We start from the raw sequence: 288,358 nt of genomic DNA, 5'->3' as shown, positions 1-288,358 counted from the left end.
TTGATAATCTTAGAGACCTCAAACCTTTGAATAAATTAAATATAAGAAAAGAAAAATACCCATGGAAATAGTACAAAACCTCTATTTTGTAGCCAACTTGATCTCTGATCTTTTAGAGCATTTTCTGCTCTATGGTCAATTACTAAATTACTTTTTGTCCTTTTCTTCCTCATCTTGCTTTCTTTTTCTTTGTTTTTCTACTTCCCTCTCTTCTGTCTCTGTACACTCTTCCCTGCAGCTATTCCAGGAACAGTTTTCTGTATTTCTGCCCCACATCAGTATTTCACACTTTAATGTCATTGTCAAGGCAGGATTGCTTTCCTATATGTACTCCTCACAAGACAGCTGGAAAGAGGCAGCAAATATCAGTGTATTTAAAAATGATTTAGGATTTTAGTAATCTACTGATCTTAAAAACTGTTGCAAACCACTTATCTGGGATTTGGGAGTGGTGGCACAGGGCTTCTTGTATTTTAATATTTTATTTCCCTTTTTGTTCAGAGTCAGAGAAAATCTTCTTTTGACTACTTAGGCTTAGAAACTTTGAGTAAGGTTTTTTTTCTTGTTGTTGGTAGGGGGTTTTGTTTGGGTTTTTTGGTTTGTTTTTTTCTTGGTGATTGGGAATTAGCAAGTTGATACTTTTTTCATCGTGAAAATTTGAGTTTGTGCTCCGTGGGTCAAACACCCTATTTAAATACTTACATCATCCATATGCAGCTTACTCTTTTACATTACTTCTGAAATGGTATTTTAACAGGAATTTTCCTTAGTCTGTGCTGATGTGTTAACACTGTACTCGTTGGTTACACTGTGCTGAGGGCTGGGGAGGAACTCACTGCTTTTGGGAGAGGCTGCTGCTGGAGCAGCTGGCAAAGGGCTGTAGTTCATCAAAGGTTTCATCTGATTCCTTTTTATGATTCTCTAAGCTTATAAATGCAAATTGGCTTCTGCTAGAAAGAGGTTAAAAGTGCCAATGTTTGTTGCAAGTTTTTAATGTAGCCATTCGTTCAGACGCTAGGTGGCTCACGTCAGATGTTAAACCTTTTCCAGAACTTCGAGACTGTGGTCCCAAAGGAGTGTGCTGGGTGCTGAAAGAGTCTCTGTTGCTCCGGGGTGTTTCACCGTTCTTTTAATCTGTTGCTGCTTTAACAAAATAAAAAGCGTATTTTGACCTTGAAATGCCTTTCCTGGTCAGAAAATGAGAACTGTGGATTAGTTTAGACCAATTGTTGTCATTCCTTAGTGTGAAGGAAGTTGAGGCTGATTATTTTTTTCCTAACATCAAGAATAGTGGTTGATAAGACTTAAGTGTGAGGTGTAAACCTTAGTATGTAATTTGCCTATAGGTTGTAACAGACAAAGTTAGTTTCTGGGTTCCAGAAATGAAAGGATAATTAATCAAAATGCAGACTTGGAGCACTATAGCAACATAAAAGTAACGTCTTAGACATTTTCAATTTATCTAAATGCTGAAGCTGGGAAGTCTAATTTACTCATTGTCTTTGCAAAGTGTAGGAACAAAAAGTTTGGATTCTCTTTTCTCATTTCTGTGGTAACAGTATAGGCAATCTTTATGTTGCCTGGAGGAGTATCAACAGGATTATGAAATGTGGTTTTCTGCTTCTTATGACTAATATTAGCTGGGAACTTCCACTGAGAAATACCCAACTGAAGAACTTCCTTAAATGCAACAGCATGCAGAAAGTCATTCTCTGAAACAGATCTTAGCAGAAACAGCCTGCAAACCGGTTTTGGACCCAGTGCAACATTCTTTATTTCTGTAAGTGATGGCAATGATTTCTGGAGGCTTCCTACCCTGGAGAAAGGCTACCCTGCATGAAAAAGGAGCAGTGCATGAACAGGCAACCCTGCCTGCGTGGGAACAGCTAACATATAGAGCAACTGTTGGACCATATATAATACATATTTCTTAATATGTTGTGAAGAAAAAGCCTGTGATGATAATGACACCAAAAGAAAGTAGCAATAGCTTTGGAAAACAAATGCTATTCCTCTATATAGAATACAACCTATGTTACACATAGAAGGAGTAAAAGATGGGGAGTGTAATACTTCTTTGAGAAGAATTGCCAATCCACTGATTCTTAGTTAAGTTCCAAATAAACTTTATTAGACAGACCCTTAAGCTCTATTTATTCTAATTGTGTCTCTCCCCACTTCCCCTCAAACCACTGAAACTGAATTCTGTACAGCAATGCAGGGAAAACACCTGGAAAAATTCATGTTCTAACATAAGTGCCTTTTAGCCATAGAGGCAAGTATTCAGGAAATTTAACATATAATCATTAATTCCCTAGATCTGTCAATGTGATAAAGTGAGATATTATGGTATCAACTACATTATATAGGCCTTTTTCCTTTGTTCCATGCTAAAATTCATTAAAACTTGATAGCTCATTTGTATAGAACTGCATTATATGCAGTATCTAATATAAGAAAACATGACTGATGAACAGAACATTTGCACTATTTATTGAATGTTTTTTGATCCCAAGCCTCTATTTAGGTTTTCAGTGTGGAGTAAGAGTGGAAGAAGTCAAGGAAGATGTATTTGAATTGAAACATTTAATTTCTGGAATCTTATGACCTCTTTTGCACTTCTACAAAAAGGGGAGCTGTGTCATGCAGCAAGATCATAGATTCCACAGTATTATTTTTGTTTCTGTAGTGTCATAGAATTCCAAAGTTTGGGGAGAAGGAGGAGACAGCTGTTGATGCAAAGTCGTTACATTAATGGACCTGTGTTAGTATACCTCTGGAATTTCTTGTCAGAACTGTTTAGGATGTGAAAATTTGGTGTTCAGGGAGAGATTGGACAAGTAAGTACTTGAGAGATTCAATGATGGAAACTAAAGAGACAGGCAGCATCAATCTCAGGAAGTTCTCTGACCTGAAAATAGCTGGCAGCTGGGAGAAGACTCCGAGGAAGTATTACATATGCTTGCCCTGTTCTCATTCTTCCCAGGGCATTGATTTCTAGCCACTGCTGAAGAGAAGATGGGTCTGAACCAATGTGGCATATGTTCTTACGTTAATGACTTCATGCTGATACAAATGTGTAGGAATTTCTCTACATTAAACAACCTCCTGTAAAAAACCGGATTCTGTAGAAGGGAACATTACTATTGCAGAAGCTCCAAAAGATCTTGGAAAATCCATTCAGAATTAATTCTTAATATTTTGAGAATCTCCATTTGAAAGATAGAACCTTTGGTCAAGTTTTTAAAAGATATTTTATCTGATTTCTCTCAAATATGCTGTGTATAATTTGACTGTGTTTCTAGTTGAATTATGATGACCAACAGATCGGCTGCATAATGTCGTAACTGCTCACAAGGCTTAACAGAAGGTATCTCTGTGTAAATACACAGGTGACCTTCTTCTCCTGTGTAACCTTTTAACAAAACCACCATAGTGAAAAAAAGTTTTTGGTATTATTAATCTCTGTCACCTTTTTTTTTTTTTAATATAGTTGTTCTAACTCCTCATTTTAATTTTTAAATCTTTGTATAAATGAAAAGGTGATTTTGTGACTTCAACAAAGCACTTTTCTTGATTCTTACTCACAATCTTCCCATGAGAGTTTGGTGGTCTGAGCTTGACTACTTAGAGTGGCAAGACAAAATAAGAATCTCAGATGACTGTTTCTGTAAGTCTTAAAATGTACCATTGCAACGAAGTTTTACAACCGAGTCAACAAAAAAACCCAAAAAACACCAACATGAAAGCCCCAAAAACCAAACCAAATAAAAATAAAAATAAATAAAATTGAGCAGTCATTGAGCAGTCAGGCTGCTCAAGTTTTAACTAAAATTTCTTGATATCTGCATGCACCAAGGAGAAATCAGCAGCTGTTCCTGCTGAATTTTGTGGTAAATCTTTCCCAACTCTAAGCAAAGAAAGCTTGAAGCCATGTGCTGCGTAGCTCATCATGTTTTGACACTGTGCTGGGTTGAATAAAGTCTCATCATCTGTGAAGCTAAGAGGAGTTAATGATAAAAAAATTCAGACCAGCTTCTTGCAGATGATATTTGCTCTTACCATGCAGTAAACAGGAATATATGTACAAAACATAAAGAAAAAAAACATTATTCATTGTGCGTTGTCAGTTCTAATACAGGAATTACATCAATGGTAATAACTCTGACTTTCTGGATGAGCTATCACACTTCAAGATTTATTCCCGGTGAAGCAGGGAGAGAAACACATGATCAATGGGTTTGGGCCTTTTTGCATAATTAGTGGCAAAACGCATGTGCACACACACATGCACACACTCACTTCGTCTGGCACAGCTTCAGTCTTCTGATACATCAGCTGCTAAGACATTTTCCTATCTGTAGCTGCTTCCTCTGAGTGAAAACACACCTGCTCTTCTAGCATTGTATCCACTTATTGTTGGCTTTCTGGAAGCGAAAGATGTAAGAGAATTTTGGCTTGTAGCAGAGATCTGAATTAGAACGGGATAATTCCAGTCTTATATACATTATACATTATATATTACATAAATTATACATTAATTTATATTTATTTATTACCAATTTACTTCTTTAGGTACATACCAAGGGTCTAGAATGACCTGTTCAAAGTGGCATTTTGCTCATATTATTTTCTTCCTTTGTACCATTTGAAAATACTCTTATTTGAACAGGTTTTGGCCATTTTGGCAACTCTTAATATGAGGGATAAACCCAGGAAAGATAAAACCATATATGTCAGGTTAGTTGGGAGTAAGAAAATTGAGTACCAGAGGACCTCCTTCCCTGGTGCTTGGCCTTACCTTTCTGTCCATACTCTGAAGTATAACCAAACTGACAGCTGTCTCTAAACCTCTCTTTTAAAACATGTGACTCACACTATGGCCTGGAACTTAATGAAGTGTTCTCAAGTTTTTTCTCCAAATTCTTCAGAGGCAATGGACAGATAAAGTATTGTTCTATCACTCCCACCCCTCACACACTTGTATCTTCCAACCTATCCCTTCCTACTTTGTTGACAGATGGTAGAGTATCTAAAGACAAGAATCAGAAAAGGAGTTTATGGTTATGGTACCAGTGGCTTCACGGAGGCTGCTACAGCCTCTGGTACATAACTTTGCTACACAGAATGTAGAGCTGCTGAAAAGCAGTGTTTTAAGTATAGCTGCTGTCTCTGGGTAATACTCTGTAGCTCTGAATCCTTTCTAGTCACATCTCCTGGAGATGAGAATTAGATTCTGCATGGACTAATTGGGAGAGATCACAGAGACTATATTTCTCTCTTGGCTACAACAACCTTTGGGTTCCAGTCTCCTTTTAACAATGTTTACATGTTTTTTGGCTCAGTAGGCAGTAGGTCATTCCCACTTTTCTGCTTTTGACAATCAGTTTTACTGACTGATTTTCTACTTTACTGGTGCCTAGAACAGCCCTCTGAAGATACCATCCTTGCCAAAGGCAGCATCAGCTTTACCTAAACCATTTCTAACATATGTTTGCCTGTTTTGAAGATCTATATTGGTGATAAAGATTTCACAGCCTCCCAAGGGACCTTCTGTTCTTTCTTACAGATTTTTTTTCTAAATCTCTAATTATTCTTCAGTTGAACCACATTTTCCACAAGGTACAATGAACAAACTGGACAACATGATCCAGCTGACATTCCACCATAGTTTTCAACAAATATATGCTGACTGTTTTATATCTGTAAAACGGGACAAAAAACTTAAGTTTTTAAGGAGACTTGTTAGATTATTTGCTCCAGTATTTTTCTCAGGAAGAAAGACAGAACAGTATGTAATTTCCTGATTTCTTCTGTTCTCTGCTCTTAAAGATAAACATGACATCTGTCCTTTCTAATTCTTTTAGAAGCTCATCTGTTCTCCACAAATTCTCAAAGATTGTTGTTAATGACTCCAAAATGTCTTTATTCTGTACTCTAAGTATCCTGAAAGGAATTTGTTCAAGCTCAGCTGGTTTGAAAATATTTTATCTAAGTTATTGTCCTGTCCTGTGTTCTCTTTCCTTGTCTCTGAGACTTTTTAGCCAGCTGATTGAGGCTGACACTTCTAGTGAAGAAAAGTAAAAGAGGTATGAACTTTTTTGACACCATTTCTAATAATATTTTTTCTCCACTGAGTAGCAGATCCTTTGTCTTTGTCTTGCTATGAATGTATTGCAGGAATACATCCTTTTTCTGCATTGCTATTTCTCCCATTTTGACTTTTCCGATTTTGCCATTTTTTACATTCTTTTACACTCATTGGTGACTTTATTGAGCTTAATTTATCTAGAAAAACCTTCCTACTGATATTTAGCATGTTGGGATTTTTGTAGTGTATTTCTTGCTTTGTTCCTAGGATTAGGGTTGTTTGTTTTATCTCCTCTTTCTCTAAAGAAGATGGAAAATCTCTTAAACTCCTTCATTTATTTTTTTCAAGGATCATGATGATATCTAAATACTAGGTCTAGGAGCTAAAATGTCTGTGTAGATGTAGTCCTGACTGACTTGCCAGAAATCACACTGTGCATTTGTGTTAGAGATGGGTCTGAAGCATAGAAATATCTTGCTCACATCAGTGGCTTCTGATTCCCACTTAATGTTTGATCTTATTAAAGTAGTATTTGGTTATTATCTGATTTCTGTAGGTTTATTTTATACTTGCAAATTTCCTTACTATTCAGTTCTTCTTTGCGTGCCCTTCATTGTCCTTGATTATTTCTACATTGTATTGTGGGAAAAAAAAAAAGAACTAACGAAAGAAAAAAAGTTTCAGTCCGTATTTTTCCCATCTGGTTAGTCCAGCACTCTTCTTAATTAGTAAAATGCCATCCTGTCAGATTCTCTCCTGCCAGGAAGTCATTCAGCTCCGAAATCACTTCTTCACCTCCATCGTATATTTTAACATTTGAAAAAAGCAAAAGTCTAAGATATTGTATTCTTCCTTACAGCAGAAAAAGCAAAATCAACTATAGCAATGCTAATTAAGTGTAGTTTAGGATTAATTTGTATTTAAACAAGGCCTCATGGGATTTCAGAACGTGTACTCAGAATGCCATAAAATATGTAACAACACTTCTCAATTAATATTCCTTCTTTTGGGAGCAATGGAAAGCAGCAAAACAGGTACAACCTCTTCCTCACTCTTTCCCCAGAGTTTATGCAATGCCCATTCTGCTTTCCCAAGTCCAAAGGTCAGGTCCTTCTTAGTTTTGGGCAATACCACACTGGATCAAGAATAATTTTATTCCCTTTCTTGAGTATTAAACCTCTTTTTCCACTATAAAGCCACTTACAGACAATGTGTTGTGTATTAACTCATAACCCAATTGTCTGGCGACAGCAACTGTGTTGCAAAGACATAATTATTCTGTTTCTTTTCCATTGTGTCAAGAGAAAAGTCAACCATTTAAAAACTGATGTATGGTTTAATTATTTTATTTTTAAATAAAAATGCTTAAATATTAAGCATTATATATTATATTTTTTAATAAAAATGCATTTCAATAAAAATGCTTAAATCAGTCAATACAATCACACTGATTATAGATAAAAAAGCAAATAAATGTTAAAATAACATTCTTTCAAAAAAAAAAAGACAGTCTCAAGGAGAAACCTAAACCACATCTGTATTCAAAATAACTAAAAATATAACTCAAAATATTTGAATAGTCTGTGATCAAATAGGAAACAGGAAAAACCACAAAGTTACAAACCTTCATAAAATTCCAATTTTAGGTGGAATTCGCTGTAGAGGAATTAAATAGGAGAGAATTACGCATATTCATATAATTTTAAAGGAGATTATAGCATTTTTCTATATTTTAATTTTTTTTTGTAACTGCTATAGAATATATAATGTTTCTTTTAATTTCTGTAGGAATTTTTCCTTTTACATGGAAATAATCTGAAAATAACTATCAACAGTAATTTCACCCACTAGGTATTTCTCCCAGAATATTTCTCCTGTATTTTGACTCCCCTGTGGTGGGGGCTTTACTATGTTTTCTGGACAGCTGGCAGGAGTGTTTAGGCCAGCTTTAAACAAAATGGAGCAGAAGTAGGAGAGGTAAACTAAGCTACTCAGAGAATCTTCTATGTATAGAACTCACTTCCCTAGGCATCAATTTCTAGTTGCTGTTGGGATCTCCGGATCAACAAGGGATTTCTCCTATGCAGGAACTTCTACTTTTGTGGAAGAAAGCAAGGGAAAAAGAGATGATTGTCACAAAATCACTAATCAGTTCTGTACATGTGACTGTTCCAAGGTGTGAGAAAGCTGGGTAAGATCCTTCTATATACCAGGTTTTAGGTTTTACCACTAGTATCTGAGCAGAATGAAAGCAATTCTGGTTTTTGTTCCATAGGGTAGCTTGTGAAAATTGGATTTAATTGAATGATACAAATTCTTGTTGAGTAAAGGCCATATCCATAGTATGGAGCCAGGCTAAAATGTTATGCAAATGAAATGCAAAATGTAATGCTAGTTCAACGTAATTCTTATTTATGCTTCTACCCTAGCTAAAGAAATGGAAGACACCCAAGCATCTCTTTGGTAATTAAGCAAAGCTTTCTTCTTATTTCCAGCCACATACCGTGTAGGATGTCAGCATTTCAGCCAGTAGGCAGAGACTCAGTGAATATTCCTTGGTTCCCTGAAGCTCTCCCTAGCATGCTTGCACTCTTTTCTCATACTGGAGTCACTCCAAAAAATAAGCATATCAAAGCCAGTATTTAAGAACATGGAAACAACATCCCCCTCCCCCCCCAATTGGTCTTTATTAATCACTGTCTCTTTGGACAGCATTTTGCTTCCCTAAGTGTTTGTCAGATTTGTGCCCCAGGCATGCATACTTGAGAAATAGAGTTTTATTTGGGTATTAAATAACATAATACATCTCATTAGTAATAAGCTGCTTTTTCTGACAGAACATAAGACTTATTAAACATGACTGTTGGGTTCATTCAGTGTCTAAACAGGACCTTGCTGCAAATCCCAGTCTACTTGAGCAGACATGCAGTAAAATGCCATGGGTAATACCTCATTGTATCATTAGGAATAATGATAATAAACAGTGATAATGAATCTCTTGGCCACTTTTATATTAAAAGAAATGAGAGGATATAGCTCACTACAGGTAAAAACAGCAGTTGATTAGAGGTTAATATGGATATATAATGTAAAAAGTTAATTATGGAGAGATGTCAGACAGCAATTATTTCATCTATAATAGTAGCATGTTGTTACATTGCAAATACAGCTTTCACTTCTATTCCACCTTTGATGACCAATTATATGCACAGGGTATCTTAGGAAGGGAACTCTATATTGGGATTTTTTTTGCAAGAAAATCTGGGCAATGCTAGGTAAAGCTTGCTTTCTTTCAGCATGCATTAATATTTCTTTGTTCCTTTTCCCTTAGAATCACTTCCATTCCTTCTGGATCCTTCTGTCTTCATCCTCTGCTGCCTCTGCATGTCTTATAAGAGTTTCTCAGTTTTTGTTCTGCCTTTACCAAGACTCCACCAACTCTCTCTAACTCAGCCATTCCTTCTTATTCTGCTTCTTGTACCTCAGAAGCTCCCTAGCCTTTGAATGGTATAGCAACTGCAATTTGTCTGGTTTTTCAACCAGCAACCTGAAGGAGCTGTGATTGTTGTTAGCTTTAAGTTCTTTCCAAAGAGTGGCTGCAGTTACCATAAGACAAATTCTATTTGCCAAGATGCTCTCTTGAACCATTAAAATAACAAAGCACACTGGATTGTGGAAAATAAAAGAGAATATGTTGAAGCAGATTCTAGAAGTGATAGCAAGTGAAGAGAGGTTTTCTTGGGTTCTAGCCTGCATAGCACTCATTACTTCTATGCCATCTTTGCCTTTTCTCTGTAGTGCAAATTTTTCACTGTCTGATCTCACTGCCTTCACAGCCTCCAGTGTAATGTTCAGACTGAGCCTTTAAATCCACTCAGCATTCAGATGGGGGTTTGAACCAAATTGTTGTTGTTGTTTAAAATGATAAGTTTTCAAAATGAATTGATTTGAAAGGAAATATCTATTTACATCTTTTTGATGTTTGAGAGCCCTTCAAATGTTGGCCTGGCAGCAAGGGTAATGAATATACAATTATTATACTATCAATTTTATTTGTTTTACCAAATTTACTTATTTTAGTAGATTTCTTTATCTTTTTTTATTTCTACCCCTGTTTCATTTTGACATCTGATGTATTTAGTGGTAGGGTAATATTAAAAATAACCCAAACAAACAGCTTGGCTAAGGTTGAGTAAAGGGCTTCTAGAAAACAAAAACTAACTTGAAGTTTGGGGGGCGGAGGGGGGAATTAATTTAGAAAAATGACATTTACCTTAGGCTTATCCAGTTCTTCTTGGATTTTTCCTCTGTGCTTCAGGTCCCATTTCCCTATTATTTTTAACTTTTTTCTTGCTAATCCTTGAGGATGAGCATGCATACATTCCTAGTAAGTAAGTATTCATGTCTACATGAATAATGCAAAGGATATAAATAGGCTGCTGGAAAATACAAAAGCACTAAAAGATTTGAAATGCTGCTAAATAGAAAAGGTGTTTTTGGAAATTATTGAAAGTGCTGTCTCCTTATGATCTTAATTTTCATAATTTTTGTGTGTATATCATAAAACAGCATGATTCATTAAATGCCTAGTTTGGCATTTGGGTTCATCATATGTTTCTGAATATCAAAACAATAGACATATTACCTCAACGGTTTTTTTTCTTATAATAGGATTTTGACAGAATATTACAGATGGTGCTTCTTGATTGCTCACAAAATTTCAGGTTTGTAGTTTTCCCAATAATTTTCTTATATAATGGATTTCAATACTTTCTGTTAGGCCATTGAGACAGCGGTGAACTTCTAGATAAAACCCAGAGTTATTAAAGTGTAAGGAATAATACAGAGTATTTAAGTTTTGTCTGTGGACAGTGTTCTCAGTTTAATCAGATTTTGCATCAACACAGTCTTGGAACTTGGATTGTCTCTTGGTCATTTGTAATGTCACATCATTACCAGTCACATTCTCATAATTTCCTCTTGGCAACTCAAGCACAAAAAGACAGTGTACAGTAGGTATGAACGTGGACGGGCTATCAAGAAGGAATATGGAAGCATTGCTTGGGCATGCAAGGATGAAATTAGGAAGACCAGAGCTAGAGCTGGAGCTGAAACTGAAAGGAATGTGGGCAGCAAAAAAAAGCTGAACAAACTTGTGTGGGTACACTGGCAACAGGTGGAAGACCTCAGAAAATGGTTCCCCTTGATGAATGGGGCAGGCAATCTAATACTGATGATGAAGGCTGACACCAAGGATGTCTTTATTTCTGTCTTCATTGACGAGGTCTGCTCTCAGGCCCCACAGATCTCTGTTCCCAGCAGCAGAGTTCAAGGGAGAAAGTTACTCTCCACAACAGACAACCGAATCAGAATCAGCTTGAGAAACAGGGCACGTGTTGAGACCATAGGATTTATTTGGTATTGCTGAGGGTGTTGGTTTGTTTTCCTCAGTGTAAGGTGTCTCTAAAAAATTGTTTGAAAACTCATGATTATTAAGGAAAATTCCTGCTGACTAGCAAAAAAGACAAATACTATGCCCATTTTCTGAAAAGGCAAGGAGGAGAATCCGGTGAGCTGCAGACCTGTATTCTGACCTGAAGTATAGGAATGAAGTATTTACAAACACACAATTTCTAAAAAGATAGGATGTTGTGATCTAGACAATACATTTTCATAAGGCTTTTTTATTGCATTTTCATAAATAGGTTTGGACTCTTGATTTTCTTCCTGTCACACTTCTTTCTGCAAAAAATTCTTTTGAAAATATTTCCACATGTCAGCTGGCTTCCACATTGAGTCTTTTCATGGAATATTGATGGCAAGGACTACAAACTAAATACTATTAGGTGTGCATCAGCTTGGATATAACTTGCCCTTTCAATTATGGATTCAACTCCTGACATTGTTCAGTCAATCACTTGCCTGGTCTAGAAGCAAGTTGATTTAATTTTGGCATTTGGCCTAATATTAACAAAGCAGAGCTAGCAAGGAGAGAGGGTAGGTTTTATTTTGGTTTTAAACTAGTTCCATTTTACCTTCTGCTTAAGACATGACCAACCCTGGTCTGTGTTGTTTTCTTTTCTGCATTCCTCTTTTTCACTAGTCACAGATGGATAGAGTAGTGCCTGCAACCTCAGTTTATCTTTCTTTCCTTTTGGCAACAATCTGTGAGATTTTTCATCAGAGCTAAGATACCCTTGGACTTGCTAAGTTGCTTTATAGTGAGTATCACATTACTGAGCTTGATAATGTCTTAAATTAAAATTTTCTTTTAAAATCTTTGAACTGGTATTCTAAATTTCTAAAACCAGGTAGTTCTCACCAAAAGGCTTTATTATTGCTCCCTGACCCAAGCAGACAGACAGTGTTTTGAGACCTTTTATGATTACATGAAGAAGGTAATTAATGGTTGAGAATGTTTTGGGGTTCTTTGTTTTGCTTTCTGGTCAGATAATACAAAGTCTTCTTCAGTACATACTTTATGAATAAACAACAACAGACAGTTTGCTAATAGTTTCTCTATCTGACTTTCCAGTTACTCCTGCTCCTTGAGGGAGCTGCTTTGACTCCCTTCTAAGGTCTAGCACATGACTGTCTCACGCTTTGCCCTTTTAAAATTTGCAGCCACTCCAAAGAGGAACCTTGGCTTAGAGCATCACTGTTTATCAGATCTGTGTACAATCTAGTGCCATTTGTTTCCATGATAGTTTCTAGCTGTCTCATTAAAATGTTTCTTCCAATTAGGATAACCAAGAATTACCTGACTCTAATTAGGTTTCTGTTTGCTTGCAGATCAAACACAGTCTTGATGGCTTAATGGTTTCCAGTATAAATATACCCTAAACATTTCTAGTGCACAGACATGTACATAGATTCCACTTCCTCACAACAAAAACAGAAGCTCTCTATTCCTCCTCACTTCTTCTGGTTTCTTTTTTTTTTTCCAACTCTTTAATTTAATATGCAACAGCAGATGGGTATAACCCCTGTTTTGTACCACACTCTGTCTTGATTCTTACTACATTTTATGCTCTCTTTGCCTATACTCACTGTACCAGTATCAATGATGACAACTTCTTTACCTGGGCACTCTTTAAAAGGAAGCTCTGTGGTTTATTCACAAGGGAATGTAATCATTCTGAACATTCTGTTCGTTATTTGCCATTGGCTTTCTAACCCACTCAAAAACAGGTATTTTTTTACCAGGTTCCTCCATCATTGCTATCATCTGACATGTACTTTTGGTACTAGCAGGGGAACCTCCAGGCAGATCAGCAAATCCGGCTTTGTGATTTGCTCGGGTCTTTTTGCCCTGCACCAGTGAAGACTACTCAAAAGACTCCATCAACACAGTGCTGTAAATCAGTGTTCAAGTGAGAATGATTGACTTCACAAGATATCTGATGAAGGTGTAAATTTATTGTGTGATAAGTTTGCCTGCTATGTGCAATCTCTTGGTGACTGACTAAGCTGCTTTTGAAAACACTTCCTTTACATTCATCAAGCCTCAGTTTCATCTATTAAATATTAATTATTCTATAGAGAGAAAATTAGAGAAATTTAAATTCGTTTAGAATTTCTTTTCAGTATAGCAATTTGTGTTACCATTTTATATGTTGACATTTAGAGAACTTTTTTGTTATTTTCAGATTCCTTTCTACGCACATTATAATACAGGCTAGAGAGTTCGGTGGGAAGTCGGTTTGTGGGTATATGCTGAAAGGAACTTCTGCAGGAAGAGAAGCAATAGCAAGAAAACATTTAATCCAAACATATTTGCACAAAGATAATCATTAGTACACAAAAGTTTTACTATAAACCAAGGATTTTATAAGAAGACAACTTATTTATTCACAAATTCCATGGCTTTAAATACCTTTGTTTCTGTAGTTCAAATGGGAAAAATAAGCTAACGTCTTGAATACAAAACCCACAAAAACAAACTCCCCAAACACAGGAAGAGCAAAAAGAACTGAAGTCCCGTAACATATGATAAAGAAAAGAATCTGTGTCTGACAAAAGGAGTGAAGATAAAAAATCATACATGGTTTGGTGAAAATCAAGTTTCATATGGTCAGGGTCCCTTTTTTTTCCCAGTGATGCGTTCAGGTCAGGCCAAAATAGCTACATTTCTTGGCATTTCACTTGGTATAATAAAATGCTACAGGATCTCCCCCCTTTTCTCCCATAGCACACTTACTAGATTAGTCCAAATTCCTTTACTCAAGTCTGGTAGTTCTGGCATATGGGCTACCAGCTGCCCAGAAATCCGTGGTTATCTTCTTTTTACAACAGGAAGAAAGCCTTTTTAGTGAAACACTACACATATATTTTATAGCATGCCTATTTTTATTTGAGTTTCTTTCCTCTCTTATCCCTCAACACATTTAGATTCCAGATCATGAGTTTTGAATTGTTTTGAACTAAACAAAACAGAAATGTCTTTGCAGCAATATGCTGCAGCTTTAAGTGTCATGTTCTGACCTATGAGAGAGATAGAAGGAGAGCACCATATCTATCCCATAGCTTTCATCTCAGGCAACCAGGGATGCTGCTCAAACACTGAGTGAGGAGAGCTAAATTCAGGAAAAGCTGTCTTCTTCAGTGATGACCATCCACAGAGACACTTAGAAGCTTATTACCATTTCTGGAGTACACCAAACACAATGAGTAATTTTAATACATTTTCAGTCTTCCAGGACTGCAGAAATCAGTCACTACAGATATAAAACTGTAAAGCTCTGTGTTCTTTGGTAGTGTGATTTTCTCATTTGTGCTATGGATATAAAATTTTTAGTTACATTTCCTGTTCAGAGACTGTTTAAAGTTTCAGAATGGCAGACGGGTGGTTTTTTAGCCTTACAATGAGAAGTAAAAAGCAGCAGTACAACACTCACTAACAGGTTTTTGTATTTTTTACTGAAATAGCAACTATTGAAATGTCAATATCTATTCATTTGATTTGTTCATCTGCATCTCCACAGGCCATGGATGTCCCTGGCCTCTTTTGTTTTAATCAGATGGCAGTCACAACTGCTTTTTCACATGTTCTGTATTTATAAATTATACACAGATTTTAAATGGGTCTCATGCACAGTGTGATCATTTAAAACATTTATATCAACCCCCCGTATTTTTTAGGGGAAATATATTAGGAAATATATTCTCCCCTGCCCACCATTTTAGGCAAGCAGAAGTAAAACATTTTTCCTTAGCTAATACATTCTTATACTTTTTTTTTTTTCTCCGCAATTCTGTGAGAGATTTTGCAGGAAATTATTCTCTGCATATCAGATCTTTAGAGATGCATGGGGTGGAAATTCAGAACAGAACTGATAGAGTAAACTCTTAGGTTCCTGTTTTCTCCTCTAGGGGCAGGAAAATTGATGAAGCAGACCTAGACAAAAAGATGAGATGCAATGATGAGAAAAGATGCCCCCCTGTAGCATTATATTTACAGTCAGAGGGTTGTTTAGGTTAGAAGAGGCCTCTGAAGGTTATTTAGCCCAACATCATGCTCAAAAAAGAGTCAACTTCAAAGCTGAATGCAGTTCATGAGGAACTCGCCCATCTCAGTTCCAAAAATCTCAAAAAAAGTAACAATTCCCCAACTTCTCTTAGCAGCAATACTACATTGCTTTTCCAAATGTCCTTCTAAAACAGCCTTTGTCTCCACAAATGCCCAGCTCTAATTCATGTTCCATGCTCAGCAGGATCCCAGATCCTTTCCTGCAGAGATGCTGTTGGTCTCATGTTCTTTCTCCCCTCCGCTCCCAACTTCTCCCTTCCTTTCCCAATAACATTTCAGGCATTTATTTAGTTCTTGTTATTTTGTTTTGGTAAGGTCTATGGGTTCTGTAAATATAAACTTATCCTGCATGCCCTTTCTTTGCTATAAAACTTCCTGTTCAGCCTGTGGGGTTGTGAAAAAGTACAAGGCCTGTGCATTATCCTTTGGTGAAGATGCTAATCTGAAGGAGCTCAACCACTTCCCTGAAGATTGAATGAAAGCCCTCATGTCCTCATGAAGAATTCCAGAAAAGTTCTGCAGATGTAAAACTTGGTTTTGATTTGAGATGTTAGCACTATTTAAACAGATTCCAAAAATAGTCCTTGGTTTCATCTCTCACAATTCACTATGTATATATTTGGTATATGTAGTTTCTAGAGGTTAAGAGGTTAACCTCTAGATTTAGGAGATTAATCTCAGAAACTACACAGGAAGTACATGCAGCATACTAATAAAACCTTGAAAACAGGTTTACTTATGAGTTGTATAATGTGGACAGTGAAAACATTATAAGAATAAGAGAGTTTCATGTTGCAGTGGTAGCAAAGATCCAGAAAGGTTATTGAACTAATTGTATAATAAGTTATTAAAAGAACTGCTATGGTGACAGATGGAAATAAACACTGCTGCATGAATAATAATCATGTTTTTCCCTACCCAGAGATCAACTTTCGACGTTCTGTCTGAATTAATTTTCCTTTAAGTTAAGAGAAAAAAATAAACAGAAAACAAAAGAATTAAATCCCTACATATGTCTCCTCTGTAATGCACTTTCTGTGCACTGTAATTCAATTTTTCCTCAAAAGCAAAAGCTATCCTTGAGTACAAGGCATTTAGAAATGTATAATACCTGAAAAGCAGTGACCAATAACATGCCTCATTGCATCAGTAAGAATTCAAACAGTAATTGCAGCTAAAAACCCTACAGAAACAACCCAAACAAAAAACAACAGCAAAAGCTGCCCAAAAAAAGGTATTGTCCATCACAATAAATTAATTACAAAAATCGGGTGTACATTCTGCATAGAAATTATGGTCATATGAAAATAGAAACCACATTCTGATACCTTTATATGTACTAATACTCCACTTCTCCCTGAATAAATAAATTACTCTTAATTTTTGTCTTCCTGTCTTCACATTTTCTTCAAATCAAAGTAAAATTTTCAGGACAGTCAGCAATGTTTTCAGTGTATTTGTAGAGTATGTGAACTCTCAAAGTCTGAGACCTCTGGTGTACTGTCACAGCAGAGATAAGAACTGAAGTAGTAATTATGCAACAAAGGAGGGGGGTAATTTTGGATTTTTTATGTTAGTGTAATTCACATTGGTTTTGAGATAAATTTTGCCAGATGTTATGAATGTGGGATTAGAGAGGTGGTGCTTCAAATCTCTGTGTTAGCTCTGTTTTCCAGCAGCCAAGGTTTGTCTTTTGCCTATTTCAAAGTAGGGCCTCTTTTATTTTCTGTTTTGTGAAGCGCTAAGCATAGTCTTTGGCCTAAATAAATGATGAGTTTTAAAATAGAAATATCCTTCAGACCTTGGCTTTCAGACACATGCACTGATCTTGTTTGTATTGCTAGATGGTTCAATTTTGATTTGTTATGTTTTTAAGCATGTTGAGTTTAATACTTGAAACTGTTTTAGTTTCTGGATCGCACTAAGGTAGTCCTGTTGCAAAACTCAGGTATTTTATGTACCCAGGGCTCTGAAGCAATTCTATGTCTTTGCTAAGCAATTAGCACAATTTTCCTGAAGTGTAGAATATGGCAGGCATACTTGTAAATATACCTTAAGATGACTTTTTTATTGATAAATTGTGAACGGAGCTGCAATTCCATATACATTTATTATCTGTAAATATTCCATATAATTTATTATCTAATAGTCATTACTATGGCATTCATATTTTAATGTTACTGATGACAATATCAGCTATTTGAATTTGCTATGAAAATTTTTTCACAAGTCTACCTTGAATTCAGCTGTAGGTGTGCACTCAGACAAGTTCAAGTTAGGCAAAAGAGTTTTCTGAAAGCACAACAAACACAGAAGCTTCCCTGGACTGTCACAGGGTGCAGATTCCCATGGACTCCACTTTCAGGGTGAGGGTAGCAAGTGATTGAGGATCTTTCAGAGATCTGACTGAACAATAGTCACCTACTAGAAATCAAGGTGAGGATACCTCTGGGGACAGATTAAAGGAGAGCTGAACCCAGAATGTATAGGTGACTCAGGTGAGATTTAGCACTGTGTTCAACACCAGCTGGGACCTGGGCACTAAACTGTGAGAATTAGGTATTGAATAAATATAAGTTGTGTACTCGTCTTGCACAAGTCTTGCTCTTTAATATAAGTTTTGTTCAGAAGGCAGCAGGGAGGTCTAAAAGTGCTTTTGTTCATTGCAAGGTTCAAATGCCGTATTTTTTACTTTGTAGCTCTTATTTCTGTGAGATTTTCAGAAGAAAAAAGCAGTCTGTCTTTAAGATTCAGTTAGGTAGCCCAACAGAATTTTGTGGGTACTTTTTATAGATATTTAGACATGCTAGAGATGTAATGCTGAGAAACCAAGAGCTTAGATAGTCACACTGTCACCACAGACTATAAATAATCTCTTTTTTTTTTTTAATAGGAAGAGTTTTCATTGCCATCTAGCACCAGGATAAAATTTTCATGTGACTCTGTAAAAACCACTTTTTCTTCCTGATCTTTCTTTTCTTCTGATTTTCCTTTGGCCAATGCTTCATGCTTGAGATCTTGATTTAATTTAGACAGATAAATCTTCAGTAGCAAATAATTCACCCTGAACTACAATGTTCTATTTACAGCACATACAATGATGAATAATAGCATCATCTCTCAATGAAAAACAGACTTCTAGTTTGTACACACAGTGCAAACCAGTTTTTATCTACATTTTATATTCATATCAAAGGGAAGAAATAGACTTTTTGATCTACTTTACAAAGTAAAGAGAGAAATCTCCACCTGCAATAGCTCTAGAAAAGAAAATCTGGTTTGGCTTCAACTACTGTGAGCAAACCCTTGACTATAGCTTTGAGTGGTGGGACATCAGTATACTTCAGGAGAACTTGTTTACCTTGTCTCCTCCTTTGGAAAATCCCAATGACATATGTTTCGATCCCTTCAAAATGTAATATAGGACACACATATATTTTAAAGGTAGATCTGATGATCTTCAGACACATAGAAGCTCAAGAGAAGGTTGATCTGTAAGCAATTAATCAATTTGTTGAGGGTACTTTGTTTTATGTGTCTGTGAGTGTGAACCCCAGGGAGAAAGAAACCAGCAGAGAAGAACAACTTGATGACCACCATGATTTCTGTAAAAAAATTGTGGTCCCTTGACATCCTGTAGACACATTTGACACCCACCCATTTTTGGATTATCCCACATTTAGCACAGCTACTTTCTTCAGTTGCTTAAGCCTCCCATTGCTATTTTCTGCACAATACAAAATTGTGTATCTGTAAAGGCACTGTGACTTGAGTGATCCATTTGAAATTAAAGTAGAACTATAATGCATTTTCCCCACCTCCCACGTGCCTATTTTTACCACTTTTCTTGTTCTGACTCACAGAAGATGTGAAGGGAAGTGCTGAGGCCTTGCCTAACATTCAGTGTCCCAGGAAACCACTGCCCTCCCACTCAGTTTGCCTCTGCACAGGCAGTACTGTGTGAGCAAGCTGCTGCCATTGCGTGCTGAGCACCAGAGCGTGGCTGCAGCCAGGATCCAGCTCCAAAGAGCAGCACTGAGTCCTCAGGACTCAGCCTATTGCTGCTGATCCAGATGTTTATGCTAACATATTGCATCTGTTAGGTAGCTCAATTCTCAGAGAGCTCTAAGAACTGCAAACTGGGGGAAATGTTCTTACTGTATACAGATCTCCCAATGGCAATCACAGTAGCTGGGACACTGGGACACAGTTAGAACCTAAAACAATGCAGAACGGGACAACACGCTTATATAAGTGCCAAAGGAGAAAGGTTGTCTAAAAATCCGTGTATCTTTACATTTGAGGTATTTTTCCCCCCACCATGTTAGAAGCTTAGATAGTCAAAGTTCCTAAATTTCAGAATTCCTCAAAGAAACCTTTCTTTCTCCCTAACTGTCCCAAGAACTTATACTCTACTTCTGTGTTTTTCTCTACAAACACTGAAAAAAAGAAGCAGTCCTATAGATTAGGGACCTATGTGCAGGTTGTCTTATCCCAAAGAAATGCTCTTGTCTCTAGTCTCAAGTCAGGTTCTTGCTTATAAGTTTCTCTTCTGGCTCCTTGAAACTTGTAGTCAGCAAGATCATGTCTGTGCTCAAAACTCACAGTGAGTCAGCAGAAATGAAATTGGTCGAAAGAAAAGCTCCCAGAGAGAAAGACCCACTGTATTGGTTTGTTTCTGATTTCCCTTTAGCCCTGATCCTGCAGTCTGAGCTCTGACTTTTTTTAGCCTTGATTCCAACTGGAATCATCTTGCCTTGATCTGTTTCATTTCTGCCTGCTCCTCATCTTGGGGTCTTCTGATTGACTAAACTACTGCATATCTTTTTGCTTTTTCAATTTGGACACTCTAGTGCACAAACTGGGCTTTATATTTGTCCTTAGCAGTTCCTGGCTTTGAGCTGTTGTGTGTGGTTTGCATTTGCACATCGAATCCAGCCCAGGCCAAGCCATGCAGGTATTGTCAGAGCCTGCAGTCGGTAACAGCTGAGCACCCAGGCTTTGTAGTGCTGGAGTCGTTCTGTAGACATGGGCAAAAATACTTCTCTAGCCACATACCAAGACAGCAAAAGTGTGTCTTCAGGTAAATATTTTTATAAAATTCTTATTGAGTCTTACAAATGAGTAAGTCTCTCTTATCAAGACAATATATAGTCACATTAAAATAATTTCAGGCAACATGAAAAGTGTACAAAAAATATTAACTACTTCAAGCTATTAACACTTTTAAAGACCAACTTCATGAAAATAGGGCAATCTATATCCAAAAATTGCCATTTCTTTAATGTATGCAAATAAATGCAAAACACAAAAACAGCTACCTAAGAATGCCCTGTATTAGAGGATGTTTTTTGATCAGCTAAGTAAAAATTTTTTAAATTAAAATAATTGATGAATGTTAATTGCAACATATGTGGTATAAATACAGAACTTCAATGTATTTTTTCTAATATTTTCTTAATTTTACAATTAAATCTCATTGATATAATGTCCAGTCTCTGTACTTACAGAGCATAAAGTGTACCAAGTATGCAATGTTTTTATCTCACTGAGTGAGAAATACTAACACCCGCATTAAGCTGCAAATCTATTCTGCTACTTGACAAAGTAAATCAGGATCTCTGTGTCCCAATAGTTCCTGCTGAAAACTGGAGAAGTCCAATTTTTTGAAAGTGAACTTTGGAAACTATGGTCACTTTTTTGGCAGAAGAGGATAATATCCTGGCAATAGCTAGTGCAGTAAAGGGCTATGTCAAGTTATATGGGCAGATTTTGAAATATAGATTTTGGTGTTTAGCACTATTATTTAAAGAGATTCTGGCAGGTTTAAATATTTGAATACATCTCAATCTAGATATAATTTTTTAAAATTTAGAAATCATCTATATTTGTGCTTATTCTAGCATCATGGCTCTTAATGATGACCAGACTAACATTCCCACAAAATGACTATTTATGTTGTGGGCCAGTGCAACTGGCCTGAGATAAGCACATTTCCTTTGTGTTTAGTGTGGTCATATTTCTCTTACGATGTTTCTGGTTCAGAAAAAACAATTACCATAATTGTGAATATTAAGGAAGAAAATACTGGATGAAAAATTGAATGAAAAAAAGAAGCAACATCCGGAATAAGTGGGAGAATTGAGAACTGGAGAAGAAAATTTAATGAGATTAGCAGAAAAGGAAAACTTGAGAGTAGGAGATAGGGTGGGAAGTGATCCACAGAAACATTTTATGCCCAATGGATAAAATATGTCGTCAAAATTTTTACTCAAAAATTTTGGGATTTTCTTCTTTGAGTTTACATGAGGGCTTTCCTGATTTGTTTTCATGTGTATTGCTCAAAGTGTTGAAGTATAAACTGTTGAAGAGAAGTTCAGAGCTTACTTATAATGAATACAAGTCACAGTCTTCTTATGGTTTTTGGTATCAATGATTCCTTGAAATTTTTGAGATTGATGAGGCTCAAGTAAACTTTTCTTCTCTGCAATTGCAAAGAAGTTGGACCGAAATGCTGTTCCAACTTATCGGATTTAAATCTTAATTATTAGTGGACATGCAATTTGTATAAATTGCAATATGCACACTAAAATGTAAATATTTAAAAGAATATAATTTGCTTATGTCTGTCAGGATTTCATGTTCTATGTGCTACCCTTTTGAATAAATGATTTTTTTCCTGTATGTTTTATCTTTGACATAAACAAATATAAAAAAAAAACCAAAAAAAAAAAAAGAAAAGCAATTTAAAATGGAGATTATGCTTGCAGCATATAGCTTTCTGTTCTAGTTTTGTATATGAACAACCTTCTAAGCTTTGGCAAGAGTCACCCTGAGCTTTGGAGTCAGGTTTTAGCAGAGAAATAAGTAAACCAAAAATATCCCCAAACACCTAACCTTTCAAAACAGTATGAAGGATATAGCTGTAATGTGTCAATATTTAAAAATTGCTTCTGTCTGGAATGGTTCAAATCCATGATGTCCAAGTCAATAAAGTACAGAGTGCCTTTCTCTTAATTCCCTTCAATTCTAAAGTCTAAGTGTCTCTCTTTTTCAGTGTAGCTATACTAAAATAATTACCAGCAGAGAGCCCACCTTTTCATTTGCCAACAGAGTGACCTGAATTTTGCAGAGCTAGCTGTCCTACTTGCCTCTGGAATTCAACAAAAATAACTGCAATTAATATTTCTTCTGCCATATGCCATTATACAGTAGCAGATGATTCTATTATTACCTTATTTAAAATTAGTTTTTTTAATTAATGATCTTTTATAAAATAAAAACATTTTTCATGACTGGCAGGAGGTATATAAACAAATATATGAAGACCAGTTGCATTCGATTTTAAGACTTGGTAACTCAGATAATTATGCAGAAGTAATTAATTCAAAATCTGTTTATCAACAGTAGTCTGTAGCTGCAGCATTTCCTCCCAGAGGCATTAACAAAGGCTTATCACCTGCTTTCTCGTTGTATTTTAACTCCAAGGCAAATCAATAGGCACAATATGGAAAAAACTGCCATTTCCACAACTAACAGTTAACAAAACTTACAAGAACTTTTAATATGTCTTACCAATTAATTTTCCTGGCTTAAATTAAGATAAACTGTAAATGGAAATGGGATGTGCAAAGCAGCAACATTTATGCTTTTAATGCATAGAAAAGCTATGTGAAAATGAGTTTTGAAATACAAAGAAATATTTAAAGAAATAAAATAATTATTTAAGTTATAATTGATTATTCTCAGTAAAGTACTCACTGTGCACTTGTAAATGTTGTGGGTGAATGAAATCTACCTGTTGAAGAACTGTGCTGATGTGATTTGGTTTATTACTCTGTTATTTTTGCTTCATTTCTCTTCTTTCTTGTATTTTTTTTATGTTATGCTTTGAAGACCAGGTTTTCATTCACTATTACTTGTATTCATATAGAAATGTTAAATACCAAAAGTAGATGTTCTGCTTTGAAAGAGAGTTGTTTCACATTTTTGTCCAAGTTTGTAGTATATTCAAATATGGGAATAGCTTGATTTCTAGTACTTAGTGTGTGAGTTCTTGATTATGCATTCATGAAAATGTAGTTCTGAACCTGAGAGGTTTGTATTTCTGTTCATCAGTATATCTAAAACATTATTATATGAAAAAATATTTAAATCCGGATTTTTATAGATCTAAACTGCAGAATAGAAAAGTAACCTGATTTCAAGATGTGCTCATGGAGTCTCTTCATTCCCAATTTCTTTCTAAATACTAAAGTCTGATTAAACCAGTAGCTATGGCTACGTAAGTACAACAGAATCTTGTAGAATCCATAGATGAAATCCTGTTCCCAGTGCAATCAGTTACATAAAGTGATTCCTGCATGACTCAGATACCTACAAAAGGTAACTGTCATGATCCTGAAGATATTCATACACTCTATTTACATAGAAGTAAAATTAGTTACATATATAAATATTGACGAGCTTTGAGTCACTGTCAAATGGCTATTGTGGTGGTTTTTTAAATAATAAAATCTTTCTCTACTTTTTACACCTGTTGGTAACTGCTTGTCAATAACTTTCATTTTTTTTTGGAATTCCAAAATTCTTCCACTCTCAAGAGATTGGGGCTTCTGTGTGTTTATTAACAAAATTGCGTGCTGAGGTACATTTCTATTAATATTGCCAAATCACATTTAAACAAATTTTTGAAGTGAAATGTAATTGTTTAATTGGTGTATTTTAGTTTTTGATCGGTAGTGGAGAAGAAAGTCTGGTTCGAGGAGACACAAATACTGACTACTGGATTTTGCTGCAGGTGTGAAGCACATTCTCTTTTCAGATAAGCTACATTTACTTATATACCAGCCATACCTTTAAAATACATGGAGCAAGGCAAAGTGGGAATTGTACACTGTACTCAGTGTAGCATACCATGCAATAAATTCAGCAACAAAGAAATGAGATAGTTCCAAAAGTACATTGTATTGCCTGCTCACAGGGAATTATAGGTAAAGAGAAGTGACAGTCAAGGGTTAAATTACGAAATTTTGCAATTTATTTCTCATCATTTATGAGATTGTTAAATGTCAGAAAGTGGACTTTTTTTCACTATCAGTATAAAACTGAACATACTGTGAGACATAAGGTAGCAGGTGTCTTGGCTCTAAACTATCAAGTCTGTGGGCATTCTGTTATAACAGGTGCTCCAAAAATTTGAACAGATTTTAACAAGAGCTGTATGGGCTTTTTAATTAGCCTGGTTACTCAGCATGTGGAGAAAGCACTAGGTATGTGCTTAAAACACCATTGTATCTTGCAAACAAATGTTTCACATACCCATAGTCATTCTTTTGCTTGTTATCTTTAAATTCCTTTCTATCTGATGCTAGGATTTTATTCTGGTATTCGTTTTTCTTATAATCTGTATCCTACCTGAAAAGAATCATCATACTAAAAAAAAGTGTTGAATAACATATATTCTCCAATTTGGAAGGAAGCATTTAGAAACTTGGATTTACCTGATACTTAGCTGTGATTTTACTTGGCATTACAGAACTATGAGAAGGAACACAGAAAAGAAATTCTGTGTTCTGAATCTCTCAGCCTTAACTACAAAGTATCTTCCCTTTCAATTGCACTTTTCCCGTTATTATTAAATGCATCACAAGATTTTTTAGAAGACACAATGCAATAAACTGGAAAATAAAACCAAATAATAAAAAATGCTTTGATTTTACAGTCATTATGAAAGATTAGATAAGATTTGATAGATACAATTTGAGAAATTCATGTAAATGCATGACTATAGCCTGTAACATAAAAATGGTCTCATATAGTTTCATTTGTGTTATATTGTTGATTTCAAAGGAGTAAGCCAAAGAATGTCATGTTAGAGGGGGAAGAAAAAAGAAACAAAGTGGTGGCTTACATAAGATTTTTGTGCAAACTGTCATGTGGTGAAACCTAAGATTTTAATTTATAGATAGCTTTATTTTCATATGAAATTATTTTACTAGCTGTGTTTGTAATACTGACATTAGTATTTGTGGCTAGTGTTTATCTAGAGATCTTTGCATCTATAATGACTTTGTTGTTATAAAGTTTAGTATTGCACGTCTTAAATTACAGAAATAAGGGGTTTATTTTTTTAAACTCAGAAGAGATTGTTGAGAAATTATGTGGAGGATTTCACACTTGAAACATTTGTGTCAAAATATCTTTAACCACTTGGCCTAAGATTAAAAATACCAAGACACATTTTGATCCATATAAAATGCACGCTTTAAAAAGGGTGCTTAATTTAAAAAACGCTTATATCTGCATTTTTAGAGGAACTTCTCTCTTACATAAATTAATATAAGAAATATACATTTTTTGATTTCACTGTGAATTCATCCTCTTTATGCTATTATTTATTTGCTCAGCAGTAATATACACAATTATAGTCAATGATCACTTATTGCCTGAAGTAATAATTACTAACACTCTCATCATACTTTTTAAAATTTAGAAATGCCAACCAATTTACAAGCTTGATGGAACAGAAAGATGGATATGTATTTCTGCCATAAATGAAAGGAGCACTTATTCCTGTAGATGGTATTTTGCAAACCTAATAATCATGGTGAAAACACAGCAGAAAAAGTGATAGTATTTGTTACCCACCCAAAATCCATATAGATTTTGTAATTTGTTTCCTACTGAAGGATAAGACCCTTGCCTGCATTTCTGTAAGGTAATATGGATAAGAAATGCAGATTACATGGAAGCTGAGACTGTGGCTTGAGCATTGGTTGCCTTGGGCATTGAGACCAGTTTGATTTCTGACTGCACCTGCTTCCAGCACCAGCTCCTGCTCTGTAACCATCTCTTGGTTGTGCCAATGCAATTGATTGTGGAGTATAAGGCAAATTTCCCATTTTTCTTTTTTTGAAAGTGGATGCATTGAGCCAATAACACCACTAAATTTAATGTATTATCAAACTGTGGTCTCATTTGCTGCAAAAATATAACCCACATACAAACTAAGCCTGCTGGGGCTCTTGCAATTCTGAAAATAATTAAATTCTGAAATGACAGATCTAGAGAAGATGACTCTGCCAGGGAGACTTTGAAGGGGTAATAACTCAGAAAAAGTAGTCTTCCTCCTTATTACCATTTTTTTCTCTCAAGTAAGCATCCTCCTTTCAGTCTTTCATGGGCTAGAGAAGAGTGACCACTTTAGCCTGATTTTCTAGATTCATCATCATGTTACCTGAATAATCATGCAAACTGAGATTAGAAGTATCATCCCTGCTGGAGGGTGATTTGCATTACTGAAGTGCCCTGTAGGAAAATATGTAATGAGATTCAGGTAGCAATGGAAGAAAAATAAAACAAATGAAATTGTAGGAGGATGGCAATATAAAATTAGAAATCATTACAGCAATAGTGAGCAATGAGGGCTAAGATATGAAAACATATGGAATTGCAGCAACCTATTTCTAAATTTGAGAGGCCTGGTCAGTTATTGATCAGAACTAGAAATAGACTTTTTTTCAGATCTGAAGTTATAAAAAAGAAGCCTGCTTGTCAAAACCTAGCTGTGTTTTAATGCAATATTTACCTTTCAAATATGTAAGGTCTAATTGGATTGATTGGATGTTGCATTAACATAGATGCTAGGTGCAAGTGATGAGTAAACTGTTGGAAGGCGATGTTTACATTTTTAAGCCTTATGTATTTATATTAGGTACAAATATATAGGTTAAAGTAAGTATAGAGAATATGTACAGAATACAGCCCATATTAAGGATTTCATCTGTAAGGCAAGATTTGAGAAAGGCTTCAGATTTTAAGTTTGTCCTTGGAACAGCTATGGCAGATACAATTATGTAATAAAAACTATGAGGCTATGTGCCCCATCCATGTAGCTAGAAATCTAGATAAACTACTTACCAGTGTAAATTCTGTGTATGGCAATTCCATTAACTAATATTATAAACATTACAACTGTAAAACCTTGTGAAGATTTAGGACTAAGTCATGCTTCTTATTGATATTAATAGTTTAAACAGTTTATATTAAGCACAGGAGAGCAATATGGAATTAAATGAAGACATTCATTTAAATATTTGGAGGATTACAGTCCTTGAAGAAGCTCTTGAAAATATAACAAAAACTTAGCTGATTGGATAAGAGCATTCTGTATTTGAAGAAAAGTAAATAATTCCATAGATCACTGGTAGAGGTATTAAATTATGTGCTTCACAGTCACCATTTTTTATTTACCCCTGAATTTTACCATCTCACTGACTTCTCCTTTTCAGGGACACATTATATAGACTTTCTAGAATGTGCCCAATTTCAGTAAATTTCAGCCTGAAAATGACTTTTACAGAAAAAGCTGTGATTGTGAAGAGCAGAAAAATTTAATGAAAAATGAAGAGTTAAACACTAATTACAGTTTATGTTTTTAACATTCATTTTGGCAGTTCTCACTATCTTTTATTGTACAGTGTCTGAGGTCAATTAGGATTCGGTTGATCTTGGAGTCAGTTGACAATGCTGTTTATAATTAGATAGAGGAAAGGGAAAAGGTTGATGTTTTCTCTCTCTTCCTCATTAGGACTGGCTGACTGAGCCAATTTTATTGCTATCTTAAAGGCAGTTAAAAAGGTCATGTGACTGTTTCCTAAATGAATTGTTTTGCAAAATACTGTTGTTTGTGTAAGGATACTCCATCGTTAGGATGGATAAATGGTTGTTATTAAAATTTTTAAGTGTGCAATTCATCACTCTGATAGACAAAGAAAAGCATGTGAATTATTTTACCTTTCACACTGTAATCTAGAAACTGTTAAGGATTCAAATTTTAAACCACCGGTGTGCAGTTTTGCAGAACCTGAACTAAAGGGATCACAGAATCAACCTCAAATTTAGTCTCAAATTGTAATCTTTAAGAGCTATTAAACAGAACTTTCTATCAAGTAATACAATTGCTTTGAATATTTTAATGCCAGACATTTAAAATACTTGCCTTTTTGCTGCTTGATGGTTTGTTTAATAAACATTCATGGTAGCATAAAAGTATTGAATATACTTTAGAACATTCTAAGAAAAAGCAGTTAGCAGTAGAATTGATGTATATTTTAACAGCCTTGAAACTAGTTTTTAAAATTGACTGTTTAACTACTGCAGTTATACAATGTAAGTAATCTTAATTCATTAATGTCTTTGTTATTTTAGACATATTTCTTCTGTTAATACTGCAATATTTGTTTCATGTTTAGTGCAGCACTGACTCCACTAATATTAAATTAAAGGTGAAATGGATATTACTTTTCAGAAAATTTAGCACGATGATTTAATAATGTTTTTACTTTAGTAGCTCTTTTTTGATATTAAGTAATGAATATGTATTTATAGAATGGAATGGGAATTGTAAGATACATTATAATCATACTAATAGAAGAGAAAAGACAGCAACCCTCTAGTTCAATAATTTGAAATGAATGTAAACTGACATTTGAGAGTTCTTGGTTGAAAAAAAGGAAAAAAGCAACAAAAGATTAAAGAAAGAAGAAACTGTAAATGAAACATGAGAGGGAAAGTCCCAACAGTTCTAATTAAAGATATTTCAACGTTAGAACTGCAGCATCCACCCACATGTCATTCTTGCATGACATGTAACAGAAGATCACCAGCTCTGTCTTCCTTGTACAAAATAGTTTTCCCTATAATTGTTTATCAATAACAGCAAAAGTGAGAGGTTTTGCATAATCGGATTCATGAATTGCACAGAGAAGCAGTAATTATAGTAAATCTGCCTGTAACCAAAAAGTGTTTGTTAAAGTAACTTTCAAGAAATGCTGCCAGCCATGTATTAGCCAGTATTTTACTGCCTGCATTGGTTTCTTTCATCAAGTAGGAGATAAAGGAGCAGCCTGGAGAAGGTGACTAGCTCATTGCATATGTAAAAAAAGTAAAATGTGTGTTTCCTTTATTTCACTCGGAGGACAGAAGTGAAAACAAAAAGCCAAGCATATTCATGACAGTGGCAGATGGTGCCAACCTTGCACAGCTATTTTCTTTGATTATTGGCTACTTATGCTTTTAAAAATGAGAGACAAAGCCAGAAAGCTGTGGTTCTAGAAGAAGATAATGAAATCACACTGACATAGGTCATTGTCCTGAATATAATCCAAATTTGGTTTAGATTTCTATAGAATTTTCCCAGATTTCTTCTTCTACTTTGCCTAAAATGAATACAGATCTCATTCATCTTCACACAATATTGGACAGAGTTTGTGATTAGGTGGAATAAATTTGCCTGTGGCATTTTAGAAAATATTTAATTATTATAGTCTTTAAGAACTGCCTTTTTCTGTTCAAAGAATAATATTAACTCACAACAGTCAGTATTTTATTAGTTTAATCACTGTCAAACAGTGAGTGTGGATTTTGAATTGTAAATATCCAGTTCTGAAAACTACATTTACTGCGCCGAATCATATGAAACAACTTGAAAAAAATTAATGCTGGATTCAGAATAGAAGCGTATTTCAAAGTGTCTGAGTAAACATCAGGAGGTTTTTGAGTGCTTTTATTTCTTTTTTTACTGCTCAGAAGATTCTGTGTGTTATGGTCGCAGTTAGATGCATGTTTAATGAAAATAAAAGCTACAGCCAAGTTAGAATGAAAGAGAAACGAAAGTGTACCAAGGCCTCATTTATGATTATTGATTCTAAGACCCTTTCAAGCAAGAAGATCCAAAGGGGAAATTAATATCTTTTCCACCAAGTGAAAAGATGCTACTTTTACAAAGGATCTAGAGGATGAATAGGAGAGTTTAGGGCCCAAACACTGAGACCAAATGAGCTTTTTCCTACATGGGAATGTGACCAGTCATGCTCCTCTTAAAGAGTAGATTTCCTCTGACAGCACTAGAAGAAAAGTCAAGCAAACACGAATGGATGCTGAGCTCAGAAGGAGCCCCCACTAACAAAGAAAGTATCAGTGTTGTTCCCAGAACAGAAGGAACATATTATACAAATTACATTAGTCCAGTAATGAGGGCTGAAGAGATATTTATTGCCATGTAAAGCCACTTGGATTTGTAATTCTTCTGTCTGGAGCAGTGCTTTACTGCTTACCATGGATAGATCTGTATGCTCATGCTGATGTGACTGTGTTACAAAGGAGACTCTTTGTGAAGAGAAACATCAGGTCGCAGAACCTATGATCCTTTAATATTTGCTTCAAATAACTATTGCAAAATTGGAAAATCTGTGAGATGTTTGTGTTTTAGTCTTAACCAGTTGCTGGTTTTGCTCATATGAGTGAAACATATGGGGTCTTATAAGTGATACGGTTTCTTGATAAGTGACAAGCTTATACCATGCCTTGCATCATCTTCTAAAAAAATCTCTGTTGTAACAATTCTAGCTTTAATAATTCCAATTTACTTCTTCCTACAAGAAATACAGGAATGAACTTTTAACACATGACAGAGATCTTTGTGCTACTCCCCTTCCTCAAAGTTTCTTTGGAATACCTCTAACAGGTCTTCAGCACACCAGAAAAAGGTAATCAGGGATTCAGTTTCACATTCTGGGAGAGCACTGTGCTCTAGCTTAGTGTTGTCCCTTTTCCCTCAGCTGTTAGCACTCTCAGTTATGGGCAGTGGCACCTTCCCAAAGCAGGAGTATATAGGGGATAATTTTGTTTAAGTTGCCCTTGCTATCCTACTACTGCAGCCTTGTCTGTAGGTGCTTGCTGGTCTTTGATGGCACAGCAGAGAGCGTGGGTATGCATCCTCTGTGCTTTGGAGCCTTAGATGTAGTGAAAGAACGCAATCGTGCTGATTCCTGGACAATCAGAAAAGGTTAGCAGTACCTGTTCACTATGGGATTTTGTTGTTGTTTACCATCACTGTAGCCTATTTTAGGTGATGCTATTGAAAAGAAATTCCTTTTGAAAATTAATATCCTGCACTAAACAAATAGATGTATGTGTGCAAGGGTGGTAGAGTACAGCAGAATTGCCAGAAAACCTTGACATCAATTCTGCCACTCTTCCCATCCCAAACCTATACAACATGTGCTTGGCTGAGATGGAAAAGGCAAGATAGGTGACAGCCCAGACACAGAAACACAAATATATGTTTTAAAAGCAAGCATACAGGTAAATCTTTAAACTGTCAGGCACCTGGTGCATTTTTCTGCAGATTCTCTAAGTTAGTAATTTCATTCCTGCTTGTTTTGGTTTATTTGCTTGTGTTATATGTATTTTTTATTTTGATCTTGTCCATCTCTTTTCATATGTGGTTGTACAAAGACCAGCAAAGTGAGATGAAGGAAGCTTTTAAAACATTATTTATATGTAGGGTTTGGACTGGATTATAACACATTCTTCCTGAGCAAAATTATGAAATAGCTGTCCTTCAGCTATTAAATTTAAAAGGGATGCAATATCCACAGAGCTACTTAAAACTGAAAATCTGAAATATCATAGGGAAATAAACATTTTTATATAATAATTATTAAATTTTACTGAAGACTTTCAAAGAATACATTCTAGAATTGAAGGCATTACTTTTGAGATCTGCTGATGAAAAAATATGTAGATTTAGGATCATTTGTATTGAAGAGGGTGAGATAGAAATCATGATGTTCCACAATCCCTAAATAGTGAGGTGGTGAAAATAGATATATTCACTGAATATATACATATGTGTCTGAATATATACGCTCTCTATATAAAATATATTCAGTGAATATATTATATATTCACTATCTAAAGTAATTGAAGAACAATTACTTTATATTAGACAGCACATGATGAAGCACTTTTGCTGGGCCTGAAATTATATTTTTGAGGCATGCAACTTCTTGGTAACTTGCAAAAGTAAAATAAATGCAGACTTTGACTCCGAATTTTCTATGACCTCTGGTTGATGTCAACTTAATGGTAATTACCATTGTCTCTGGATAGCAAACATATGCAGTCCATCTCCTTGAATCACACAGATATGAGTACATAATACTGGATGTTGGGTAAACAGTCCACAGTCCATAACACTGATAATGTCCATAATATGGTGGATAAAATTAATAAGGCTCATCTAAAAAACACTTTTTTTTCTTTTCAAACAATATAGTGGATCTAGGCAAAAAATAAAAATTAACAGAAGTTTCTATGTGTTAAAACCAGAGCCAGTTGGCTGCCTTAGTTAGGGTGACAAAATGCCAGCAAACCCAAAATCTTCACTTGCTTTGAAGACCTCATGCTGAATGAGAAGCTGTTGTTGAGATACAGATACTCTTTGCAAGTATATTCATTTTCTTCTTTCTGGACTCACAAGAGAACAGAAAATTTAAGCAATAAATTATGCCTGTCCCTTTGAGATCAGAGAAGTTCAGAATGTGCAGACTTTGAAGAACTGAAGTTGATCAAAATAAGGCATCCAAGCTATGAAACTGTAGAGACATTTGACTCTATGAAATACTGACTTCACTGAAAATGACACTAGATATTTTCTACTGCAGAAAGTAATATGAAATTTCTTTATAGTGAGCTCTCTGCTATTCAGGAGAATGCTCTGCAAAGTGGTTGATGTGGCTGTCGCTTGTAGCCCTTGATGGATAGCTAATGTAAAACTCACCAAGTATTTCTCAACATGCCCTCCAAGCCATTTTTGCTGAATATGGATGTTCAGAAGTTCAAATCTAGCCAGCACAGGAAGAGATTTATTTATTATGCACAACTGTGCCCTGGGTCAGAATAAAAGAAATAAGTGATTGTTTTTGGTGACTTGGCATGTGAAAGTATTGCCAAAATTATATCTTTTTTGCCTGTATGTGTTAACTATAGTTATCTCTGTAAATAGAGCTGTACTTTTTCTGCAACAGGAATTTATTCTAATACTTTTATACTTTTCTTTCCTTAGCGGTATAATAACTACTGTGCCATATATATAGAAATTACTCCCAAGAATGTAACAAGCAGGATTCACACATTTAAATGATTTTTTTTTAAAGCTGAACTGTTTCCAAATTCTTCAATCCAAGCATCACTTAAGAAACTGTTTGTTCAGTTCAGTTTCATCTCTGCAGCTGCCAAACCACTTCAGTTCTGCCAGCTCTGCTCTCTGATTGCAAAATAAAGGGTGGTCACTTCACAGTGTATGCAAGAAATATTGTAATTTTGTGAAAATTATGACATTTAAGAAAATTCTTTCAATAGTAAATTGTTAGGCTATCCTGCTACTTGCCTATTTAGCAAAACCCAAAAAGAATTTTTTACATTCACTTCTCCATACTTCCCTATAACATTAGGGAAAAGAGTGTACTGGGTTTACATTTTCTAAGACTGAACTTTGCTGCAGCTTACATTCAAAAATATTTTTGTAGTATAATAACCTGTCAAAACAAATCTGTTTTCCTCATTTTTGGTGTGTGCAGAAGGGTCCTTTTTGTCAATCTCTAAAGATAACAATAGGACAATAGTAACTGTGTGAATTAGCAAAGCTTTTCTTCTTCTCTTTTTGTTTCTTTTTTTTTCTCTTTAAAATCAGAGGATGTGTGAAAAAATGCATCAAGTAACCCCTTATTGTCTGAAAAGTGCTGCTACATAAATGCATTAACTATTTTCATGGCTCATCTGAAGATCAGAGTCCCCTGAGTCCATACAGTGAGAGGAAACACAAAGACATAGAACATCAGAAACTGCAACCTTGTTTTATTGAGAGGGAATGTAGATAATCACCTGGCTGTAATATTTTGATACATACATATTTTAAATTTTCAGAAAAGTAATCTCAATAGTTTGCTAGTCTCTAAATAAAGGGTTCCCACTTAAAGTAAAATGTATAAATACATCATATTAATTTTAATCTGAAACATAATTTAAAACAAAACAGAGAAGGAAACAAAAAAAGTGAGCTGCTTACTGATAATTTGCTTAAGTTCCAAGCAATTTTCTTCTCAGAAAAATAATTTGCCTTAGCTGAAAAAGAAATTAAAGTGTACTTAGAAATAAGGAAGGAATAGAATGTTTGGATTTGGTTTTTTTACAAGCTTTTCTTCCTCTTCGTAATAAAAAATATTTTAGTTAAAATTGTGGTAGAGAAAATTTGCTAGAAATAAAAAAATACAAGGACTGAGGAATCTCTGAAATATAGAAGCAAAAAGGAAGGAACTTACTGTGTTTCTTTTTAATGCAACAAATGTAAAAGTGAGAACTGTTACAGAATCAGATCTTTCCTGTGGCTAGCATTTTATCTTATTCAGAGTATTGTTTCTATGAGATTGTGTTCTGTGTTTTTCCCATGCTGACCTGTATTTTTCTTGGTGGGAAAGCTCTGCTGAGAGTGATTCACTGTGGGGTGAGGAATCACTTTGAGGGCTGCTTTCTGTTCACCTTGCATTATCACTGTGAAGTGTGAACACTAGCTGTAAGGCAATACCAATCATAACAGTAGTGTGTTGCACCCGCTTTCTTAGTAAGTATTGTAATTTACATTAATTCTGAATTAGATCCAATAGGAATAAAATTCTAGAAATAGGGATTTCACATTTTCACTGAGAATATTTTTGAGAGGTACAGACAGTTAATTTTTCTTCCTATAAGCCTCATAACTAGTACTTGATATATTTACAGATACTGAGAATCAGAAAAAACTCTACCATGCCTCTTAGATGGGATATTATGTAAACATTAGCATTTGTTTGTCAAATAGTATTTTTGCATATACTTGTGCAGACCCACTGAACTGAATATATGCACAGAGATATGTCCTCTAGCAAATTGTTAACCCAGAGGAATATATCCTTTGCATCACAGCTTCATGCCAATCGCCACTTCAGTAAACACTGCCACATCATGATGACTGTTCTCCAGGAATTAGCAATGAGTTTGTTTATAATCAAGTTTATCAATATTTATAAAGTACCGTACTTAAGTGGATAATATATTGATAAAATACAGTTCTGAAATGCATTACATTTCCACATTATATTTAATGGCTAAAAATACATGTAGTGGGTGTGGAGTAATAGGGGCCATACCCCGCCCCCACAAACAGTTTCTTTATCACCCCATCTGCTACCCCAAATGCTAACGCTCAGGAACACCACTGCTTTGCAGCATGTTTTATTATTCAAGCCTTAGTGGGAGGAGAGCTGCAGAGAGAAAGTGTTAACTGCAGAGAAAGGGAGGGTCAAAGCAAGACCCAGAATAAGCTATATTGCTCCACTAATGCCAGGACAGTGGCACAAACTTCCGCTGGACCTGAACCGGCTACTAAGTACCATTAGATTAGATAAAAACCTGCTAGAAAAAAAGGAACAGTGAGAAGGAGGTCTAAACACATTTGTGAAAGAATTAATAAAGAGGCTAAAGGTATTTACGTAGGCAGGGAACATATGGAAGAGGAACAAGGCAGACTTTGAGAAGAAATTATTTAGCTTCATTAAAAAAAAAAAAACAAACCCAAACCAAAAAAAAAAAAAAACCAAAAATACAAACCAAACCCCACAAACAAACCAGAACAAAGCAAGGCTAGGAAAAAAAAAAAAAGAAACTTTACACTGTTTTTGTACTGCCTTTCTATTTTTCCAAAAGAAAGCAGGAGGTTGAGGCCTGATCAGAAAGAAGTCAAGCAAATATTCCTTTTGCTTTGGATCGGGTACTTTGGAAAGAAAGAAATGCTGCTAAATAAATATCAAATCCTGATGAGTGTTAATGGGGTTTAAGAGACAAAGCGTCCAGTTTGAAGCACTTATTGGCGATGTCTACACTATCACCACTTGCCAAAAACATTTCCATCATTGTGCAATGGTTGAGATTTATAGCTGACTTCCAGCATTTTAATCTAACCCAGCTCAGAGCAGGTGAGAAGCTGGCTGAATGCAGCTCATTGAGATGATTCTGGGGATGACAGGATTGTTCATAAATGTAAGTTAAATTGAATAAGCAATTTCATAAAAAAAACCCAAACTGTTTAAAAAGTAGGAGAAAAGGGAAAGGAAAGGGAGAACACTGAGTAGGGTTTTTAATATACTCAAAAATTTAAAAATGGATTTTTTTATCTTAGTGTTTTCCCTTAAAATTGGTCATTTTTTTATTTTAAAAAATCATTAAAATGGAAGAATCCTGAAGTGTTTTGGTTTAGGACAATTGAAATTGTTTAGGACAACACAAAATTAATTATGTCTCTTGTTATGTGATTCATGTGACAATCTATAAATTCCATTTATACGGCTCTTAACTAGGTAATACACTTCTAACCAAAATGACTAGCCAGTATTCTGGGTCTCATTGACATCTCTCTATTTGAATGTAAAGCTGATCATATGAATCATGGGTTTTTTTAAAAAAAATAATTCCATTGATTTACAATGATTACCTAAATATCATCCTAGAATTTAGTCAGAATAAACAAGGTACAATTTTCATATTCCCAGTCGCAAGTCTGACAGCATTCTGAACAGACTCTTTATTTTTTGACTGCTGGTTTGCTATGGTAAGTTTCTTATTTGACAAGTTTATTTATTTTGGTTTTTATTTCCCGTTGTTGTTGGTTTTTTGTTTGTTTGTTTAGTCAATTGATTTGTTTTGATTTTTTTGGTTACTTTTCTTTTGGTTGCTTTCTCCTGGTTTTAGACATTATATAGTTGACATTATATAGCAGACTGACCTTTGTGCTAAAATGTAGAGCATATATCATATGCATACAGCAGCATATCCAAGGGTCTGTAGGTTCACAGAAAGAAAACTATTTCCCAACCTTACAGTGGTTGTTCACCAATTTGGGATGGTGAGGAAAGAAAGTATCATACTGGAAGATGTATTTTCTTGTATGTGGTTTTGCTCCTGTAAAAGTGCTGGATTGTCAGTCCCAGATGATGAAGAGTCAAGGTAATGGTCTATTTCTACTGCACTCAAAGAGAACTCAGGGAAAATAGATGACCTACATGTAGAAACCCCTCAGATCAGTATTAGAAAATATGGAAGGTTGTGTCTTGATATTCAAGTGAATAGTGTCCTGTTAATTTATATATGCCTCAGAGCTGTTCAAATTTTCTGGCACTGGGTAATCTAAACCTAGTATAATCAAGTCAGTTTTCAAATTTCCAAGCCAAAAGATTCCATGCAGTATATTCAGCAGTGATCCTTTATGAGGTACTATAAAAAAACCAAATTCTGGTTTATCTATGTGGCCTTTCCTCAAGAAAATTTATGCTCTCTTGCTGGTTGAAATGTGTTAGCTGACACTCTTCTTCACCAGAAAAGGCTTGGATTGACTCATGATCAAGGATGGGATATCTTATATTGGAATGGCTGCAGTAGTTCCCTACCCACACTGCAGGAACAGTTCAGACTCTGATGTAACAGCTACAGAATTGCAAATAAGAGCTTGGCATTTGTGTAATAAACTTTAGCAGTTCAACTACTGCTTTGTGAGAAGTGGAGCCAGCTCTGTAGTCAGAGTAAGAATCTCTAAGGGAAGCAAGAGAAAGAGGGGTGCGAAACACTGAAACTGCCTCAACTTAAACCATCCCCACTTGTAAATCAGATCCCTAGGGTGTCTTGACTGTTGTGATGTGTATCCAGCAGGACACTTTGGAATGAAAGATAGTGCAATATGACATATATTTTATTATTTCTTGGGTTAATTGGGGATGGTAGGAACAACTACTTAACTTCTTACAGTAACGTTGCATATGGCTAGTCTGAGATTCCAAGTCCAATGGAAAATAAGTTTGGCACTATAGGGAAAGAGTTCTTGTAGTTACAAAATTAAGGCAAAAAGTAGCACATTGTCTCAGAGAAGCCTGGTGTGGTTTTACAGAAAAAGAAATGAATGGTAAGGCACAGGGTTTTAAGTATGGCACAAATACAGTTTTTCAAAATGTCAGAATCATGCAGCAAAGACCTGAATAATGGCAGACAATGACTAGAAAGAAGAAAAGCCTCCCTGGTTACCTGGAATACTTAAGCATAACATTCCTAGCTCAGTAGGGAAGGACTGAGGCTCAACAAATTGTCTGCTGTCTAATTGTCTCTTGGCTCAGCTTGGAAAATGCAAATAGAACTAGGCTGCAAAAATTGGTTCAAAAAGCCCTAACAAGATATCAAGAATTAAGCAGTATACAGCAGATGGTAAAAGATTTTTAAAAAGCAGTCTTCTTTAAGTTCACAATAGTCTAAGGAGTTAGAAAATGGCAGGTGGAGCAGGAACTATAACAGGTTATGAATTGTCAATAATTTCCTTTTCAGTGGCAATGAAACTGCTCCTGAAATCACCAAAAGGTTATTAAGATACACTGTAACTGGATGGTAAATACCTCAAGTGACAACTGACACAAAGATGTAACAACTAGAAGAACTACAGAGTTACAAAGTAATATTCTGAATTAACATTTACAAACTAATACAGAATTAGTTCTGGTCTGTCCCAAAAATCTTGGATATAGATGCACTTAAAGAATGCCCAAAACAAACACAGGCTAGAAATCAAGACAATTAAGCAGCTAAATACTTAGCATTTAATTACAGAGCATCAAGATCAACAGTGTCCTTCATTACTGTACAAAGGACAAAAAACTATGCCACAAGATACTTGTAGTTTATAATCAAAATAGATGCTGCAGCCTGGAAATAAACAGTGTAGCGATAGGAAGCTGCATTTGAAGAGTGCATAGTGATGCAGAGGGCATAATGTGTACACAAGCAGTTCTGTGTTTTTATCAGCGCCGGATGAATATTTTATTTACCTCTGCTGACTCCTTCACTCTCCAATAGAATACTAAGAAAAGTAGAGGCATGACTCTCACTGGCATACTAGGTGTAAAAATAAACAATACCTAGCAAAGAATAGCAAATAATAACTTTTAAAACATTTAAACATTTTCCTGCTCCCCTTATCCCCTCATTGTGATAGGCAACAGTCTACATCCCCTATACTTCAAGGCAGGCCTCCTGTCTTTAGTATAATTGACATAGTGACAGCAGAAGTTGAAAAAAAAGAAAGTGAAATTACTGTTGTCAAACTGATAAAAAAAAAAGTGCAGGATATTGTACAGTTTCAATGAAATGTAGAAGAAAATTAGAATGCAGTTATCTCAAGTAGTCTGCATTTAGATAGACTGGAAGAGTGGTACCAAAGAGAGATGTGGATTTTTCTCAGCACTATCTGCAAAATGTAATTATGATCACTGTAATACCAATAGTGTTAACTGTTTGATTCCTGGATCATTTACCAGATAGAATGCATTACAGAACCACTTCATTACTGTTGAACTTGGTATGTGCTAATGTTTCATTCCTCTTTAATAATGACTTATAAAAATACTACAGGAGCCCACAGAATGTCCAAAAGAAGAAAGGCACAAGGAACAACCTCAGAATCAAATAAAAAATTGCTGCTTTCAGATGTCATTTCTAGACTTTTAAGCAGCTCATAAATCTCTGATATCTGCTTACCATGATACTATTTTTCCACTGCAACAGAAGTCTGATAGCTACAGATTTGCCTTCCACACTCAGAATTTCTTATAAGGAATTGTTTAAATATTGATGGCAAAGCCTACCAGTTCAAAATCAATTTGTGATGTTAGAAAAAAGCCAAGCCAAACTGAACTGCTGATAAGGAATAATTTCACTAAACTCTAGCCTAGAGGAGCAAGTCTGAAGAGACCACAGCCACAGAAAGCCAAGACTCTCAGAGGGTTGTTATCTTTCCAGAATGGGTATGTCTGGAACAATGAGAGTTATGTAGTAATAGGCAAAAACTAAATTCCCTCACATCATCTCCTAAAATCATAACAGAATGTGTCAAAACCATTGAAATTTCATGCCCAGTTAACTCACATACAGGAGATAGCTTATTCTTTCTCTTTATTTTACAGGAAGCTGTTTGCCTTTCTGTCTTAGCAGGTGTCAGAGCCCAAAAATATAGGTGGTTTTTCAACCTTCATTTAAAATAGCTGATAATTTGGGCAAAATTCTTTTAAGTCAAAAGAACCTGTACTGCAGCAACATCAACATGGCCCATAAAAGGAAAAGCACAACTTATTTGGAGCACTGGAAGGAATCCTGCTTGTGTTTTCTTGCTGATAACTCACAGAGAAGAAGATGTTTCTCTTTAGGAAGCAAAGTCTCTCCTGCCCAAGGGACTTGGCAGGGAATAGGTGACAGGCCATGTCAGTGAAGAGAACATTTTAGGTAACTCCTTTGTATACCAGTAGTTTTCTGTCCTTTCCACAATGTGGTGACGTTCTTAAAGATCACTCGGTGAGTGCCCTTAAAGCCCACTTTTGTATATGACTGTGTATACATGTATATATATTTATATATGTGTATTTATACATACACATGTAAGTATGTGCAAATGTGTATTTGTTAGAGATGCCTTGACTCCCCAAAAATTGCAGAAGAAAACCAAGGTGCTTGAATTTAGTGGGTGGAAAGTGGCTTAGAAATAGGACAGTTTACCAAATTATGGTGGTCCCAACCCACAGAATGTTGTCCTTTCTTTGCAAGCTGTATAAATTCAGCCTTCAGCTACATTTTCAACTTCAATTCCTTGTCACATTTCTCGTTTCTGTCTCTCTGCTCAGCCAATGACAGCAGTGCCAATCCTCCAGTTGTTAAATCTATCTGAAAGCGTCCCCCCTCCTACTTTATATCACCCTCAAAGTGATTTTTGCAGTCTCTCCTCCAGAAAGAGTGAATTTGAACACAAAGACAGAATATTTGAGCCAACGAGAGAAGTAAAAAGAGAATCCTTGAAGTCTTTTCTTTAACTCATGTTATCCTATGCACATTACAGGAAGGAGAATGTCCCTTTAAATAGTTTGGGAGCCCTCTAGTGATTCTTCCTGTCTTTCACTGAAGAAATTATGAGATCCTCCCCCCTACCAGTACAGGTAGAGTGGAGAGGCCTTTCTACATAGATGATGGACCCAATGTTTGTCATCTTGTGAAGCCGCTGTTAGTTCTGAACATCCTTAACATGGCACAGAAAACCTGAATAGCATGCTTTCCTTTCTTCAGTCATCCCTCTTTGTCCATTTTGTTCATAATTTAAATTCTTGTTTTGTAAAGTTGGAGTATCTGGAAGATGAGCGACTTAAATCTTGGCAGAATTTTATCTTGGTTTGCAAAGGACCTTCAGGGCAGAGCCCCACGTGCATGTGTGCTAGTGTGTGCTGCAAACCCTTCCTTCTGATCTGTCAAGTATATAAGAGTGTAAATCCTGAGCCTTCAGATTATGGTGAGAGCTGAACCTTTTGCTATTCTGCCATTACAAACCATAAGCTCTTTTAAAATATATTTTTAGGAGTCCTATTGAATCGCACAGTATGTAGCATAATGTAATCAATACAAGAAGCTGCATATAAATAATCTGTTTGGATTCTCACACATTTTAAGATGAGAGAGGGCACCATTCCCAGCAGTACTCCCCCCCTCCCTCAGAGTTCACACCTTTTATGGGGGAAAATGATTGTAAAGTATTCATTTAAGCCAATAACCAAAGCTTATGTTATTCATTTCTCAGTGATATACATAGTGCTCTTTTTGTATACTATTAACTGTGGACATATGTTTTTCATTTGACTATGTTACTTACACACACAATTCTTTTAAAAAATATGTAAAATATAACAGCTGCTGTAAAAAAAATATTTTTAGATCTCTGAAGTGCCTAACGAGCTGCAGTGCACAACAAAAATGGCTTGGTCTTTATGACTTGTCCATTGTAAAACACCGTGGAAGAGTTTTATCTCTTTGGTCATCTCCATGCAAGAGGGCAAATTGACACATCTCTAATATGACAATGTGTTTCTCTGGGATGTATTTCTTGGCTGTAACAGCAAGGTCTTGATCATTCACTGCATCAAAGCAATGATACAAACAATGGATAAGCCAACTTTTAAAACAGCAGTATAAAAGCAATTGTAAAGACACCAGCTGTATCATCTGAGCTCTGCTTTGACATTGCTGTTTTCTGACGGCATAAATATACCTATTTCCTGCCAGTGTAAGTGAGAGATTAAGGGTAAATATAGAAAACTTAAAGTTTGCTTTGGATTAGAACTTTTTTCTTTATGAATTATTGAATAAATCAAATATCCTTGGTTCTTATCCCAACAGAGTGTGATGATTGCTAGTTTGAAAAAATGTAGCAAGAGCAAACTTTGGCAAGAATTAAGCATTATAATGTGATGTCTACAGAGATTTAGAGATGGGGAGGATTATCAGTTACAGGCAATGCTATCAATATTGGTAGAAGACATTTAAACTGTAATTCTACCTAGATTAAGGTACTTAAAAAGGATGTCTGTGGATTGAAAACAACTTGTACCACCTCTTTTAAGGGAATAATCACACCACTCTTTAATACATAGATGCAGATTATTCCATTGCAACACATTTGACTGCTACCATGTGAGAGAATGGCAAGTATGGAAAAATGCCAAGACTGAATGTCTTCTTCCTTCTCTTCCAGTTGATAAGACAGGAAAACTAAGATGCTTTTTTTGAAATCAGTCATGTGGTATCTGGAGAATAGGATGAGAAAACAAAATCTTTTTTATGAAGATCCCAATCATACAGTGGCAGAGAACATACTGGGGAGGAGTTTGCTCTCAGAAGAGCTCTGACATTCTCAGCAGGAGCTGCAGAACCATTCTGCAAATTTTCTACTGCAATCTGACAGGGGGCCATCACTTGCACCAGGCCCTGCCTTGCCCAGTTCTGCTAAAACACCTTGCATCACCCAAGTTAAATGCCTAGACAGTGTTTCTCATTTCTTTGTTTCTCCTACATTTTTGTTGCTTTAGTCTTGATGTTTCCAAAGTGTTAAATCCAATGTATTTAAAGAAGTCTGGGTGTTCAAAGCTGCATAGACAATGTCCATTCTGTTTCAAAAGTGTCCAGGGTGTACAAAGTTGCTGACGCAGGGTTCTTGAAGCACTTACAGGAAGCTGCAGTAGGGTGTCCATCTGGCTTTCCTATGCTTTTCAAAGTGCTGGTTTTACAGCAGTACTTTTACAGCATTAACTTTAAAATTTTTGATTTTTAGCCTATTCCAAAGCTTTTGCTTAGTTTGATGTGAATGCCAAACTTTCCAGAGGTAGTTAACTAACTATTCCCACAGACTGATTCTGATGTTGCCCTAGAAGTAGATCAATAAATCACTTCTAATTTTTAGACTGGATTTACGCCTAGGGAAATATATTGATCATATTGAGAGTATTTATTGAGCATATTTAGCTGTGTACATATTAAGAATTTGTATCTGAAATAATGGGTCTCCCTTTTTGTATTTTTAATATTGCTTTTTTCAATAGAAATAACAGTCTTTGGAGTTGTCCTCAAAATAAACTCTGATACCTCTGGGGTGATAATAATGCTCTTTTTTATCAGAGAATTTACATGCTCCTTGTCTTCATAAAAGTTGTGTCTTACTTTACCTATTTAAGCAGCATTTATTTGGTCAATAACAGTGGTGATGTAGAATTTCTTGTCAAGTGTCAATCAAGATGAATAATAATTATTGCCATTGGGCAATCTAGTTTATTGATCATTGGAGATGTAACAGTGGTTTCACTGTCAGGGTCTCCATTATTTCATCAGGAACTACAGGTGTGCAATATAAATAGCTAATCCAAGTTGCTTTGAAAATGCTATCTCCTTAGGAAAAATTTCACTTAGTGTTACTGTGTTAATTTCATATCTGGAGACTACATAATCAGACAGGGCAGTTCTTCACGTTGGGTCTGTAAGTGTCTGTACTGCTATATTCAGAGATTTAAGTTTAAAGGACTGAAAATGAGGAATGCAGGTTCCTCAGGGAATGTCTGCAGTCTGCAATTAACGCAGTACAGGTATCCCTGAACTAGTGCTGAGCAGCCTACAAACTGAGCAGCAGCAGCATTAGCACGATTTTGCCCTTCAATAAAATCTTTGACTGCCAGTAGTAAGTCCTGGCTGCAGCTGTTCCATGGTGATGCAGATACATTGCTTTACTTCCCGAGCAGGATCTGCTGTGCTCTGTTGTGTGGGAGTCACTGAACTCTAGTGTGGCTTCTAGCTGATGGAAAGTCATCTGTGATCCTGAATTTTGTGTGAGCAGATTTTGCAATTGCAACTGCTCTTGAATCTGTTCCTACAGCTTTGTTGGGTTTCTTATCATCTCAAAAGCCTGAAGGAATCAAGATCAACTTGATTTTAACACCCAACACACATGTTCTAGCAGTGTCACTCAACCAGCTTCCCTTGCAAGATTGAGATGAAGAAGACAAGGGAAAGCTGGCCATATTTGAACTTGAGAAAAACATCACTTCTAAGGGAGATTTTAAATTTTTCAATGATTAAAAACAAACCCCAGGAAGGTCTGACTAGCAAGGGTAAACTTTGATTCATTATAGTTCAAATGAATGATTTTATTCTCATTTCTGTAACTTTCCTTCTTTTCTTTTCTTTTCTTTTCTTTTCTTTTCTTTTCTTTTCTTTTCTTTTCTTTTCTTTTCTTTTCTTTTCTTTTCTTTTCTTTTCTTTTCTTTTCTTTTCTTTTCTTTTCTTTTCTTTTCTTTTCTTTTCTTTTCTTTTCTTTCCTTTCCTTTTCTTTCCTTTTCTTTTCTTTTTTCTTTTTTTCTCTTCCCATGTGATAGAATCACAGCATGTTTTGATCTGGGTTGGAAGGGACCTTAAAGATGATCTTGTTTCAATGTGTCTTACAAAAGAGGACATGACCTGTCTGATGGATTTCCTTGTAGGTAAATATATGAAAATTTGTGAATCTCAGTCAGTTTTTCCCTACCTTTTAAAACCTCAGGAAGTTATAGTAATGCCCAAACCCACAAGTCCACAATGTTTTCACTGTTGAACTGACATACTCTAAGAAGGATTAATTTTAAAGTAAGGTCCAGATACATCACTGAGGCACTGAGGTTTGGAGACTGCCTTAGAGTGAACAGTAATACATTTTAGCTCTGTGAGCCAGAGTATTAGACCTGTACCAAGTGTACCAGCTCTGTGTATTTTAACATGTAAAGCCACAAATTATTTGCTGCTCATTTCCTTACCTAAGCTATTGCAGTTGTGATCCACTGAGAACATCCTATCTGGAAATTTTCTTAGTGGGGTTGGCGGCTGGTGGGGTACTTTACATCTCCAACATTTATTTTCTTCACATGTTGTTTGAGCTATGACTATGAGCATTTAGTTGCTTATGTATTGAAAGGGGTTTTTTTATCCCCTCATCTCTTTCAATCACCGATGTGCAAGGTTGAGCAGTGAAAGTGACAATTGTGTGGGGTTTTGCATTTGATGTGTCAGTTATGTAATAAGTTATTCTTAAGACTACTGAGGGCACTTAGAGATTTAAGCAAGCACTTTTATATCACACAGAAGCAAGCTCTCATTTCACTCAGAATCAGAAACACCATCCTGGTCAGTCCTGTGTTTACTACACATATTTTACAATGAGTCTGTGAAAATGAAAACAATTTAAACAATGAAAGTTTAATCCAATGCACTGATCTATACTTTTTGTCTCTTGGTCTTTTCTGAAAAACTTTAAGCACCGTTTATATACAGCAAAGATTTATTCAGAATTGCTGTTTCTAAAACAAATCTGGCTGATGCAAAGGTTAGGAAAAGACCATGGGAGAAGACAAGGAAACTTTAAATGAATTATCTCATTTTTCAGCAGAGAACATATTAGATTAAGCTATGCATTGCCAGAATTAGGCATTATTACCAGACACAGGTCTTTAAAAATGCTTTGGTAATATGCTTCCGTCTTGCATGCCAGCTACATTAGAAACAAGAAAATACACTTTTAATCACTGCTTCAGAATATTTTAATCTTTTTCTGCTAGCAGGATAATTTTTTATGGGCTCTGATTTTGCCAGAATCATATAAGCTGAACTGGCTGGCAGTGACTTACTTTCTATATTAATTACACTGGCATTCCCTTTTCCTAGCTGAATAAATAAATAACATAACTAAGAGGTTTCTTGGTGAACAATTGAGACATCAGAAGAATATGGTCAACTTCCTTTTTCATCCACAGACTAACAAAACTTCATTACTGAAGGAAAGATACATTGCTGCAAGATAAAGTTAATGGACTATATTGAAATTTTCTTCTCAAATATTTTGTACATGTTTTAAGGTTAAACTCATTTATGGTAGATTGAGGTTAAGTACAGCACAAATTATTCAGGCTTTATACAAAGCAGAGTGATGGCATGAGCAGAGCTCTGAGTTTGATTTACTGGGCAGTGCCTTGCTTGGTCTTGACAACACATTGGCAAGGTCCTATGGCCTTTGGCTCTGACCTGACTCCTCCTTTGTTGTGGAATACAGCCATGCCTGTGATGCATTTCCCAGATCACAAGGAGAACAAATTCTGTTTCTGTTCCTATTCTGCTGCACAATGGTGTTAGTATCATTCCTCAGTGCTGTTTGTATCATTCTTTCCCTTTCTTATTCCATTTCAAAATGTCTTTACTGAAAACTGATCCAAAGAGAAAGGTCATATATAGCAATTGTCCAAGACACTTCTCACAAGCACAGTGCAGAAAGACTCTTCCAAGTCCTGTCCAAATGAGTAGGGGAAAAGTTTACACTTTTCTCATTTATACTGATTGTCATGAATATCTGAGAATTGTTAAAGCACAGCACAAGCCAATATTTTTTTGGTTCCATCTCCTGCTGGTGGTGAAAAATACACATGCATTTTCTGTGCATGTATAACCTCACTGCCAAGGCTGCTTTTAGAGGTTTTGCCCTGTTAAAATGCTACAACACATTTTTTACATGGAAATCAGGCCTGTTTTGAACAACTCTTCATAAAATACTGATTCATTTGTACTAGATCACTCCTTAAAGTTTGAATGATGAATTTTCATTCCTGCACCTCTTTCTCCTTATATTGATGCATTGCAATTGGTGTGAAAGTTCAGACAATGAAACCCCAAACTTGCAAGATTTCAAGTCTGCATTAAAAAGCAGAATTTAAACAATTTTAGCTGCCAGACATGTCTGATTGCTGTATTCCATATATTCATACCTCTCTCATAAATATATAGATTTTCACATTTTTTAATAAGTGAATGAAAATACCTTTTGGGGAATAAAGTGATATGTTTTAAAGGCATTTGTTTACTTTTTCTGTAAGCTCCTGAGATGGCTAACATACTAGTTGTTAATCACACCATCTGTTCGAGCACTGTTTGACTAAATGAATCAATTCATACTTTTTCTTCTTAAAGCAGTTTTTTACAGAACAATATGTTTGTGTCTATTACCCCATCATTTGGCAATGTGATATGAGATATTTTAATTTTCCTATTTATTGTGCAAGGATTTTCAATCTCCAAATATTTTTTTTAAATATGCATACAGCACAGAAAAGCTGTGTCTATTGATTTCTGTAGCATTGCAAACAGTGGAAAAATCTGTTCCATTCTGCTGTCAAATTTCAACCATCTGATTATATTTAAATGAGTTATTTCAACATGTTTCATTTAAATGACCGTCACTCCAGCGATTCCTCCTGCGTACCGAAGATGGCAGTGATGCACAACCTACCCACCTTCGAGGAGCTCACTCACATTCTAGGTGCTGGTTCCAGGACTCAGCAAATTAAGGGGGGAATATTCTGCAAACAGGAATGGAAACCTTTTGTGGCCTTCCTGTGTCTCAGTTGTCTCTGATCAGCTTACATTCACAGCATTCCAATCGAAATTCCAGCTGAATATGGAATCTGGAGCTTGAAGTAAATATAAACCCAAGCTTAGAAAGACTGTAACCAAGCTGTTTTAAAATTTGTGTTTATGTGCACTTTCTAGCTCCAACTGAAAGAAAAAAAAATCATCAGTTTGTGTGCATCATATCTTGGTCATTCCTGAAATGTCGTATGAAAGGCTTTAAGTTTTGAGTGACTATGGGTCATTTCTAACTCCTCTGAAGCTTTGCACAAATATGCTGGGATGCATTCCTGGTTCTAGTTTACCTTTAACTAATGTTTTGTAGATTCAGAGGAGGACTGCTGGGCTGAGCACCAGGGGGACTCTGACAATTAATAAAATAGTTTCTGAAAAAAAATTATGATTGTAGCCACACTAGTAGTACAAATAAAATGAAATTAAATAACAAAATACCTTAAGTATCATATAACGAATAATCCTGAAGCAAAAATGACTGATTGACTTCCTAATATCATGTACTCAACATTCCTTTATACTGCAACAGAATCAGGGTGAACAATGGTTCCTAAAATCTATGTGCTATTTACATAGTCACTCAAGAAACAGTAAGTTATTTTCCTCACTGTTGTGATACCAGTGTCCAGAGAGTTTGCTTTTCAGGAACAGTAACTGTGTTCTCAGTTAATATATAGTTAGTAACTATATATTAAAGATAAAAATTTTTCAAATTTTGTTTCTCATTCATATTCTGTTTTCCAGCCTAAGCCTTATTTATGTAAATTTGTGTATAGTTACATTGCCAGGCCAGACTAGTTTCTGAAGGATTGCATGCTAGAATAGAAAAGCATTTATTAAGTAATGAAGAATGATGCCAAGATGGTCTTAATAGAGTCTTCATCCTCCCTTGGTTTGTCTGGTTTTCTTTATTGAGCATTTTGGGGGGTTTTTTTGTCAATACCAGAAAAAGAAAGTAAAAGGGCGAATGTGTCTGTGAATGATGTATCAAAATTTATATTATAATCAGTAATTATAAATTACAATCAGTATTGTGTTGTGCCAGTGGAACACTGCTGTCTCTCTGGATTATAAATAGAGCAGAAGTCTGTCAGTAATGCAGGCATCAATCAGGTGTATATACTGAGGAGTAGGTTCATGGCCTTGAACTGCACTGAATGTGAACTGCAAGCCAGTGAAAGGTATGCAATAATACATGTATTGTTTTCACAGGTGTCCTGGTAAGGTGATAAGCTGCTGAATTATTTTATACAAGGTGGAGGTTTTGTTTTTAATTTTAACTACTAGCTAGCATTAGTCTGCTCTGAATGCATTGCATGGGTTGTTGTGTGGTGACTCCTCTGAGAAAATGGATTATTTCATAAGAAGACATTCTTTCATCCTTCAAACCCTTTCTCTAATCTAAATATTTAGCATTTAGCAAATATGATCAACTGTTGCTTTGAATGACAAACCTTATTTGACAATGGAGGGGCCCGTTCTTTCAGTGAGAGGCCACACAGCTTCCTTTAGGTCTTGGTGAAGATTCAGCTCAAACCAGCCACTGTTCGTTCCAGTCTTGGGAGTATTAATGTATAATGGCATTTATTTATAATGTCAGTGATTTATTCTGCTGGAGAAATGTTACTCTCATGTTATTGGTGATGAAGGTATTTCATGTCTTCCCCATTCCTAATGGCTCATCTATAAAAGTACAGATAGGAAGGAGGAAGGGAGGGGAGAGGAAGGATGGCCATACACTTTGTAGGTCTCTGGGGGACAAAGGCAGTTTCTGTGGTTCACTTGTGCTCTGGAGGTCACCAATACCTTATCAAGATTATGAAAGTTAGCACAGAGGGCAAGACAGAGACTGAAGTTCAGGTTCCAGTTTTAAAGCCTTAGAAAAGTTTTATTGGGAATATCTCTCTTGAATCTTAATCCTTCTCCTTCAGAGATATATGTAAGCTATATCCAGGTATTTTAATTATCTGTGTTATATTTTACTTATCTGATTATAAAAACCTTGAATTTTGATTTCTCAAGATATTTTTCAAAATCATGTGTCCTCTCCATTTAAGAGGCTATGGCTTTTTATAATATACTTTTGAATGTGGGTGTAAGGTAAAATTAGTAATTCATTTGTCACATCAGATCGCTGAGAAGCTCATCCTGAGCTACAGCATCAGGATGAAACTGCTCCTACACTGCTTTATCTGGTTAATTAAAAAGGCTATCTAGGGAGTTCATGTCAACTTGAATAATGATGCTGCCTTTCTGTACATATTAGAATCCTCTTGAAAAAATCTAGTAAATAGCATTGCCATATTGAGATTGGAGATTTTTTCAGGAGGTAGATTAAGTCTGCCATTTTGAAAGGGAAAGATATATGGTTTTCTTCAAAACAGAGGCAATTCTTCTGAGACAATTAAATTTACCTTCTTTACATTAATAATCGGACAAATTTGACTTCCTTACCATTTGTATCTCTTGAAATTTTCCTCTTCACTGGATGGAGTTGTTCCTTAAGACTTCTAAATGTTCTTGATCTTTTTGACCGTGTAGCATTTAAAAGTTTCAAATCTTGCAAGCATAAAATCTTTCATAATGTAACCTGATCTCTTTATTCCTTTATGTATTATGAGCTGACTTTGTGCAGTCCTTATTCATATGGTTGATTGCTAACTCATAAATAAATCCCAGAAATCTCTGTGGAATCATTTTTGTAAGTGCATGTAAATAGAAAGTAGATAATATGTCATGTTTTGTATGTAAAAAAAAACAAACAAAAAAAGTGAGTTGCTTCTCTTTTATTGCAGAAGGTCTCCTTTAGGTTTCTTACAGATCTTTTCTAAAGATTTTGCAATAATGGATTATTTTCTCTCTAAAATGTTTGGTTTTTTTGAGATAGATATTTTGCCTCCATTACATTATTTTAAAAGCTTTAAAATAATTTTAATTATCCAATGCCATGATTTTACTGAAGACTGGCTTGTACTAAATGACAATTTTTATTCTTTTGCTTTTTGAAAATAAAGGAAAAAATTAAAGTGATCAACTTAACAAAAAAGAAACAAGGGCCAAAATAAGATCTTGAAAATTTGGAGGACTTTGAATTATTTAATATTTTTACAAGATTACTTGATTTGGCTGCCTATTACTGTCAAGTTAGAGACTAAACTATGTTTGATGATGTACATCAATAATATTTCATTTGTACTGAGGAAATAACTCATTGGTACAGCTGTTTTCATATAGGTAATAACTATTTTTCATTATGTTTGCTTTGAATTTTTTACTCCTTTTGCTGACTAGAAAAAAGAGACAAAAATGAAAATACCATCTAACTGATCCTAATGAAAGCCAAACAGCAAAGGAATCTTTAAAATTTTGAGGTTGTGTCTGCACTGAATGCTAGATTGTTGAAGACTATATTATTACTCCTCCTCCAAATCTTTCAATTAAAGAGTTTGGAGGTCTGTGTAATTTATTTCCATATCGGTGCAATAGCAAGGAAAGGAAAGGAAAGTTGTTTGCACTGAAGGATGCCATGGGAGTGATGGAGAGCATGGTGGCAGGAAGATAATAGAGTCAAATTGAAATTTATAAATTTCTCAATGATATTTTGATATTTTAGGCTCTGGAACATCAAGTTGTTGTTGTTGTTATTATTATTGTGTCTTGCCCCGGCTGTTTATCCCACATGAAAGATGCAATACTTTTTGGTAAATAGGAAATTTGAATCCCAAAATAAAGAAGTAATTTGGTAGAAGCTATCCTGAATCTGTTTTGGCAAAAAAGTTGTACCCTTGCTATCCACTAATAGTAGAAAGGGATTTTTATGAGTTTTAATACAATTACTACAAAGAATCATTTTACATTGGATCCTCTCTATCAGACATCACACTCAGAAAATAACTCACGGGTGCAATGGTCTCTAAATTAGTGTGCTCACGCTATTTCCAGCATCATACTGCTAATTCATTACATGTCTTCCCCTCTACCTCTACTGGTGCTTGGATGATAAACTAAAGGTGTTTAAATTATGTTTATGGCAGATTAGAGGGGAATAAGATGAGAAGAAGTAAGAAAGGAGAAGATGAGTGAGATGGTCCAACACTGATGAAAATGCTTTGGCAGTTAGGTCCATGTAATGTCTGATCCTCTACCATCTTCAGGCCATACATACTTTGCTCTTTACTGAATCACAGATTTTGTGATTCATTTTGTGAACAAATCTGTGCTTTTGTTCCCACAATTACCTTTGTCTGTGGTGGTAGAAGCATTCTAGCAGCTTGACAGTCTCTAATTTCCAGTTTTCTCCTATTTTGGTGGAAATTCTTGATGTATTCTGGAAGAGAGACGATTCAATAAAGATCAAGTATTAACTGCTTGATACATTTCCTACAGATATTGTTAATTCCATAGACTTATTATCATAACAAAAGGGCTATGAAGAGAATTTTTTTCAGTCAGTTGCTTTTTCCTGAATTAGTTTGCAGGTAAATATTTTCTTTATCCTTCTACAGGACCTCTAAGAATCAAATCTTTTGTACATTTTATTTAAATACTGTAAAAATATTCCATTTGTAATTTAAATTGATTACATCTCAAAGCAGAGACTAAAAGGAAATAATGATGGCAGGAAGACCTGTTTACAAAAACACTGCAATTGTGGTGATGCATTATTCAAGGACAAACATTTCCTTCATGCAGTGCAAGGACCTGATAAGTTCCTCGATACTGTCATACTACTGCAATGACAGTGATGTAGCTGTAGTAGAATTTAATCTAAAGAGATTTTTTCCCTTGCTTTGGTGTCCCTAATATCTTTCCTTATTCATTTATGTAGAAATTAAATCTCTTGTGGACTCAGCATAACACCCCCTCCCCATTTTCAGACCAATTTGCCAACAGTTTCTAAACATTTTAGTGAATCCTGTACAGGAAATGCAGCAGTGGGACTCATCCAGGCTAGGCTGCACAGGAAGGCTTTTGATCCTTCTAGACTCTTCCACTCTAGACAAGAGTGAAGACAAAAGTAATGCTTCAGAAGCATGACAAACAAGGATGTTTGGAAGCAGGTCTTGCAGTAAATAGTCGTCACTGTCTGGTTCTCCTAACAGAGACTTTGGCTAGAAAGGTGAGAGGTATGACCATGGAATCATTGTTTCAGCCAGGATGGGAGGCAAAGGCAAACCCAGCTCCACGAGACTTCAAGGCACAGTAACACCACTGCCATGATCACCCATGGCTGTTGGCGTCTCTGTTATCAAACTGTTACTGTGAAATATAATGTCTCATGCCATTTCAGGCAATGCTTCAGCATTCTCTCTTTTCCTATAAAACTCTTGACTAACCTGCTCTTATGTACAGAATTGAATGGAGAAGGACTAACAGTTTCCCACATACTTACTGAAAGCTTCTCCTGTGGGGTTTATATGGTCTGTAGAAAATGAACATGAAATTCTACTTAGTTATCATTCTGCCTTGTAAGAGCAATGTCCTCTAGGTCTTGTTTTAGCCAGACGTTTTGATAATTCCTTCTTCAAAGGATAACCTAGAAATGGGGGTGTTCCTAAACTCAGGGTATATGAATATAAATTACAGATGCCAAAGCACTATATTTTCTAGAGTACAAGATGCACGTATTATTTATTTTTTATTTTGTGCTTACTTCAGTTGTTTTCATAGCTTTAAAACACAGAATATAAGCTCTGTATGAGTTTTAAGTGCATGTATTTTTTCTTCTGTTCTTTACAATGCAAAAAGTTATGGCTAGGCAGTTTCATATTATTACATCCTCTCAAGGGACTTAAGTAAAAAAAGTGAAGCATTGCACTAAATCACCAGTCAATGAGGCCACTCACAGTGCATAAACCTAACTGTGTTCATAAGTCTTTTCTGGGTCAGGGCGAAGAATGTATTCACTTGCCAGTACTGCCTTAAAGACAACTTAGCAAACAAAAGATTCAAGCACAACAAGAAAAGCATCATTCTTATGAAGACACTTGACATTCCCTGAAGCATCCACACCCCAAAAAATCAGTCCACACCTGTAGAGCAGACTAAACTGAAAGCAGTTTAAATATGTTCAAGTGAGAGGAGTTCAAATATTTGCAAATATTAAGCAATTGTTCTGTGTACTTCTAATTCATCTGATTGCATTAAACTTGAATACACAAAGGTCTCTCAGTATCACTGGGAAAACTGAAACCTTGGCAGGCTCTGAAACTTGCTATATTCACTGAAAATGTGTAACTGTACATTCAATAGGTCTGTAGTAAAAGTGTTATCTTTTCATACTTCAGGTTCCTTAGGCTTCATACACGGTGTAATTAAACCCCAGTTGAGAATAGCCTCTGTTGTTCATTCAATACATGAATCCTCTCAGTTCAGCTAACATACCAAGTTATGTTTGTGTTAAGAGAGTTTGTATATTGTTACAAAATGTTATTACTTTGGCCAGGTATTTGTACTACAGATTATACAAACTGGGAAAAATAATCTAAATGTCAATGTTCCAAAGTTACACATTGAAGTCTAAAAGATAGATTAAAAATTGATTTGTAATGGAAATGCTGATGCTAAAGAAAGACAATGGCTTCTCTGTCATTTGAAAAGTAACTGTATCTATAAAACAGTCTGTTTTGGTAGACCATTGCATACATTCAACTTGACAACAGAAATTTGTTGTACCCTATTTTAACCATTGAGCTTAAGATGTATGTTCTTGCAATGTTTAGAATGCTTCTTCTTTTTATTTTTTTTATTGCCCTTAATATTTCTGATAATGATCTTAGAGGACAAGTGAAAGAACTGGAAATCAGGATCTCTTGAGTGTTCCATTCTCCACTACTAAAGCAGCTTCTCAGAAAATTATTATTTAAAGAACTGCAACTTAGGAGAACAGTTTAGCAGATATGTAAGTGATGACAAGTTTTGGAAAGGGTCTGTAAACTTCTTTGCAAGGCTTGCATGTTATTTACAGCATTTTAAATGCAAAGTACTTATATTAAATGTTGGAAATATTGTTGGTAGTATTTTATATATATTGTGGCATTTAAAGAGTTGCTTCTATTTCTGTTATGGAAATACCGTGTAAAATGCACTGCATGGCATATGGGTGATACTTCTATATTTCACCTGTGCCTGTGTAGGGAGTTGTTTGATGGTTTCTTTTGTATTCACATTGTGTTTCCACTTGATTCTTTCCCAACTAACTGTGACAAGAATTCATGTTTATAGATAAGTGGTGAGGAAAAGTTAATCTAGTGTGACAGAATTAGTATTTAGTTTTGTTCTAGGTTCATCTTTATAATTCTGCTCTTGTGATCATCTATGCCCAGCAGCTGTGCCAATTGGGCCAAGTCCTCGTTCCTGTGTCTGCCTCTCTGGCGAATATTGACAAACACATACAAACAGAATACATTTGAGTAACATTAGAAAAATGTCCTTGCGACATTTATACATGTATTGGTGGAGAGGTGCTTGTGGTTCCAGACTGGTTCCTACATTATTTTGTACATAAAGCTTCATTTCTCCCTGCAGTATTTCAACATTCAATGTCTTGGATAAAACAAAATAATTCCGCCCCCCCTCCCCCCCGGGAGGTTAGGTATTCTATTTATCTTCCTTCAAGTTGAAAACAAAAAGGAACATGAGATTGCTTAGTCACATACATAATTTATAGAAAGGTGAATGAATACTGTTTAAAATTGTATGTGAATATGGTCACTCATTAGTAAGTTTTCTGCTACTTGTTAATTTAAAACAACTTTCTTATAATGCTGATATGAACAATTCATTTACTGATGGGCAATGACTGCATCATTTGATAGGAATATATAAATACCTGAATTAATTTTAAAGCTGTAAATCTGTGTATAATAAGTTAGTTTGGGCAACATGACAGATAGATCTGTGAGTGTTTCTCTGACAAAGTGCAAGTAGTAGTTAATCTATATGCAAACCTGAATTTCCTAGAAGAAGAAATAGGTAACCTTGGCTATAATCACAATATGTTTAGGGGAAAGTAAACTAAGTAATCACTGTTCTTCGAGAATGCTTTAATGGAAACAAGAGTGTATTTATTTGATCCTCCAAGAGTCATTCAGTTTTTAGTTAACACAGAGGCCATCCAGTAATGCAGCATTAATCATTAGGTTATACACCAGAGCTCCCAGACTTTTAATGCCTGGAGTTGGAATGTAGTTCAGATGATGTCACTTCAAAAGCAAGTGCCATTTGCCTGCTTGAGCAAAAGAAGGGTGTATATTAGTGAGTGGCAGCACAGATCCAAGGAGACTTGGTCAGGCAACAGAATAACTGAAAACATGACAAATTTTGCTCTAAACCACTTGTGTTTTCATTCCATGGCCTGCAAGGAAGGACTACTTTGTTCACAGTTTTTCACTTTGGGTGTTTCCAGGGATGGGCCATGTGCCATCTCTCTGGGCACCCTCTGTCAGGGTTTTATCACCCTCATTGTTAAAAGCTGGGGCTCTGAGCAACCTGGTCTAATTGAAGATGTACCTGCTCATAGCAGGATGTTGAAATAGATGACCTGCTAATGTCCCTTCCAACCCAAAATATTCTATGATACTATGAGTACAAAACTCTCCCAGGAAATTTGTGGCAAAAAAAATTCCTCTGTTCTAACATGCCACTGGAGATTTCGATTCCAAATGTCAAATATTGTTGACAGTTATTGAGTTTCTATTCAACTTACCTCTCAAAAATATTTTTATTAATATTTTCTTAAACCTGAAAAAAAATTCTAATATGAGGTGCTTCTGGCATGTGCAAGGGACAAAGAAAACTAGGCTACATTCCTTATGGGCTTTTTTATTGGTTGGCTGCTTTACAGAGCTATTCCACAGGGTGAGATAAAGGAGGCCACAAAAAATTGACACAGATTAGACATTAAAGTGATAGACTGTTACAATGATTGTAAGCAACTTTTGCAACATTTTGTAATATCGCTTTATCTTCCTCATACTTGATGTTTAAAATCTCACAGAATTCTTGAAATTTACATTAATGAAAACATATCTGTGCTTCAGGAACAATAACATTGTGTCTTCACAACTCACTAGGAAATTAAAACCCATACATTCAAAACAATATGGAAGTAAAAGTTGCATTTAAAATTGTATTGCTACATAATGATCCTGTTTACAGTCTTCCCTACAGCTTTTCTCACAGAAAAATGTAGATTTGGAATCTAACTGGAATAAAAATGCCAGAAAGTTTTGGCAAGATGATGTTTGCTGCATACTTAGGGATATTGCATGGAGAAAGAAATGTGTTTGTAATTAAGGAAACACAGAACAGTTCTGATTACATCTAAGAAAAGCCAAAGAGAATAACTTTCTGAAGGACAGACCATGTAAGCTTAAGTGGATGAAAACTTAGCTTTACACTAAAGTAGTTAAAGGAAATAACACAGCTCCTTACTGAACTGGTTCAGCAGATCAGCTTTTCAGAGTCTTTTATAATCCAGTTCTAGATTGTTCTTCAATTAAGACATACAAATCATTTGTCCTGCAAATTTAAAAACATTTCGTAAGTTTTCTCTTAAAATCTCTGAGTAAAGGTAATCAAAAGTCAGAAAAACATTCTGCTGAAGATAGTAGTAATCTTTCTACTGAACTCAGTGGTCACTAAATAGACAAAATTGACTATATTTTGTTTTTAGAAGTGTTCAAACACAGTCTGATTTTGAGACATTTAAGTGGGAAGTAAAGGGCTGCTGCGTCCTCTGACCAGATTTTTGTACCTACCTGACCTTTGCTATCCAGGCACTTCTAAAATGTATCACTTCAAGAGTATTTTTAAACACTCACTCTGACTGGCTAACATTGGACTGTTTAGTCTCACACACTTAGACCGTGAACCCAAAAAATTTTTCAAGCTAAACTGGTGAACTTGGAGAGCTAAAGTAACTTAGACCTGCTGAACTAACAAAGACACAGGAATAACAACACGAGCATTATCTCTGCTAACAAGTTCTGATTGAGTGAAGCTGATCAACTGCCTTTTATATCTGACCAGTGGGCACATTATATGGACCTTGAGACAGCGCAGAACCCTGAATTTTGAGATGGTTTGAGAAAGCTGAAGCTTCTGAGTGAGTTCCTCGTAGCAATCTCTGCCTTGATGTGAGACCATGTTTTCATGGCACACAGCACTGACAAATGTGGTACTCAGTTGAACTTAGCATGAAGAGCCAGGTTTCACCAAAGCACTACTATTCTCTGCAAATGCCTGGAGAGCTTTAAGCCTTTGACTTTTCAGAATGTAGTAGTCAGATCTGACCTCTTCCAATTCCAGTGTTTCTAATGATTTTCTTACCTTATGAATTTCACATCCAACTCATAATGAGAGTGACCAAAAAGATTCTAAGCCCTTTGTCTGTGGTACTTAATAGTCTCACTTGTTGAATGTGCAAATAATTGTAATAATTACTTTTTTAAAGCATGAGTGAGGTAATGGAGAGTGAAGATATTTCAGTTAAAAAAAACAACAAAACCAACAAAAAACAGCCAAAAAAGAATTTAATAAAGCCATTGTTCTTAAACAGGTCCATGTCAACACCTGTAGCATCTCTAGAATTTTAATTCATGTGCATAAGAAAACCAAATCCCATCATCATTGTTTACATCCAGGAGAAACTTTCCAGAGCAAATGGCTGCAGAAGTGAAAAGGGAGCAAGAGTGACATTCTCGTGCAACACAGAGGTTTGCCTTGTATGCTTTTTGAAATCAAGCATTTCTGCCCCTGGAACAAACTGTATCTAAAACAAGGTCTTGAAACAGCTACTTTTCTTATCTCCTTTGAAGTATACTGTATTCAATAGCATACCTAAAAGGGCACAAAAATCCTAGATATTAGATCCTCAAATTTTCTATGCACTCTTGGGTGGACCTCATCTATATAAGTCATTCTTACTACAAATTAAGGATGTACACCTTGGTATTTGGTACCAAACCTGCAATCATGTTTGCTAAGCACAAAAAGAAACTCTTTCTTCACATGAGAAATTTGCCTTAAGTCCTTTGCAGCATGCCATGGTATGTCAGAAGATAATTACAATTAAAAGTTCCTTAGAATTACTTCTTTAAAACATTCTAGAATTCTCCTCTTGCACAATATACACTTATTTCTTCTTGCTAATCTAGCTCTCTGTGGGCACAGAGAGTTCCTGGTTATCCACCTCTAAAGGAGAGTCACTGTCCTCATTCTGCTGAGTGTTCTGAGTGCTGCAAACCAGACCAAATTTGGGGAACTATGGTACCTTAACCTGTATGTTGACAGAGTCTTATTGGACTCTGTGTATTCATAACTCAGCTTTGGAAAAACATTTTTTGGTTTCTTGAAGGTTAACTGTATATGTTACATGTTAATGATACTTTTCTCATTCTGTAACAACCCTAACATTTGTTGTTGTAATTGTCACTATGTAATATAAAGATCAATTGGTATAAAGATGTTTTTCAACAGTTGTAATTACTTTAAAGGATATACTGTAAGGCATTTGTCTGGAAGATTTAAAAGCTAATATAAACTCACCATTTATTTTAATCAGTTATACTTGCTTCTTTTTCTTAGTGCTTTTCTTCTGTTTTAATTTTTTGAACCTGAACTGTCAATAACAACCTTTGATTTTTCCTCTTTTATTTTTTCTCTTCACAGATCAAATATTTTTGATCTTTCAAGGTTTTCAGGCAATGTTCTGACATGCACTCAAAATCTCTTTATGCCACAGTGTTCCTAAATTTCTTTTGTTCTTGATTCAAGTATAAACAGCTATGTTCCCTATGGTTATTTACAATACACTTAAAAATAGCTTCATGTGAATGTAGCTAGCATATATAATTTGTCTTCTCCCCCAGATCTTCACAAACTGTAACAAGGCCTACAGAGTTGACAGAGGTCCAGATTTAAATCTCAGATGTATGAAGAGGAGTATCATTTAAATTAAAATCAAACTGCTGTTCTATGATGAGGATGTTCTGGTTTTCAAATGCATAAGTCTTGTTGACATAATGACTAAAATGCATAGTCCTTTTTCAAAGCATTTAATCACTTCATTATATACTTTTTCATTTTGAATTAGTTCTTTTTGTTATTATAAATTAATACATGCATAAAAGCAAACTATTCAGTCAGTTGAAATGTCTACTGCTATCATTATTCAGAGAAAAATGTATTCACCACTACACTTAATAGACATTTTTTTGAATAAAGGACAGAAAAAAACCCCCCAACTTTTTATTACAACTTGTAAAATCTTGGAATCTAGTCCTTAAATATTCCCTCACTTGCAAGAGTGAGTTCTGTGAATTTAAATTGCATCAAACTGAAGGATGCTGCAGGAATAAGTTCCTCCATGTTTCTTTAGTGCTACAGAACAAAAATGAAAACATTGGCTCTAAATATTTCTTTCTAACAAGGTTTAGTGGTTGATTAAATATTTGTGCTGTTCAATAGCAGTTCTGTAGAAGCAGGATCAATGTTGAAAAACTCACTGAATGCAAGACAGAGTCTTGCCGTGGTGAAGCATTGTTAAATTCTGCTTATGTGTGAGAAGGCGTGGAGCAGTACGTGCTGAAGCCCCATTTCTAAGAGAAAGATAAGATTGATTTTCACTAAGAACTTCTTAATTTGGAAGTAGTCTATGAACACAAGCAAATCTAGCCTGTGAGCTTTTCACATTCTTTTCCTCTCTCTGTATATGCTTATTTGCTTAGAGAAGTGCTGCGCAGTCTGTTTGTGCAGTGGGCACTATGCTCCCCAGCCATGACTTATTGCTGACCAGATCACAGCCCACAGTCTTTGATACAGACCAAGGAAGGAAAATGTATTTTAACATAAAAATGTCAAGAAGAGCTGTCCTGTTTTACTGGTTTATGACCTTCATTACAGCCTTAGATTTGAAAAAATCTTTCTAAACTCCTACCCATATGCTCTGGCTTTTTGTAGTAAAGCAAATGTTTGTGCTGCTGCTCAACATAATCCCCTTTTCCTTTCTCCCACATCTGCTACTGACCAGGCCTTTTCTTCACTGTGATGTGAGTGCTTAGTTTGGAAAAACACAACATATTTAAGAATAGAAGATGTCATTGTAATTAAAACATTTTACTCAGCCTCAAAATCAGGGTTTAGGAATCTTCAGATTTCCTCAGTGATTTTGGGCAGCTGAATGAATCCCTCCAAGCTTTGGTCTCCTATTTGTAAAAGTGAATAATTATAACATTTAATTTTAAGAGAAAATTTTTGTTGCTTATTTTGATGGAAAGATTTTTCTCCCTTGCATAATACTAGGAAATAGTATTATCTCACGAATCTTCCACACACTGAAAATAATGAAAATATTCTATAAAGTAAGAATTCTGTCTCAAAATGCTTTTAAATTAAATAATATATGAACTGCTATCTTTGGGGTTTGAGTGTGTTGTACCTGTTGTCTGTTGTTTCAGTGTTTGTGGAGAGTGAAATAGTAAAGTAGTTGAATAAAAAGTAGTAAAGTAGTTGAATAAAAAGTAGTAAAGCTTTCCTGCTCTACAAAGGAGCTCTCCTTGCTGTCATGTTCATTTGGAAAGCCATGTCTGGAGGGAAAACTTATTAAGGCTTGTCTGTGTACAGAAGCTTCTATTGGTTTAATTACATAAATCACATTTTTATGACATGTATAAACACTGTGCTGTGCTGTATCTTGGCAGGCACATGTTATTCAATTTGCTTCCAAGATTTCAGGTTGCTGAACATCACATATTGCATGTCCCAAATATAATGGAAAAAACAAAGGCAAAAATTTACAACTGTCTCTCCAGCTCCACAGGAACTGAACTGGGACATATTTGGCTCTAGGATTTCTGGGATCTTCTTAGCACTTTGTCAAGAGAAGTAGCCTTAAAAATTGATTCAAAGGAGAGGTTGCCAACCTAAACAAGCACGTGAAGAAGTGGCTTAGTTTGTCAACACACCTTTCTGGAGAAGATCTTACCCTGCACCTTCTTGTTCCAGTCTAATGAAGGAGAAAGCCACAGATCCTTTGAATTAATTGCTCCTGCTTTCAAAGGAGTTGTTTATACAGCAGAATAGACATTCAGTGAGTTGTACAGAAATTCTTATGGTATGGAGATGTGACCAGTTGCAAAAGATGGGAGGATGCAAAAGTCACTTGATTTCCATCAGCCTGAACAGTTGTGTTGCTAACAAACATGCCATTCTGTACAAATATAGGATGGCCAGAAATGGGTGCAAAGCTTCTACATGAAACTATGTGAACAACCTTTTCTGTCTTCCATGACAGAGCAAGCTATCAGAGGAACCAGCATCAGCATCAAAGGAGTGAGACTGCACCCCTGCCTTCAGGCACAGCTGGTGCATTGCAAACCAGTTTGGTTTCAGATGTCAGCTGGCTGGCTATGGCAGTGGTGGTCGATGGACTGACAGCTGGCCAGTGCATACTGTAGTGTACTAGAAACAACGTCTAATATCAGGAAAGATTTACAAATACATTAGAATCAAACTGTACTGCACTCCTACTGCCCTCTGTCATGTGAGAGGTCTGTGTGACACTTATAGAGGGAACATTTGTAGGTCATCCAAGATTACAAGTATGTGAATATGAGGTAAGGTATGAGAAAATCTCATGATACAAACCAGGGCAAGCCAGTGCTTTATTTTCTATCAGCAGTGCCTGTGCAGAGCTCCTTATTGCCTGTGGTTGTATGGATGGCAAGTGAGGATGGCAAGTGAGGAGTGTATCTGGACCCTCCTGTTAAAAATGGATAGTTCCTGAAGTGGCTGCAGAATGTGGAGAATAGGAAGCTGTAAGGATCAAACACTTGTATTAGGGAGGAAAAAAGGAAAAGTAGCTGATACGACAGTGCCTTGATATCATAGTGTCATATTACCCCATGGTACATATTCCTTTGTTGGAGCTTGTTGTCTTTCTTAACACCCATTGCAGTTAATTGTAGTTGGAAGGAAATATCATCAGAGTCTGCATACAGCTATGGGAAATGCAGTGGCTTTTATTTATTGCAGATAGTTTACAGGTTTGAGTTGTGCCCTACCTCAAAGTTGTTTTAAGATATTTTTGTCCCAATTCAAGAGAAATACTGAAATACAGATGGATGAAAAAGCTAGTTTTAATTTTGTTTAGTGACAGGTTTTACATTGTTTTAATTGATTGTTAAGGCTAAATTCTGTGCATTTGAAATAAGGCCTATATTTTCTATGAGGAGCTTTAACCTCTTCCAATTTAATATAATATAGCAAACTCCAGCCTTCTAAAGACATGCCTAATTTATGGTCATGATTAACTCTATTTTTGTTCTTTACCACTGTACCTGCAGGAGCTGAGAGCTGAAAGGAATGTTCTAATCATTGATTAAATATCTTGCTGCTTCTCATTCTTCTTTCTTTCTTGTTTATACTTTAAACTCCCACATGCATAAACAAGCAACCCAACCAACCAACCAACAACAACGAAACAAAAAACACTGCAAGCTTTCCAGGGGGAAAGTATAAATATAATGATTTTCAGGGAAATGTATCTATTGTAAATGCAAATTCTACTTTGTATTAATACTTTGTGCCACTGTGCAAATGCACAGAAGTGAGTTAAACATCTCAGCATCAAGACTGAAGCACACACAAGACAAGACAATTGCTTTTTCAAGCCCACAGGATTATCCTTTGACACTATGTTCAGGGGACATTTACAAATTAAATCTCTTATTCTAGACCTTTTCTTAAATATTTTTAGCTTATGCAACAGCATCTGGTTTGAAACAGGAAACAGGCTTATAGCTAAATTACTTTTGTACATAAATATTTAAAGTCTATATACTGAAATGTGACACCACAAGTTATCACTTCCTGATATGCAACCTCTTATGGTCCAGTTTACTTTGGCAGATATAAAATATCACAGAGACATGACGAATGTAAAGTCCTTCTCAGAAAACAAAATAAATTCTAAAATCACTTTGGAATGCTGTAATTTTAATGCAGTATTTCTGATTTTATGGAATCAGGATGTTTTGGGGTTGTTTGTTTTTTTCCAAAGGTAATCTGCCTTCACATTTATTTAAAAGTTTGACCTAAGTCTGCTCTCTCTTCCAATAGAAGGATATTTGCTGTAGATTTCAGCTGATAATCTCTATTACAGGAATATATAATCAAATAGTGTAAATTCTCTTCATTCCTAGGATGTCTACAAGCTTTAGGAGACAGATTAAGCAGAAAATGTAGTTACATTATCCTGGAATTCAGTGCTGGGCAGGAAGAGTTATAGCACATAAGTAAAGTGATCACACTGGTTATTCATATGTTTACTACATTAATGTCTTTTTTTTAATGCCTCTTAGCTGTGCATCCTTACCCCTATTATATTTGTGGTCTTCTTCAGAATACGGACTACATGCATCTGCTGTTCTATTTACTCTCCTTCTAGCTGGCCCATTTCAGCTACATATTCTGACAGACTGGCATGTCTGGGGAGATCACCAGGCAATCACTTCAGGTTCATCTTAAGGAAGGCTTTAGTGATGAATAATTTGAGAGGTTCATTTTGTACCTATTCTGCACGAAGAGATTTTGTGTATTACATTCTGTTACATGAATGTTGTAAGTTGCATAAAGAGTTGTAGCCCTGCCATTGAAACATTCCTGAGACAGATATACCTCAGATAAGAAAATGATTGAGAACAGTTGTTCACAAACTGAGTGGGCTGCTTGAAAGGAAGCAAAGGAAAAACGAGAGGAGAGGCATGGGCAGCTTGGAGGAGGTTGTACACATGTAGTGTCTGAGGCTGAGCGCAGGGGAGGGGCCCGGTGCACCAGGAGCAGAGTCAGCTCTGACACAGAAGGGCTCTCAACTCTAAGCAGCTTTACTCAGAGCTGGTTTTCCAATCCAGCTTACTTAGACTCAGTCCTGCCTGCCTCCCACAGAGCTAGGAGAGATGGAAGTTATGGAAAAAATAATTTACCTTTCTAGCACAGCTAGTAGGGATAATCAGAAACGAGAGGCAGGGAGAGCGCCTAAAGATGTCATAGTCAGAAAAGAGGATTCTGATGGAAATTCCATCCAGCAAGTATGGATGGACATGCAAATGTTACATAGTGTCTAGATATTCTTATATTCTGACAATAAGTCTAATAGATTTATTCAAAACTCTGTGAAGGATTTACTGGGCATTTTGCTCATAAATGATAGCCTTATTTTGAACAATAGTAACATTTTATCAGTTGTGAGGAAAAAGAGTTCTAAAAAAAAAAATTCTGTATTTTTTTTTCTCAATAAATCCAATGATAATTGTGGTCATATTGATTTGGTTCTTAGCACAGCACAGTTTTGAACCAAATTTGGAAGAGAAGCAATAATTTCTATGAAATTTTTACTGAAAAGATAAAATATTTTTGATTGTTCTGTGGATTTTATTCAGACAAAACTAGCACTGGAGTAAAAAATGACCAACTGGGCTTACCTGTGATGAAAAAACTTCTTTTGGTTACATAAATAATTTAGTAGAATATTTTAAAATTATATTTATTTTTTATCCTCTGTGGGGAACTTGCATGTTCAGCAACAGAAGAGAAGAAAGAAGTCAGTGTCACAGCTAATTGTTTTATATCTTTCCACTAAATTTTAGCAGATTGGAGCTTGAACACTGCCCTTTTCTTGCTCCACAGTGGTCAGATGATCAGGATTAATTTGCTGTGACCTATTTGTTTTGACCTTACTATGACCTTTAAGATTTTTTATCCCTTTTCCTGACACTGTCTGTCATCTACATTGGGCAGACAAATATAACTTCAAAGCAGTGTTCTGTAGGATACTTAGTTTTATAGCATAGTCGTTCATTCCAGCACTAAAAGATCATTTGCCTATAAACATTGTTGATGAAAATAGGAGTAAAATGAGTCTTTTTTTAAGCTTCCCAGGTTGTGTCTCATAAGAATGTTACAAAATTAATAAAACAGAAGGCGCAAACATTTTCAACTATTTAAGTCTATTATTAAGTTTAATTCCTGTAGGAATATTTGCAGAAGAAGCCAAGTATATATGACAAAAGAATATCCATTGTGTTGTATTTCAAGAAACCGGGCTTAATACAGTTCTTACTGTGTTTAAAGACATTTTACTTTTTTCAAGGTTTTCACACTTCTGTTGGAATGTTTTAATCCATCTCTGATTATAACATATGAGCCAGAGGTATCAAACCAGTGAGTTCATATCTGGCTCAGGCACTTACATGTGTTCCAGATTGGGTTTGACCTGTAATTTTTTCCTCTCTCATCTCTAATGATCCCACATGCACTTTACAGGGCTACTCTGACCACTCTGCTTGCACCTATTAATTACAGCTAGAATTGAGTATTTCCCAGGGGATACCAATTGACACAGTGATTTTTCTTTCCTTTCACCACAGCAGGTGACAATCTAACTTCTGCAGGTTCCACATTGCTTGCTTACTATTCAAAAGAAGCACATGCTTACTATTCAAGAGGAGCAGAAATTAGAACTTCATATTTCTAGTGAGGGAGACAACTGAATTTCCAGTGAGATGTAATATTCTAACATCCCAAATTGTTGGTCTCAAAGTGTCATATTGCATGGGGAGAAGAGCTATGTTGCAAGAATAATGAGAAAATGGCAGTGCCCTAGCAACTTAATGTCTCATTTGCTCCAGGTTTCTAAACCAAAATCACAGTGGTAGAATACACCAACTCTTAATAACACCATCTTGGGGCCATGATTAATGAAGTTGTCCCAGATCCATGCAGACAAGATTTTTGGACAGACACGTGCAAAGTATGCCCAGATGCTCTCCCATGCTCCCTCATACAGACCATTACCTCACCACAAACCCTTATTGACTTGTTCTATTCATCTCTTCACTGAGCTGTAGATTAGAGGTCTCAGTCTAAAATTCCTGTTTGTCTCACAAGATGTCCTGGCTGTACCATGAATATAGGAACATCGTCTTGGGTCCCAGAGCAGCAGAATATTTAAGCATATGCTTAGCTGTAAGCACATGTTTTAAGTTCCAAGAAAGTAAGAATCTAATCATGTGTTGAATCTGAGCCAGAAAATACAGCACAAGGCATGTGTAAGTAAGTGCAAACAGTTTGCTCAGGTTTTAGGGGTATGTTGAATTATTTTTTTTTATCGGAAATGCCGTATAAACAGAGCCAGACTAAGTTTTGGGCATGGATAATCAGAACAATCTGCAAAGGCTTCCCGTCTGTGGCTAATGGGATGTTTCTCCAAGCTTTGTCACCATGGCAAATACTTTTTAATACACAAACATTTGCTGCATTGAAAATCCACCCACTCTTGTTGAAAGATGGCCAGGTTTTGTAAAATTGCATTCCAACTACCCTGCTGATTTTTAAGATAAGCCCTTTCAGTTAACATTCCATGTGTCTAACAAAAGATGTGTGAAAAGCACAGTTTATAAGAACACACATGGAATCTTTACAGTTTCACTGTTCTTTAAGGAGAAAATGAAGTTAAAAAGCCTTCTCATATGTACACGCATGCAAGCATGCAAACAGGGTTTTATTCCCTCTTTTTTCTTTTCCTTTCCTTCCCAACCCTCAAAGGGACAAGCCAGTAACTCCATGCCAAGTTTCCATCTAAACTTGACTTCCCAGTTCTGGCAGGCATTCTGTGAACATGTCGTGTATTAATGAGAGATTAGTCTTTGAGGTTTCTTAGTCTCCACTGAGTGAAATGCATATGCTAGGTAATGAGGGATCTATTTAGCTTCTCAAAATAATTGCTCTTAGCTTTTCTTCTTGCTTAATTATGAATATAAAGTAGACTAATAATGAATCGGTGATGTTCTTAAGCACAACACAAATAAAATCTAGATGTTTTTCCTTGCACTATGGCTCTAGGAAGAATGATCTGTCCAGCTTTCATTTTCAGTGCCATATGGGTCTTTGATACCAGTAGGAAAGGTCCAATCACTTACATGAGAGTTACATTTAAGGAGAGACTTCAGAGGACATTTGTGGGAAGATATGAGCCATAGCAGTCCCAGGGAAGACAACTTGCATTTTGGAAACTTGTGTGAAGACTTGTAAGCCTTTAACTTGGTCAAGAAAAGAGAAAAAATTGGGGGGTGGGGAAAGGAAGGAAGATGAAAGAGGGAAATGGGAAAAAGGAAGGGAATCAAATTGCTTTCCTCTAACTCAAAACCATTCCATTTTATTCTTCAGCCTACACAGGAAGTATTTTTCTGAAGTTTGGGGTTTTTTTTCCTTTTGCTATGACTGTTCTATGCTTTTTAGCAAAATCCCCTGGCAGTTTCTTACTAGGTATGTTTTTCTTCTGCCCTTTTAAAAAGTATTTACTTCAGATTTGACTAAAGGGTAAGCCTCCCTCAATGTTATCTTGCTAAACATGAGATAATCTGGTGCAGGCCCATTCACATTCAAATGCTTCATACTTCCTTCGCCAAAAAAAAAAAAAAATTACTAAGGCATTACTGGTACATTGAAGGTACTGATCCTTACATGGCAAGCTCCTTCAAATTTCCACAAAAATACCTTCATAAAATTCCTGTAAAATCTCCAAGAGAAGATGCCACATGAATGTAAACATAAATCCACCCAGTCCTTAGATATGGTACTTGTTATCTTCATTCTTTTGAAGTATTATCAGAAATGTCTCAAACAGAAATGATAATAAATTACCCTGCTCACCCTATGAGGTCACTCCAGGATTTCATGCTGCATAGGAAATAAAATTTGGAAGCCTAACACCCAGTTTTTAGCACCAATGTCGTTTAAATCTTTAAAGGAAGCATGGCTTTATATTTACAAAGCTATTGTATGGTTTCAGATCCATTGGATTGAGATTTATATTCACTGAAAGGAAAAGAAATCAAAATATCACTTGAAAATGGGGATGTGTTTATAATTAATATTATGTTCTCACATTTGGTCTGAGTAAAAGTTGACATGGCCTAGCAGTGATTTTTTAAAAACTAGCTTCTACTTTGGGTGGTTTTACTACAAAGTATTCTTAGTAAACTAGTAATTCCAACAGCCGAGGCTGCTTTTTGGCAACCATGGCTGGGGTAGATTTGTTTGTAAAACAAATATTCTCCCCTGGGTGAGCAACTTAGATGGCAGTTATAGTGTGTCCCTCATGCTCTAGGACCTCTCCTTACTTTTCTGGGCTTCTTAGTGGCCCATTCACTGCCCTTTTTGCTGCTTCCAGGACAGTGCCTCCAACAGAGGTACTCCATATGATTTCAGCATCTATAAATCGCCTGCTGCACTGAGAAGGAAAGAGAGGAGCTCTGCAAGTGATAAAAATAGTGGATGTTTTGAATTAAACATATTCTGGAGGAGAAAAATGTGTGCTGTCCAGCCAGGTCAGAACACAAAGATGCTGATTCAGAGCCAATTTAAGTAAAATGAAAGATTCTTGCTAAAACTAGCAGGCTTTGGATGAAAACCTAAATATGGTGGGAAGAAATTCTTTCATTCTGATGTTCACACAAATGAACCAGGAACAAGGATAAACCGTCTCTGGACTCAATTTTAGCCAAAGCTTAAGTGGCAGAAACTATTTCAAATGAAAAATTGTGCCTTTATGGGGCAAAGCTGATGCTTAAGTAACATAATTTAAAATATTACATGACTTTACAGGTAATGTATGAATTTATGAATATAGTCTAAATATCTTAAGGTAGACTGCAAAGTGTCCATGTATTAGCTTGATGCAGGCAGGCTGGCTGCTGTGGCTAAATTCTGTATTAAGGCTTGTGAGACATTTACTTTCCCAATTCAGGATAAAAATTTCTTTCAAGAGAAAGAATATAAAACTCTAACAGGAAGCAAGTCACTGTGAAATATCGAAGTCTTTTAAAATATTTAAATAACATTAGCACTCTGCTGAAATACTCATTTCCTAATTGTATTGCACACAAAATCTTGGTCTTACTAAGGCCTCCAATAAATTGAAAGCAGACTGAAACAAGCTTTCATAGGAGAAACATCTGGTTTTTTAAGTTTCTTTCTTTTAATACTAATTTTAACAACTCCCAAACGTGTCTAGAAATACTACCTTATACTTTTGTTTAAAGTTCATTTCCTGTCCCTGGGATATTCGCTGACCTTTTAATACTGGCCATTTTGCTTTCCACTTTCTTATTCCTATTCCCATTGACTTCATTCCATTCTTGACCTCTCTTCCCCTCAAGAAAATTAAATGCAGTCCAAAACACGTTGGACACCAATTAGTTTTACAGCTCGTCTTACCTCCCCTCCTACTGCATTCTTCAGTTCATTGAGTCCACTCTGCTTTTATACTTCCAGTTTTCACAAAACTCATAGCCCCATTGCAAAATAAACACTGCTGGCATGAAATTAAGGTCTTTTTGTCTGATGCTTTCTTCCTGCTAATAAATATCAATAAAAATCAATCACTAGACACACAGAAAAATCCTATTAGCTTTTACCTTTCTTTTTGTAAAAAAAAGCTGCTTTCTCTTTTTGTAGCTATAATATGACAAAGGTTTCTGGCACTTCATAAAAATAAATCTCAACTAAACAAAAATTCAGAATAAAACTTTTAAAATATTTTTGTATATAAACTTTGTTAAATTTACTTGTTTTACTTTTAATTATTGAGGTGTTGAAACAAGAACAACACGCTTTCATCTGTTGTGAGAAAGTATAGTCTCTCTTGTAATTTACAAGGATACTATTAATAAAACCATCCAAAATGCAAACACACAATCCTACTTGTATTTCAAGCTATTATTTAAAAATGAGACATATTTTGCACTGCTAGAAATCTGCTGTTTCAGTGTGGTTATCAGTAGGACTTTGCCCAATGAATGTTGCTGGCATACCCTCTATTCAGCAAGGCACTTGCTGAGCGCAGACATGGCAAGGTTCAGAACATTGTTGCTTGGATGGACACCACAGCTCAGCTCCTGACAAAGCTCTTCCAAAACAGAAGAAATGAAGGCATTTATTTAGGTAAGTTTCTGAAGTACATTTAGTGGCAGTCTGGCTGTTAGGCAAAATATTGTAGACAAAATACCTGCAATTTTGTTTTTCTTTATGCAGCCACAGGTCTTTTGAGCTATGCATCAAAATTTTCCCTTCAGATTTGCAAGACTGGACATGAAGTACATGTACATGTGAACTGTCTCATATTTTTAGGATTATATTTTATATGTTACATTCTGTATATATTTATAAATATATATCATACATCTTTATACATGTACAGTAATATTTCTGTCCAGAAATAGTGATGGCCTTTTTTAAATATCTCCTCTTAATGATACTTGAGAACAGCTCTGCTTATAGCTAAAGTTAAAGAAACCTGCTTTTGGTAAGACCAAAAAAACACTCCTACATAACTGTCAGTCATTGTAGTTTTTAAAACTTTTCATTAAATTGAAAAAGTTGATGATATGCACTTTAAAGTTTTTTATTTATTTATAACTATATGATGTTCAGTTACTCAGACTGATCTGCAGAGGAAAACCAAGAGTTCCCTTTTCTCTCTTAAAAAACCATCCTTCATTTGGCTGTAAATAAATCTTATCACTGTGAGCCAGAGAACAGAGCTTTTATTGATTTGTTTTTTTAGCCATCTTGTAATGTCTGAGCACTCATATCTAAACCATAGATTATTCAGGAACTTTCAATATTGCTCACAGAATAAACTTTTCTTTGCCCACACTTGCAAGAATATCCTTTGACTCTTCAAATCAGGTATTAGATCAATATTTTCTGATATAATCTTTGCAACATAAAAATCAACCTGCTAAAGCAGAAGTGAACTCCATGTAGTAGTGTTCCCAGTTTTAGGGATATTTATTTTTCTTTTACCATCAATGCTTACTGTCAAACTAAGAACTATAACTCACATGATTTTTTAAATCTGCCTTTTAACTTTATAGGCAAATATTAGTTTAATGGGTGAACCCTAGGGTTTAGAAAAGAAAGTGATAAGCATTAGGCACTGGTGGTATATATTTCTGATAGACACTACTCCCATTTTTGTTTCTTGTTCTACCTGTGAGATGCTGTTTTGACTTCACTACTTCCACTTTCTAAATATTCTGATACATTAAGGAAAAATCTGACTGAAATTTATACTAACAGACATCTGAAATTCAGAAGATATATTTCATAATGGTATGCTTAAGGCAAAAAAAAACAATTTTAAGAAAAAGATCACTTTCACAGTAACATGGCTTAGTCTTCTCCTCTCTTTGTGAAAAAAACCAAAACACACAGAACTCAGTTTTTGTATGTACAATGCAATAGTTCCTTCGCTGTCAATATGCTGATTTGTGATACCTATGGTTCTGCTCACACATTGTTAGGCAAAATGAAATGTTTTAATGAGATGCAAGCTTCAAAGGAAAATTGAAGTGGTGAGAATTATGCACAGAGAAGGAAGAACATGCCTCAAGAAAGTGTCAGTGCACCACATGCAAATGTTATTTACCTTTGGGGCATACAGACGGTTATAACCATATTAACGCTCTCTGTGATCCTAACAGCACTTCTGTACTTTTGAATATAGAATTAATTTGACATAGATAATCATGTTCTAGGAGAGGATTATAATCACCTCTCTTTCTAAAAGCTTGCAAAAACCTCCTAATATTGTGCAGAAGTCTAATGGTGACATGTGATTCTGCCTAGGCACATTTTCATGTCAGAATGTTATCCACATTTCTCTAAAATATGTGCTATAGCCACACTGTTTCTGACTCCCCAAGGCAGTGGATGGTGGGATAAGTCAGTAATGCAACACAAGAAAATATGAAAATTAATGTGGGGTAAAGTAGTCTGTGCTGACCTTATTGCTGGGTGAAAAGCATGACAGGGAAGAAGGCTCATCTCTCTGCTGGACTCAAGAATGTATCATGTAGCAGGTTCCCTTTCAGGGTTGCACAGTTAATCCATAACCCAGATAATTCCCCACTGGTAATTGAGAGCTGATCATAGTTGTTGACTTTCTACACTACTACCAGTACTACAGCTCTTTTCTGCATCCTGAAAAGTAGCTTTCCTGCCCTTGAGAAAGTAATGAGCTCATAAACATCTCAAGACATGAATGGTAAAGATAAAATCTTCAAAAAATGTTAATACACTGTCCTAGGATAGAAAATATTTGAATGAACAGTAGACTCTGTATTCCCTGTGTTCACAGAGAAAGACAGAAAAAAAAAAAAAAATTCAAAAATTGGGCTCCCAAAAAGTAGTCTGTTGTAGAATGAAATTATACTTTAGTAGACAGAACAACATTTCTGTGCTCAAATAGTAGGTAAATTACATCAGATTACATTTCTTTGGTGAATAAATTCTTACTAATATGAGTGGGCAAAGCATGACTATGAAAAATGTAAAAGAATGTACGTGTAGGCACAGTTTGTGGTAACTGGGAGGTGGGGGGGGGGTGAGGGTGCTCATCCCCAATGGGCTACAGCTGTGCAGGACAGGTGAACAGCATTGAAGGTAATGAGCCATGGAGTGCCAAGGTGTGCTGACCAATCACAAAAAGGTAGAGAGGACACACAGGTGCAGTGCATTAACATGGTGGGGTATAAAAGGTTGGGCTAGAGACCCAGGAGAGCAGATGTTTGAAGTCTTCTGGAGTGGTGGTGCTTTGGATGGGCTGAAGCTTCCTGCTGTTACATGGTGATACTCTGTGTTTTGTGGCCGTCTCAACTGTGGCATGTACTGTGGCATGTATGTACTTTTTGAACTCTTTCACTGTATTTCTTAAAGGATTTGTGAGGGCAAAAAACCCCAAGTGGCAATTGTATTAGATAGAACTCAAAGAAATCCCCATAATTCTTCTTTAAGTATTTTATGTTGAACACTGAAAGTGGAGAATGGGGTTCTTTTTATGCAGTCTCTTTTTATTGGCTGAGTTTTTTTGCACAGATATAGCCGTTAGAATTAAGCTCACCCCCCCTTGACTTTGAAAAATTAGGATTAATTCTGAAGATATTAAATGTAGCCTAAACTTCAGTATGGGGGTTGCGGTCCAAGATTAGCTGCTTATTTATTTTAGCTCTTTATTTTCACAGTCATTTTCTTTTTCCATTTGAATTACTTCTGTTAACTTACTTTCCAAGTGTTTTACACTTTCCTTCCATGCTACTTTGACTTTTCCTTCCATCTAGAGATTAGCTATGTTGCATGAATCATCCATGGGTCTGGGGTGCCAAGCTGTATGTGAACAAATTTAGCCTAATTAGAAGTGTGGATAGAAAGGGGAGAGTTCAGTGGTGGATGCTTCTCATTGCTGGGCTCCTCTCATGTCCTGCTGCATCTTCCCTGTGACACAGCATCAGTGTCCCAGGTGAATGGGCAGGTCTGAGCACCTGAACTGTGACCACACTTGGGTCATTCACTGTAGTCCAAAGGGTCAAGGAGTTAAAATCCTCTCCCTGATGGCAGCCTCCATGCATTTGCTCCCACAAGGGGAAGCTCTGTTATTCCAACTTCCTTAAGCACTGCTTGTCTTGTGGGTGCAGTAATATCCTCATGTCCCATAATACTCTCACTTTATAGAGAGATATCACTTTGGTTTTCATGTCTCACAGTCCTGCAGCCAGTCTTCCTAGCTCACATAGCCAAGTTCTGAGTGAAAAGGCAGTAGAATTTATTTTGTGACAATGCAGTTGGAGAAACAAGTAGAACAAGAAAAAAGTATTTTGATATGTGGTTTTTGAGAACCAGAAGCTTCACATAGAAGTGTTATCCATCTCACCTTCCTTCTCAGCAGTGCTAAGAATGTTCTGGCAATAGTTTAATTGTTGGAAAAATACAGTTCTGTTGAAGTCAAACTGTTTCACATGAATATCTTCTTTTTTAAAAAAAGCTACCCAAGAAAAATACAAAATATATTTGAAGTCTAAGTCTGTATTTCTGTGAGATTTTAATGTCAAACCCAAACTGACAGCATGAAAACAAATGTGTGACCATGCCAGAAACAAATGTGTTCAGCTTTCATTTCAAAGTAAGTCTTATTATCTTGGCTTGAAATTAATTTTTATATATGCCTGACTAACTTGGTGGATAGGAGTTTTGCCTGAGAATGTACAAGAATATGCTCCCAAGTTATAGGAATTATTTAATGTAAAAAATACTCAATTTACCATCCATCCATAAGCCTATTTCTACTAGAAACTTATGCATGTATTCAAACATTTTCAAAATATCTGTAAAAAAAGTGAAGGGGGTATGTGAGTGACAAATGTTAATGTGATGCTGCATGGGGCTGCAGAACTTATGGCTCTCACCATTTGGCCTTAAGGATGCCCTGTGCCTCTCCACAGGGTTTACCACAAACCCCTTAAGAAGCATCACCACAAAGTGTTTCTGGTTTTTCATTGAACTGCGCTTTTAAAAAGTCTGCTTGGTCTATGAGATTTATCTAATGTTTCCTTCCAGTTGAGGAGAGCTTGAATTTCACATGTACAAACCAAAAGAGATGAGGAAAGGCACAGATGGTCTATTGTAGAAGACAGAGTTGTAGCTGGTTTCCCATCTTTAGGAAAGTTACTGGAGGACTTCAGTCAGTGTTTAGGAAAAGATACTTGAAATGCATTAGCAAACAGCAGTTGACTTCATGATTATAAAGGGAACACAAAGATTCAAATGAGAGGCTCACAGGATTTAGGGAAAAGGATTCTAACAAAGTGATACATTGAGGTCAACATTAATGCACCCACGAACTTTCATACATTCAGAACTTTGCATGAGTTTCTGAGCCCTATGAAGCATGATATAGCCAACACACTTGATACATATAGCCTTTAATTTAAACACAGGAACCAAGGGACCAATTCTGGTCCCAAAACCTGAGGTTTAGAAGGTTTGGAATTGCCTTATGACTATTCAAGCAATTTTGCTTTCAGAATGCTCCAGCTCTAGCTCTCATCAACTGGGAATAATGTTGCTTAGTGCTTTGCAATCCTGAGTTGAAGAACAATATAGTAATATAAAGTTTCTCCTTCCTTAAGTTCACATATAAATAACATATTTGATAAATGTGGTTTGAAAAACATCATAGGTATTTGATAAATTAAGTTGTGTAGCTCTCTTAGAATTGCACAGTCATTAATTTAACAATGCTCATTGAGAAGATCTAATGAAAAACATTTCCACAATCTTTGTTTTTATTTGCTATGATGAACACTTATGAAATAATACAGCCTTGTGTCTTGCAAGAGGTCATTTTGAAGGGGAAAACTCCCCATTTCAAACTGATAAAAAGGAGCCAAAATAAGGCCTCTTATTGAGATAAATAAATAAGAGTTTATGGCCTTTGCCATGCATTTTGTGGTTTAATTGCAGCAATCCCTGAGCACTGTGGTGGATTGTTTCATCATGTTCAACTGTACTGTGTGACTAGAGCATAGACTTTTAAAGTGTTTCACCATCATTTAACAGAAGTAAAGTTTCATAATCAGAATTTCCAAAACCAGCAATCTTTGCTGATTCCAGGATGCACTTAATACTGGCTCTGTGGCTAAGAAAAAACTTAATAGCTAAAAGTACCTTACAAGCTAACATGCCAGGAAAGAGTTCCACTTTTCTGGAAGAATACTTTCCTACACTTGAGTAGAAGGTTGCATAATTGTCTTAGGTGGTTGAACATGACATTAAAGGAGAAGGTGGGCGAGATTATCTTCTGAAAGCTTGGATGACAGAATGGAAATGTGCTTCATAATAATGAGTATCAACACTGCAGTGTTACCTCAGGTCACTGCTGACACATACGAGCACATCAACTAGTTTCCTTAAGGTGTGAACCCTAAATTTATATCAAAGCTACTTTAGATGTACTGTGTTCACCTGTGCATTTCACTGGGATTTCTGCAAACATATGCCATGTACTCTGAAAAGGGTTGTGACCCACATTTAAAAAAGTTTTCTACATTTCTTTTGCCAGTAAAATTCTTGAATAGGTTCTGTGTTCCTCTGGGCACTCAGGGTTTAGCTGAGGGAAGTTGCTGCCCTGCTGCTCAGACAGAGCAGCCCACGTTCTGACTGCACCAGATCACATCAAATGAAACCTCCTTGGAACTGGCTGACTTGAACTGAAGTGACTGTAATGCAAATCATAGTTATGGCTAGGCAGAGCCACACCAAAATAAGGAGATGGATTTACTTTGAAATGAAAACATATTCTAAATTCTTGCATGAATGGGATTTTCTCTTGAGAGAAATTAGCCATGCTGACTCCAAAAAATGCAGTGGTGTACTCTCCATCTGTGACAGGAAATTGTGTTCATAACTGTACACTGCAGCATTGAGGGTACTGGCAATGGGCAAACACAATTTTTAGGATAAAATTAGGCGTGCAAAATCACTTCACTTACATTTATGGTATGTTATTTAAAAAAATCAGAAACTCAAGGGTGACAAAAACGTCTAATTTTTCCTTGTGGTCTGTAGGGCTTGTTTTTTCTTTACTGATTAAAAAGTTTCAAAAATTAAAATATTTAAATTTTTGCATTAATAAATATTTTCATATACTAATCAAATGTTTTATAGTAATATAAAATTTTACTAAATATGATCTAACAATTATCGTGTCATATATTGACTTTCAACCTATGTTGTTTTGTCCCTGAAACAGCTTTAGGATAAAACTAAGGTACCTTTTAATATAAAATACATCTGCACTTATGTTTTTATTATTAAAGATTTTTAAATCATTGGGATAGCTGTCACATGTTTTTTCATACTGTTATTCACTTTACTCAAATTTACAAACCTAAGTTTTATGGAAATTAAATACATGCAAATCAGTAAAATATTCTAGATTCATACAAAGAACATACAAACTTCCCTGTGTATATTTCAAACATGACATCAAAAGCAGAAATTATTGGTTCCTTCTTGCCAGCCTCTAATCTGCCTCTGGCTATTGCCTTTTTATTCCTTCTCCAAGAAATCACAAGGTTCTCTTCATGTACCTTATCCACCTCGATTATTTCATTCAACATACAACCATTAACTTCAGGGTATTAACCAAGCCTGGCTACCTATGTTAAACCAGATTCACTTAATTTCTGAAGTAATTTATAATCTAAATTGGAATTATTATTAGAACAATCAGGAATGCATGTATGCATATTTTGAAGATTTTCAGCGAACAAATCTGCAATTTTTACAACCATGCACAGTATCTATAAAACATCTTCCAAAATGTGAAAGTTATTTTCTCCTTGCCATTTTTTTTTTTTTGACCTGGTGGCACAAATTTGTATGTTTAGCTGTAACTGCTTGAGTACATTCCACAGATGTTTGCTGAGAGGGAATGTCTCCTGTGGCAAGAATCTGATTGTAAATGTGAACAGTCTGAAACACAAGAATCCCTGAAAGATAATGGCTTTTATGTTACATAAATTTGGAGGTTAGTTTCCAAACTCTTCTAGAAGCTTCAGTACTGTGGATTTTTCTATACCCAGCCCCTTTTAGAATAAAGGGCCTCAAATAGCCAGGCTGAATTCCTTGCTCAATGAACCTACATTGAAACTTTTAGAGCAATGGAATTAAAAGATTAAACCACAAGCCACTTGTACTAAGTCTTTAAAAGACTTAAGAAGCACAGAGTTTGTGTAGTAACTGGGTCTGGAGACTCACTTGCTTTTGGAGAATTCTGAGACTTTTGGGTTTTCTTCCTGCCTGGTCTGGGTTCTCTGCTGCTCTGTGGCTGTTCACATCTGGTTGTGTCACAAAAGAACAAGTCAAGAGATAAGATTACAACTGAGTAATCTTTATTTGTTTGAGGGGGGTGGTGTTTAACTGCTTCTTAATTGGAGAGAAAATCCCCTTTATTGTTAACCCACAGGGTAAGAATTGGAAACAGCAGTATCACATGATCACAGTATTTTCACTCACATAACTGCCTTAAGTCTTTCATAAATTTCAGGCATGGGACACTACACATGACAGTTGTAAGAGACAGAGGGATTTGATACCACATGCCTTCAAATGTCAACAACAAAGTTGTTTAGAGAGTTTAAATATTAAATGCACCCAAGACTGAATTTTTGCCATTAACTTCTGTTTGTGGCTTTGCACCCTTTATTTCTGTGACCCAGGGTAGGGAAAAATATCTGCATTGAAACACTGCAGGAGATAAGTCTATTGTCCCTCTATAACTACAAATACAATCTACAGGCAGATTAGTGGTTTGGCACATGAATGAGGACTTGAGTCAAATTATTCTGTGGATGCCTTTCAGTTTGTCTTTAGAGTGTAAACTACTTAGATTTTAGATTTTGATTCTATAAGCTGTGCCTTATAGGCTTGGTCTCCTGTTTCTATTCAGTTAATACGAGGGTGGGAGGGAAGGGAAGCTACTCTTTTCAGCAAGGACTGTCTGGGATTTCCCTGCTCCAATCAGGAATAGGAAGCTTCCTGTTAGGGAGCTGGGAAAGACATTTTGCCAGTGGAACAAATAGAAAGGAGGAGCAGTTAACAGTGGTAGGATCTTGCAGTTCTAACGATTAGCTGTAGGCAAGTTTAGTGCTTCTAGAAGATCTGAATGTGTAATAATAATGGTGCAGTCATCCCATGGCTGGTGTTTGCAGACAGTGCTGATCAGGAATCACTGTGGAACAGGCAGAAATGGTCCCAGGCTCCATTTGAGTGCATGTTTAGTCTGCTGCCAAGAAAGCAGAAGACCCTTGTGTGCCAGAGCAGACACTGTAAATTTGGTGCACATTTACTTTTGCCATTTACACCTAGATGATGATATGTGTTCACACCTGATCGTGTTGCTGAAAAATTGAGTTGGTCAGAACCTAGAACGGGATGAGAACAGGTGGCTTGCACACTCAAGGAATGTAATTGGTTCCCAGAGAAACTGAAGAAAAAGTGGGCAGTCTCTGGCCTTTGGGGAAATTTTTTGTTTTGTAGACAAGTTCATTATAGCATACCTTTTGTTTTCATCTCCTTACAAACAGGATTGTGGGAGATTTTTTACCTCGAGTGATGACTTATTGACAGCTTGTCCAGTTGTGGTAGATTTATAAAATATTGCCTGCTATCTGCTCAGTAAAATTTTAGGTGAACTGAAAATGTTGCAAATATCTTGTATTTAAATGGGATGCTGGCAAATGAACATAAATCTTGAGTGAAACTTCATAAATACAGAGAGAAAATAATTTAGATACTGTGGGATTTCCAAGACAGAACTTCCCTTTTTCAACTGTTTTATAAAGCCTTACTATTATCCAGTTTGGTTCTTGCATACAGGCAATTTTTACTTGGGTATTTTTGAGGTGACAGTAGGAAACAACTGGCTAGAGACAAACCTGCTAAATGCCAAAAATGCAGGTAACTGCAGTTCATTGGACAGTATCTTGTAGTAATATTTGCCTTCAAAAGGAAAAAGGCACATTTCACCAGAATTTAGCAACAGGAACAGTGTGCAGCCAGCAACACTGTCTGTAGAGGACTAAGAAATAAATAGAAATGCTTCCCCCAGCCCCCCAAATTATGCCAAAAAGTAATTGGAATTTTTACAGGTGTTTATTAAATTCCTTTCTGAAGCAGAAGGTTTAGCATTTTCTATTCCTGTAACATTATCTGTCCAACTACATTGTATTAATGGATTAGTCTTTCAGAGAAGGTACAATTCCTTTTCAATAACAATTCAAGTATTTCAATTGAAAGAAGGACAGAAACAAGAGTTCAAAATTACCACTGGAGAATTTTCCACTTCAGGACAAAAAAAAAAATCACATGAAATGCTCTACATCTTATACCTTAAAGCAAGTAGACACCCAAAGGTTTTCTGCACAGCAGTGACAGAGGATTTCTTGTTATGTAGCACATCGACACAAAGTAGCTGTAAAACCTGTTAAATCCAAAATTACTCCTCAATATTGTCAGAGTTCAGATACAAAAACTGGGCTGTGTAAGGCCTTGCAGTTCCAAGTACTTATCAGAGCCATCTGAAGAGCAAAGTGGTCTTCACAGATTGTGTGTGAATCAATGGGAAGAAATGTAAGGTAACTGCAAGGTAAATGCAATGTAAGATTACTGAATTGCAAGAACACAGGGAAAGGGATACTTAAGGAGCAGTTGTATTGAAAAGGACTAAGGAGTTATTTTGGATTGCTACCCCTACTCTTCAACATCATCATTTGGGTTTGACAAAGGCAAATTTTGCTGGGATGTGAAAACAGAATCCTGTCCTGCAAGATGTGAACAGAAAAGCTGCAGCTGAAATAATGTATTCAGCTGTAGATATCATGCTTGTAGAAAGATGGTGACCAGTCAGTGTCTAGAGGTGAGCAATGAGGTTCTCAGGTCTTAGAAACATGAATTAAAAGGCAAATCAGAAAAACCTGACGTTATTTGTCAGAGGAAAGAGATCTGGTAACACTGTAACCAATACAAAGTTTCTGTGAAGGACAATTAGAGTCTATTCCCACATTGGTGAATGGCAGTACAAGAAGTAATGATCTGCAGATTATATGTCAGCATTCAATCATTTATTTTAATAGTAAAGATAAGAAAGGTCAGGAAGAGAAAGCTTAGCAATATAGTGAAATCCCCTTTAATAGTTAGAACAAGGAGTTAGACAAGGATCTGTCAGAAATGATATAAGGACAGTTTGTTCTGGCTCTGGGCAGTGCAGTAGCTTTGATGGTCTCAACATGTTACTCAGCCCTTGAATTCCTTGAGGTTCTCAGGTTCTGACTCTCTGATAGGTATTTGGTGAATATTAACGAGTACTGAAGCATAGCTGATGGAAACTGTCAGGCAAGCAAAAAGATACCATGAGGGTAGTACGTGATTTGTCTCCTCTTCTGGCTTTAGTAAGAAGCCATGGAAGTGATGATGGGAGGAATGAATTTCCATGTGTAAACGCCCAAATCACACATGGCATATCTGATGTGTCTTACTGCACTCAGTATTTCAAACAGAATAAAAATTCTAGCATTAATCATCATACACAATGGAAAATAATCTGATATCTTGAAATGATTTTAATAGCATGCCTTAAATGTATTAAGGATGCAGACTTCTGAGTTGCAAATACAAAATGCTTTTGTCTACAAAACCTTTTCAACTGTATAAATGATAGGGTTTTTTTGTATTTTTTTTCATGAGAATACAATCTTTTAGCATTAGTTCTGCAATGGAATTACTTGAAAGACAAAAAAATGCCATAATGATATTACCTTGAACTTCTATTAGTTTCTATACATAGCTATTAAAAAAACACTGTCAATAGATAATCTATCATGAAATTCAGCAGTTTTGCTTGATACAAAAGTTGATATCCTTCATCAAATGACTCCAATATGCTTTGTATACTTAGAAAAGCCTTCTGATCTGTGTTTGCAATTCTCAAACATAAGGATTGCATCTTTGATTTTGCTAGCATTGGTATTTGAAAGTATAATCAACACAGAAATGCTCAGGTCTGACAAGTGGTATAAGATTTCGGTAAACATGTCTTCTCTCAGAGAGATGTTGGAAGCAGATAATATTAAGGGAAATTTTACTGTCTGGGACCCTGATCTTCAAAGAGATTATTAGTAGAGATTGAAATCAGAATGGACATTAAGGATATTAAATGCAAATAAGACTTCAGTGCAGGCTCAAAGACACAATAAAATTATGGAAATATACACAATATACTTACTTTTCAGTAAGTGAAAAGCATAAAATACTTTGGGGTGGAAGGTTGTATAAACATAAACTTATTTTTGTTAGATTAATATTAGGAGTTAGGTGTAATACTTTGGTAATATTTAAATGGAAAATTCTGATTTATCAAAAGTAGCATGCTTTGGGAAAACTTAATGTACTTTTAGCTTCTTTAGAGAGAAAATACTTTTAAGAATTTAAATTAATTTCATTCCAACTATTTCAAAACAGAACATTTTGAAACTATCTTACATTGTTTTGCCTACTCAACACAATATTAAGATAGCTACATTAAAATGGAGTATTTAGTTTAATCCAAAGTATTTTTCTGCACTTTCTTGTCATGGGACATTTATGATGTTTGTATGTATTTGCATTACAATATTTGTTTCTTTAAAAACTTGTAAGAGTTTAGAGCCTATGATATTTCCCCTAAAGAAAGTAAGTCAACTCCAAGGTGAGTGTTTTAGAGTATTTTTCTTTAATGGTATTAAAAATAAGTCCTATAGTAAGAGTAAAGGATTAAATTTAACAACTTCTTCTGAAAAAATTCTCTAATCTTACAATTGCTAAGGATACAATATAAACTGTAAACAAATAGAATGTGAGTTCAAGAAGCGCATGCAGATGAGTCAAATATGCAAATAGTTTTGAATACATACTTTTCACATACCTTAGAAATTCATTAGGATATTGGCAGCTGGCATTTTTCTACCTTATTTTTAACAATGTGTTTTGAATATCTCAGTCTTGGTTCTTACTTCTTAAGATACTTAAATCAATCTAGGACAAGCTATCATCTTATTTGTTTTAGATGATACACCCCATCCAAACAGAGCTGGTCTCACTACACGGAACTGCAGCCCCATGTGGATGCTACATATGCAGTATGCCTTGTATGTTTGAAATTTTACAATCCCTTTGCCTTTACAAAGAGGATACCATATTTCTGACTTCAGCACATATTAATTTTTCTAATATATAAACAGAACAGTAGTTAATAGCTCAGTTGTGTTTTGTTTTTACCTTAACTCTATACTTCCTATCTTTCAGAGCTCTGAGTTTGGCTAAATGTGATGTTTCCGAACTATAATAGTGGGACAGTTGTATTATCACAACGTGTTACTGTTCAAGATATTTACTGGAGGAAAAGGGAATGTTTCTCCTGCTTTGATATGCAGAGTGAGTGTGCATGGCAGGAGGAAGTTGATTTTTCTCTCTGTAACAGTTATTACAAGGAATGCAAATTAATTCCTCTGGATTGAAACTGAACTGCAAGGTGCACAATAGGAACATATCAAATACACTCCAGCTGCAAAAGGACATTCAGTGAAGGGGTCTTCGCTACTGAGAGTCCAAACGAAAAAAGAAAAGAAAAAAAAGGATAATAAGGAAAATACATAATGGAAACTGCAGGTCTCCTCAGTCTCAACTATTTGACTCTTCACTGTTTGACCACAGTATTTGCTGTTCTAAACATAGTCAGAGAAAATCTACTGCCTAAGTAAATGGTGGTCCCCTGAGTTGAGTTTTTGAGGTTTGAGGTATGATTTAAAACTGCAGCCAGTACAAGGAAATTACTGTTGAAGGCAAATAGAGTTTTAAAGGATTGACCCAAATCTCATTAAAGCTGCTGGATGATTCAATCAATTTTATGGAGTTTTGCACTTGATCTAGAAGCTCCAGGTCTTGCTGCCTGCTGTTTGCTGATAGCATTCAATAATTTTAGAAAAACAGAAAGAACCCAGTACAGCAACTTCTCACTATGAATCAGTGATGTGAGCAGAGAACGTGATTATAACTCTTACTCACACATTGTTTTATATAACAGGATATGAGTGAAGATAAATATATATTCCCTCATGCAGGGGAACATATAGCTTGAAAACAGCTGAAAAAGTGAAGTAATTCTCAAGAATTCCCAGAAGACCCATTAGACATGACTGATTTTGACTTAAAAAAATTACTTCTAAGTAATTTTTTTAAAGTTACTTCTAAAGCCAACTATTTTGGAATAAGTATATCTGCTATACCAAATATTTACTTATTAATATTCTTAAGAATATTCTTAAGAATATTAATAAGTAAATATTTGGTATAGCAGATTATTAGAATTATTAGAATTATTAAGATTCTTTCTTTTTCACAATTTATCAGCATCCTACAATAAGAGTTCATAAAAAAAGAAAAATAAAAATGTGAACATTCTTTGTGAAAGATATTTTTAATAAAATATCTTTGTTTTTCAATCACTTCTATAGAAGAAATATTTTTAAATTTGAGTGTAAATATCTGTGTATCTCAAACTAGACAGATTTAGAATGTTCAATTGTTTATAGTGTATTTGAAAATAAATTCGATGCTTTGATATTAAAGTGTCTTCATGGCATGTTCTCTAGTAAGTCTTTGTTGCCATCATTTAGATAAGTTTCTGAGAAGGTGATGAAGAAAACGAGTAAAAAGCCATGTATAGCCATGTACCTTTTTTCATCTTATTTAGGAAGTGCAGGACTTTCCAGACATTTACCAAGTTAATCCAGACAATTAGCCCAATCTCTGACTTCACATTCTCATTTCTGGGGAGGCATACACCTTTGTCTACTTGGGTTTTTAAGCAAACAATGAAATTTCAGTTTTTCCTGAACTAAGAAGGCAAGTGAACTGCAGACATAACTGAAGAACTCATCTAGTTGTCTGCTCTCAAAAAGTTTTAGCTGAGACTCTCTTCTGTCTTCAGAAACAGGAATCCTTGAGCCAATTGAATCCTCTTCATTTTTTTTCACCACCTTTTAAACTCCCTCATTTTCCTCTTGTTGTATATCTTCATCTTTGTCCTTAACTAAAGAGCATCCCTTTAAACAGCTCTTCATGATTGCCCTCACAGAGGGCCCTGCTGGCTGCAGGGATTTGGCTTGGCTTTTGCTTACTCGCCTGCCTGGTCTGCCAGTCCCAGCTCAAGAGCAGAATGAAAATTCCACCATTTTGGAGCCATTTCTTGAGTGATTTTTCTCTCTGCTCCAGAGTTCCAGCCTTGAGGTGGCATTTCCAACAGCTGGAACTCCAGAGTTTGATGGGTAATGATCTTGCTTTCTCCTACTGCTGAGCTCAGAAGTCTCCTTGGGGCAGAGTGTTGGTGAAGTCTCTCCAGAGCAGTAGCTTTCACCATCCATTATGATAAGTCAGCAATCCATTCTTGCCAGTTCTACATTCTCAAGCTTTTTGTAGACTCCTGTAAGCATTGTTACATTGATTAACCTTTAACTGTGCATTAAATATTGTCACTGTAAGCTTTGGCCAAGAGCTTTAGAAAAATGAGGGCGCTGCCAAAGTTTACATATGAAGTGTTTGTGTACCAGAGAGTTCTCTTGGTGATAATGAGGTTGTGTGTAGTTGCTTGTTTAGTATAAGCATTCACTTTTTGGTTCAGTGCCAAGCTCCCATGGATCCTACTAATTTCTATAGTGTTATTTCTCTATTTTCAAATTATACAGGCCTACTCTTTTTAACTTTCACTTCCCAATAACTGACAGAAGCACTGTGCAGCAGAGCATTGCTTATAATAAATTAAAAAACTGTATCTGGATCTTTTCCTTCCCCCCATACATTGCTGGATTTCACGATTCTCACTTCCACTGGTTGTACCTCTGTAGTCAATAGATATAATAGAAAGGACATTAAAGTTTGGTGATTTTTCCTCAGATTTCTAGGGTGTTTTATAGTTATTCATATTATCATGAAATAGAAAATAATTACATTTAAGATAGTTTATCATTTAGGTCTGAAAGTTAGTTTCAGTTAAATCAGTGGTAGGAGTTCCACTGCTTTTAGTGAGATAATGATCAGGATTTATGTGGCGTAAGGGCATAATTTGTGATTTCTTGAATTTTGCATGTGTTTTTGTTCTTTCCAGTAAGGCAATATACTCCTGCTTTTTTGTTGCTGTTGGCACACCTTGGAAGTAAAGGAACATAGTAACTTATTTTCATCCAAATAATCTCCTGCACCTCTTTAACAATAATCTTTTACCATTTCTAAGAAATAGTTGCAAAATGATAAATTACGCAGCAGACTCTGAAGACAGGAAGGCAGAAAAAGTTCTGCTTTGCAGGAATCCTAATGCATTCCAATATCTTAGTGATCAAACTGCTAATGTACAAACTACATTTAACTATCTGTGCCTATAAAGGAGAGCTCTCTTACAAAAGTCACAAGGAGTTAATTCTTCTAAAATATTTCCAGCAAAATCTTTCTCATATGAAGATGTTTCATGTATAGAAAATGTTAGTGATAAGGTTTCAGTAATGCTGAATGACATAAAAATTTAAATACATTTCAAAAAAGTGGTTAAGACACATTGAAAGCATGAGCACCAGCAGCTGGCAGAAAACCTGACAGAATGTTCAGCTTACCGAATTAAAGGTGCTAATTTCACCCAGCTTGGTTAGCTGGCTAATGTCCTCATGCTTCCTATATAATTAATTGAGAAGCAGCTTTCTTTCGGTGCAGATCTGTGGCAAATATTCATTTGAGTGTTTCAATTGCCCAGTGGAAGAGCTTCTTTCCCTTCACTCTAAAGATATTGTGTGTATCAAGTTTGGTTAAAAATACTGCCATGTTTCCTAAGGGCTCAGATCCCTGGAAGTAAAGCTTCAATCTTACAACCACTGAAAGTGTGTTTGCGAGTTTTTCCTTGGCTGGTTGTTTTGGTTTTTTTAAGCAGGACTGCAGGTGTACCAGAGGATTCTGAGAACTATTTTGGAACAACTGAGCTTATTTAACAGATATATTTTATGACCCTTCTTTTGAAGTCATCATATGTTGTTAACAATGTCATGGTTCTTCATTGTTGTTACTAACTCCCACTTTTCCCATTAAGAAAGTGAAGCAGAATGATCCTGTCTCCTCTTCATATCATTGTGATGTTTTGCTACAAAACCCTTCTTTAGTGCTTCTTTATTTTTGTTATGCAGTGATTAGTGAAAGGAAGAGGGTTTTTATCTTTTGATTCTGTTGCAAGACTTCCTTTTGGAGAAGAGAGAGGGAAGGTATGATGATGAGGGAAGGAAAGCAGACAGCAAAATAAAGGATGAGAATTTTCTCAGAACCCACTTTGGTATCTAGTGGTGTGAGGGTGGCTGTGAAGCAGAGCACAGCACACTGGCACTTCAGATGTCATGCCAAAAGTTACATTAAGTTACAGCATTACTGACTGAAACCACATCTGCTTTATTTCAGTGCAGTGGGATAAATGATTCTGTCTCCTCTCAGCTCCCTCTGAGAGGGGTGCTTCAGTTTGTGGATCTCAGATGTGACAGTATCACTAGTTATTTGTATCTCTGCTTTGTGTTTCTAAAAGTCATGTCAGACCAAAAATAGTATTTAAAAGATGTGTAAAATATGTGCACTAAATTTTACTAATCGGGAGACCTTGTAACAGTAAATAACAGAATGGGCAAATGATCAAAACTTTTTTAGATCACTTTTTCAAGAAATAATTTGAAGTAACAAGTAGAAAATGTGGTAGAAATCTGCAGTGTGATGAGAAACACAGCTACAGAGTCAGCAATCTGATTGTGCTCTCATAAAGTTGCTAAATATTGTAGAATAATATAGATTTGTTCTTTTCTTATCTACCTTTTTTTAAGAAAAAAAAGTTTGATTTGTCACTCAAGAAGAGAGAGTTTTTTGGAAGAATGCTAAACTATAGTTTAAAAGAAAATAAAGAAAAAAATGGCCAAGTACCCAGCTATTAGGTTCTTATTCTCTGAGTCTAGGACTGGGAGACTTCATCTTTGCTTCAAAATTAGTTTTATTCTTCTGTTGTTATTCCTGCATGGAGCTGTCTCCCTCAGTCAAAATTTATCAAAATTTCTTGCCTGTGGTTTTCCTATAAATTATGTGGCAATGTTGGAGGGAAAATAAATCAAGACCTGTACAAACTCTTTCTTTTCTTGTAGAATACCCTCTTCCTTCTGGCTTAGAAAACCCTTTGCCTGAGGCACGACCATGGCATGTCTCATGTCTGACAGCAAAAAGTGTTAGTTTTGTGATTTGTTAGATCCAGAAAAAGACAGTGAAATTTCTTGAGGATAGCTTCTCTTTACACAGAGCCTATGTCTCTCAGATTTAACAGGTTTCCTAAATAAATAACAGCAGATATTAAGCTAGTGATTATGAAAAGAGTGATATGTCAGTGAACGTATCCAGGTTGGCTGTGCAAGTGAAGGCCCAAATGGGCCAGATGTTTTCCATCATGGCACACTCTCAAACTGCTGTTCTTATGCCTGAACAAACCCACACACCAAGCAATAATCATGCCTTGATTTCTGTTCTAATGCACATTGCAGCATGAAATAAGTTACATTCCATCTTGTTGACACAGCACGGTTCAGCTGCTGGTGTGGCAAGTTGTTTCTTCACTGAAGCTGAGCTAAGAGATGCCTGGCTTTGTTAGACAGGTTATCTTATTACTGTTTTCTTGGCAGTCCCTCACAATGGCACTTGTATGGCATCATGAGAAAGTGAAAATCCAGAGTGCTGAAAGTACATTAACAAAACAAATCACAAATGTAGATACACTTCCAGAAAGTTATTTTTGGGACAGAATTCAGGGAAATGAGCATCTAACAGATGTAAAAACAGGGTTAACTCCACATGACTACATTCAACTTCCCCAGTATCAGAAGAAACAGAACAGCCACAGGTCAGTTACACTCCCTGGACACTGAAAAAAAGGAGACTCTGCAGACATCCTCCTCAAACATAACTCCTTATCCTTGTTTTTACTTTTATATACTTTCTAGTCTAACTTGGCTTAGCTGACTTGGCCTTCTTAATACCTGTAGCTTCAACAGGTGGGAGCAATCAACCCACTAGTGGCTAGTTTGGCTACCTTTCTTTTTCTGCTTTGGCCCCAAAATTCAGTGTTCTTTTCTATGTGTCAACTCAGCTTCAAGAGAAGGGCCTCTGTATCTGTTAAACATATATAACCTAAGAGTTTAGGCACTTCCAGAAGATCAAAACTATAATTTGAGCCTCCTCAGGCTAAAGAAGCACTGAGATTTTTTTTTTCTGGCCAAATTCTCTAGCTGTTTGCTATGCTACATTGTAAAGAATGTCTCCTTTCTGCTTCTCCTTTTTGAATAGGTGGGTGGGGGGTTTTGTGCAAAGTGAAATACATCCTGTGTATCGGAAGTACTGTTAGGTTGGGTCATTGAGGAATTTGGATCTAAAACTTAGGCACAGGAATGTTTTATGAGTCCCAAATAGAGAAGAGATGAATACCAAAACCCACCCCCTTTAGCCAAATTATGGGCAAGTATTGTAACATGTATTAGCAGAATTTTTAAAATATTGACAGAAAACACTGTATATTCTTATAGTTATTCTGGGGTTTTATGAATTGCTCACTTGGTGTTAGCTTTTATCTGCATTTTCATGGCTTAAATGTATTGAAGAGAAAAAGCATTTGGGGTAACCATTTGGTTGACTTGGATTAATGACTTGGATTAATTAATTTCTGCTGCAGTATTGCAGTTTTATCTAAGGTAATGATAAGGTGGATGAAAAGAACCTTTACACATGTGTACCAGTAGTCTTATACAAGTTCATATAATTGTCTTCTGTGAAGTACATCAGAGAGAGGCTGAAAATCTTGGAGTCCTGTAAGCAACATGCACTACAAGCTACTGCTTCCTAGACCATGCAAGACAGGTGCAGAATAAGTCAAACATGAAGGGGGAATTTATGAGTTTTGGTTTTCTTTTCTTGCTGGTGTTTAGAACTGAATCTTTACAATGGTAACATTATAAGTTAGCATACCTGTGAGGACTGGGTTTTTTTGACTGTAATGACAAAATGTATTGCTAATAGGGCTAGAAAGTAGCTTTTACTTCTTCTTGAGTAACTGGTAACAGGCTTTGGCAGCTGAGACTCTTGGCTTTACTCATACCAGGAGAAATGGTCTTTTCTGTTTGCATAGCCCTCCTTTCATTTCTGCTTGTGTGAAGGTAAGAAATTTTTAGTGAGGATAGCTATCTGTCAAGGTCTAGTACAGCCCATTCCTGTATAAAATTAAAATGGAAAAGTAAGGGAAGCAGAGGTCACTTTAGGGATGGAGAGTGGGGAATACATGGCATAAGATATCCGAGGTGGGATCTCATATCTCAGAACTTGAGAAATCAGAGGGATCCCAGTTCAGGGTATGGTGAGAAAGTGAAAGAACCCCTTTTCAGAGCCTTTAACCTCTATTGAAGCATTTCAACCCATCTGCTATGAAATCTCCTCAATGCTCATCACTCTTCAAAAATACCTTGCCTCCCTCATTCCCCCACCCACATTTCACCACCTGCTTCCATGTCTTCTCTTAAAGAGTGCAGAAGTCTGAGGCAATTGAATCCAACTGGTGCAGAAGTTCCAGCCTGAGTAGTGTACACACATGGATCAGATTTCTGGATCACGGCCTAAGGCAGAAACTGTAGCCAAATATTTCCTGGTTTACGTGAGACCCTGCAGCACATGGCTGTGTCCTGGAACAGTGCATTACTTGGCAATGTTGCAAGTCATGTTTCTCTTTAAAACTAATTTTCTTCTATGAAATATCCATTGGAAATGGTACTTGCTTTAGAGTGGTTGATGGATTGCAGTAGAGAGGACTGATGGTAATCCTGTTTGCCTTTGCATTCTTCATTTTACTTTGGGAAGAATGTAAGAGAGACTCTACACTTTCCATTACCACTGTTTTTCAGCTGGTATTTCTGTGTTGGTGAACAATTCAGAAATGGCTTATTCCATTTTACTATTTACAGCAAGTGCACTACACACACTGGGATTGAGACAAATGTCCTGAATTAGTGTAAAACAGCTCAAGAAATTTTGAGTGTGAAGAACACTGGAGGAATCCTTACTGCATTCAAAAATGGGCTATATAATGGCTTTTCATTATGTGTATTGATTTCAAACTACCTTTAGATCTTGGATATTTTTCTATCTTAGTCTGCATATTTTAATTTGTTCAATAAAATTGTTGTATGCTAAAGCAACATCTCTCTTCTGCTTGATCTGCTGTAGACATTGAAGAAATCGCTTTGTGCAGTCAGTTGTTCAGGCCATTATAGCTCAGAATTTCTTTTTGTCTGTGAAACTGAGGAAAAAGAATCGTGTGCTTTCTAGACAGGGGAAAAATGGGATTTAGGAGAACAATTGAGGTAGGTCTAGCTTCTGCAGCACTTCTGTGGGGCTGCTGAGAGAGGGGTCCAGACTTTGAAGGTAAAGACCACTGAAGCCAATCACTCTGAAAGACTTTTCTAATCCAGTACAGCCAAATTTATCCAGTGACCTAGTGAGGTGATTTTAATATGAAGAGGAAGACTGATTGGAGAAACTAAGGAGATGGAAATGAAAGACAAGCAAACCATAGCCATTTGCAATTTTGTAACCTTTTCCCTTAAATAACCTTACAGGAAGCTTTTCATCTAAGTGTGGTTACTTTATGGGATTACCCTCACAAGAGAAAGAAATCAGTAGCCAGCTGGCTCGTAAAAAAACCCTGATGATGTAAATTTCAAGAAGCTTTCCCTGGACATCTTGCACTGGAAATATATCTGGATACATAAAAATCTCCATAATTACCTAAAATCCCACAAACAATTGGTCTTAGTTTGTCAGTTGCATCTTGTCAGTTTTATTTCCCCTTTGTATGTAAAAATCTGCGCTGATGCCACTGCCAGTCATTAGTGTTTCACTGCTCTTTGTTTTGTTACATTACCCAGTGTGTTTGAACTCCACCAGTCTCAGCATTGAATCAAGAAGCCTGTGTCTCTGTAGTGCTCTGAGAACTGCTGGCACAGAGTTGGGAAAGACCATGTTACATAATTTTTGAGAACAGATTTATTGCAGATTTACTATTTTTTTCTAAGTGAAGCAGTGAAATTAAGCCATCCACACACAGTTATTTTGGTATTGGTTCTTACAGAGAAGTGACATTACATTTATTTATAAACTACAGGGAATTTTATGATTTAATATCTGTTTTCATTGAAATGAAAATTATTCGAGGGAAAAAATAAGATTTTTGGAATTATTAAAACCAAAAAGATAAGTTAATTTAAGAATATAATTATCTTCCTTAAATCTGGAAATACATATATGAAGAACGATCTGTGTTTTCAAATTGTTAAGCAATATAAACAGGGCTAATAAACATAACAAAACATAATCTTGTATTTGTCAGGATTAATTCCACTGAGACTCATTACACACATAATTCTAGTGTCCTAGAGTTTGTCCTATCATATTCTTCAAACAATTCGACTGTAGGAAAGCTGTAAACTTTGTGGGGTTTAAAATTTTACTTACATAATCATATGATAAAAATTAGTTATCAAAGTAGCTCAGAAAACTTTACAACTGTTGGCTAGAATTAAAACTTGATCTTAAAACTTTACAAATGTTTGGCTAGAATTAAAACTGAGGGGCTTGAACACTTTAAGTACAAGTTTGTTGTTTTAGGGTTATCAGCCCAAGCTGATGAGTGGAGATAGCTTCTTCTTAGTAGAACAAACTTTCCTGATCTTTTCCCATTTGAAAAGAGGGGTAAAGGAAATATCCCAGAGAGTAGAAAGGAAGGCTGTAGATATGAGGATTTCTTCCTCAAGTTCCCAGTCTGGCCTCTAAACAAACCCAAAGAAAATTAATTCCAGGAACAGAAAATACCTGCAAACTCTTTTTAAATCAAAAGCAGCAGAATTAATACATTTACACTCTCAAACAAAGCACTTTGTTCACCCTGTCACAGTAGGTAGTAATGCTCAGTTTGTTTATGGAATCTGAAACTCCATGGTTCTGGACCCTGGTTAAGTAAAACTTCAAAATGTGCTTGAGTTAAAATCAGATTTGGATCACTGTCCTTTCAGGAATGTACATCTTTAAATAGATTTCAGATTCCTGTGGCTAGATTTCCCCAGACTAAATGCACTGCCCTTGGCAAAGGACTTGAAAATGGAAAAGGAAGTGAGAGCTTTAAAGCTTTTGTGGCTCCCTCCTCTCCAAGCTGGCTGAAGTCAATCCAGTTCCAAGCCAGTGTGCTCAGATGCCCCTGGCCTCCAGGAATTCTTCTGGCAGTCAGCAACTGATGCAGGCGAAAAGGCAAGAGCTACTTACTTCTCCATCTGAGAAAGAGGCAGGAGAGGGAGACCTGAGCTGGGATCCTGGCCTTCTGCCTAAATTTACCTTCTTCTAGAAAGGAAAAAACCATTAAGAATCTTTCTGTATTCAGAGTAGATTAATACTACCATTAGGAAAAAGATCTTGCTGTAAACTGAACACAATTTTGCATCAGGTTTATGAAGAAATTTGAAAGGGCAGGAGGATTTGGAAAGGAACAGGTCGGGTGTGAGGATGATGGACATTGACTAAAACTGATGTTAGTGTAGTTGGCAGAAATATACGTTGCTTATAACTTAATGTGCAGAGACCTACAGCTCATCTTTGACAAAGAAATGCTGGATTATGTATTTGATTTGAATGCCTTGGTTTCTAGGAGTAACTAAGAGGACAGATGCTTAAATGTGTTGAACACAAAGGCTCTGTAAGCTAATGAAAGCTTTCCTTGTGTGAACCTATGAACAGCAAGGCCCCCAGGGTCTAAAGTTTGAAATGAAGTGGCATCACATTGAAAAATCTCACCCTAAGTAAATATTTTAGATAGCTATATACTTCCATATAGGTTATATAAACAGTTATATTTGAAGATCCTTCAGATAAGTGAAAAAAAGAGCTAAAAATATATTCTAAGTAAGTGACCACTACCACAAGTGTTTTACTGATGTCTACTAAGCTGACAAAAATTCTGTGGTCTAATCTGTACCAACTGTAACCAACATATAAGTGGACTGTTTATTGTCCAAATTTAGGTGTAGGCTCTTATAATGAATCCTAGAACCCTTTTGTCAGGAGAGAAAAAGGAATAAGACACAGCCTAATAGACCAGCCACTGATTTATAGAGACTGAAACCAAGATGTAAATGCTTTTCAGTGGAAATCAGTACATGCATTGACACAGAAGTTTCTCAATATTTTAGTAGATGTATCTCCATAGAAGTAAAAAGAAAAAAAAAAAAAAAAGTTAGCTAAGTAGTAATGTTAGAATTAAAAAAAAAAAAGAAAAAAGAACGAGCTTGTCAGAGACACAATTATTCCTCTGTCCTTCACAGGCAGAATATAGACACAGGAAAACAATCTCGAATCAAGCAAGGCAGCTTCAGTCAGATCCATATTTGCCCTCACATTTTTTTCCTTTAAATTTGATCTATTCTTGGGTTTATCTTTTCAAGGGGTTTTAAAAGGTTTGAACCACGATTTGAAAACACAGAAGAGTCAATAGCTAAGTAAATGTCTTCTTGTGGTGGATATAATTTTTTCTGAAGGTTAAAGCCCAAAGCACTATGATTTGTAAGTTAAATTCCTCCCTATTTTTGATATGCTTCTAATTTATTAGCTGGATTTTCAACAGCAATGACTGAGAGACTTTCAAAATAGGGTTATGAGTATATAAACCTAGAAATAAAATCTCTTTAAAAACACTTTAAAAATTTTTTTTTTCTAAATTTAGATTATCAGGTTCCGACATTTCATTCTTCAGAGCAGAAGGGTTAACCAAATGTTGCAGACAGATCACAATGAAATGTTTTCCTGTCTCCAGAAGGATGATTTTTTTGCACCACGCAGTGCATTGTGCAATGTTCCGTTACAATGCAAACTATAGATTTCTGTGGCTGTGGGGCCTTGTGTTGAGTGGGAGGTCATGAAAAGTCTTCTTTGCTCTCTGGTGATTTCATCAAGTAGGATCCATTATGCCAAAACTGAAATGGCCCCTGCTCAAGCTTTCCCACAAATCCAAATGCATATGGAGTTTGTTTTTTTTTTACTTATTTCTGTTGTGGAGTGTGTAGTTATTTTCCTTTTGAATTATGCCTTTTTTCTTTGGTGGTGATGTGTTTCAGCTCATGCTCTCCTGTACAGTGATCTCAATTTATTCCAACTCACTACCATCTGCAACATGTTCAGCATCTGTATGCATCTTTTTCCAACCTGGTGGTAGGAGCACATGATCATAGAGAGGGAACTGCAGGCTTTGGGCCTCTGCCCAGAGCAGCAGAGCTGGCCCAGCCATTACATAGTGCAGATAGAGGGAGCTGAGTGCCTGCAATGGCTGACACTTCATAGCTTGCAGTGTGAGCTGATCCACCCTCAAAAGCCACACGGGGAAATGCCAGTGTGAATTACTGCTTACTGTTATTTCCAAAACATGCTTAGGTTCCATTCACACTCTCTCAACCCTTGCTCGTTAAAACAAAGTTGATTTTTTCAGGGAAAGGCCTCTCAAGCCACATTTTTCTATGCTTCTTTAATATTGAGTTTACTAAAGCCATTTTATCAAATGAAAATTTTAAAACAGACTTGTCAGCTATTTATGCCAACATTGACTCCAAAATTAATTTTCATGGTTGAAGCACACATCCCAAAAGAAATTGGGAATTATGGAAACAGCACTACAAAATCAGTGGGCTTTGCAAGTCTGATTTGACTATATGTTATATAGATTCATGGTCTCCACATTCAAACCCCCCAGTGCAGTTTGAGTTCTACCAGCAAAAATCAGCATTGCTCTGCTGGTTTCTTCACAGTTACATTGGCTTATTTCCATTGAACCTCACATCTGAGGAAGTTTAGATAATTAGCTAATATAAATTATTTAGGATCTCCAAGAGTTTTGTTGTAAACTGATGGACATCTTTCATTCCTGCTTCAGACTTTGTTTATTGTTAAAATTCAAAAAATAGCAGCGTAGTTGGATAAAATGTTCCAGCCACATCCCTAACTGCATTTTACAGAGGTGCATGATGCATAGCCTACAGTATTCCTGCCTTAATCTAGGTACTTACTTTACTTCCTAGATCATGAATGATCATGAAAATCCTTCACTGAGAGAGGAAAGATGTTGCATTGATTTGATGACTTGCAGTTTTAATGCAGACCTTGGAGACTCATTAACACAAATTAATTCATCAGTTGTAGAAATTTTCTCATCATTTCAGTCAGATTAGAAAAGAGAGTTTAGCATCAAAGTAGCTCTATGAATATATATTTTTCCAAGAGTTCTGTAACCACTTAGAAATGGATCTCATACAAAGGATCTCATATGAACTCTAGTTCATAATTCAGCTTGGTGGTGGTTTCTACTATTATTCAATATTTTGAGCATAAACACAAATGTTTCACTCCATTCAGTTTATTTGGTGGGGTTTTTTTTATTTTTAATATGAAAGACTTCCTTAAATCTGACTTATGTTTCCAGTTAGCAAAATTAGATGTTTATTGGCTTGGATGAAGTAATGACTATTTTGTTTGCTGAATTAAGTGCAATCAAATAAAAAATCCAGGCCTCTTACGTATTAAATATAAATGTCACCATCACTGCAGTTTGAAAAATCATGTGAGGAAGTGTTGAGTTTATGGGATCAAAGTAGTTTAAATTTTAGTAGAAAGCAGCAAATTTTCTGGTTTGGATGGATTTAAATAATACATCTGAGACAATTATCAGTGGTGGGACTGTGCTATACTGTTGTGTTCCCACAAACAGCAAGTAAAAACCTCAGATGTCACATGTCATGCTTCTCAATGATTTTATCCTTAACAAAGGTAATAGGATATGTAACTTTCTGAGGTGCTGATTCTGAAAACACAAAGCAAGCATCCATGCCTCTCCTCATTTTTTTGATGAGTCATCAAAATCATGTATTTGAAGTTCTTAAACAGAGAGGGCATTCAGAAATGTACACGTGCTTTGAAAACCTGGCCCAAGTTATTTTATTATTGCCTCTTTGCCAAAGAATGCTAACTATTTTCAAAGGCTATTTACAAGTTAGAGGAAGTTCCCACCAGATTTAAGAAAAGTTAAAACTGGACTCAAATTATTCCGCAGCACAAAATCTTTTTAATCTGCACATACAGTTCTTGCACCTAATAAAAAGAGTTAATTTTGATAAGGAAACCAAATGCATTGAACCTACATAGGAACATGTCTTTGTCAAAGGCTGCTGTTAGAGTCCCTGTGGTTGGTAATGTAAACAAAGTGCTGTAGGTCTGTTTTGATGAAAGATCAGTGAAATAACTCTCCTTTTGCTGGATAGCGGGAAATGCTTTGGACAGCAGCTGTAAAGATTCTGGTATCATTTTACTGTGAGCTGAGAAATGAAACTGGCTAAATAAACAACAAGTAAATTGTGACCTACCTTGAGTCAAAAAAGTTACATAATGTCACTTTATTAATCTGATTATAACTTCTATTCTTTTTTCTGTGCTATTTATTTCCACTATGGTACAGAAAAAAACAACTGTGATTCATAAAACAAGTTGAAAAAATAAACTGGGGATGTGTTTTTGTAACTTCTTGAGTGCTTGAAATTCTACTAATTTAGAAGATACATCCTCATCCCCATAAGACTATCTATAGTAAAGATGTTAAATATATCTTGACTGTGTGACATGTAACCAAAAAGAGTAATTTCAAAGATGAACAGAATTTCTTAAATAAATTGCATACTGTAGCCACCAAAAGAAAATTACTTCTTTTTATATCTGATAAATAAAGTTTTAACTATATTTGGATGTACAAGATGCATAAACATAAGCTATGTGTATCTACTTATCTATCTCTCTATCTCTCTATCTATCTATCTACTTATCTATCTATTTAAATACTGAATTGGGAAGGTATGAATCACATTTTTTTCTAAAGTTGATAAAATGAAGAAATATAAATTCTTGAGTGATCTAAAGGAAACAAGAGCGCAAAATACTCAGGGACTGAAGTCTCCTTCTGAGGTATTTTGATTTGAATATCTTGAAACCAAAGCATTCACATTTATTCTCCCTGCCATCTGAGCCCATCTCTTGTTTTATCCTTTGGCTACATATTGGCGAATAAATTGAAACTTGATGATGATAAGAAGTGTATGTCCAAGATGATTTTCTGCCAGAGCCATCATTAAATGAAACCTGACTGTTGCAAAATTTTTATTTCACAAGACTTTCTAAAACTTAGAAACTCTAAAATGGTTAGCATGGAAATTCTTTCTCTTACTACTCTCAGTAACAAGCTCATCATCTCATAGCTTGAAAGATGCACTGATCAATCACTTTATTTTTTCATCTTCTTGTTTTTATCTAATGGTTCAATTGCCATCATTTGATGTAAATGGCAAAGGGTTTCCCTTGCTTTTTGAGTTTTTTTGAATAATAATTTTATTCCATTGGGATTCTGTGTTCAGCATTGATCATAATTGAGGGAAAATACTGAATTCCAAATCAGTACAAAATCAGGCTTGCAAATTAGGGATTAAACAGTGGAAATGTATTTGTAGTATATACAAGAGCTCTGGAACAGGTTCTGTTTCAGGAAAGTACACTTTTTTCAGAAAGCTGGTAACCCACTAGTTTTTGCTATTACATGTTGTGCAATCAATGTGCATGATATACATATATATTTATACTAAAAAAAAATCACAATTTTTTAATTAAAGTTAAGTAGAGATACCACCTAGGATTGTTGTTTTGTTAATTTCTCAAGCTGTGTAAAATACAAATAGTAGAAGACTTTCAATATAAGTCTAAAATATAAAATATTTTATCTCACAAACAGGTACATTGGCATGGCTCCCAAGGTTCATATTTTTTTATGGTTATTAGGCAAAATTCTGATCTGCAATTCTATTTGTGTCAGTGTAGTTATACTGCTGTAAGTTGGGGCACAAGGTCTTCTGGCTGTCCTGTCTCTACTGGGCCTAGAACAAAACTTAGGAGCTCAGCTAGAACAATCCCTGTTTTCTCTTCTCCTCTAGAAACATTCTGTAGGTCTTTAACATATCTTTATCTCTCTGGCAAGTCAGGGAGGCCCTGCTCTCTGACACCAGCCTAACAGGCTCATTCTTCATCCCAAATCAAGATGTGTCATGGAGCCTTTTCAATTTGAAAGAAGGTGACTCTTGCAATGGCAGCACTCTAAAAAGATTGTGTCAGCAGGTTGCCTGTATTTGTCTGGGCAGTTACTCCAGAATGAATCATCTGCCTACAGGAGTACCTGTATATCTCTGTCTCTGTAGACATATTTGGAAGGAAATCATCCTATTACTGACATTTACATTAGTGAAATCTTTGTATTTTTCGTATCCTACTTGAATTTTCTGTGGTAAAGCAAATTGAAGTAAAGCATTTGTCATGTTGCTACCTCGACTCACCGTGTAGCTTGTCTCTGTGGAAGTCACAAGCAATTGTTTTGCAAGATCTGATTCCTGCACTTGCAATTCTCACCTTGCAGTGAGATAATGTTCCCAGACTGTCAGCACTCACACATAACCACCTCAGGGCCATTTCCCCCCTATTACAACATACAATGCAGATTACCTACTGCAAGCTGCTCTGTCTCAGAACTCACTATTCTTTCTCTACACTAAAGAAAGGATTTGTTTAAAAGCTGCTTTCCCCACTCAAAACTTCTTCCACTGAACTGGAGAGAGTAACAAGTGCAGAAAATCTCTTCCTGGAAGTGCAACAAATAGTGAAAATTACAATCTAGAACACAAGGAATGACAAGTGCTGTCTTACTTTCTTATACCACTAACTTATTCTTTAGTAGTTACTAGGAGCATCTTCTTCAAGAATCATTACACATATCAACAGCAAACAATATCAATCCCATCCTATCGTCTTGTTGGATTAATTCTTGGAATTCCCCCAAGCAGCAGGAGAAAACAGCATAGAGATGCTTCTACACTTGATCATTTGTAATGATTTTTCTTATATTTTCTCTGAAAGTTACATTTCCAAATTCAAAAATATATATTCTGTACTCTTAATGTTCTCATGACAGTCATCATAAGCAGAAAGCATGAGGAATAATTGCCCTTAATTTATGCAAAACTGACATGCAGCAATCATTGCCAATTGATGAGCAATAGTTAATATGACATCAACTTGTGTTTTAAAAACATTCACTTCTGGATTCTTATACCAGGATCCTGTCTTATTTGTAGTTGATCTGCTTGCTACCCAGAATATGAATATCTTGAGGTGGGATTTTATCTGATTTCTTTTGCTCAAAATAATAAAAAAATATTAAAAATACTATGTTATACTTCCCATTATAAACTAGAGTTGCTGAAGCATGAAGGGATTTTATTTGTAAAGTTCAATCAAATACTTTTATCAAAGACAAACTATAATATTGGAATGTTCCCATAAATGTCAGCACTTTATCATCCTTAACACTCAAAATCCCTTAAAGAAAAAATAAAATGAAGAACACAAAGACAAATGTTGAGCTTAGCCAGATGTGAATTTACTGTTAGCATTTTATGTACCAAATACCATTTGAACAGAACAGTAGAGAAAACATTTTAAGATATTTTTATTTAAACGAAATAAAATATTTATGCAGGCGAATTTCTGTGGAATACAAAGGCAAGAATTCATCAAGTCCTGTTGCCTGTGTTGCTCAGCTCAGTATTATGATAAGTGAATCTTGTGAGTCATAGAGCAGGAGCTTTATACATGTTTAGTTATGTGGGTGGATCCTCACACTGATGTGGACTTGCCATAGCCAGCAGTCTGTGTAAGCTGTGCAGTAATCACTGATAAACTCAAAACCACAATATTCCTTGCATGCCTTTCTGGCTAGAGCCTGAACACCATCACTGCAGTACAGAGGTTCCCTTCCTAAAAACACACAAAGTGGTTTAGAAATAATCTCACAGTACTGAAGAACTGCAGTTCAATGTAAAGTAAACTGATTACAGATATGTTTTTACCTGTAGGCAAAGCCAGGTATCCAACCTGCCTCCTCTAGCCCACTCCCAACTCACAAGCACTTATCTGCATTTGGTGTTTTTAAAAACATGACTTCATGGTGGTCTGAATGTAAGCTGGGATATTAGTGAGTCAAAACTCTGCTCAGATGCTGTTTGCACTATAGAACATCAGCTGCTTTAGCCTGGGTGAGAAGTTACTGGCTGAAAAGATAGTCTGTGTAAATGATCTGTATTTTTTTAGACTTGAGGCAGGCTGGGTCAGGCAATACTGGCATCTATTGAGTTACAGAGGTTTTCCTCATATTATTTACTAAGGTATTACTAAGTGTATTCTCAGATTCTTCCTGTTTGTTTGTTTGTTTTCTTCTATTTTTTTCCATCTGTTCTTCCTCTGTTATCTGCACCATTAAAAATAAATTTCCTGTATTTTCTCTTATCTGCTACTAATGCAAATCTCTTTTCCTCTTACCCATTCTGTATTTCCTTTTCTATTTTCCTTGTTCTTAGATTTCAAAGTTGTCTACTTTTGCTTATTATTTAAAGTATTTTAATAGACTTTTTTAAAGCCTTTGTCCACCTTCTCCATATCTCTGCAATGAACCCTTTCTGCCATTCAGAAGGGATAATAAGATTATTTCAATAGTTGAGCTGCCTTTTTTTCCCATCTATGCCCACTTTACCCTTTATTTAGTGTGAGCAGGTGGCACTTACTCAATAAATCTTAGGAGAGAATCTGCAGAATGGCTGTCAGGGTGCACAGAAAACTGTTGTCAGTTCTTGGCAGTATGCTGAATTCATATGCAGTCAACAGTAAGAAATACAAAGGCACATTTCAAAAAAAACCCCACCCCAAAATCCCAAAGGTAAGTAAAAGTGTTCTTGGGTTCCAGTCCTATTTTTAACTGTCAAAACTACGCTTTCAGTAATGAATCCCAAGTTAACACCAGCTTCAGCCTGAGCTTTGTCCTACTGAGGTTTGTTCTGCTGAGATTTTGCGAACTGCTCCTTTCCTGCATGCAGAGTATGGTGAGCACAGCTCCCTTCCCAACCCACAGCAGTTGCTCCACAGATGGGTTCTGACTGTGCAGGAGGTCCAGCCAGAAGAAAGTGCTTCTCAGAAGGGCAATACACCTGCACAGAGCTCTGTGTTTTTCTGCTTCCAGGTAGCCAACTACCTAGTTCCCAGCTAGCCAGTATAGAAAGAGCTTAGGTTCTTCTGCTTGACAGCAAAGAGCTCTGCATAAACCAGGGAAGCCAAGGTGCACTTCAGCCTTCTCCACTGACACCTTCTCCAAGCCCTGGATTCCCTGGGATGGATGTCCAGGTGCTTTAGCCAGAAGGCAGCCAGGGCACAGTCCCAGCTGCACATCCAGGGACTCTGGGCACCGAGGGAGGGCTGCAGCCTCCTCAGCACTCACAGTACTGACAGGAGTCCTAGAGTGAACAGCCTCCTCCTGGTATTCAGACACTGATCTCCAAATGTTACCATTCCTGCCTTTAAAGGTATGAAGAGCCATCAAGTATTTTAAATAAGCATTGTCAAGATTTTTGACCTACTCAAATAACTAACGTTGGGTATTTTTGGTTACTACTTGCTGTGGCAGAAAGTTTCTTTTAACAAGAAATGCATGCAAAGACCCAAACCTCGTAACAGTGACTCCAGTGGCACTCCTAAACCAAGCTGTGTGTGCATATTCTTTCCAACACCAGCTTTCACTTAAGGCACTGTTTACTGTAGAGCACAAGTAATGTTGGTTTTACATTCTTTTGACAACTGAATTTTGCATGTTATTTAAGTCAGGGAAAGAAAAATGGATTTCCCTGTGTTCTTGTTTTTTGTAGAGGCAACAAAAACCACTGTTAAAAGAACTTGTTTTTGCAGGTAAGAACAGTCCTTTGAAGTATTTCAATAAAAAAAAGGAAAATGGTGGAGACCTAGGATGACCCACATGTAATATGTTTCTGATCTGTGCATTTGATTGTTGAAATTTATTGTACCTAGCAATGCTACCTGGTGCTTGGGGACAAAAAAAAACAGAAAAAAAAAAGAAAAACAAACAAGCCCACAAAACCCAAACAACCTACCTAGTAAAAAAAAAAATAACAGCTTGTTTCTTCAGCAAAACAGGTCTAAAGGAACCAGTCACCTCAGTGCTGTTCTGCCTGTGCAGGTCTCTTGGGGGTAGACACTTGTCCTATGTCTCTGCCCTCATATTGGAAGATCCATTTAAGAAATCTCCTCTCCAGCCATAACTGTGACTCTCTCAGCAATTCTGTTTCTGAAATAGGTACTTTGTGGGTAATGCTGCAGGGAGGTTTGTGAAAGACAGCTGCTGTACAACATGGTCTCCTATCGTTTAGCATATTAGCATATTTACTACACTGACAACATACACTCTGTAAAGATAAAAAGAAATGTAGAAATGACAGTAATGAGCAAGCTACTGCTAATCATACTGAACCTCATGCTGTAATCAGAGATGTCAATGTAAGACTTTGCTGCTGTCATTTGCCAGTGACTGCACTCAAACCATTTTATGTTTCTGTGTACTTGGGTCCTATGAGAAGCTCGTTTCATGAATAAGAGTTGGTATTCAGCATGTGACAGTTCAAGATGAATTTTTTTTTTACTGTTTTGTGAGTTTATAGCAATGAACATCATGCATCAGCCTCATGTAAACTGGTGCCATTTTATCTGTTTTAATTCATTTATATACTGGGGATATAGTCTGTCAATTTAGCCTAGGCAGAATTATTACATTTCTCATAAGATAATAATGATTTCTGTATTAGCTACTCAATTTTATTATTGTGAGACGTCTTTTTAAGGATCAAGGCCAAAACCACAATTATTACTTCTTCTTATCAACATTCAGCTTTCACAGGCAATTACAGCTTATGCATATTTTATAACAAGTATTTGGAGCACATGCTGATTATGTAGTATTTTCTCAATGCCTTGTAATATCCAAGAATGCTTATGGCATATTCAGTATTGTGGGGTCTTACAGTATGAAAGAACCCTTTTTCCTTTACTGACTTTCATAAACCAGCATTTCTTGCCTGACTCTGCTATATCTTGTTTGTTTCAATTATTAAGCATGAAAAAAGAGGAAGAATATTCTTTCTTACTTTTCCTATCTCCATGAAGGCATAGCATTACTATGTGATAACAGTACTGCTGCAGAGGAAAGCACTGTGGAAAGATACCTGAATTCCAAATATGCAGCCTGCCTCTGTTAATGACCAGTTCCAGGTATTTTGGTGAAGCAAGGAGGAAGTCATAGGAAAAGAGTCTTCATCTTGATTTTCAACAGATGACTAGCAGGCAACTTTTACTTTGTAATGTATTTGTAGGTCTTAGAACAGCATGGCCCCTTTGAATTTATCCCATCTAATCCTCATTTTTTGTATCTATATAAATCCCTGCTTTTTATTAAGCAGGGCTCAGAATATGCTCCACAAACTGTGAGAATAGAAGTATGTCTACAAGGTGTACCTTGTGAGACTCAGCATCTGAGGTGGCTGAAGATCACCCACTTCCCTGCCATCTTTTAATCCTGAGACATTTCTTAGAAACTAAAATTTGTGTGGCATTATTCTAATCTCCAACTGTGCCTCAGTCAAAGATTTTTCAGTATCAGGGAATGCACATCTGCCCCTTTAAATCTTCTTTCTATCTTTTTTGTGCTGTCTCAGCAATGTCCAACAGAAAGAACTGGAGCCAAGAACTTGGATCAAGAGGTGTCATTGAGCTTTGAATTCTGCTATGTGTTTGGCTTTAATAGTAACTCATGGCTGAGGGTTCCACAGCTTAATCATAGAGTTCATTGTCAGTCACCATGAAGATCAGTAACTTAATGAGATTCTAACCAAGCCCAGGAAACATTTAAAAAGCGTCAGTGATTTTTGGGAAGATTTTATTTAAGAAGCAATAGTTTTTCAAGGAAACCTTTTCAGAACTTTCATTTATCCAAATTATGTTTAATGTTCCACTTTCTTCTTATGAATCTTCAGCTTAATAGTAATATAGGTAAATGAGGAAAATCTGAGTACACATGAAAATGTTTTATTACTTGGGTACAGTGTGTTTTGTGCTTTCTTTCCTGCTACTTTCAGGGGGGCAGGGACCAAATCTTAAAGGGTAACAGCAAAGCTTTCAGGGACGTAGAGGAAAGTTTCCCTAAACTAAATTTACATGACAGAGCTGTACATGAGTGACAAAAATCTAAGAGCTGGGTAAAGAAAGCCATTCAGCCAAACACCTATGTGTTCACATAAATGTCATAAAACTTCATTTTTTGGCATATGGTTTTCAAATTCAGTTACTCCACAGAAGTTTATGGCAATATATTTCTGTTCATCATGTGTTCTGTGGGAGTTTTCCTGCAGAGTATTTTAGAACCTTAAAATGTTCACAGTCTCCCATGGAAATGCTTCTTTTAAGACTGAAGTTTACTACGCTATCAAGGAAAGCAAGAACTTTAGCAGACAAAATCTTCTGAATTCCTTTTTAACTCCAGAGAAATCTCCAAATAGGCAACATTTTCAAAATTTCAGCAGAAATCTGCCTTGTCAGTTGAGCTGTAATCTCTCATCTAACTTTTAAGGACATATCTTGAAGTAAATCAGTAACAAATACCAAATTATAGCTTTGGAACTTTGTACTTCTTTCACACTGCACAAGGATTATGACTTTCTGTAGACACACAGTTTGTGATCACTGGGATGGGGCTGCAGCCCAGCCTCATCCCCACTGGGCACAGCTGTGAGAAGCAGGTGAGCAGCATTGACTGCAATGAGCCATGGAGTGCCCAGGGGCACTGACCAACCACCAAAGGGAGCAGAGGGCACACAGGTGCAATGCATGAACATGTGGGGATAAAAGGCTGGGCTAAAGAACGAGAAGGGCTGATGCTGGCAGCCTTCTGATGTGGAATGCTGTTATTCTGTATGGACAGATGCCTGAAGCCTTCTGATGAGGTATGGTGTTACTGTGTATGGGCTGAAGCCTTCTGATATTGTGTGGTGGTGCTCTGTGTATTGTGGCCCTCTCAACTGCAGCATGTGCTGTGGCCTATGCTTTGACAACTTTATATATAAGGAACCTTCTGTAATTAAGAACCTTTTTTTGGCATGAATTCCAAAGGGTAGAATTTCTGTATCCCTATTATGCTGGTGTTCTCCTGACACTTGTGGTCAATTTCACAATGCGATTATGTGGCTTTTTTCCCTATCTTGTATTTTGGCATATGTGATACAATTAAATCAACTTCCTGGTGAAAACTAGCAGCTGGAATGCTGATGTGTTTGTTGCTTGCAGGGTTGTGGGAATGCAGCCACAGCCATTCCAGTTCATCATGGCAACACACAATTCTGAAAAGGCACATATCACCAATATGCCCCAGAAATAACTTTTCTCCTTTGAAATCCTCACTGTGAAGATGAGTACATGTATTTATTAATTCTTTGTCAAAGGAGTCAATTTAGAATCTGTCTAAATTCAAGCATAACTAACAGTCTCTTGTGAATAACTGAATAACTTGGTTCAATGTCAGGTCACTGTGGAACATAGATTGTAACAGGAATATATAAAAGCTCTGAAGGGAGCAAAGAGACTTTATTCTGGAATGGTGAACATGGTTGCCAGAGTAACATAAACCTTGTGTGTTTTCACAAGGAAATGAGTCACTTGTTTCTGTTGGCTGGAACTCTGTTTTCTTTTAATTTCATATTTTAGCTGCCTAATATAGTTTGAAAGAACCCTAGGATTGCAGTCTTTGGACCAAGATACCTTGTTAAGTAAAGCAGAGTAGAAGGGTAGCATGCTAATTGCACAGAATCAAGAAAAACTGACAGAAAACAAGATATTCTCACGTGTGTGAAGGAAGTCTTTATCCTTTTCAAGGACAGTTCTATGAACTATTTACGTGGTTGTGAAAAGAAGACTCATTTTCACATGTGTTATGTGTTCAGCTGTGTACTTCCATCTGTGGCTTGTGTTCTTTGTGCAGCTGATTTGCAGGTCCCTCCTTGCAGCCGTGAGTCCCACAGTTAACTTAAGGACATAAGCCTTAGCTGCCCTAAATGAGGAGACTGTATTAATGTTAGAGCTGTTGGGTCAGATCCATATGAACAGTGAGGCAATATTTCCTTTCCTTGGACCAACAACTCATAACCAGTGAGATTCTTCTCTATTTTCCTGGTGTCCAGGCAGCACTGAGCATTCCCATGGAGAATTCTTGCAGAGCGTCACCCTTTCGTGCTGAGGCGTCCTCACGAGACTTGGGATCAGCACAGCTCATTCCTAAAACACTTTCTATTTTCTCTTACAGCTCCAAGCTGTGGAGATTGTGCCAAGCAAAATAAGTAATACAGACTGTTTGAGCAATTCTCAGCTAGAGTGGAGTGTCTGAAGGAACATAGCTGGCTGCTCCAGCATAGACTACTTTATCCTGTATGTAATTTGGCCAGAAACTCCATATGGCTCTCTCTTCACTGCTACAGCCTTACGTGGAAGAAGCAGACAATGAGGGCCAAATATATTCAGTGAAGAATTAAAGTATATACTATGATTTTTATTTTTTTAGTGGCATAGATTTATATATAAATACAGCACACCTGTGCATGTGTATGTGATGGTTGAGACCCAGGAGCAAATTTAATTCTATGTTGCACATGTGTTCAGGTGTCACAGATAATAATGTGTTTGTTGCATCACAAATTCAAACAGAGTAAATTTCTGTTCCCTATGGTCACGATTACTCAAAATGCAATGTTTTATGCTTAGATGGAAACACTGAAGAGATGCTTAATTTGTCCTATTCCAAAACCAATGTATACATGCATGTTCCAACTCACCTGAGAATCTCTAAAACATTTATTAAATATTGAAGCATATTTTTTACAACCTAATGAAAACAAAACCAAGTATTTTTAAGTAGTTTCACTGAGGAGCAAAGGAAAAATTGAGAACATAACTGAAATTTAAAGGTCATGTACTCTGCTTGACTCAGGAGGAAAAAAAGGGCCTGGCCCATACTAGCACCTTGCATTAACAGTTTAGACAAGGGTAGCTAGTTTAGGAGTTTCTGGGCATTTTAAAAATGCTCTAAATCCCCAAAAGCACTGAAAATTATGTTCAGGTGTGTGTGTGTATTTATATATTTACATATATATATGTATCTAACAGGGCAGTCATCAAATTACATCACTTAAAACTCCTGTTTATTTTGAAATATATTATGCAGAGCAATTAGGGATGAGTAATAAAAAGTGCATAGCAAACAAAATATTTGCAACATATAAAGCTTCTTTCCTTGCCAAAAAAGTGGTTTAGCTTATGAGAATTGGCAGGGAAAAAAACAAAGGAGATAAACACCTTAGGCACAAGTGCTGGAGAGTGGCTTCTCTAACAAAGGGTGACCACTGATGGATGAGGCTGTTGAAGAGCAACATTGGCTTGCAGTCTTTGTGAAACATGTAACTACTGATTTCGATGTGTCTTCCACTCAATGACTCTGGCCTACCTGATCAGTCAATTTACCTGAGCATTTTGACTGCTGCAGGTGTTATGGAGTGTGTGAGTATCTTAAAAAGAAGATAGCTGGGCTATGCATTTTAACCAGGGTTTTACTATTTGTTCTCCCATTCTCTTCTGTTCAGATAGATAGAGGAATGTGGGAAATACATCTAATCTTCATGAGTGTTGTTATGCTGCTCTTGATACATGCCCAACATTTTTTATTGTCTTCTAGTCACAGATTTTGACATTTGTGATGAATCTTTTCTTGTTTCCGAAGGACACTTCTTCTGTGGAAATCCACAGAAATATGGAATCCATTCTTATAACGTGGTCAAATAGTTCCTTGGACCATTTCAAAATAATCTGTCCATAGTTCTTCAGATATCAAGATCAGACTCTTTAATTCAGCAGGGATTCAGTGCAGGGGTGTTTTGGCTGATGGGTGTTCAGATGTTGGAAACATTGAACAAAAATAAATTAGAGTAACTACCATTATTTGTAATTATGTTTAGAATCAAATACTGTTTGGAAGCCTTGTTTTATGAAGTGAAAACCCTAAAAAAAAGGCCTTACAGGTCTCCCTTAAAATGTCCAGAGAAGATTTTTGGCCTTGGGTCACACCTGTCCTACCTACATCTGTTCAGTGTTCCTCATGTGCTTACATGACTGATGAATACTGAGAAATCTGTAAGATATCTTGGATTATCTCTGTACTGATTTTATCTTTCATTATCTGCTCATTTTGAGGGTGATGAAGATATAAGAGACTTCTTTCAGTATTTTTTTTGGGGGGGGGGGGGGGTTTGTGGGCTATTTCCTTTTAATGTAGTAACTGCAGTCCTAAAATAGAAGGGTCATTCTGAATAGTATCTATCTATTGGTTTTCTAGCCATTAGAAAAAGAAATGAAAAACTTAGTAAGACTGCAGCCCAGTGCTGGTGCCTGTACACAGCACCATTTAATCTGAAGGCACTTTGGTGTAACATATTACACTAAAACAATGTGGAAGATGTTACAAGCATTTACCTGCATTCACACATCTATTAATCCAGTTATTTTATTAGTTGTATCATGCCTTGGCTGTTTGGTCACAGACTAGGTCACGCCTTTGTAATGTCACTGTGTTTTGTTATAGTGCCACTGTGTATTCTCAATACAACAATATCTATTCTAGAAGCCCAACATGCAAGCAAAAGGTGGAATCACAAACAGATACAGGAAGATGGAGCAGGAAAGAACTGTAATAGAAATGCCAGAGGATCCAGCATTTTTTTAGGTGTTTCTGATGGTGCAGGATTGGGCTAAGAGCAAGCAGACCCTGAGCACAGCAGTTGTGTGACTTTGGAATATTATGGCTCGTCACCTTCAGTTTGAGACATAAAATTTAGACACTCTCAGGTTCTTTCCCATCCTGGTCTCAGTCATGTGCTTCATGGGATACCACTTCCTCTGGAGTGTGTTGCTACAGTTTCCCTACTATCAGCTGATAAAACTCCAAGTTAAAACTTGATTTTGCAAGCTGCTCCCTTCAAAATATTGCCAGGCTTGAAATACTCCACAGAGTGAAATTCTAAGTAGCCCTGCAAAAGGAACTGATAAAACCTTGCCAAATTTCAGACTCAGTGACAGTTTCTTCCATCCTTACTGGAAACTTAAGCTCACACTCTGCAGTAACTTCTGCATGGTCTATACTGAGAAATAGCTTTTGTTCTGGTGAGTAGTACAACTACCTCAGGCAATGCAGACTCTCAACATCATGCCTCACCCTTTCTAGGAACCTGAGTAAACTCTCCAAGTAAAAATTATCATTTGAACTACTTAAACTAAGAGTTTTCACTGATAAAATAATCCAGCTGGCAAATAGGAGGAAAATGCACAACTTTAAGCAAAGTAGTCTTTAGAAAAATCAAAAAATCCCTGTAGAGAGTTTCACTTTTTCACAGCATGAAACTCTCTTCTTGTTTCTAAATCATATTTTGAAGGACAGATGCAAAAAATAGGTAAACGTAGCTTCCAGATGGAAGCTACATAATTTGTCAAAAAATTACATGAAGAACCACAGTATGTTCCATCTAATTGGCTCTCTGTGAACACAAAGTAATTCTTCCTGTATATCTACACATCACTTTTGCATAGAGCTAAGCAATTACTCAAACATCTTAAAGGCTGGTACATGTTGCTAGAATATGTTCCTATGATGATTAGTCTTTTATGAGATTGAATGATGACTTGAAAATCAAGGAAGTGTTAAATTAATAAGGGTCTCCCTTCTATGCTGTCATAAGTCTACAACTGTGTAGTTGGCACGTACAATACTTCTGTTTTCTGAGAAAATCTGCAGTTTGATGGTCAAATGACAATGAGCAATGTGGATGCCTTTTTTTCTTTCCAGGAGATTTAGATTTCTGTCTTTGTAGTATGGAATGCAGTGTAAGAATAGCTATCAACTGGCATTTGAATAACAAGTCAGTATAAAGTACATGGTTTTAACTTCCACTCAGGGTAAGCTACTGGATAAATTACATCAGCTTTTAAACCTAGGCTGGATTTAGTCTGTTGCCCACATATTTAGGTCTGCAGTATTAAGTAAAGGGGTTCTGTGAAAACCAGGACTGAATATTCATTTATCATTTTAGCTCTGTCATGTTTTAATCTGGTAGTTTTGAAAAGGAGGGGAGAAAAGATATTTTTGGGAAATTTTTCAGTAAAATTAACTTATATGGGAATTAAGTGTTTCCTGTTTAGCCCATGAGAATAGGCATGGAATAAACATGGGCAATGCTGTGCAAGGCCTGGTCTGCACTTAGAGAATTGGGAAGCAGTTTGTTGTCTCTGTCATATGTAATGAGGCCTTCTAAGTAATTGGAAGTTAGTCTTCCACACCATGTTTAAGCCAAAAGGGTGCTGTGAATGAGGTTCTAAAGTCATGAATTCATATTAAATTCAGTAACAATATGTTGAATTATTTTAAAAAATTAAGATTTCATCAGAGTGTAATTCTTCATTTATATGTAGTACATTTTACTTCTGTGAAATTATACAAATATCAATTAACCAATATTCTTTGACAGTAAGGAAAAAAACACTGTTCAAAAGTAATATATAAATCTGGCACAGAGATATAAATGCTGGTATGTCAGTACTTGGAACCACTCAGTTTAGTTTCTGACTTTACAAAATAAATTAGGATATGTTTATATGTAGATATCAAGTAGTCGTACATACCTATATTTGTTATTCACGTTCTCTTACACAACAGTTTCAAATCCCCTAAGGATTTCTGATGTATCCAGGCCTTGATTTTAATCTTAATTTGTAAATTATGTGACTTGAGATGAATTGGATGTTTTACACCTCCCTTGCTGCGTATTTCTTCTTTGCCAAACTCAAGATAATTGAGCCAACTCAGTCCTGGAAGTGAGATGAAGGTGGTGCTGTGCCCCCTCTGCGGAGCCGTCCTGCTTTCTAATTGTATCACTTGTAGCTAATATCACTTCAGAGTAATTTTGCTGTCCCATGTAAATAAATCAGTTTATATTCAGAATAAATGTCAGTTCTTTTTGCTTGCTACTAGATTGCATGATGAGGATGAATATTTTGTCTTTCCATGCAGTATAAATGTTAGACTTTCTTTAAAATCTCCTTATCCTGTTCATGTTCAATCTCTGTACAAATTTATGAAATGTTTCATACCATGAACTTTTAAAGTTTCTCTGGATCCCTTAGACAGGCTCTACTGACTAATGGTGAGTGATTAGGATTTCTTTCTCATGGTGAAATCCACAACTGTTCATTTCAGTGGTTCCTCATCAGATGAGGAAGTACTAAGCACTGTCTAAAATGGGACAGCTGAAGCACTGGACTATCCATTTTATATGGTGTGGCAGACCCTATGTTCCACATCTGTCCATTTTTCAGTGTGGAAATGAGTTGTTTGGTACCATGTTCCTTCTGTGTCGTTATACAAATACTTGTTGGGTGAAATTCCAATTTCCACTGACTAGTGGGTCTGATACAGAAGATGGCTTTGCTAATTAGTTCTGCTAATTAATTTGGCATATCACATATTGGATATTGCTCCGGTTCTTGGATGGGACTGGGTTATATGTTTCTAGTTTTCTAGAACAGGACAGCAGTTTAAAGCTCCCAAACAGCCTTGAAGCTGCCTGCTGTCCTCAGTGACTTATCAGTGACCATACTTGTAGGCTGTCAGGGGAAAAACAGAGCAAGAACTGCAGGTGAGAGCACTCTGTTTGAGAAAGATATAGCTTACTGGTTTGGTAAATTTGCTCAGGAGGGACTGGTTCCACAAGAAGGCTGGGCTTAAATGGGACTGAATATTTACTTTTGTGGAGATGTTGAAAAAGCTAAAGAATAGATACTGATAGTTCCTGCCCTTGCCAAGGCTTTCAGGTGGAAATAACAGCTAGATAGAGGGAAACTATTCCCCTTTCAAACAGCCTGTATTATGTAACCTGGGTTTATACCAGAAATTATTTTTATTTTTTTAGAAATAAGTGTGAGGGAGCTGCTAATTAAATGTGTCTGAATATGCTGCATAGTCATGTGCTATTAGAATACTTTCTTTTATTTTTCAAGAAGGAAGCACTAATGAAAATGAGCAGCTATGGTAGTCCTCATGTGCTTCATAGTTTCAGGAAGAGTCAGAGCAATGCTGCAGTAATTAATACTGAAGTTTGTCAAGAGCCACAATTCTTGGGATGCCTGCAGATCCGCCCAGCAAGGGTTTCCTGCAGAGAGGGATATTTTGAGCATTTCCCAGTCCCAGAAACAGCTTGTCCCTGTGCTGGAGAAAATGCTTCCTTTGGAACAAGGAAGGCAAAAGCAAATACCTGTTGCATGTCAGCCTCCAAGTGTTCTCCACGTTCACTATTTGGTGTGTTTTTTAACCCCAGACCAATGGCAGCAGATGCTAACGAGTCTGGCTGTGAACCTTGGGGATGAAGGTTCTTAATGTAATTTTTACTGGGGCTGGTCTGGATGTTATCCCTGGGCAGTGGAGGAGGGGAGGAAGGAAGGCAAACTGCTGGGAACACCCCATACTAGAGTCTAATACCATCCCAGAAGATCACCAGAGTTTTATGAAAGGACCTTTTGTAGTCCTCTTAGGAGCAACACAAACACTTTCAGAAGCAAAATGTAAGCCAATGAAGCAATTTTGAGCCAGGATTTACAGAAGTGTAACTATTGATCTCAGGGTACCTTATCTGACTCTGCATCAGCTGAACAGAATTAATTTATTATGCTTGTTTTTCATGGAACATATTTCAAATCTTTGTTGAAGAATACACTGCCTTTTAATTGCTTTTAGCTTTTAGAATGCATCTTCTTTTAATATTTATACAATGTCTCATTGCCAGTGCTATGGACTTGCGAAAGCTCACATCACAAAAATCAGACATTTAATAACTCTTTTGATATTAGACCTGAAATGGTTTTTGTTCCCCCAATAAAGCAAAGCTTCTTTATTGGCCTGTCAGCATTCCAAGAACTGCATTTATGTGAAAGATTATGTCATAAAAAATGTATGCAACAGCTCTGTTCTAGGAATGTGAATTCTAAATAGCGATGTGCAATAGCTATGGTACCAGAAAGCATTTTCTTAAGAAAATGTTTTTCTCAAGAAAATGTTTTTCTCTTTCATTTCATGCAAGAAGCTTTCTCAACTGTTCAGAAAAGAGGGCATCTACCAGGTATTTTTCTCTATCCTTTTCAAGCAACTGTTCAAGACTAAGTGTAAGTGTTAAACATTGCTAGGTTCATGCACTTGAAGAGCCCCCTAGGGTTAGATTCTAAAGCCCTTTCATGGCCTTTATACTCATAAATAAAGGATTTGCTGCATTTTAAAGCATATCAGATCACAGTGGAAGTTTAAATTAGCATTCACTCCAAGGAGAACAGGGTCTCCAACCCGTGTTAGTGTTCACCTCTTGGGTACATGCAAAGATTGAAATGAGAGGCTTTCCAGACACTGGGCATTTCCCTTCTGTTCTCTGTCCCATTTTGTTCCTTCTGAACTGCTAAGCAGTAAGATAAATGCTGGAGGAAATCTGCTATATTGCTAAAAATGAGCTTAATGTTACTGCAGCTATATCACATGGGTGTATTTTATCAATTTCTGTAATAGCTTGATGGCAACCAATGACAGAGCTGTTTAGGTGTTCAAATCCAGCTCTCAATTAGCAGCTGTAACAATAATCCATCCTTACAGCTATTAGCAGAGTCAGTAATGGGATGTACATTTACAACCTAGACTGAAGAAGTAATGAGTATCTCTGAATCTCCTGTTTTGGAAAACTCATTCTTGTAATTTTTCTTCCAAGGATCTTATTGGTATGCAAATGGAATAAGGCATGCATTAGGGTGTATCTGATAAAAATATCTGGGGCTGGAATTTTCAATGGCTGCATGGTTGAGGCACAGAGTTTAAGATTTAGATTTATAAGTGTTTTTATCCAAACCAAATTTTCAGACAAGCAGTTGAAGTGACTAATGCAGCTGAGAAGATTTGCCAGCCTATGCATTTATGACTGTACAAGTCAGATACTGTTTTGGAAATATTTACATTAGTGGATAAGTACAATGAGAGTAAGAAGATAAAAAAAGCCTTTGCAGTGCTCTGCAATCTGTGCTTCTCTGAGCACAAGCCCACCCAGACTGCACTGGGGGGGATGCTGTGAAGGCAACCAACACAAGGTTGTGCTGCAGAGCATCAGCTTAGCTGAGGCTTTCTCTTCTCTCGGGTGGAATGTTCTGAGGTTTTGTGTTTGGGTGTCTCTAATTCATAGGAGAAAAACAAGAACATGAATAGATTGAGTCTTGTAGATACTGGTTTTCTGCTTTGTTCTTGAATCTAAATATTAGCAGAGATAGCACTTTTTCCTGTGACTCCCTGTCCCTGGAAATTTGTAAAACCAAGCTCTGACACAAATCAGATATTCATGTACCTGCCCAGTGACTGGGATTTTTTTTGCATGGATCTCAAGGGAGTTCAGGCCTCTCCTTTATAAAGCATGGTAAAGCTGAGGGCTTTGCACAGGACATTCAGCCCTCAAAAGTGAAAACTGGTTCTTTTGCTTCAAGATGATAAAGGTAAGGAAATTAAGAGAGGAATTAGAAAATAATTATTCCAAACTGTGTCACTGAAAGAGCAATCTCCTTCTGCAAGTTTTGTTGTTACTTTACTTTCCTTGGTGATGAGTTTCATATAATCCAGCCTCAGTTCTCTGCTGCCATGAGGCAAATATTACAAACTGCTATGGTTCACTGCTATGATAGCAGAAAATCTTATTCCTACTTAGGTTGCTGCAATACACCTTGGTGCAATGTTTGGGAGACACCTCAAAGCTGCTTTTTGTCTATAAAGGAGAGGAATTCCCCTTCCTCTGTGCCAACAAAAAGGGGGAAAATACTTCTGCATGATGTCTTCTTTAATGTGTAACTAAGAAAAGTGATCGCTGTTATTTAGGAAATTGGGCAATTTATAAAACATTGTTGAGAACAGTAATCTGAACAATGAACTATGTCAAAAGAGGTATTGCAAGAGCAATAAATGATGAATTAAACAACAAGTGCTTGAGGGCTGAGAGTTGGAGTTAGCCTTGGAATATTAATTAAAATGATAAAAGTAGGTGGCATTCTGAAGAAACAGTGAAGTCTGTTGGAACAGAATAATTCCCACTACAGCCCTGCTGAAGATCTATGAGTCACAAAGACTACATTTGGCTCACTGACTTAAATGCTGAATCACTACTTTGGGAGGCAGATCTGTCCCTGTTTCACCAGGTACAATTAAAAACTCAGAAGATGCCTTGTCGTTCTGTAGTAATGACTTTTCTTTCAGCACTTAAAAGGACTGAGATAGTACTGTATGCAGGATTGAGAGGGAAGGGCTTATTTTTATAGGGTTATCTTGTTTTTCCATTGCAGTAGGGAAAAAAAATCTGTGAAATGGCTGTTTTCTTTCAATGCAAGTTTTACAGATTATTGGTCCAGTATGTTAATTCTTTATCCAGTACACTGAGGATAATTTAAAACATAAATTGTATTCTTTTCATTTTGATTTTGTTGTTATTTTTTTACAAAACCCACAAAACATCCACAGAAAGGACTTTCTGATCGTGATGCTAACAGATCTCCATAGTAATCAGTCTGTTACAATTAACAATGTATTCTTCTTTGCTTTTCTTACAATTGCCTCATGATAAGGACAAAGGAACAAAAGTGTGGAAAGAAGCACAACCAGAATAATTTCTTGGTAGGAAACAGCGTCAGGTAAGGATTTGCATACATTTTCACAAATGCAAAAAGTATTTTGCACTGTGCAGTGAATGTGCAAGGAGGAAAAAACAGTATTCTCTGACTATGGTAAGGTTAGGGGGCTAGGCTTCAAACTCTTTCTTGCAAAGCTGATCCTGATATCATTCCATCCCATTACAGGATATTTGCCACTTCCTATGTGAAAGTGTGTATTCAATGGTCCCTCCTCTGGCACACACCCAAAACCTCTATCCAGAGCCCTATTCAGGGGTAGCCTAGTGTAAAATGGGTCAATTTAACAGACTTTAATTGGATCAGTTTTCAACCATGAGTAACAAATATGGGTCTCTTCTTTTTTCACTTAACTCTAATTGCTACTTTCCATGTACTACATGCCTGCATCGAATGCTGAAGTACAAAGCTGTTGCTGTAAACTGAGCACCTCATTCTGGTTTCAGCCCTAACTGGTTTCTCAGTAGAAAGCATAGAAGAGCATTCAACAGTGAGTTACTTAGTTCTTAAAAAGATTAATTTCTACTTACATTGATCTCTATAAAAACAGAATTCTCCTCTCTCAGCTACTTTTTAAAGCCTCTCATTAATTTAAGCCTACAAAGTCCTTGCTGGTGGAAAAGGAAAATGGCTGAAAGATTGCTGATTATCCACTTTAGGGTGACTCATTCAGTATGAGCAACTGTGAATCATGAATAAACTACCTACAGGCAGTACCTATAAGACTTAATATCCTGCATGTTACTGGATGCTTCTAATGTTCCACATTAGTGTTGCTTTCTTCTTAGAAGCTCAAAGGCTCACAATATTGTGTTGAAGAATTACTGGTTTAAAAGTTGCACTGAAATATTTATAACCAGTTACCATCACATGGTTTTAGCCAATCTTTTCAGATTCTTGTGAATGTAACTTCAAACATCTTTAAAATTAAAAGGAAAAAATATAAAGGTTTGTCCAAGGCCACATGCTGTTATTACTGTGTACCTGGGTCATTACAAGATGGAAGTTTGTGATGCACTGCTCAGCTGCTTCAGCTGGCATAGCTGGTAGTAGGATGCTCCACTGGATGGTGAAAGGACAGCTGAGGGTGGGAGAGTATCTCAGTAGGATTTACAGATGTTGCTAAGAGGGAAATGGCAAGATTTTAAAACATTTGGGTTCCTACTGACTCCAGCCTGCAGCATCCAGTAATGGGTGACAGTCACAACAGCAAACACAGATACTTGATTTCTACAGCTCTTCCAATCTCTTTGTTCCATCATGATGTACTATGGCATCCAAGAAATCTACCTGTTTTCCCATCCTAGTCTTCATCTTCTTACTGAGAGAGACCTGTTTTTCCTAGTGTTGCTTCCTGGCACTAATCCCACAGTTTCCTAGCCTGTCTGGTACTACCTGTATCATTCCAGGTTCTTTTGCCTCACCTCTATCCTCTCTTTTCAGTTTCTTCATTCTTATTTTTGGTCTGGTTTCTTCTGCATCTTCCTTCACATCTTTATTTACTCTGCCTCACCATCTCCCCTCCAGGTCTCATTTTCAGCCTTTAACTGACATTGAGCCTAGCTCACTAGAGGTCTCAGTCTATTTGTCCAGTCAGTCTTATCTCAATATTCTGACTGGATGTATAGGCTGAGTGGCCTATAATCCAGGCTGTTACCAAACATGTCTGAGCTGTTCTATTGCTTTCTTGTTTTCAGCTTACTTACTGAAGCAATAATTTTTGATAAGTTCTACCTTGAGATCATTCTCTCCCAGTCAGTGAATTCCCAGGCCTCCTCTACTCATCTAAAAAACTTTTTTTGACCCTAACACAACCAGTCTTTCTCTTTATTTCCATTTAACCACCCAGTCTCAGTATCACCAGATTACTTCCTCTGGATTTTCTTCCCTCTTTACCTCCATATGCTCTCTGTATTCTGCCTGCATTTGTATCTTGCAGCTCCTTGTGCATGTTGTGAGTGCCAACAGGACAGTCTTGGAGAAGGTAATCCACCTTACAAAGATACTTCCTCCAGGATCCCTCTCCTGCTCTATACCCAGCTCAATTCCTACAATTTTTAGCCCATCCTCTGCAGGCACAGGAGTTTCCTCAAATGAGCAGGACAACCAGGAGCAGGCTCTGTGAATTCCCTGAGTGACTTGTTCTCAGGCAGTCCTGGAGCATGCAGGATTAAACCCCAGTGGATGTGTTTGCAGTGCAGGTGTGACTGCTCTGGCACTTGTGCTCTGCACAGAGCACACAGGGAGGTTGTCAGGAACACTCCCCTGCTCGTGCAGGAGCAGCCACACAGGGCCCCTGTACCCACAGGAGCTGGGGACACACAGGTGACCACAGCACTTCTCAAATACTTTGTATGGTTTTAGCTAAATAAAGCTAAGTACTTAATTCTAGGGAAACATTAATTATGTTAAGAAATAGAAGTTGAGGTTTCTTTTTATGTACCTGTTTGCCTAATTAGCAAAATTATTAATTGGATATGTTCTCATCTGTGGTTGCATAGCAAACACTTTTATTAGTAAAAGTGTGTTCAGAACATGAAAGGCAAGAGAGAACACAGAGAAGACCATTAGGAAAAATAACTTCCTATGACCAGGGATGTTTTGCTCGATTTTGAAGGAAATTAATTTTCCTTCATAAATTGGTATGACTTCCTGTATTCTGTGTTCTGAACATGTACTCCCTGAACAACTTATGTTGCCAGTGGTCCTTTCTGTAGGGATCCCTAGATCAATCCTAAATGCTGCTTGTGTATAGCCGAGCACTACATGATAACTCAACACTTTGTTTCTGATAGTGCCCTTTTAATGAGTTGCAGGTGTCACAAATTTCATGTTCCCTTTAGTGCTTTATTGCTTACTAGATGCAGTAAAACAGTTGGCACACTGTAAATTATCAAGTGGTAATTATATTCATGGCCTCAATACAAGAAGAAAATCCACTGTTAAGAACATATTTCTTCCAAAATGTGGTAATGAGATGTGTTGCACCTCCTAAGAAGAGCTTGCAGGGTGACTCTCTATTTAGAATACTGCAATCACAGTTCTATTTTCGGCCAGCGTCTCCATGGTCAGAACAGAGAGTGACTCTGTACTCCCAAACATGGATTTCTCATTCACTATAGGATTTAATTTTTACTCATCCACTAATAGAAGGTAGTTCTGTGGTTAAAACTGGAAAGATGTGATATTTATTTACCAGGAAGGTTTCAATGTGAATTTTTCGTATGATCTGATTTTTAAAGGTTGAGCTGTGAGCTACAATAACTTGGTGGCTTAGCCAGGCTATTCTAGTAGTTTTCCACTGTTCCAAATAGCTCCTGTATGTAAAGACTCCATGACAGCCACATCTCAAATGTAATAGTGTCTCTGAATAGCATAGGATGCTTCCTATCTCTAATAGGCTGCTTTAATATACCAGTCATATAATGATGCTCATCAGTACAAATTACCACTGCAAGGTCAATGAATGTTAATATGTTTCCTGCAACAGAACCTTGAAGAATAATATAATCCCCTCCTCCTCTCTAACTAAGATAATTCCAGGCTGAGTACTGTTCTACAGCAAAATAAATTAAGTAATACTGGAGTGTGTGGCTATGCTGACGGTGATTTTGTAAGAAAAATAATCTCATCTTAGAATTCTCCTCAAGTGTTATAATAATTATTAGTCTTTAATGGTTTTTATAATCTGTGAAAATTCTGTGCTAACTGTAAACAACTAGGATAATTAGGGAGCAATATTCACAGGAGATTTAATTTAAATAATTTCACTTTTAATATTTGGAACCTTTCTCCAGGCTGTAAAGCTATACCCAAGCAAACAGGTGCATGGAGTATATGCAATAGTCACAGCATGAGAGCGCTGCAATAGATTCTGGCCCTATCATTAGAGAAATCAGGGTTTTAATAAAATTTATTTTTATATGTTTTTAAGCTACTGTATGTTATACTATTTTTAAAAAGAAGTTATCTGATTTCTTGTTATTTCTTAGGGGTTTTTTTCTTGCTTTTTGGAAAAATACTAATGTACACTGAAAATGAAAGTTAGTCTTTCATATGCAGGCACTAATTCATGGAAAATTTAAAGCTGTATTTGGTGCACCTCTATTTAGGAAAGTATGTGAAAAATAAGTTCTTAACAGGAGCCTCAAGCAGATTAATTTTAATGTATGAATCTTTAATTCAATATTGTCTCCAAAAGTTCTTTATCAAAGAAAAAAGGTTTTCTGAATATTCTGACCTGTTTTCTTTCACAGCTAACTTAGCCACCTGTCATATTTGGAGCAGATAATTAATTTCAGAGCATACAATTAGTCTAGCTCAGAACAGTCTTTGCAGCATGCTACCTTCTTATTATTTCTTTATCATGCTTCCCAGCCCATTGACTCATTACTTCTGTTACTACATTTACATTTTACTCTTGGGTGAATCCACAAAATAATAAAATGATAAGATAACAGACTGACACTGCTCATTATGTATTGTAATAACCATAATAAGAGGGATAATCACATCACGCTTGTATTTCATGCATACTTCATTGCCTTAAACTCTGGCCTGTACTCATTGATGATTCACAGTTTTTTTCCTTGGTGTTTGCTAGAAGAACTTAATCTTAAAGAAAAAATACATTAAGGAGTAATGGACAATTTATTTGACAATTTAAGGGTAAAATCATGTTAAATAGATGTTTGAAAAAAGCTTCTGAAAAAAATGTCTTTATTTAAAATTATATTTTATCATTAAGATAGACAAATTAATAAAAATCTGGTTTGCTTCATAGCATATATTACAGATACAAAGGGACTCTCATGAGAACAAAAAATGCATAAACCATAGTGTACTGCTTTTTCCTCAATACATAATTCATACATGCAAATGTTCTGCAGATATTTCACTATAAATATAATTAATTGCTGCAGATTCACAGATGAGGCCGTGTGACTGTGCATGCACACAGTGCCAGCCACACTCATTTATGCTGATTTCAGGCTAGAGACTCCTGTGACAAGCATAATAGGTAAAGAGGGGAAAAAAAAAATCAGCATTTAGAGACACACAGCATCATGCAATACCATGTAGACAATTCCTCCCAGAGATGACAGCATTTCCACCAAGAATGTGATGAAAGTGGTCTGAGGTAAAAAAGGAAAGGTCTCTCACATTAATAAATAGATGTACAGAGTACCATTGCATAGCATTAGCATACTGCCGTTTGGTTGGGTTTATTCTATTGTCACTCAGCAATTACCTCTTCAAGCTGTTGCTGATTCTAACCATTGTGAAAACTGAAAATGGGTGTAAAAAGTTTTAATGATATTTTTAATAACTTTTCAAGGTAGAAGCTCAGTTGCTTTCCATATGGAAGCTTTTGTTATCAAAATGCACAGAAATTTTAACCATAGGCTTGAGAAAGAGGGAATTCAGGCTGGTCAACAAACATAAGGGCTATTCTGAAAATTCCAAGCAGGGAGGAGCAATTTGGTTGTGGAGGAGGGAAGCAGAGGCAGAAGGTGATCTAATAGGCCTCTCTTTTTCTATAGTATGTGGTTTCATCACTAATAGCACAAAGCAGCTGTTGGCACAAAGAAAAAATACATTATGTAGTAAATATTTTAGTGTTGTTTCAAAATCTTAGTATCAACATAATGTGAATATTAATTAATATTAAGTTTACTCATATTTTTTCTAAAAAGTCAGTAAGACCAGGCACTGACAAAGGGATTTTACATTTCTATGTAGATTTTCAAATTCCTACCTAACATTGTGTCAAGAAAAAAAAAAAAAAAGAGAGTACCAGTAGATTCCATTTAGTGATTTATTTCCTACGGCATAATCAGGTGAAAAGGATATACTCTGAAATGTCATTACAATTACATAATCAATTTACCTATTTGAACAAGCTGTTGAGTTCACAGTCCCTAAAATCAAAATAAACACCTTGATTTTTAAAAATCTGGCCTCCAAAGACTTCCAATGCCTCCTGCAGGAAATCCACTAATCCCTTCTGAATACTAAGGTATTCTCATAAATAATTAGAGATCATATGTTACCACCTGGAATTTCTAACTCCAAATGTATGTCAGTGTCTAAAGATTGATGCCCAAATAGATTCCTAGAGTGCAACTTTTGGAATTTTTATGCTTGCTGTGCCCTGTCTTGTCCATTTCTGTGACACAAAGTTTACAAGAATTCTCAGATTTCTCTCTTTACTTGTCTTCTATAATGTTCAGCTAATACCTTCAGCCTTGCTTTCTATACCTTTTCTAATGAGCTTGACAGCTAGATTTAGTTTCTTAAAATTATCTTATTTATTCTGCTTGGTTTGGTATACCAGCACAAGCTTCAGTTTCTTCTATTTTGGTATTATTCAATAAATATCTGTGACCAGAACTCCACCTTGCCTTTGATTATCATTTTGCTTTCTCTGCAGGTTACTGCAGGTCTCATTAAGATTCTAAGAAATCACTCATCCTTTATAAACAGCAGAACTAAGATACTGTACTAATAATATTTGCAAAGAGTTGAGGAACGAATGAGAAGAAATATAGATCCTTTTAAAAATATATCTTTTTCTAATTTGGGGTTCATCATTTGAGGTTCATCAATTTGCTCTATCAAATAGTTACTGTACAGCAACCAATGGAGACATGGAAAAATTCTCCTCTTGTAGAAGAGAATATGCTTACAAGCACAAGACCAAATGGCAGAATTACAAAGCTTCACTGATCTAAATCCTATCCAGTGAGATGCTAGAACTAACTTGATCAAAGAGTACATTTTTTTTCAGTTTGACTTCCTCAATTGAGCTTGTTGCTGGGTTATGCTGAAGCTCAGCTATTGCACTGAATTAAAATAAATGTGGTAACTAGCAACAGAGGTTCATTGTTGTGAGACTAATCTGAGAAAGAGCTGCCTTTGTATTTACAGAAAATAATTCATAGCAACACAATTCACCTATGGGAGTTTACCATGGTCTATATAATAGCTATCTTCAGTACAGCTACTATTTTATAACATACTTAAGTTGTCATGGACCCATGACAAACTCCAAGGCCAATTAGGAGGATCAGCACTGATCCCATCATCCTTGGTGGTTGGTACCAATGCTGGTGAGCAACATTTTCTCTGAAGAGCCTTTACATGCCTTTCTGAGAGCTTGGGTGTCATCCAGAAACAATGGCTCAGCTTCAGAGCTTCTCTGAATGCTGAAATTTTGGAAGATTACTTGAAATTAGGCAGAAATCTCACCCATCTAATTCCAGCAGGTTTTGTGAAAATCAGATGAATAGAAAGGGAGAAGGAAAGAGCTCACCCACCAAGCAGTGCCCCCAGGAAGGGAGAGGCTACACGAAGAGCTCAGCAGTGATCAGTGCTGTGTGTCACCAGTCAATCAGCTAAAGTTGCCTGGCCTGCAATCACTTCTTGACTAGGAACCAGGAGCTGGATCTGCTGCCTCTGGCTGAAGCAGTAGATGGAGGCAGAGGAGTGCTGTGGATGTCATGTCAGGGAATGAGAGTGGCTGGGAACACAGTAGGAGCTGGCTTTGTCACAGGACTTGGCAGTCATAAGGGACATGAAGTTGGGTAGCTGGTGATGTGAAGTTTCCAATGCTCAAACACACAGGTAATCAAATTTTGGTGGGTGTGCTGTTCATGGAATACTTTGAATTTTATTTCAATTTTGTTCAAATATAGGCAATAATGAAACTGCTTTGAAAAAGTTCTGTTTTGCCCACTTTCTTTTTATCTTATCACTCTCAAATTCTTCCACTTTGCAGAAAGATACCAATTTTGTTTTCCATTCTATCTGTATAGAGATCTCTGAGTAGAAATTGATGTGGACTTCAGGGCTTTAATTTTTCCTACATTAACGAATTTATATTTGGATCTCTCCCATGTATAAAAGCAGGTGTGCCTGCTTTCCCAGTGTGCTGCAAATCCTACTCTGCTCCAGGGCCTTTGGGAAATGCTTTACAAAGGAAGCTGTCACTGCACAGTTTCTAAGTGCTGTAAGCTGTTAGTAAGGAAGCAGTGAACCAAGGACAGCTATAACAGGAGAACATGTATTTTGCAGCTTGAATGAAGAGGCAGAGGAGCTTTAAAAGGTTTATGCCCTCTATGTCACTCATTCTCATTTATCTCACATGTTCTGATGTGGACACACCAACTTTGAGTTATTCTGGATTTTGCCTTCAAACAAGGCCAAGGTGAAGTACTTGCCAGCATGGAATGCTCACATGCTGTTGAAAGGGCCCTCCACAGCTCTAAAGAGAGATCCACACCTCATACATATAAGGCTCTTCACCACTGAAGAGCTGTTGCAAGCTAAAAAGTAAGAAAGAAAAGTAAGGTTTTAGCAGAAATTTATCTCCCTTCTTGAGAGTGTAGATGCACTGTCCACATTCAGGAAGATTAAGGTGTGGTGAATGAATCACTATAATTAATTCTTATATATTATCAATGAATTGTGCTTGAAATTTCTAGAGGGCTGGTTGAGATAATGCTATGGAGAATGACTGACATTTCATCCTATCAGCTCTTCACCTGCTCCTACTCCTGTGAGGATGCCTGGGAATAGTTTTTTGTTGAAAGAAAGCAGACCACAGAGTCAGCATTTTTCCCCTCCATCCATGTACTTCTCTCACGACCAGGTGGAGATATTAATTTTTATCTCCAACAAAATGTGATGAAAGCATTAATTTTAAACAGATGGAACTTATGTAGATTGGGCTTGCCTATTGTTCTCTACTTTTACCTTCCCTGTTTATGCCATCTGTTCTGGGTCTGTGTTAGTTTAAATTGTAATCCTTTTGAAGGAAGAAATAAAGCATCTTATACAAAGCATCATTAATATGTAGCAGGTAATAATGACAATGTAACTGGGAGATCAGTTAGTTCCTTACTATTATCATACCCTAGATGTTTTTATTAATGTTTGCCTTGTAATGTGCATAGTTCTGGATTTTTTTCACTAGGGCTGATTATTTAAAGCATGTTTTCTGCTAAAATATTTACAGGACAAGTATTTCTCTGCTGTTTCACAGTTTAATGCATGACACTATTGAAATTAAGGGGAAACACATTAATTCAGGGTAGACTTGTGTTGGTTTAAATTTTTAAAAAGCCTTCTAAGTTTATGCTTTCTTTATATTCAGAGACTTTCACTTTTTTTCTTTTGTGTGTTAGCATTTATAATTGCCTGAGACTTCTTGGGCTTTGTTAGCACTGGGACTGGCAGCACCAAAATACCCTGATAAGGGCTGTTTTGTGCAATACTTCCTGCCTTGCCAAAGCCAGGAAGTGCTAACACCCCTGCAGAAATTTCTCAAGTTTCATGGTCCAAAGCTGTTCAACAAAGCCACTGAGCTTTCTGGATGCTAGATGCTAACTGATCTGAGCTTTTTTATGTTTGCCTACCATTAGCACTGTGCCTAAAATGATGCCAGTTTGTCCTTTTGAATTGTTGGCTGTCCTTGAAGGCTAAACTCCTGTGCTTATTTAATCTTTCAGTGGGACAATCACAGTTCTCCAGCTTTTTTGCAACTTTTGTCTGATGCATCCCAATTAATTTCCTGGAATAACTATGAAATAAGCATCTTGGGGAAGTCACAGTTTAGGCTGAGCTTGCTAACTCTTTATGGTGTGACTGAGGTAGGTCACTTGCAAGCAAGTTAGCATGAGGCACTGTTGAGAATCTTCCACAGGATTCTTTTTTTTTTTTTTCAAATAATATTTCCCCTTGCTGTGACTGCACAGCTACTGAGAAAAGGACAGACATCTCAAGGAACCTTTTTAAAGGAAGAAACAAGTTGTAAGAATTTGGAAGTCCATGGCAAATTATTACTGTGATCACCAGTGCTGAGTAAAATTGTTTATCCAGAAGACTTACAAGAAGACATCTTTTTTGATGGAGTTCTATGCTATGCAAAATGCAGGACAATCCAGTGGTTTAGAGTAGTGCTTTTTTACCTTTGTGTGTAAGACAAGACTTGAGAGTGAGATCATTATATAATTTATCTGAGAGCACATCTTGCAACTTCTTTTTCTAACCCAACAAAATAGTGTTCCATGTGTCCACCTGAGAGAGAGACAGGTCTAATTTAGGTGGTTTTTTGTTTGTGAGCAAGTTTAAGGGAAAGGGGAAAGAAAAGATTCATAGGTATCAAGCTTGAAAGGGAGAACAGTTCTTTCTCAATAAGGTCTGCCCCTATCCCCACCTTTTTCACCTATAACTTTCAGAAACCAAACTCCAGATCTGCAGAACTCCAGAGAGAAAAGAGCCTGCTGGTATTCTTCCTGGAGAAGGGAGTCAATACAGCAACACAGCAGACTGTAAAAACAAAGTGACACAGAGGAAGTAAAGCCTTTTTTTTCCATCCTGTGTGAGCTTAGGTGCATTTAAAAAACCTACAGCTTGTGGGATCCTGTGTTCCATCTTCATGGTTGTCAGTCTATTCCCAGAGGGATGGAGTGCAAAGTCTACCACATCTGCTTCCTCTTTATGAATAAGCTCTTTACAAGTTGTCTCCTTAAGCCAGTTTTCCAAATAAAAGTGGTACCTTATTCATTCATTTTTTCATTAATTGTAAGCATCTATATTTTTAAGATCCAAGGAACCACAGTATACATGACCCCTTATCTCTGATCCCTCAACCATTTAAATTAATCTAATAGGAAAGGATCAGAGATGGGGAGATAAACAGGGACAGCAGCATGGAAAAAGTTGTGCAAGTAAAAGTAACTGGGTGACTGTCACACCCATGAAAAGGACTATTCATAAGAATTGGATCATCAGACACAAGGCAAGGCCAAATGACCCATGTTAAAAGATGTGTAATGCTTACCTTTTAGCAATAAAATAAATGTTGTTGATGAGAAGATATGATCCTTCCTAAGCAATTTTCTCAGCTTCCTGAATGTACACAGGGATGGAAAAATTGAGACATAAAAATTGACTCCTGGATTTGAATCATGCATGATTGAATGGCAGACTGAAGAAAAGTCATGATGAAGGTCTTGTCTGTGAGCAGCTCTGTGAGCAACTGTGACTGAAGCCATGTCTTACCTTTTCCTTTGGCAAACTGAAGAGGCTGAGCTGAAATGTGAAGTCAAATATCAGCGTTCCTCATGCAAACATGTAATTTCTTTTCATTTTAACTATGCTGTCTTGAAAAAAGGCTCCTCCCTGTTTGGAAGTGCTTTACTTGTGCCTACAAGAATACTCATCATACACACAAATGTGCTTTACTGCTCTCAGCTGAGTTGGTTCAGGTATACTTTTTGCAAAAGGACTATATTGAGCATGTGTTTTCTAGGAATATATTCACCCCTTTATCCTGCTAAGAAATGAGTTGTCTTACTATATCCTGCTAAGGACATACTTGAACTGAAAGAAAAAAATTGAAATTGAAAGGACAAAGCAATCTATCTACTGATTTAACAATCTATATTTTTAAAAGATATGGCTTTTGTCCTTTTACTGGTTACAAGAATCCATGCACTGTACTAAAAAGTGACAGCTGTGGTTAAAATCTTGTGGTTAAAATCTTGTAAAAAAATATCTGGCAAATTTCCTTAATTCTGTTAAATACTCAAACATATCATCAGCAAGTATTAATTTCAGTTATTTTAATTATTCAAATTTTTAGTTCTCTCAGATTAATCTTACTTCCTTTGTGGGTGATTTGAATGCTTAATTGGATTCTGAGGTGGGGAAAATGTCCAGGGCTGGTAAGAAAACACACAATCAGTAGTTAAAGACACTAGTGTTAATGTATTATATGTGGTGATCATGATTAAAACACATAGTATGAAAAAAAATATGAAAAGGTAGAAGGGCTTTCAGCATGATCTGCTGTCTTTCTTTTTAAATACAAATGAGAAAAAAAGAGCAAAGCCTATTTTATTTTATTTAGCATTCGGAATGATGTTGCTGTGTCCTTGCCCATCGCAGGAGGGTTGGAAATAGATATCTAAGGTCCCTTCCACCCAAACCATTTTGTGGTTCTGTCACCACGGGGGCGCGTGGGAAGCCCAAAATGCGGAAGGTTTATAGGGGTAGGAAACACCGCCTCTCGGAGCCAGCAGGGCGGGCTGCTCGCTGTGCCCCGGGGAGACCATGTCCCTCCCGGCAGCTCGCAGCACGGGACGTTTCAGCGCTGCGGACGGCACTCCCGAGGCCGGGCCGGCGTTTCCCGGAGCCGCGGGCAGTCCCTCGGGCTCTGCCGCACCGAGCTCCCCGCGCCTCCCGCCCGGCGCGCCAGGGGGCGCTGTGCCCGCTCCGCCCCGCGCCCGCCCGCCCGCAGCGCCGGAGCCCGGCTCGCTGCGGCCCTGCCGGCCCGGCCCTGCCGGCACGTTGGGAGCTGCTGCCCCGCAGGGTCTGCCGAGTTGGAAGGGACCCACGGGGCTCATCAACTCCCTGCCCTGCACAGCGCCATCGCCAGGAGCCGCACAGTGTGCCCGAGAACGTTGTCCGAACGCGCCCTGAACTCTGCGGGCTGCGCTCGTCAGCGCTTCCCTTGGGAGCCTGGCCCAGGGCTTTGCTGATATCCAACCTGAACGTGCCCTTTCGCAGCTTTTCCCTCGGGCCCCGTCACTGTCACCGCAGGGAAGAGCTCGGTGCCTGCCGCTCCTCTTTCCCTGGAGGCTGTGACGAGGTCTGTGTGTCCAGAGCCCGCACGTCGTTCTGTCCGAGACGCCGCTGCTCCTGCCCGGCAGGGCTGTCCCACGCGCAGAACTGTGTGTGACACTGAAAATTCTGCCCTACAGCTGTTGTCACAGGTGCTGGCGTTCCTTAGGTTTCCTAGGGAGCCTAAGGTTGTAAATGAACTAGAAATTACAATAAACTAAAATTATAAAACCTTTGCGAATTCCTAATATATTTGATAAGCCACTATTAAAGTATGAAAATCTGAAGCTATAAATTCTAAAGATGATTGCAAGGTTTATCAAATACTTGCTAGTCTCTAAGTCCTCTGGGAAAAAGTTATTAATGTTCTTTATTGCTCGCGCTGTGTTGATTACAGCTCAGACTTTGCCTTGTTTATTTACGGTTTTTAGGTCCCCTTGGACCATATGTTTGGAGATTTAATGTCTTTATGTCTCCACTAGTGAAAATGGAAGCAAAAGTACTTTATATACATCAAATTCTTTTTGAAAAGAGTCAAAATTCATAAAATGATGCAATAAATACTGCTGGCATCTGATAGAAATATTATCCCACCATCAGTGAGTACTTTCATAAATTTCTCAGTGGATTAGAGCCCCAGAGACCAGAACTGCAAATGCAATATTTTTGTTTGGGTAGCTTTCCACCAAAATAAACACATTGGTTTATAAAGAGTCGTTGTGAAACACAAGAACTGGAAAGGTTTTTAAATGCTATGAACATTTTGCTGTCAATCTGAAACACTTTTTTGGTACAACAATGTTTCTGACAGACATGAAATCCTAAGGAAGGGAAGAACTGTAATAAGATAAGACTCATAATTTAGGAAACAAGACAGATACGAAACAGTTAAGGCTACAGGTGAGAATTCAAAGGTTTTTTTAGTGCATTCACTTATTTATGTTAGAAACAAGAAACTCATTAGGCTGGCCCAAAACTGGAGAACTAGCCTTGGAATCAGAAAATCCAAAATTATGGGGGTTTTTTATTTGTTTGTTTTTGGGGTTTTTCCCCCCCCAAATATATATTGTTATTTCTATTGTTTGCAACAAAAATTATGTCCTTTATAATCTTGTAACAGTCACACAGACCTTTCTCATCCCAGTTTTATGTCTGTGAATGCACTAAAAAATAGTTTCAGGAAAGTATTATGAAGATGAATCAAAAAAATACTGTAACATTATCACAGTAAAAGGATGGCTTATAAATATCATCAATGTTTATTATTAAATGCAAAAGTGTTTGTCTTCTCAGTCAGGAATTTGGCATGTCCTGAAACATCACAAAATGGACCCAGAAGAATCTCAATTTATCAGATTGACACTCTTCCTCTATCAATTTTCAGAAATAAGAAAACGTTTTAATTTCTGAGAAATACACCAGAAGTGGGACATCTTCGTGGGCCTTGCTCTTAATTCCACAGATTCCCATCAGCACTGGCATTGCTGTCTGCCAGACAGAGGAGAAAAGTTGCTCAACTTTGCTTTGTCAGTGTTGCATGACTTGAGGACTATTTCAGCAGGGAGTGCTGGGGCTTCCACAGCAGGGTCATGGGCTAGAATGAATCACCCCAGCTTGACTGAAGAGCTGGCATTTCATCTAGACCTCAGAGATGGATCCAAAGCCAAGGAGGAAGCTTCCATTTTCACAGGAGATCAAAGGTGCTGACACTTTAATGTTTTTCTGAATTATGCAGTAGAGACACATCACCTCTTAGTTCTGACAATATATTGCACTGTGTTAATCTGCATGTACACAGGCAGAGTGTCCAGTATTTACAAACAGTTTGTGATAAACATGACAAATATGAAGCTCAAATACATGGACTAATTCAAAATGGCAATGTGGTCTGGTCTCTTTCTGTATGTAAAGAAAATCAAATAAAAATAGCACTGATAGGTATCTGTTGAGATAAATATTGTGTTTGGTTCATGTGAAAAAGGAGGTTCAAATGTTCAATAAAATGACTTATCCTCTGGTTTCATTAAATTACAAATTTAAGACATCAAAAATGTAGAACCTAATGATTATAGGTAAATTGCCTACACTTTTTGAATTATTCATGTGCTTTCTTAAGGAAAGAAAGCTCATTCAATTGTTTTTCCTATTCACCTTCATCATCCCTTATGCCATAACGATTTTTGAAGCCTCCAAGAGGTTTCAGTGAAAGATGATGGTAGAACAGAGGTCACAGCTAGGATGACCCTGAAGGCTGCTTGAAAGTCAGTAGGTGGGAAAGGGCAAGCAGTGTGGTGTGCTGCTTGAGAGCCCCCACGTGGGGTTCAGCTTGGGCCATCTGGCCAGCCAGCCCTTGAATTAAACCAGCTCACCCTTATGTGGGACCACACATAAGGGTGAGCTGGTGTGGGGCAGCTCTAGGTGTTGCTGTGTGTGATGGAAGCAGCAGGAGGAGTTTGAGACACTGGAAAGATTTGCTAGATGGTTTATAAGCTGTAAACTTGTCTAAAATACAACTGTGTATAGATTGGAAGGTGGATATTTCATGCTTTGGAATAGTTTCATTCTAAAAATAGAAAAATTTAGAGAAATTTAGGGTCATATTGGAATGAAGCCTGGATGTTGTGTCTTTCACTTGCTTAAGATGTGGCTAAAGACAGTGCAAAATGTCCCTAAAGTCTTCAGAAACAAGATGGCTGTTGTCTGTGTTAATTAAACTTTCAATTTTTGTTTGCATGACAGGAAAAAACCCACATTTGTTCCAAATTATCTATGAATGTTTAAAATAAACGGTTTGAATTCCATCAGGACCAACCATGGCTGGTTGGTCAAGCTGGTAAAAAGACACCCACAATTATTCTTATTACACTGCAGCCAAAGCAGGCTGGCCTTGGTGTTTAAGGAGAAAGGGGAGGAATGGCAAATGCTGTTCTGAAACTGAGATGAGAGAATGGAAAGGGAATGTCTTAATGAAAGAATTGTAGCTGGTCAATATTTTATAGAGGTACAATTATTCTGTTCCTTGTTCATCTGCTTGCACAGTGAAGAGAGACTATTGCCAAAGAGACTCCAGGATAGTTAGGAGCTGTGTAGGATGGAAGTTTCTGTTAAATAATATATGAATAGAAGTGGGATTCTTAACTACTTCCACCCTAGAGTGGGCATAGTCATGTAATACAACTCACTTTTGCCATCAGTGAGAAGAGTATTTGCATAAAACATGTATTAAAGAGATCTATAGAGCTGGACCAACAAGAGGTGCCTCACAAGGTTTTATGAAGAATGCTGGAAAAAACCAAATTGCTTTTAGTATGCAATCATCTCTGTCAGGTGGGCATCTTGGGGTAAACCAGAATATAGAAAATATAGAGAACGGGGCACTTATGTAGGAAAAGATACTCTAAGACCTACCTAAACAAGAGGAAAAGGTCATCACCCAAATTCATAGTGATACGTTTAGCTGCAAACACAGCCTGTTTTCATGAGCAGTCTGGAGGCATCTTTTGTGGGTGTCCATTGCCAACAGGGGAAGCGTTGCTGGGTGCACATGAAACCATGAAAGGGGAGGTTCAAATGCAGAAAATGTTAAATGCTTGCATGTTAGTGCCAGTTAAATACTTCACTTGCACAATCTTAGAATGCTGTCCAGCCCTGTAGATTTTCAGAAGTGAATTACGGTGCCTGCAGCTGTCAGGAGCAGCTGAGCCAGTGCAGTGCATGGCTCAGCTGTAAGGATAAACAAGGGCACGCTGCATTCAGCAGCGTTCCAGGGAAATACTCTTACACCAGGACAGCTACTGTAAAAGTACAGAGTTGTAGTCACTCTGTTGAAATAAATATTTAAGAATTTGCCGAAAGGGTTAATAGCCACTAAAGCTAGAGAGCTGATTTAATTGATGACAACAATCAAGTGCTTTTCATCTTGGTGGCCCATGAACAATGGCCGTTTATTTAGCCTTTGTGCTTGAGTGTGGCCTAGTGCGACCTAAATTGAAGAGTCTTTCATTTGTGTTGCAAAGCAGTCAAGGCCCTGTGATGGGGCTAAGGGTGGCATTACAACAAGGAGGTTTTGCAAGTAATTGGAACAGTGTGTGTTGAAGGCAAGAAGTTTTGGTGGACAGTTTAAACCTTACTGCATTTCTGTAGCCCCAACGTGCTGTCTGAGCATGTAAAATAGACTCTTGGTTTGTTAACATTTGTATGTGAATTAGGATGCAGTACCTGGCCTCTCTGCATTCACAACTGATGCGCTGCTGCTTCCATTGGTTTTAGTCCTTTTATGTGACTCAAACTCGGCAGATTCTTAGGGAGCGATTGTGGTGCCCTGTGCAGGGAAAGAATGGGGTGAATGTTTGACACAGTTTGCAAACAGAAGTAAGGCACAGGGTAATTTAGAGACTTGCACACCCTCTCACCCACATGCTGTGGTACATCTGGTTTCGAAGAAAGATCTCCCAAAACTCAAGCTAGTATGTTAACTAGAAAAAACAGTCTAGTTCAAATATCCCTGACTGTGTCAGAGTAATAACGATTTCAGCACTAACATGTCTGTCTCTTTCAGCTCAACCCATGCAAAGACCACAAACGGTGCAGAGTACAGCAATCCCCTTGGTTCCTGAGGTGAGATGGTTTAAATACATTTCCCTCCTATTCTGCATTGCATTTGACTTTTTCTGCCTTAGGGTAGAACTCCTGATGTTGAAGTTAATCTGTACAGCATGAATGGGATTTCTCTAAGAACACTGTTAGAGTCAGTGCATTACCAGTGATTGGGTTCAACTGAGTTGCCCTAAAACTCCTCTGAACGGCAGCACATACAGGCATTTGCAGCAAGAACCCAACTATGTTTTCATCATATTTTAATCACTCCTGAGCAGTTAGAGAATATCCATGATAAAGAAGTAATGTAAAAGAAAAACCCCTAGAATTTAATAGAATTTAATGTTGTTTCATTATTACTCAGTGAACTCTGGCCATAGACAAAAATATGGAGTAGTTTTCCTTAACATTTTGTAGGAAGTCAGCTTTTTACCCTTTTGTGTATCTACTTGCTTCCAGAACACACCTCGGTGTTTATCTTCCTTCTTAATCCTATACCTTGTGTGGTGCATAAATGGGGGAAGCATTTTAAGCCTTGTGAGTATTTAGTCATGATGACAGGAGTTGGTACCACCAGACAGCATAAACTGTTTCAATTTAAAAGTTTTTATGTGCCCTTGCAATTAACATCAAATAAGTAATTAAATCCAAACATTTCCATTAGTATGAAAAGTTAAGAAATTAGTAATTCGATTTAAAGTTTCACTTGCAATGACAGCCTCTCTGTATTGCACAACTTGCATTCATATTACTAAGTTGGCTGAATAATCAACATATTAAAGAGACAGAAGCAGAGATTGCCTTGTGTGATGCTAGATTTGAGGTTTTTTTGACCCAAGAATTCTTCATTGATTAATTCAGTAAACACCTTAACTGTAATTTTAAAAAAAATTAAAAACACTCTAACTAAAGCTCATGTAAATGATTCCAATAAAATAATTTTATCTTCTAACCTTTTTTAAATAAAAACTGAGTATTATTTTCAAACTCTCCATGATCATCACTGGCATCACTGCACTGTAAAAGTCTGCAGTATTAAGTTGCAGGTTTATTTTTTAAATTCGATGGTAAATATTAAACTATGAATTTTGAACTTCTTCAATGTCAGCTTCACAGATATTCCAATACAAGAAGATCTTTAATTAGAAAATATTCTGTCTGAAAATGGAACCAAATTGGTTTTATCATTACATTAACAGTGACACATGTTTGGGGATGAGAGTAATCTTTATAGGAAAAAACTTTGTTTGAGAAAGTTCTAAGTCTTTGCAAGGAGAGACTGCGAAGGAACTTGGAGACCAGCTTTAGCTGTTATGGTTGAAATCAAATACTCTCTTGGCCAGATTTGCTCTTTCATCACTTCCAGGAGCTGTTGTGGCAGAGTGTATTGCTGCTCCTCTTGCTGGCAGCCATCAGCCATTACCTATACCTTGACACAGTTAAGCTGGAGACTGTTGCAGTTGTAAATGCTGGAATTATATAGGCTGCATTTCCCCTTTCCTCATTTCCTGAAGTTGTGGGGGTTTTTTTGGGGTTTTTTGGTTTTTTTTTTTTTTTTATTTTTGGGTTTTTTTTTTTCCTTCTGGATGCTTCTCTCCTCATTCAGGATTGCACAATGTACTTGTGACAACCACAGTTGCTGTTTACATGAAAATGGATTCCAGGAAAACACTTTTAATTTCCAGATGTCTTCAGAATAATGTTTTCTTTCAGATCTCATTCTTTCCTTCTCCTCAGGAAAATCCCCATAAAGTGCATCAATCAGTTTTTATTTCTTCTTTTTCCTTGTTTTGTTTTTTTAAAAGGAAACTAAGTGTACTAGCACCCGTAACCTGTCAGCTTATAAGAGGCCAGCACCACATTCTTTGTAGTTCAATCAAGAACTTCAGACCACAATTTGGCAGTTCTCAAAGCAGTCTACAACAGTATCCTCACGTATCTGGGCTGTAGTAACACATTTCCCCATGAAGTTCTGACACTTAATTTCTGCTGTCCTCTGACAATGCACTACCCTGGAGCCATATTACCTGGCATTCTTTGGAGATAATTGCTGCCTATGTGCTTTTTCCACTGCATAAACGCCAGTAAACAGAAGACAGCTGATTTTAGCCATGGCCATTTCAGCTTTTCCAGATGCACATTCTTAACCTCCTCAAATACCTGATATTTCTGTTCTGTTCAGCTTTCCCCTAGCTTTAATCTTTGTCCCTCTCACAGAAGACATTACCAACTCCTGGTTTTTTTGTGTTTCTCCTTGTTTTCATAGTCATTCTAGCCGTGTGCTGACAAACAAAATACCACCCCAAAACAATACAAACAAACCCCCCAAACCTAACCAAAACTCAAAACCTCCCATGCCTTTTCTGGAGAAAACGCCTTCTCCTAAAGATGCCACTTGTCCTTTAATCTGCGTAGACTGCAAAGTGTGTACAGTTCTCTTCCCTGGAAAGAAAAAAACCCAAACTTTTAAAGTGATCTTAATAGCTGGCAAGGAGAGCTGCAATGTCATTTGCGTAATTGTCCTCCGCTCAGCTGGAATTTGGAAGACTCTGCAGTTACCTCTCATTGCTGAGCCTGCACCAGGGATTCATGGCTGCACAAAGGCTGCCTTTGCTATCACCCTGAGATGCCTGTACATCCTACAGGTTTTTAATATTTCTTTCCACTATTATCACATTTAGTTTGGCTGATGTTAATAAAACCAGGAATTTTGGTGGGCCTTATTTTATTAATGTTTTATTAATCAAAGAGTGCTGCAATACAAAAATGATTGTGATTAGTGTGACAAAGAAATGGCATCTGCTTAATGCTCTGAGGATCAGCTTATCTTTGGTTGAAAAGAGATGGATTTGTCAGAAGTAAACCCACTGGACTGTTTTTTACACTCAGCAGTAGAGCATAGTATGCTGCTGCTCCCTACTTCTAGTGTTCAGGAAATCAGCTTTCTCAGAGAAAATATTCAAGTGAAAAAATATAGCTAGAACAGGAATGTTTCCTGTTGGAGAACTCAGCACCGCTGGCTGAAGTGCAAATTTAAGAACGTGCAATGGGCAAGACAGAGAATTTGGTCTGGCTTTGTGGTTGCTGCTCTGTAAACTGATTCTAGTACTGCAGTCTCTTCTGCTCCGGCAGATAAATGTACTCTATACCGTCAGGCGGAATTGAAGCCAAATTTGGTTTTCCAAAATTGTACCCAGTTTTCCTCTCCAGCTTGTGCCCTGCACCACTGCTCAGCAGCGGGATGCACAAAAGAGGGAAGGCGATAACAAAGCACAACCCGGCTAATTAGGTCAGAGCCGAGCCGGGCGCGATACGGCCACTGCAGCCCTCCTCCTCCTCTCCTCCAGAACGTGGAAAGCCTCCGCTCCGCTCCCGCCGGGCACCGCAGCTTTCCCCGGCGCTGGAGCGGCCCTCGGGCCGAGCGGCGCCGCTCGCCGCCCCCTGCCCCGGAGGCTGCCCCGCCGCGGGGCTACGGCTGGGGCTCGCCCCGGGCGCCGAGCGGGGCTAAGCGCCTCCCCTCGCCCCTGTCCCCCGCCCCTCCGCCAGCCCTGCCCCGCCGCCTGGCACCGCCGCGCCGGCCCCGAGCGCTCCCCGCGCCGCCGCTCCGCTGCCGCTGCTGCTCGGCCCGGCCGGGCGGGGACTTGGCAGGAACTCCCGGGCAGAGAGCGAGAGTGCCTGCCCCCGCTGCGCTCCGCTGTGGCTTTTGGGTGGAGGAAGGTCTGAGCTCGGCCGAGGAGCAGCAGCAGCAGCAGCCGCCGCCGCCGCCGCCGCCGGAGAGGAAGAGACAGGAGGGGAGAGAAACGGAGAGCGGCTGGAGCCCCCCAAAGTACCCCCCCCATCCCTGCACTGCAGGCTACATTTCCAGCTTCATGGGCAAAGTGTGGAAACAGCAGATGTACCCCCAGTACACCACCTACTACTACCCCCAGTATCTGCAGGCGAAGGTAGGGTCCGGCACGCCGGGCGGCGCGGCGGGTCTGGGGCTGGCCCCGCTCCGGGCGGCCGGACAGGGCCGAGCCGGGCGGGAGCTCCGCGGCTGGGGCACGGCCCGGGGGAGGCGGTCAGGTTGCACCGGGGGACGGAGACAGGAAAGAGCCGGCAGCCCCTTCCTGCCGCCCGCCGCCGCCCCGGGAGCCCCCGCCGGGCTCCCACCGCTTCTCCTCGCTCCCTAGCGTGCAGTCTCCGACCTGACTCCCCTCTCGCCTTTCCCCTCCCGCTGTCGGTCCCTCCTCTTCCCCAGGGCTCCCGGCGTGTCTCCTCCTTCCCAACCACGTCCTCGGCCACCCCGCCGCAGAGCGGAGCGCTGCGGGCCGCGCTCCCGCTGCCTTCGCCCAGCGCAGCCCCTGAACGCGGGCAGAGGAGCCGAAGTTCGGCCGGCTGGGGCTGCCATGGCCGTGCCTCAGCCGCGGCGGGGGTGCTGTGACATCCCGAGGGGTGGCCGGGCGTGCTTACTGCTGCGATGGGGATGGCCGTAATTCCAATTAAATACGGGCATCGGGGAAGCTGTCGGATTCGGGTGGATACTCATTGTCTGCGGAGTTGGACCTTTGTGAGCTGCCACCTCACAGTTTTCAAACTGGATTAAAAAACGCATTAAGGGTCCAGGTCGTGATGATTAATGTTGAACACGGGTACCTTCTGTTTGCGGGGATATTGATGTCAGTAGTTCTTGCGGTGGAGGATCTCCACCTTTTTCCCTTTCTCCTTCAAGTCTTTAAGGGCAGCCAGCCCCACTGCTCTAGAAGCATCATGCTGCAAACTGGCAGATGCAGAGGTGGTTGCATCAGCTGTCTGGAACATTTAGCATAAGCCTTTCCAACCACCAGTGACACTCCTCAGAAATCAAAACAGACCCATATGAGGCTTCCATGTGTGAACTTTTTTTAGAGGTTATTACCGTGGTGTGGGTTTGGTTGTGATTTTCCTATTTTTTTTGCTATTGAACTGTCTTGTCTCTTTGGTAATGACAGGAAAGAATTCCCTTCCCTTTATCTGCACACTTGATAGGCTCTTCTTTTTATTGTGTTTGTGTTACTGTATTGTGAAATGTATTTTTGACTGCTTGGCTGAAAAATAAATTCCATTTGACAGTCATGAGACATTTTACAAGGCAGCAATGAGGAGGCTTTGAAATGTGTTTTCATATATACAGAAATTGATAGAAATGTGACGAAGGTCTTTAGGTGATTTGAAATTACTAATCTGTTAAATGTGTAATCGACATCAGGCTAAAAGATGGACAGACTAAAACCATTTAAAGATTTAGCTGCAGAGTAATCACTGCAGTAACTGTTTACATATATTTTATATATATATATATATATATGTATGTGCATATATTTAATGCATTATTTTAAAGAAAGGTGGAATGCCTAAAGGACAGCCTTTTGCATCACTTAGCTGTAAGACTATATGTACATTCTCAAATGAAACAAATGTCTTTATTCAGAAACTTTTACCTTCATGGTTTTGTGTGGCAATTGTAAGTTACAAACCAAGTACATAACATGGAATATATATAAAGCAGTATCACTTGACTGTTTTGACCTGTAAATAATTGAAGAGTGAGATAAACTCTGATAGCTTATAGTAGTTAGTAAAGAATGATCCTAGAAATCCATGATCCTATGAGAAAACATGATGGACCGTCTTTTGAAAATGTTTCCTGTACAGATAATTTAATATTGATTTGTATTACAGTCAATGACATCTTCAAACTGCCTTGCAGTCTTTGCTATAAAATTATACAGCCTGAAATTACATTGCTCTGTTTCAGCAGAGAGAACACTGAGCCATTTGACCTACACACATGAAATGAAATATCTGACATCCAGTGAAAGTTTCCTGTTTTCAGAGATCGTGATTTTATAAAAGAAATAAAAGAAAAATAGGTGTCTCCTTGGTATAGATACAGGAACCAGTGACTGTAGGTTTTGGTACTCAAGTATGCAAAATTCAGTAACATAAGCAATCTTCCCACGATGGATCTCCTCTGGACGTGTAGAAATATTAATTTAATTCATAGTTTTTAGCTGTTCTGTTCTTTGGGTCCTAAAACAGCTCACTGTCCACTCTATGTCCACTCTCAGTGATTCTGGAGAAATCTTTGGGTTTTGTTAAATGCAAGTGATAATAGAAGTGAATCGCCTTTGCTGAATGAACAATGGGTAATAGTACATGATTATACTGGGGGAGGTAGGAAAATCTCCTAAACTAGAGGTTCTGCTTCTCATCTTATCCTTATTTAAGTAATGATGGAAAATCTGCTGACTAATAATCTGCAAATCAATATTTGCAGGTGACAGGAATTTCTTGAAGATGATTTTTCTGCAGAGCGCTCAAAAATACTCATTAGATAAATTGCATACATTCCTAATGGCTCTTTGGGTTAAAATGTTTATATGGTCAACTATTTTAATTGATATTAATATGTTACAGATTTTAAAAAACAGATTTTGTATTTGACTGTTATGATCTTCACAGTCTTATTCATGAAGTATTCAAGCTGGTTCAGTGATATAGTCTGTGAGGAAATATAAACATTTGCTGTGATTCAGCACCTCCCTTCCTCTAGACTTAGGGAGCTCAGCATCAAAAGACATTAGTGAAACCATGGACTTCAATGAAAAGAACAAAATTAACATTGGAAGAAGACTTAAAATGAAATATGGCAATCAAAACAGTTTGAAATGACTTTAAGTTGAAGCTTGTAAAACCTTCATTTTTAGGACAGTTTTTACTCTGGAATTATATGCTTGACATATCTGGTAAATTCTGCGTCTTCTAATGAGTGTATGTTTTAGGATAGTTCCTGTATTGCAGCATTGTATGGCTTGTCAGAGAGCATCAAAAATATTTTCCAAGTTCAATGGATGTTTCTAATGATTTAGATGCTTTCTTAAACCATATTTCTGTACTATTGCTTTTCAGATTTCAACTCAGTTGTATCTAATTTCTGTACTTGAAGCTTTACTTATAATTGAGAGATTTTGTATTTCAACATTTTGGAAAATTATTTTCATTAATATTACATGTGTTCTCCTAGTGCGTAAAGGCCTGTCTGCCAGGAGTAAAACCTGGCTGTGCCAGGCAGAGTATTTTAATATTTAACAAGACAGAGTACACATAAACAAATACAAATGTGTAGAGACATGTTTAGGCCACAATCTGTTTGCTTTGGTCAAGTAAGAAATAAAAGTGAGTGTATGTTTTGTTTTCCCATATCAAATGGAATTCTAGGTCACAATGCACACAACAGTTTACAACTAAATTGTGATAACTACCTGTGTTCCTGGTATTCCCTTGGAGAGTAATGTGGCAATATGAACAATTCCACTTGTAGGCTTCTGTATCATAGAGGAAAGCTCTTTTTGGAAGAGAGGGTTCGTGGAAGATGGCAACATTTCCTATAGATAGCATGGCTTATCTAAAGTGTAAGCATTTAGTAGTTGTAGATAATGCCTATGTGATACTTGAATTCTAGTTATTTTGTATGGTATTAGGTAACAAAACCTAGAACTAATGAAGTCTTGCTAAATTATCTTTGAGTGGGCTTTGAACTTTATCATTTGCTAGCTGCAAAACTGCTGCTTTGGCAGCTCTGAGAAGAACCAATGTTTATAGAAGTTGTGTGGGTTTGTAGGCAGGTCTGTAGATTGATACAAACTGTAGTGAGCAGGCAGATTCTGCCATGACAAAACCTCATTCTCCAGCTGATGAGAGCAAACTTTAAAATGGGAACACTTAATTTTTATGGATGCCTGTTGATGGCAGAGTAAGAAGGAAATCAGTTAACAGTGTTAAACCAAGTAGACATGAAATTGTCTTACCAGCAGACACTGGGTAAGCTGTAGTTTAGTGTCAGCATATGAAATTAATAGACCAATGTAGAACCTTCAGCTTCTAAAGCAGAAGAAGTAGGACCTGCAAATTGTTTGCTGCTAATGTGTACCTCGGCACTGCCTTCAGACCAAGCACAGGTCTGTCGCCCTTTAAAAAGTTTCAGTAGCTTATGAGCTGATTTTCATCAGTATCAAGGATTACTAATTCTAATCAGTTTAGTTAGGTTTATTCCATATGCACTAAGGCTGCAGAATCTGTACATAGTAAAAGACAAGTTTGCAGTAAAGCAGAGTATGTGTGCTTGTAAGGTTTGCACATTCTGTATTCTGGGGAGTTGTATTCATTGTCCCTAGTTGTGAGCTCTGTGGTTCTTGGCTGAGCTTAGAAATTCACTGAAATAAAAGAAAAGCACAGGTTAGTTGCAGGCAAGCTTTTTGTCTCCACACAGTTACCTGATCCCATTATCCTCCTCAGCTTCTTGAATGTGTTCTTTCCCATTCCAGACAGGCTGTAAGTTCATTGTGCAACTATGTAGAGAATTCCTTCAAAAAATGTTCTATACTGTGGAAAGAATTGTAAAAATCTACCAATTTTAAGAAAAACTTCAGCATTTTGGTGGTAAGATAATCCCTCTGACTCTCTAGAATTATTTCAGAGGATGGAAAATAGAGAGAAATTAAGAGTATTACCTAGAAAGAGCATTTTCTGTTCTTCCAAACATCCCAGTCCAATACTGAGAACATCTCTTTACATCCATACATCAGACCAGTAACTTTTTGTCACTGATCACAACGATTGTTCTACGTAATTCTTCCAGCCAGCTTGTTTTGTGAGGGGCATCTCTATCCTTGTACCAGTTATTTGAACTTCTCCTTTGAACTTCTAAAGTTTGGTTCAGGTAGCCTTTGATGAAATATACCCTTCATGATGTATTTCTAGAAACTCTTGCTGGAATAATGCTTATATATGCAAAAGCCTCTCTAGAAATGGGTTGAGCAAAGTTCATACAAAGCTCTGCAAGTATTCATATCATGTATATTTGTGTATATCGTTGTAACTCTCTAAGCAACTCTGCTAAAGGAACGTGAACTGGAGAAGCACTTCACACCACCATTATCTGGAAGACTGGCTTCATTGAAGTCAGCAGGAGTTTTGCCTTTCATTTCAGATAAGCAACATTTACTAGAACCTTGATTTCTTGTTGGGTTATGCTGATCATGCTTAATTTGGAGGTGATTTGCAATGCTCTGATGGTCATAATCTTCACTTCAGAGGAGCAAAAGTTAGGGAGTGCAACTTATAGAGTGTGTGATTGGGGCTGGAATCAAGGAGAAGCAGAAATGGCATCCATAAGGTGTGTTGATTTTGTATTTATTTCCTAGGGACTCTGTTAAAAAGAGTTTTTAAATAGCCACAACTTTCCTACTTGAATCCAACCTCCTTAAAGAGAGGGATGGTGTATATATACATATATGTGACTGAATTTGCCAATGACAAAGTTAAAAATATTTTCTCCACTCAATCAATGATGGAAATTACAGGTTCTTATTAGCTTTCTAGTTTCCAGAAGTTTGAGACTAAACTCATGCCTAGAGTACCCCATGCTTGGGGCTTAATTTGATACTGTGTGATTTGCGTCATTTAACAAATGTCAACAAAATCTTGGTCCCTCTTTGTGATTCTGTAGTAACTTTACTGCAGACATATGAGCAGGTCCTGAGTCTGATGGTCTTTATGGGACTGACTTTAACAGAAAAGTGATAAACCTATATATGACATGAAATAGTCTTGAGACATTTATTCAGTGCTGGTTTCCTTTTGTATTTTGGTTGTTAACCCCTCCAGGCACCGGGGTTGTGAATGTGAAGTTTATAACCACTAGGTAGGCAACAGCTCTAAGAAGCCAGAATTACACAATGTCTGATTTGTGCTGGTGTATTTTCTAGCTTTACTCTCAGCACAGGATCCCAAGGCAGTCATGAAAGGTGTGCAATAAGTTTGTGTGGGGGGAAGCTAATTTTCTTTGTATAAAACAGTTCTTTAAAGTATGTTTTTTTCAAAACTGAGCTGGTACTCTTCATAATGATAGTAGTTTTTTTTATCCTCTCATTACTTTTAGACCAGAATTGAGCATGCTATATACTTCTAAGTACTCTGCTTCTTGTTGGAGCATAAGTCTCTAGGTTTCAGTCTCAAGGATGAAATTTCCTTAGTAAATTTCTGAGCTTCCAATCCATGTTGAAAGAACAAAGAAAAGGTAGGCAAAATTATTCATGTTTTCCAATGAAGTAAAGCATTGTTTTCTAAATCTATTTTTCTATAAAACAATGCCTTTAAGAAATATATCTTCTTAGTATATACATCAAAAAAACACCTTGGACACAGTTTTTCATCTACTTTGAAGTCCAAGTAGCAAAGTTTGAGCTATTAAAGTTGATAGTAGATGCATCACTTCGAAAGGTAATTGATGCTACTAACACAGTGCTCCTAATGAAAGAAATGTGATAGTAGTAAAGAAGTTTGAACTTCTTTACTAGAAGAAGAAGGTGTAGTAATAAATGGGAAAGTGTATCTTGGTACAGTTACGTATTTCAGTTTCAGTTTTCCATAATCAAGAGCAGTTAACAGTGGTTTTAAAAAATAAGTTGTTTTTCATTAAATTATGCTTTTGGTTTGAGAAACAGTCCCTTGAAGATGCTCAGATTTAGCTAAAATTACATACTTGTTTTTTGTTCAATTGTATAGACTTTGTGGCCTGTGCAAAGTAGTGTTCACAACTATTTCTGCTGGAAAAACTCCTACTTTGCTAAAAAAGTGACAAATGTTGGAAAAGTGTGTTGATAAAAATCTGTTTGAGTTTAATTCGTTTCAGTCAAAACAGACACAAAACAGATTTAGGTCATATCTACTGCAGTTAAATAGATGATAATAATTTTCTGACTTCATGCATCTTCCTAGTCTTCCTCAGCTGAAAATACCAAGATCTGTGTTGAAATGTTATTTGAGTAAGTTCTAAGCTGAACTGTGTTATCTCAGGATTGGGAAGTCAGAGCTTGGACATGGCTAGGTATAACCAGATACAGGGCTCACTTGTTCCATGGTAGCTTTTGGAGCACTTTGTTCTTGTTCATTGTCTGAGATTGTAAGAACACATTGAATTTCAGTTGCTCTGACTTGATGAAAACATTTCAAAATATATTTAAGCTAAGTTTTTGAAATCTCATGTTAGGCCTGTGAGAAATGTTTCAGAGTCATTCCAGGTAGATGAACAGAGCTTACTGATACAAAATGGAACGCAAAATGTTTGGTGTGACTCTTGTGCATTGAGAGGGAAGTATGGAGGATTTCTAGAGAGGTAGAGTGAACAGGCTTCACTTAGTGGGTTTTACAACAGGTTAAGAAGTGAATTCTTGTGCTTGTCTCTTGGCAACACACACTGACACAATTTCACAGCAGTTTATAGGCTGTGGTAGTATCTGTGACCTCTTCTATCCCTCAGGCCATAGCTACATAATCACTTTAATTTTACATAACTATGCACAGCAGCCAAAAAGAGCAATCTTGTCTTCCTCCATTGCTCCCAGCAACCCATTCTTCCCCCTGTTCTGGCCCTAGCATTTGTGTGATTGGTCAGTGAGCTGAATCAAGAAACCAGTCTGGCTGAAAACTAAGCCCAAATCCCCCAGCTGCAGTACATTTTTACAGTGGAGCAACTGAAGAGGTACTTAAGAAGTTTGAGATTTGCATGGCTGTGGGTGAAGTTGTCTCCAAAAGAAGTCCACCCCCTTGGGTCTCACTTTAGTCTCGCGCAGTGGGGCTGCAGAGCTCTTCTGGATAAAAGGTTTTCTGGGGCCTTGGCCAGCAGGGCTGCTGATTACACATAAATTTGCAGATTACACATAAATGCAGATAGCTGTTTACACTTTTTTTCTATGACTTTATCTTCTTTTTTGTTGTTTTAAATCGTGTTAGATGTTGGTGCACTAAGTGTTAAAAAACCTTTTGAGTCTGTCTTTCATTCTTAGGACCAATGATTGTGGAGGTAAGTGTGAAATAATTTGCTGAGAGGGCTTAAGTTAGGTATAGGCCTGGGAGGAAAGAAGGAATCAAATGTAAATGAAACTTCCAGAGGCCTTGTAGCATAGTGTTACATCTAACTTTCCATTTTCAGCACAGTGCAACATTGATATTTTATTTCATTCTGGGGAAAGAGGGGAGAAGGCTGGCACTTCAAATTAGCAGCAGCTGCAGAATTAAGACAAGGGTGTTAGTGACTCATTTGGAAAAGTACTAGCTAAAACATTCTGTCTCCTAGAAAAAACATCAAAGAAGGGTTTATGATACAAACTTTGAATTTTGTGAATAGTGTCAGTGACCCTCTGGTTTCCTCTGCATAGCTTTCCTGGTTAGTGACCATTTGCTTTTGACTCTTGCTCATGAAAGTGAGGAGAATACACAGGGACATTTTGGAGGGGGAAACATGGCTCCTGTCAAGGTCAGAGACTCTGGAGTGCCTCTTACTTCTTTTGACTCAGTCAGTTGTCCAAAAGCTCAGATTATTATTGTCCCAGGCTGCTGGAAAAAGGGCTAGATGTAATAGTTTCTGTGATGCGTTTGAATAAATGACAGAGAAGTCAAACTCCAGTTTCCCTGAACACAGGAAACTTGGAACATAGGAGCAGTTTCTTTGTTCACAGTCCCAAATTTCTTTCCCCAATTCACTATTCTCACTGCTCAGGCCTTGTACTGGACTGTATTCACAGTGTTTATATTTAGGCTGTTCTCTACTCTTTCCACATCTGTATTTGGTTGAGGGTTTTTTCCTTTCTCTGATGAATATGGGTATTCCCCTGTTTTATGCCCAGGTTCTACAAATGGCTTTATTTAGAAGAGCAGGCTATTTTAAGAAGAGAAGGCTAAGGGGAGATCTAATTGCTGCCTAAACGTATCAAATAAGAATTCACTCAAAAAGTGGAGACAGACACTTCTTGGAGATTCATGGGGATAGGATCACAGGATACCAGGAACTCTCTAGCTACCAGCCTTCTGCTCAAATCAGGTTTGTCTAGAAGATCAGACTAGGTTGCTTAGAGCATTATTTGATCTGTTCTAGAAAGTCTCCAAGGATGGAGTTGCAGAGCCTCTCAGCACGACCAGTTTCAATGCTAGCTATTCTTGTAGTGATTTTTTTTTTTCCTTATTTCCAGTCTGAACCTCTCTTTTTTCAACTTAGGCTCATTGACTTGTCCTCGCACCATGGACCACTGTAAGAACCTGGCTCCTTCTCCTTGATAACCTCCTCATAAATTTCCATTCTGTAAAAGGAAAGCTGCTATTAACTCCCACCAAAGCCTCCATTTCTCCAGCCTGAACAAACCCAGTTCCTTCAGCTTTTCACAGAATATGTGATCTAGCCCCCAGCTGTCTTGACAGCCCTGCACTGAGCTCTCTCTGGCTTATCAGAGCCTTTTACTGGGGGCTCAGAACTGCACATGGGATTCTGAATGGAGCCTTTAAATGGGGGGTAGTCACCTCCTTTTCTGAGTGCAGCCCAGCAGGAACAGCAGAGCACACTGCTGGCTTATGCTTGGCTGGCTGTGTGCCACAGCCCCCAGGTCTGTTCCAGCAGAGCTGCTCCTCAGCCAGTCACTTCTCAGCTGACATCATTTCAAGGGACTCTTCCTTTGCAGGTGTGAACCTTGCACTTCTCTGAGGTAAAAATGTTAAACACACCAGTCCCAGAACAGCAACTGGTAGTGCTCCACTGGGGCCAAGCCTGACATTCACTGCCCTCCCCTTGTCTACAGAGCTGGTAGTTTTAGCCTAGAGGGGAATAGGCAATAGGGTGCAACACAGTGGATGCAAGTTAGGACATAAGAAAATTGTAATTAGATATGAAGAAAATTTTTTTTTTCACCATAAGCTTGACCTGAAGGTATTGAGAGAGGTTCTGGAATCTCTCAGAGATGGTAGAATACTCAGCTGGACAAGGTCCTGAGCAACCTGCTCTTGGAGGGAAGTTGGACTGTATGACCTCCAAGTGCCCTTCCCAAACTAGTGTGTGATTCTGTAAGGCTGGCCCTGGTAGCCATCCATCAGCATAAGAGGCTCTAAAGAAACTGTTACTGTTCCTTCCATGCTCCATCCTTGTAAGCTGTGCTATGGAATTTGGAAAGGAAAGGTATAGAAGGAAATCCCTTTTTCTGTTTAACAGAACATGCATTTTACAAATATGCAAATGACATTTCAATAATCATAAATCATGCAAATTCCCTTATCCCATTTTAGCAAATATCTTGTTTAAGCTGCTTAAAATTTGAGGGTTTAGGTTTGTCTATTTATTTTTCTCCTGGCAGAAGATTATCATGCTACAAAATTATGCTGTAAATTGTGACAGACTTGTATACATTCTTATACCAAACCACTTTTTTAGGCTGACATTTCTTGTTCCTGCATGAAATCTGAATGTGTTGATTAGTTTTTGTCTGGAGCATGGATTAAAAATTAAATAAAACAATAATTAACCCCCAAATCTTGTCTCTTTCCAAGCAGACATTATACAGAGGTACAGCAGAATACTGAGGAATGCTGTATTCTTTCTAGCAGAAAAAATTGGAAGAATTGACATGTTCCTATTGCTTTTCACTAACAGTTCTGCTATATTTCACATGACTTTTCTTCCAAATTACAGTAAGTTCATCAGCTGCAGGAGCTATGGATACGTGAAAGGCTTCCAAAGCCACCCACCCAACTTCTTTAGCTCGATCTGCTTTTATTAGCACTTCTTTCCAGTGTCTTTTATATACTCTTCCCCCAGATTTTCTAGGGATTTTCAATGGCAGGTATAATAATAGGAGCTCACATGTTCCCAGATCCTGGAGTTAATCTTAAAGATGCTGCTTTTACTAGGTCTTAAAAAAAATAAAATCATAGCTATGGTTGTCAACCAGATTGGTGATGAGAAAAACATGTAAAACCCACCAAATGTCAATTCATTTTTACTCTGCTAACTGAACTGATCATAGTTGTCCTTTAATTCTGAAAATAAGGTTTCTTGTTAGGTGCCAGAATATAAATTTAGGGACCCAGCACTGGAGTAAGTTGGCCCTGAGATGGCTTTCATTGCCAGAAAGTCAAAGATAGCAGCATTATCACTGCAAGTCATTATAACAGAAAAGAAGTTACCAGTTGAATACTTCTTTATTTTTTATTAAAGAAGTGTTTACCTTGATGGTGAATGGGCAATCCAGATATTTAAAAAAAAAGTGCAGATTTTCCCAAAAGTATAGAATTGGGAAAAAAATTAAGATACATTTGTGTATTGGGGTTGTCCTTGGTCTTAGGAATTTTAGATGCTATTCTTGAAATTTCATTTAGTTGAGGGCCTGGAACCAGGGAGAGGTGTTATCAAGCATGCAATACTTTCATGCTGAGTAGCTATGCTACTTTCTGGCAGAAAAGAAATATCAAAATACCACAGTAAAAATGAAAGAGAATGACAAAAGTTTACTTTGCCATATTGACCCCAGAAGAGGCAGAAAAGCAACTATGCATATTTTATATTTGTTGTCCCTTTCCTTCTTTTAAAATGGAAAGTGGAATTCTATGTCAGATGAATAATTAAATAATGATTAAATGAATAATAGATGCCTTTTTTATTCATATGAAGTATAATGGGTCATTTTCCATGCTTACTTACACACTAGTCAGCTCTGTCAAGGTTAGTTTAAATGGCTGATCTTTTACTGATATTTATTTGAAGCTTAGAAATGTGTATATGCCAAACAGCAGAACTCCTGGCATTTCTGTGGCACACCTTTTAAAAGTAGGAGTTTATCTGAGTGCTGTCTTCCAGAATGTATTCTGTCTTCTCATTGATGGAAACTGTGCTGCTGTTGTCATCCAGGGAGGATGCTGCACATCCCAGTGCTCTGGTGGTGGTTGGATACAGGCATTTTTAAAGATGTGTTGGACATATAGACTAGCTTAGATTTACCTACCAGTTGTTTAAAAATATTCATAGTTGGTTCAGTTTCATTGATTGACTTGTTCCTGTTATTCTTTGATCTCTGAAAGTGTGGTACCTCCTCTGCAGGATAGCCAGTGCTTCAAATAATTTAGATATTGGGCAACTAGAGAAGTATGGATGTGCATGTATTATTTATAAAATATTCTGGGTTGCTGTCTGTGTAATGAATGCATTCATGTGTAAAATGGGCACTAGTTTGTGATTTTTTTTCATAAATTAGGACCTCAGTCTTTCTCTTGACACTGATACTGAGCTGCATGTGTTCTTTAATTTAAATGTCCCTAAAATCTAGTCTTTGCAGAAAAATCATGCACCAGAATCTTCCTTTTATGTCAAGAAATAATAAACATAATCTTAGGTTGAATATTTATTTTATTGCAGCCCCCTGTTTTTCAGTTTAAATGGTCTGGAAAATCTCCAGATCATGCCAGACAGCCTGTAGCTTTAAAGCAGAGTTCAGGAGCCTCTGGATGCCTTGGAGACAGAGGAAAGAAGGCTCACCAGTCTCAAGGGTTGTGTACAAATTTGAGAAACTCTGGCCTGCCTAATTATTGGAGGATGTTGGGAGACTGAGCTGGGATTTCTGGGAGTAGAAAGCTGAGAGCTATATCTGGGAGTGACAAATGATTCACAGTTTTAGGGAGAATATTTGATAATTTATACTTATAAGAATAAAGTCTGGAAAAGAGGAAAGGAAATCATGTCTCAGAATGCCAGTGAGACAACAGCAGAGAAGCAGTCTGGGTTCTGTAGTTTTATTTAGTGTTGGCCTCATGGAAGTGACCTTTAGAGAACTCCTCACTGTTAGTCCTTGCTGCCACATTGAGGCCCAGAGCACCTGGTCTTGAGAGTGGTGGGTTTGCACAGAAGGGAGGTGGTTCCATGGGACTGGTCCAGTTTGATTTCTCCGCCCTCAGCACTGAGCTTGTCTCTGGAAGTGGCTTAAATGGGCACTGAGAAGCTGGCTGTAGACCTGTCTCTTGAGCCTTGTGTTGGCATTTGAGAGGGGAAAAGAGGAAAAGGTAACTGAAAAGTACGAAGCCAAACGGAGGGAAAATGTAGGGAAAACTAATTTTGAAAGAGGAAAATTGCTGCAGGGAACAGATAAGGGAAAAGAATAAGTGAAAAGAGCAGAGAAGGGCAGAAGCCAAATTCAGTGGAGAGGCTGTGGCATGTTTGCCAGGGCATGGCACAAGAAGGTACCTCTAGCTGCCAGGCCATCCATGGGGAGCTGCATCTCCAACAAAAGGAGGTTGAAGGCAGTATTCTGCAAGAACTCAGTTTGGGGACTGCTAAAGTTCAGCAAGAATAAAAGGTTACTTTTACAAAAACAATGAATGATTCTGGGGAACAGACAGACAAGACCTCTGGGTAGGGCCTTGTTTTATACAGATTGTGACAGGACAAAAGGTGCTCCTGGGGCAAATGTGACAATTATATAATTATCTTTGCCTCTCACCTGCTGCAGTCGTGTTGTGATACTGGATATAAAGTTACAGCGGCAAACTTCTCAGAACTGAACAGTTTGGTGTTTCTTTTTACTTCTTGTAGTTTAAAAATTTGTTTTCTCATTACACTGAAACTAGAGTAAATGCAAGAGCTTCCTGAGCACGCTCTCAAGTGATGTGGTGGTGTTGCAATTCTTTTTGATATTTTATATGTTCATAAATTCTCTTATCCTGATAGGCATGGCATGAATCTGAATCCAAGAAAATAGTATAGCAAAGACTAAATGGAGTTAGTATCCACTTAGCAGATAGAATATCACTGCTCCTAGCAGAAGTGGCTAAACAGAAAAGAAACCCAAAAGGCTCTCATCTCAATATAAAAGATCAGAAGAGTATGCATGAGGAATAGAGCTCAGTTGAAATTATGCAATTTATCAGTCAGAGTGAAACTTAGAATTTACTGTAACATATTATTTTGTCTTTAGACTTCATGAATAGAGAGACATGCTTTCTGGCATTAAAGTTTTCACTGCTCATTTGTGCTGTTGGTACTATGCCAGAACCCTTTTGTGTCCAAACACCCTGCTCTGGTCATGTGTCAGTCAGCTCAAGGCTAAGGTCCATCACTGCCGCTGAGGAAATCCCCTGTTTGGACTAGAAATAAGATTCTAGCCTGCTTTGGTGAGCAGAGAGGTCGGTTTTGTGTTTAAATTAAGGTCACTTGGAGGAAAAATTGGGACCAAGAGCAGGTTAGAAGTGCTCAAGTCATCACTGCAGAATAGCATTTGTAGTTTCTATAACTGAAATAGAATGATCTGTATATTTAAATTCATTTTATGTGAAGTGGCCAGAATTAATGTGTGTTATGGCCTTTGGTGGTGGTGGAGATCATGATACTCCAAAGGAGTGGCACACAGAGTTTTTGTTTTATGTCACAGTCTACCCTTGTGGAGCAACACAGCCCACAAAAGTGCTTCAGTTTTATGGGGAGTTGCAAATAATGCAGAGTGATTTTGCACTTTGAGTATGCTGTCCTGAAGCTATAATTACATCCAAACAAGAGAAAATCCTTTTTATTTTGTTCAGGTTTAATGTCTCTGTTCTGTAGCTTTTGGTTTTCTTTCTTTGAGATTTTTTTTTTTTTTTTAATTATCACAGGTTATATTGGTGATGTTCACACTCAAAAATTATAAAATCTCAGAGTTTTGCAGCATATAGTTTCATCCTGCATCTGTCTTGTGTGACATCATCCCCTGAGAATCATATTTGGCATCTAGTTCCTTGATTCTGACAGCAGGGACCCTTGAGAGGTGACTGCTGTGCCAGCACTGGGCACATCACTAGTGCAGCAAGCACTGGTGGAAGACCAGGTATAAGGATTTGTTAGGTATTCTGGAAAATTTATCCCCAAATAGTTTCAAGGGGACAGGCTTTCTTCTTGAGAAAAAGGAGTGCTATTGTCCAAAACAGCTTAATCCACTTTCAAAGCCAGCTAAACAAGAAAAGGAATTCTTCTTCTGCAAGGTGATTGCCTTGTCACAGCGTTACTTGTAGATGTTGTTAAATTTGAATTTGTTAATGGATGCACCAGGTTTCTGTTCCTGCTTCTTTCTAGGACGAAGCCTTAAAGGTTTGATGATACTGAAGTAAACAAGCTGGAGTGTTAGAGTAAAAGCTGTCAACAGTGCAGAATATTGATGCTAACGAGATTTAGAGCTTGTCTGCACTTAAAAGTATAATGGAATTTATAAGGAAATGCTTTTCTGGAATTATTGAGCATATTAAATTCCTATATAGATGTTCATGTATCTACACATCCCTATCCAGGGTTATTTCAGAGTAGTTCTGGTAATTTTCCAAATGTAGACAAGACCTAATTAAGCTGACTCAGTGTGCTAAACTTGTGTCACCTAAAACTCTATTAACTATATTGTCCTCTAATTAATGATTTTAATACTTTTAATTATATTACTAAATCCGGTAATAGCAGAAGTAAATAAATGCACAATGAATATTTATTCACTTCACTAAGTGAGCATTTTGCCTGCCTGCAGTATTTGGGACTGGGCTGCAGAGCACATGGCAGAACACAGATGAGATTTCTCTGCATTCTTTTTGATGTCTCTTTTCTTGAGAATTATAAGTACTGAAATCACACAGGTATCTTGGATTTAAATTTAAAGGTTTCTAGGTTGTGCAGTAGTGCAAAACACAAGTAATTACATGAGTGTATCATAACTATATTAACACATTTAGTTAAATACCAGGGGTTTTAGAAGTAAAAAGTTATGTTATGCAGAGGAATGAATATGAAGTTGCTTAGTTTTATAAAAGCCACATTTACTATGATGTGTAATTTAATTGCAGTAAGTGTTGGCATGAGAGACCAACTCTGCTCAGTTGTAGCCCTCCAATGAAAATTGGAGGGGAATGGAGTTAAATAAGTAATGCCGAGTAGAATTTGATGCTAAATACAGAAAAAACTCAGTTGCAGTGTGCAGCATGTTCTACTTTTGTGACTCTTACAGACTTCAAAGAGAATTGTACATTTGCATCCCAGGGCAGAAATTGGCCGTGTGCTTGGAAGCATGAAATCTCTCAAGGTAATACTTCATAACTATGGAATGTATCCCATGACTGATATGTAGCTAAGAACTGAGAATCAAGTTACACATTAGGAATACTTGAAATTAAATATTTTTGTAGTTAAAGAGAGCATTATGCTGGGTAAACAATCTAAGTTTTCTTTTTCCAGAGATGCATCAGAACATAAATATATGAAGCATTTAAATATGTATGTTTGTATTTCCTGGTCTTTATTGGATTTTATTAATAATTCTTTAAGAAAAAAAATTTTTTCCTTGAGTTATTTTATTAGAGTTTTATGTTTGACTCTTGAAGTCCCTACTTTTAATTTCTTTTTACATTCTTATTTTCTTTTTTTCATTCTAATTAAGTTTGGAATTTCTGATATTAAGCAATTAATTTCCAAACATACCAACTTGTTTCAGCGAGGAAGGAGCAAATATCCCTAAAATCTTACTAGCATCTGCACAGAAGCATTCACTAAGGCACTGTCAGTGGTCTTTTATGAAAAAAAAAGTTACTGAGAACAAAAAATAAATTGGTGAACTTTGTTGCATCTAAGATGTTCAATAATTTACTGGATTTTCATTCTCACAGTGACCCAGACCCTTGCAGGTACAAGAGAGATGTTTTGTTCTCAAGTGGACGTTCTTTCTGTAAGAGTGTCAACTCTGCTCACCCTGAATCCTGAATCCATTCCCAGTACAAGCTGAAGCCCCATATAATCTGCCCAGTCTGGGCAGATTTAATGAGGGGTGCTGAACCCCTTCTGTCTTGTTTTCTTCCCACGATACTCCTGCCTTCCTAGACTGCTGTTGTGCCAGGGAAGGTGATGATAATGATTTTGGCTAAACAGCTCTCATAGCTGGGGAGACCCTTCTCTGTTGCCTTTGAGCAATGTAAGAAACTGCCGAGGATCCAGCCAAACCTTCAGAAAGCAACAGAAGAGGGAATGCATAGTAAAGGAAAAGATTTTCTTATATTTGTTCTGTTGTTTGGTGTTCTGTTCCTGTGAGCCCAGGGTTGTCTCTGGAAGGAAGAGTTGAGGGTTGTCTCTGGAAGGAAACTGGGTGTGGCACACTGGAAGGTACTTGGCAATTGATGCAGTTTGTTGCTCCTTCCTCATTGTCCCCTTGGAGCCGGCTGGCAGCCCTGCACACAGGCTGGGCATCCACTGCAAGGTGTCAGGACTTGGGGCTTTCATGCCTCAGGGAAACCCAGGGCACAAAGTGCCTTTAGGAATAAGCAAAAGGGATAGTCGAAGTGTTTTGTGTGATAATCCTTGGGTTCAAGGTAGATTATTGCTTTTTTAAGAACTTGTTGCATTCTGTGAGTTCAATATCCTGTGACTAATGGGTACTATTAGGGAAATCTCCCATATTCAGAGATAATGTCAGGCTCATCGCAGACCTGATAAAGAGCAATGCAACACATTCATCTCATTGTCAGAAGACCTATATATACATCTCAGCTGCAACAGAGATGGTATTTTTTGCTAATACTTTATTTCTGTTAGTTATAACAACCTTCAGCTCTGCATCAAAATTCGTAAAATGCTTAATCATGAAAACAGCATTTGGAACTTATTAATAAGAATATACACATGATTAAAAATCTAAAGTTCTATCTGACCTTTGCAGATCAAGTCTGAAGTATTTTGCCTGTCTTTACCAGAGCTCTGAATTGCTTAGATTCTGACAAGCACATGGATTAAAATGTTGATGTGCTGAACTTTGTGTAAGTTTTTAGAAATATATAGTTGGGGTTGGATAAATACTATTCTGATTTTTCTGTTACGTTGCAAAAGCCATTTACAAAAAGTAAAATGCAGCAGCACTTATATAATAGAAACTTGGAACACTGTAAATTGTGTTCTTTCAGCAATAAGTGAACTTTCTTCTTAAATGAAACTGAAGTTTAGGAATGCAGTGTTCTTTGTCTCCTAATTGTCTGCCTACACACACTCAGTCTGCACTTCGAACAGCTCACCACTGAAGAAGCACATGTCCTGTATTTTGGGTCTCAGATGTGTATTTTTGTAGTTGAAGGTGTCTTTACATTAACAAAAATAACTTCATAATGATTATACATTAAAGCTAATACTGCCAGTTTTACATTATTATGTGCATACATACTTGTTAGGACATGAATGATATTTTCAGAGAAACCATACATTTCTTGGAACTTTTAAGTATTTTTGGCTCCATTAAAGCCTTCAACACCACGTTTGTTGAATATACACTTTTTTCCTTACTAATCTAGTATTTCCATTTGTTAGGCAGTGATGAATATGTTCTCCAGACAAACTTACAAAAGACAATAGATCAGTTCTCCATCCAGGAAAACAACATGATGTAAGCAGAATATTAGACAAGGGCTTTAGAGGACAACCTATCAAATCTGTAAAAGAAAAAGGTCAGCCTGGTATGATACCTCTAACTGTGCTTCAGAAGAGGTAAATACAAAACTATAAAGAAAAGCAACTGTCATTAAAAGCTAAGCCTAAAAAGCACAAGCCTCATTATCGTGCTGATCTGGATGAACCTTAAACAATGTTTACAGTAAGGTTTGGAGAGTTGCCTAGCACTGGTGTATACACAATTAAACAACATAGCTGAACTTTTCTTTCATGTCAGCATACTGCTAAAAAGACCTCCATTGTACTCATATGATAGTCATTCTTGGAACTTACAACATAAACAGGAGGAGAGAGCATTGATGTGTAATTCAGTCCCATGGTGGCTGAGTGCATCAAGGGGCACGATTGCATCTTCACCTGTACAGCTTAAGGAGTAAATTATATCTACAAAATAATGGGAGGGTATGGCAAAACCTGAACTCAGTTCAGACACGTGAACGTGTACCTGCATTTGGGAGTTGTAAGTATGGACTAATATAACATATTGCACAATTAATTCAGATTGGTTTGGGCACCCTTATTTTTGTGACTAATAAGCATCCATATACTCATCCTTGCTTTGGAATTGTAACCCATGAAAGCCAAATACAAATGACTGAAGGAATAAAGGAGAGCCACAGCAACAAGCCAGTTGATAGACTTTTAAAGTGGATAATCTGAATTGTAACTGCAGTTCAACATGTCATTAGTCCCAGAAATACTTGTGTTTCACATTATAACACTAGGAGTTTCCAGAATCACCAGTCTTATTTTATATTTATTCTATTTATTCTCAATTTTTCATTTAAAAATAATTTATTTTGGATACTTTTGTAAACGTATACATCATAATAGTTCTTGTATTGCTTGCAACTAATGTTATTTTTTCAGTTTTTCATTAACTGGCCACCCTTAGTTCCTATTAAGCTGTTCATTTTTATGTAGAGACTATACACGAATGAATATTTTTAATGAAAAACTTCATATTAATGGATGTATGTAAAAACGGAAGGTAAAGTAGGATATGAATTTAAATGTACAGTAAGTAATGTAAGTTGTTGACTTAATTGTACAACAATTCATGAGATTGTGTGCAGTTAATGACACCACAGAAAAGTAGACACTGAATGGTATATGAAAAATATTCATCCACATCCAGAAGAAAACAGTTCAAAGCTTACAAAGAAATTTTAAACATAAATCACAGAATCACAAAATGGGTCAGTTTGGAAGGGACCAGAGTAGGTAATTTGGTCCAACCTCCCTGTTTAAGTGGGACCATCCCAGAGCACGTGGCACAGGATTGTATCCAGACAGTTCTGCGATATCTCCAGTGAGGGACACTCCACAGTGTCTCTGGGCAACCTGTTCCAGTGCTCAGTCACTGCACAGTAAAGTTCTTCCTCGTGTTCAGGTGGGACTTGCTGTGCATCAATTTCTGCCCTTTTGTCCTGTTACCACTGAGCAGAGCCTGGGCCATCCTCTCTTCAGACACTGACAGATATTGATGAGGTCCCCTCTCAGCTGTCTCTTCTAGAAGCTGAACAGGCCCAGCTCCTCCAGCTGTTCCTCATAAGAGAGATGCTCCAGTCCTTTAGTTATCTTCATAGTCTTCTGCTGGACCTGCTCCAGGAGGTCCATGTCTCTCTTTTCCTGATAAGCCCAGAAGTGGACACAGCACTCCAGATGTGCCTCACCAGGGCTGAGCAGAGGGGCAGGATCAGGATCAGCTCCTCTGACCTGCTGGCAATGCTCTTCCCAAAGCAGTCCAGGATCCCATTGGCCTTCTTGGCCACAAGGGCACTGCTGCCTCAGGGACAGCTTCTTGTCCCCACGTCCCTTTCCTCAGAGCTTCTTCCCAGCAGGTTGGCTCCCAGCCGGTGCTGGGGTTATTTCCCTCCAGGTGCAGGAGCCTGCATTTGTTTCAAATAGATAGATTTTCTTTCAAAAATCCTTTTTCTTAATCAACACCTCTTGACCTTTGCATTCTGTTGGAATAGTACTAATCCTGTGCAATTTCAGGTAATCACAACACTCACTCATCAGAGATGAAAACAGGTTTTTGTGTTATTTGCAGACTTGAAATTAAGGTGTTTAACCTATACATTCTTTTTACTTTCACTGAGCTGTTTTTACTGCTCATTGACCAAAAATTACTCACACTGCTGTCTAAAATTGCAGTTTATTACAGTTGTGATAGAATAATTATATTCTACTCTATACTAGAGCTGATAATAAGAGGAAAAATAATCATTTTATGTTGTCAAGACCCTCAATCCCTCAGTGGTGAATAACTTTCAGTTTTCAAAAAAAAGGCTTCTCATTTATCTGGACAAATACTCAGCTGGAGAACACTGACATGCTAGTATTATTGCTTTAAAACATCAGAATTTAGGAGTAGTGCATGGACTCTTGTGGGAGAAACAGATAAAAAATTTCATTAGCAATCCTGTGGCATGTTTGCTAACAGCATTAGAAGTACTCCTCCAAGCAGTGCAATGAAGAGGTGAATGTACGGGGACTTTATTACCTTTGGAGTATATTTTCTCAAATTACTGTCCTTTGAATTAGGCCTTTCTGTCAGATGTAATCATGTTATATTGCCAGCTTTTGCCAATACTTTTACCTCGTATGTTTAATACAAAAAAGTTCCTTCAGTATCTAATGAGTTCCTTCTTTTTAAATTAGATGGATTTTTTTTTTAATATTCTCTGAAACCAAAGAAAGGTCCTGGCTTGCAAAATCAAATGAATATCTTGGTGGTCTAGGTGCAAAAGTGGGTGGATAGCCACTGGGTAGACCAAGAGAGGAATTCACCATTTGCTGGTACACAGCTTTGTGCCTGCAGGTATAAACAAGCTCCCTTTGGGTTCACCCTGGGTTTAGACAGTGGCTGGTACTTAGGTGTGCAAGAATCATAGTGTGAGAAGAGGGAAAGGAAATGCCAGACATAAAGGCACATGGCTGCTGCACATCAGTAAAGTCAAAGCTTGTCTGCTGTGCTGTGGAGAGTTTTCCCTGTGGGCTTTGGTGAAATTTTTGTTGCTATTGGTAACAACACCCATATTAACTTGAATAGGCTTATGCCCAGCTAATGGAGAGGGAGAAACTCCAAAAGCTGTTAAGAGTTCACTTTCGATTGAAACTATCTCATTTCCTTTAAGACTGTAAGGATGTCATGCTACACAGCATGTCTTGTGGCTGTAAAGTATTCTGCCTTAATAAAATTTTAATTTGCTAATATAAATCTACCTTCTTGTCACTGGCAGCACATTATTTTCTTCTAATAATGGCATGCATTTGTAGCTACTCCCTCTGTGTACTGGTGTCAACAGTCCTGGTGCAGATCAGGGGTTGTCACTGCTTCCATGATAAATTTGTATTAACTACAGCCAGAGTGTATTTCATTTGTCATGTTAACACATAAACTGGGACTTTGCTCAAAACTAGTTTATAGAAAAGAATTTATACAAAATACACTTCTCTGTTTTTTTTTTTTTTCAAGATAGAAAAGTAATGAACAAGTAACATTCAAATAAGCTACCATCTTATTTGAATGTTACTGGTTTTTCAACAGTGACTTAGCTTTTTAAAGTAAGTGAGAGGATGTTACCTGATATTCAAAATGTGGGCCAAAATTCTTTATACTTCAATGATAATTAATTTTCTAAGGCATTGACTCAAACATTAGTAAAATAAATATTAAAATAAATATTAAAAGATAAAATAGAAATAAAATACATCTTCTGGTAAATATTTTTGGGATCTAACTCATGTTGCTTTAAGGTGCTGCAGAATTATGAGGTCCTATTTATGTACCAAATTGGCCTAAAATGATTCATGAGAAATGCCCAAGCATGGCACTGTTCCCTGTCCAGTCTCACAACTGTTGTGATTATCTCATTAGATCTGATACATTCAGTTGCTGTACATTCATGTCAAGATCACGTCAGCTACACAAATCATTATTTCAGTGGAATTAATAGTCCTGTGTTGCATCCAGAAATTCAGTGATATATATTCACTTATTCATTGTTTCCAGGGAAAACTAACATGAACTTGTGGACTTTTCTGCCCAACACACTCAGACATGCAGGTTTCATTTTGTGCAAGTATTCTTTATTTGCTCAGTCCCTAACCACTGATGTGATTGGTAATAGATAAATGAGGAATCCAGATATAAATAATACAATAGGCTTCCCTTCTAGTGATTCCCATAAAACCATGATGCTTAACCTATAAATTGTTTGAATAGTTTTGGGTTTTCTTTTAAGATAAATTCTAAGTACAAATTACTGGAATGTTGCCATTGTGAATTGTTACTGAAATTTACTGAATTTAGATTTCTTCATCAATTCTTTCTGAAAATTGTTGTTGTTGATTTTTTCATGACACAAGAAGCATGGCAAAAAAGGCACGAGCCAGTTCAATTTGTAGACATAAAAAAATTACAAATCACTGTAATCCATCAAACTAATTATGGTATTAAAAATTGACGTCTCCAGACTTCATGCTTCCTTTTTTAACTTCTGCACAATGACAAAAATGGATGTGGTGTATATGTGAAGCAACATGAATTTGCAGTCAGAAAAGAGAACTATTAACTGTTAACAATGGAGTTAATAAACTTCCGTGGATGCAGTCCTGAAGGACTTTATGTGTCTAATTATACAGCACTGGGATTACTCATAGTAGTAGGGATTTGTTCTGGGACTTTACAGGGTTGCCACCCAACCATTTTGTGGCTCCCAAGATATGCAGAGCTTTTATAAAACACAGAAGAGCTGAAGAGCATAGGGAAAATACTTCTTTATATGTAGCCAGGACATGCAGGTCTTATGTTGCCATCACATTTTAAACAGAACTCTCTCTCCAGCGCTTTCACTAGCAAGTTGTACTTGAGAATTGATGGCAAGAATATGACCCCGGTGTGGTGTGTGCTTGCAGGCTGAGCGGTGGTGGGAGGCCAGCTGTGGAATGTGGGAAAGTGGCTGAACTGCTGAAGTCATGCGGGGAATGTTAAATGTGTCTCCAGCTGGCAGGGAGCTGTGGCTTAAACACAAGCTCCAGGTTCTGGGTATTGCCGAGTGTTCCCGGCACCCTCGGCTCCTGCTGCCCTCAGCATGGCGCCGATACAAGTCGCAGATGGATTGAGAAGAAAATTAGATGCTTGTCGCCTTTTAGGGGAGTTTTAATGGCAAATGGAGTGAGGCAGTGAAGGCTGAAAGTTTCTTATTATGAACTAAGTGTTGTGGTAGCACAACCAGTGAGAAGTGTGGTCCAGAAAAGTTAATGCTGCAAAGAAAAAGAGCTCTCGTATTTTTCTTTTAATCCTTGGGGTATGGTTCTCTTAGAGAAAATGCAATTCACCTCTCTTTAACAACCCCCTAAATTCGGGGGTGGGGAGTGGCGAGGGGGTGTGTGTGTGTGTTCTCCTGCAGCTTAGCCAACACATTCCAGCTTCACAGTAAAAGCACCAGAGGCAGGGACTGCAGCCTACCAGGCATGGCAAAGGGCAGAGCAAGAGTCTGTGGGAGATGTGTGCAGCTCATCTAGGTGGGCAGTTAGAATTTCCTCTTGTCCTCCAGTATTCCTCGATCAGCAGAGCAGCTGCTGGGAATACCCCTAAGGGATACCTCTAAGGGATATCTGCAAGTATTTTCACATGATGTTTTTATCATGCTGATACCACTTTGCATCAGCCCAGAGCCAATGGGAAAATATGCTGGGACAAATCCTGCTGAGGTGTCAGTAAGGTGGCTGCTGGCCCAGGTGCATAGGCTGTGTAATTCCAGGTCTGTAGGGAGAAATCTGTGTACATATAGCCTGTGTTGTCCAAAGGTATGCAGAGAGAACGACGAGAAAGCTCAGAGGCAGCTACTGTGTTATGAATAACATAGAAATTTAGAGTACCATCTATTAAATATTATTAAATCAACAGTAGAAAATTGCTTATTACAAACTGCAGTATTTTACTGCCCAACCATGCAAGTGCCTAGCAACAGTCCTTCTCTGAAAATTCCTTGTTGCCTTCCTAAGGTTAATTTTCCTAACAAGATTACAATTTCAAATCATCAAGAGAAAGCACTGATGGGCTCTTTTTCAGCTTTTGCTTAGCTAAAGGCTCCACCCAAGTGACTCTGGTCATAAGACATTTTCTTCTGTTACAGTCATAACTCAGGATGTGTCACAAATGCCATTAACATTGAAAAAGACATAGGCTGAGCCTCCTTATTTTTAATCCTGACCACAAGCCTCTTGACTCTGGATCAGTAACAGAACAGAGAAACATGAGAAAAATGCACTTTTAAACTATTCCTATGCAAGCAATAATTTAAGGGGGTTCAGGGATTAACTCTGGTGGATGTGGCACAGATGTCAAATATTACTTTCCCCATCTAAACATATCCTTCTTGCTCTCTCTCCCCCTACTCACACACCTCAGTGGAGGCAGCAAGGGGACACCTGCCCATGTCTCTGCTCTTCCCTGGCTCTGCCACTCAGATTTGCCTTGCTTGATCATATAGCATCATCAGCACTTCCTCTTGGAGGAAGGTGTCCAACTTTGGTAACTACCTAGGACCAGAGAGAAAAGTGTGCTGTAGGCAGTAGGTGAGAGAGCAGTGCATCTGGGACAGACATAGAGCCTCACTGAAGGGAATCTGGTTGGGACAGGGGGCAAGGACACAGCAGCCAAGGGAACACAGGAGAGCAGCAACAGAAAGAATAGCTTGCAAGCACATGGAAGCTCACCTTCCAGCCTCTTCCTTAGTCTGTGCTATGGGAATAAAATTCTTCTCACAGTCAGGAGTTGGAGTGCCCGAAAAGTAATTCTAGTGGTCCAGGAGGCTGAGGAAATGTTGGGGGAAAATTTTGCTGAGCTGAGATACCACGTGCTGCATTTGGAGCAGCTGAGGCTCAAGCATTCCCTTCTGCTCACTCTGCCAGACAAGCATTTTTGGCAGGAGAGCAAAAAGGACACCTGGAGGCAGCAATACCTCAAATTACTAGAGGCAGGCTTGCTCATCTGCCAAAGCCCAACTTGTAGTAAGAACATTCACTGCTCTCCAGTAGTCAACAGAGCCGTTGCTGTATGGTATCAATAGAAGCAGCTGGTGCAAGTAGAGGGTCTAAAGGAGATGAACAGCAGACGAACACTAAGTGCTGGTAATTTGTGCTCCAAGGTCTGCAGCTCAGTTCCGATCAGTATCCTGTAACACAGAAGATACATTGTAAAGCTAAAGCTGTGTTTTCAGATGTGTTCTTTTGTAGCAGTACCAACTTTGAGCATCTCTTTTTGTCTCCAGACATTCTTTCTCCCCACATTACCCCTTCAACAATGCCAGCAGAGCTGTTAGTGGGCCCATACAATGAAATAGATCTGGGAACCAGTCCAGGTTAAAAATAAACAGCAAAAATGAGTACTAGGAACAAGCAGGATAAGGGGGGAAATGTTTATGCTAGCATTGTTGCTGAAAGAAATTTAAGAAAGCTTGCACTAGTGAATTCTCATTTACTATTGGAGAAAACAACTGATGATGTACAAAGTAAAATGTGAGATCGATGTCCTGGCAGTCTGAGAAAAGCAATCACAATTATTATTTACCTTTATATCTTATAAAAGGGATTATATTAAAGTGAGATACTACTGATTTATTACGTAAATGTTACTGCTATATAGAACAGTGCCTGGAGTCAGGCACTTCTGTAATCTGTAAGTAAAAAATGAGTTTCAGAAGTTAAATATAAAATATTATTTTTACGGTACAGTAGAGGAAAAAGTAATTGTGAAACTCAAACTAGAATTAGGAGGTTTCTAGAGAAAATCCTATGACATAGTATTAGAGTATTTCAATCCTAGATTTTGTAGTCCTTGGTATAAAATAAACCAACAGTCGTGATAAAAGTTGTATATATAAAAACACATATTTATTTTCATAATTACAAATGAAATGAGGAAATTAATTTAATCTCAAAGTGTGGAAGTAAGGGGGAAATGAGCTACCTTTTCTGAGTGAACAATGACTGCTGTTGTACAGAATAAGGAAATAATCCAATCAGTCAGTCTGTTCTTACTGGTGAAGCCATTTTCATATCACAGGACATGAAAAAATTCATAAAGTGAAAATGGAATGAGGAAAGCATGTAAAATTTAGGGAGAAATCAGACTTGCAAAGGATAAGATGTATTTGTAAATAGGTCTTTTCATTCATCTAAATAGCACACTGTACTTCATATCTGCAGTTAAAAACAAACAAAGGAGAGCAGAGCAGCGAACAACCGGTGCACAGATGTTGAGACAGGGAATGTGTGGTGGAGCAGGGGCTACAGGCACAGGTTTTTCCAGACCCAGGAGCTTTGCTAACCTCTTCCAACATCCCAACACCTCGAAGAAACCCATTTTGCCTTAAAGCATGGATCTGTTTATTAGTTTCAAACATAACCATATCTTATCTGTCTGGGGTTTATAAAGTGGATCAACAGACTGGATAGTTGGAAGGACTGTCATTTATCTGATAAGGCAAGAACTATCTGAAGAATTTTTTGAGTTGCTGGAATTTGGAAACTGGGAGTGAAAGCAATGCATTTGGAGTCCAGCTGCAAAGGAATATTTTAGCTCACCTGAAATGTATCATTTTTTAGAGATTTCAATGCAACAGTAAGTTGAGAGCATTCTGCTTCAGGCTGAGTTAATTGTTTCTTAGCCCCAATTAATTTTCAAGATTTTTAAAGAAAGTGAAGATAATTTTGAAATTATATATTTAACTATTTAATAAGAAAAAGTTCAGAATGAAGTAAAGGGTTTTATTGTCTTTAACTGTTGTGAGGTTTGTTGGTTTTGCTTCATGGTGCTTATCCCTGATATTGATGGAGAGATTAGCTCAGATTGGTTGTGTTTTGTCTCTGGACCCTCCTTTTGAATCCATCTTCCAGATCAAACGCCTCCTTGTATATTTAAAACTCTGTCCTTACTTCCATGCCCTGATTTATGGAAGGTAAGGGTAAATCCTCTGTCTTCTTCCTGACTAATAAAAGGGTTGATTGAACCCTTATTGCTGTAAAAGAAATAATTTTTAATCAAGTGCTGCCTCTGTGACCTGCTGTCTATACTTTTGCTTTTCACAGATTGTGCAAGTAACTTCAGCAAAAATTATATGGTTTCTGAGAGTTCACTTATTTTACATCTGGCAAATTGTCTCATCATTTAGAGTGCCCAAGATTTTAGAATGAGAGTGTAGTTAGTTTTTAAAGACGTGAATGTTTTTGACATGCCTTTATTTTAAAAAATCTTTCTTTCCCCCAAACACACCTAAATTCCAATCTGATGTTACTGTCTAAAGGCATAGTAGCCAGTAGGAAGGGAACAAAGTTGTCAGTGTTCCATGACTGTTTGCTGATGATGTGAAATGAGATGCTGGTCCCAGCCTGTGTTTGTTGTACTTACAGACACCACTGTATCAGTTGTCAAACACTTCCTCAGACGCTCAGCACAGTCAGTAAAGGGACCTGCACACTCATTCTTTTTGAAGGCAAACCTCCAAAAGCAGGTTTGAAGTAAATTCACAGGGCAGATGGGGAAGCTTCCTCTCTCACTGCCCATATTGAATCATGTGATTGAGACATTTCCAGAGCTACTAAACCTTTAAGGTAGAAAAAGAAGGATTTGATGTTAACTTCAAGAAGAATTTAAGTTTTAACTTTGGGATTAACGTTTTAATCCAAATTTAAGCAAGTCCTTAACTGCTAAAAAACAAACCTTTTGAGATTTAATGTGAAAATCATGCCATGCTGGCTGTGGTGCACTAACTGAGGGTCCAGGCCAGATGCAGATCACTTTTTCTGTAATTGCCTGTCCACCAAACTTTCAGATTTCAAAGACAATAAGTAGGATCACATTCAGTGAAAAAAATTTACAGAATTGGCCATCAGGTAGGTTTTAAGGACATAAAGAGGCTGGGAATAATAGTAACAGACTGCTTCAGTACTCCCAGAAAGTGGTGCCCAGAAAGGATCCACTGCAGCTAACTTGGGAGCTATTCGTAATAGCTCGTGGTTATTTCCTATTAAGTCAAGCAAGTTTAAGGCAAGAGGACTTTTATGTTCTAGCCCTTGTCAGTGAGGTTGACTATGGCATGGATGAGCAAAAGATTTCATTATGAAGGTGTTAAGACACTGAGTTCTTAACTGGATGCTGTGTTAGTGAACAGGCTTTTAAAAACCAATGCACAAATGGGGAAAAACCTTTAAACCTTGCTGTCTTCTGTTTACACTTGAGAATAGCTCCCTAAAATGGTTACAGATGTTCCACCATCTGTAAATGAAAAGTTTAGTAATATAATATGACTAAATAATAAATATGAATAGTAATAATAGTGTTGAGGAGCTTCATTATTTGTGCAGTGTTTCAAGAATGAAAAATGTTAAATAAATCCAATTAGTAATTAAAGTTTGTGCATGTAATAGAAAAATATGCCAAGTGACTTAGATTGGAAAGCAGTTAGGCAAAATTTAGCCTCTTTAAGTCTGTTCTTTGTGGAAGGATGAAACCCAGGACTGTTATTTTGTACACTGTGAAAACTGAGTAAGAATTAATGGGTGTTTTATAATTCATTGACAACACACCACATTCATTAGCATGCATTTATGGAACTAAGATATTCCCATGTATATATGTCATACATAAATATTAAAAAACTTCTATCAACTAATATACTGATTATGTATACTGATAATGTATATATAAATAATATACTGTAATTATTTTTGTTTTTTAAAACATTCATGTGCTTGTATATTTGAATGCTGCATACAAGTACAACTTCTCTAAAGCACAACTTCTAGTTGCATGTTAAAATCTGACATTTCAAATACTCAGAAAACAAGGTGCTGTCTGACAGAGCAGACAACAGGCTTGCAAAACTTTGTACTTGAAAATAATGAATTCAGGAAATACCTTGTGCCTGACCCCAGCAACAATCTTTTCCTCCCTAAGAGTGATCTGTGTGCTCTGTGCTCCACAGAAATGGCAAACACACAGGCTGGAGAGAGGAGGGGCATGGAGAAAGAATCTGTAGCTAATACGATTGTCTCCTTTTTGTGTGGGTCCATGTTGCCATTTTTGCTTACATGGGGCAAAGTTCTTTGCTTCTATCAGGGAAACTCTGCATTCTGCAACTGAAGACACCATTTTATTCTCAAAGAATAGGTAAATGCATCCTAAAGCTGCCTCGGATAGCAGCCACAGCAGGATAATATTTTAAATCCAATCTGTCTCTGCTATTCAGCCAACATTTTCAAATGAGTTTTGAATTATTTCCATAATTCTCCTTCCCTCTGACCTGACTTCTATGCTTTATGACCAGCTGAGCAAGGAATCTGTCCATTGATCTAGAGAGTCAGCGTTATTTCTAGGAATTTGGAAGAATGGGATACTGGGGAGTTGTTTTATCTCTAGGATTGGTTTTATCTATTGATATACCTCTGAAAGTAGAAAAGAATAAATAAACATGTGTTTAAAAAAATGCAATGATTTGTGTTGGTGTGCACTCCTTCCACCTCCCTGCAAGGGTGGAACCAAGTATAGAAGAAACCAAGGAATGTCCTTGTTACTGCTTGCTGATCATCATGAGTTTTCTGTGTGTTCCTAACCAGGACAGACAGAGGCTGATACTTTTCATTGCCTTGCCCCTTGTGAAAGTATTTATAGCAAAACAAAGTGGACATAAGGTGTCTTCAAATAAATCTAAGTCAAATCTTCAGTAGTATTCTAACACTGGAATAAGTAATTATCCAGAGCATGGGGAATTCATGAGTCTGGTCGCACATCTTCCCCATCCCAGAGTACCTGCTTATCATCCAATTTCCAGTAATGGATAGCTTGGGTAGAATGCAAATAATAAAGACAAGGGGTTGTTCCAATAATACTCAAGACAGTAGAAAGTCTAGCAGCAGGACCACCTCCTAGAACATTGCAGTCCCTAAATTGTCCTTTTAGTTAAAACACTTCTGTACTTCCACAGAAACTCTGTGTTTGGAAGAATGGTACTGCAACTGTGTAATTCCCTGTTAGAGTTAAAGAAAGTTCTGATTTGCTTTCTTGTTGCAAGGCTGGCCTGTCAACATGATGTCTGGTTCTCCTGGCTAAACTAAAAATCTGAATTGGTCCAGATACATACATACATACATACATATATATATATATATATATATATATATATAATTTTTTGTCAGTCAGATGCTTAGATCAGATCTAGTCCCCTTTATGAATGTTTGCAGGCTTCAAATGCAGACTTTTTTGTCTGGTGACTGCCTCCACATTTCTATTTTCCATATTTCATACAGCCATTATCTATTTCATAATATTTAGGCATTATCTATTTCATAATATTTGCAGTAGCCTACCAGATCACTTCAGCAAGGTAGAAAGAAAAATGTCACTTTTCCCTAAGTGCCTGTCACATTTTCTGTTGTCTCCCCTTACTTTTCCCAGTTAAAACCAGCAGTGATTAAACATGAATAAGATAACAAATCACTACTATTTTTATTTCCTTGTGTGTTAGCTGCATAATATTTTAGATTCGTCTGTTTACTCAGTTCTACAGTGCAAGGAACTTTTCCCTGTCCCCCTTGAAGATGTGTCATGTCTGCTATGTTAAATACTGAGTCATTAAGACAATACAGTGAGGATTAGGTGACAGCAATCAGGGTGCTGTGCATTCTGCCATAAACACCAGAAGAGTAGTACTCACCTACTTCATACAGCTAATACCTGTTTTATGCTCTATTTTTACATGCATATTTATGTGCAGAATTATATAGGTATCAAGACCTAAGGTCAGAAAAAGCATTGAAAGATCATTCCTAATGGCTCTCTTGACCCTGCCCAAACCAGTGCTTGTCCAACAACTATTGATTGCATGTTTCAGTAATATTTTGTTTAGATGTTATTTCTTCATGTATTCTACTCTCTCTGCTGTTACAATCAAAAGCAGTACCGAGAAGACCTAACTGTACCTCCCAAATATTGTATGAGTCAACTATTTAAAAAAGAATTGGCATAAAGATCAAGATTCCAAACAGGTAACGTGAAACAGGGGCAAAACTATCCAACTGTTTGGATTGTGCTCCAAGTGTACAAGCAGAATGCTTTGAAATTAACAGTAATAAATACTTTGGATCGAATAAAAGCTCAAAGTACATCAAATCTTATTTAAATTCCAAGGCTAAAAAAAAACATTGATAGAATATATGCACTAACAGGTTTTTTATTAATGTCCAAATAAGAATGGAGAACTAACAGTAGATAAGGAACAACCAAAGCTCTAATATCATAATATTAATGCCTCCTTTTTCATTGGTAGGTTCAAAATAGCTTTAAAGTATGATCCCAGGATTATCAGTGTGTACTCCACTGAGAGAGGAATGAATTCACAGTGGAGGAATTATAAAGTGGCAGAAGCAGAATAGAGCCTGTATAGCTCTTGCATCCTATTGTGGTGTGTTAACCACTAGGCTTCTTTACCACGAGTGCCCTTTTTTGATAGGGCATTTGAGGACAAACTCAAAACTATTAAGTTTTACATTGGCTTTGGAAACTTGGATATTTGTACTGTAGTTCTTTTGTTGACAGAAAGTAAGTTCAAAATTAGTGCACAGATTGGAATCTATAAGCAGTAGTATGCTGTAATAGTGGGGTAACTGATACACAATCAAAACTATAAAGGATATTCTAAACATATTAGCAATGTGTTACTGAAGTTTTAAGCAAACTAGTAACAATATGGATTTCAGTGGATGCAGAAATAAAAGCATGTGTTATCAAACTTCATATGAATAGACTCCTGTCTATTATCACAAATAGAGCCTTTTTATTGTTCAAGCTTTTGTGCAAAGTGGGTTTCTCTTCCTTTACTTTCTTGTAGGAACTATATTTCCTAAGGAAAAATGTTAAATAGGCAAAGAAGAAACTTGTGATGTTCTTAGTTCAAGGCAAAACACATCTCTTCTGCACAAACCACACTTTGGCAAGGGGCTGTAGAGTGTTTTGGATGGATGGAGGTTAATAACAAGTGCATCCCAGGACTGTACCCATCTCAACAGCTTTTTGAGCTGATGCCCAAGAGTTGCTTCATTCCTGCAAATTGTGTGCAACCCTAGAGCCATAGTACGCAGAAGCATAGGGGCCCCTCCAGTTAGGTTCATGTAGAGCTAACTCTGCCCCCACTGGATTCAGAGATAAAACGTCTGATGGTTTAAGCAAAACCAGAATTTTTTCTCTATTACTGCACATCAGCAGGGAAGCCTCATTAGGGTTGGAAAAAGGGTTTTTGTGATACACATTCCACTTGTGCATGTGGACGTGTATCTGCCTTTCAGACTGAGCATATATATAGAAAATATTTTAGAGGGAGTTTTGACTTCCATGCTATTTCTGAAGTGCGTTATGAACCGGTGAGTTTATATAAATACTGCGTAACAGTGATAGCCTCCAAACTTCAAGGTTGCTTTATATATTGCGGTGACTCAGGGAGGCTGTTGGCAACGGAGCGGCAGCTCTGCAGCACTGGGGGCTGTGGGCGGGCGGTGGAGTCTTCTAAATACATCACACACAAACTTTCCGAAAAAGTCAAAACGCGATTTCCCTAATTGAATACAGCTTTAGTCCTCCTGCCGCGGAGTTTTGGGGCTCCCTCTAGCGGGGAATTTTAGCGTTAGGAGCTTTTCTTAGGGGCTTGTTCTGCTCGGCGAGTTCCAGAGCTGAAAGACAAGATGGCTGCGAGCGCCTCGGGGGCTGCAGCTCCTCCCGCGCTTCGGGCCGGGCTGTTGCCGTGAAGTTAAAAGTTAACATCCGCTATGCCCAAACGCCACGGCCCCGGCAGGGCTTGCTCCTTCGGAGCGACCGCTGCCTTTGCTTCAGCCGGCGCTTCTCGGGGCGCTGCCGGGCTGTGTCCCAGCCGGCCGAGTTTCCCGGCCACCCCGAGCCCCGGCAGCCGGGGCTGTTTACCGCCGCGGTCGGCAGCGCCGGCACGGCCGCGGAGGAGGCGGCGCGGCCCGAGCCCGCCCCGGGCCGTGTGGGCCGCGCCCGCCGGGCCGCGGCGGGAGGCTGAGGCCGCCCGTTAACTACAGATTTTAAACTCTTGAGTCCTATTATAATGAAACCCGTATTATTGAAATGGGAAGCGTTTTAGGGACCTCGCTTACTCTCGATTGTTTCAGAGGAAATATTTTGTTGTAGAAAAGACAGGATTTTTTTTTTTCCACTTTCTCCCCCGTTTTTCAATCTCTTTTACTTCCCGGTTCTTTTGTCTCAAAGCAGGCGAGTCAGAGGTGAAAATGGATTACTAGTGTGCATTTATACCAGTCTTAAATTTTAGTTTCCTTAGTACAATTTTTTTTTTTTTGAGACTATGTTAATAGTGCTTTTAATTATGAGTTTGGTGCTTATTTGACCAGATAGTGCCCCGCTCAAGCTCGCATTGCACGGAGAGTGTGTGCTTGTCATCCGAGATGAGCGTAAAACACCCGGGGAGTTCCTGCAAGGAGAAATGGTCGTCTGGGCTGCTGAATACTGAACCCAGCAGTTATCTTAGCTGCAAAAGTAATTAAATTTGATTATTTTTCTTCTTATTATACTGGCATACAATGAGAGTGGGAAAATATCACTGAAACAATTAAAACTGGCAGCAAAAAATAAGAGGGGTTTTTTTCCTTCCCATACCTCCAGCATAGTTACATTTATAACTGAGTATGTGTCTCTTGTGGTCTCGATTACATCCTGTGTTTTTAGCTGGCAGCGTTTCCTCTGCAGAGGCCCTGTTCTGTATGCCAGCATACATTTCAGTGTATATTAAAAGAACAGAATCAAGATGAAATAGTAAATGAAACTAAATCCCCCCACCCCCCAAAAAGTGAGGGTTTGATACTAATGCTTGGCACAAAATAAAAAGATGTATATCTAGCGTCATCTTTCTTTTTGTAAAAGCAGGGAGTCTTCTAGCTTTGTGTTGTCAAAGAAGATGGAGCACTTAGTTTAAGTCATCAAATGTGTTCCACAGACCTCTCCCATTCTTTAGTATTAAAATATTTGAAGACTATTTTTTCAGTAGTGTTTTCTGAAAATGGAGCTTGGCTGCAAGTCCTCACCTACAGAAACATCTCTTTTCAGTTTTCATTGAAGCATTTTTGGAACAGTGAGCTCTGCTAACAGCTGTATTCAATCTTGAGTAAAATCACTTCCTGAAAAAGTGAAATTAAACTTAATATACAAGCTTGCTTGGAATATAATACCACGGAGTTAGGGAACTTTGTGATTATGAAACTGAATCCTTTCACCCTGCTGAGGTAATTTCTTGTAAATTGTACACTATGGAAATCTTTAATCAATGTCAATGTTTTTAAAGCTAAAATTCATACGATTCAAATGTGCTTTTTATTTCCCCTCACACAGAGGGTTTGGTGGGTTTGCTTGTTTTATGTTTAAAAAGAATTTTCTGCTGTGGTTGTGTGAGGTAGGAGAAGAGTTAGGGCACATAAAATGGCACTGTTACCTGCCCTAAGTGTTTGTCACCGTAAGTCAGGTCATGAAAATCATAAGACTGATCAAAAAAGAAAAAATTACATCTGATTCTGTAAAAAAAATTACAAAATCAGACTGTTCTTCATTTTAATGCTGCAGTGTTATACAGAAGAAATGGGAGATGTTTCGTATTTTTTAATGCATTTAAGATGAAATATGAGATTCTTTATATATTTATGCTGTGATGCAAAGGTAGAATCTGAGCTCAGTGAGTGTTACTCAGTGCGTGTTACTCTTGGGGTATAAACTGAAACCATGGAATAATGCTCAGCTCACAGCCAGACTTAGGCCCTTGGGACTGAACCCCACGTTTTGGAGACTGCATTGCTCAAGGCACAGGAACTTCAAGAGGCAAAACAGAACCAAAAGCATCCATGAACTGAAGCAACGCATTAGAGTTGATGACACAAGTGTATCATTCGTGAGACTTCATGATCCATGGCCTTAAAACAAGACTGAAAAGACAAGTCACCAAACCCAAATTGCTCAAATGTTTTTAATTAGAGGAATGGAATGTTTGAATCCTTATAGGGGCTGAGCAACTGAGTCTGTCATTGGGGCACTCCAGTAAAACCCTGCCCTAACTGATGCCTAATTCTGTGGGTACCTAAGGACCAAAACATACTCTGTGTGTGTTTCTGCATTTAGTAGTTTGGAAACAGAATAAAAGGGAAAAGATTCAAATGTGGTTTTCTTATATTTGGGATGAATGCCTTAGCCATAGGCTACAGTCTATTTCTCTTCTTCCTTACGAGCATTATTGCATTATTTTATATAAATCAGTGTCCATATTGATAGCAGAAATTGAGAGAGGTACATTCCTGAGTGCTCAAGGCAGCAGGCACTAGAATAGGGTGTGAGTGCTGGCTCCAGGTTGAATTTGGGGTATTCCAAATATTTGTTTCTTCTGCAGCTCCTTGCATTTATGGTTTTCTTCAGAAGCATGTGTGGTTTCTCTTCCCTTTCCCTTTGCTCATGGCATAAGTAACCTGAGGGCCTACCTTGGAGAAGGAAATTCCAGGAGGGGAAAGGCCACCTCCTATGTGTTACAATAGCCAAGTGACTGACAAAGTGCCATTTAACTTCTCATGCTGTCAGCTTTTAAGAGAAACCCTCCTGTCGGCAGAGTTTTGCTTTAAAATCAAATTTCACTTCCTGATTTACCAGGATACAGCAAAAAAAGTAGTTTACAAAATATTGTAAAATCTTAGCTAGTGTGGATGCTGTGGGGTTCTGTTACTGCTTTATATGCTATTTTGCATTATTGTTGGATTATCTGAATTATTCTGTGAAAAATATAGATATAAATTGCAGTCCAAATATTTGTACAAAAAATACCCATTGGAAGTTTTATTTTAATGCAAATAAAAATAATTGCTATCACCCCAACTGAGTTCAGTCATAGTGCTTAAGGAACCAGAGGTTATTCCTTAGGACTTTGGTTGCCTTATGGTCAGAACACCATATTTGAGTTGGATTTCTTGTAAAATGTGGAATACATGCATCCTCATCTGCTGGGTGGTAAAGCCCTCTTGGGAACAGAATTAATTTTTTTCTTAGCACGGTTAGCTCTTTATTTATCCAAATTCATGTAACTAAAATTAAAATTTGGACCACCCCAACCATTCCTTTTTGTTTTGCTGCCAACAAAAGAGCATTTTTTTCATTCCTGGTCCAAATTGTTAAGATGCCCCTGAGGACCTTTGTTTACAGTGTCTTCTCATTCTTTTTTTTCCTTGACATTCTCCCCTCCCTCCAACAGTGAGATACTAATTAAAGAGAGGACACAGTGACCCTGGGTTGTTTAGAAGTCACAGGGGAGTGTTGGTGGCACAATGACAAAACCATCCCTGCAGGAAGTAATCAGGCTGGAGACCCAGCACAATACTCACTTCCATCACCTGAAAAACCTCTTCAATTTGGAGATCCATCCCAGAAGCAGATTTATTTTCCCTTTAATAAAGTATCTTCATTATGAACAAAGCCTCCGTATCTCTGTGTGCCAGTCTGTTTAACTGGGTTATTATACAAGTACTGGTTTTCTTAAACAGTTCCTGAAAAATATTTCTCTTAACAATTTGTAAAGTAAAAGCAGTATTAAGAATAGCATCATCACATTTTTGTTTGATTTCAAGGAAAAAGCAGTTGGTTATCTTTATATCACCCAGCAGGATTATGGTCTTATCTAGTATATAGGAATTTTGTAATTTTATGATGGCTATTATTACTTAATTACTAGCTCATCGAGACTTGCGGTGTTTTACGAGTACCTAGCACCAGAGAAATCCAGGATTTAGTCCCCACTGGGTTTTGTAAACTAGACCAAAAACTCACTTTGGATTGACACCTGTGAAAACAAGATTTCTGTTTATCCAGAGCACTCAGCCGCAGGGCATTTCCAGCGTAAGGTGAGGGCTGGGCCCTGCAGAGCTGGGGCACTGCCTGCTCCCGTGCAGAGCTCTGCTGGCAGAGCCACGGAGGCTCTGCTGGAATGTTAGTGCAGCCAGTCAGAGAAATCAGCAGGCTCTAGGCCTAGCCCTCAGTCTTCAGCATTATCTGTACTTTCTTATCTTGTACCGTAAAAGAATCCAGCTGATTTCAGTAGCTCTCCACTTGGAGAGCTGTGCAAATCAGATTGCAGCATTGAAGTTAGCAACATGATACCCATCATTCCATTACATGGAAAAAAAAAAAATCCCACTGTCTGCGAGCTGGATCAGACTGCAGACAACATGCTCTTTAAAATGCATAATTAAGGGATTTTTTGATTTTTATCCTTATGGATTTTTTTTTCCAATTAAGAACAAAAATTATCTAGGAGAAACATTTAGAAGAGTCCTGTATGAGGCAGAGAAGAGAACATCATTGTGTCTTATTCCACAGCCTGAACAGATCAGTGTCTTAAAAATAATCTTTTAACTGAGGTTTTGTCTGTTTGGTTTTTTAACTAAGTATTCTTGGAGGTATGGTGATACCTGGAATAATTTTAAGTTTTTAGTGTGCCTATTTCACTGAGCATCAATCTGTGCAACAACACTTATCACTTAAATACTGTTTATTTAGCCCAATTTAAAGTTTTAAGGTGATCCAAGTATGGTAGACATGGATCCATTGGGCAGTCAGTTTCACATATCTAACATGCCTTTCACTTTTGAGTTCAGGGGTGTAAAAAATGTAAGGAGAAAAAAAAGTAAAAGGAAGTATATATGTATTTACAATTATTTTACAAAATCTTTGATTGTACCAGTCAAAACCATCCTGATCAAATATAAGGTTTTCTCTAAGAGTATCTATATTCTAGATAGTAGGCATTAGAATTTTGATAGCATTTGTTCTGTAAACTCTTTTTTCCTTCTTACTTTTTAATGACCTGTTGATGCCTCGAAAACGATGCTGTCTGTTTAGATTGGCTCGTGGCCTTGCATCTTCAGGAAGGCACTATGCCCCAATACCTAAACCATCCTGGAAAACAGATTATGTCCCTCCCTGCAGTGACTCTGTGACCCTTCGCACCTACCCAGAGTGTGAGCTGGCTGTGTAACTAGAGACCCACAAAGTTATTACTGTGTCTGGGCAGCAGGAAAGGGCTAAGAGTATCGAATACTATCAAAACCTAACACTGTGACCAGATGGGTGCCTGGTGGGACTGTTTGGCTATGCAGATGTGGCCCAGGTCAGGTAGGAGCACACACCAGCTGCATTCCCTGCACTGTGCAGGGCTTACACTGTGGAGGCAGAGTGGTACCTGGAGCCCGCCTGGAACTCCTACCCTGGGAACCTTCCGTTCGCTGAATGCCATCAGTGTCACAGCACTGCAGCCAGGCGGGGTTTCTGGCGCTGCTCAAGGAACACACTCAGTGTCGCTGATGCAGCAGGCACTGCCCTGGGTGCAGCAGGGGTGACCAGCATCCTCCCAGACAGTTTTTGGCTGTCTGGGCATTTGGACCATTTGTGGGAGGCAAAGACAGGTGTGAATGTAGTGACTACCCACAGGAAAGAGCCTGCTTAAAATGAGAACATTGGCCTTTTGGATACCACTGGGGACTGCAAGGCTGGAGTAGAAGGGAGACAAAAAGTGGTGAAGAAATGCATCCATTTGGGTAATCTTCTGTTTCAGAGCAGGACAGATGTTTGAGATGATGATGAGGCACAGCTACTGCTGGACTAAAGTTGTCACCTTTCAAAAACTTGGGAAAAAGATGACATACAGTTTGGTTTTTAAGTAACCTTTACCAAGGAGAGCCCGTTTGTGCCAAGTTTTCACTGCATCGTAACATGAAGCTCATGCAGCTTTGATCCAGCACAGAGTTTACTTGAACTTCATTTAATTTCTCAGGGAATTACAACATCATTGATTCCAACCAAAATGTGCCAGCCAATGTTCTTGACATTGCTGTTGCTTATTGCACTGCCCATTTGACTGGATTGTTATTGTTCAGATTCCTTTCTGGTTTTGTAATGGCTGCATTTCACATTAAAGTTCAATGGTTTAATTAAGGAAATGACTGAATAGGAAGTTACTGTAACCATGATTTCAGCTGTTGAAGAAAGATTTGCCCTGCACGTGAGGAAATTGTGAACCTAAGCTTTTTGCTAAATGTGCAACATCTCCACATTGTTTTTTAAACTACTGATATTCAGATTGATAAATCACTCCATTTTCCTTCTCTTTGTGGAGGTTGATTAGTTTGTTTTGAAGCACATAGTGTACCACAGCGTTTTTCACTGAAGCATGGTTTTAAACTAAAGAGATTATTTCATTTGCAAGTTTCTTTGAGATTTGAAGACAAAACTAAGGACATTCTGTGTTTGCAAATGTCTCTCAAAATGAGAACATTTTATATGCAGCTACGTAAACCCTGAACTAACTGCTTGCTTTCAGTTTTGAGGCTGGTCAGGGCTCTGCAGTCAGACTGCATCTTGATGTTCCTGTTCCTTCAGCAGTTGGGTGAAATTTAGAGGTTCTGCCTCTTTTCCCAGGTCTAGCCAATCCTGTTATGTTACAGCAGCTCTCTGCATCAGAACATTAGGAAAACATATATATGAATATCTACAGATTTAGACTGTATCAGTTTTATTTTCCACTTCATAGCACACCCACGTAAAGCAGTTGATTCAGACCCACTAAGGAATGTGACAACGTCTGCTTTGAAGGGTGGAATAAGTGGCTGGCATGGATGTGGAGAGGGGATGCTATGGCAGGGAGAGACATCTCTTAAATCAGGTCTGCTACAAATGAAATCTCAGTGAAGAAAATGAGCTCACATCTGTTTAAATAGTCCCAAGTCCCCATTCTGCCAAATGATATTTATTGGTTTTATCAACTACCAAATTGATCAACTACCAAATAATTGCAGTGGTAGAGTAAATAGTATCAAGCACTATCTGTCTTTGGAAGCCTGGAGTTTCTCAGCTTGAAGAGGCAGGGTTTCCTCTCCCCCACCACCCCCCCATATGTTTACTTTATTGTTTACAGTTCATGAAAGAAGCAAGAAAGGAGGAGTAGTCCAGCACAAACTGAGATCTGTAGGCAGATACCATAAAATAATTTCCATTGTAGGGTGAGCTGCCTAGCAGGCAATTGACAGTGCCAGTTAAGAAGTAGTTGTGGTTAATGAGAGGCACGTTGCCTGGCTGGTTTAGCATTTTAACAAAAGAGTTCTAGCAAAATTTTGATTCAACTTGAATTTTATCAGCCAAACAGAATAGAAAATCAGTATTTAGACAATTTTAAGCATTTAAACCAACTGTAGTTGAGGAATCTGAAATATAGATTATAAGAGGATGTACTATTTTAAATGGCAATGTTATGGTAATACATTCTAGAATTAACCTTTTAGTTAATTTAAGACTGCCTTTTGTTTTGTTAAAAAATTAAAGGTCGTCTACAGTGGTGACATTTTAAAGACTTAACCTGATTTTTTTTTGTGGAAATAAACAGATTGCTTCTGTATCCTACAATGACATTAGTAAAAACTACAGCAAGGAAGCCCAACCTGAGTTGTTATTTGTGATGCTTTTTAGGCCGATTTGTGGTCAGGTATTACATATTTTGATACAAAATATATGATTACATATTTTGGTACAAAATATGTAATATTATTGGGGTTTTTTTAACAAAGATGCAAAATGGGCTTTATTTTGCAGCTTAAGTAATTTTTATCTCAAAGACAGCTTCTATTTTTCTTTTTCTTTCTGTGAGAATGAAGAAAGAAAAATCTGGTGAAATCTGCTGGTGAATCTAAGGCTTAGCCCACTGAATATAGTCACCAAGGGATTAATGCAGCTCTCTTGTCTTTTTTTCACTCTGGCTTAGATCCTGCAAAATCATGTGCCTACATGATTTACACACATGAACTGTCATATTATATGTCATCGCTAGGAAAAAAAGGTTTATTCTATCTCAAGTTACCAAATACTAAATCAGATTTAAGAAAGTCAAAGACCTCATAGTGTCAGAAAAAGTTAGGAGTTAGTTACTGGTGGCAGGAGCAGTTGACGTTGGTATTAAAATATAAGGATTTTTCTTTACTTGTACCTCCTGAATTACATTTGTAGTTGATTTCAGAGCACTTCTTTTTCTCTGGGTAATGTTATTTCCATACAGGCACGCACAGAAGTTAATGGTGTGCTTACACAGTCTGAGGCACTGTTGGGAACAACCCTTCTGCAGATTGAAGTAGCAACTTTAGTGGAAATATAATGAACAAGGGGATTAAAATGGAAGCATTTAGGCATATTTAGATTTTCAACTTTCATGTCTTTTGAGTGATGTCTGTAATTCTGATGAAAATTCTTCTTGAGTTGTGAAACAGTAGGCTCTACTCAGAAAACAATCTAAAATTCCTTGGATGCAAAATGTATTTTTTCACTTAGTGCAGAATGTGATTTATATAACATCTCAGCTGACATGATCTGACATGTTTTTATGAATTCCTTTGCAAGGCAAAAGTGCCTCTAGTTGCAATTTATAGTAATGAGACTGTCTGCTGTAGAGTAACTGATTACAATGAAGGTATAAGAAGCAGGCATGTTTGCCTTTCCAACTCATTACCCTTTCCTTGCTTCTCGAGTACCTAAGCCCATGTTCTGGAACAGTGGTATCTGTGGGTCTCCAAAAGCATTCTGTTTGTCCAAACACATTTTTGTGTACTTCACCAAATACAGTAAGATGGTATTTTGGACTGGAGTTCAGCTGATTGGGTTGAATACTATATCTAACAGATAAATTTGAAAAATGCAATAAAGCTCCATCTGTAAGCAGATTATGTAAACAAACATTTACATGAAAACTTCTCAATGATCTTTAGAATAGTGAATGGTTAATTGTGTCTTAGGGTCAAAAGCAATATTATGATAGTGCCCAGTTGTCTTCATTATGCACTTATGGATTATATTAGGGGACAAGTGGACCAGGTCCTGAAGTGGGCAGTTGTTTACTTGTGGTTTTGATGGATAAATAGCAAAAGCCTGGTGTGTATGCATGAGCATGTATTCACAGATTCATGTTGAAATACTATTGAGAAAATTATCCAAATTTAAGTCCTGCTAGAGGAAGATAGTCTTAGTTCCTCCTAGTAAGTGCTCATAGAAAGTTCCCGTAGCCATTTGCTGAAGTAATTTTTGTCTTAGAGCCCCATTCAGCAAACACAGCTGGGAGTTTTGCTCTTCTGAGAAATGAGTGTAGCAAGCTGTACTTGCAAGCATGGAAACATTGTGAAGATCTGGCCCCTGGGGAGCTTAGTGCAAAATTCTTTTTGAACATCCCAGAATGGAGAAAATCCTGACTATGCAGAGCCTCTGACAGAAGCTGCAATAGTGGAAGATAGGGGGAGGAGTTGCCAAGGCAGTGAAGAACTTCAAAGAACACTGGAACTAGGGGCGAAAGTTCAGCCTAATTCTTGTGTTATCTGAACTCACTCACCCACCTCTCTTGCAGCGCATCTGCATAACACGTCTGGTTCTTGCAATAACTTCACTTTTCTGGAATATGACTGAAAATGTATTGTTTGAAAAAATGATTGTCATTTGATTGAAAATGTTTCCAGTAAAATTCCATGAGGGAAGCCTAGACTGAGCAAAGCCACCCAGCCTGCCCCCAGGAGGGATACACACCTTCCCACCTTGCCTTCCCCTAGCTGTGTGCTCCTGCCACTTAACTTGTGAGGGTCTTGTTAGACACCTCAGTGACCCAACTCAGCTCCCTGCCATGGCAGAAAGAAAAGCTGCTGGGTTAGTGACTTGAATCAGTAAGCAAAAGAAAGAGTGGGTTAAGCAAAGGGCTCATAACCACGAAGCTAGAGCAGAAGGGGGGAAAGGAATAGAAGCTTTCTTCCTTTTCAGCATCTCTAAGCATTAATTATATTGAGGAATAACTCAGTAAATCACAGAAGCACAGTGTAAGTGCTTTCATTCTGGGTGAAATCTGGGACTTGCTGGTAAATCTATTGATTAGGCTAGGATTTCATTTCAGGTTTTATCTTTGATTTATGTGCATTGATATTTGTGAGCAGACCTTTGAAATATGGTTTTGCAGTATCTGATAAATACTTTGAATCCAACTCAAGAGAATGTGTTGAAAACAACTCTAAGAATCTTATTTACCTAAATAAATGTAAAACTTAATTATGATGCAATAAAATATTTTCCCACCATGATTTGTGCCGCTGCCAGCCCATGACACTTAGTATGGAACATAGTAAATAAGTCTTTGAGTTACTCCCTGAAATAAATTGTCCTAGCCATCTTGATTAATTTACTGATTACTGAACATAAATATTCAGATCATATCTGAATTTAAATTACAGAAACTCAAATGCTGACGGTGAAGACACAGACTTGGGGTAGCAATGCAGTTGGTTGCTAGTTTAGCTCAGAGCAGAAGTGGCAGAAACCCCCTGTTTGCAGCTGATGGATAGACAGTGTGTCAGAAGATGGCTTTGATGTTCAGCTCCTGCTTTTCACCTGTCTGTGGTGCATCAGCCACACCCTACACCTTCAGGATCCTATAGCCCTTAGGGGAAGGGCTGCATCAGCAGGAGCTGCACCCTTGTTTCACCTCTGAGGGTGGACTCTGCAGGTTACCTGGCTGTGGGGAACCTGCCAATGCCAATGCTGAGTGCCTTGATGGTGGAGCTCTTCAATTGCCATGACCACGAGCCAGATGATCTTTATGAGCACTGAATTTACATGGGAGGAAGAATTTTCTTGTTCTAAGCTGTATCTGTTGATCATTTTGTTCTGTGCTATATTGATGTTGTGGAGGTGCTGCAGATGTAGCAAGTACACAATTTCAAAATTAAGAGAGGTAGAGCATGTACTTTTAGAGGAAAAATACTATTTATGGCTTCTTTGGCAAACTGAAATACATAATGCCTCTCAGAAATGTAAGCTATTCCAGGTACTTTGGGAACTGTTATATCAAGTTTTATGTGGATATTTTTATTTTAAAGATATTGAAAATGAGATAAGATTAAGGGTCATTATTGAACATTTGCTTAACTTCTGACACATGACTTTGTTTTTTCACTTTGTACTCTAAATTAGGTCGTTAAAATCAGATTGTGCATTATAAACAAACATCTTTGTGTTTATAGGTGATTATAAAACAAACACAGAGGGTAAATGCTGTAATTTTGAAAACAGATAAAATTCATATGCCCCTTTGGAATCTATATGTAAATTAGTTTCTCACACTCCAGCTGAGATCATGTAAACGGACCCCAGAGAGCTGGTACAGTGTTGATGGTGTACTCAGGGGAGTTGGAGCACTGTAAAGACATTTACAGGTCAGAAATGAGGCTAATTGACAGGGAAGTGTGTGAGGACAGGAAAAATTTGCACAGTGCTTGTCAGAGGGTAGAGCTGTCAGTTCGTCACTCGGCTACTAGTATTTGTTGAACAAACACGACAGGACTTCATTTCAGGAAAAGGAAAAAAAGCCAGGAAGAGTCATTTTAGGACAACAACTTTGGAAAGAGTGGTGTTTTGTGGTTTTGTTCCAAGGTATCCACATGTATGCAGTTACTCTAGACAGTCCCCAGTCTGGCTCTTTGCTGCTGCTGGTGAGCCTGCTGCCTTCAGCAGAGCTTTGCAGAGCAGGACCTGCTCTGGCTTTTCCTCGGGTATTCTTCAAGCCCATGCTTGAGTGTACGAGCCTGATTTTGCACTAGTGGTGACAACTCCATCTTTTTGATATATCATGTCATACATTACTTTTTCTGTCCTCTTCTTTTCTTTTTCCATGTGTGTTATGATTCCTGCCTGCTCCTCATTGCATTAGTATCAAATCAGCTTACAATGCAAATAGTGCCTGTTTCATTCATGGATTCAAAATGTATATCTCTATTTATAGATGTGCAAAGACCAGGCAAGAAGCTGATTTTTTTTTTCTATAGCATTAGTACACTGATAAATCTGAAGCTATTTCTTGGCTTTAGATACCAAAAAACAACACACAAAGGAAAAAAAATTATGTCTGGCTGATTTGTGGTCACACCTTCCACTCTAACTATTGTGCAGTGATTTATCTTTTCGTTGTCATTAACTGTTCTCAATCTTTAAACAAATTTTAATTGTAGGAGTCTTTTAATTTCTTTCTTATTTCTAAAATTCTCATGAAATAGTAACCATTCAAGCCTGGTCAATATGGTGAATAATGTCATCTAAGAAAACCCAACACACCAAAATTGAACATTGGCTAGAAAAAGCATTTTTTCTGGTTAAAAAACCAGAATATATGACCTGCTTTAGAACCTCACAAAGTGAGGTTTAAGAAAAAAATTGTGTATTTCCAGATTTTGCTTCTTTTATTAATATCTGTATTAAAATGTAAATATGTAAAGTCTTTGTTTGGAGTCAATTGTCATGGAGTCATTGTTTCCTAGAAAATACTTAGCAAATATTTTTGCTTTCTTCTTCTATTGTTCCATAAATTTATTTTTGCACAAAATGTAAAAATACACAGTCAAAAAAGTGTGTCAAAACAGTAAGCTATTCTTTGTAGTCTCTGTTAAAAAATAAATACTATCCAATATAATGTTGATGAATTTTCTACATAGTTAATAACAAAGCAGAAAGAGCAATATGCTTTGTCATTTTGGACAGACTTTATTATTTTACTCTATAATATATTTGGCAGCTGTTTACACACTTTGACTGCTTTATAGTTTCAAACAAGTGTCTGGCAACATTATCAGGCTAATGGCAGAAATGAGATCTTTAAGAGTCATTTCAGTTCATTCCACAAATGAGGATTGGATTTTGTCTTGTGTTTTCATTACTGATTATGAGCAGCCTCCTTAAATTTCTCTTACATAGTAATCCTTTACAGTAATTATGTTTCATACTTGTGCTTCCCAGAATATACAGGGTATATTTAGGAAGGGCATTTGTTTGACAGTGGAAATGCTTTTCTAAAGAAGTATCTTTTGTGTCTTTCAAATAATAAATAGTGCTTTCCATAATATAAAATGCTGGCATGGCATTAGCAGGAGATTGTGTTGCTCACTATGTTCATATTCTTAATGCCAGTCATCAGTGAAGGAATGGCAACAATTATGTATAATTGTGCAATTTATATTTAGTGTCTTTCCAAGAACATTTAAGGAAGCATGGAAGGAATGAACAGCAAGCCAAAATGACTAGGAGTCAAAGCACGTCACTGGAGGTACAACCCCAGTGGCTACAGCAGATGCATTCTGTGAGCCCTGTAGGGAGCACAGGACTGCTCTTTTTTCACAGTGAGCTGTTGAATTTAAGGGAAAAACCTCTGCAGTATAGGTGATGGGAAAATCAGAGACAGGTTGGAGGACTCCCAGAGAGAAGGAACTGATATGTTCAGTTAAAAAAAAAGTTACATAGATTGTGCACACATATTTTATAATGAGTGATAATATGACTTTTTTTTTTTTGTATTCTAATGTAGAGTATAAATAATTTGGTACTTTGGTACCAGTATTTGAAATGGTACAGCTGGAAAAGATTATTTGTTTTCCCTTTTCAGATCATCATGGAGATTTTTTTCTTATTGTTGAATATATTCATGTGAGTGTTTTGAAGACTGCATTCTTAAACAACAGCTTCTCATTGTGTATGCAGTGCCTCACTCTTAGTAGTTCATATACTTCTGCAGAAGTCATTGTTTCATAATAATTTTCATTTTCTAATAAAAAAGAAAATTTACGAAAGCTTTTATATATGAAGTATTTGGCATGTTCACAACATTACTGTGTCCCATTTCTGCTGACCTCTCCTCATCCTCCCTTAGCAACAGATTTCTTTCATTACCTGCATACTGGGAATACTTAAATAAAAACAATTAATTATGAGATAACTTATCTCTGAAGGAGCTTCCCATGTAACGAAGTTTACTCTGTTCCTTTGGTTGTTAGAAATTCTTTTCATGCTTTCAGTTCTAACAGATGAATTAAAGCCAAAAATTAAAAATCTGCTTCTGTGTGATACTCATCTTCATGTATCCCTTTATTAACACTTTACAGGAAATGCTTAATGCCTCTCAAAGTTCAGCCCTGCATTCTGTTTCCTTGGCTTGCATAGGGTATTTTAAAGTATTTTTGCATTGTTGTGGCTCAACTTCCTGCCTACTCTGGTTTTTATCTTTCTCCATATAAACACATGTGATGAGAGGATGGATGCTCAGGGAACTGAACAGTGTGGCAACAGTCTCCTCAGTACCCTCAAGGTGGGGAAATGAGGTGCCCACAGTCATCTTTCCACTAGCAGGTCTTCAAAGGCCCTGAAGTGGTCAGGAGAGCAGAGTTGTAAGGAAATTCAGGAGATTCAGTCTGGACTCACAGAGGTTTGCAATAGACTGTAAGTTTCCCATTTAAAGCAGATCCAGGGCTGAGAGACCATCTGCCCTGCAGAGGCACTGAATGCCCTCAGGGGAAATAGCTACTTTGGTTGAATTTTGAGATAAGTAAGGGAAGCCATGAATTTGATTTAGAACAGAAATGGTAAAGCAGCAGCTTAAATGCATAGAACTGTTTTTAAAATAATGGCTTAGTTTTGCCAGTCTACTGTTTGTTAAGATTGATAAGCATTACTGGAAAGATTCTTGAGTACTTTCAGTTGTCTCCAGGTTTCCAGACAAGTATTTCTTTCTGTATTTATAACCATCTCTCTACAAACCTACAAGCAAACCAAAAAAACCAGAACATGTAAATTGCTACATTGTATTTCCGAAATGCACCAGAGCTGCTCTTAAGTTTTCCTTTTTTTCCTGAATAAGCAACTCTGGGTAATTTAAAGAAGCTCTGAATGATTTATAGAGGAGGCACTCTTAGACCCTGTGGTCACCTTTTTCCCTCAGTATCAAAAGGAATCGGTCATTTATAACTGCAAGCAGCAATATGCCTGGCTACCTGCAAGTCTGTTCACACCTGTTGTATGCAGTTAATAACAAAGTCCTTGTGAAAATATGATTTTAATGATCATATTTGCATACATTTTACAGATTAGGCATCTCAGTTTTGGCATTGCTAAGTCAGTTAGACTGAGACTGTTCTTTGCAAACAAGGCATGCTTCTTGCATCTCAGAAAATATGCAGGAAAACTGTTGTCAGTACTTGAACTGATATATCACTGCACAAGTACTGAAAAGTCCAGGCACTTATCTTGAGCTGTATAAACACAATCTCAAGTACAGGGTTTTACAGAGAAATAATTTTGCCTATGTTCGGGAGAAAGAGCAAAGCGGCTTTTCCATATGAGCATAGCTTCAGATTGGAAGGGACCTCAGGGGATCTCTAGTCCAACCTCCAGCCCAAAGCAGCATCAGCAAAATGATCAGGTCAGGTTGCTTTGGGCTGCATGCATTCTGGTCTTGGAAATGCTCAAGAATGGAGAGTGCACAGCCTCTCAGAGCAATGTCTGTCTGTCCTGATGTCCAGTCAGAAACTTGCTTGTTTCAATTTAGCTCTGCTATCACTTTCTCTCCAGACACACTGCTGGCTCTGTGTTCTTGATAACATTGTCAAATCTGTTCGAAGGCAGCTATTTCCCTGTTTGAGACCAAAATGGAGACAGATTAATCAAGCCTTTTAAAAATAACAGATAATGTTGATAGGCGCATTAGCACTTAGGAAATTATATCAAGTTTTCTTCCTACAAAACTCTGTAATGAGTTTTCCCTTAATAAAAATAAATCATCAGATACTGTTAGATTGTGATCTAGTAGATGTTTACAGGATTATATTTGTTGTTATGTGTTTTCCTAATATTTTAGGAAAGAGAGTACTAGTAACTGAGAGAAATGGGCCACGTACTGAATCTAAGAGAGGGAAATCATGACCAAATCACAGGAAGCCTTGGGACATGTGACAGCAGAGAGAGCAAGACGGCAGCATTTCAGATACTGCTTTGGAATATTCTTGAAAGCCTTCCCTGGTGTGACAGTGACTGAGACCCAATCGAGCATATAGTGTTTACATCCCTCCAGCTCTTCCCTGGGGGGGTGGGGCAGGAAGAGGAGAGGGAAGGAAGCAAGGGATGATTGATGGCTTTTGAAAAGCTTTTCCCTGCGAGGGGAAGGTGTGGTCACTATACACATCTCCAGCTAACAAAGCCCTCCCGTAGGTGGAGCAGACTTAAGCTTTGTCACCCCTTTGGGGTGACTGCAACACTGTCCAGAAAATATTTTTCTTGTTTTTCAGCTGGGAATAGAAATCTGAGCAGGAGAAGTAGCCTGTCACTGTTCCAGTTTGTACTGCTTTAAGACGGTTCTCCAGCGCTGAGTCTGATTGTGACATCTGTGACCAAGGGTTCTGAAATAAGTCAGATCAGAGCACAGATCGACTGCTGTGTGTGGCACATCTCAGGAAGGAGCACACAGCTACATTTCTGTCAAATTAAGCCACAGGTACACGAACGTATTAAGCCAATATAATCCAGTAGTGCTGCCAAAACAAGCACTCCTATCCACCCTCTTGCCCCTGCCTATTTTTGCTCACTGCTACCTCCTCCATTACACTGGCACAAGCAGCAGCACAGCCACATGCTGAACCCAACAAAGGAAATGATCTGGAAAAAAATTAACCTGATCAGAGAAAAAAAAAAGTTTCACCCAGAATCAGTTGCTAAACTGTTGCTTTTTCAGCATTGATGCCAACTGATGTTGTTGTGAAGCAGGCATGAGGCCTTAACCAGGCCAGGGAGTCTGAATTTATCCTAGCATTAAGCCTCTGGCATTAGCTTTATGCCAGCAGAGGGAATATGACTGTTCCATGATCCAACATGAAGTCAGGGTAGTACAGACAGACAGTACCTGACCTGACATAAAGTCTGCTGGTACAAACTTATTCCATCAAATAATTTCCAGTGCCAGCCATCACCATGTAGCTGCAGTGCTTTTCATCCAGTACTAGTAGACCTTAAACTTGTGTTACCAAATTGCGGCCGAATGGAACGAGATCCATTTTAGGACTTGAAAGAGGGAAAAAAGGAAAGTTATGCAGAATGTAGTTCTGCCAAGTGTTGATGCTTTCCTATTGTTTGCTGTATTCAGATGGGCTCTGAACTGTAGTAGAAATATATTAGGATACCAAAATACTTAGAGATTATTTCTAGGGAAGTCAGTAATTGAAGAGTGTATGTTTTTGTAAATACTAGCATTTTCAGATGTTATTTGGCTTTTCAGTAATGAACTACCTGGCAATTTTCTGTTTCTTCTCAGCTGTTTCCTATGGCCATGTTGGGGTGTATGGGATCAGGGTCACCGTATTGTCAGAAAGAGGAAGAGAAACCAAAAGGTGCCTGATGATGCATGTCCGTGGCAGTTCTTCTAAAGTGTCACTGATCAGTCAGTGGCCTAACAAAGCTATGGCTCTGGGCTTTCTTAGAAACTAGATTGTCAACATCAGTGGGTAATGTAAATATAGTAATGTAAACAGTGCAGAGTACCAGGAGTGAAATTGGGAACTCCTTGCCTCCGTATGTTCCTGTCTTAGAGCCTAAGAACTGTAACGTTTCCTAGGCCTAAATTCCTTGAAGAAACTTAAGAATTTTCCCTCACTTCCCAAATGCTGCCTTGAGGCACTGGAGAGGGCTGTGACCGGATGTTCCTCCCCCCTCCCCATCCCTAGTCAAGAAGAACTTAGGAGAGTTAAAGGGCTCAGTGTTCATCGCCTCGGAGCGGTCGGCCCCGCAGTCGGGGGGTGCACCAACCGGGGCTGTCCCCGCTGCAGCCGGGGCGCCGCGGGATGTCCCGCTCCGGCCGCTCTGGGGTCGGGACCCCGCCGGGCGCGCCCCGCGGCGGAATGCGCGGCACGCGGGCCCGCCGCCCCCCCGCGCCCCTCTCAGGCGCAACCATTGCGCGGCGCGGGGGCGTCCGCGCCCGCCGCCCCGCTCCGCGCCTCCCCTGGCGCCGCGCCCCGCTCCGCGTCCCCCTCCTCGCGCGGGACGGGACGGGACGGGGCGGGGCGGGGTGCGAGCACCGCGCCCGTTCCGCGCTTCCCCGCCGCGGCTCGGCGCTTCCCCGCCCGCTCCCTCCCTCTCCTGGGCGGTGGTTGAGGCCGGCAGGAGGTGGGGCCGGGCTGGGCCGGGCCGGGCCGGGCTGGGCTAGGCTGGGGCAGCCGGCGGCGGTCAGCGGGGGCCCGTGGATGGCAGCCTGGGCGGCCGCCGTGGGATAGGGTCGACGCGGAGCGGGGCCGGGCAGGGCGGGGGCCGAGCGGAGGGTTCGAGGAGCCGCAGCCGGCGGAGAAGGCACGGAGGCGGAGAGCGCCCTGCAGCCCCGCCGCGCCGCAGCCCGGCGGCCGCCAAAGTTGCTCCCCATCCCGAGGGGGAGCGGGGGATCAGGCGGGGCGATGATCTTCCCCAGCAGCAACAGCAGCGCGGCGGGCGGCGGTCGGACCCCCTATCGGAAGCAGGTAAGGGAGGGGGTGTGTGGGTTTGTGGCACCCCCGCGTTCCCCCCGCAGCCCCGAGGTGCTGGGGGAGGAGTGGGGAGAGGAGTGGCGACTGGCGTGAGTTGCGGCTTGCAGCCTGCTCACTTCTCGAGAGCTGGGATTTGAAATAGAGAAACTCTCTTGTCCTTTTAAATTTTTTTTTAACCTTCTCTGAAGAACCGCGCCGTGACCTTGGCGAGTGCCGGGGCGGCCGCCGTCGGGTCACCTTCGCGGGGCGGTGCGGGGCGGCCGCCGGGGGCCGGGCGGGTGCTGGCCCCGCCGGGCTCGGCAACAGGTTAGAAAGGACCCGGTGTCGCAACAGCGAAACTTGGGGCTGGGGCTGGATGTTTTTCACTCGGCGTGAAATGAGCGAGGGGATCCGGGCGCGTTTTTTCTTTCGAACAACCCTCCAGAAAACCTCCGCCGCCCTTCGGGTGCGCCCCAACTCCTCCCGAGGGGGGGCACAGGGGGACCCTGTGACATTTTACGGACAAAGTGGTCTCTCTGATAAGCTCGAACCACTCGCATCTATGGAGCTGTACTGAAAGAGGTATTTCTTTGTTTGTTTTTTTAGTCGCTGGAAATAAAATATTTGAAATAGTTGTGTTACAACCTTGCCGGACCGTTTGTCTTTGGCTGCGCTTTTTACGCACACAAGATGCAATGTTGGTATTAATCTTACATTATTTACTGCTTAGTGTGTTCTTTTTCATTGACTCTTCGATTAAATTAAAAAAAGAAACAAAAAACCCTTACATTTCAAGTTAATGGGAAAGCGTACACTCTGTGTGTGCCAGGGGGTAAATGGAGTAGAGGTCACTGACAAGCTACCGGCTTGACAAAGCATGCCAAAAATACTATGGCAGGCTTCTTTCCAGGTGAGAAAAAAATCCTTCAGTGTCTGCTGCACTTAGTAGCTGAAACGAGTAATTTGACAGGTTCAGTCAGCAATACTGGGGAAGTTCGTCCTATTTTGCTTGGGGTCAGAATGCATTAAGGGTAGAAATAGGAAATCAGATATCACTGCTGCACACAGTGAAGGGTTTCATATAAGTAATGAGGACATAGGCTTGGAAATTTTGAACTCTTGGTTCATTGCTGGGATGACACATGGTCTGTGTAGCTAACCTGCTTGACAGTGAAAGTTGGACTCATATTTTCTTGAAGCTTAAGTAAAAATTGCTATTTCCTTTCTCCTCCCTATTATTTTATAGAAATATCTTTTTGATAAGAATCACTGGTATGTTATCTCAGCAGCGCTCTGCAGATGCTGCCCAGCAGTGCATGGAATTATCTTTGCATCTTGTAGTCAAAGTGTTCAAGTCCATACATAACAAAGCATGCTTATTGTGTGCGCTGGTTTTGGTTTGTTGTTAATAAATGTCCTGGATACGCCCATGCTGATCATCTTGTCTGGTGCTGCTGCATACTTTACAAATGAAGCCAGTGCATCAGATACAATTTCGTGCTCTCCCTGAGAGGACCATTAATCAAGGAAGGCCCCTTGTGTGGCTGTGCAGTGTGTCGGGTGTGGGGCAGGGTGTTGGCAGGAGCCGAGGGCAGTGGGGCCAGGCCTCGTGCTGGCAGGGCTGTGTTTTATGTGCGGATGTGAGTTTGCCTGCTGGTCTGGAGCAGGCTGATAAGATGCTCTTCTTTTCACAGTGCACTCCTTAGATTCAAAGAGCTAAAAGGGCCGACTGAATCAGAAAAACAAACAGACCCTTTCTCCCCAATAGGCAAAGAAAGAAATGAATGCAGGGGTATTATGTGAGCTTAAGACCCTGGGTACCAAAGGTTTCTTTTGTTAGTGTGTAGCTATTCTCTGCTCAAACACTTCCTACATAAGGAGCCAGGATCTGTGCTTTTCTCCAGTTAAGTCCATGGAAAACGCCTATTAGCTTCATTCATGTAGACTCCTGACGATTAGCCATTGGCTTTCTGATCTCCCTTTCACTCAGACTTCACCTGCAGGGGTGAGCTGATGTCAAACAGTGCTGAAGAGTGCTGCAAGCCTTATTTTTCAAGCCATGATAATTAAGAAAAGTTGAGATTAAGTCTCTGTATGCTCTGTGTAACCCATATTCAGACAATTGCATAGTAGCTCAGCTTTAGCCTGAGACACTAGGTACTGATAGTGTAGGTAAAGTTTCAACCAATGTCTCTAAAAGGAGTAACTGGATTTCCTATGCTAACAGTGTGTCATATGTGAAACTGAAACAATTTTAAATAACTTGTAAGAAAAATTAAAATCTTTGAGCAGCTTGTGTGTCTCTGTTGGTATTTTAATACATATCAGAATAGTAAAAGAACACTTCATGTTTAGTATTACCCTGTTTCATTTTTCAGAGTCTGTAGCAGATTCAGTTGAAAAAATGAGTGATTAACTGATAAAAGGCGAGGTGTCACTAACCTGATTTAGTTTTAGACATTGTAATATAATATGAATTTCTACCTTAATTTAAAACATTGACAAAATGCCATATAGGTAGAGTAGTTCAAATCTTTACCCATACTCTCTTTTTGTTTTCCCAAATAACTCTGTTTTGTTTTATAAACAAATCTGTGCCTATAATATTATGTTTGGTACCTCTCGTATCTACACTGTGCAACTCTGGCATGTAGGAGCGAGTCAACATTCTCAATTTCAGGTCAGATTTGAGTGGCCTGATCATCTTCTCTCTTCTAGAGTACTTGTAAGAATACTAAAATGTGGTCTCTGCTCAAAAGGATTTCCTGCATTATGGACAGACAGGCATATTAAAAATACTCTTACCAGGCTTAAAATTGAGACGTTGCTTAAATAAGTGACAGCTCATCTGAGAACTAATTTGAAATGCAGATGTAGGTCTTGTTAAAGAATGAAAGCCACACAATATCTGCAGTAATAACCTATCACAACACTCAGCCGTACATCCTGTCTGAAAAAGGTGTAAGCTAAGACTTTTGCTATCAAGGTTATTTGAGCTATTGTAAAGAATGCATGTGTGTGCATCCGTAATGAAAAGGAAACAAAATGAGATACAATACCCTGCTTAATACAGGCATTTTTAGCCCTTGGTTTGTTGAGAACAAGATGATTCTCTGTCCCTCCTCCCACTTTTGTCATTCTCATGTAAATCGGGAGGCGCTTCTCTGAAGTAAATATTTCTACACTCTGTAAAATTATCGTAAATGGAAAATTAGGCTTTCTCCTGCCATCTGCTCCTTGAATCTACAGAGCTACTCCAGCTATTTGATTAGGGATTTTAAATCACTTTGCGTAGGGAGGTTCCTCTGCTCTCAGGTTTCTCCAAGAGGAAGCCAGAAGCAGCTCTGGAGGTCTGGGAAGGAGAAGAGTGCAGAATCCTACCAGCACAGCCTGGGTACTCAGGCAGCCTGTGCCTTTTAACAGCTTTGCCCTGTAAGGGTGATTATTGTTGCATTTTGATGAGTGTAATGTTTGTCTTTGCGGCATGAGGAGATTTACATAGTTTTCTGCTTTTGAGAAGATTAACTGGGTGTAGTTGCACGTGAGGAATTTAACACTGATTTGAGGTTTGGCCTGTGAATGGAGGGACAGACAAGGTTTTGATCAATCTTTTCACGTAGCTCCGTTAATATCAAGTGTTGTGTCGCAGCTTAGGTTTTCTTAAAGTTGAAGGTTAAGGTTGGTTTCTAATGACAGTTAAATGGAGAAAGCTTTTGCCAGTCTCAGGCTAAAAGTGTAGATTAGCCTTTCACTCTATCTACAGGTTTAACCTCTCAAGAAGCTACACCTCTAATCCTGCTTTATGAGTTCCCAGTTGGCGCTGTGTGTGGTGTCTGTGTGTGTGAGAAGGAACCTCATTAAACTTGCAAGACCTGGGCATGGTCATAACTCAAAACATGCAGCTCCACGGAGCAGTCTGTGCCCAGAGGGATTTGACACAGCCCCTCCTGTGTGTATGGATGGTGCTGCTGCAGGGGGGAGGCTGAGGTGCCTAAGATTGAGCAGATATCTGTGGTTACAGAAATAAACGGGATTAGTTTCTTTTTGTTTCTTTCTCTGAGAACTGTAAGAATTGTAATTTTGTATCACTGGCTTGAGGTGACAGACTCTATTTCCCTTTACATTGTATACAACGTTAAAGGATCTAACTTGGTTTCACAGAACTGAACTCCTACATTAAGTACCAGTACTACATTAATACTTTAATTTTTTAAGTGCATCTATAAAATTGTTTATGAAGTTCTGCTTTATTCTCAAGGGAGCAAAACTACTCAGTCAGTGGTTTTCTATACTTGTACCAAACTGTGAATGAAAGAAATAAAAGGAAACATCTTATCTTGTTCAGGCATGATGTTATAGATTATAAAGTGATATAATTGTCTTATCTATTTGGCAATTTGAAGTTTTTGTTTAGTATTTCTAACAGGGTGAACAATATATTTTTGTCTCTTTGGAAGTGTTATTGTTTAAATTATGTGTCTTTGCCATTTAGTTTCGCATGGAAGGGAAGACAGAAGTCTGTGTCTTGAACATCTGCTGTTTTGTTTTGGGTTCATTTTTTTCCCCTGAAACTTCCAACTGTTAAAAAAATTGCTTGAGTTAACACATTTCAGAAGAGTTAGATCCTTTAAACTGTAACTGCTGGCAGGGAGGAGAGGGGAAGGAAGGAAGGGAGTGGAAAATCCTTTCCTGCAGGCTTGAGATGGCTCCTAAAACATCCGCACAGTGCTGCAACCAAGTAAATAAAAATAATGATCATTTGCCATTATAACCATTTCGGTAAGCTTCCCCCCCTCCCTTTTAAATGTGTGGTTGAAATTGACCTTTGTTTGTTGCACGAGGTGGTGTATAACAAAAAAAGTCAGCGGAGACCAGGAACCTCTAGTGGATTTCCCTCATGGATCTGCTTCCAAGTTCTTATGAAGGTTTTTCTCCTTTCCTACAGCCAGTTTGTTTTCAAACATCTTACTTGGGGGGCAGTGTGAAGGCTTATAAATCTGTAATCCTAATGAAGAGGTGCATGGAGATGTTTTGATCTTGGAAGAAGTGCTGGTCAGAAGTATTTCAAAAAACAGCAGAAGCACATTTGAAAGTTCTTGAGCCTTGCTGAAGTAATTGTGAGTTACTTTGCATATGTTTCAGAATTGCAGTGTACTCTGGTAATTATAACAGCCCTGCAGAAGCCACCGCATTTGCAGCTTGCTGATGCAACAGGAAAGGGAAGGGATGAGTTAGAAATAGAGGAGAAACGAGGAGGGGAACTATGGATTAGATAAGCACAAGCCTCCTAACCCAGCAACTTAGGAAACATACACACAACAAAAAAATCATGTGCTATGAGGGCTGGTTACTGTGATTAGCACAGCTTTAGCTGTTTCCCTCCAGAGACTGCAGTTAAGGCAGTGTAGCTGCAGCTGTGTATTGACTCACAAAGTAGTTTTAAACTGCAGTTGAAGTAATAGAATGCTGGTGAGAGATTGCTTAAAAAAAATCAAGATTACCTAGGTTTGTGGCAGTTTGAGTTAGTTTATTTCTAGGAATTTAAGTTTAGTAACTCTTATTACTCTTTATGTAAATTGATTTTTAACAGTAAAACTCTATACCAATTTTAAGACTTAACCTGTGCACTAAGATGTGTTGGCTTCAAAATATCTAGCAAGTATTTTGAAGTCTTAGAAGCTCTTCAAAACAAAAAGGTAGTTGCAACATTTCAAAAATTTCTTTTTTTGAATTTATTATCTAGCATGAGGATATATCAGCTCTAGGGTCTGTTGCAAGATAATAGCTGACAACTACAGAAATGCATAAATATATAATAATATGATTTATAATAATACCTTTTTGTTAATATGTCCTCATAAAAGCCATGCTGTATGCTTAACTAGAATTGTTTAGGAAATCATTCATGTGTGTCTTATTTGTTTACAGTACTCTGCTCTAGAAAAATGATGTGTCAAATAAAGTGGGTATTTAGAATTTACTTGTTTGATAGAATTGTAGAACTTTGTGAGGTTGCAGTGGAAACAAGCAGCACATTGTTCTGGGGAGTCTCATTTGGGCTTCATTTTCCTTTGTTTAAGAACAACAGAAACGCCAGGACAGGGTGAGCATCAAACTTAGTTTAGCCTGATGCTTACCTGCTTGTGAAATGAAATGCTTCTTTACTGCAATTAAACATGTGTAACTTTATTTCACCATTGATTCTGTTTCTTTACAGTGTCTCTTATTGGCAATGGCACTTTCACCCCTTATTGTGTGGGGTTTTTTTTCTGCTTAGAGGAGAAGGGGATTTATTTCTTTCCTTACCTTCTATTGTTTTCTCAGATCAGAATTTCCTCCACCATATGGTGCTTTGTTCAATAAAGGGGAAACATGAGTCCTTTGGTTAACTATAGCTCATATATTCTGTCACTTGGGCACTACAGCATAACAGTGTTAAAGTTCAGTCCTTTAGGATATTCAAGGTATGTGTATGGCACTTTAATTTTTACTGTGCTTGAGAAATCTAAGGATTCAGGTGGGAGTTTGGATGAGCATTACATGGGAGCTTTTCTTAGGATTGTTTGTCACTGCATGGCCCTTCTCATGCTTGTGGTCTTACCACAGCTGCCAGGAAGGCTGCTGCAACTTGGTGAAGGATTATCCAGTTATCTTTGAAAATCTGAAGCAGTGTTCATAGATTCTTGGCTATTCTGAAATGACTGACAATCTTGCTCTAAGTTTTGCTTGACCCACAGAAACTTTATCAGGTTGCGCTTGTGCCACTGCAACAGTCCAAAATCACTCCAAACACCAGGCAGGAAAGGGTAAAATCAAATGCAGAGACTTGTTAACAAGTACACAAATACAAATATAGAATTCTTAAAATGGAGAAATGAAAAAAAACCTGAACAATATAGTAGTACAAGAGCTGGAAGTTTCCTTTACCTTATATGCAGGCATGTGGCACACAACCTCCAGTCTTCTCAGGGAGACTGGTTATTGTCCAACCCTGTCACCTCCTGTGTTCAGAGAAGAGACTCTGATCTAAGGCTCTGTATTTCTCTGTATTTTATTTGTTCTTAACCCACTTGAGGGGGATAAGGAGTAGATACTGCTTTTTATTTTGTGAGTTGGTGATGCCTCTTTCAAGACCATAGGTTGTTTTTTCCTGCTTTGGAAGCAGTGATGTCTCTTGGGCATCCCCAGATGCAATGCTGCCTCAGATTTGGAGAGCTCTTTAGCTGAGCACTAGAGAGATGGTTGGTGTGTTGCAAAGGAGATTCCATGTATGAAATTATGAAGGAATTCCAAGTCTTGTGGTGTTTTTCTTTCTATTCTGCCTATATGTACAATTTGCTAATAATGCTTTAAACAGTTGTGCAGCAGATATTTTGGTGGGCTGCTATGGGAGTGGGGGAGACCCTGTCACTCCAGCTGCTGCAGGTGACTGGCAGGTGTGTGTCACCTGTGTGCCCACCTTTGAGCATGGCCACGGTGACCCATTTGGAACTGTTTGTATTGCCACATGCATGTGTGCTGTTCTGGCTTAGCTCAGCTAATCGCTTAGCCAAGGTTTTAAATAACCTATTACAACATGAAACTCTTTGAAGTATGTGGTGTAGAAGTAACATACAGTACAAGTCTGTGTTAACTCGGCCCCCTGTGGCTGTGCTGTGGGAGAGGAGGGACACGGTGGGTGTGCCATGCCCTGGCCAGGGACTTGCCTCCTGCGAGCCCGGGAAAGCAGCAGCCACGCTGGATAAACCTGGGCTTTGGCAGAGCTGGCACACACTTCCATGGATTTCTGTCTGTGTGAAAGCAACCACCAGCAGTCGAGGTCCTTTGAAGTGTTTAGTGGTCTGTCTTCCAGATAAGTTCAAGAAGAGTTTAGAATTGTGAGTCTGAATTTTAAGACTCTTGCTTATGCCAGTGCATATTTACATAGCCGGTGGTGCCACTGCATGGGGTGAGACTGCTGGCATCAAAAAGTGCTTATTGAGACAGAGAACAGAATACTTCTGAATTTCCCCTAGGAGAAACCTGAGTTGAGTAGTTGGTATATCATGGGATTAAACTCTCATTCAGAATCAAATGGTATTTAAATTGCTTTAATATTATTTCACCCGGTCTGTTTGGTTTGCACGTTCCTTATTATGATAATACTTGTGCTTATTTAAAATTATTTCTGTGTAATTTCAAAAAAAACGTTTGAGACAGATATTAAATAGGATTGTTTATCTACTAATCTTTGAAACTGGGGCATTTTTTTGGCTTTTCTTTAGCATTCCAGGAGGTATATCTCTGAATGCCACTTGTGAGAAACACTTATCAAAACTGGGGTTTAAGAATAGTGTTTCACTTAAACAAAAATATAAATTATAAGATTTCTTTATAGTCTTAGGGTATCAATGCCTCCAATTTATACATATGCATGTAAATATTCCAGAATTAGGGACAGTTTTTGAGATGAGAGAACCAGTTATATCCTGCAGTACTGAGAAGCTACAGAATACATTTGAAATCTTCAGTAATTTTAATGGTGAATAATACTAAGATGTAATTCAGTATATAGAATTTCAGCTGGTTAAAGGTGCTAGTGTTACGTAGGACATTCTGTGGCACCAGTAGAAGAATGCAGGGGCTTTTTAGTTTTCTTTTTTAAATGCTCTAAGAGCTGCTCCCATTCCCAGATACAGTATTCTACAATGTTGTGGAGGCTAATGCAAGATGGAAATGGTTAAGGAAGTCATTGTTTCATCATCAGGTCAATATTTTAATTGCCGTAGTGACAAAATCATGTTAACTTTGGAAGCAGACTTTGTCAGATTGCCAGCAAACATAATGTTCTTAGATCTCTCAGGTGTGGAGTGTCATGGTCTCAGTCACTAAGGGCTGCAGACTGGTGTAGTCATTGTAAAAGGCACTCTGGATTTTCATGTAACTGTTCTTTGTGTATTCTGGTAAATTGTTGGGAATTCCCTGCTCTGAGGCTCCTGACAATTTGGTGCTTTCTGGTTCACGGTTTCTGTTGCTGCTTTATTATTGTTTTAGTATTATTAATGTAGTGGTTGGATTTCAGTATATTAAATGATGTAAGGAAACATCTAGCCTATCTGCTTGTCTTATCCTTCTGACAAAGGCATTATTTTGGTGTGACACTTCTCTGTTGACCCTCTTTCAAAATGACTGAATACATCTCCACCTTCTTCATTCCCTGAAATAAGTGCTGTGTTGTGTCATTGTCCTGGGTAATAGTAGAAGTCCAAGGTCAGCCACACCTATAAAGGTTATTCATAAGGATTAAGATGGTGACCTGAAGTTCAAAATGGTTCTTTCACTGGTATTTTGGATAGTCTTAACTAAATTGTTAAGGTTTGACTATTCAAAAGGTTCTTGCTAATATTAGTTTCCTACATCTCAGTTTTTGCACAGAAATATACTAACACCTACCAGTGGTTCAAATACTACAGCAATTAGGACTAAATATCTTGAAAAAAATTATTTATATACACATGCATACATACCTATGTAGAAGTCTATGTTTGTCTGTTCCCTGAAGCTCAGGATAGAGCAGATTATTTGGAATGATAGAACTGTGTTCAAGTTCTACCTGTCACATACTGTGTAAGTAGTTTCTTTATGGTCTATGAGAACATTCATCTGAATGCTATTATTGCTCTTTCCAGATAATTAGCAATGGCAAAGTTCATTTTGGCAAGAAACTGGACTGTTGAAACGATAGTTTTCGAAGGTTGATTTACTGTTAGCAGTAGGTACTTTTATTTTATTTAAGCAGATGTTTGAAGGGCAGAAAGGCAGTCAACCATGAAAATATTACTGAGAACAGGAATAATTCCCTGAAGTTCAGTGGCTAAGATTTTACAGAAATTTAATCTACTTATCATTAGTGGTTTTATATCCTTATCTTTCCTATGAAACAAACTTCCTTAGGGTTTAGGGGTTTCCCCCCCCTTTTTTTTTTTTTTTTTTTTTTTTTGAGAAGTCCTTACTTCATTATTCTGTTGTCCCATTTAAATTTTGAAATAAAATTAAATTGCATAAATTCAAAATTCAAATATTTGGGTTTTTTGTTTGTTTGGTTTTTTTTAGGTTTTGTTGTTGTTGTTTTTTAAAGGAAATGCAGTACACCATCATTCAATATTTGGTGACTTTTGTAGTGAGCCAGTGCTGGTGTACAAGATTATTAGTGTTAAATATCCAACTGTTGTGGAGATAGATAAGCTGCAAAGGTAGAATTACCTTTGAAAAGTGCAGTTGAATGTACTTATTCAAAATGTGATTCCTTGAAATTATCCACAGTGCAAGACAAACCTGAAAGCAGTTGCTAAGCACTGGGGTTGTGCAGTTAGCAGAGACAAGTGATTAATTTGTCTTAAAAAGTTAGCCAATGGCTGGGTAGATTCCCTTTCACTACAGCATTTTAAAGTTAATTATCAATTCCAAATGTACTTATTAGAAGTATTTTCCTTCATCTATAACTTTCTGGTGTGTTCAGAGGTATTATTCCTCAGCTGAATTCTTGCACCAAGGGTAAGAACATGACTATTAAAATTGTGGATGAGTTGGGCTCAGTGCCCAAATGAACCAGTTTATTCCTGACTAGTGTTTGTCATCTATCCATACCTACCACCAGACATGGTTCAAGCCACGTGTCCCTTCACCACTCACAGGTGGAGACTGTCTCCCACAGGTGCTGCAGCTGTTGTGCCAGCTGTGCTGATGCATGGCCTACTGGCTGCAGGGGCTTCTGAACCCTTTGGTGGCTGCTGGAGCACTCCTTGGATGGTCTCTGCTTGTAGCTGTAGCTGCTCACATGCCTGAGTCAGACTGTTACCTGCACTGCCACAACCAGTTCTGCCTGGCAGTTGAATTTCTCATATATTATTAATGTTGTATTAGTAGTACGTCTGGAAGCTTTCCTAGGTGTTATCTAATTCTTGTGTTTTTCATTTCAGGATTGACAATGATTCATTGTGCAGTCAGACATTTCCCCAGCAGCTATTTGGATGCACCAAGGCATGGCATCCCGCACTTGCTTAGCATACAGCTGCTAAATCTTTAACTGATCTTCAGAACTAAGTTTCTGGGTGTAAAAGGGATTGTTCATTATCATACACTGTGAAGTCACAAACATTTTAATTTTAGAATACATCATATTGTGTGACTTGATTTTCTGACATCTGAATGATACTCTTAACCATTTAAAGTCACTTTTCTCTCAGAATTCAAAATCTGAGTTAAAAAGCTGCATGTGTTAGAACAGTAGTTTGCAAAAGAAAAAAAGTTTTGTCTCTTGGTTCAAATCAAGAGTGAAATTTTAAATTAGAAGACAATATGTGAGAAAAATTCATGAGGGCTGTGGAAGTGACTTAAAACAACTCTTCTGTTTGTATGATTCAATATAAATTACAGCTATTAAGAAGAACAGGAAATGATAAAGTAATGCAGCATGGGATTTTTTTGAATTGCATGCACAAGGATTTTGGACAAGATTGTCATTTGTAAAAAGTCAGCAGTCAAAAAGTATTGGATCTAAGTGATAAGCACCTACCAGAACATCATCCTTTGAAGAATGAGAAAAGACCGACTTGGGTTGGTTTCAGATAAGGCTGTAAGGAAAATCTGACCCTTAGGCCAGAGCAGCATTTCTGCCTGTGGTGTGTACAGAGGATTTCACTTACTTTTAGCAGACCAGTTTGTGCATGCTGCTTGTTGCCTTTCTTGTAAGACTCAGCCAGAGGTACCACTTGTGTTTGCTGCAGTTCTCTTACTTTGTGTATGAAAAACCAACGTTGGTTTAGTTCTGAATTGTTTGACAGCCTAATGCTGTTTTGTTACCACTTTCATGAGTCAGCACCATTGGTAAATTAAGCAGTCTGAACTTCCTTTTTCTTTTTTTTTTTAAATTCTCCTTGTTCTTTTGATGAGCAAGGGGGAGACACCAGGAGGAAGAGTAAGCAGCCATAGGGGCAAGGATGCTGCTCTTTGGAGTAATGCCAGCCTAAGCTATTCCTTGAACTGCCATCTTGGTCTGTGGCTCCACAATTGCCTCCGTTGCACTTGGATCTTTTCAGACAAACTGAGGGAAAGGTTGACTTGAAAGCTGAGCTACTAGCAAGACCAGCAAAGCCATCTTTGTTCTTTATTTGGTACTGCACCAAAGCCATTTTATCAGACCAGCAGCTCTAACCACCCTTTTTGACATCCCTGTACTGTTCTTTTCACTATCTGCACATCCTAGATATCTCAGAAAGTGCTGTTTCTACTTGATAACTTTATCAGGAGTTGAATTTCCGTGTTAACATGCCCAATCAGTAATGTTTGAAAGATTTCAGCTTTCCATGCTGTTCTTTGTTGACCTGGTGCTATATTCAGGCCATTAAAGGTCAGTGCAGGCAAATAATTCCTAATGTGCAGCTAGACATCTGCTGGGAAGCTCCACCAGAAATTACCTTCCTTTGAAATTCTTGCTCTTATTTTTGTGGATGAATCTTCAGTTTTAATTAAAGGCCTACCTTTACAACTTTGAGAATTTCATCCTACTGAAGGAATACCATTTTCCTTATTCATAAGGAGAAGCAGACTGTGATCTATCAAAGTAGGCTCATGTGCTGGATTTTCCTATGCTGATTTTAGCAAACTCCTTGCTACGTTTCATCAAGTCCCCAGATTTGTTGTGTTCACAGTATTGTAGGGAATTGCCTTAACGTATGAAAGAGCTCCTCCTCATCTGTGCACCCTTGATCACTTGCATTTAGGAAAATATTTACATTTTTCATAACTTTGCATAAAGAGCATTACATTTACTAATTAGTTAGATTCTCTTACTAATGCTGCTGCTTCTAATTTAAGTATGTCATACTCCTGTTTTCTAGGACTTAAAATTCAAAAGAGTTCACCCATAGATTGTCTTGAATGTTCAGCAACTTTGGGCTTTAAACAGGGCTAAAATCAGCTTCTCTAGGCCATGGATGCCCAAACTGGCTTTCATTAAACAACAGATTGGTTTTGCTAGAAATAACCTGGATCTGTTGAGACTGATGCTGAGCAAATGCTAACAAACCCTGCTTGATCCGAGTTGAATGGGATTAAATAGTATTTGTACCATACTAAGCATTGTGCTCTGGAGTATCCTAGTCTCAGTTCCCTGAAATGATGCTGGGAAAGTGATCGCTTCATTAAGCATTCTGGTAATGAAGCAAGTGATTTTTGTATTACTGTAAAATCTAAAATTCTCCTTTAAAAAATGAAGCAATGCTCCTTTTTCACTCTTGTGCATAAAATTTTCTACTGAGAGGGAGAAAAATGTGTCAAGAGGGCACAGCTACTGAGTATTGGGAAACAAAAAGGATGTACTGATGGGAAATGTGAGCAGAAGATGCTTCCCTCTAACTTCTAGGAAGCTAAACCAAGCTAAACCAATCCTAACTAAGTAGGTTATGATTTTGGAGTTATCTAAAGACAAAAATTATTACTTTCTTGCCTTTTCCAGGATAAAATTGTCCAAATGTCAACATTTTCCTAGTATTCTTTGTAGCAGATGGTTTCAAGATAGAAGCTCATAAAGGCTTGTGGAAGAAAGAAAAATTAGGTGGTAATGTAGTAGTGTTCAAACAGCCTGTAATTTAATTCAAGATTAGAATATATGGGATACACAGATCTAAAATAACGTATGTAGAACTGCTTTATGTGTGTATACTTGGACACACACATTTTCAGGGGCAAAGGGGTAACAAATGAGAGAAACTGTGTGTATTTCTTGCTGTTTGTCAAACTGTGTTTTCTGCTGCTAGTGTTTCCTGATCAACTGGGAATGTCTTGGGTTGTCTGTACCATCTTAGCAGCATTTTCTGTAGTAATAGCAGCTGCAGGAAAGGTGGTGTTAGGTATCTGAACCATTCACTGGCCAGTGAGCTGTTCTTGTTTCCATCTTTCCCAAGAGTTAAACGTAGCTGCTTTTGTCATGCTAAACTGATTGTAATTTGTCCTGTGGTGCCTGTTCATGGGTGTAAACTTCTATGTGCTACATAGGATAAAGTTGTACAAATTGTTCTAAGCATGACAGACCACTCCTTTTTTCCTGAAGAGCAAGGGTATCCTGTGTGTGATCGTACTACATCATAAACTTGGGGAAAATGGACTTTCAATGTCAGCTATGCTGGATATGCTGTAGTGAACATTTGGCTAAAAAGGTTGGGTGTGGTGGACTCTGGTATGGCTCTCTAATGGTGCAGGATCATCTCTGAGAAATGTGAAAAGTAGCATGTTGTCCTCGGTGCTGCCTGCGCACACATTTATCTCAGCTCTTACTTTAAATCACTTTTGCGGGTATAAGGCAAACTTAGCAGCACTGCAGTGTTCATTGCCTTCCATGAGAGCACAAATTAGACCTTGTGTGTCCTGGAGGTGTCATTGTGCATGTTACTGCACTGATACAGTTGAACTAGTGAAAATCTTTGGTAAATCTGCTGCTGTGTCACACCCTCGCTGCAGGCGCTGCAGCCAGGCCACGCTCCCCTCCCAAATGAGAAATGGTGCAGGAGGCAGACGTTTTAGAAGTAATGAAGTTAAACTCCAGTTCTTTTCTAATGAGATTTGAGCTTCTTTGCTTCATTCTAGGAAACCATGTAGAGTGTTGGGAGTCCTTTAGAAGACTTTAAGAATGTCATTTGCAGTCTCATACATGCTACGCGCAGTCTCATTACAATCCAAAGAAAATTGGTTTGCATGTTGTAGCATGCAGACCAGGCAGAGTTTGCTCCCTGGTGCTCTGTAGAAAAGCCCTATGTAGAAAGTTTTGCCAACATTATACACTGCTGTCTTCTGGTCTGTCAGTTCTATGCAATGTTGAAATTTACAAAACTTCTGGACAGATTTTCAGCTTGTGCAAATGAATGCAGAACCACTGGATGAGAGTAAAACCAGGCCAAAATGTGCAAGTGCTGAAAAGTGACAACTCCTTACATAATGAGTCTGATGGTTTAAAAAGTTTCTACTGATCTTGCTCATGCTTTAAAACTATATTGCTATTTTAATAATACCTGGCTGCTTCTGTACAATTTGGTGGTTTTGCCTGCTTCTGTTCAGTTTGGTGGCTTTGTCATGGAGGAAAACCACATTTATGGGGATGTGGTCACTCTCCCATAGCAAATTACAAGTTCAGTGTTAGACTATATATATAAAAATAATAATAAATATATAAATAACAAATGTAAAATATATATGTGTGTGTATGCATCCACCACTTGCAGCAACACAGTCTCATACATGGATTCCATGACTGTCAAAATATCATGACAAATTAGCACAAACTCCTAGCTGAAGTTTAGTTGATAGTTCATCCTTTGCTGAAATAATTGTAAAAGTATCTTATGCTTCCCTTTTTCTTGGTTGTAAAAAAGAGTGGGGTATGAAGCCTGATGAATTTAACACTGTTAGTATTTCTTGAATTTGGTATGTACTTTCCTACTTATACCTGAGACTTGCTTTAATCCTTTACCAGCAATGTTGTGCATGTCTTGTTTCAGTGTGTTGATTATAATGACTTGTATCTGCTGCATTTTATCATGTTGCAGAATATAAAAAACCATAAGGACACTTCTTGAAATTTCAGAATTGAGGAACACAGATGAATGGAACTTTCAATCCAGCACAGGTCATGCTGACCTCAATTCTATGGCAAATACTGTAAAAGACTATGGAAATAATTGCAGTGGAGTAACTAGGAAGGACAGTGATGCTCTGAGTCTGCTTTCCTTTTCTTCAGCTCGTGGAGGAGTCATTTATTCCCATGGAAAATGGTGCAAGAGGCTGTTCTCACTGATATTGGTTCAAATGTTGCTTGACATAGGCACATAACAAGCTGCTGAGCAGCAGAATCTGTCCTTCTTGGTATCAAAATTACAGTAACCTTTGTGTTGCACTCATGCAGTGTAGCTATACCAGCTTGTTCTTTCCTGATTACATTAGTTAGGCCTGGAGACAGAAAAGGAAAAAAACATTTGCAAAGTGAGTAGGAAGGATAAAATATCTATAGTGATCTGTACTTTGAAGTATGAATTGTGCAGCTCGAAGAGCCTTTTCATGGGGGCATCGAGAGTCAGTCTTGATGATGAAGACATATAAAAGTGGTTTTTTCTACCTTTTTTTTGTCTGATGTGCCACCTTTCCAACAGCTGGAGATGCTGGCTGTGGTGAAGAAGGTGTGGTCTCTCAGGGAGATGAAGATTTAGGAATGCAGGAGAAAGGGCCAGAGCCAGCTGCCTCATCTGTTCCATCGATGTTGTTGAAAGAAGCAGCAGGAATAGACTGGGCTGCCTATTAAATACTTGTGTAGTGGCCTTACCAGGAAGAACATACATTCTCTTCTTTGGAAAATAACAGAGGGATTCACAGTAACAGTGCTGCTGCTAGGCTGGGTGCAGTATGCTGTCCATAAGGAATCAGCAATCCATAGACAAAGGGATTTTGATAGGAATTGACTCCCTCATGCACGGTCGGGCACAAGTTCTTTAATTTATTTAACTTGAATAAACAGAAAATGACATAGCGGATCCCATGTGAGCCAAAAGAGCCATCTGTGGTCTAACCCTGTGACAAACAGTATAGCAATAATTCCAATGCCACCAACAATGTGGAGTTTGCCAGAAAAGCAGATGCTTCTTTTGACATGCATCTTCAATACAGTGCCATTCCTATCCTATAATTGCTGTCTATGGAGGGAGGGTGGATAGGATAGCCAGATGAGCAGAATGGTGACATTGTAGTTTTTGGGGGAAAAGCCAACAGTTTGAAAAATAATAAAAAAGGACAAAGACATATAAAAATCACTTTTAAAAAGCTGCAAAATTCTCCTGTGTGCTTCATGAAGTCTGTGACACTTTTAAAGTAAGAGACAATACTTGCATGGGTTTATCAGAAATCTGAAGTCTAATACAATATGGAAGAAGAATAAGTAATACTTCAGAAACTTCTGTGTGGAGTTTTAAACTTTCTTTTTTTAAAAAAGCTTTTCTTTCTCTATTATTTTAAAGAACTAAAGAATGGCCAAACATTTTTAACATACTTTTTTGGGTTTTTTTTCTGTAATACAGATATCCAGGCAGTTCTTGAATAAGTCAAAGTGTCTGTATATATACTCTGCTAATTTTTAACCAGTTTTATGACATGTACAGACTTAGTAGGATTAACCTCCAAAATACAGTGATGGATGGCATCCCTAATAATTGTTAAGAGATGGCATATTTACTGCTTTATGAAATTAAAAATATAGCTACCTACAACCATAAAAAGGATCCATTTTAAACATCACAAACAGAAGCTCTTGAAAGGAGCATGTTTTTGATCACATTGAAAATTGTCCATGGCCCTATTTGTTGGCACTGGAAGTAAAAGTTCACAACAGATAATGACAAAGAAATTGAACAGCAGTTGAGCTGGAGATTAGCATCTTCTAATGAGAGTCTGTCCTCTGAACAGAAGTAACTGCCTTAAGTGGTGCAGGAGTCTCACTGCCAGAGCCTAGTTTTGTGGGATTTACTTAAAGAAATGGTTACCTGCTCTCTTGTATTTTCCTACAAGGGAGCCAAAAAATGTCCAGGATAAAGCCATGTCTCTCGTTTTCCATACGTTTAAGTCCCACTTCTTCCATTACACTGTAAGTGCAGTCAGAGAATAATATTTTTTATTTTCAGATCTTTGTGTGCTGACATCTGAAGAGATTTTTTAAATGGAGGTAGTGAGTAGGAGTTTCCTGTTTAATAAATGCTAAAACAGAGTCCTATTTACAATGTGAAGGGTCCACTGTGAACTTCTTAATGCTTAGGAAGAGCTTATTGAATAATTTTTTACTTTAATTCCGTGAGTACTGTCCTCTGAGCTGCCATTGAAGTGCTTGTGAGCTGTGTGTGATTTGCAGGCTATGATGTGACCATCTGTGATCTATTCTAAACTACTGCATGACCCAGGAGTTTTGAAGTTAATTGCTGTTTCAGGTGAAGCATTTCTCCTACAAAGGGTATCTTGAATGTTTCCTGTTGTGGAGAACATTGTAAGATTTTATACCCTGCTATTAACATGTACCAAGAGATGTGTAATGCAAGGGCGGAATTTTGTATTATTTGGGTTGAGTGTCACGTTTTGGACTCGTTACCTTTCGGGTGCTTACATAAGCTATCAGTATGCAAGTTACACCTCTCTGAAAATGGATGTGTTTTCTTTTAATTGTAATTGGAATCCTCAGGCTGAAACAAAAACTTCAATATAGTCTAGATATTCAGTACTGGGTGCTTTCTGGATCCTGAGCAAAAGCCTTGGCCAGTTTCACTGAAGAAAATAGGCCTGTGTATGTATTAGAATCAAGAAGGCAGTTTGCAGTGAATTCTTCTGTGTCTACTTCTCAGTGAAGGGCTAACCACAAAAACATATACAGGCTTTTTTGTCTGTCTGGTAATCTTAGTACCATGCTCTCTTTCTTCGGGTACTTCAGCATCTTGACTTTCTTTTCAGATTCTTTAAATGTGGCCTAGCTGTTGGATTGCTGCTTGTTCATACTTCAGAAACTTAAGTCTTTTGCTTTATATGTTTCTATAATTCTGTCATGGCTAGGGCATGGTACCAAGGTATTGTTTCAGGGGATTGTCCAGGAAATCCAGGTATAAAACTGAGAGGGAAGACAGATGCTGTGATTCATGATGAGCAGGTGGAAGGGGAAAGGGAGGGTTCATGACATCTGGAAAGGAACAGGATGTAGCCCAGTTCAGCATTCCCCTTGTTCTCCTTTGGGATAGCTTTTGTGCTGCAATGTGGCTAGGTTTGTGTATTCTGCACTTTTTATTTGTCTCTAAACTAGGGGAATCAGTTAGTGGAGCACCAAAAAATCCCTGACAAGGGATAGAGTCAATGGACTGAGTGAATTCCTGGGAACTTTGAAGCTTTTTCATTTATCTTTGGGACTCTAGAAGAGCTCCCTGAACCAGAAGGAGTTTCTAGTGCTCATTGCTTGCTTTATTGTTACCATCTTGCCTGCCAACTCCAAGTAAGAAAGTTTTTTTCTTGAGTAATAACAATAAAAAAATTCTCCACACCCTATTCTTGGAGAAAATAACCTATTCAAAGCATCAGTGTGGGTTTTGTCATATACCTCAATGTGGCCAGGATTATGCTCATACTTCTTCAAGTGTCTTCATAAAAATAAAGATAGATTTTTGAGCTTGCTTTCATTGCTAACAGAAGATTGCTGTTGCATTAAGCTTTAAACGTATAATTTAAATAATACTGGTTCCATTTCCTGTCAAAATATGAAAATGTGACATTTTATAAGAAGCTGGAATGATTTACTTCAATACTTTCTGGTTTTAGTAGTTGTTGCTTTCTGGTGAGAACAGGTTCAGTCCTGCTATGTTGCCATAAGATCTGAGGAAAGGAAGCAAAACAGCTCAGTGGGGAATGAGCTTGGGTTATAATCAGGTGAGTCTGGAAGTGAAATTGTTAGGAGCATCCGAGTCATGACTGGGGATTTGTGCTAGACTTTGTCTTGTTTCATTGCTGGTAGAGCCACTTTTCAGTAAGGTATTTTAAAAAGGAAGCTGTGAGAAGTACCTACTCACTCATTCATGCATTTCTGTATTTCAAGGGAGGGCTTCTTCAAATGGCTCAGAAAAATGTATTAACTGCTTCCCTGGATTTTGCCAGAAACATTTTTCTTACTGGCAAATTGTTTCCAATTGGTTAAAGTACAACAAAGAAGAAAGAGATTGTTAATTAAAACAAATATCAGAGTGAAAATAACTTTTTTTGTATTATTATCTTCATAAATGCATGATGATATCCACCTACGGTTTTGTTTCTTTTTAGTACGAAAAAGACTTATCTGTATTTAGAAAAACAGTTTTCATAGGACTTGGCTGTAACATACAGGTAAGAAAAAAGGTGTAACCCTATATTTTTTAGCTTGTAAAGCTCCTGTTAAAACTTATCTATTAAGGCAAGGGGGGTTCCCTGTTCAGTGTGATATGTTTATTTCCTTGATTACTTAATTTTCCTATTTATTGCAGTCCATCATTGCTGTAATCCCAGCTGTAGTATTCTGGGCATAGTTCTTTCACACCAAGATATGGAACATTTAGAGTGTTTTCTCTAGGAGAAACACAGAGCTGGATCTCCAGGTGCTGCTGGTCTGCCTGTGAAGTTCTGTCTTTGCCTGATGCCAGCCTCCACCCTCAGGGTCCCGCATCTTCCCAGTAGTTGTTTCTGCTCCATGTGGCTGAACCCCTAACACCCATCATCACCACGTAAAGGAAGATGGAATAGGTTTGCATCCTGGGTATGCAAATAACTCTGATCACAAAATGCAGTATCCATAGTTTCTGCCTTGTGCAGTTCACCAGCCCTTTCTGGAATAGTCCTGTTGACTCTTAGGAGATCATGTTTTTTACCTGGGCAAGGAGAAGTTAAGGTCGGTGGTTTAAAGGAGAAAAAGGGAGCAGGTATCAGGGTTTTCCTGCCTGAGGAGATTTTCAACAGAAGTCTGGAGCTTCTGAGATACTCTTTATACTGGTGTCATGCTGAAAATGCTTCGATTTGGTTGTTGTATCTTCCTGTGACAAGTGCTTACAGACTAAAGAAGAGCAATTGGAGAAGCTAGCCTAAGACAGGAGATGTGAGTAAAGCAGCAGGAAAGCTTTCAGTTTCTACTGGTTGACTCATGTCCACTGAGAATTGAACTTGGAGAGGTCTCCAGAAATTCAGTTTTGCTTGCTGTAATGTTTCAGACATGATGAGGGAAAACATGAAGCAGAATAGTGCAGGACACTCAAAATGGCATCTCTGCTGCAGCTGTCACTTTACTGGCTTAGAATAAGTGATCAAGGTTTAATGTTTCCTTATTTAAAGTAAGTAATAAAGCAACTGTCTTCATCCATGAACACTCATTTCTGTTAAACACTTGGAGTTCTTCTTTCTGCTAAGGACATGATTTAATTCCAAACGAGTTCCTATTTCCTAAGCTGTTCACAAAGTGTTGTAGTGTCTTGCTTCACTGGGTATGGCATCTTCTGTTCTCCTGAGCCCGTGCTTTCATTGTACATGTAAAGCTCTCTCTTACCTAAAGTGTTAGGTAGATTATTAAATAAACAATCCAGGCCCAATTTAACAAAAAATAAGTCCAGATTTAATACTTTTTCTCACTGTTGCACACATGCACAGAAAATGTATGGTAATTTTTATATCAGTGCCAGTTACTGAAGGTGCTGCTTTCAAAATCAGGGACGTTAGGCAAAGTCAGGCTGGGTAAGCAAGTGCTTGTAGCTTGGTCACCTGAGCATGGCTAGGGAAACACTGCTGATGAGATTTTGATGCTATGATCCAAGTAGCAGTTCTGGCTAAATCTGATAGTTAATGTAAGCTGCAATTTATGGTTTGAATTTAGAGTATATGAGTGAGAACTTTGCTGTTAAAAGTCATGGTACTTTTCCCATTAGGAATTTTGGCTGAGTAATTAAACTCATAATTAAATGCTAGGATGTTATATAACTTTATATGCATATTTTATTGCACAAAGTTAGAGACATAAATGGAGTACTACTGTAGTGATCATACTCTGTTTTGGGACAGTCATTGTCCAGGTTATCTTCTGGTCATTGTAGTTCGCTTGTCATTCTGTAGTCTGAAGGCAGAAGGGATCAGTATCTCCCAACCCCCAGGTCAAAGGAGTTTCTTGGGGTTATTCCATTTTGGTTTGGTGTCCTTTTTTTTTTAATCTCTTGACAGCAAAGAGATTCTTCTGTTCCTAGGTAGACAAAATCCCGCTCTGACTTATTTGCAATCCTTAAGCATAGAATGGTTTATAAGAAAGACAGGAATGGCTCATATAAGATGAGTATATTCTCCAGCTGGTTTTCAGTACTTGCATTTATTCCCATTTGGGTTTTCTATTGAGAATGAAACACAGGCAGACAATTCTCCTTGTTTTAAGGCACTTCATGGGGACTGTTCAGTCACTGAGCTTTTCATTTTCCTAATAAGTACCTGTGGTTTTCCCATTGCTGTGGTGGGGCTTTGGAGGGCTGGAGGGAAGGTCTCTCAGAGAGCAGGCTCCTCACAGCTGGCTCCAGAATGGGCTGGGGAGATCATAGAGCAGATGGGCTGATTATTCTGTCACTGGCCTTTTTTGCTTAGATGTTTGTTGAAGATGACAGGAAGGAAACTGCTGAGTAAAAAGAACGATCGCTAATTACCTCTTGGAGTGAAAACTGAGGAGGAAATGGCAAACCAGTGTGACAATGGTATTTCTTTTGAACAGGAATATTGCCACAAGAAATAATGCTCTGTTGATTACATTTATTCCTCCTATCCTTGAGTTCTATGTTTTAATTTAAGATGCAATTATTATGAAGAAAAATTAATAAAAGTATTTTTTGTGTGTTGCAATATTGCAAACTATTCCGAGATCCATATAGTAAAAACTTAAAAACAGCTTTTGATATGAATTTTTAGCAGAAACTACAGTTTGTAAACCAAAACTTTTCAAATTTTATTTCAGGTTTTAGACAGAGCACTCAGTTAAGGTTTGTGAAAGCTGTTTCTAAACAAACAACCCCAAACTTTGGCCAGGTCTCCACTGCAGAATGTCTTGCCAGCAAAGCACTGTGTATCGGCCAGGGGTGTGGAAAAAAGTCATACATCCCCGCTGACATCAATATGTTGGCGAAAGCCCAGGTGTGGATGCAGCTGTGCAGGCAGAAGAGAGCTTTTATCGGTCGGCTTGGCTGATGTTGTTTGGGGAGGTGATGCAACTCTGCCAGCAGACAAACTCTTCTCCTGGCCCACGCTGTCAGCGTAGGAGGCTCCGCCAGCGTGGTCACGGCGTCGCGGCTGCTCTGCCAGCCAACCCTTTGCAGCAAGAGAACTGGAAAAAAGGCCCCTTTGAGCAACAGAGGGACCTCTATAATTTAGTTTTTATAACTAGTCGTCGATGAAGAACAGAGTGGAAAAAGTGATTCAGATTTTAGAATTAAAGTTTTAATGTAAAAAACGTGTTTTAGTTGTATGGGTTTAAGATGTCACCGTCCCTTTAATGGCTGGCTGTCATTGGGTTGCAGGCTTTGAGAGCTGCAGGACACGCAGCACGTGGGTTTTGTAAAGCCTTTAAGGCTTGTGTAGGTATGAGTCTCTTTGGAAGCACTGAAAAACCTTCTGTCTGTAAACTTCGGAAGACAACTATAGTCCCATTTACATTCCCATCATGTTTGAATGTGACCACTGGCACTAGAACATCTTCTTGTTTAAATAGAAGTTTAAATTTCTCAGAACGGAGTGTTTATGTTTTACAGACAGACAGAATTAGGATTCCTGCTCTCTCTACACACAGGCACACATTTTCCCCTCCTGCCTTTGTCCAGCTGGTGACAAGATTTTACAAAACTTCAGTTCTTCATAACACAGAAAAACAAAGATTTAAAGGAAAAACACTGTTAGAAATAAAAGCAAAACCAAACCAAAGATACTGAAAAATTTAATAGAGGCTCTTAGCCTTCCGTTGTAATTTAGAAATAAACCAGTTTAGATGAAGACAGGTGTGTTGAGTTTTCTGGCAGCTGTACGTGCACATTTTGAAACCTTAAACAGAGCAGTTTTGCATTTGATCACTGTTTGCATTTTGAGAACTTCACTGAAGGCTTTTTGAAGAAAATTTCACTGTGCCAGACTAAGTTTGTTCTGTTGTGAAAATGTTTTGAAACTAGTTGCTCTGTCATTCTGCATTGCTTGTAACCCTAAAAATAATTGCCTGGCATTACTGGAAGAAGAGTGGTCTGACAGACTGACTTGTGCTTCTATTGTTAAAATCCGTCAGTGTTTCCATTGCAAACTTGGAAGGGAGCATTTAATCTTTTTCCCTGGAAGAAATTCTAGATCAGTGCTTCAATTCCAAATATAAATATTTTGGAAGAGATTTGATGTTTCTAAAAATCTTTATTAAAAACAACAAAAATGTCTCGCCCTTTGGCAATGAAATATTGATACTTAGTTTTGAAATGCTAAATGATCAGGAATGTATTTCATTCTTTTTTGTAGTCTTCAGTTCAATTAAATTGGGCAGCAACAATGTTACTGCTTATCAATGTTGATTTTGTAGCAAGTCTTGCAGTTGGCTGTTCCAGGCCATTATAGCTGCATAATAAACTTTGCAACATGCCAAATTGGAAGATTTCAAAACCTTCCTAGGGAAACACAAAAAAGAAACACATAATTACCATAAAGTATCTGATATAAGGCATTCCTTTGTACTTTTCTCCCACTCACACTTCCATTCCAATTTCTTGAGGTTATCTCCAAAATAGTTTCTCTTTTCTTGTGTGTAGTTTCATGGGTGCTTTAAACAGAGGTAAACTCTAATCCTTTCCTCTCTGCCTTCTCATTCCTGCTCCCTGCCTTGTGACAGCCAAAGCTTTTGCATAGTGCAAAGCCCACGTGTGGTGTACCAGATCAGGGAAGATCATTTTTGGTTTAGTTTGTGGCCATACGACTGTTTGTACTAATTCAAAGAAGAGGGTGGCACTAGGGTGGGAACAAGTGAGTCTACATTGACATCTTACTTTATATTCCATTTTATTTTTCCCCCTCCTGTGCCTTTCCTCTGTATTCAAGGGGCAGTTCTTTGCCATGAGTTTGTGGTGGAAGCTCAGGCTTTTGCAGGAAAGGGGCCACATGCAGCCACTTTGTCAGTGAAAACCATGGAGTCACAAGGTGTTTACAGGCAGCTTCAGTTCTCTAGTATATTTTTTAAAGTATTCCTCTCTTACAACACCACAGACACATTCATAGTACTTTTTGTACAGTGCCCTGCTATACTTCTCTTAATGCAAATTATTTCTCTACCGTAGATTTCCTCTAGGATATTTTTATGTTCCATTGGGGTCTGATTTTAAGAGCAATAGTGTCAGATACCGTGAGAAATAGGTAGAAGTGCTTCTGTGCTTTTCTTATTTTGAAACTTGGATTTTTTTCCCATTATGTAGAGCCTTTTTCTTGATAATTGTGTAGTAATCCACAAATACAGACACAGACAGCAGTATGAAAGTTCTCCCAAGGCACATCATTCATTCAAAGTATTTTCCTTAAGCTATCTGTGCTCCTTCTCTGTCTGTAAAAAAATAATAGCAATATTGTGCGATGTACTAAAAGCCAGAAGAGATAGAAAAGAGGCTCCTAATTATTTTTATATTTTTTTGATAGATTAAGGAAAGAGCATGGTCTTTGTGTCTGCCACAGTTTGGCATGTGAAACAGTCATAGTGATATAAACTTTGTACCTGCTGGAACCTAGAGGAACAATAGTTCCTATTTCATTTTCACATGAGATGACACAATGAAGAGAGATAAAATCCTTTGAGTAATATTCGGTGGAGGTTTTATATAATTTGACCCTGTGTCATGCATCAAGTGGTGGTTGGAGACATTAGGATGTGCCTGTGAATGCTGTCCCAAGTGTGGTGTGAAAACAGTTGTATTTAAAATCTGTGGGTAATTAGGAACAGGCTGAACACATTTCTCCACATGGTGAGCAGGCTGCTGTAGTCTGAGCTGATGTGCATGCTGTGATTGCTACCTGTACTTTAACCTGCTTTTTCCTTTGCAGCAGTCCATTGTACCAGCCCACCCAATGGCTCCTCCTAGTCCCAGCACCACCAGCAGTAATAACAACAGTAGTAGCAGCAGCAACTCAGGATGGGATCAATTAAGTAAAACTAACCTTTACATCAGAGCACTGCCTCCAAACACCACTGATCAGGACCTGGTAAAACTATGCCAACCGTAAGTACTACGTTTAAATGTAAATTATAATGTCGTACCTTAAAAGTTTGCAGTAGGTACCCAAGATGAGTGTTTGGATTATTAGGGAAGAAAATCAGATACATAAACAAACAGCTTCATGCTGCGATATGGTGGCAGGTTTCAACTTTGTTGGCAATCAGAAAGAAAAGATTGTTTGATGCTTTGGAGAAGCAAAGAAAGTGAGAATACAGTGGTGAACTGAAGCAACCCACTGCTTTCGTAAAAGCTGTGATTACCCATTGTGCTGTTGAAATCACAGATAAAATTAATACCTAAATGTGAAACTTGCTGTTGAGAACCTGCATAGAGGGTCTCTGTTCACTGCTAAGACAATCTGTTGATACAAACTGGAGTAATTGTTCTGAATCACTGTAAACTACCATGTGCATTTGAAGGCTTATCCTAGTTTCAGACTAATTTATGGCTGTACTTTGCTGCACAGTTATTTTTAAGATTAGAAATAGCTGGTCCATGTAAGAATCCTGTCTAGTGGCTGAAGTTCTGGGTAGACTTGGTTTAGCAGAAGGCTTTTAGGCAGTGTTGTTAACCTACGATTTTTTTTTTGCCTAAGAGAGTTATTTGTTCTGGTTTTGAATTTTTACAGCAGCATGTGCCTATTACTTTCAAATGTGTGTTATGTGTCAAAAGACTGTGCAGTTGAGTTGTTTATACACTGTTTAAAATCACCTGCCTTAAATGTTTTACTGGATTTTTAAAATGTCTTAGTACTTCTGAAATTCATAGTGCACTGTCTGGATTATTTTGAAATCAAAAGTACTCAGCTAAATTTTTAATACTACATGTAGGAAAACATCCAAATCTATCTATTCTGGATGAAGAATGATTAAGATTTGAATTTAATGCTACTGCTGAAATTTTAAAAATAATTTTATGTTCCATTTAGCAGATAACTAAATAGGAGTCTACAAAAATAGAGCCCAACACAAGTAAGAAAAATTGATAGCAAAACGTGTAAATTTTGGATCCAAGCTTAAGTGAAGTACCTTTGGTTTTGTATATTGAAAAAAAAAAATCTGATATCTAATTTATAGAGGAGATTTTCTTTTTTAAATTTAAAAAAAATTGGACTTTTGGGGTGGTAGTCACATAGATGTCATCTTAGTATTATAATAAAAACAGCTTGCTCTCAGATCTTTAAAGAAAAAGAAATTCTATTTGCTCATTTCTCCAATAGCAAATGAAATCCTTGTGTTTTGCAGAGAAGAGAATAGATAATCAATCTTTGAAAAGGCTTGTTGATAAATTAAGCATTTTTACAGCTTCCCATGTGACAATGACCTCTTGTAACTTGAATTTTAGTTGCAAATGCATGTTTTACAGAAGTGGATTTTTCCTTCCCACTTTTGTCTTTTGAACTGATGAAGAAACCTTGGCCTGTGCACTCATGTTATGTTAGGACAGAGCTGTGAGGATATTTTGCACTGGAGCCACCCCAGTAACTACTGTTTGTGCAGTGGTTACTACAGCTCCTTAATCTCTTTCTGAAGACATTTTGGTTTGCACAGTCTCAGATGTCACTGATGCATGAACAGCCTAGAAAAAAATATTTTGAATAATTTGCTGTAACTCGTCCCCTTCCTCTTAAATAACCAAAGATTCCAATTTTGTTGTTGCTATTCAATATATAATTGTAGTTGGAATAGCATGAATTGTATGAATAAAGAACAGGCATAAACTTCAGCCATGAACTTGTTAAATCAATTCCGACGTGAATTTACAGATGTGGAAGGTTATGACATTTATTCCTGTGAGGTATTTCCCTCCTAAGGATTTTATCTAAGAGGAAAGGAGATTGTCTCAAAATTCTCCATTTCTGCTGAGGAAGCAAGTGAGATGTCCAGAAACTTTCGGCTGGACAACATAATCCCTGAGCAAGTAACTGGATTTGGCAGTAAGATAGAAATGGCAGCTCTCTCCCTGTTCACCAAAGCTCAGTAATCCACTTTTGTAGACCATGGGAGGTTTCAGATGCAAACCTTTTCCTTCTTGTAAATCTGCCTAAGCTTCTAGGATGTAGAAGGCAAGATATTCTTGAAAGTGAACCTGCCATGTTCGTTGTTTTAGCTGAGATAATACAAAATAAATGGAGAATAGAATCTTGGACACACAGAAGTCAATGAAGAGACTGTTGTCTCTCATTGACTGTTGTCTCTTTCATTGTCTGAAATATTTTTTTGTCTCTTTCCAAATTCCTAAGATTTCACTGAGAGGCTTTTAGAGTAATTTTAGCTCCTTTTCTCCATATAAAGTGGGTCTTGGTATCATCAGAGAGTGTCCACTGCAGTGCTTGGTGCTAAGAATGGATAGAAAGGCTGCTCTGCATTTTGCAGAAATGATCTTGCTAGTTGGCAATAAGCGGCTTTTGGTGGATGTACATAAAAAGGTCACTGGCTTGTTTTGTGTGTTTTGGCTGATGTCAGACAAGACAGAGAAACACCTGTGGGTTGAGGAAATAATGGTTGAAAAACATCAATGTCACTGCAAGAACCAGAAACATCCCATCTGCAGAGATTTTTCTTTCTGATCATCATGGACTTGTATCATATATGCTCTAATGAAAAGTTATTTTCAATGATGGTTATGGTAGAGAAAGATTGCTTTTGACAGAATCCCTCAGAATGCAAGGTCGAATAATCTACAGAATTCTTGTGTGGGACATTGTTATACTGTGATTTATATTTCATTTAGTCAGGATTTGCATTAGTTCTTGTCACGACAGCAGTGCTAATTTTGGCCATGTTTTTACTTTGTTTAATTCCTTTTGGTGAATCACTAGAAAAACCCCTTATCAATTATGGAAGTGTTGGGCTTGCTCTCCTGTTGTAGCACAGCTGTGCAGTATTTATGAACACAGTGAAGAAACGTTCACCAGCTTTGTGGAAAAGTATTTTCCTGGCAAGAGCACAATTTGCCAGTATACATACCTACAAATCTGTCTCCACCTTCAACTGATTGGTCATTTCTGTTTTTCTGTCAGGTGAAGCTCTTTTCCTCTTTTCCTGGTTGAAAAGAGCACATTATGTCTTTGTTGTGAGGGCTTGGGAGCACGGCTGTTTTTCAGAGCATATTTCTGGCTTTTGTGTGGGAACTGAAGCTGCCATGTTTCTGAATAGTTCATTCAAACTTGAGCCTGCTACTCCAGTTCTGCATTGAGAAACCAAATTTCTTCATATCAGTTGTGCCAGAGGCAGAAGTGTGGGGAGGACTAAAGTAGGTATTGTTTGTCACAAGGATGTCTTAAGTCAGCCCAGAACCAGAGGAGTGTTGAGGGGACATGATGTGAGTCAGTCCTGGCCATAAGAGCTTCCCATCAGGGTGTGGGAGTAGGCAAAGCAATCCATGCAGTGGCCCAGAGATCCTGTCTTTTCTGTGGGACGCTGGACAGGAGCAATCAGCTAAATAGGACAGGAGCAGAGGACAGGAGCTAGTGAGGTTTGGGAAAGTCTGTAGGAAGCTGCCTGACTCTGCTGTGTGGTTTCTTTTCACAACCATAGAGTGCCATTGCATGAGATCTGCTGCACTGAGCAAGCCTCTGCCATGAAGAGCTGGTTTGACAGGGTTGCTGAAGCAGTGTTTACTTCAGCCATGCCTAATTGCACTCCCTTCTCCTGGTGTGGATATCAGTACTTGATATGCTTTCTTCAGCTCTTCAGATGGGTTTTGAATATGTTATTTGGGCTTTAGCTATACTTTCTTGTTTGTTGACTCTTAATAATTTTTTTAAATTTATTGAATATTTGGATCTGAAGATACAAGATTAAATCCATTCCAGTTATTCACTGAAATTGTTGAGCCTGCTTATCTGATTAGGGACTTACGTGACTGGGTCTTAGCAGATTCAGCCAGGAGTTTGTAACTTGCTTTGACATGTTTTCTAGGTGCTTTCCAGACTCTCACTAAGCACTGTGCTTTGCTGAGGATGACCTTTATGCTGAAGCCACATGGTTCCAAAGCCCTGTACTTTCCACTGTCTAGCTTATGATTTACTTGCTGGCCTGCAGCAGCATTGTGTCTGTGTAATTCTGTTTTTTAAAAAACCTCCTTTTGTGAAATGTACATCATTAAATGAGGATGGTGCAGCAGACCCTTCATCCTCCTGACAAACCCCAGTCCCTGGGTGAGATTTCAAGCTTTGAGGCTTAACCCAAGTCTCCTCTGTTTGGTTCAGCATAAATCATTTGGTCAGCCTACCCTTTGGTATTTTCCCTTCCAGGCTGTTTTCTCACACTGTGCTGCTTGTATCAAGCTGTTTGTACTCTATATGATATTTTTGAAATCGCTTTTTCCTCTGGACAGTTTCACTTAGTTGGCCTTCCCCCTGAAGTTATCACTGTAGGGTCATATTGTGGGTTTTTAATGGGATTACATTCAGGAAAGCAGCTGCTTTAAGATAACAAAATATAGAATTACCACAGCAGGCCATTGTTCTGTGCCAGGATGGTCTGCACACAGAAACAGAACCTTGCAGTGGCTGCCTTTGCCTATGTGCGTTCTGAAATCATCTCTCTTGCTGAGAGAGTAATTTAAGGGTTCCTTGCTAAATACTCAGCATCATGAACGCAGGCATAGCTAAAACAACTGGCGGGCTAATGGTTTTGTTGGAACATATGACCCAGATGTGATATACAGCTTTGTTTCCAAAATATACTTAGTTATATACTCCAATGTTTCCCTGTTTTGAGGCAAGGTAACTTGAAAGTTGTTTCAATTCCCTGTTCTTAATAAAAGCTGTATTTTCATTGCCAGATGACATTCATTAACATATTTATGTTTCCATGTTCTTTGCTGTGTGATTGTGACCTCTCCCATGTTGCCATTTCTCTTCTCCTTCAAGCATACTTAAGACTGAAAAGAGTAAATGTCTAGAGCTCAGACATTTACTGTAGCAGGGAGCTGGCACCACTGTGGTCACTTAAGATTAAGATATTTGTTAATTTTACTCAGCATATCTCATTAGAAAAAAAAAAGCTGGACTTTAGAAAATTGTCTGAATATCTCTTGCATTTAACTCCTTGGGGGAGTGATCTGGGCAGGTCATTGCTGCTTAGAAATAGTTATAGCACATGAACACAGCCCCTAAGTGGCTCAGTGGAAGTGGAATGGAAGGTTTCAAAGCCAACTTCTCCAATTCTCTTGAAAGTATTTTTTCTTTATTCCTTTTTTCCTTTTTTCTTCATTTTTCTTTCATGGTTTGCTGGCTGCAGTGAGGTATTGCATTCATAATTATGTGGAATATGATTTCATGTCATTTAATTAAATGTGATACATCAATGTCTCTGAAACTGTTCCCTTTGAGAACAGTATTAATACTGATTATGTTGTAGCAGGAGCCTATCTATTGTTCTACCTTTTTAGGGCAGAAATAAGCCCTCTGCAGATTTCTTTTTTTCAGAGTTATGTGTGCTTTTTTAAAAACAGTATGACTGCATAGACACCTGAATAAATAACACCAGGTTCACAAAGTAATGTTTGGTTCTAGGAGGAGAGATTCCTTAGAGATTGAGCAGTATGTGATTTGTACTGTTCAGCTTGATTGTATAATACCAGCATCATGTTTTACCTTTATTCCCTGTTCAAGGAATGTAGCATGATTTGGGGTTTGTGTTACTTGCAGTAGGTTTTCCTTAACTGCACTTTTCACTCAGTTATGCTCTTCAGAGCAAACGTACCCCCAAGGATGGTGAAGGTGTGCTCCCTGCATGCATTCATTGATTGTGCCAGTGCTGTTGCCCATGCAGTGGTGTGGAACACAGGAGAGAAACACCCACAAGAACCCTGGGACCAGATTTAGCTGATCTCCACTGTGTTCTGCCCAGCTGATGCACCCAGTTTCTCAACCAGACAGGCTGTCAGAGGAGGAGTGGCCTGCCACTGTGGTGCGTAAACCGGCTCTGCTGGCTTCTGAGAGGTTGCTGTCAAAAATATGTATCCCATTTCTACAGCTGAAAAGAAATAGAATTTGTCATTGTATGTTCCTTTTGCCAGGTGCACTAGAGAGAGGTAGGCCTGATGTGGAGGCTGAAATGCTCCTTTTTGCCAGGGCTTGACTGCCACAAGTAGCGAGGCATTTGCTTGGTATGCCATGGGAACTGTGACTGGCCTGGAGATGTGATGTTTGGTTTAAATAGTCATTTCCTTTATTGTTTAGCAACAGATTTCAGCAGTCATATAATGAAGTATCTAGCCTGGCATGATGTGAAGGAAGACTATCTTCCCCTCAATATTTGGACTTTAATTAGCTAGAAATAAAAAATTCAGACAGCTTTGCATCCATGATTAAATGAAATTTACACTGTAATTCTCTCTGAGAAGTTCTAGGATGTTTTTTTACAGTAATGCTTTCATGTAGAATGTTATTGGGGACTCACAGATATTTTCAGGGAAATTGTAGTTGAGAGAAAAGTAGAGAAGTTGTCCTATCCTCCAGATGCAGATAGTCTCTTGACATGCCTCAAATTTAAAACAAATATAGTTTTAATTTTCTTTTTCCATTTTCTTATTAAGCAAAGATTGTGGTTTTTCTAAGTCATTATTTCGTTTAGCCTAACTTAAAAGCAGTTCCCCTGAGCACATTGTTTAAAAAACAAGTAATCCAAATAGAGAACTGCAAAGGAACTCTCTGTTTGCCCTGTGCTCGCAGATGTGGAGATCCAGTGATTGCAAAACTCCCTGTCCCCTGGGAGATGAGAGTTTTGTTGCAGTTTGGGGCCAGAGGAATGGTGATCCCATGGAATTTCCTTGAGGAAGTGGGGGCGAGGGAGGAGAAGAGAGTGGAAGGAATGTTTCAGCCGCAGCTGCTTGTAAAAGAAGCACTAGGAAAACAGATTTGGTAAAAGTTACCACCATTGAAGATCTCTTCTTGGAAAACAAAAAGCTGATTTGGTAGTGCAGGGCTGGGTATTTGCTGTGCAGATACCCAGCCCTGCACTACCAATGCAACAGCAGAACTGCAGGAAAGAAATGTCCAGTGGCAGCAGCTGGAATGTCTTTGATCCGGGTCCCAGTCCCCAGCTCCACAATGGCAGGGACCTGATGCAGATGGGAAGTGATAGCAGCAGTTATTCACTGGCATAACCAGTAATTCAAGAACATTTTGAAGGGGATAGTTTAATTCCAGTGGACTACTAGAAATGTTGACAAGTACTAATCAGGCTTTTTGGTGGGTTCCATGATGCCAAAAACTGCCCCCTTCTGTTAAACACCTCATAGGTAGGCGTCTCAGAAACCAGTCCAGAATTGACTCAGCTTAGAGCCTAAGCTGGTTTTGGCCTCAGTGTGCTGACATCAAGCTTGTCCTTTTCTTCAGAAAACCATTCAGCATAGAAATCAGGATCAGTATTTGCAAGCAGATTCTTATATCCAATGTCCAATACCCAGTTATCACAAAACTTACAGAAATCTGTGAAGTCTTGACTTTGTTTGCTAAAGGTTCATTCTGCTTAGCTCTGATTTCTGTAATGCAAACTCCTTGAAATTAAAAAATGAGCCGTCTGACGTTGGCATGTTATAAGGCCACTCATTTTTTTATAACCTTTTAACCCTTTTTTGCCCACATTATTGCCAAGCTACATTTAGGGTTGACAAGCAACAGCCTTTAACACTTTGCAGCTCACATAATAAATATTCATATTTAGCTACAGAATGAAAGCAGTAGCAAATATTGGTAAACCAGTTCAATATAATTAATTGATTTAATTCAGATCTTGCTACCTCCAATGAAATGTGTAACTGAGGAAATAGAGAAAATAGTGTTTATCTTTAAAAAAACCTCCACAGAATATTAAGACTTGATCCTCAATTTTTTCCCCCCCAACTCGTAAAATTTTACCCTGTTTTGACATTCAGAAAATATCAACTGCCTCAGTTCAGTTTGAACAGGTGCCTTAGTCAAGGCTCAGACAAACTTTGTAGAAAATTAAATCATTAAAGGGTTACTGAGAGAAGAATTAGCATTTCATAATTTAAATGTGTGATCTTTGCAGATAGATGTGCTGTACCTTGGAAAAAAAACTCAAGTTTTTATTTGAATGTTGATATTGTTATGATAGATGGACACAGAGAAAAAAACCACAAGTGAAAACTCAAAAAGAAAAGACTTCAATCTGGGGTCTGTTTTGACACTGTTACTAGTACAAATATTCTACTTGAAATAACCTGAATTGAGTCAATCATTTACAGAATCAATTGCAGTGGAAGAAATATGTTCTGATTTGTACTCCTGCCCTCCACCTTACATTTCCATTTCTTCTCTTACTTATTTTACCAGAAGAGAAAAATTACCCACCAAAATGTGTGTAACTTCACTTTTGGTTATAAATAATTACATTTAATTAACTGATCATTTTGGACATCTTAACTGAAATATGTTAGCCTAAAATGTGTGTTCTCCTAAAGTGCTTGTTTTCCATATTCTGTGCAGTTGTGTAATTTTATATGTTATCTTTAGAAGACAGAGTCTGAGTCAGTATTTTTTCCTAGGAAAACATTGTTGGCTTAGGTTTTACACATTATTAATATTTCTAATCCTAGTGCTGCTTTTTGGCTTATGTGTAGTCACTAATAAGCTTTCACAAGTCTTCTCAAAGTATCAACAATTATTCTGTTGCATTAATAAGGACTTTAACATCTGAGTGAATGCAATACTGAAATAAGTGTTATGTTAATAAAAGATCTAAAATTGTAAGAAAAGAGCTTCATACAGGGTAGTAAAGATACATGAGAAACCTCTGATCTTTTATTTTCAAACTCTTAATGTCAGAAATAAATCTAAAGACTTGAAAAAGATCCAAACTACTTACTTCTGGTTTCAAGGACTTTGCTGAAAGGGTAACTGAAGAGTTTTTGGAGCCTGGAGACAAGCACAGTTTTATAGTTCAGTATATAATTTCATTTAGTGTATATATCAAGCCCAAAGGGACTGCTGTGCTCACAAACAGAAATGCTTCCCCATGCCCCAGAGATGATGGCAAGCTTGACTGAAGCTGTCTGTGTGCAGTGTACTCCCAGAGGCCTGATCCTGGAAAGCCCAGAGTGCCCAGGACCCCCTGCTCCTGCTGCCAGCAGGGGTTGGAGACCGCTCCCTGCTCCAGAGTGTGCAGGGAGGATTTGTCTGGTGGTGAGGGCTGAGCTCTCAGCTACAGAAGTGCCGAGTGCCAGATGAACTCCACGCTGTCTGGTTCTTTTGGCATTGTGGTTTCTTCTTCTTTTCAACCTGTAGCTGTGCAATACCCCAGGCAGAAATCTTCCCTGTGTTAAGCCTGAATGCCTTGGCTGAGTTCTGGAGAAGATATTTGGCAGAGAGGAGAGAGACTCTTTCCCTTCAAGGCCTGAGGGTATCAGCATGGTGGGGTATCTGGCCAAGCTGATGTAGCAGTGTGCATTTCCTTTCCCTCATCTCTGTTTGTGATACTGTTGATCTGGAAAGGTCTCTTAGTAAATCATTTGCCTTTCCTCCCCCTCCTCCCCAGAGATCCTGTATTCAAACTCTTACATTTCCCATACTTGAAGCTGCATGTTTTTTATCGTTTGAAAGGCTTTGTCTTAGTTTTATTGCTAAGGCTTATTTGTTGCCAAAGGTCTGTGTGCTACATTTTGAAGATCTCAAATAATGAGAGGGAAAGTCTTGCTCTCTGTTCCTTTTTTTTCGGTGACAACTTACAGGGCTTCCACATTTCAGAACAGAGATGCCATACTAGCAGTGAAAGACTGTTAAGCCAGGACTGCTGCTGAAAAGTCCATCATCATACAAAGGCCTCAGCATGAATGTACTTTTAAAATGTAAATTAGGATCAATTCTTTTTGAACATCTTCCAAATATTCAGAGTTATGACATTTTAAAAATACACAAGAACATGTCCCGGTCCTCTGTTCTTCCCAAGTGAATTGCATATTACTTTGTTCCATGGGAAATTCTGAAGGTTTTTCCTCTCATTTTATTTATTTCTTAATTAATTATATATTTGTTAATTCTCTTTGAAATCTAGGGCACTCATTCTGAATTATGCAGTTTCACAAATGTCATTAAATAAAAGAGTGGCCCTCCCAGGAAGAGGGGACAGCTCTGACTGCCACTGGTAACTGTTTCCCATCTAACACTTGAACTGAGGTTGAGGTGATAATCTGAGGAGCACAGACTCACTGTTCTGGATGTAGCTGAAAGGTGAGCAGAAGCAAAACTTGACTTTTAAAGGTAACTGGTTACTGAACCAGGAAACATTGGGAACATTGTTCGTTTCTTTATCTCATGGGATTTAAAAAAAATATAGTTTAATTAGAAACAGAGCAGAGAACATCTAAATATATAGCTGTGAAGCCAGATGCTCAATTCTTTAGAATGTTATAATAATATACTAATAGAAAGTCTACTGAAAAGGGCATCCACTGCTATTTTTATCACCACAACAGAATCCGTTAATTTTTTGAAATGAAAAAGGGGAAATTAATTTCTGTTTCTCTCTATGAAGATTTTCAAGTCCTTATGATAGAAAATATCTGACTGCCTTTAGGGCATCTTAGATTTGCTCATCATTTTCTGGTAGTTACTGTGCCTCATTTTGTCCTTTCCATAAGTGAGAGATGGGGAGGCAGCTTAAAGTGCAGAGGAAAGAATAAATTTTCATTTTGTGTTGTAGTCAGGAGGGAGTATTTCTGAGGCCTCCCTGGTGTCTTTTCCAAACTTTTACTTTTTTCAGGGGGAGAGAATTTACAAGAAATTTAATTTCTCCTCAAGAATTTTGCTGGATTTGTATTTGGATCTGGGTCACTGGTGTCCTGCCTTTTTAGGACTCAATACTTCTGTTCACACTTGTGCCAAAGAGATTTGACAGCTCTTGAGTTCAACTTCTGCAGTGGTGGAGGAAATGTGAGGCTGTTTCTCTCAAGTTGCTTTCCCCTAGTGGTAGAGGTCAGCATTTGGCTATGACAGTTCTTTATATTTTTGGCAGGCAGTTCTCTGACATTCCTGTTGCTGAGATCATCCTCACTAGGCTTTCAGAAGAACATCTAACTGGGGTTCAAATTCTTCACCTTCTGCTGTTCTGACCATATAGTATATTATAGGAGAGATTTCATTCCTTGCCATTACCAATTAATTTGTTTCTAGATACCTTTTGTTAACCCTAAGATCTGTTAATTTGTGGTTTCTTCCTTTCATTGGGATTTGGTTCTCTGTTAAGGGTGTGGATTCTTTTAATCCCAAAGATAATTTAAGGGAATAAAAGTATCATTAAATTGCTGCAGTCTGACTCATACTTGGTCTGTGAGTTTATTTCCCTGGCCTTCCCACACAGCATTTCCGATATGCAGTGAGCTGAGGTTGTGCAGGAAAGACTTTAGAGTGACCTAGATACTATTTAACTCTTTACTAGTGGGTGGCTCCCTGACACTGGGTATAGCCTTTGCCTCTTTCCGTTCTCAGTCCTTTCCTATGTGATAATTGTATCCATTATATTTCCCTGTCTCTGAGTGGTTTTCAAATAAAGTATTTTAAGGTTTCTACTTGAAGTGCTTTAAGCATCTTGTTTAATTAAATTGTTTGGAAAGATTAGAAAACTAACTATTTTAAAACTTGAAGTGTAGGCATGGAGATTCATCCTCAGAAGTTATGGGTTCTTTCCTGTACTTTATCACTTCTAAGAGAAAAGCTTGTTCTGCTGCCCTCTTGCAGGCAAAGAAATAGTCATCTCAGGCTCTCTGAAACCAAAAGTTCTGTAAAGCCCAGAAGCACTGTGATCATGTCATACAAGCTTCCTTGCTTGCATATAATGTTGAATCTGTCCAAGAAAGGTGGTGATATGGGTTGACTTTACTGACTTTGGACTTGCCTGTCGGCTTTGCAGTCATGCAGTGTTTGATTGATTTTTCTTGACTCTGTGTAAGAATAGGTTTTTTGACTAGTTCCTTCTGTGGCTGCTGGTGTTCTGGGTTTGTGAAACTCCCAGAGATGCTCCTTTTAAGAAACTTTTGACTGTATATCTTATTCTGCTTAATGTAGTTTCCATCCAGGTTTGTAGTTGACACAGCAAACTGGAAGATCCTAATTTTCTCTGAGCCCAGCTGACTCCCCCCTTTGCACAAATGCTTTTGGGTTGTTTTCCCTGCTAGGCCAGGATTAACCTCTATCATCTGTGTACTTCACTGTGAAGCCCAGTGATCCAACTGCTTCAAAGTGCAGTTTGGGACACTGGGCTTACCCTTCCATGATGGCATTTATGTGGTCATTATACAGAAGTCACTGGAGATGAGGGGCTGGGGATCACATGAGGTTCAGCCAGCTTTGTGTGTTCTGCAGGGCAGTCTGGTGGTGCCCAGAGTGTGGGGCTGCAGCCCTGGCTGCTGCTCAGGGCACTGATGGTGCAGTGCTTCCACAGGGTTTCTGTTGTCCTGGGCTGCTGCAGTGATGGGATCTGAACAGGTTAATGACATTTTAAAGAAAAGGGTACATTTAAGCTACCAAAAGCAGATTTCCATGTAAGTATCTATTACATACTTCTTGCAAAACTGCAGAAATAAACTCTGCCTCCTGCTTTCTTCAGTCAATATTCAAAAGATCATCTAAGCAGTGTGAAACTGAGGAAGTGTCACTGAATATGACCCTGACGCATCAGCTACAGAGGTTGCACTTTAGATTTTGTGTTACAGCTTGTGATTGCTCATCTATCTAAAATTTGGCAACAGATGGATAGTATTTTTTTTAATGCATAACACTCCTCTATCCCTGTCTCAGCACTTAATACTACTGCAGGCATCTTTTCAACAGAGCCGTGCAGTTACAATCAATAATATGTGAGCTGATGTTTCTGCTCAATAACATACAGCCACTTAAATGCCCTTCTGAAGTATTTTGACCCCTGGAGAGAGCTACTTTAGTACAACCATCTTCCCTATTGAAATGGAGTTATTTGCTATTCAGCACAGCTGGGACTTGAGACTGCAGAAGCAGATTCAAATAGAGATAAAGTCTACATGCCATACTATTAAGGGGACAAGGCATCTGGAAGGCTTAGCAGTGATTTTGAGTAATTTGTCCATTTAGCTCTGTTCTACTAAGATTGACATTAAGTTACCAGAAATTAAAGGAGTTTGTACTTTATTTATTGTAGTGTCTTCATTACAAGGTGCTTATCCCAGTATAGAATAGCTATTGAAAGCCGGATGTTACTAGGAGTATTTCATAGAAGAACCACTGTAAAATGCAGTTCAGAGAAACTGGAAGTTATTTGAACATATTGGGACTTTTCCTCTCTGGCCTTCCAGATAGAAGAGGCAGCCAACACTTTGTGAGATGGGATGTTAAATTAGTGCAAGCTAGAGGTAATGACAAACAGCCAAATCTTGGAAATCCTGTTGGCTTTTCAGTTGTCTTAATGTTTCAAAACCAGAAGGAAAACATACAAAATACATTGATGCGAGAAAAAAACATTATGTATGCATGTACATATAGATGTATGTATTTTTTACATATGTAAATTTCACAAAACGTGAAACAGTTTTTTGTAGTTCAGAGTTGTCAGATGGACAGTTGGGAAATGGGGTGTGGTTGAAAGTGCCCTTTTATTGCAGTCCTCAGTCCCATGGTTTTCTAGACTGGTGGCTTCCTTGAGGCATCATCTCTTTAAACTGAGTGTATAAGACTTGGTTAGCAACCTCCATCAGAAATTGATTTGCAAGAATAAATTAAAGAGTAATCTTCTGCAAGTATGTAGGTTTGTGGTATTAATAGGCGTCTGCCTATCTATCCAGAGAGGAGATAATCTCACACTAGCTAAGCCTGTAGCCAAATGATAAAATCATTTTTATTTATACTGCTCTGACTAAACTAGAGAAAAAAAGTATTGAGAAGCGTAGATAAATGATTTTATTTTCCCTTTGCCTTTTCCTTAATTCCCTCCCACAAGAAAAAGAAATATGCTTAGGATAGCCAAAATAATGGGCAATGCATCATCATGTGCTGACAATGACTGAATTTGGCTTCCTTGGATGGAGGAGGAGGAATTGAAAAATAAAATGTCTTCAGGTAGAGAGACTCATTTATGCTCCCAAGCTGATCTCTACTGTTTAACAGAGGGAAGAAAAAAGAGCTATGAATAACCAGAACTGCTCTGTTATGTCTTTGTAGTTTTATTCTTTCAAGCTGTTAGTGTAGGCTCTGCAAAATCAGCGAGGCTGAAATTTGCCAAGATTTATGGTTGAGAGTGGAAGTACTGCTGTACTTTCAGATTAGAGCAGCAAGCAGTGGTAAATCAATACATGCACATCTGCGGACCTGCCATGAGCTCGGCTTATAAATACATATTAGCATTCATCTGGGTTAATTTCTCATCCTCCCAAATCATTGTCCTGGGTAGTGTTCCTTTCTCAGTATAAAGGAAAGGATAAAAAAATCACTAGACTGTAGAAACAACATTTCAGCTTTGTAATTTGAACCTTTTTGGTACTTTCTTGCTATGCTTGCAAATGAATTATTATTAAAAAAAAAAGCTGTACCTTTTGTGCCCATTTGAAGCCGTATGCTCTCATGTCTTTTATATTCTTTCTGGGAGCCACAGAAACTATAATAATTTATTTGCAAATAATAATATTGTTTCAAGCTTTTAGTTGGGTGGAAAATGCAGATTTTTTTTTCAGTACATAATTTTTGTCCATTCTGTAGCCCTAGGGTAAGAAAACAATAGGGTGAGACCATTTGCTCTCTTAAAATAACATGGTTTTGTTCTTCCATCTTGTAACAGTAGGAAACTCTAACCTCTTCCCATATACTGGAATAGCCTTGTCAGTAGTTGAATTCCAAGTATCTTTTAATTGAATAATCTTTTTTTTTTTTTTTTTTTTGGTAAAGTCAGGGTTCTCCAGAACTGCTGAACTGGATGCTGGACAGCAGAGATTAGGAAGTGCAGCCTGCTTGGTGAGGCAGACACTGAGAAGCAGATTCCTTGATTTTTCTGATGTTGTAGCATTTACTGCCAACTTCTTGTTTGAATCATCTTAATGCATGTTAGTTGATTTATGATAATTTATGATAATTCTGAGATGTATTGTTTGACTATCTGAATAACTGCAAACCATTTTCATGCAAAGGATTCTCAGTTCCATGTCTTATGGTGAAACTTTCTGTAATGCTTTCAGTGGAAGAGCACTTCACATAAATTACAATATTCTATATTAGAAGCAGAATAGTAGCAAATTAGTTTTTAAACCATTCTATCTGATTTGCACACATCACTGCATATTTAAAAATTTTTCTCAAAGGAACAATGCCACATAATTTATAAGGAAAACCAGAGTGGTCTTTCATTCTCATTGGTTAACCAACTCAATAGATCTTTGGCAGGAAGCAACACTTTTAATGTCAACCAGCAATTGTGTCCCTGCAAGCAGATGTTTGAAAATCATAACTCTACATAGTTTACACATTTAAAAATACTTCATATGTGTGTTTTTAAATGGGTAAAGAGAAAAATCTTCTAAAAGTGTAGGCAAAAATTAGTTAGAAAAAATCACTTTAGTTTTGCTGTGCTATTGATTTCGTAAACTGTGAAGATTAAGATAAACAGTTTCCTTTTCTGAAAGAATAGACATTCATTTTAATACATGACAATGATTTTTATTTTCTTTTTCTTCCATTTAGGAGTAAGCAAGCTATGATTACTGGGACAATACTTGCACTTCAAAGTGTGTCAAAGAGGCAAATCTGTTTATTTATCCTGCTTAACCTATAAACTGTAAAGTAACAAGGCTACTGAACTGACAGATAGCCTAGCAGATGGTTCAGAGATTATGCAAAATCACCTCAGCTTGTCAGAAGTCAGGTTGGGTTACTGCAGGGGCAGAGGCAGCAAGAAGCACAGAACAGGATCATTTTTCACAATTTGTTGCTTGAAATTCCATTTTTTCTTCACAGCATGTGACATGCTGTGTCTACAGTTAAAATTTGCAATCAACAAATTTAGGACCAGCATGTTTGTATTCTGGCTTTTATAAGAGTCATTAGGTTGATGAGAATCTTTAGGAGTCTGTGAAATATGAAAGCTGATCTCCAGTGCAGAGCAAGAGGTCAACTCTGCCACTTTAGCTGCTATTGCCCTCTCCTTTTTCAGTGTCTGGAGCTGTTGTCTCTCCCTACCATAACATTGAGCAGCATTCTCTTGTTAGCCTATGGAAGATTAAATGGAAATTAGGTGCCATATGTTTAGTAGTAAAAATCATCTTGCAGCTGAGCAAGGATAGGCCAAAACTGAGGGCTTTGACAAAATCTCTCCCTGAAAAGAGGGTGATTATTAATCATAGCTCTGCCAAGTATCTGAATTCACATCCTCAGTGGAGCGGCTGAGGCTGCAGATACTGATAAACTTGCCAGAGCCTAGAACAGAAGTTGCAGGTTCATCCTTCAGAATTTGCCTTTTTCTTTCTTTTAAATTAAAAAAAAAAGAGCCCCCAAAACCCTCATGTAAAGATTTTTATACTTGCATTTTTAAATCTCTTTTTAAATTGATTGTGTTTTTTCTCAGAGTAGCATCAGCAGAATTCTTCTTGATGGCTGACAGGGCATAATATGAGAGCCTTCCCCTCCAACTCCAAAAGCTTTTTGCTGGGAGTGGGTGTGCATGTGTGTGTGTGCATACTTAACGGATTATTTTTAATTTTTTTCCCCCCATGACTGTGTCATCATGGTACTGAAGTATAACTTTTTTAAAGTACCGCTTTTTCCCATATTGCAACATTCTTAACCTTACAAAGTAAAACTAAATAAACATGCCCCTACATATTTGTTGATTTAAGATTGACGGAGAACACACCTCTGCAAGCAGCTGCTGAAAGTCTGTTCATCAAGACACTAGAAAGCCACATTGGAAAAGCTGCTTTAGTGTCAGCTGTAATATTTCTGAAATGTTTAAAATGCCCAGAGACATTAAAATGCAAAGTCTTCCTCAGCTGTGCAGGACGATGTGCAGTGGGTCTTGCTTAAAGATGTTGTGCAGTGGTTCTTGCTTTTAAAATAATCAATTTGTTCTGCAATAAGGATCATATTAATTGCAAAACCTTTGGAAGTTGTAATAAAAATAGCTGTAGGATGCTAACAGGACTCTTTCCTGTTGAATTTCAGTCAGCTTCTAAGGAATGGATAGAGGTTATTCACATCTCTACAAAGCAAGAGCAGAAGGAAGCAAACATTTCCTGATTCTAAAAACATATCTTCCCTGTCCTCACAGCTTATCTTTGTGTGAACGAGGAAATAACTACTCTTGGGAAAAACAAATTGGGTAGCTGAAAAATAATAATTTCCAAAATTTTTTTTGTGTGTCACTGTCCATTAAGATTTTGAATTCCTGATTATTTTTAGTTTTAAGGAGCATTTACATTTGTGTGGAGCCTGTACACTACAAGCCAAATACCTATTCATAAAATACTGATTTTTATCTATTGAAATTAATATTGTCCAAGAAACTTACAAGGCATTTGTTCACACTTGACTAAATTGTGTATGTCCATTGTGCAAAGCATCTAGTCCTGTGAGGACAGACAACGGAAGGAGAGGAGAAAATATCTGGGCTTGCATCTGGTTTTGCTGCTTTTGATTACTTCTCAGGGAAATCTGGACTTGTAACCTAGTGAGTCTGAAGAACAGATTATTTGTACCAAAATAATAGTAGTCTGCACTGTGGAGATGTTGGTAGTTGCATTGGTAATGATGATGACATACACTGATTCTTATTAAAAACGGAAATTAAATTAAAAAGATGAGTTAAACATAGACATCTTGTGAAGAAAGCTTTGCTGATCTTAATGAAGAGCTTACAGCAGTGTATAAGAATATTGATTTGTCAGTAAAGGCAATGTTCCTAGGAGCCATGGGTGTTTTGGCTTTTTTAGTTGGGGGATCTTTTTTCCGGTGTTTTTTTTTTTTTAGTACCCAGATCTCAAAAGTAGTCTTTACATTATTAGACAAAATCTAATTTTTGTAATTTTGTAAAGATAGAACAGTAGTTGGCTTTTATAATAATAAATTCTAATTTATTTGGGGGCATTATTTATTTCCCAAATAAAGTAATAATAAAGGGGAATGAGAACTATTTGGATATTTGGTATTTTGAAAATACCATCTTTCTTCTGAAGTACAGAGAGTCAAAGGGACAATTATTAAGAAAGGAAGGAACTAGCTTTATGTCAAAACCACAAGATCATTTAACACCATATCATCAAAAGAACACTTTAATTTAGGCACTCAAGATCTGTTTTGCATATAGTGAAAAATATGGTCTAATGTGTGAAACAGGGCACATCTGGTGGCATTGGTTAACCCAGTGGTTGAATATCTGAAACTAAGGAAGGAGACTTTATTAAACCAAATAAATTACCCAAATCTAACAATTTTGAAACAGAACTCATACTAGAATAAAGCTAGAATATCCATACACTTTAACTTGGAAAGTAAAAATATGAAAGCATAACTGCAACTTTTTATGTAATGTTTTTTTATGCACTTAAAATGATTGGTCCAGCTTTTGGTGGCAGATGCTTATTATGTTCTGGTAGAAAACCTTTAGGTGCATGATGGCCTTGAAGCAACAGAGTATTCCAAAGAGTTTCTCAAAGAACAGTGTGTCTTCCAACAACAGAAAACAAAATACGGACAAAATGTTCTCAGCATGTTTCCTTCTGAACGACGGCATAGATGTGGTGAAGAAGAATTTAAAAATGGAAACCATATGGTTTGATTCTGTTCTTAAAACTCAGTCTTCTGCTGGATTGAATAAATTTCTTTATCAAGTTTTTTTAAGAAACATTTACCCATAACTAAAGAGTGGGATCAGAGTTGTCTGTCACAAAGACTAGCAGTGTTGTATTGACAACTATTTTCCAAAATTCCCCGTACTGAAAAATTGAAAATTTTATACATAGAGACACAAAAACTCCCTGTGTTTGTCTAAGCTTAAAAGGGACCGAGAGCCTAAGGTTCAGTACACCACTTTCTCAAAATGCAGCAGAGAGGCGGAGGTATGGGAGCCAGATAAAACTTTTTATCCTTGAGTTTTGGATCCAGGAGAAAAGATTGATGGGGCTGATCATGTTCCCTTGGCTGTGCTTCTGGCTTAGAAATGCCCTGAACACGGGAAGACCAGTGAGGAACAGGAGCGAGCTGTACCCAGTCAGCTCCTGCTGACAACTCCCTTGGCTCTTTTTCTCAGACCCAGGGAATTTTCTTTGCTCCTCCTGCACCAGGTGTTACAGAGGAGCTGGGAACTCCAGCAGGGATTGGGCCTTCCCATGGGCTGTTAGGGTTTTTCCTTGTCAGGTCTCAACTGAGATGAATGTAGTGGCTTCCACCCACTCTGCAAGCAGGGTAGATGGTGGTGTGGGTTTGGCTAGTAAGACCATCAGCTGCATATAAATGTTTTGAGTCACAGTGTTCAAAACAGAATCCTCTGTGTTTGGGGGAGTGAGGATCTTAAAATTTGCGCGTCACTGATTTGCCGAAGTCCATGTTTGTTGTGTGCATTGATTTGAGGTCATATTGAAAGACAACATGATTTCATTCCAAACAAGAATTTGCTGCATTTAGAGTACATGCAAAGTACCCACTGACCATGCTGTGTTGTGAATAAGGCCATCTTGAATAAGTAATTTTTTTTTGTTTTTGCAGTTGTCTCTTTTATATTTAAAGCTGATTTATAGACTAAGCAGGCCCACCTGCTTTTTTTTTTTTTTTAGTGTTACAATTAATGTATAGGAATAGCTTATGAAATATTTGCTTTGTGCATTTTCATCTAGTTACTTGCCCTAGTCAAAATTGCAATTTATTTTGATGTGGGTGTATTCAGCAGCTGCATTTTATTTTAGGATTTATTGATCTGCTCTCCTATGTGACACTCCTTGCCAGATCTGCCTGTCTCTTGTGCTCTCTCCAGTCTTTGAGAAACCCGGTGAGAATATTGGCCCCCTGTCAGAATATTTTGTCTTCAGCCAGGTTCTTTCCTTTCACAATTCTACCTTAAAGTTAATTCATGTACTTGGAGCCACTTACAAGTTATGAAATCTGTGTCTGGTTTCACCACACAATTCTGGGTCTTAAAAAGAAGAGTATTCCATGAAGGCAATGATAAGATTCTAAGATGTAAAAATTAATCTATAACAAACACAGAAAATATGCAGCATTTCTGTATGTCAGAGGAGTTTTGACAGCACTACAGTAACGCAAACTGTAACAGCAGGATCTCTAGGAACGTTCTTTTTTAGCTGGACTGGACTTAGGTAAAGGGAGATCACTGTTCATTTTCAACACAAAGTTCCAGACAGTTCAGGATGGAGGACCTAAGCAGCATTTAAAGGCAAGGACTTTCCATAGCAGAGATCCTTCTGGCATATTTTTGTCCAAGTCAACTTCTTGTGGTAGAGAAATTCTTCACAGCAAAAGCTGGAAGACAGGTTGAGAGTACTGCAAAGGGAAGCACTGTAAGCATGGTGGTATGAGGTAAATTGCATTATGTTGTGGACACAGATTTGAACAATTCATTCCAGACAAACCTTATCAAGCCTCTTGCTGCCTGTTTTTACTGTACCTCCCCTAATGCACACAGAGATAAGTTCTTTCAACACTCGAACAGCACTTGGGGCAGAGACTTCAAACTACTTCATTCCCCATTCTTTGTCATGCTCGTGATGGCGTCTTTTCACGCTCACGTTTCCGCAAATGTTCATCATATTGCCAGATGTACAAAGGGAGAAAAACAAATAGTTGTTCAGGTTGATTCATGTACTTGATTTTCTAAAGACCCTTTTCTTCAGCATTGTGGAGATTGCCAAAATTAGGCTTCAGAGATGATTTAAATGCCAAATGTATCCCTAGCTATTTGCCGTGAATCTGTCAGGACGATTGTTTGCACTGGTTTTGACCATGTTGCTGAACAATATGATTAAAAAAAATTATGTGATGGTGCTTCTCTTCAAGCCTTCCACTTCAAAAGCATGTATAGTGCAGTGTTTGACATTCTTATTGCCTGGCAGTAGATTTTGGGGCAGCACCTGGCTAGGTGAGGGTTATTTTTTCATTTCTGCACTGTGAGGATGTAATTAGCAGTAATAAACATTATCCTGTTAAGCAGCTGGACTGCATTTCTTCCTAGCTTGGCTTTGAACATGTTTCTTCTTTATCTGCTGTCCAGCCAGACATTTGTGTTGGTGTTCTGTACCACAATTGTATCTCGTACAGTGGGTCACAGGCAGTTGCTGAGCACGACCCCCTGGTATCCGATCACACGCTGGGAACAAGGAGGGGGTGCATCCTGCTGGCCAGGCTCAGGGTGGGTAAACTGCTTTTCTGTGCCTCATGGCATGAGTGGAGAACAACTCCTACATGGGAGGGAAAATCGTAGGAGAAATCCTGGCGATAGCTGCTATTGTTATACAGACTCCCAGTTTGTTCCTAGACTCACACTGCTGAAATTTCTTGGCAGCCTTCCATGGTGGCTGGTTCTTTGCAGGAGCCATGCTATCTAGGACAGTGCAATAAATCACTAAGCCATCTTTGCATGGCGGAAGGTAGTCCACAAAGTTTCTGTAAAGAGCAGCTGTGCAGGGACCTGCTCTGGGCTGCTGAGCATCAGCAGCCTGGGCTGGAGCAGTCCAAGGCAGCCCCCAGCCAGGTGGGCAGGTCACTGTGCTCACAGAAATACCCAGGGCTGGGGTTCTTCACCACCAGCACTTCTGTGCTTTCAAGAACTGACACAGTAGCAGAGACAAGATCATCCTTCAGGGATTTTTTTCCTCACAAAAGGCTATGTAGCTCTTCACTTTAAGAAGCTTTAGGTAGCCTGATAGGATATGGAGAATTCTGGCTGTCAAATGTCATGCTGGGTGCAAGTGCCTTGAGCAGTTTGCCTCTCTCATTTATAGCATGTGCTTTTACTCTGCACTCAGAAAAATACTGGGGAAAATGTGAGAAGTTTTGACTTAGGGGCTATAAAGCTTCCTGAATGGAATCACATATTTGGAAAATAAGTGGTACGAATAAGGAAGTGCCTGCTCCAACTATTATGCACAATTTCTGTTGCTTTATTACAGCTTCTGAAATGGTAAGTTGAGGTATGCACTGATTTTCATTGATGCGTGTATGTTTTTAGGCTATAGATGGATAGTTCTATTTTGTATCAGTGTAGATGCTCACAATTTCAGATGAAAGAAGGAAACACCTACCTCATGGCTTGTGTTCCGGGTTTACTCCCTTGCAATTATTTGAAGCCGTCCAGAAACTGTTGCATAAACAGCGGGGTCTTGAAACTGGTCACAAAGAGTGATAGCTATACTGAAAGGTGTATTTAAATGCTCTTTGTGGGGAAAGTGCTTTATAAATAGGCTTTGCATTTGAATAACTATCACTTTGCAAGTGAACAGTTAATTGAATACTCTTAACAAACAAAGCTTAATTTATTAGGCTTCTAATATAGTTTGAATAATTTTTTAGACTAATACAGCTACTGCAGAAATGGAGTTAGTTTTCTTTTGACATAGTATGTTTCGAAATTATACTCACTCTGTTGAAGTTCTGTTTAGCAGGTAAGATGACGGAAGTTCATTTTCCCCCAAATTCCCCTTTTGTATACTGGTAACACTTCTCAGAATTCTGGCTTCTTGTACAATGATGAAGAGCCTCTTAGCATACAGTGCATAGATATACCTGCTAGTGTAATAAGTTATATTATATTCCCAAGTGAAAGCGAAGTCCTTTTGCATCATTTTTCTCTTCTGTGCTCAGGGAACCCTAGCAAGTGTCGTTTGCAAGCAAACAGGAGGATGTGGGAAGGAGCTTGGTAAACCTGTGCTCCATATGCAGCCAAGAGAATTGCTGTTTTTAAATTGAAAGTGGGATTTTTATTCCAAAGGAAATTGCAAGCAGGAACAAATTCTACTCTAAAAATGATCAAGACGCCTAATTCTGCTAAACTTTGCAAAGTGCTTCAGAAACAGTAATTGTTCTTATAGCTGGGATTGCTGTCCATCTGTTTCCCAAGCTTAGTTGCTGAGATCTCTGTGTGCTCAACTTTGGGCTGCATAGCAGACTGGGCTTACCATGTATTGAGAAGCTGAGAAACTGGCTATAAGAAAAAGAAAATTGAAACTTTCCTGAGAGATGTTTTTGTTTAAGTTGAAATTGCTTATATTTACAGAAATGTACAGGGGTTTTTTTTGACAACTCATTTGATCAGCTTTCTTTAGTCTTCCACTTGTCACATTCCAGAACAGAATAATATTAAATCAGATGTAATATTTTTGTGTTTGTCAGTTGGGATTTTGCTGGGTTTTTCTCTATTTTTTCTCTCTTTCCATACTGTGTTAGCCAGCAAACCTACCACTGACAAGGCAACTGGTCTACTCTAACTGGTCTATATACTGAGAGAGTCCCAGCTTATATCTGTAACATGGTGTCTTATAAATACTAGGATTTTAACTGCATGAAACTCTTTTCTAGAAAGCATTCTTTTCTGGCTTATTCTGTGGTGCTACTGAGAATATAGAACAAGATCGTGCTTGAAATTGTTGATGTTTTTTGTCACTTCCATCTATGTATGAGTTAGCATTCCATAATTATTGTCTATATAAATTGTTTCATTTTGCATAGAGTAAAGGGTACTAGGATATAAAATAAAGTGATTTGTGTGTTTGTTATAATAGGATGTTCTTTTCTCATTTTCCTTACACATGTATAATACATTTTAGGTATGGGAAAATTGTATCCACGAAGGCTATTTTGGACAAGACTACAAACAAATGCAAAGGTATGTTTATTTTCCTTTATACTGTGTTCCTCTGAAAGTCGTAACTGATTCTATAAAGTGCATTAAAGTTGTATTTTAAGTTCATTTCACCTTTGTTGCTTTGCTTTGGGATTTTTTTCCCATTCTTGCTCCTAAATGAGTTTTATTCTTGCTGGTGGTTGGTGTATTCAATGCATTTGCCTCCAGTGGAGCTGGCAGACAGCCGGTGTTGGTGGCACAGCCAAGCCAGAGCGAAGCTGACATGCACAGTGCTGGCTGGCAGCTCGCCTCTATTTTAAAAACAGAAATGGAGTTAAAAGCAGCTTTCCCCCTTTCGCCTGGAGAAACTAGGGAAGCTTGCAGATGACCATTCAACTATACTAAGCATCTTAAAAAATTATACATTGTGGAAATAAGCTCCATTGATTAGTGTAGCTTGAAGCAGCACTTAATTACATGTTCCAGTACTCTAATTGTGTTTTGTTATGTTCTATTGAATGTATTGGGAGCAAAGAGAGGGTTCATTTTCAATGAAGTAATTGCAGCTGGAAAAAAAAATTAGAACTCTAGATAAGCTGAATGTATCAGTTCATGGGTTTTCATCACTCACTGCAATTGCAGTGATTCAGATCCCAGCATGTTCCTTGTGGGAGAAGGTGTGGTAGCAGACACTGAAATACCAGATTTCAGACTTTAATTTTTTACAATTAAGAGGATAATTTCTGAGCAAAGTGAAATATTAAGTCAGCTGATTGAGCAGTGTTAATATGCATAATGCCCATGAATGAGCAGAAAGCTGATAGGCATAGGGAGGAGAGTTCGTCATTAATTAAGACAAAGCTTTTGTGCAGAACTTGGAACCAGTGCAGGGACATAGTTTCTCAACTCCCCATCTTAAGCAAATTGAAGAGGCACTGACAGCTCAGAAACTGAAATTTCTAGAAAATTTTTTCCTAGCTTGTATGCAGATGTCATTGTGACTGGGAAAGATGAGGTGCCCTTTGCAATTATTTTAATTAGTTAATGCATATGATTGCACTTAATGGATTTAGTCTGTCCATTCTGTCAGTGTGAAGTGTTCAGTAGTCCTTTCAGAGATACAGAAATTCTCACATTAGTTCTTTAAGAGATTTAAGATGACTTTTTCAATAGAGAACTTAAATCTCACTAATGAAAAGTGGTAGCTAACAGCCTGTTGTGACAGTACACTGCAAGGTAAGGCTCCAGGGAAGCTCACTGCGTGTAGGTGAAATTGCAGTGGGAACAGAAGTAGGCAGAATGTAAATATCTAACTGGAATTTAACCAAAAGATTGACAGCATCTCTGGCTTTTGCCAAAAAACACACCATGGGGTTTCAACTAACTGGAACAACGAGCACTTGAGTTTCCCTATCATCTGGAAGGTGGCAAAGCCAGCTTTGGTGGCATGCTTGGTGTCGGTATGTAACTTTGTCTGTATTACACCCTACGGTGTGTTGGTGATAACCCAGGCTGCCATGGGTGTGGAGAGCTAGTTTGGGGTATGGGAAGTTAGTCTTGCCTTGGCAGCACAAAACTTGATACGAGCTAATGCACTTTCATGTTTCATGTCAGGATTTAACAATCCACACCACCACGTGTTACACAAAACAATATGCTGCTTTCTTCAGCTTCTTGGCAGCATAAATAAGCTTGCAGTGATGTACAAGGATGCTTGAGTTGTTTTTCCCAAGTTAAGAGCTTTAGAGCTTGTCCTGTTCTAACATTAGACAACCTTTTCTCAGTATAGCTATATTGTAAGAGGATTGTATTATATTTTGAAGAAATATTTCCATTTTCTACTTCTCCAGAGGTTACTTCATTGTTGTTTTTTTTGTTTTCTTTTACCCAACTTTAACTCTGGAAAGAGTTTTTGTTAATACTTGGGCAGCTCACTGGTGGAAAAGAGGGGGATTGAAAAATGCATAACGAGGTTTGCAATAACATCTAGTGGAAGTAGCTTCCAAACTCTGACTTCATCTTGGTGAGCCTTGAGCCTCCAATTCCCAGGCTGGATTAAAAATCCCAGCCTGTAAGGTCAGTGTCTGTTAAGGCCAAGGTATATTGCAATTTGGGCATCCTGGAATCCCTTAGTTACGTGTTCTTGTTCAGAATAAGAAAAGAGGTTATTTCAAATATATGGAATTTGTTTCAATTGATGTTGAGCTTATTTTAATATTTAAAGATTGCATTATGTGGCATAGAAAATGCTTTCAGTACAGTTTTTCACATTCTTTCAGTAATTGGAAAAACCATTTGGTTTCACTGAAGATGGGTTTTCACTCACTTTTAAATTTAACTGTCTTTTATGTATATACAGTGAGATAAGTAATTTACCAAAAATTGGGTACATGTGTGTCTTTTGAACTAAATTCCTCTCCTTAAAAAATTTGAATAAACAAAATGTAACTTACAGACTTACTTGTCATTTATTCAAACTGCAATAAGAATTTACTTCAGAAAAATTAACAGATTTTGCTTTATTTGGTGATCTCTGAAATAATCTTCTGTTAGAAGTTACATACCAGATAATAGAAAGCAAAGCACTGCATTGCTTCTTAGCAGTTTGGCCAAAATTCTCATAATGAGTGGACATGGAAAGGGATTTGTTCCACTAGGGCAGATCCCCACCAGTTCAAGGTTCAAGACCTTTGCTAGGTTTTTGACCTGGAGTTCAAATTGTCCCTCTTCAACAACAAGAAAATTGTATTAAACAACCGTGCCAGGAGCACGACTGTTGGCTGTGAAGTGTTTGTTTGTAAGCTGTTCGCTGTCTTGTTAACAAAATTATGTTTTCTCTTTCAGGTTATGGTTTTGTTGACTTTGACAGCCCAGCAGCTGCTCAGAAGGCAGTTTCTGCTTTAAAGGCCAGTGGAGTCCAAGCACAGATGGCAAAGGTGAGTTAAAATAACCAGCTAATTCTTGCAATGGGTTGTGAAGGTGAACAAGCTTGTACAGTGGCACAAGGGCAGTGTGGAGTTTCCAGTTGCAGGGCCCTTTACAGAGAGCACAATCCTCAAGCCATGTGATTTTTAAGGTAGTAAAATGGAGACTTTTGTCTGCCATATCCCAAATAATCTCAACTAATTAAATAAAGAAAGTTGAAATTGTAAAGTCTCCATTGCATTTATCAACTTATTCATAAGGGTCTTGTCCATTGGCTTCATCAAACATAAGTTTAGCAATAGTTTGTAATAACTACAGCAGGCTTAATGAATTGGTTTACAACACAAAGGTATGAAAGGTTCAATAGATAGTCTGTTACTGAGGTTAGAAGTCTTAAGATTTAGGATTAATTTTTAAGTATACCATGGCAAAATATAATCTTCAAACTTTTTTTTTCAGCCCTTCTGGTATATTTTCTGCTAATATAAATAAAATGTGAATCTGAACATTCATGAACGATACTTTGAAATTCTTAGCCAGCTCTTGGCTGACCTACTTTTCCATCGAGGCAAACCCAGGAATTATTAAAAAGTTACAGAATGAGAGCTTTCTTATTTTTCTCTAATTTTTAATGAACCTTGCCTCTGAACCAGTTCATTAGCCAGGTGTGATCTTCAGAGCACCTTCAGTGCTCTTTTATGAAGTTAGGGAGATGATACTTTAGTAATGATACCATCATGCATTCTTGTTGGGTCAGATGGCCTGGTTCCAAAAGAGAGCCATAAACACCTCTACAAATTTGTTAACTGAAGAAAATTTTACCAGTATAATCTGTTGATAGAATTCTGGTACCTCTTAAAGCAAATTTGTTTTTAGTTAGAAAATTATATACTAATTTAAAAAACCTAAAATCTAGTAATCTCAGAGGCTTTTTTATTAAAATAGTCTGCTAAAAATCTAGCAAATCTTTTGTAGTTATCCACTAGGTACAGATTTTTTTCAGATGAGATATTTTCCACAGCTTCTCAGCTAAAGAGAACAGTTAAGCTAACAACATAAATGTTTTTGGATGGATTCCAGGGCAACAAAATGGAAACCATATGTTTCATACTTAATGCGTGTTTCATTACAGCCATGACACAAACATACATGCTTACTGGAAAACACTTGGGTTTTTTCCCTTTTACAAGGTTTTATGTGTGCTTAAGAAAGGCCATTTATTAAATCTTTAGGTTTTAGGTGATCACTTTAAAATATACCCCAGATTTTCCAACGTTCTGTCTGCCATCTTATGAATATGATATCTAGGTAGGAGGGGCAAAAAGAGATTTTGAAGTAATGTAAATTCATTTTCTTAATGAACTTTGATGTCTGATTTAGTTGTTTTCTTGAGTAGATGGAGAAGCTCTAATAATTAACTATAGTAACCTAATGAATAGTTTTTTTAATCTCTTTTATAGCATGTATTTCTGACTCGTTTCCTCTGACAGTTGCAAGATCAGTAATATTTCTTTTTGTTAGCATTAATGAAATAATGTCCATCAAAATATCCCAAAGGTTTGGGTATTTTTCTGACCCTGTGTCAAGCTTGATGACCTGTGGGAAACCTGTAACTATGAGGTTTGCATTCCAGTGAAACTTGTTCTGCTTCTTAACACAGAGAGAGTGTTTGAATTATTAAAAAGACCAACCCCAAAACCAGCCCAATGAGCAGTACCACAACAAACAGTCACTTGTGACTATGATTTTGAGTGCTTTGATTTTTGTCTATTTTGAGCCATTGGATTATTTTTTCCCCTGGGCAATGCTGCTCTCCTTTTGTCTGAAAAATCCTATCTCCACTTAGATGCTCCAGACTGGGAATGGCCAGTCACAGTTGCTTTGGCAAGATTAGCAAATCACACCCTTCCCATGCATGACACTATAAAAGTCTGTGTTTGTGTGTTTAGTATTTTATCCTTTTGTGTGTGACCACCTGTGCCATGGGTGGTGGTCCTGCAGTGACACTGCTACAGGCTTAAGCCTGAGCGTCACAGAGAAGGATTTGAGGAGTTTCCTGCCTGTCTGGGCAATTGATTTCCTTACTGACCACCACAGCTCCTGCAGTTTCAAAGAGGAAATCCATGCCTGTGGGGGTGATTTATCCATGGGAAGGTGTTGTAATTACTCTGTGCCCAGGGTGTGAGGAGCAGCAGAGCTCCTCAGTGCTCTCACCCTCCCCCAGATGTGGTCCCTGACCTGCAGCAGCTGAATAGGAAGGAAAATGTTCTTGCTGGAGCCATGTTCTGACTCTGGTTGCCATACAGTCCTTTTTGCAGCGTCCTGCTGTAGCTCTAGGTCAATGAGATAAAAACTACTCACATCAGCAAGGTCATCTGCAAATCCTGCTTTAGTGAAAGTGGTTCTGATTTTTAGATATTAAATTTTTTTCTGTTTTGTAGAGGTCACTTCAAATTGCAGTTATATTATTTTAAAATATATTAACTAGTGAATTACATTATTATTATTATTATTATTGTTATTTTTATTATTTTTATTATTTTCCTATCCATGGGGTAAAATCATGCTGTATTTGGCAGTCTGCTTCCAAGGTGATCTGAGTTGAAAAAAAATCCCACTTGCTATATTTTGCTACTGCTAAGCAGAGTGGGAAGGCCCAGGGCCCAAGATACGGCTTCAGGCCAAATCCTGCCAAATCTGTTCTGGGGGTCAGCAGTGGTGGAGAAGTGGCTGCCACTCAAGAGATGCCACAACAAGGGAACCCTGTGTCAGTCCATTGCTCATGAAATACCATGTCTTCAGCTGTTCTGCTTTTCCTGAGGTCTGAATTGGGAACCCTTGGCTAAGACAAAGCAGCCGGGGAAGGGTTTTGCTTTCTGCTGGTTACCAGTGTCTTCTGGTCACTGCTGAAACAATGTTTCCCATGTTTCCTTTTGGCCAGAAAATGTGGCTAAGACCTTGCATAAGATGATAATTGCATAGCCAGGGGATGGGAATAGTTTTTGGATGGAAATTAAAAATTGCTTTAACAAGCTCTTAAGAGCTCCTCTGCTCTCTTCCACTTGAGTATTGCTAGTAGTAAGTCCATCTTTTTCAGGATATGTAAGTGGCTGTGGGTGGGGATCAGATGATGTGAGCTCTCTGGGTAGCCTGATTGTTTCAGGATCCACCAGTACAAACCAGCAGATTATCTCTTATTCAACAGATCAAATACATGTCTTGCAAGAGTAGTGTTATTTCTAAACTACTTAGTAACTGCTGGGTGTCCAATTTTTATTCTGATTCCTTTTAATTTATCAAAGTTTCTTTTCTTAGTTTATGTTCTTGCTCCTAGAGGAGTGATTATAAACCAAGAATCCTAAGTTCAAAAGCTGTGATTTTGAACCTATGCAGCCTTAGGTAAGATTAGTAGTAGTATTGAAAAGCTCTGACAGTTTTGTTTGTTAGAAAAGTTGTGGTTGCTGTCAGAGTGATTCTTCGGAGAACCCTCTCCTCTTCCCACCACCCCACAAGTGAAAGTGAGAACTCTAGGTTTCTACATTATTCAGAGCAAGCAGAAAGGGACTTTGTGTATAGGAAAATAGATGCACACAGAAAACCAACTATATATTGGTATTTTGAATGGAGATTTGAACTACTGAGACTGTGTAAGGATGCTTTAGAAATGGTGGGTTATAAATGCTATGGAGATATCAGACACCTAAATTCTCATAGGCTTTTGACTTTGAGGTTAGCATAAAGCATCCGAGTCACAGCTCAGACCAAGTTCTGTCTCATCAAATGGTGTTAACTGAATCCAACTGTAGCTACTGAAGCAACTGTTTCAAATGGAAAGTTGACTAATTCTTACTTTCCAAATGTAAACTAATGTATAAATATAAAAGGTAAAAAAGAGCTACTAAGAATGGTTAATAAAACCCACAGTTCTTCTCATCTTTCTGTCTAGCAAACTTAAGACAGAAAGAGAATCCCTGTGTTTGCAGCCCAGATAAAGTCAGCAAGAGAATATCTAAATTATACTGACAGCAATGTAGAGCTGCACAAGCCAGCTAGAACAGCAGTGTGACTCTGCCAGCTTGGACTTCATTGAGTGTTAACTCCTTCCTGGCATGGCTGAGACATTTGTACAACCAGATTGTCCATCTCCTGGCAGGTTGACAGATTTCTGAGATAATAGTGAAAGGCTTATATCTACATAAGGAATTACTACTTTTTGCAAAGAGCTTGCAATGTACTTTAGGCGTCACAAGAAGTATTAATGGACATTCTCACAATAGAACTTCAACCATGTGTTTAAAATTAGTGTAGTCTTTAAAATTGTTTAGGCCATCCAAGTCCAACATAGTTGTGATGGACTCAATGACCCTGATTCCCTACATTTTGTTGTTGAAGACCTTGTCTTCTTGTGTCTCTTCAATTCTCTCTCTCCTTGTGGGATTTGTAGTTCTATATGTACGCCTTCACTATAAGATAGTCAAGATAATTTATGACTTAAATGGTTGATATTCATTATTTTCCCGTTTGTGTTGTCCTGGGTTTTTTCCCTATGGAAGGATAAAGTTACCTTTAGAAAACGTATACTACTTACAATAGAAGCCATGAAAGTAGTCCACGGACATGGAAGATTTCTGTGGTCAGTGAGACTTGTTAATTTGAGCCAAGGAATGCTGTTCTATGTACTAATGTGCATTTTTGTGGGAAGACTCACTGTTTATCCATTTGAAGATTTCCCCAGAGTTGCACATTTTTAGGACTTAGGACTTCAGATTCATAATGTTACAATTTCCTCCTCCTTCAAAGTCTTCGCTTCTGCTGACACAATGAAGTGTGGTCCTGATTATTTGTATTAGCTCTCACATTAACTTATCACTAAATACTTTCAAATATTTAAGCTTGTGCAAAAAAATTGGGCCGTCTTAACAATTGTTTCTTATTTGAATTGTGTCAGAATAATGATGTGCTGACAATGTAAAGGATGTTCTCCCATCACATACTGACTTCCACTGTTCTTAAGACACGATTTCTGTTTTCTGGAGTGGTCTACAGGCCCTCAAAGCATCAGATCAGATTCTGAAGCTTGTTACTTGGGGGTGGGTTTTAGCTTATGGTGAATAAGAGCCCATTGTCTGAGTTCATGTTGGTCCTCTAGAGTACAGAGATAACCTGAATTTGCAATCTTAGTATTTTTCACTCATGATTACTAAGGCAGAATTGTGATGTACTCTCCATTTGCAAGTAGCTTTATCTTTCTTTCCTAAGCTTTCATTCCTTAAACTTTAGGTGACTTTTTTCCCAAGTGTATTTGGAAAAGATGAATTGTCACATCATATAAAATGTGAACTTTGGAAGGGAAAAGCTGCTTAGCTGCTTGTCCTCATCTCTGTAAGAGAAATCAAGGCTTTTCCACAGCTAATAAGCATAATGTATTGAAGGCAGCTCTTCCTTTATGTTGCTGATGAAGAGCATGGTTTTAAATGAACAAAAATGAGAAACAGCTAACTTTTTTGAGGTTCAGTAAAGTATTGCTTATAGTACTTGTCTTCACTGTGACAACCTTCTGGAGAATTAAATCAGTTTTCATTCCTACAGAGAAAAGTAAGAAAAATAGTTTAGGTTACCATGGTAGCTAGTGCACTTAATCTAACTGGAGAATGTAGGTATGTTGCAATTTTTTTTATTCTGCATCTGGGCTTCTGAATGCCAAAGAACAGATGACAGGCAAACTGGAGCTAACTCAAGCAGATTTCTACAGCAGTTTTTAGCAACTGTCTTGAAAAGTTTTCTTTTTATCTAATTTGTACTGCTTTTTGTAGGTAATAGTATTAAATCTTACTGTAACAGATTGTAAATAAATATAATAAATTTTTCTCCTTATAATTGTAAAAGTTCTTAAAAGTCATTATAAAATAAATTGAAGGTAAGCCAGATTTTGCTTTTCTGCAGCCACATGACTATGACTTCAGGGATTGCAAGTGCACTAAATAGACAGTTAACAAAACTCACCTTGAGTAAAGAGCTTCAACTCACAAAAGTCTTATCTCAGCTCCTGAGTCGTGCTGTGATTTGTTCTGACAAGGGTCTGGTGCCTTGTTTTGAGCTGTGATGGGCTCATTCAGGGCTCCCAAGGGAGCACCTTCCTGCCCTTTTAGCAAACGGAAAGCAAAATCACTGAGAAATAAAAAAGGAATGTATTCATGAAGTGATAGATTGATCACAAAGCTTATTGTAGTTAAATTCTTCTTAATACAGATGTGCCTGTAAAAATAAATTTGAATGTTTAGTGTATTAATCATATGCCGTTCTGGAGAACAAGTGAAGATTATGGTAGTGATTTCTCCCTGAATTGTGTTGTTAACAGTCTGTGGTCAAACAGTATTAAAGCTCTGGCTAAAACAGACATATTTCGGTGAGACACTGGCCAGTTGTAAATTTTGAAGTAGTATCTATATGAAGGAAGACAAGCATTTAATCCCTTCCCTATCAGGCAGAGGGTCTTCCTTGCTGTGAGCAGTGCCTAGTCACATGTTTCTGAATGGCTATCTGTTCACTCTGACCTTACACAGAGCAACAGAAAACAGATGTCCTTGCCTTTTGCCAAGTTTCTTGCTTGCAATTTAGGAACAATTCCACACGCACAGGGAGATTTTTGTTAATTTCTTTCAGATGATGGTAGAGCACTTCACATTATGTAGGAATCCTGATCACCTCTTTCTACAGAAATAAATATTAACAGTTGATCATTCCTGTCATTTTTGTAAGAAATGCTGTATCTTATGATCTTTGGGAGCTCTTTGGGAAAAAGCAGTGTGTTACTCTGCCAGAGCTCTGCTCTCCATCTTTATATTGTTACATTCTGGTAGAGAGCTTCAGGAGACACCGCTGAAGGTGTTTGGAGAGAAAAGACTGACAGACACTTGATGACTTGCATTGCTAAAAACAAGACTTGCCAGTTTCCTCAGTAATATGGATGCTTGCAGTAGCCCACAAATTCCCTGACGTTGCTCATAATCTGAAAATGCTGAGCAATTTCAGCATCTTTCAGGATCTGCTAAAGGTTCTGTTAACTGAGGAGAGCCCTGCATGTGATATGAAGACACTCAAATTAAGCAGTTTTCCTAAATTGTATGGAATTCAAAGAAATATTATATTCAGTAGATTATATGTTAATGGAGGCTTGCTGCCCAAAATTAGGGAACTTCCCACTGACTTTAGTAAATCTTTTTGATCATTTCCATAAAATAATTCAAATAATTTCAAAATATTTAAGGTATATAAGGGGAAAGTAGCTTATGCAATTTCATGGATTTTAAGCAGAGGAACACCTACCTTTAAATCCTAAGAATTATTACAGTGTATAGGCAAGGTCTGAGCTGGGTTATGTTGAAAGGTATTTTTGCTGGTTTCACTTTTTTTTTCTTAATTCCAGAAGAGGAATTAAAAACTCATGTGTCAAAAGAATTATTTTTCTCTTCTGAGACAGAATAGTAATAGCACTGTGAATTAAGCAATGGTGAGGCAGGTTTTGGTAAGGAAAAAATTCGCAGAACTTAAAGTATTAAACTCCTGCTTGCCGGAGGGAGAGAGAGAGGGATGACTTAAATAGTTTGTCTTTCTCCTAACTTTCTGAGTTTTAATTGCTAACCTGTACCCATTTTCCATGACAAAATCTTGTATAAAAGCAAACATGTTTGTGCAGTGCCTTCTGTGTAAGATAGCACAGAGATGGAAGAAGAATCCTAGTTGTGGCTGCTATTTGGAAGTCAGCTTGGAAATCCAGCGTGTTCCAAGGGGAAGGAGCTAACTTGCTGCTTACAGTCTCCCACAATGTACCCTGATATCTGTTTCAAGGTTTAATAGCCTTCTGGACATGGCAGAACCTGCATGGTGAAATAAGTTATTCAAAGGAAGAGAGGAGGTGTTTTGCACATTAATTGGTATAAAGCTTCCACTGTCAAACTGTATAAAATTCCAAATACACTCTAGGAAAAGTTCAGTCTTGCTTCGCATCTATGCCAACAGTAGTAGGGGTTGCAGATGAATGTTGTAAATGAGCCCTTTTGTGAACCAGTGGCAGTCTCTTTCTTTTCTTGTAAAGTGAAGTGGATTAAATTAATCTGTCCTGACCTAGTTGGACTTGGTGATCTTTATGGGTCCCTTCCAACTTGAGATATTCTGTGGTTCTGTGATTTATCCTTCTAGCTGAACTGCTGCTGTTCCTCAGGGTGGCCATGGGTTTGCATCTGCAGTGCAGATACCACCTCAGTGCACTGTGGAATGTGTTTGCTGGCTTTTCAACTATTTTGCTGGAAGAATTACAGATGGAAGAAATTTCAAGTTGTATTCTAGGATTTCAGTGAGACATCTTCATCTGTTGGCAGCTTCTTTGCTTTTTGTTTCCCTCCTGTGCCTTCCATCTTTACCAGTTCTAGCTATGGACCTGTGTAGAAGTGTCTTCAAACTCCCCCTTGTCTGCTGTAGTCTGGGTGTTCCATCAAAGAATCAAATCAGAAGTAACTGAATCCCTGGGAGTATTCAGGCTGAGCTAGACTGATGTGGAGATAGGGTCAGGAAACAGAAGTTGTTTCCAGTCAGCCATTCAGCATGTGCCTGACCAAACCCCAATAATTAATAAGGCAAAATGCAGATTGTTTCATGGGCCACAAGTAAAATTTTTCCATCATAAAATGCTTTCTGTTCAGAGAAAACAATTTCCTTAGAACAATTTCCTCAGATCCACTTCTTTTTTCTCTTTTTTCCCAAGAGCTTTGTAATGTGGGTTAGTGGTGACATTCTTCCAAAGTGCAGCATTGCCTTCCCTGGCAGTAGTGGCAGGAAGTTTTCATGGGAAGGTGTACAAGCATCTAATGGCAGTGAATGGCAGCAGGTCCTTGTGCCCCTTCTGGCAGGAGAAGTTCATGGTCCCATCCTGAATACAGTGCCAGCACAGTGTGGGAATCTGTAAACCCTGGGCTGCAGCAGGATCCTGAGAGAAGGGGAGTGTGCTCTACCCACTTACCTGAACAGGTTCTCTGAGTTTCTACACTTGACTGAATTTATTTCTCTGTTGGGTGATTCTGAATGTAATCTTTTGTTTGGTTGGTGGGTTGGTTTTTGGTTTTTTGTTTTTTGCCTGTAAATTATACTGTTACTACTGTGAACAAAATGGGGCCTCTTTTATATTTTCAAATGTTAGAATTTTTTATGAGAATACTTTTATACTTTCTGTTATTCTAGAATAAAAACATTAGGAAATTAAATAAAAATATGCAAAGAGTCTCACTTTCCTGCTGATACACTATTATAGATTATTTAGGGAAGTTTTAGGATATTTTCTGCAATATATTTTGCAGCCTGTAATAAGAGGTAAAACATTCAAAACTTTTAAATACTATTTGGAATTTCAGGAAACCTTGCTATGGCTACAAGTGCAATTTTGTAATGCCAATGCTGGAAACTTCCTTTAAAGTTTTTGCTGATATAACTCATTAAAGAAGGATGTTAAGCCTACACATCTCAAGGTGCAAAACAGCATTGCCTAATTCTATCTAAGTAACAAACCAGTTCTAACACTGTGAAAGCTGTTCTTCATCTCACATTCCTGCCTGAGGAAATTTGAGCTGAGTGTCAAGATGTAACTACTGTAATGCTGCCCAGCAATTAATATTAATGTCAGCTATGGCCTCACAGTGAATCCATTTTCTTGTCTTCTCCTTCTGTTAATTTTTCTAATATGAAAAGTAATTCAGATATCCTAAAATAAGAAAATTTGAACCCCAAACTTGTCTGTGTACTGTATAGATTCAGTATTATCTTGGAAGGGGGATGTCTCTACTAGATAAAAAAAGAAAAATCATACAGGGTTATCAAATGCCATTTATAATGGACTATAAAGGACCAATGAGGGCAACACTGGGAGCTGGAAAAGGTTGTTTTGTAAGGTATGTGGGATTTTGGTGTGGCTAGGAATTACAGTCATACCAGTGGCAGAGGCATGCACATCAGGAGGATGAAATGGAAGAACATTTCCCTCCTATAAGTCTTTTATTCCAATTTCTTCAAAAACGTTTTTGGAAAACTTCAAAACATTAACTGTTTTGAACTGAATGTGAGGCTTGGGGTAAAAATGCAAATAAGTAAAGGTTTTTCAGCCTAGAATTTGCTTCCTCATTTTTAATTTTCACTGGTTTTGGAATAGGATAATTCCTTTCTGTGCCTAAAAGGTGTGACCTCCCCCCAGGCCCAAACACTTCTTCTTCTTTTTTTCTATTTTTCTTTTTTTTCACCTCCTAGGAAAAAGTAACCCAAACTGAGAGGTGATATCCAAGATGGCAAGTTATAAAAATCATCACTTTCACCAAAAAAGTTTCTTGGAGGTGTCATTTCATGGCACATACATAGATAACACAAAGTAGTGATAGCCTAAGATCGGGAATGGCAAAGATGTGGCTACATTTGTCTCCTCCCTAATTGCTCATCTCCTGGCTGCCCTCCTCTCTCATTTTGTCTGTTTCTAGGGAAAATTTTTGGAAGACTTTTGTATTGTCTGAATAACATAGAAGTTTGCTGAAAAGTCAAAAATGCTCATGTGTGGAAGGTGACAACAGTGTCCCACTTGCTTCTTTTGCTATTATCATGGCAATGTACATACTCTTAAATCCATTTTCTCTTTTTTTTCTCATATTATTTTCTGATTTTCATCCCAATCTTTTCTCTTCTTAATTTACATGTGGCTTTCTTAGTGCTTTCCACCACTCTTGCATTTCTTGTCTGCTAATTTCTTTCCTTTATCTCATTTTTACTTTTTTTTTTCCTTTGAGAAAAATTTGAAACATGGAGTTTTAACATGGACTATAAACTGGTCAATTATTCACCTTTATCTCTACTTAAAAATGTCGGAGTCAGCAGTAATAGGAGAAAGGGAACTTTCTCAGGAATGCTGCAGGCAGTGGCAGAAGATGGAGGTCACTAATACTAGGAAAGAGAAGACTTTGCAAAGGGCCTGAGAAGTAAAAATCTGCACCAGAAGTCATATGTACTTGTTTGTTTAAATTCAAAATGACAGTGGCAAGGACGATAACAATTGGTTTTAATTCTCTTTCAGCAACAAGAACAAGACCCGACTAACTTGTACATTTCCAACCTGCCTCTTTCAATGGATGAGCAGGAGCTGGAGAACATGCTGAAGCCCTTTGGGCAGGTCATCTCCACCAGGATACTGCGGGACTCGAGTGGCACCAGCCGTGGTGTTGGCTTTGCAAGGTACCTGGGGCTGTTGGCCATGCTGGCAGCCTTCTTCCTTTTGTTTTGATTAAAAATGCAAGAATAGGTGGAAAAGCCAGAAATTAACTGCAAATGATAAAGTTTGTAAAGAGAAGGAAGATTGAAATGGAATTATCCAGCAGGGTGTTGTTAAATCTTTCTTTGGTAGAGCTGTGTCTCATCTTGCTTAGATGGCTGAATCTAAATTTATTGCTCTTACTGGACAATTATCTAGAGTAAGAATTCACTCTAAACCACTTCCTTCCCTTTTCTGTCCTTCTCCTTTTTCCTCTATCCCTGAGCCAGTAAGCAAGGGTTACGTGATGCTTCACAGGGACCTCTCCTGTGACTTTTCTGGCTTGTGAAGTTTGAATCCCAGGCAGCAGACCAGAAGGAAGAACCTTCTTCCCCACCCCTACGCCTTTTTTTTTTGTTTGTTTGTTTTTCTTCATTAGTTCCTTGGAGAAAATGAACTCATCATTGCCCTTTGAACATCAGCTCTTTGAATTTTCAGGCTCATTAACATGATGTCAGATGGGAAAGAAAATATTTTTATTCACTTACAGTAAATCTCATCTTAAAATATTTGTGTGCTAAGTCAAATATCTCACCCAAATCAACAAGAAAAAAATATTTTCCATAAATTAGTAAATACCTCCTAAATATTCTGTCTGTATGAATCTACTTTTTCTCTAGTTAATGTAGTTATTTTTTCTGGAATCTCTTCATCAAAGTCTTTTCTGTTTTTATTAATGTGAGTCCTGCTTTAAACCTAGTATAACAATCAAAATTTAGAGGCTTTAAATTGAAGGTTTCTATTATCAAAAATAAAAGCATGCTTCAAGCAAAGAATTGGCATTCTCAAAATATGTTATAAAATCTGTGCAAAATCAAATTTCAGTAATTCAGATGTTCAGCCAATATTACAATAGCTCTGTATTTGAACAAATATCAGAATCCAAAATTAGTGCACAGAAAAGAACTGAACAAATCTCCTGATGTGGCCAATATTTTTAGGGATTGGTTTTCCTGTGAGTTGGCTGGGGGATATTTCATGGCACTGTGAATTTTATTTTTCTTTTTTTTTAAATCTCTCCCCCCACCGGCCTCCTGAACACCAGCTTCGTATGCTTGTCAAACTATCAAGTTTCAAGAAGGTATAACAAAGGAACAAAATTAGAAATAATAGAAAAATATTCATTATTTAAGAGGGGAAAACCAGCAAGTTTGGGCTTTGCTAAAATTTCTTCCTGTCCCCTTTAAAAACATCAACAAGTGGGGTAAAATTAACTGGACGTTTTAATTTCATTAATATATGTGTGTTTTATATGTAACTTTCACTTTTTGGTACTGTGAAGGGGGCACCATAAAATTCATTTGGCATTTTGCTCTTATTCAGTCTCTTCTCCCTAGACTGGTTTGCCACCTCTACCTTGAATCAGTGGTAAGGTAGGAAATATGGTAGGATGTATTTTTTCTAATGTAGCTGGAAGTGTTCTGGAATCATATGCAAAAATCAAAAAGACTTGTGTGTATCCAAAACCTCACTCGTATTGAAGAAATTAAAATAGAATAGTTTTAAAGTACTTTCTCAATAGTTTCTCTATTATGCATTTTGTGTTTTATATATACATGAGTGAAGTTATTTTTATATAAGTGTTTATTTATATACATAAATATAGAATACATAAGTATTCTTTATAGGATAAGTATTGCTTCTATATCTAATTAGAACTTCTTTGCTTCTACAAGGTGAACATTTTTAGAAAATTCTTGGATAATTCATTAACGTTAAAATTTTTCAAGAAACCTGTAGATATTAAATAAATATTTTAATTTCTTGCTTTTGGGAAACTTTTATTAGGTTAATAGGGAGTAATGTATTTTATCAAGTCCAGACTTGAGTCTGAAACTAAGTTATATTGTTTGTTTCATGTGAGACAAAAAAAAAAAATAGATTTCTTTGATGCAGATCCAATAATCCAGAACTTCTGAAAATTCTCTAAGAGATGTTTTTGGAATCATTAGGAAAACCTCTTGTTCAGTCTGGCTTTTTGATGATACTAGTTGTTATCTATGCTTATATTTTGTCAGCCTGTGCAGAAAGGATATCAGAATTAAGAAGATGCCAAGACTTAGGAATTTTTAGTCCTGGTTGGTTGCTGCTGAGGCCACTGGCCTAATTTGTGGATCTGAATTACAGAACTTAATGAGCAACTGAAAAGAAATTATCTGTTCAACATTAACCAAACATCATCTTGCAGACGGCTGCAAAATAAGTTCTTTTGGAATATATTTTGTTGTAATTGCACATCTGAGTTGTTCAGTGTGACTAAGCCCAAGGTGGCCGTGGGGGCTGGCACATCCTCACTGCAGGTGAGGCCCCTCCCAGGCCAGCAGGGGCTCTCCAGCCCTCTGCCCAGTCTGCTAAGTCTGGATCTGACAGTATGAGTGCACAAACCTGCTCAAGATTTTGGATACATTCTCGGTGGCCATCACAGCTCTGCTGGTTTTGGCTCCTGTTTGGAACTTGTGGACAATTAAATAAGAGCCAGGTGCATCATTTAGTGGAGATGATGTGTATAAGCTAAAAGCTGCCAAGTCAGTTTGGGTCATGCAGTCAAGCAGGTTTATTTTTGAGTTTATTTCCCTTAAACTGTACAGACAGCTCTGAATCCTCTCTTAAGAGTGGCATTAACCTTTGCTGCACGCAGCATGGACACTAAAGATTCAATTATGAATGATAGTGAGTCAGTCCTTCTGCTTCTTTCAAGACAAGAGAGGTACTTGAGGTAGCTTGGACAGCTACAGTATAATTTCTGAGTAAATAAGAGCCTTATTTTCAGTTTGGCACTGACTTTGGTCTCAGAGTGCATAAAATGTTAATTGAGTTTGGCTTTACCTTTCTGAAGTTATGTGTTCCTAGAAAACATCATCTCCATTGTTCACACATGGGAAAGCAAGCCAGAGCAGTGAAGAGGGGAAAAACAAGAAACATGATTTGAGAAAAAGCAAGAAATGTGCTTTAAAAAAAAATCACAAACATGGGAATCTGTTTGAGTGTTTAATTTATGTAAATTATTCTTTATTTTCAAAGGATGGAGTCAACAGAAAAATGTGAAGCAGTGATTGCTCATTTTAATGGAAAATTCATAAAGACACCAGCAGGAGTTTCTGGTATGTTGCATATATTTCTTACAAGATGTATGAATGGGTTAGTGCTTGCATGGTGGAAGCCTGTTACACTGATTGTTGTATCTGGCTTCTCATTTAGAGGCAAGCTTATTAAAATTAAACTCTGTCTTTTTGGATGGCTGTAATGCTTGCTTGGAACACAGTATATCACTTTTCTGTTGTAAACCTTTTCTAGGAATCTAGTAGTGTTCTCTCCTAGCAGAGAAACAAGCAGCTAAGATGCCAGCTATGTACAAATTTACATCCCATGTAATCCCAGTTGAAGTGAGGAAATAAATATCTGTCTGAACAGAATTTGGCTGCTTTTCCATGGACAGGGCTTTTTTCAGAGGCAAAATGGGCTGGTTTTGTCATCTGTTGACGATTTTTTTCGGAGCATTTTCAAAAAAATATTTGCTTAGGAAAAAAATAGAATCTGCAGCAGTGCCTGGCATGATCATTCATTGGGGAGCTGCAACTCTCAAGTCAGTGTAGGTTTTAAAGTCCTTCAGGAAAATGGAAGGAGGTCAGCATAGAATGCTGCTTCTAGAAATATTGTGCAAGGCAGAATTCAGGGAAGGCTTAGTACAATTTTGTTGTCACACCAAGTTCCTCATCAGTTTGTCTGCTTTGTCAGCACTGTTTCTAAGAGACAAAATGTATATCTCATGAATACTGAAAAATGAGGAGAGGAAATTTAATGCTGCTGAGTAAAATAGAAAGTAAAGAGGACAATAAAGAAGGAAAGAATACATGCCTGGCATTCCAGGCAGCTTTCAGTGGGCATTTTATTGAGAATCCCAAGTGGGAATTTTGCAAATTACAGTGTTGATGTGGCTGGGGAAACTGCCTTTATCCCACTGGTGAAATGTTCTGTGCAGCCAGACCCTGTCACCGAGGAGGAGGAAAGTAGCCCTCGGCAGGCAGACAAGAATGTGCCTTGTTTAGTAAAACTCCAAACATGCCTCATCTCTGAAAGATTGCTCCAGTTTGAGGCAGTCTGTGCTGCTGTAAGGATGGAAAATGCTTCAGAGCACAGGAAACCACTCCCTTTGGCAAAACTAATCTAATGCAGTATTTTGACTTCCCTAGCCTTGCTTTGGCAGACCCTTTGCACAGGGATTAATTGCTGACATTATTATTTAGTTAAAACTTTGTTACAAAGCTTTGGTAACTTTAAGCACATTGTTGCATTTGTTGCTTTAGTTACATTACAATTTTTTTCTTTGTTACATTTAGTAAAAATGTTACAGCCTATGTATAAACAGACAGTAAGGACACTAAACATGTGCAGCAGAAGCTCCTATTAGTGCTTTTTAGTTTGTTAATTTTTATTTTCACTTGCATTCTCCTGTTCTCAATGAATGAGCCATCAAGCATGTCATTGCTAATCGTGCTCTGTCTCCAGTGGGTCTTTGCTGGAGTTGCACCCCCACATGATGAGGTTCAACTAGGTTAAAATAAAAGCTTCCTGCATGATTCTTGCAGTCTGAAGGAAACATTTAACATAAAAATATGATGAATTATGGACAAGAAATTTGAGGAGAACTGTCAATTTTCTGGAAGTGGAAACTAAGCAGGGGTCTCAAGATATAATCCACCTCACAGGCTTGGACTTCTTGTGTTTACTTTGCAAAGCAGTTGACCAGGCTCTCTGTCTAGAACAAGTAAAGAAAAACACACCTCCAGAGACTGTCCTTGAAGTTACAAAGGTTGTCTAGCTCAGTCACTCAGAAATAGATAACTCCAAATGTTTGAAATTCAGATGGGTCTCACCTTCCATGATACTGAAAATGAGACAAATAATCAGGTGCATAAGGGAGTTGTGAGAACCTTGGTTTTTAAGGACCCTCAGTTTTGTTGTATAGGGCACATCCTCAGCTCTGTGTTTCTGTGCTGTGAGGTTTCATTGCTCCTTGCAAAGGTTTTCATGGAGATCAAATTCTTCCCAGAGTTCCATACCACGTAGCAAGCACCTGTCCAATAATGCAGCCTTATTAGAGAATTCAGCTTATGCATAATAGTATAATAATACTGCAGTCTGCCAAAACATGGGGTGGGGTCATGAGGCAACTGTGATTTTGGACTGCCTGCAGAGAGAAAACTGGATGACAGTAGGAAAGCTCTTGAACAAGCAAAGATTAGGAAACTGTTTTGAAATAGATTAGTGACCATTGGGATTATAAAGGATCAACTTCAAACACATGCAAAACAAAATCATAAAACCAGATCTGTGTTTAAATTAAAACATTGTGTTCTAGAAACTTGGCTAAAATCAGCAAAGGGAGCTGGCTCTAAAAACATCCATGTTATCAGGATGAAGAGGGTAGGAGAGATGGGCCTGTAATGAAATAGGTGTGGGAGGAAGAACATTTGCTCAACAAAAACATGCTTTCATAATGCAGCTTTGTTATTTTAACTAAGTTTGGGCTTAAATGGAAGAATGGGTTAAACAGTTATAGAAAGCATAAATGAAACCTCCTCTGGAGCATGAGAAGACACAATGAATAAAACCTCTTAGAATCTGGGAAGGCCAGGGATTAACACAGGGTGGTGTCAAAAGTGTCAACTCCAGAGTTAGGTGAGTGACTGGGCATTGATGATGCTAAGCAAGCTAAACCCAGATATAACTGACTATTCAGGCTTTATTTAACTTAATGAAATATATTCAATATTTAATGTGACCTTGTTTATCTTCAGTAAAAAAGAAGAAAGGTTAGCTCAGAGAGCAATTTGAAATGCACTGCAAGTTGGTATAACCCTAAAACTTCTAGAAGTGATGTGTTAGTTTCACTATTTGTTTTTAGGCTTTGTCCTTTTTTATGTAAGTTATTGTATTAGTTGGTTGTGTTTTATGCACTATGACTTCCTCTCCGTTTTGTCACTGAAAACCAAACTCAGAACTTTAATTTTTGTACTTAATTATCTTCTCAGCTATGATATATAACTATTATGTGATTGTTATAATTTTAAAGTAACTTTTGCATTTAGTTTCACTCTCCTCCTTAAAGAACTATTGTTTTTGGTGAAGAATGTAATATTTAAAACTTTTCTATTCTCCTGTGAAATGTATGACGTGAATTGGAGGAAACAGACCAGACTGGTATCAAGAGCCAGGAGCCAGCAGATGAGCAGTGAGAGCAGAGCAGCAGCATGCTTAGCCTTCCTCCTCTGAAGATGATACTCAGTGTTCACTGGCTTTTAGTCTTGTGTGGGATCCATAGTGATTGTAGCAATTGTCTTCTGGGCAAAATCTTAAAAGGCATCTCCTTCCTATCACAGTAGCATGTAGCTGTGTGGTGGTACACAAGAATAGTTATATAAAAAATTACCTAAAGCAGCTGTGCTGTAGAATATGTAAGGTATGTGTAAGTCTGAGTGTATTGTCTCTCTTATATTTAAAATGGGAAATATAGACGTTTAAAAGTTGCAGAAGTTTTATGCCTATTCTATAGGCTTTATGGATTATTTAATATTTCTTTTACTGGAAAAGAACTTAGGTGATTTGGGTTTAATGGGTGTAAGGTAAAGAGTATTTTTGCTGAGCAACCCATGCCATTTTTACTTCAGTAATGGTTGGTTATGGCAATGATGCAAAAATCAAAAATTATCCATGACCCACCCCTCTCTTCCCAGTTAGGATAAAGAGATTGGTTGCTCAGGTTCTCTTTTAGGGGAGAAAATTGAGTGTATAAAAGCCCTGCTCCTGCCTGTATTCTTGACTAGACTGGGAAGAGGTTCACCAGGGATGATGCACACTGTGCTTTGAAATGACCTGGCCTTGGACATCGTTCTAGTGTGGAGAGGAGTGGAAATGGAGCCCTGAAGTAGTTGTCTTTGTCTTCTGTCAGCCATATTCTAGTGTTTCCTGGTTTCTTACCTTTACAAAGTATCCAGCACCAAAGATCTCTAGTAAATTTAAACTACTTGACCATAAATTCAAATTTTCTTTCAATCATCTTTCACAGATCCTTTAAAAAAAACACATGAACCACAGCCTGAAAACCACTGCTGCAGGGTATCAAGGGCTGACAGTGCTGATGTTACTCCTGGTTGTCACACTGAAGGCAGAGGAACAAAAATTTCATTCTTTTGATTAAGACCCTGAGATTAGGTTAGCTGCTTAGAGCGTGATGCTGAGGTACCAGCAATGTAGGTTTGATCCCTGTATGGGCCAGTCACTTAAGAATTGGACCTGGAAGGACACAAAAGACACAAGGATCATCAACTGACTATTTTGTGAAATCTGTGAATTAGAGGTTTTACTGCTCTAACTCCCATAATTTGCAATTGATGCTTAGTTTTAAGAAGCAACATAGGATTAGAAGAGAAAAATGCTTCTTAAAACCACTCAACATATCCTTCTGTCACAAATTATTAAACCTTGTGTAAATTATTAAAGCAATGGGATCTTGAGCATTATGTTTAAGTGAAGACTAGGATGGTGAAGAGTATAATATTGAATTTCTTTTTAAACATATAAAGCTACCCTGATCTTGGGTTGCACAATTTCTTTTTTAGTTCCCACAGCCTTTGGCAAAAGTTTCTAGCTGTACAGGCCTGCTCTGTCATTAAAATTATGTTTTAATGTCAGAATTCATTAAGTCTCATATGCTTTGCACTAGAAAATAAGCAGTGAAAGTCTCTAAAAGATGCAATTTAATTGAAAACTGACTAAAGGAATGGTACTTTTTAACTATTTTGTTGTATTTTTCAGTAACTGAAAGTAGGATTTATTAAAAAGTTGATAAAATTAGCCACATAAAGTCAAGGGTGCAAACTCAAGGTGCAACAAACATCAGTTTTGGTTTTGCATTTATAGTATCACCTGGTACAAACTTGGGCAGACACTGACCAAAGACAGACTGAATTCTGATGTACAGATGTGTGCAAAGTGTCTACAACAAGGAAGAATTTACTCTCTGGACCAGTATTGCATTCACATCTCTCTTCTGTAAAACATGGGCCCTAGAGGAGAGTGATTCAGGGCAGGAGGAGATGGTCAGTTCTAAAGTTTTAGAACTTTCCACACCCAAGTTCTAAAGCCCGGATGTTGAAGGCCAGGAAAGCTCATGGTTACAGATCCCCTCAGTAGCTGCAGCTCAGCAGGCACCTGCAAACCACTGGCAGTGTTGGTTTGCACTGGGTGCCAGAAGAGTGGGCATGTCAAACGTGGTGTCCTAGCTGCAAAAGCTTGACTCCACTGTAAGTTGTAGACTTTTACATCAGGTACTCTCAGCTGTGCATGCAACTCTGAGTATTTGTACTGCCTTTGTCTGGCACATAAAAGCAAGTCATTGAATGATTAATGATCTGCTTCATCACTGGGCCTGCATAGTTCCCAGCAATTAAACAATAAAAATGACTCTCCCTTCCTTCCTGTACTACAAAAGATTGCTTAACTGGTCTGTAGGACTTGTGAGAGCTTTTTCTTCAAATATGTTTCTGTCACATGTGTGCACTTAAATACAAGAGAGAGAATGTTTTGCATATTCTTGAAAACTATGAGAAAAAGTAAGCTGAATAAATAAGGTTCAGATCTAATTTTGAAAAGAGTAAGGTCCATGTTCATTCTTTGGTGGGAGGGAGATCAGTAGGTCAAGACAAACCCAAGAAGGTTTATCTGTTTCTCATGAGCCTGCCTCTGGTGACCATCAGCCATCGTGTTGTTGCAGGAATGAGCACGGTGTTATTCAGGTCACAGGTGTGGAAGAGCAGCCAAAAATTGCAGCTGGGCTTTCCACTGGAGCTGTCCCCACTGTCAGCATTCAGACCTTGCAGCAGAATCAGGGAAGGCAAATGCTGTGCAGCCTGCTCACAGAAGTGCTGTATTAAGTAGATGGTCTGCATGGGGGTTTTAGTGTGAGTGGGAGCGTTCCCAGCATTTGGCATCTTTGATGGGTGCAGTGAGGAGCAAGGGAAGGTGGAAAGTCAGAGGAGCAAAGGTTCCCATGGCTGGATCTGTGTTCAGTAAGTTGGAGCACTGACTTCTAGTAGATCACAAATTGATAGCTCTTTAAATGCTTGGGTTTCTTCATTGATGCAGGTTTTGGATATTATGTATGCAAAATCAGCACATGTGTAAAATTCTTACTCTGTTTTTTCTTCATCTTTAAATTTGTCGGAGAATTTTTACAATGCAACACAGAGGATGTTTAATCATCTAAAATGTAGCTTTTGACAAAAAAATTCAGATTTATCCTTAAAATAGGTTTTCATGAACATTTAATTCAAACAGTTGGACAGGTTTACTCTGCTTTTTCTTTTTTTTTAAAGAAAATATATTTATGTTGAGACAATGATGGGAAATGCAAGCAAAAATGATGCTTTCAAAAAAGTTTTTTATAATTCGTTGTAGGGATTTTTAATGAAAGCATAATGCAGCTTTAAATAAAACATTTACTACCTGTGAGTGCTATAATACAGAATGTCAGGGCCAGAAACCTTTTTCTGATGTCTTTCTGTACTGTTCTCATGCCAGAGAAATTGAATTTCTAAATGAAATTTTGATTTTTCATCCAAAATTTTGTAGTGCATATTTTGGAAGTCACATATGCTCCTCACAAAACTGGATTTTTTGAAATAATGGAAAAGTAGATAAAGATATTCAACTTGGGGAAGAGCTTTTTTTCATTTAAGGCAATTAACTTCAGTATTTGGACCTCCTCTCTCAGTGTCCCATGGATTTTTGTTTTACACACTGTGTAAAACCAATCACAATTATTTCAGATCTGAACCTGAGAAATTTATCCATATTGGCTAACATATTCTGAGATTACCTCCTATTATTTCAGCAGAACTGTGTGGACTAAAATACTGCGTGCTGTGACCAAGGTTGTTGGATATAGCTTTTATAAAGCAACATAAATCATCCATCACCATCCTGATACAGTACCTTTTTGCTCCAAGTATGTTGAAGCAGAAGTTGCTTCACATAATAGAAGAACCCAAAGCAAAACTCAGTTTTGGTAATGCTAGAAATCCCCTCAGAAATACAAGGTTTTGAAGACAGTATTTTCCAGTTTGTCTCCTTCTTTAAGGTTTTTGTTTTTCCTTGTTCATTTACTCCATCATCCATAGGTCTCCTATATTTTTCCAGCATCATTAGCCTAACTTTTTCCTGGTTTATTTTATAATTATAGGGTTTTAATTACCATTCTCTGAAGGATAATGCATTTTAAATTTATTCAGTTGTCATGTTTAATGTTGTAGTCTGACACTGTAAAACAGCACCCAGGGAGGAGAGGTCCAGGTCTCTGACCTGTGTGATGAGACAGGGAACCACACACCAGTTCTGTCTCCTTTTTTACAGAGAAGGCTGTCAAAAGATGTGTCATGCAGGAAGTGGATATTTTTCCAGTAGAAACAGGGCTAGTGTTTTAGGTGTGACATCCAAAGCCAGGGATGACTGGGCCATTAATGCTTGTTTTGTGCCAAAGCTTTAAAAGTCAAGCTCTTTGCGAGGTTACGCATCCCTGAGGTTTCCAGCACCAATCATCTTTTGCAAATGCAGACAGGGTGAAGAGGCATCAGCACTCACCGTGGTTATATTAATAGATTTGGTTGAAAATTTGTCTTGGGGTTGTTTTTTTGCAGGTGGCCTTGCCACCCCGTGTGTTTACTCTGCATTTAGAAACTTGTATGTTTTCAGGTCCAGCCATGTCTCATGAAGATGTTTCCAAACAGAGAGTGACTGGAGGAGTGTCATGGTAAAGCTGAGACAGCTCATGTGTCAGGAATTATTGGCAGAGAAGAGTCTACATCCAAGTCATAACAGTGCTTCCACCCTGTCATTAGGGAGGGTGTGGTGTGATGCAGCAGGGCTGTGCTTCAGCCATAGGTGCTTGGAAATCTGGAAGCTAAGAACAGGGAAAGAAAGAGAGAATGCTATACAAACCTTTTCACTGCTTCAATTCTGACATTAAAAGTTGAGGTCATGGTCAGGATTGTATTAAGAAAAATAATAATAACAACAACAAGACAAAATAAAAAAGTATGGTGATGCTGTTTCATAGCAGTGTGCAAAAAAACCCTAAAGGACAATCTTGAAGAATTTCTGGTTGCACTGGGTTTTCTTTATAGAGCAGAGATAAAATGGGAAAGGACAATTGTGGCATTTTCTCAGTGCAAGGCCTCAGGACATAAAGGTGCCTCTCCTGGATGAGTAAAACACTTGTAAGTTTTGGGACATTGCTGAAACCTGCAAGGGATGGGGAGAATTTTATTACAGACCTTTGGCCAGTTTTTTTCTCTATCTTCCTTAGATATGCTTCCAAAGAGACAAAGCTCAGAATTCAGATGGCAGTTCTTGCTGAACCCAGACCAAGAAACACATACTCAGGATATACAGACCATGTTTCCTTCCAACAGGTTTTACAGCAGTAGTTCAAAATCAAATAGATAAGGCATTCCAGATGCTCTCTTTCAGTGTGGCAGCTGTCTTTGTGCTATGCTGAACAGCTGTTGATGCTGTAGTACAGCTCGGTGTTATTTAAGTGTCTTATTTGGAATATAACTTAAAACCATACCTCATTTGGAGAGTTGAGCAACTGTGTATTAATGCTACTTCAACTAATTTTTCTTCTTTCTTCCAGTTCCTGCAGAACCTTTATTGTGCAAGTTTGCTGATGGAGGCCAGAAGAAGAGGCAGAATCAGAATAAATACATACAGAATGGAAGAGCATGGCACAGAGAAGGCGAGGTGAGACTTGTAAGTCCTCCCTTCAAGCTTTAGTGTGGGTGTGCAATAATGAATACTTAGGAAAATGATAGGCATTGAGACTTCTTGGCTTGGGTCTTTGGCATATTAAAAATGTGCAAGGAACTCTTACCTGACAGTTTGTGTCTCTGTAAAAAAAATACTTAACCGTGTCTTTCTTCTGATGAGAAAAGTAAAATGTGAAACACCGAGTCCTGTCTCATTGAAGTGAACAATAACATCTCCTTCAACTCAGTCATAATATAAAGTTCAGCTTTCTTATATTATTAAACCACCAGAAACATAACTGTGCTTACTTGCAGAAATAATCCTTTGATCTATGCAACACTAAAGTGCACATCACTTTCACAAGATTAAAATAGTATACCAGTGCCATGCAGGATCATTTTTTTTAGTCAACAGTTGTTTTAAACTTTAATGTTCAAGATAATAGTTTCATAGACTTACTGTGGCTAGCAAGCCTAGACTCTTTGTTTATATTACACAGGAAAATTCAAATGTGCTTTCTGAAAAACTGCACTCCCTATTCAATCTTATAGGTCACCTGTTGTAGGCAACTCCCTAACCTAATCGTGTGCATGCCCCAAATCTCAAACACACCTGTACTTTTAGCCAGGTGTTTAATAGATTGTGTTTTGTTCCTCATAATAGCAACATGGAAACTGGTATTCACAAACAATATTGCTAATTCTCTTCACTCTGTAATTACTTCTGTCAACTAACCTTTCCCTAAGTTCTAATAAATTATTTCAATACAAATTTTCAGTTAAAAATGAGACAACTAAAGAAAGAATAAGAGAAATAATTTACAATTAAAATTAATTTTGTCCACTCTTTCTTTTCCACTTTTTCTTTTTTTTTAAGGCTGGAATGACACTCACATATGATCCAACCACAGCTGCTTTACAAAATGGGTATGTTGAGTAATGGCACACTAAGAAAAAAATATGTTTGCATTACGAAAGATGCCCAGAACTAGCATTTAATAAATATTTCTGCATTTTCTAGATTTTATCCATCACCCTACAGTATTACAGCAAACAGAATGATCACTCAGACATCTATTACGCCATACATTGCTTCTCCAGTTTCTACATACCAGGTTTGTATTTAGAGCTTGGTAGCTGAAATGCTTCACTGGAACTTATGTTTATTTATCAATTGTTACATCTGGTTTTATGAGGTCTCCAATAATGCTACATTTTAATGAAGTAGCCTCCTTGTGCTGTACAGCATGAAAGTGGCAGCCTGAAAACCTGAGTGTGTGTTTCAGGAAGCACAGTGCTTTAATGAGACCCTGGTGTCTTGCAAAACCAAGTCTCTAACTTGTGCTGATGGCTGAGGGATTTGTAGCCACTTCTGTGTTTCATGGGAGATTTTTCATTTTCTCTCAGTCAAATTCTTTTAATGTCACCAGTATATATGAAGTAATTATTTTTTATTTAAAGCCTTATTGGTTTAATTAAATTCATTTTTAAAGATGTTTTTCCATGCATTTTGAACTTTTCTCTGTGTTTTTCTCAGCAAGCCCAACAATAATATCTTATGTAGTTGTACTAAGAAGGCTACAGAAACATTCTTGACATTAGAGAAGGAAATTTGAAAAAAAGGAGCTCCAAGTTCAAATTACTTTAGGATTCAAATTCAGTGGTTTTTTATTAGGAATAAAGCATTTAATAGCCTAGGACACTATTTCTAAACCAAAGGCTACTTTATTTTGGATAACAAATTAAAATATAAATTGTGGACGTTTTTGGTCCAAAGCTTTCTGAAGAGGGATTTTGATAGGTGCCATCTTGAGTCCTCACAAGGGATATTGATGTACAATTCAACACATTGGGAAATTGTGTGGAACAGTTTTAGCACTTTGATATAAATCTCTTAGGAATCCTCAATTTTAGGGTATCATACATTTCAGTTTACAAACAACTTGCTTTAAATACAACTAGTATGGCAGTCTCAGATGTGTGCTCTGTAATTACTACTTGAGATGTGCCAATTATGGCAGTGTACGCTGAATTATGAGCTTTTTTGGCATTTTACTGTTTAATACATAGATGGAGTAAACAGCAGTGATTCAGGTCATAAATAACCCAAACTAATTAAATTTAGAAAATTCTTACCTCCATGTGTCAGGGGAAGAAGAGGCTGTTTGCTTTCTAGTGAGAGAGACATGCTGAGCTTTCTGCTGTGCTCTGTGTGTGAATGAGTGTGGAAGGGTGTGTAAAGGGGAGGTGGGAGGCTGGCAGAGGCACTGTGGGCCATTTCATCAGCTGTCTCCTGCAGGAATTTCCATGTAGCCTTCAATTCCAAGTGAGGAGGATGAGGAAGAATTGTCTAATATTAGTCTGGAGATCTAATGGCATCTTGCATGAGCAAAGTATTACGTAGGAGTTAAAACAATGTTCTCTGGTGTGAAGGGCAGCTGCATTATTTTTACATTAATTTCTGAGGTAACTTGTGCCAACACCATGTTTGCTCTCGGCAGACAGTGCTGGACTATATTTTTCAGTTTACTGAATGAATCTGCTTGGTGCTGCATTACCTCAGAAATTACAGTAAGTTCTTACCCAGGAAAATATTTCAGTAAAATTACCTGCTATTCTTTATTAAAATATATAAATTATTTATCAATATATGACTCTCTGATATTCAGAATCCAAGTAAAAATTGGAAGTTGGCATGGAAACATACTACTTAGCAATACAGTATTATTTTTTGGGCTTATTGAGATAGACAGACCACAATCCATTATGTTTCCAGAAATGTAGTTACCAGTATTTCAATATACATGGCATGGAGCTTAAATTATTGTGGATGGAGTTATTAATATCATTATGCTTGAAGTGACACAGTAATTGGAATTGAAAATTAAATTGAAGTATTCTGTACTGGGGAGGAAGGAGGTTTGTGGCCAGAAGAGTTTCACAATTTGAGTATTAGTCACATCTTCATTACTGATTCCTTCTCACTGAAACCTGCAGCTTTCTATCTTCTACACAACAACACGTATCACACAAGCAAAGGGGTTTTCTTGTTTTTTTTTTTCTTAGAAGCAGGGTATAACCTGCTGCTAGATGTATTCTTATTAGGGTAAACAAATTTATTAAAGTTTTGGCTATTGCTTGTTTCTGCAGCCCCTGTATTCCCAAATGACTGCACTGAGCCAGTTACTATCATAGTGAGAGATTGGCCAAAGCTTTAGTCAGGCTGTACCGGTATTTTTGCCATTAAGATTTTGCCTGAGGAAAGGGAGTGTTCCAGTCTTTTCCATTCCATTTTTGAACTCCTGTTTGCTCTTTTCCTGACTGAAAAAGGGAAAAAAAGAAAAAAACACAAAACAAAACCCAGCTCTGGTTTGAAACTAAGTACCAAAAGGAGGCAAGAAATATTTCCATCTTCCAGAAAATGCTTCACCTGGATTTTTTTCAAGGCTGTGTATTTGCCTGTTCTGTTCACAGGACTCTGGGAATGATGGTAGAGGCATTTAAAAGGCTTTAAATGTCCAGCAGCAGTGGTGAGCCTGCTCTGTGTGCGGTGCAGGTCAGATTCCTGCCTTACCCAGCACACCGGCAGCAGGTGGGGAGGAAACATTTTTGTCCTTACCTTTAGTATTTCTTGCACACTTTTTCAGAGAGCTGTTGCAACCAGCTCTTTTAACCAGGGTAACAATATAACCTTTACACTTCCTTTTTATATTTCACTTTGTCACACAAAGTTAGGCATTCTACTGCAGTTGAAGTATTTGGGCCATCACTAAGTATTTTGGAGAGAAATATGCTTGTTGCAAGAGAAGAGACTCTCATCAGAACCTCCTCCTCTTCCTGTGCTTTGGGAATAACAGACCACAGTGTCTCAGAGAACAGTACTCCTAAATCTTCTTTTTCCTGAAACATGAATTCCTGATTTTTTTTTTTTTTTTTTTTACAGCAGAATTACAGCAGAACTCCTGTTTGTTTTTTTTCAGTTGTGAAAATACAATAATTTATTTTAATCAGATCACACTAGAAGGCAAATGGTGTTATAGTTTCTGAGATCCCAATTACTTTTCCACAAAGGAATTTCTGAGACAGAAGGAGCTTCCTTTTTCAAGGTAGCAGAAATCTGCCATTCATCTGTTTGACCCCCTTCACTGTTTTGGAAACCTGCACTAAAAGCATTGTCTTCTGTTCTGAAAGGTGTATGTGGTGTATGGTCTCCAAATCTTGTCTCTGATTTACAATGGTTACAATGAATACATTTTTCATAGAAGTCAATGTTGTTCCACAAAGGGACTAATTTGGTTTAAAAGTCAATAAATAAGGGAGGAGGCATGTTAACATGATTTAGGTTATTACTATATCTAAGTTGGAGTAAAGTGTAAAATGAAAAATAAAATGCCAATTTTGTTCTAGGTTCAGAGTCCTTCTTGGATGCAGCCTCAACCATATATAATGCAGCACCCAGTAAGTTTTTATGCTTCTCCATTGTTGTGTTTATCTGTTATATAAACACTTTACATATTTTAAACCACAGGAAGTATGTCAATTCCTGCCCAATTACTTCCTTGGATCAAAATGAAAAACGAAACAAAGACAGTAACCTGAACTGAGGCCTCATTTTATTAGGAAAAAAAGCAAGCTACCCTCATAGCATCAATGTGATGAGGACCATTAGAGAAAAGTTCCAAGAGGAAACTTAGTGGTGTTGGAGTTTTTTGGTTTTGTTTTATTTTATTTCACTTGAAATGGAAAGCACTTTGCAGATGCCAAATGCTTTACATACTGTCTACCTTTCAGGAGCTGAAATTGGAGACCCAGTGTTTTAGAATAGCTCTACAATAGTTCAGACTGGATAATTTGTGAAAGACAGATGGATGTAGTGATATGAATGACATTATGGGCACTCACTTGAGAAAACCTGCCCAGCTTGTTCCGGCTTCACCACTCATGAGTAATGCTGGTCTCCCTACACTTCTGGCTGTGGCATCTGTAGCAGACTGTCAGGCATTCTAATCTCTGCTCTCCTGTGATATTTTGCTTCTTGTCTATGTCATTTGCCAATTAAGTACCATTACATCTGAGACCTACTGGGTTTCTTGAGATGAGCATTACTAATAATAACAGGCACTTGAATGCATGCACTCCCATAGTTAACAAACAGGTCTGTTTCCAGATGCAGAAAGGATATGGTCTTGACTTTAATTAACCTCTCCATGCAGATTATGGAATGTAAATCTTCTTGGCAGAACATTTTCTTCTTGGGCATGCAGAGAAGGTGGTGTTGAACCAGAACACCTTCTCACACACTTAATTGTTGTTGTGTTTGTGGGTTTTGATGTTAAATACACATACACAGAGTAGGTTTTAACTTCCTTCTCTAGCAACACAGATTTTCATACAACAACATCCTGCAAATAATGCTGTGAAAGACAAGAGTTGATATAATGGCGTATTGGTTTAGGTGTATTAGTTTCACAGGTACACAAGATGAGATTTCACAGTTGAAAATAAAGACCTAGATTCTAGACTGAAGTTCAGTTTTGGCCTGTGCAAAGACAGGTGCTGTCTTGCTCATTTGCTTTTCAGAGAAGCCTGCAGTCTACAGACAGGAAATTCTTTCAGTGTTTGATGTGCCTGTGACTCATTTCGTCTGCACTGATCACATGGTTGTTTTTCCAAGTATATTCTATACTTCTTTTTTTTTCTTTTTTTTTTTCATTTTAAGGATTAGTTATTGATTCAAAATACTTGCTCTCAGTACACTGCAATTATTTCTGTTCATTTTGAGTCTCCATTAATTTTAATCAACACCTTCTGCAAGCATAAGTCATACAAAATATTTGGAAATATGTTTTTGTGGAACACGGTTGGTAAAATGAAATTTCTTGATAATCTTCCATTTCAGTTAACTCTAAAAACCTGTGTGCTGCCCATATTTAACAATCTAAAGTGTTTAGAAGTTTAGAGTATAATTTTTATGAACCTAACAAAATGGTACAGAAGCAATAGAAATGTCATCAAGAGCAGCTGGTATTTAGACAAAGAATCATCATTGCTAAGTCACTCTTCTGAAATGTGTGTGCTAATGAAAGCAGCCACTAAGCAGGGCAGCTGCCTCGTGTGTGAACATCCTGTCTGATGGGTAGGAACACAAATGTTCCTCCTCCAAAGCCACCATTCCTAAAGATGAGATAAAAGTTTCTTCCTGAAGTATGAAATTCCAAAGCTTAAGCTAAGTGAATCTGTACCAGGTAACGTGCAAAGTTTTGCTTTCAAGTCAGCATCTGGTTAAACTCATATTTTACAAAGTATTTTCATCAGATCTCTCAAGTGTATTTCACATCAGTTGAATGTCCAACGGGAAGTCAAAGCAGATCTTCCACCTTGAGCATCTGCAGATGCTCAAGTGAAATATTCAGAATGCCTCAGACTTCCTTTTCGAGTCAGAGACTGGGATTAAGGAGAGTTCTTGTGGTACACCCCCTCAGAAGGAGAGTCCATACTTAGACTCTCAAATCAAAAATTAAATCTGCGTGCTGCTACCATTTCTTTGTTTCTCTGTTTTAACAGGGTGCTGTTCTGACTCCCTCCATGGACCACACCATGTCACTACAGCCTGCATCAATGATAAGCCCTCTGACACAGCAGATGAGTCATCTTTCATTAGGCAGTACTGGAACAGTATGTAGCAATTTGATACAAAGTAGAACTTACCCAAGTAGAAAATACTGCATGTAGATCACAGAATCCCTGTGCAGCTTGCATGAGGGAAAAAGTAATCCTATAAGTCATTTGATGTTCAGTGAATTATTAGGAACTGTCTCCATTTTAAAATTCTATTCAGCAGCTTTTATTCAGTCTATTAACTGATCAGAAACTGGAAATGAGTAAATAAAAATAGACCAAAACAAAGGAAAGGAATCCAGGAGGTAACTTCAGAGTTGCATTCAAAAGATTAAAAATAGTTAGTTTTACTCTTTACATTCCTTTCTGCAACTTTAATTCTTTAAGTGTGTGGAACAGAAGTTAAATCAGAAGAGATTCAGACTTGCCTCTGAACTGCAAGACCCTTCTTTTCAGACCAGATGGGGTTAAAAAAAAAAAAAGATGACTGGAGTTAACAGAGAAGGCAAAGTCCTTTACATAGTCTTTGAAGTCCAAATTTGAATTTTCTCAAAATAGATAAATTACTTTTCTGGAAAGCCTATTGATTTCAGACACAAAAGTCTTTCTCTCCTGTACATTGCTTTAGGGATACAGTCACTATTTATTAAGCAATACAGATATTAAGCAATGACAGGTATTTTGAATACTTTCATATTGGGCTTTCTCTCAATGTAATGGTCTCTGTCTTTCTAGTACATGCCAGCCACAACAGCTATGCAAGGAGCCTACATCCCCCAGTACACCCATGTCCAGACAGCAGCAGTTCCTGTTGAGGTCAGTATATTTTATAAAAGACCAGAGATAAGAAATATGAATAAATGTTTTTTCCTTAGGAAAATTAGTGCTCAAAGGCAAATATTGTAACTGTGAATGTACTGTGAATGCCACATGTATTAAAACTATAAAATGTCATTATTCTCAACTAATATAGTCAGTATTACAACAAAGAATTACCTGTTCTTATGGCAGTAGACACTCAGAGCAATCTGCTCTATGAGCATAGCTCAGGCAAACCCTGTGTTTCATCAAACACAGCTCCAATAGTAACAAGCCAGGGAATGTATTGTAGTTTTGATCTTTCACTTTGTTTACCTGTGTGCAAAATTATCTGCCAGCAGACCTTGATTTGCTTTTTGCAAAGAATCCTGATTTGACCCTGGCTTCTCAGGAGGCTGCATGTTTGTCTAATAAATCTCTCCATCGAACAGGATTACTTTCATTGGAGAGCATAACATAAGTAAGCTAAATAATTTATCTCCTACTTTGGGTCACCTTACAGCCTTTCATAGGTCAGTACTACTTAAGAGAGGAGCTAGACAAGGCATGCTGGAGCTCATGTATTCAGAATGAGTGCCAGACAGTCTCTTCCAGAGCCTGTAAGAAAAAAACCATTTCATTTCAAAGTCTGTTTATCCAGAAACTCCAGAATTTGTTTGATTCAGTTTGGTGCATCTGCCCATGTGAATCAAGAGAAGTTCTTCTGGTAATTACCTGATTGCTCTGTCTGCCAGAGCACTCTCAGCTGAATTAATTGCCTGGTTTCTGGGGAGCCTGGTGCAAAGTCCCACCTACAATTCTTTGTGTTGCCTAGTGCCAACCCCATCACAGTACTCATAGTGTTTGTGTGGTAAGTAGATCTCATTCTTCTCCCTCCCCTTCAAAAGGAGAGGGAGAGAATGTTCTTTTACATCTACAGAAAGAAAATATTCTAGCAGTTATTTGCTCTCTTTATTTCTATAATGTCAAAAGTTTGAGGGGTTTTTTTTCATTATCATCAAAGCATCTGAGGAAGTACAAAGTTTGCATTATCATTTAATTCCTCTGTTTGCTGAAATATTCATCGAGGTAAAGTTAACACCTCAGATTTGGAATACCTCACTGGAGAAATGTGATGAAGATTTTAAACTTGAAGACTGTTAATTGCATGAGTCAAGTGGAAATACAGATTGCAGGTAATGCTGCTTGATTTTATGTCTCATGGCTTGTCTTCCTTTTTATTTGCAGGAAGCCAGTGGTCAGCAACAGGTTACAGTAGAGACATCGAGTGACCATTCTCCATATACGTATCAGCAAAATAAGTAACTGTGAGGTAGGGGCTCATCCTGTCTCGTGAAAGATGTGAATTCAAAGATTCTTTGTTTCATAATTTACAGTACTCTGTATTGAACTTTTTTTTAATGTCATATAAATAATACTGATGATACTGTCTGGGGACAGTGAGGCTGATTTGAACTTGGCCAGAGTCAAAAGCCAGGGAAGGAAACCTGGGATCCAGAAATTAAGTAATGAATTCTGAGTAACATTGTTTTAATAATTTCTCTACACCATAACTGGATTATGTTGGATTTTAATTTGTTCATTTTAGCAGTGTGCTGTATACAGAACAACAATGAATTAATGCAAAAATACAAGAATCAAAATGCTAAAGGGAATTGTACTGTTGGACATATCTTGCCTAGTTTTGTGGTACATGTAAGATTAGAAGCAGCTTGGTTGATCTTTTCTCCTGATGACTTCCCTGCTCATCCTTTTTTCTAGAAAAAAGCAGTTTGGTCCAGAGTTTGGTCAATTTGTTTTTAATCCAGGTCCTCATTTGGCTCTAATTCCAGAGTTATACTTTCCTGCTCCGGGTTTCCTCTGGTTCTGCTTGCATGGACTTTTTTACTAGCAAATCATTAGCTTTACCTGAACTTACTTCATACAGAATTGTTTTGCTTTCTGTACATTTCCGTCCTAAAAATGTTACTTGCACTAACTGTTCCCTTTTCCATGATCCATGTTGTAAAGTTTAGGAATTTAGTTCTTCCTTAACTCATCTTCTTGGGTTTTTTTTTTTTTTTTTTTTTTTTTTTTGAATGCTTTGTAAGCCAGGCAACTTGGCTACAGAACTTTTTACATCACATTTTCTAAGACCTCACACCGAAAAATTCCTTTCATCTGCAATAATGTGCTGGAAACCATGTTAGAAGGGTTTTTCTACAGCCCTTGTGGCATTTATTTGATACTGAAAAATCAAAATCGGTTATGTGCTACCATTGTGTGATATCTCTCTAAAATGTATTGATCCAACAAAACACACATTTTGGCATTAGCTTTGATCCTGCAGGTCAGCTGTGCTGTTTGACAGCAGTGCTCTCATCCCCATTATTGGCATAACAGCTTCTTGTATGGAAAGATAGAAACAAACCAATGGGGAAACTTGGCAAGCTCAGCAGACGGCAGAGCCTGCGTAGCACAGCATATGACCTGTGTTATTCCTGTAGTCGGGCCAAATGCTGGCATCTAGAGGAAGCCCACATCCTTGATTTGCTTCCAGGGCAGGCAGAAAGCAAAGCCACAGGCTCTTCTCGTTATCCATCTCCTGGTGTTACAACCATGACTCCTGCACGTTTCCCATGCCAAGGCTGTTGCCTGGTGTTAACCGCTTTTCAAGGAATTATTTGTTTTGCCTTAAGTCTTCCCTGTGGGCATGTAAAACCTCCTTACCAACAGAGATCTGTGGGAGCCAGCGAAGCGTAATCCTGCATGTCACATCCCCATCCTGCCTCTCTCTCCCAGCCTGTCAGTATCTTTCCCCATAGACTGAGGCCAGGCAGGAGGAACAGCCTTAAGTCTCCTGAAAGGATGAGTTGTTGTTGCCATCTGAGACACATTTTGTATTGATGACTCTGTGTAGATATCCAAGCTCTGTGAGCAATTCTGTGTGCTTGCTGTAAGTCAGTTCTCCACTTATTTTATTCTTCAGAGATGCACTGTTACCTGTATTTATATGCAGTGGGAGCAAGTGAAGTCTGCGTCAGCAGAGGCTGTAGCAGTGGGCACGTGGGGCAGGTTAATATTACCCAGCTGATTTCAGCCTCAGAGCATGGCATTTGGTATTTCTGTCCCTGTAACATGCTGATACTTGTCTTGTTTCAGACAGGGGAAGGGGAGGGAATCGACAGTCATTTTGTGCCCTAAATACAGGGAACACTGCAGTCTCTTGATTGTTGTGGCTTTGTCGCTGTTGTCAAGCCGAAACTTCTTTCTAAACGCACATGCAGCACTTTTGGGAATGTCCTCTTGAAAGTCAGTGCCCATATTCCCATAATTCAAGGGGCAAATTACAACTAGCACATTTGCATGAGTGGATGCAGTCAATCAGAAATACACAGTGTTTTTCCTCTGGCAGCTACATTTAATGAATTTTTAGCTTCTTCTCAAAAAGTTGCTCCTAGGTGAAAAATAGTCAAAGGGACTTGAAAAAAAAACCCCAAACCTGTTTTATATGCACCTACAAATGTACAAGCCTTAAAATACCAAACTTTGCCTTGCTTTGAAAAATTAAAAAACTGTCTAAACTTTTTTGTCATTAGCTGGGTATTTTTTTAAACCCATGTGGCAACATAAGCCAGTACATTAAGAAGTCTGCCTTCAAATTTGATGAGCCCTGACTTGCTGTTCAGTATTACCATCAGGGAGGCACAGTGGCTGTGTCTGTCTTGGCTGTCATACGTAGCCTCGTTGAAGCTGCACCAAAAGAAAGTTATTGTTCCTTTTCGGGAGCCTTGGAGATGGCACAGGAGTAGCACACTCAACCACTTTTGGTCAATTAAAAGGAACAACAACAACAAAACAACAAAGAAGGGAAGAGCTTTGAGTGCAGCCTCAGGGCTCCCCCGTGGGAGCTCTGTGTGCTGAGCAGTTGTTAGGGAGAGAGGGGGAAATGCAGCACGGGCTCTGCCCTGGTGTGGAGCCTTATCCTGGGAATGGCCAAGCACCTGCAGTGCTGCCTGTGTTACTTCCCAGGTTAATACTCAGATTCATTTAGTCTTCTCACAGCTATTTAAAATAGGAAGTTAGTTTGTTTTGTGGACAGCTAGGTTAGAAAAAAGGTGTGATTGTAACTCTGCTCTAGCTCTGACCTTTCTGTGTTACAGATGTCCAGTGTTGACCTGGCCTGGAGAAGGGTGCAAAGGCTGAAACAATCATGGATTTTACTGATCAATTGTGCTTTAGGAATTATTGACAGTTTTGCACAGGTTCTTGAAAATGTTATTTATAATGAAATCAACTAAAACTATTTTTGCTATAAGTTCTATAAGGTGCATAAGGAAAACCTTAAATTCATCTAGTAGCTGTTCCCATGAACAGGTTTATTTTAGTAAAAAAAAAAAAGTTTTTATCAAGTGTTATGACGCAAAAAAAAAAAAACCTTCAGATTTCTGTGTATGCACAGATGACCACGAAGACTTATTCACGTGCATGACAGAATTTGTGTTTTGGTTTATTTTTATTTTGTTTGTTTCTTTTTATCTTTTTTTTTTGTATGAAATGGATTTTCTGAAGTTTAAAATAGTAAAACATCTAAGATGATGTTCTGTGCTTGCAGTGTGTGAGTGTTGCTTTAGTGCAGTGTTGCAGTTATAGTGTCTGGTCTCTTAGCTTTCTGTTTTTCTTTTAATGTAGTGTGAAGTGTCTTATCCTTTTCTATAAATTCCAATTTGCCTTAAATCTTTCAATGCTGTAGCTGTTTCAGTAAGTAGTCCAAACTAATGGTGTAGAATGCTTTGACCAAATGAGCTGGTCTATTATGCCTTGTAAAACAGCAGCATAGGGCTTTTAAAGGTAGTCAATAAAAATTGCTGAAAATTTGGCTTTTTTTAATGTGTAGTAAGTGTTTTTAATGATTTTTTCACATAATATGTAAGGTAGTGAAATGCAAGAGGGGAAAAATGTTTTGTGTGAAACACATTTTCTGACTGGGGAAATTTTAATAGTATAAATTGTTTGTAAGGCCATATGCCAATAGTTCCCTCTGGTAGTTTGAATGATTTAGGAACTCTGCTGTATGATGCAATGTAAAATCTTTTTTTGCCTTTTTTCAGAAACTAACTTGATGTTCTAGGTTTAGCATAGGTAGAGTAGGGAGTTTGGGGTGGAGATATCACCGAATGTTTTCGTCCTTCCTTTATACTAATGATAGTGCTTTAGGATGAGGATTGTGCTGAGAGGTAGCAAACAGAAAAGTTGCTATTACAGCAAAATGGCAAAAGCTAAAGGACTCGTTTTCAAACATGTGCTGAGATTTAAGTAGAAACATAATTGATTGGGTACTAGCTCTCTATAGTAGGTAAATAAAAATAAAAAGACTTGGCACTTTTAAAAGGTAACTTTACCAAAGAACAAAGAGCCAGTAACCAATAATTCTGATTTGTCTCAGCATTGCGTCTTCTGTACTCTTTATTTTTGCCGGACCAGTTTGCGGTTAAGAGAATGTGCCTTTTTTGTACATTTGCATTTAGGTTTTATAATTTTAATTGATGTATGGACACAAAAGCATGAAGGAAGACTTGGATCCAAGCAGTGCCACACTTTACATCATCACTACAAGTGTTAAGTGTAAAGAAAACCGATTTTGAAACTATGAAATTCCTGATTCATAAATACACAGTTATTTGTACTTCACATATTAGATAATTCACTGCTACTAAAGCTTTTTATTACAATTGCATATGTTTTAAATTGAATGATAAATTAAGTTGTCTTCCAAAACTGTGTACTTCTCTGGTCAGCTGTATATGATCAGTTATCTACCTCAAAGTTTATTTCCTTTTGTATTGGGACAGGTTGCTGGCCCTCCCTGTTTCCACAGACCAAATCATCCTAGCTCGGGAGCTAGGGCTAAGCAGTTGTTTCTTTCAAGTATTTTTTAGTTTTTAAATTTTGTGTGAGTATTGGAGTATAGATGTCGGTGACATTTCATAGTTTCAAAAGTAAATTGCTGCTCTGAGAAGTGTAGATTCTAGTGAAATGCATAGTCATAAGAGATGTGTTTTTTTTTTTCTTTTTTTAAAAAGTTGTGGTATTATTGGTTCTATGCTCCCTGGAATATTACTGCTTTGTCAAAGTCCAGACTTCCTGCAGCACCTTGCCTGTATTTGGTAACTTTCCAAACCTGGATCTCTCACTACTTGCTATTTTTGCATTAATTAAAAACTGCAGTATGATAGCTGTGTTAGAGGGAGGGAAGAGTTGCTGCCAGAAATGTCTGAACTAAGTGCCATACTCATCGTCTGGGTAAGATTTGGGAAATTTAACCTCTGTACATAAAGAAATAATCAGTTACTTAAACATCACATAGTAGACAGCCATTAAATTATAAAAAATTAATTTATGAAGAAAGACCTTTTGTACAGATTGAAAAAAAAAAAGATTTTCATAGAGATATCTATATGATCAAGAGAGTTAATTTTTTATTTTTGTTTTACTAGTGCCACAAACTTGCCAGTGGTAACTTATTTGTCCGGTTCAAGATAACTCTGTAGTTTTGTTTCCTAGGACTTGTTGTTAAACGCCAAAAGACATTTTTGAACTGTAAATTTGATTAGATTGTTAGCTTTTTCTGTTTTATTTCTTTGACAACTTTTGAATAAAAAAGATCCAAAAAAACAAAAATGCTTTGTCTTTTTCCTTGAGGCCTTCCTTTACTGGGGGAAATCCCAAACAGGTTATGGTGAAACTTCTGTGTTTATTTTGAAATGTTTGGAATTGCTTTCTGCTTGACAGCCTGGGTTTTTTTCTCCTCTATCTTTCGTCAAAACCAAATTTTCACTCTTTCACACCACACTACAAAGTCACTATTTCTTCTAACAAAACAGGGAAAGATATATGAAAAATATATGATGAGATGTTGGATTTGGATGCAAGAACTCCATTCTGCTGTGGGTCAGCCCACACAGGGAGTTGTGTGTAACCAGGCTTGCATGCTGTGGCTGTAAATGCCATTTTCCTGAGGTAGGGTTGGAGGTGGAGAGTCACTTTGGTAGCTCATGGCACCAAAGGATCGCTGCCTTCAAATGCTCTTGTCTTCCCACGTGTGCTGGCATTGGCTGGAATACCCAGTTCTGGAGAGCAGAGGTGACACTTCACTGGGATTCAAGGAGATCTCCAGTGTTGGCCTTCCAGCTGCCATCTCTAAATGCTGCATTTCTTTAAAGGTAATCTCTGATTTTATTGTCTTTTTGGCAGGATCAGTACTGCTGGTGGTGTGTATCAGGTAGAGGGCTGCTCTGACCAAAGTAAGGCTAGGGAAAGCAAGAGGGGAAAAGTCAAACTGTTGTGTCTGCTCAGCCAAATGCTTTACCAGCTGCATGGTCTGACGTGGCTTTGGACTGATGTGTGTGGCAGGAGGGGGCTCTGGCTAGCCTTGGGCACCTCAGGGTGTGCCCAGCAGTACAGAGCAGGGCTGGGTGATGCAGAGGGCTCCTGCTTCTTGCTGTGGGAGCTGGATAGGCAAAGGGGAAGCTCGCTAACCCCAGGCTGTGCTGCTCTGGGGAGCCCTCTCCAGCCTGGGAGACAGTTCTTTCCATTGCTCACCTGGCTTTGAGGGATCCCAAGGGCTCTGCCAGTGCTGTGGCAGGCCAGGCAGCCTGCTGGGGATGGCAGGTGGGGGCATGCTGCTGGCAGTGCACAGCCTGAGCTTTCAGTCATGCAGTACTCATGCAAGATACTGAGAATAAATGTGTTTCCAGTGGAACTGGCAAAGCAGCTCACCTGGGGAATGGGAAACTTCATTTACAGTTGCTTATGCAATGAAGACATCCTCAACAATTATAGCACTAATTGACCCCAGGGAATGGCCTGAAGTTTTGTCGGGGAGGTTTAGCTTGGATATTAGAAAAGGGTTCTTCACCCACAGTGTGGCTGGGCACTGGAACAGGCTCCCTAGGAGATGGCCACAGCACCAAGCCTGGCAGAGTTCAGGAAGCATTTGGACAATGCTCTCAGGCACATGGTGTGACTCTTGGGACTGGTTCTGGGCAGGGGAGGGAGTTGGACTTGAAAATCAGCATATTCTGTTCTTAGTGGAGAGAAAAAACCATCACACTGTGCTACTAAACACTCAATTCCTATAACTGAAAAAAAATACCATTTAGCCATTTGAGGGGGGTCATTTAAATATTGACTCAGTATGTTGGGTGTCCCAGATGCAATGCATGAGAAGATGAATACAGAAAAGTTTAAAAGGGTTTTGTTATATTATTCATGTTCATCACCATACTGAAATAATCTCAGATTAATAAGAATTCTTTTAAAATTAGGTATGAATACTCCTCAAAAAAAACTGTATGTAAATAGACTCAGAATAATACAGGCTGGAAATGTTTTTTGCTCTCTATCTCTCTATTTGCTTTTCTAATTATTCCTATGATAAACTTAACTCTCTTAGTATATTTGATAAGAATGAATGCTTTTTTCAGGTTAGTATCTTTTGCCTGATCTAATAAGGTTGTGTGTATCATTCCTATCAGGCAATATGCAGTAATACAGTGTCTTTATGTAATATAATTTTATTGTATATAATAAAAGTCATTACCAACTAGTTTTCTCAACATTGACTCCATCATCTTGCATGCAACCTGTTTTGAACCCTACTTGCAAACTTGCTGTTAATAATGTTTTTTGCCTGTTAACAAATATGGGTAAGTATCAGATTAGTGTAGGATGATTGTGTACCAATATAAATGTTTTGTGCAAGATCATGCACCATCCCTGTTGCTTTTTGGTTGTTGGTGATTACATGGTAGCCTTTCTTTAGGCACTGAACACAATTTTTTATCTTTCTCCATTTTCTAAATTAGCTACTCTGGGCAGGTGTCAGACAAGTGCAAGCAATGCATTAACAAGGAGTATAACCAAGTACTCTTGAACAGCTGAGCCTTGCTAATGACTGCATGTATTGGGCTAGAACAGAGTAAGTCAAAGTGGTCTAAAGCACTTTGCTGCTACTGTGTGTTAGCTTTTCAGGGGAAAAAGTTAGTAAGTGCTGTTTTGCTCTCCCCTTCTAGCTTTAATTTATGCCGTGGTACCTCCACCATACCAGACCTAATCTTCCTCAGAAAGATCATATCAGAAATGCATTTTATATGCCAGAATATTTGTGTGGGTTTGTACTCCTACTCCTCCTGTGAGCACTTCACTGCACTTGTTCCTTTTGCTGTAGTCAACCACTCCAAAATTTTTTGTGAATTCCACATGTGTTGGAACAAGATAATCTGTCCTGTCCAGCAGTGCCTTCTTGTGAAAGCCAGTGTGTTGTTTGGTGGCATTTAAGACGTGTTACCTTCCAAACGCTTGCCACACTGACGTACTCTTTCAACTGTGAAAGATCATCTGTATCCTTCCCCCGCCAACAAATTCTGGCATTGATTAACCCAAACAAATCTGAGGCTTTGGCTTTCAGATTCAGTCCATTAATTCTCTCCAGAATAGGGGTTAGGATATACAAAACCTATTCTGTTTGGCAACTTCTCTTTCAGTGACTAAGAAAAGCCAAGCTGATGTCAGAACAGCAAAGATTTACTGTGCAGTGAGGGAGGGTGTAAAAGCCTGCATGTGGAATGAGTCAGTCTTTCCTTTTCAGGACAGCTCTAACCACATCTACCATCTGACAAATCTGTGCAGCCCACTTCTGTAGTAAAGAAGAAATCATATCACAGGAAAATACTACTGGGTTGTTTTTCCACATCCAAGAAGAAAGGCCAGCTTCTCCACAGGCAAGCCTTAACTGTTTAAGATACCTTGCCTTTTTCAACACTGTCCCCTCACTCAGTATCTACATCAGTGGTGTTCTGAATTCTGCTGTGTTATGTTGGTCTCCCTTCAGCTGAATAAACTGACCTCTTTTGACAGCTTCACAGCAATACAAAAGGATTTTTGGAGCGCTGAAGGAATGAAGGTATGTGGCACCCTAAAGACTTCCCACATGCACCCCGCAGGTGCTCGGGTCAGCCTGCTCAGGCAGCCTTCAGAAGGGTCATTGTTTCAGAGCCCCACATGCAAGTGTTAGCAAGGGGAATAATATTTGTAAAATGGTTTCTGCACATGCACTCTGCTGATTTTAAAGAAGTCATCTGCAGGGGAAGTTTTCCCAAGTATTTTAACCACCTGAAACTCACACGCAGGGACGATGGTTGTAAGCAATGTCTGTGAAGCATTTAAGGGTAATGGAATAAAGCAATGATTAAACAAGCCCAAGAGAAAATCTACTAATAAATGTTTTGTTTTGGTAAATAGTTTTAGCTCTTTCTAAGTACAAATAGAAAATTACCTTTACTTTGTGTGCTTCAGCCTTTTCCCAGTGGGAAGTACTTTCATACCAGTGAGAAAACACTGCTAATTTTTTTTTTTTTTTTTAATTTTAAAACACCCAAAAATGTATTTACAGGCATTTGTTACCAGCTTGTTTTTGCATCAATTCGTTCTGGTATCTTTAGCCAGAACGAATGCTTGTATCTCTAGTATCTTATCTCCAAGATAATCTGTAAGCAGAATATACATAACCAGGCACGTGAAGCAGTTATTTATTGACCAGCTCACAGAAGATAAAGAATTTCACAAGCCCTTGGGCTGAGCATGACTGCTCACCCAGCAAGGTACCAGCAGTGGCTTTGCTGGCCATGCAGACATTGGGCAGGAGGGGAAGGGTCAGTCCCTGCAGCTCCCAGGAGCAGACCCTCAACATTGCCACATTTCTATCTTCTGCCAAGCTCCATCAGGGCCCCTGGCGTGGGTGCCTTGCCCCAAGAAATGGACTGACCTGATGCTTCCTGACTTGCCTTGCTCTTTTCTTCCTTTAGATTTTATACCCTTTCCACATTGCTGCTTTCCCTCTTAAACCCTCGAGCTCCTGGCAGTCCTGTCCCACTAGCTCTACCTCTGTCTATAATTTTGCCTTTCTTATCTCTCCAAACTTTCTCACAGCTTTTTTTCCAGAACTCTGAGCAAGGTTACACAGCTGGGCTGGATCAGAGTTGGGCCCTCATGTGCAGGGAGCCGTGGAGAGGGAAGGGAGGCACAGGACAGGGGCTGCAGTAAGGGCTGACATACTCCAGGTCTTTCTTGAGTCAGGAAAACATTCAAATGCAGTTGGAAGAAAGAGTATTCAAAGAGCTCCAAGTGTAGCTGTCTTTGCCAGAACAGAATGAAAACTAGATTTCAAACAGCTCTAAGAGGCCAGTGCAGCTCAGTAGAATGAAATGCTCCAGAAGTTAGCAGCTGCATGGACTGTCAGTTCCTGACCTCCTTCAGCCCTGCTCTGCTCACTTTCCAAACTTCAACAAGTTCCAGCTGCCAGCAGGCAGAGGCTTCTGACGTGAGTGGGAAGGAGGCAGCTCATCAGCAGCTCGCAGGCTTCACACAGCAAAGGCCTTTTGCCACTTGTGCATTCAAGCAAGTCACGGTGCCCTGAGCTGCAGAAGTTAGGGAACAAAGCCGGCAGCAGGGAAGTAAGCTTGTGCAAAAGAGTGGGAACGTTTGGGGTTTGAGTTGTTTCTAGGCAAACTGTTCATATTTAAGAGTGCTCTAGCTCTGTCTTTGCTGTGGTGGCTCTAGAAACAGTAAGCCTTACCCTCTATTCTAGGGTGAACTTCGTACAACAGCATTGAAAATCCAGATTTCCAGATTTATTGTTTTTATTAAAAACAATAAAAAAAAATTAGGCAGTTACAGAAGTTCCTCTCCTCAAAAGTATTTTGTGGATGAAACTAGCCAGCTGTGTCTGGAAAAACAGACAAAAAAACCATACCATTCCATGTGTCACAGTCCACATATGCACAGCTCATCTCTTCCAAGTGGGGATCGCCTGGTCCGCCCTGCAGTGCGTGCTGCTGCCCCACTTCAAGCCTGCAGTTAACTTCCCAGGCAGCGTTGTGCTACATCGGCACAGCCAGCTGTTGGGGCTGCCCTTGTTTAGTTGGTCTCAGGAGGTGAGGGAGGGGGGCAGAGCCCCGCGCTCCGAGGGATGCTCTGTGCGGCCGCGCTCGGGCTCTCTCCGCTGCTGCCGCCTTCGGCTGTTGGTGCCGTGCGGGGAGCAGGGAGGGCAGAGCCTCCCGCGGCCGCTGATCTTACCCGGAGCTTAAACAGCTCCTGTGCAGCCGCCAGAGGGCATCGGGAGAAGCCGGAATTATCACAAAAGGTAAACACGCATTCACAGCGCGTCATTTTGGAGCGCTTATTTACCTGTTAAAAAGCAAAACCTCATCCTGCCTTTGCACAATACAGTACAAGTGCTCACATTTCTGAGAGGGTGTTTGTAGTCCTCACTAAGGTAACAATAGGGTTGTCTTTATTAGAGGAAAATAAAAACTAGGGTTTTTTGGGTTAATGAAACAGGTAAGGATACCTTCAGAGCACAGCAGGCAAGGGGTAGGAAAAAATAAAAGAATCTAATAGAAACCACAACGTCCCCAGAAACACAAGTGCTCCATGCAAGATCAGGGAGAATTGGTAAGTAGCTTGTAAGTGGCTGACAAACACAAAAGGAGACAAACAGCAAGGGAATTCTGGAGAAGTCAAGCAGCCTGCACAGGTTCAACCCAGACCACAGTTAGAAACCTTTTCCCCATTAACTCAAAGCCTGTCTATTTTCATGTACTCTTGGGAAAATCTGTTTTATTATTGCTGTATCTTTAAAAGAGCCATGACAGTTGAAAGCATATTCATTCCAAACACAGTGTAAAACAAACAAATACCTTCTCAGGAAATAGCTAAAGCTGTGAAAGTAAATTGGTGTCTTGGGGGCTAAATGAAAAATCTGTACTACAAACCAAAATTATGCTAGGTATTTAAAGTGATATAGAAAAGGCAGCTCATTTTTTTCAAAGTTCATTCAAGAAAACCTGTCAGTGATCACTAAAGAGGGCTCCTTACATATCAGTCCAGGTGACTAATACAGATGTGGCAAGTGGGCGAAGGGGCCCGCAGAGCAGAAATAGACATTTTTGCTGCTTGTCTCTAACTGTACAGCTTGAATCTAATGAATAATTAACCATAACCCACAGAGGATAGTGCTTCAGTTGGTGCTTCAGATCTCAGAAGCTTTTTGCAGCATCCCTTTTGGTCAGGGAGGATCATGTTGCCAATGCATTTTGGATTATTTTGTTCCCCTCTGGTTCTGCTGGACACAGCCTTGCAATTCATCACCAGGGCCTGAGGGCTGACCAGTGGCTCTGACCTGCACAGACTTGCTCTTAGATGTGGACTACAAGAAGCATTTGTTAATCTCTGCCAGGGATTTTGTCAGTCTTCAAAGTAATTAGATGATTCACTTCTAGACCAGGCCAGATTGCTGTATCAGGCACAATAAAAGACCCAAAGAGCAATCAGAACAAGTAGGAGAGTTCAGAGACAGTCATGAATAAAAATACTGTAAGTCTGGAAATATAAAGTATTTCTCTGTTTTGCATACACCCTAGCTTTAGGCTAAACAGTGCACAGACACAGACTTGAATTTCTGGAAAAAGATCTGATCCAGGCATGTGTTTGCAATTTTTGAGAATTTTTTTTAGTGTTGAATGAGGGCTGGGGAGGAAAAGACAAAATTTACACCCCTGCCCCCTCCCCCCATCAGTTTCAGACCTGAAATCTTTCCTTTCCTGTGTGTGGCTTTGGAATTTTTTCTTTTGTTTTGTTTTTGGGAGGGGGTTAATTTTTTTTTTCTTTGCAGTCTCAAATACTTGTGATTATCTTCTTTTGGCATCCAGCTCAATGTCAGCGTGACTATGTTTGTCACAGGTTTTCTATGCTGCTGCAAGCAGGACTCAAATTAGGATTGGTGTGACCAAAGGACAATAGCTCTGCCAACAAGACAGACTTTTTTTGATCTAACTAGCAGATGCTCTGCTAGCGTCTCTCACTTTTTTGCCTCTCTCTTGCCTAGAGGACTGAAACCAGCCTGTCAGTGCGATCGTACTCGGGAGCTACAACTGTTTGCACAAGGTCTGAGTCTAGCCTAATACCTACTTTAATAACTGCTTCCAGCAGCTGCTTGTGAGGGCTCTGGTGGTAAACTCCATTTAATATATCATAACTTTAAAGCAGAGATTTTCCCAGAAATGGCTGCTCTTTTTATAGAGGCTATTTTGCACTCTAGTGGAATACTTTAGATAGTAACAAATTGTTCCTGTGTATCTTTGGCCGTCAATGGCTTGCAAGACTAGTATTACAGGAGGAAGAGGAGGCTAGAAAGAGAATATGGTGGGGTTCAAACCTTGAATTCCATTTTGTTCCCCTCCCCTGTTACTTGACAGGAGTTTTGGAAGAAGAAGAACTAACAGACAAATGAAAGACCTGGCATAAAATATTGGACCAGCTTTCCAGGTGTCACTGAGGGGCAGCAGGTCCAGAGGTGTCTCTCCAGTCCAGACTTAAGAGGATCTCAACTGGCTTTAGCATTTCATGCAAGCCTGAAGGCTACTGACTGCCAGTCATCCTGACAAGGTGATGACTAATGGGGCAATTAACTCCCTCCCCTAACTTGCTGTCTGTCATGGCAATTGGAAAGGAAATAAGAGCACTTTTCCCTAAGGAAACAGGTTGGCAAATGGTTTT

The 288,358-nt window shown here is 38.0% G+C and overlaps 1 protein-coding gene across 4 annotated transcripts; it reads left to right on the top strand.

The window, feature by feature from the left end:
• Positions 1-138,585: 138,585 nt before the first annotated feature.
• On the top strand, positions 138,586-280,423 carry RBMS1 (RNA binding motif single stranded interacting protein 1). Of its 4 annotated transcripts, none has more exons than XM_059852939.1 (14): positions 138,586-138,874; positions 216,319-216,494; positions 240,246-240,304; positions 243,107-243,198; positions 254,289-254,446; positions 257,544-257,623; positions 266,215-266,330; positions 267,204-267,253; positions 267,348-267,441; positions 270,734-270,784; positions 272,891-273,001; positions 273,680-273,760; positions 274,991-275,075; positions 277,906-280,423. In XM_059852939.1, exons 1-13 carry the CDS (start codon positions 138,800-138,802, stop codon positions 275,066-275,068), a joined length of 1,221 nt encoding a protein of 406 aa, XP_059708922.1. In that variant the 5' UTR covers positions 138,586-138,799; the 3' UTR covers positions 275,069-275,075; positions 277,906-280,423. The 4 variants fall into 4 exon arrangements, with proteins under 4 accessions (XP_059708922.1, XP_059708923.1, XP_059708924.1 ...); XM_059852940.1 differs by having other exon boundaries at positions 138,588-138,874; positions 266,215-266,321; XM_059852941.1 differs by lacking the exon at positions 138,586-138,874 and adding an exon at positions 190,394-190,695.
• Positions 280,424-288,358: the final 7,935 nt, after the last annotated feature.

The sequence above is a fragment of the Haemorhous mexicanus genome, chromosome 8, assembly GCF_027477595.1.
Source record: "Haemorhous mexicanus isolate bHaeMex1 chromosome 8, bHaeMex1.pri, whole genome shotgun sequence".
Classification (NCBI taxonomy): domain Eukaryota; kingdom Metazoa; phylum Chordata; class Aves; order Passeriformes; family Fringillidae; genus Haemorhous; species Haemorhous mexicanus.
Note: the sequence above shows the minus strand (reverse complement) of the source record. Positions and strands in the feature narration are given on the sequence as shown.

Bases quoted from the DNA above. Each gene is read 5' to 3' on its own strand.
- RBMS1 (XM_059852939.1), top strand. From the start codon at position 138,800: ATGGGCAAAGTGTGGAAACAGCAGATGTACCCCCAGTACACCACCTAC. The intron at 216,495-240,245 runs GTAAGTACTACG...AATACATTTTAG, and splicing joins CTGGTAAAACTATGCCAACC to GTATGGGAAAATTGTATCCA. The intron at 273,761-274,990 runs GTCAGTATATTT...TTTTATTTGCAG, and splicing joins CAGCAGCAGTTCCTGTTGAG to GAAGCCAGTGGTCAGCAACA.